Consider the following 288,358-nt stretch of genomic DNA (forward strand, 5'->3'; position numbering starts at 1 on the left):
TGACTGAATAAGATGACTTAATGTTTTTTAAGTTTTATTTATTTAAATAATCTTTACACCTAATGTGCAGCTCGGACTCATGACCCCAAGATCAAGAGTCAAATGCTCTTGCGAATGAGCCAGCCAGACGCCCCTCTTTTTCTTTCTTTTTTTTTTAAATCTTAAATTATTTATTTATTTATTTATTTTTTAGTAATCTCTATACCCAGTGTGGGGCTTCAACTCACAACCCTGAGATCAAGAGTCATATGCTCTGCCTACTGAGCCACTAGGGGCCACTAGAAAGTGATGACTTTCTTAATAAATCATCTGTCTTAGAAATCAGACCTAGAAATCTAGCAGCTTGCTAATAGTCACATAGCATGATCCAGGGTCAGTTCTACATACTCCTAGGCCTCTCCTTGCCTTGAATCCTGCCAGCTTAAAAATAAATCATTAAGGGTGCCTGGGTGGCTCAGTTGGTTAAGTGTCTGGCTCTTGGTTTCAGCTCAGGTCATATCACAGTTCATGAGTTTCAGCCCCAGCTCGGTGGTGACAGTGCAGCACCCGCTGGAAATTCTCTCTTTCCCTTTCTCTCTGCCCCTCCCCTACACGTGCGTGTGCATGTGCACACATGCTCGCTCTCTCTCTCTCCCAAAACAAAGAAATAAAGTTAAAAAAAAAAAATCACTGAGGTTATTTCCTAGTCATTTTGCACTATTACAAGTCTCCCAGTTAATGTGCATGTTGAATACAATATTTGAATAAGTATGCTTTTAGATATAATAATGTCTTTATAAACCAAGAATACCATTGTATAGACTGTAGGATAATTTCAAAGAATTCATACTTATAAAGTGGCATATTAGATCATTCTCCTAGTCGGACTACTGTTTAAAAGCAGGTGGTTGAATCCTGCGGGCTGCAGTAGAATTCCAGGTGTAGCTAATCTTGCTGATGCCTCTTTATTTTGTAACCTACCATTTTTTTTTTCTGGCACCCTGGCTGTTGCTGTTTTCCCCTCTGCTCCACTTAATATATATACTGGCTTACGGTATCTGGAAAACCTGTTGGAACAGAGCAGTTTGGGAATAGAACAGCGGGATTCAAGCAAGGCATGATGAGCAAGCAGGCTTTCAACCAACAAAATCCTTCATCGTTGTAAAAATTACTACCTCTGCACTGAGCTTGCTCCAAATTCTGGAAGCACACAGTGCCATGGACTCAGCAGGACCAAGAACCCCAGTGTGTTGGCTCACCACTGTTGGGCAGACATAACCAGCAGTCTCCCTGTTGAACTTAAATGAAAACTTGATTAAGTGCTTCTTCTTCGGGTGTCTATGCATTTTGGTTAACCATTCGGCTATAAGTTCCTAGTGGCATATGAGCAGTGACTTAAAATACAGCTTTGTTGGGGCACCTGGGAGGCTCAGTCGGTTAAGCCTCTGACTTCAGCTCAGGTCATGATCTCATGGTTTGTGAGTTCGAGCCCCAAGTTGGGCTCTGTGCTGACAGCTTGGAGCCTGGAGCCTGCTTCGGACTCTCTGTCTCCCTCTCTCTGCCCCTTCCCTGCTCATGCTCTCTCTCTGTCTCTCTCAAAAATGAATAAACATTAAAAAAAAAAGTACAGCTTTGTTGTGTCATATTCATTCATTCATTCATTCATTCACTTGTTCAGTCTTAGCTACTCCTTTGTTAAGCATTGATTCAGTGTCAGGTGCCATACTTGGCATCAGAACCACAAAGATGAGTACGTTATAGTTTCAGACTACTAGGGGCTTTCAGGGTGCAAGAGGAGAGAAGTCATGGAAGCAGCTAATTCCAAAAATGTAAGTATTGAAATAGAGGCATTTACAATGACTGATAGAGTAAGAAGTGCTCAGAGAAGTCCTCCAGTGGAGGCGACAGTGGACCTGAGTCTTGGCAGATGAGTGGAGACTTTTTAATCTAGGCTGAAGAAACAATACGTGTAAAGGCAAGACAGGAAAGAGAATGACTTACTCAGCCTGGCTGCCTTGCAGGGTGTGGCAAGGGAGTGGCAGCAGATGGGACCGGAAAAGTGAGCAAGGACATCAGATAACACAATTGCACCCATAACTGGATATACCAGCTTTTGTCCTGGATAATTTGGAATAGATTGCTTAAATATAAAGTAGGGAAACTTCAAGAAGTGTGAGAGAACTAATTGTGGGTTTTTTAACAGTAATTTTAACCTTGAAGACAATTGCCTTTGCTTATAATGAAACTGAGAACAAGTATTCAGCTAAATGTGTATTAGGAAGGGCAGCTGCAGTGATCAAAAAAGTTTAGTTCTCTATAGGATGGTCATACACAGACTCTACTATCGTATTTCAGTCATACTGTTTGAATATTCTCACTATACTAAGAAAAAGGATAAGGATCCTAACAAAAGGAGTTTGTTCTCATGGACCAAACAGTATAAATCTTCAAGTCTGTAGACCTTTAGTCCTCTCAGCAGGAACCTGCTTGAGATGCCTTGGGACTGCTTTGTTGGATTATCAATATTAGAAAGTTCCCATATTTTTCAAATTTGTATTTACAGTCTTGAATTTCTAGAGAATGAGTGATGTTCTAATTGCCTTTTCTTTTGCATTTTTAGTATATGTGTCTTAGCCTACTCGAGCTGCTATAATAGAATACCATAGACTGGATGGCTTATAACATTTATTTCTCACAATTCTGGAGGCTGGCAAGTCCAAGATCAAGATGCTGGCAGATTTGGTGTCTGATGAGAGCCCTCTTCCTGGTTCATGTCATGTCGTCCGTCATGTCCTCTCATAGCAGAAGGGGCAAAGGAGCTCTCTGGGGTCTCTTTTATAAGGGCACTGAGACCAGTCATGGACTCTTCATTCATGCCTAATAGCTTCCCTAAGGCCCAAACTCTAAATGTTATCACATTGGAGATGAGGTTTCAAGGTATTTGAGGGGGTTGTATACCATTTAATGTATAGCAATATGTACCAAAGCACAGTGCTTCTTTGATCTGTTGCTATCAGATTTTTCTTAGACACTTAGAATTACAACATTCAGAGGCAGTTATGTCTAGTACAAAAGAGAAAGAGTGAAAAGAACGAGTCTTGTAGAGGAGAGGAAGTTCTGGTTGTTGATGAAGGCTTAGAGAGAAAACCAGTCTTTCCTTCATGTTAATTTACTTAATACTTAACATTTATGAAACATTTATTAAGCCTCACAATAAGCCAGGCATGAGACATTTTGAGGAGACTGAGATAAGGGCCTGGCTCCTGCTTTCAGAGAGCTCAAAACCTAGGGTAACAAGGAGTTATAGTGAAGTGTGATAAATAATTTGGCAGAAGTCACTTCAGTGTATCACAAAGATACAGAGAAATAGCATCTAACTCAAGGTTGGGGATGGAGCGAATGGAGGGTTCAGAGGCAAAAAATGTATCCAAGAGATGTTGATCCTTGATTCAGGTCTTTAAAAAAATTATCATTAAAAAACTGTTGTTTTATGAGATGTTTCAAACATTGAAAAGTCCAGAAAATAATGACCCTCATACGACTATCATCCAGATTTAACAGATGGGAATATGGGTACCATATTATTTTCTATACTTTGCAATATTTGAAATGTTTCATAAAACAGGAGTGGGACCCTATACTCTGGCAAGCTCTTTTGCAACTAGATGCTATGAATGTTTTGGCTTGTATAAGCTTTAAATCTTAGTAAGCCTTTTGGATCTATAAACTCATTTAGCTGTCATTCCAGTCCCCAGCAAGGTGCAGGACAAGTATTTGAGGTCTCATTTTGTAAATCAGAAACCAGAGGCACAGACAGAAAGTAATTGACAAGAACAAGTGCTGTAAGAACATATAATTTATTAGAAACGCTTATGTTTGTCACATATTCTTCATAAGCTGTATTCATAGGTGGGTGGTACCTTCCAGGTGTGAAAAATCATTAGGGTTTTGTTTTGTTTTTGTTTTTGTTTTTTTTAAAGGAAATCGTAACAGTGAACATTTACAGCACTTACTAGCCTACGAGGGTTCCACATGCAGTTTAGAATGTGAGCTTTACAAAGCTGTGAGATTGATACTGAATGCTCATTTCAGAGACATGAAAACTGAGCTTTGTGGAGGCTTTGTGGCTTGCTTACTGTCGCATCTGCACTGAGTGGCAGATCTCTGGTCTTGAAGCTGCATTCTCCTCACTGTACCACGTTGCCAGTTTTTCACCCACTGGTGCACAACGCATATTCTCCAAGGCAGATGGGAGGGAGGTTCGGCTAAGTGTAGCTCTGTCTTCCCTTCTAGTTTTGGGGCTAGGACCTGTGTGCCGTGAGTGAACTGTACGGTCTACCTCAGTGCAGGTTCATTCACACACAGCCGCTGCTGGTAAGCAACACATGGTGATCTGAATTTATGAGCATTTTACTCTCCTGGGTGGCTTTTTCCAGTCCATTTTCCTTGTCCCCTCTTCAGTTTATGGCCCTGTAGTTGTTAGTGCTCCTGTCAATCTTTCTGACCTTTCCTCCAAATTCTTGCAACAGCAGTTGACCTAGGACACCTGATCCTATCTTCAGCACCCTGCCAGAAAAAGCTGCCATATCACAGTGGAAAGGCTTCCTGAGTTGCCTCCTGGCAAAAAGCTCTTGCTTATCCAGCTTTGGGCCAGACCCAGGGTCTATGGGTTCCGGGAGAGGTGATGAAGGGCTGTGACAAATGCCTGCCCTGGCAGACGGAGCACGCGCTGGCTAGCTTGAGCACGCACTACAGCGGCAGCTGCCCTGAGAAGGGACCTCTGTGCCCCAGAGGATCGCTGCAGCTGAACTGATCTACCTGGGGGTGGAGTGAGAAGCCTTCACAAGCACCGATATCTTTCGGGATCTTTACCTCTAATCCATTGGCAGTTGCCACCCCCTTGCCTGGAGGATCTAAGAGATATCCAAAAGAATTTGCTAAAAAATCTTTTCTGAGAAGCATCTTGGTAGTGAAGCCTGGGCCTAGGGAAGCCTGCAGCCCTGGATTCAAGGCTTGGCTCTGAAGTTGGGATGTTTTTTGGATGCTACAGAAAACTCTGACTCAGTCTGGCTTAAACAAAAGGGAAATTTATTACTTTTTGTCTTCTTTTTAAAATTTTTTTAAATTAAAAAAAAAATTTGAGAGAGAAGGTGCAAGGGAGTGAGGGGCAGAGAGAGAGAGAGAGAGAGAGAGAGGGAGAGAGAGGAGCGGGGCTTACCCAAAGTGGGGCTCGAGCTCACCTGAAGTGGGACTCAAACTCACGAACGTGAGATCATGACCTGAGCTGAAGTCAGATGCTTAATGACTGAGTCACCCACGTGCCCTTCTTCTTTAAAATGTTTATTTATTTATTTTTGAGAGAGAAAGCACACGAGCAGGGGAGAGAGGAAGAGAGAGAGGGAGCGAGAGAATCCTAGGCAGACTCTGCACTGTCAACACAGTGCCTGATGTGGGGCTCGAATCCACGAACCATGACATCGTGACCTGAGCTGAAACCAAGAGTCGGAGGCTTAATCGACTTAGCCACCCAGGTGCCCCTATTATTTTTCATAACCAGAGGTAGGGTGAACTCAGGGCCCTGGTGATCAGTGATTCATTAATGTCCTTAAGAACACAAGGTTTTTTTCTGTCTGCCCACTCCTGTCATCCTCAATGTTGGTGTCATCCAAACAACAGTTCTGCCACTTCCCCCTCAGGGTTGCAACATGATTCCCACTAAGGCTGCTAGGGCAATCAGAGCTACAGGCTTCCCTGGTCACTACCAGCAGGCAGACAACTCTCCCAAACAGGGACCGTGAATCTTCTGCCTCAGTCTGATCAGCCCAGCTGAGGTCTCCAGCCTACCACTCCTGAACCAATACTGTTGCCATGGGAATGCCCTGTCGAAGGGCTCAGACCTGCCTTGTCCAGTATGGAAGCTACTGGAAACATGTGGATACTGGGCACTTGAAATGTATCTAATCTGAATTAAGATATGCTCTAAGCAGAAAATACTCATCAGATTCCAAAAACTTCTGTCTCTGTCATTCTCTCACAAGTGAAATATCTCTCTGATGTTTTTAATATTGATTACATATTGAAATGATAACAATTTGGGTATATTTAGTTACAAATTTATTAAAAATTGACCCCACTTGTTTGTTATGATTGATTGATTGAGATGGGAGACTGCATTGACGAAATCTTTAAAATTTTAAATTCCAGGGGTGCCTGGGTGGCTCAGTCGGTTAAGGGGCCGACTTTGGCTCAGGTCATGATCTCGCGGTCCGTGAGTTTGAGCCCCGTGTCGGGCTCTGTGCTGACAGCTCAGAGCCTGGAGCCTGTTTCGGATTCTGTGTCTCCCTCTCTCTGACCCTTCCCTGTTCATGCTCTGTCTCTCCCTGCCTCAAAAATAAATAAAAAAAATTAAAAAAAAATTTTTAAATTCCAGTCTAGTTAACATACAGTGTTAGATTAGTTTCGGGTATACAACACAGTGATTCAACAATACTACATCTATCTGCTTATTTTTACTTTTTCAATGTGGCTACTAGAAAATTTTCAATTATGCATACCACTTGCCTTATATTTCTATTGGGTAGCACTGGCTCAGACAAATCAGGGTCTACTTCTAGAACTAGAGAGGGACAGATATCTGAATAAAATCATGGTTCTTTTATAAGGAGGAAGTCTTTTCTTTTTGAAATAATCAATACTTCATTTTTCTTTGCAGATATATAACAGAGGATAGATGAAGGGCAAACAATGTGGGGCTATACATTCACTGAGAACTATTTATGTGAAAATGTGCTGTGCTAAGTGTTGTGGGGGAAAGAAATTGCTGACTGAGTAGGGGAGATAAGATACGTAGGCATGTGAGTGGTGCAGATAATGAAGGCTGTAGGATTTCAGGCTTTGGGGAGAGAATTTCTGTCTTGTGGGACAATGAAATGCCAGTTTGATCTGAGCCTTGAAGGTAGGTGGGGTGTTAATAAGAGAAGTCAAGTGGTGAGAGTTGGCTTGGGAGGCCTTCTAGGTATAGGGAAAAGCACAGAGAAAATGCTGAGGCAGGAAAGTATAAACTAGGGTTTTTTAGTTTAGCTGAAACTGAAGATTAGGTAAAAAGAAGACTGAGTCACACTACTGAAAGTCTTACATCACTGGGGTGAATCCTAGTGGAAGCTTTATTCTGGGATGCCTATGGGAACATTTATTAAAGAGGTATGGGGCGGGGGGCACCTGGGTGGCTCAGTCACTTAAGCGTCTGACTCTTGATTTTGGCTCTGGTCATGATCTCATGGTTCATGAGATCGAGCCTCAAGTCAGGCTCTGTGCTGACAGTGCCGAGCCTGCTTGGGATTCTCTCTCTCTCTCTCTCTCTCTCTCTCTCTCTCTCTCTCTCTCTCAAAAAATAAATAAACATTAAAAAAAAGAGGTAGGGGCAGCAGTAAAACACATCTTTAAGTAATTTAGCAAATGAGCCTGATTAATCCAGGCCACACCTCTCCTATCGCCCTTATGAAGCGTTCACAGGCAGATCAGTACAGTTTAGTGCTTGAGTGCATTGACCCCGGCTTGGGTTTTAATCCTGGGTCCCCATCCCATCTGTGCAATTTATTAGAGGTGATATTTTGGGCAATTTACTTAACCTTTCTGCCTCAGGTTCCCTATGTATAAGATGAGAAAGATAACAATATACTTACCTCATAAGGTTGTTGTGAGGATTAAATGTGTTAATATATGTAAAGTGCTTAGAACTCAGGGCGCATGCACGTTGTGTGTGCTTTTCAAGTTTGTTAAAAAAAATTGGTTGCTTATTGCTGGCTACACATAGCTAGGCAGCTAGGATGCCACTGCTAGAAAACAAATCTGTTTTCAAAATCTGTATATATGTAAGTAATAACTATACTATATATGTATATAAAGATATAAACTATACATATATGTACATAAAGATAACTGCACGGAGAGAATCCCTGGGGAGCGGGGGTGGGGGGTGGGAAGAAATACCACTGTTAGGTCAGTCTGGCACAGTGAGGCTAGTTCCACATCCCTTGCAACATTTGGTAACCCTGCTTTGCTGATGTCCACAGAAATTGTTGCAGCGTGTACAAATAAATTTTCAAGTATTTAACAGAAGCAGTGCAAAATACACTAACGAGGTCTGAGTGTTCTTTGCGAAATAGGGTATTTTTCAAAATGCGGTGCTGAATTGGGCTTTATTTTCTTTTATCATTAAAAAAATTTTTAAATGTTTTATTTATTTTTGAGAGAGAGCACAAGTGGGGGAGGGGCAGAGAGAGAGGGAGACACAGAATCTGAAGCAGACTCCAGGCTCTGAGCTGTCAGCACAGAGCCCCACACAGGGCTCCAACTCACAAACGGTGAGATCTTGACCAGAGCAGAGGTCGGAAGCTTACAGGACTGAGCCACCCAGGCGCCCCAGGCTTTATTTTCTTTTAAAATTGCACCTCCACCTGCTTTACTCTCTCCCTCCTTCCCTTTCACTAGGAGAGTGTAAGGGGTGAAGAATGTTTTCTGACTTTAGATACATTTAGATAAATTGCTCCAATCCCCCAAGGTGACCCTGTACGCAAACTAGTATCCTGGTTTGCCTCCGAGAAGATTTTCTTCTGTTGTCTGGGTGTATTCTTTCCTTCTCAAAAGTCTTGTTTTGGATGGTAAACCGCACAAAAGGCACAGCCACCCTCATCTATAGGAAAAGAGGACTTGCGTGTCTTAGGGTATCTGGGATTGAGGTTATTAATGTATGGGGTGAGTGTGTTCTCTGAGGCGGGACGGAGGTTTAAAGGGGTAACTTTTGAGTTTGGACAGCATCCTGGCTTCTAGGCTGGCCGGAATCTCTCTTGGGCAGGTGCAGGGTGGCCCGGACATGGGGGGTGGGGGGATGGCTGGGGGCAGGGCATCGGCCAACGTGGGTTGGACGCCAAGGCAATGACTCCCTCCTCCATAACAGCATGTCCTCCCGGGCCCTGGTGCCACTCCAGTCCACACTCAGCGGGGGCACAACCCAGAGGAACCGCGTGGGCTGCACTGGGGCGTCCTAGAAACGCCTAGGCGGCTTGGCCCTGGTCTGCCCTGGGATATTGTGGGGGGACCTCGGGGAAATGTTCAAAGTTGGCGTGCCCGGGGCCTGGCGCTTCACATCCTACTCACCGGCAAACACGTAGACAACACAAACCAGGGCATTTAAAACATTCTATTGATTTTCTAATCTTGGCTGCAGCTGCTATATTCCTCGAGAGTAACTGAGTCCTGGACAAGAAATCCCAAACTCAACACATCCTGTGGTAGACAACTGATTGCATTTTCCAGAAATGATCTCCAAACCACCAGGCCTCGGCCAACTTCATCCCCGAGACCCTGTTCCCCTCTGAAAGGGCGAATTCGTGTCTTGTAGGATCCCGCTGGCCTCCCCAAACCTTAGCGAACCCTTCTCCCCTGGCCTGGAAGCAAAGGTTTGCTCTTTGGGGCCCTACTGCCTTTTTTCAGGATAGTTTTCACACGACGTGTGCAGGCTCCTGTCCACCCGCATGGCGAGACGGGTGTGGATTAGGGGTCTCCTGGCGTCCGCTGTTTGTGACTGCGGTGACCCTCGCCCTGGAAATGAAGCCTGAAAGCCTTTGCCTTAGGTCTCCTAGCTCCTGTGGATTTTACAAAATCATCATCATTATACTGCAATTAAGTGTTAGTTCTGCATTTAGATTAAAAAGCAAGAAAAGAGAGTTAAGAAATAGTCACTTTTTTTTTTTTTTTTTTTTAGCGTCCCTGCTGCCTCCAGCAGCCCCGAGGGTGTAGATGCCGCCTGGGGACCGGTTGAGAGGCCCCGCTGTGACTTTCCATTGTTCATGAGGCCCGCGCCCGCCGCGCGGCCAGGGCTGAGTCATTGTAAATTCTTCTCTTTGTGTTTTCTCTCCGCGAGCGCGCAGAGATGGTCGCTCTAATTGTCATCGTCTTGCCTCAGACAAAAGAAATCTAGTCTTTGATAATTTTGATTCACGAGTCAGCTAAAATATGAGTCAAACTCAAGTTTCCTAAGAGCTATAAATAATCTGCTCCGCTCCACCCTGCTGGGAAGTGCCCACGGTTCTCGTTTCGCCACCAAGTGGCTCAAATCTGGAGGATTTCCTTGGCGTCTGGGGCAAAACGATCCGCGCGCTGTGAGTGGGCAGTGAAAGCGCAGGGCATTCCAAGCTTTTGAAGAAGGAGTGTGAGTGTGTGTGTGTGTGTGTGTGTGTGTGTGTGTGTGCGTGCACTTTAGTAATCCGCTCTTCAAAAAAGTATTTCTTAGAGACATAAACTCCTTATGATGAAAGTGATAGACATTATTCTGGAGTAAGGGAGTGGAGTAAATAGCAGAACCAAATGGCATCCACCACAGCGTCTGTTTTTTTGGCAAGTAAATATGGGTCATTTGGCATGGCCTGCGGCCTGCCGTGAATATCAACAAGGGCCACTTTGTAGGCCACAGAAGTCACTTTATGCCCAGGCTGAGGTGTGAAGTCTGAAGCGTGATGAAGCTGGGGTCAGGGCACTCCAGCCAGCGCCAGTAACCCTGGGTTTAGTGTTGAAAAGCCAGGGCAACAGTCAATTCCCGCTGATCCTGAGTGGTTCTTTGTTTGGTTTTATTTTTTTTAAACAAGGTGTTTTTTTTCCTGATTATAGAAATCTACTTCTGTTTTTGAAAATTTAAATAAAAAGCTCAAAGGAGAAAAGAGATTTAAATGACCAATTATCCTACCATCCAGAAAAAAATTACTAACAGTGTGGTGTATGTGTTCAGTTTTTAAATATTGCCATGTATATTTTATTTAAACAAAAGTGGAATCACTATATTCAAGAGAATTGAAAATATATGCCTACACAAAAATACCTGTATGTGAATATTCATACTACCAACAAATGGAAACAATCCAAAAATGTTCATCAACTAATGAATGAATAAACAAGAAATGGTATACCCATTTACTGGAATATTATTTGGGAATAAAAAGAATAAAGTTTTGAGGTGCCTGGGTGGCTCAGTCCGCTGAAGATAGTATGACTTTTGATTTTGCCTCAGGTCATGACCTCATGGTTTGTGGGATCAAGCCTCAAGCCCCAAACTGACAGTGCAGAGCCTGCTTGGGATTCTCTCTCTTTCTCTCTCTGCCCTTCTGCTCATTGTATCTCTCTCTCTCTGTCTCTCTCAAAAGAAATAAATAAACATTTTTAAAAAAAGGTTTTAGGGGTGTCTGGGTGGCTCAGTCGATTAAGCGTCTGACTCTTGATTTTGACTCAGGTCATGATATCACAGTTCATGAGTTCAACCCCTGCTTTAGGCTCTGTGCTGATGGTGTGGAGCCTGCATGAGATTCTGTCTCCCTTTTTCTCTGCCCCTCCCCCGCTCACTTCTCTAACTCTCAAAATAAATAAACATACATTCAAAAAAGTTTTTTTAAAAAGAGAATAAAATATTGATACACACTACAACATGGATGGACTTTGAAAACATTATGCTAAGAAGCCAGACACACAGACCGTATTTTATGTGAGTCCATTGCATGAAATGTCCAGAATACACATATTTATAGACACAGAAAGTAGATTAGTGGTTGACAGGGGCTGGAAGGTGGGGGAGATGGGGAGTGACAGCTAATGTATACTGAGTTTTTCTGTGAGGTGATGAAATGTTCTGGAATTAGATATGGGACAGCTCTGTGAATACACTAAAAACTACTGAATTGTACACTTTTAAAAAGGTAGATTTTGTGTGAATTATGTCTCAATAAAGCTGTCATGAAAAATTAACAAAAAATGTTATCGCACTGTACCCGGTAATATATTATGAATATTTCTCTAATATTCCCAGTAACAAGTATTCTGTGACTTTTTTTGCATTTTTATTTAAATTTAAATTTTAGTTAACATACAGTGTAATATTGGTTTCAGGAGTAGAATTCAGTGATTTATCACTTACATACAACACTCTGTGCTCATCATAACAAGTGCGCTAATACCCATCACCCATCTAGCCCAACTCCCACCCACCTCCTTGCATCAACCCATAGTTTGTTCTCTACCATTAAGAGTCCTTGTCGTTTGCTTCCCTCTCTTTTCTTCCCCCTCCACTTTCCATATGTTAATCTGTTTTGTTTCTTAAATTTCATGAATAAATGAAATCATATGGTGTTTGTCTTTCTCTGATTGACTTATTTCACTTAGCATAATACATTCTAGCTCCATCCACATAATTGTAAATAGCAAGGTTTCATTCTTTCTTATGGCTGAGTAATACTCTGTTGTTTATATATGCACCACATCTTCTTTTTTAAAAAATTTTATTTATTTTGAGAGAAAGCATGAGCAGGAGAGGGGCAGACAGAGAGGGTGAGAGAGAGAGAATCCCAAGCAGACTGTCAACTCTGTCAACACAGAGCCTGAAGTGGGGCTCAAATTGACAAACTGTGAGATCATGACCTGAGCAGAAACCAAGAGCCAGATGCTTAACTGATTGAACCACCCAGCTGCCCCCATATCTTTATCCATTCACCAGTTGATGGACACTTGGGCTCTTTCCATAGTTTGGCTATTGCTGATAAGGCTGCTATAAACAATGGGGTGCATGTATCCGTTCGAATCTACATTTTTGTATCCTTTGGGTAAATACCTAATAGTGAAAGTGCTGGATCATAGGGTAGTTTTATTTTTAGTTTCTTGAGGAACCACCATACTGTTCTTCAGAGTGGCTGTACCGGTTTGTGTTCCCACTAACAGTGCAAGAGGGTTCCTCTTTCTCTGAATCCTCACCAAAACCTGTTGTTCGTGTGTTGTTAATTTTAGCCATTCTTACAGGTGCAAGGCGGTATTTCATTACGGTTTTGATTTGTATTTCCCTGATGATAAGTGATGCCAAGCATCTTTTCATGTATCTGTTAGCCATCTGGATGTCTTCTTTGGAAAAGTGTCTATTCATTTCTTCTGCCCATTTCTTAACTGGTTTATTTGTTTTTTGGGTGTTCAGTTTGATAAATTCTTTATAGATTTTGGATACTAACCCTTTATCAGATATATGGTTTACAAATATCTTCTCCCTTTCTGTAGGCTGCCTTTTACTTTTGTTGATTGTTTCCTTCACTGTGCAGAAGGTTTTTATCTTAATGAAGTCCCAATATTTCATGTTTGCTTTTGTTTCCCTTGCCTTCGGTGACGTAGCTAGTAAAAAGTTACTCTAGCTGAGGTCAAAGAGGTTGCTGCCTGTGTTCTCCTCTAGGATTTTGATGGTTTCCAGTCTCACATTTAGGTCTTTAGCCATTTTGAATTTATTTTTGTGTACGGTTTAGGAAGGTGGTCCAATTTCATTCTTTTGCATGTTGCTGTCCGGTTTCCCAACACCATTTGTTGAAGAGACTGTCTTTTTTCCATTGGATAGTCTTTCCTGCTTTGTCAAAGATTAGTTGACCATATAGTTGTGAATTTTCTTTCTTTCTTTCTTTCTTTCTTTCTTTCTTTCTTTCTTTCTTTCTTAGTAATTTCTACACCCAACGCGGGGGGTTGAACTCACAACCCCGAGATCAAGAGTTGTATGCTCTTCTGACTGAGCCAGCCAGGTGCCCCTGACATTTTCATTTTTAATAGTCAAAGTGATGTACATTCACTGTAAAAAAAATTAAATAATGCAGAAGAGTGACAATTAGAAAGTGAAATATTTCTTCCCCTGCCCAACTTTAACATCTTCAGAGTACCGCTTAAAAATTATTTCTATCTCATACTCTTCTGTTCATAGATGCTTATGTTCAGAGCAAGCCCACTGTCTCGTTAAATAAAACACTTCCCATCTCTACTCTCATGCTCCTTCCCTGCATTGCCACTCACTCTAATGTGTTTATTATATGTTCTTACTTATGCAAGTATCCTTGGAAATATCGATTTTTTGTGTGTGGGTTTTTAATTTTTGGAAGTGGTATTGTGCTATAAGTCTTCTTTTTACTCGGCACTTCTTGAGGTCTCTGCATGTTTCTGAGTGGTATTATACCCTAATAAACATGAGACATATTTAACTCATGTTTCCCTAAACAAGGACATCTAGGTTGCCTCTAAGTCTGTCACAATAAACAGGGTAGTGCGTATGCTATCTTAAGTACTTGAGCGAGAATCATGCTTTGACATATACCCAGGTCTGGGGCATTATACGTGGTGAAAGGACATATTCCTATTTAACTTAAGCACAAACATTACGTTTTCTGGAACAGATATGCCAGTTCATATTCTCTCTGCTCTCCTTATGGACAAGAATTTTCATCTCTCCATATCCTTTGCTAATACTTGGTACCATCAAACTTTCTAATTTTTGCTGATCTGGTGGGTCTAAAGTAATATCTCATTACAGTTTTAGTTTACATTTCTTCTTGTTTCTATAATTACTAGGGAGTTTGACCTTTTGTCCATGTAATGGTTTGATACCTGGTGCTCTGTTAAGTGAGTGGTCTATTCATCGTTGGCTCATTTTTCTCTTGGGTTTTCTGACTTTTTCTTGTTGACCTGCAGGAACTCTTTGAATATTCTAGATATTTATCTCTTATACTGACAAGATGTTGCAATCTCTCCTCTAGTCTGTCATCCATTTACTTTGGTATCTTCTGCTGAACACAAGTACTTAATTTAATATAGTGAAATCCGTATAATTTCCTCCCTATTTCTAGGCTCTAAAGATATTTTCCAATCTTTTTTTCTATTTAGCTCCTAATTTTACATTGCTACTATTAACAGATCTTTTCCTATGTATTTATCAACACATACATAATTTGGTAACAAAAATAAGATAAAACAATGTATATTGTTAGGTAACTCTCTTCCTCCAACAAAATGTATGGACTTTCTCCTATATTTCTATCCAGATCTTTCTCACTTTTTATTGATTTTATTATTTTTTAATGTTTATTTATTTTTGAGGGGGGGGCAGAGAGAGAGAGAGAGAGAGAGCAAGTGGGGGAGGGGCAGAGAGAGACGAGACCCAGAATCTGAAGGAGGCACCAGGTTCTGAGCTTTCAGCACAGAGCCTGATGCAGGGCTTGAACTCATGGACCTCGAGATCATGACCTGAACCGAAGTCTGACGCTTAACTGAGCCACCCAGATGCCCCAGATCTTTCTCCCTTTTTAATGGCTGCATAACATTCTCTTCTATGAATATACCATACTTATTTAACAATTTCTTTATTGATGGAAAGTTGACAATATTCCAAAAAAAAAAAAAAAAATGCTTAGTGCTTGTTCAAGTATTTTTTAGGCTAGATTACCTTAAGTAGGATTGCCAGTTCAATGAATACATTGATTTAACTTTGACTTACTGAGAAATTACTTCACACAAATGTTGTAATGTTTTTTATGCCCATCACCAGTGTTCAGACAAGATTTCTAATGGAGACAGTATAGCATAGGATTAAAGAGAGTCTGTAGTAACAACAGAGAAACCTGATTTCAATCTTATCTCTGCCACTTAGCTGTGTGACTTTCCAGTTTCCTCGTCTGTAAAGGTGGATCTAATACGTACACGATAGGGCTGTGGGGAGAATTCAGTCCATGTTGCATGTAGAGCCCTCATACAGTACCACGCACCAAGTCTCTACTCTAGGATATTTATAAGTATTGTTATTTATAATATTATAATACTAGATGATACTTCTATACCCAATTTTGAACACATCTTCACTATTTCCTCAAATAATTTAGTTTTTATTCAGTTGACAGTCTCAGTTAGTCCTGGTTCAATCCATTCCACCCTCTTATTCTTCTTTCCAATCTCCTCAGACTTTGGAAGAATGGAGACTCGGAAGATTTAATAATGTGCACCTCATGCCTACTTGCTCCTCTGGTCAGTCTAAACCTGATGAGAGAAAACCCACCATTACTCCTCATCAGCCTCGTTGTGTTCTGTCTTACTCTGTGGGTCAAGAATCAAGGGCAGAAAGAGGGTCTGGTGTGTGAGAGACCCTCCCAGAAAGAACAGAAGCCAGGGGCATGGGCAGTGGCTCTCCAGTTACCATTCGTGCTATAGTAAATATTGAAAATGGGTGATGGTTAGAGCCCTCACTGGAAGGGGAGCCTTTCACAGATGCAGAAATGAGGAAAGTGTGGGAGAGGAGGTATGGAAAAGAAAGGGTGAGGTTTTTGGACTTATTTTTCTCTCCTACATTCTGAACTTTCACTTCCCAATGGGAACTGAGGTCCCCCCAAATTCTTGCTTCCCATCCTATAATTTTTTTAAGTTTATTTATTTATTTTGAGAGACAGAGGGAGAGAGAGAGAATCCCAAGCAGGCTCTGAGCTGTCAGTGCAGAGCCCCATTTGGGGCTTGATCTCATGAACCGTGAGATCATGACCTCAGCCGAAATCAAGAGTCAGACACTCAACCAACTGAACCACCCTGGCCGCCATCCCCCATCCCGTTATTTGAAATAATAAGGTTTATGGAACCAAGAATAGAAGATCAACAGCTCTCCTGGAGGGAGTCTATTTTTCAGTAACAGCACAGAGAGGGAAGGGTTGGTCTGTCACACCACACCAGTGTCCTAATCATTGAAAATTTCAAACTAGTATGTGAGTAGAAATAATGAGTTCAGTGTTTTCACAGAAGCAACCGAATTGTGTCCTGGCTTAAGTTTATAGAAAACATTAAAAAAAAAAAAATCTGTAGTCCTATAGAACAAACATGGAACAATTAAACATTCCCTAAAATCACACATAGGGCAAAGATAATGATATAAGATTCCTAGCTGGAGTCGCTTTGAGGCAGGGCTAATTTTACAACTGAGGAGAAGGTAAGAATCTTAAATGTGCCCTTACGCACATGGCTTCTTATAAGAATCTTTTAAATGAATAAGCAACAATTTTGTTCTTCAAATCATTATTTGATTCTGTTCTAGGGACAGATATTAAGGAATTTTTCTTTGGCCTGATATAATAGTTAAAGCCAGTGGGCTTATTTGGTTGAAGTTGGCATTGGGAGGCTGAGTCCCTCCCTGTAAGGGCCAAGGACCTCTCCATTAACAAGTCTGATCCCAACTTTATATAGGTCTTGTCCCTGCATTTGCAAGGTGATTTTGAGTATTGAGGTGGTGGTGTATGTGGCAGTGCTGTACAAATGGCTTGGTCTCTCTGTGATTCTCTATAGCTGGTGATGATCACCAAGAGAATCCTGTGAATGCCCCAGGATCAGCTTCCTTCCCCTGACAAAAGAACAGCCCAAAGCTCTGCAGACATCTCAAGTATCATCTTGGTGTTAAAAAAAAAAAAGAAAAAAAGTGCTTTATAACAGAGAGCCTGTAGGTAATTTATCCAATATGCACATTTGAAGTTCGTGTAACAGCTTCCTGATACTTCACACAGAACAGTTCTTGAGCCTTAAAAAGACCAGACTATGTATCCTACCCAGATCACCTTCAATCTCAACCAAAGTTCCATGGCAAGCTCGAGTTTCAGACTGGGGAGCCAGCGTGAAGTCGTTAAAAAGCTTCAAACCTGGGCTATTTGTGGTGCTCTACAGGAAGACAGGGGTCAAGATGCACACTTAATGTGACAGGCCATGACTCGTTTGAAATGCTAGCATATTTCAGGAGCTTCTGCCAAAAAGAGCACTTCAGGAAAAGATTTAATGCGATATTCAGGATGGTAAGGTTCTCCCTGCCCGAAGTGCAGCCTATTAGCGTGAAGGCGCGAGTAAGGGGAAACAGGGCATTTAAATGCTTTTCAGCTCAGTTGTGCATTAATGGCTTCTCACTTTACTAGCACAGGACTGGCAGTGACGTGGAACTTCTAAGTTTCCTCCTCCTGCAACATCAAGATAAAGTGAAAGTAAACAGGCGCTTGGAAAGTTACTAGTGTTTTTCCTCATCAAAGCACATGAAAAAGGGTGGCAGAAAATTTATTACATTTCTTCTGTTTTCAGTAATGGGTGTACTTACAGCATTTCATAGCAGGAGCTTCTAGAAGTGTTTTCTTTTCTTTTCTTTTTTTAAATTTTTTAATGTTCATTTATTTTTGAGAGAGACAGAGTGCAAGTGGGGGAGGGGCAGAGAGAGAGAGAGGGAGACACAGAATCCAAGGCAGGCTCCAGGCTCTGAGCTGTCAGCACAGAGCCCGATGCAGGGCTCAAACCCACAGTCCATGAGTTCATGACCTGAGCCGAAGCCGGATGCCCAACCAACTGAACCACCCAGGCGCCCCTAGAAAGTGTTTTCTCTATTACTCTCTTAGAGCACAAACTTTTTATGTTTGTCTTTTCTGCTTATGATTACTCTAAAAGGCAGAGGCATCTGAAAAGGCTTTGTGATCCATCTTAATTTACGTTTCTAGGAGAGAGATAATTTATTCTTTAACTGAAATTAGACATTGACCCCCAGGTCTATGCCTCTTAGGCTGTAACTGGTGCTTTTCCAGAGACGAACGAGGCCACTTCCTATGGTGCTCTTCCTGCCTTCAAATTTAAATACTCTTACTAATATTTTCCTGTTGAGGGCGTTTTATTTAGAACAATGGTAAACTGCCCTTAGAGAAGAGATTATTTACCTTGCAATAGGGTCTAAATTCAAACATGTCTATTTCCGATTTCTTGAAAATGAAACAGGCTGAAGCGAGGACATTACAACGGTTAATACAAACTGCTGACTTCAGTGTTTGTCTCCATTTCTTTCATAACTCTGTTTCTCAAGGTTAGCCGGCACACTCATTTCCACTGGATTTGATTGTTGGGTGGATAATGATGTTTTTACATGGAAGGTTTCAAAGGCTGGAATCTATGAAGGAAAATGTTTGATAAATCACAATGGGAGCTCAATGAGTGAAGGGATTTGCTTTTCCTCGCTGTTGTATCCCTGGTGCCAAGAACAAAGCCTTGCTTGTAATGAATGCTCAATAAATATTTGTTGCATAACTGGCAGAAATATTTTGCTTATCCAGAACTAAACTATTCTCAAATACATACTTTCAAAACCATTTACCAATGACTGCCACTTACACCTTATTTTGAGGTTAGCATTATCGTTTCTTCTTTAAAAGGTGTTGGTGTTGGCACGTTTATTTCACTTTGTTTTTTGAGAAAAAGAACATATTGAAAAGAACAACATAGGAGATGAAAATTTCGATGTATAGCCCATTTAGCCAAAGGGTGATTTACTAAACATTTATTAAGCAACTAAAATATTAAGACAAAGCATGTATTGTTACAAGGGAGACCATGCTGAGATGAATCAAATCAAGATGCTTGCGATGACTCTAATAGGGAGATTGGCCACGAACAGTATTCATCTGTATTATAAAGAAAAGGCCATTCAGAAGAAAGGGGACCAAGGAGTGACTTCAGGAAGGCCTGCAGGGAGAGAAAGGACTGTGTCAAATGCATATCTGTATACCCTTATTGCCTAGGAAAGAGTAGATATCCTTGTTTGCTGAATGAATGAATGACCTCTTCCTCAAAACTGAGGCTGAGTCCTTGAGTTTAAAATATAGAAAAAACTCAAGATAAATAATATGATGTTTCAGTGGATCGGAGGAAGAGACCACATCTAGGTCAGGGAGAATGTAGGAAGTCAAGGGTCATGAAGGAGGTGGAGACGAAGAGTGACTTTCCAGGTCCAAGGAATGAAATTGGTAAAGGTATGGAGGTGAGGAAAAATGGCGAGCAGATGGGGGAAGGGTTAAGCAGTTGTAGCTGGATGTAGCTGGTGGATGTGTGCTGGGAGATGGAGCAGGTGGGCCTAGGAGTTAGGAGGGTAGGCTGCTGGGTGGTTTACTGGGCAGCTAGTAAGGGGAGCTAGGGGCTTCAGCTGGGGGGAGCATCCTGATCAGGCAGATGAGATGTGTTGGGACCAATGACCCAGCATGGGTGGAAGTTGGGCAGAAGATCAGATTCAAGGCCACTTAAACTTTTTTATTTCAGGTGGAAACAAAAGTCACAGAGATCTTATTTAGAAGATGGGAGAGGGATTTAAACAAATTCCAGAGACTTGAAAAACTGGAATGGAAAAGACATGTGGTTAATTATACACTGGTATGGGGGTAGGGTGGGAGAGGACAGAGGAGGAAGAATGCTCCTAACAAGAATAAGGAAGTGGTGGATTTTGTTGGAGATGGGGTTAAGGGAGAGAGGTTGGATTTCCAAAAGTCCTAAGTGTAGAGAAGAGAGCCAGTGGGGATGTCTGGTGAGCAGTTAAAAACCTGGTGGTGATTACACAGTAGTTTGAGCAACGGGTGTTTCGTTTCTTGTTTCTTTAAAGTGATGGTTTTATTTGAACAGTTATACTGCCACATTTGGTAAAGGGAAAACTAATTCTCTGTCCTACCCCTGGTTGCCTATTTTTCTCGCTTCAGAGGTAACCTGTCTCCAGTTTCTTGAGTATCATTGTAAAGATATTCTGTATGTATCTGTGTTTTTTTGTTTCCAGAGAATTTTATGGGTTTTTTTTTATTTTTTTATTTTTGTATTTTTTTATTTAAAAAAATTTTTTTTCAACGTTTTATTTATTTTTGGGACAGAGAGAGACAGAGCATGAACGGGGGAGGGGCAGAGAGAGAGGGAGACACAGAATTGGAAACAGGCTCCAGGCTCTGAGCCATCAGCCCAGAGCCCGACGCGGGGCTCGAACTCACGGACCCCGAGATCGTGACCCGGCTGAAGTCGGACGCTTAACTGACTGCGCCACCCAGGCGCCCCTGGGTTTTTTTTTTAATGTTTATTTTTTGAGGGAGAGAGGAAGAGAGAGAGTGCGTGAGCAGGGGAGGGGCAGAGAGAGAGAGAGAGGGGTACAGAGGATCCAGAGAGGGCTCTGCACTGACAGCAGGGAGCCTGATGTGGGGCTCAAAGTCATTAACCGTGAGATCATGACCTGAGCTGAAGTTGGACATTCAACCAACTGAGTCACCCAGGCACCCCTGTATTTTTGTTTTTAAAGGCTAGAGAAGACTTGAGTGTTCTTGAGACAGAAGGAAAAGAACAAGAAGAGAGGTAGAGATTGAAGAAGCAGAAATTACAGAGGAATTACTGAAGCAAGGTCTTAGAGGAGGTAGGAGAGGATACAGTCTGTGGTGTAGGCATACCCTTTGGGGAGAAGAGCGGGTCCTTTGCAGAACTAGGAAGGGCAGGTTGGGGGCAACAAAGATTTCGAATGCTGGATCACTCAGAGGGCCTTGGCTTGGTGATGGCACAGAGGCACCTAGAGGTAGACTGGTGGCTTGAGGAAGATGGTAGAGATGTAAAATAGCCACTCTAGACACCAGAAGCGACCATAGAACTGCCAGATCCAAAAATCCATCCAAAAATGTTTAATTTTGATGATTTATAAAAGAAATATCACCATAGCAACTTAAAGCTATTTACAAATTTAAAAATAAATGTATCCACATCATATTACATCAAACAGTTTCAGTTAAAATGTTACAGGTAGTGTTGAACAAACATAAAAAAACACAAATCAAGTTCTAAATCACATAAATGCCCTCGAAGCATGCTCAAAAACCACTGGAAGATGGTCAGGTAAAAACTGGAAAATGTGATTCAGGAGCCGGAAGTAAGGATGATTACACCACCGGTTGTAGGCCAGAAGCTTACATGTAGTCAAATGGAAAAAAATGTGAGAATTAAAAAAAACTTTTTAAGAAATTATTCTTGTGGAAGCCCATAGAACACAGGAGTTGGAAATTTCTATTTTAATCCATGAGAAGGTAGTTCTAATCAAGGGTGATATTGTTTGTGGTTAAGTGGGCATCACACCGTCTTTTTGCAGGTTACATGCCAAGCCGTATTCCAGTGAGCTGGGGAGGGGGAAGTGTGAGGATGCGTCAGACCACGGCGGCGGGTCTTGCTGCCTGGGTCTACTCAGCTTTATCTACACGTTAAGAGCCCCCCGGGGGAAGGACGCCATCTGAAGGGTTGGCGCTGACCCTGGTCTTGGGCGCTGCCTCTGATAAATGCTGGGCACTGTCCCTGAAGCCAGGGAGGGAATGCTCGGCGGCTGCCTGGGCATGCTTCCCTCAGCCTGGTTGCCAGGCCAAATTATACAGCGGTTGGCAGCTCCGTGGAGATGCTGCAGTTTGAGACCTAAGTGTCCGGGATTGCTGCCGACAATTCATTCTTATGAGGAAAGTGGTCAAAAACAGGTGTTTGCCACGACCTGAGAATTATTACCTAGTTTAATTAAGCAAAGGTATAGAGGGGTCCACTTCAGCTCATTCCTTTATGTATGGCCCTTAAGAATAAGCACAACTCCCCTCCTTTATATCACCTGATTTACAGCCAGATGCGTGACCCTCAAGTGTAAGTTCCAGGATACATGTTATTAATAATTAAAAATAGTTAATTTTACTAATCTGGCAACTTGTGACATTTCATGATTACAAGCCTTAAAAATTTAATACAAGTACAATTTTTTCTTATACATACAATGCATACACATTAAAATATCAAAGGCACTTTTAGGTTACATGATCAACAAAAATACATTAATAGAGACAGGATTATTTATTGGTTGCTTCAGTTTCTGTGTCCATGTTGATCGTTGAGAGCCCAGCTTTGCACTTCACCTTTGCCGAATAGCGTGAAGAAAATGGCACCAAACACATTAATAGCAGCAGCGATATAGAAAACGGTTTGCCACTCGCTAATTGTGTTCTATAGAAAGGAAAACATGCAGATGAAAAAGAACTTTGTTTACAGTCCACTTTATAGAAAAGGTGGTGTCACAAGACTGTTACAACACTAGTGCTAATCATAAAAGCCCCATGCTGGAAACACCCCAAATGTCCACAGCAAAAATGTGGTCTATTTGTTCAACAGAATACTATACATGATGAAAATGAATGAGCTACAACAACATCGATGCACCTCACTAACAAAACGTTAAGTGGAAGAAGCCAGACATAAAAGAGCACGTATTGAGGGACGGTTTTATATAACATTCCATTATATAAAAGCTCAAAATCACACACACAAAACTATAATCTATAGTGTTAAAAGTCAGAGTAGAGGCTCCTCTTGGTAGGGAGATGGGGGAATGGCAGCGAAGAGTACCTGGAGGCTTTGCACGAGAGGTAACGTTCTGTTTCTTGACTGGGAGCTGGTTACACCAGTTATTAACTTTGTGAAAATTCATCCAACTGTATGCTTAGGATTTTGTATTTTTTAAATACTGTAATGCTTCAATAAAAAGCTTACTCAAAATAAAACGTGTGGCATGTCTTTCCACATGCATTGCTAGGAAAGTACTCATCTCCCAAGTTCTCAGGTGGAGGTATAAAGGGCAGATCAAGTAAGGATGAGTTAAGATGAACTTTGAAGTTCAAGTTTGAGGCCTGGCACACAGAGTTCTTGAATGGCACACAAAACAGGACACGTGTGGGATTTGCCAGTTAAGAGATCAACAAAACACAATTGTTCAGTGTATAATCCAGTGGTATAAAAACATTAGGCAGTTAGCTAATTTCTGGGTCATGTGACTAACTTACAACCACTTTTTGGATTTTGCAATGTCAGTCTAACCAGAATGCTACATTTGCAGCATTTAAAAAAGAAAAAACAAGTGGTGGAACTGGTAACGGGAAAGAAAAAAGAAAGGCACTAGGAGGCTAGTATGAGGTCATTCATTTAGGAAAAAAGGAAAATCATGGAGAAAGAAAGCACTCTGCTGTTAAGTTATACTTATCTGAGATGCATGTATTTGGGGAAGAAAAATCTTAGAAATTCATTGTAAAATTTAGTAACTATTTAGTATGTGAACAATGTGGTTTTTATTTGTACTTGACTCATTCCACAAAGTTTTTGAGGCAGTGCAGTACTTTTTAATTGTGAGCAATTACAATTGTAAAGGCAAATATGTGTTTTTCCTCTTAAAAAATATCCTTTTAATAACATTAAACAAATGCTATGATAGCATATCCAAAATTCAGTTCAGTTCCCACTTTACATTCAAGACTTTAATTGAAGAATCCAGATTTCCCTAGCAGAAATGCTACAATTATCCATAATAAGTAAAATTAATACATGGTAGTATGTTGACTTAAGTTTGTGTGTGCCACAATGCTCCATGAAGATAAGGTTAAACGTTTCTGATGTGTCCATATATATTATATATTTTTTGATGTGTCTATAACGAGACACAGAATTTTAGGGGAAAAAAAAACTTTCCCAACATCCCTATTTAAAAAAATTTTTTTCAACATTTATTTATTTTTTGAGAGAGGGAGGGAGGGTGGGAGAGGGAGAGAGGGAGGGGGTGGGGAGGAGAGAGAGAGAGAGAGAGAGAGAGAGAGAGAGAGACAGGAGTATAAGCAAGGGAGGGTCAGGGAGAGAGGGACACAATCTGAAGCAGGCACAGGCTCCGAGCTGTCAGCACACAGCCCAACACGGGGCTTGAACCACTTATTGTGAGATCATGACCTGACTAAATTTGAACACTTAACTGACTGAGCCACCCAGGTGCCCCTCAACATCCCTTCCTATTAAATGAGAGAAAACAGTAATGAGGAGGCACCGATTCATTCAAGTAGGGAATTAGAAATGGTGGGAGCAGACAAGAAATAGGAACACTGTGGTGAACACATATAAGTCTGAAATCAGTATATTTGGCAATAAAAAAGTTTGTAAGCGTATTCTGAAATTCTAAGGATTAGATGGTGTTAATTTGATTACAGAGACAAAGAATTAAGTCTCTTTTACACATTTAGAGTTAGCGTCTTGAAGAATATATTTCATCAGGTGTTACATTGTTTTAAACAGTAGAAAACTGGAGTTGGAGGTCACTGATTTTTATTTCTTGCATGTGTGGGCAACTTTTACAGGGCCGAGTCTCTGCTTACTGATGTGGCGCCATGCTGCCTCCCTGCTCGAGGCCAGACCAGCCTTGGGCCCCTGGAGGGCTCAGTGCCCTTCCTGCACCCCATCCACTCCTCTAGGGCTCCTTCTCCACAGACTGCGTGTTCTCTCCCCTGTACCCACAGCACTCTGCACACATTTTTTTTTTCTGCAGCATTTGCCATACTGTACTTTATTTGATTACATATAATCTCTAAATGATGAGTTTCTCAAGCATAGAAGCTTGTCATTTTGCCTTTGGATCCTCAGTATCTGGCATATTAATAAGCACTCAAAAATGCCTACTTAGGGGCACCTGGGTGGCTCAGTCGGTTGAGTGTTCGACTTTAGCTCAGGTCATGATCTCACAGTAAGTCGTTCAAGCCCCGTGTCAGGCTCTGTGCTGACAGCTCAGAGCCTGGAGCCTGCTTCGGATTCCGTGTCTCCCCTCTCTCTGCCCCTCCCCCACTCATACTCCGTCTATGTCTCTCTCTCTCAAAAATAAACATTAGAAAAATTTTAATAAAAAAAATCTTAACAGGGGCGCCTGGGTGGCTCAGTTGGTTGAGTGTCTGACTTCGGCTCAGGTCATGATCTCATGGCTCGTGAGTTTGAGCCCTATATCGGGCTCTCTGCTGACAGCTCAGAGCTGGGAGCCCGCTTCGGATTCTGTGTCTCCCCCTCTCTCTGCCCTTCTTCTCTTGCACTCTTTCTCTTTCTCAAAAAATGAATAAACATTAAAAAAAAAAAAAAGAAATGCCTGTTCAATCCATGTTTGACTATTTCAGGGCTCACTAACTCATAAGGTAGCCCATTCCATATAGTAGACAGCGTTAAGCAGGAAGTTTTCCTGTTGTGTCCTCATTACTTCTCTCCATCCGTCTTTGTGGAACTGCTGAGAATAAGTCACCATCTTTTGTGTGGTAGTCCTTCAATATGTGAAGTTACCTATCATGTCTTCACAAGTCTTCTGCTTCTGTCAGTATTTGTCATTTCACCTGATATTTATTCATTTGCACATGACCTCCTGACATCTCTCTCACCTTTGTGGACCCACTTCTTGAATAATTTTACATAAACAAACAATTTTTATTTGTTCAAACCAAAGACACAAGATACTGTATAAAATCATGACTTCGAAGTACATGTGTGGTGTCAGCTACATTTTCATTGAATTTAGTTCTGTTGTTCTAAAATCCAAAGAGTGTTCTTTGAAAATAGACTTCCCTATCCATTAGGGCATTTAGCTTTTTGTTGATACAAGGAATTTCATAAGAATAAACACTCAAGGGTGCCTGAGTGGCTCAGTCAGTTGGGCTCCAACTTTGGCTCAGGTCATGGTCTCATGGTTCTTGGGTTTGAGCCCTGCATCGGGCATTGTGCTGACAGCTCAGAGCCTGAAGCCTGCTTTGGATTCTGTGTCTCCCTTTCTGCCTGCCCCCCCGCCCCATGCTCTGTCTCTCTCTCTCAAAAATAAATAAACATTAAAAAAAAAAAAGTAAAAAAAGAAAGAATAAATATTCAGAATTTTACTCTTAATTAAAATACACTCGACTTTGACACAGATGTGCAGGTTCAAATGAACTATGTAGACCTTTGTAGTTTATAAGCAAATTATCTACTTACATCAGGGGTCAGACTTTTAGCAATGACAGGTCCAACCATTCCTGGAATAGTGGCAAATGTATTTGTGATGCCCAGGAGGATACCAGCATACCTGCAGAAACATTTTCATAGAGGTTTATTATTGTGTTATACATTTAAGTAGTTTCTTTCAATAGATAGCTGTACTATTTCCAGAATACGCTGTATTCTTGTGAAATTTTATGTCTAAATGAAATGTCTTACTAAGTTGGACTGAATGTATTTTGAATATATTTAGCTGGCGAAAAATTTGCATTTCAATAGTTAATTAGCATTCTAACATTATATAGGGGAATGCAAGCCACTAAAATGATCCTTTTTATAGTGATTTAGAAAAGTGTTGAGATTGATTTTTATACATGACTATATTAGATAGGAAGCTTGATACATCTTAAGGTTTTTTAGTAAAAAAAAATTATTTCTTGGTTACAAAATCTATTTCAGTGTTGAAAATTTGAAACAAATTAAGAAGAAAATAAAATTACCTATAGTCCTTTCATATAGAGATAATCAACATTAACACTTTGGTAATTATCCTAATTATTTTTGTTCATATGTATGTATTTCTAATATTATTAGAGAAATGAGATAATATTTAACATATAATTCTATAGCTTACTTGTTCTGCTTATAATGTATCTGCTTATAGCTAAGTCCTTACACACTATCCCAGAAGTAGACAAGTTTGGTATACATTGTGTGTGTGTGTGTGTGTGTGTGTGTGTGTGTAACAAAAAAAACGCATTTCTTAAAAAGTTTATTTATCTTGAGAGAGAGAGAGAGAGAGAGAGAGAGAGAGAGAGAGAGAGAGAGAATCTCAAGCAGGTTCCATGCTATCAGTTCAGGAGACCTATACAGGGCTCAATCTCACAAACTGCGAGATCATGACCTGAGCCAAAATCAAGAGTCAGTTGCTCAACTGACTGAGCCACCCAGGTGCTGCAAAAATGCTTTTTTAATAAACACAGAAAAAGTTGATTTATTTTAAGGGTAAAGCTTAGAGGAGTCAGATATTCTCACCTTTGTTTAGGTGCAAATCTTTAAAGAAAGAATTCCTGCTTGTATTTGGGAAACACTAGTGATCTGCTGACTTCTCCAATACATAAAGAATGTATGTAGACTGAGGAAGGCTAAATGAAATGCTTATCATTTTCTAAAAAGAAGTCATGTTGGGGCACCTGGGTGGCTCAGTTGGTTAAGCATCTGGCTCTTGACTTCAGCTCAGGTCATGATCTCATGGCTTGTGAGTTCGAGCCCCATGACGGGCTCTGTGCTGACAGTGCTGAGTCTGCTTGGATTCTCTCTCTCTCCCGTCTTCTTGGCTCTCCCCTGCCCGCCCCCCACCCCCAAAATAAATAAACATGGAAAAAAAAGTTATATTGGACTGATAATCAGGAGACCTAAAGATTTGTGACCCCCCAGTTCTACCATTGACCATCTATGTAACCTTGGGCCAGTTAGTGATAGATTATTTCCCTTATCATTCATGGGTTCATCGATGTATACATGTAACATATTTGGTGGTACCACACAAGATCCCCCACAACCCACCAAATGTACTAAAATATTAGTTTTGAGTATAACATACACATGGAAATATGTAAAAATTGTAAGTGTAGAGCTTGATGAATTTTTACAAAGTGAACACAACCATGTTGCTAGCACTCGGTCAAGAAACGGAACTTACTGGAATAAACATTTTAAAGGACATTTTACATTAGGTTGAGCTGCCTCTCAGAATGTATAAGCTTTAATTTGAATAATCATAATTTGCCAGGTCATCTCTATTCGAAAACTTACAAGGATGATTTAATGCTTACCCTAAAAAGACTATAATCTTTTGCCTGATTGGCAGTGGTCTGGCCCTGGTCCATCTACCCAGCCTTGCCTTATTACCTAGTAGTCTACAATACCTAACTTCAGATTCAGACAGCTCTCACTCCAGCTGCTCACATCTGGTATGCTCATTCCTGTTAATTATCTCTACTCATATTATACTCAGTATCTGAAATCCACACTCTTTCTGTCCGGTGTTTTATTCCCTTTTAGTTTTTGCAGGGCCACTACATACATGCTCATTCATGCCAACCAGAGAAGTGGTATGTGACCCACAATTGTTTCAGGCTCTGTCCATGGATCCCTGGGGCACTGGCTGCACTGAATACTGGAGCTTTGTCTTACAGAGACTAGTACCTCTCTTGGACATTGGCTTCAAAGGATGCTGACTCCTGATCAGGAATTTCATACGAATGGAATCACACAGCATATAGTCTTTTAAATTATATACTAGGCTTGCTAAACATCCCAATTGTTATGTGTATCAATAGTTTATTCATTTTTTATTGCTCTCTTTTTAATTGAAGAAACTGGGATTTTGTCATACAGACAGTCAGTGCTATGTTCTATATTTGTAGACTGCATTCCTGAGACATCATTTAGCATAATCTTACATTCCCAGTATTTCCTGTATACTGATAGTATCTAGACTCTAGATCACAGAGGGTGCATTAGATTCAGCTTTGATTTTTTAGCAAGAAAATTTAAAGGTGGTGATGGAGTTAAAAATTGGTTAACTAAGTAAATGGCATTTATTAATTTATTTTTCATAAGAATCATCTAGGTATATACAAAGTCCAACTAGAGCTTTTAATTTTTCATGAAATAATCAGTGTTATTATAAAATAAAATTCTGGTCCAAATTAAAGAAGCTTGAAATTTATTAGTTCATGTAGTCTTATTGTGGGATACTAAGATTTGTTAGTATTTAGGATCCTCAGTATCTTGGTTGCAGATGACGAATCTGAAATTCCTCTCTCCATTTTGGATATGGACAAGTGCCTACTGTGGGTTGAACTGTGTCATCCCAAAATTCGTATGTTGAGGGCCTAACCCCCCATTATGACTGTTCTTGGAGATATGGTTTTTAGGAGGTTATCAAGGTTAAGTAAGTGTAGGGTCTTAACCCAATAGGATTAGTGGCCTTATAAGAAGAGGAAGAAAGAGAAATCGCTCTATCTCTGTGAGTATTTACCAAGGAAAGGCTATGTGAAGACACTGAGAGAAGGTGGCTGTAAGCAAGGAAAAGAGCTCTCGCCAGAACCTGACTATGCTGGTACCCTGATCTTGGACTTCCAGCTTCCAGAACTGTGAGCAAATAAACTTCTATTTTTTAAGCTACCTGGTATATGGCATTTTGAATGGCAGTTTGAGTTGACTAATACAGTGCCTAAATAAAACATCCTGCTGAACTGAATTAAATTATCTACAACTATCAAACATTTTTATGTTCAAAACTCATTCATAGTGGATACAATAACGAAAGCATATGGCACAGGTCTTTTTAGCTTACGCCCTGTAGGGAATGTATCTTAAATTAACCAGGCTTGGCAGAACCTGTTTTTTTTTTTTTTTTTTTTTTAAAACCATTAACACCTTGCCAGTAGGAGGAACTGACTGTAATGCTGCCAGGCCTTTTCAGTGACAGATATTAAGTGCAGATGAATGCTGTGAAATTCTAAATGTCAGCACCAAGAAACTCATTCAGGTATTTCTATTACACTTGGCCAGGAAGGGCCATGAAAGATTGATGGCTATTTGGAAAAAAACATGTTGTACAGACTCAGTCTGGATTCTGTGGTGGTGGAATACTAGAATGCAATGGGATTAACAGTTAGAAATCTATCCGATTCCCCGATATCTGGGCAACAAAATCATTCATAGAAAATCTCTATCTCATTCTATAGAAGAAAAGGCTTAGAAAATACCATGAACACATGTGTATGTTATATACATGTTTATTCAAAAACCTCATCTCAGGTATGGCTCTAAGTATTTTATATATATCCCATTTTAATAGTAAAATCTACTCCATGAGGTAGGGATTGATATCTCCTTTCTACAGATGAAGAAAGATTGTAAAATGTTACCCAATTTGTCTGATTCCAAATCAGTACTTAATATTACAAGGTTAAAATCTATAACATTGCCTTCTTAACAACATAGTCGTCACTGAATTCAATCTGTAGGGAATGCCAGTTCTCTCATGCTTAATTTTTTACCATAAGCTCCAGTGCTGAATGCTTAAAAGTCTGTGGTCCTCAACTGTTCCTGTTCTAACTATCAGAGCGCTTCCCTGTGCATGGACAGACACTCAGCTGTTACCAAAGAAAAAGGAGCTAAGCAACATCATGGTCATAAAATATATAATCCCCCAGTTAACCAAGAGGTGGAGAACCAGAAACAGCTAGTATCCTTTGAATCAAGAAATTCTAGTTGGAAAGCTCATCTGAGGGGTTGAATCAAAATATAAGGGGGGGAGGGATAATTTTGACTTTGATGACATTACATTTGTACAGCTATATACTTTTAAAAGTTACATATGTTGTTCATATACATACATATGTTGATCACAACCACAAATCTGGTGCTTACATGTACTTACCACTCTTCTAACTTCTACAACTATTTGTTGGTATCACTTATGTTACTAAACTGTTTAGTTTCATACTATATCTAGATACATGTCTTTTTTGACTTATGACTCACAAAATGCCAGGGCTCGAACAGATGTGAAATTTAGCCATTCATCTGATGCTTGAAGCCCAGTTCTGGGATCCTGCCTGCACAACATCCAGTATATGCTTCAGGACATGATTTTATGACCCTCCACGCCAGCAGAAGCTTACACAGATGCAAACAAGGGCCATGTTACTTTCATGTTTGTGTCTTCAACATTTGGTACAGGGCCTGGCACAGTGTTTGTTAAATGACTAGATCCATTAGTCAGCATGCTATGACACTGAAATGTAGTAATTACACATCTACCTAATTGTACAACCAATTCATCTTTTCCATCCTATCCAAAAGGATTATCATGGGAGATCTAGTTGAAATCCTAATATACTAAATATACTGTATTCTCTTTACGTCTGAGGCTAGAAATGTTGAGAAATCAGACCACTTTGCTATTTTGACTGTTAGTGATCTAATGTTATCTCGTTAGTAATCAATATTTTCTTTTCTAAGAGCTTACCAGTCATCCCTTTAATATTTTACTTGGATTGATTTGTGACTCTGGTCATGGCACCTGACTCAAAGTTTGCCAGAAAATAATAGTTTATTGCATTATGTCCAGGTACACTTACTACATTATGAGCTAAGTATATATGTGAATGTATGTGTGTTCTATTTTTTTCACAACAATCTTACAAGGTAGGTACCATGTATATTTGGTTTTTTTCCTTCCCAGAAGCTCCTGCCAGATTCCAGAGCTTCTGATGGATGGAGGGCACCTGATGAATCCTGAACTACATTTCAGCTCCGTGAAATGGAGTGGGTAGCTTCCTGCCTTCTTTCTGGCTAGCTGGCTGGTGAACCAATTTTATGTTCCTTACAATTTTTACTTCTCATATTTATTTACTTAATTTTATAATAAACTCACATAAACTGAGGCAACCAGAATATGTCTGTTCTTGGCTATGAGTTCTTTTCCCTGAGTTCTCAAAATAACTATTAGGCAGTGACCAATTTTTAAGATTTTTGAGAGACAATGATGTAGCAGAAAGATCCCTGGACTATGCTGTTGAGACCTAAATTCAAGTCTGCCATTTACTAGCTGTGACTTTGGAAGCCATATAAGTCCTCTGTACCTGAGTTTCTTCATCTTCAAAATGAGTTCTTTGTGCGTGGTGAGTGTTACCAATGGCCTTCTCTGTATCCATTCCCATGAGCTATGGGGAACATCGACTCTCACCTCTAACTTTAGAGTGGGTGCTAACTGTCCTAAAGTCAAATGGTATTCCCTTGGCCATAGGAGTGGCTCAGGGGATGAATATGGGATTTGGTTTAGTTCAGTCAAAATGAAGCCTAGGACTTAACTTCCATGGTGGAGAGAGGAAAATATCTTTTCCTTTTTTCTTCTTCTTTAAATGTTTATTTATTTTGAGGGATAGAGAGAGAGAGAGAGAGACAGAGAATCCTAAGATAGTGCAGATGCAGGGCTCGAACCCACAAACCACGAGATCATGACTTGAGCCAAAATCAAGAATCAGAGGCTTAACACACTGAGCCACCCAGGGTCCCCAATCCTTTTCTTTCTTGACTGATGTAAAGAAAGAAGGATGTAATTCTGGTTGTTACTGGCAATTATTTCATTGTGTGATTTTACAAGCATACCCAGCCTTATAGTTTTTTAAAACTATTACGAAAGTTAGAGAGTGGAAAAGAAAGGAGTTTTTGGTAATATTAGTGGACAGCTGATGTAAACTCTTTCCTGAAGCCAGATGTCTCTGGACTTTACACTAAAGCGAATCAATAGATTTTGCTGTTCAGCCAGCCTGAATTAGACATCTTTTGTGCCCAAATTCTCAATTCCCATATCCCTTTGAGTGTTCATCAGCCCTCAGCTTGTTAAAATTTCAAGCTTAGACCAATCCAACAGCCTAATTTTAATACTACACTTGGGCTGCTGAACACCACTGAAAGAACATCTCTGTAAAATAGAGTAAAAATTCATCTCCAATCACAGCTTATCCTCATCAATGGCAAAAATCCCTTCAATGAGTTCTTAGTGACGATTTTCCTGGGTAGTTAGTTCGAACTTTTATGATTCTCAAGTCTTTTATTCCACCTGTCTTCTTTCTTAGTCTCAGCAATGAACCTGACTCCCATGTCAAAAAGAAATCAAAGACGAACAGTTAAGATTTTTCAATTAGTTATCTACTGCTGCACTATAAATTACTTCAAACTTAGCAACTTCGGACAACAAATATTTATCATCTCACAGGTTCTGTGGGTCAGGAATATAGAAGTGGTTTAGCTGGCTCAGAATCCCCCAATCATGTTGACTGGGGCTGCAGTTACCTGAAGACTGGACTGGGGCCAGAGGATCCACTTCTTTAAAAAAACATCTTTTTATGTTTATTTTTGAGAGAGACAGAGAGGGTGCGAGTGGGGAAGGGTCAGGGAGAGAGGGGGAGACACAGAATCTGAGGCAGGCTCCAGGCTCTGAGCTGCCAGGCAGAGCCCGTTGCGGGGCTTGAACTCACAAACAGTGAGATCATGACCTGAGCTGACGTCGGATGCCTAACCGACTGAGACACCCAAGCGTGCCCCGAGGATCCACTTCTAAGCTCACTTATGTCACTGCTGGCGATAGTCTCAGTTCCCCCCGATGTGGGTCTTGCCACAGGGCCCCTAAGTGTCCTCCCTACATTACAGTTGAATCATCTGAGACAGAAAGCAAAGAAGTTGCAGTAATGCCTTTTTTGACCTAGTCAGATGCCATTACTTTTGCCATATTCATCAGAAACAAGTCACTAAATCCAGTCCACACTCAAGGGGAGGGGAAATAGACTCTTTCTTTCAAAAGGAGAGGTGTGGAATTTGTGGGCATATTTTAAACCACTACAATTCTCAAGTTCTCATCTCACCTCAAAACTCTTCTTTAAGGAAATCCTCTTTACTACCTTCTGTTTCTTCTCATTTGAAAGCTAATCCCTCCACTTGGACTCTGAATCTCATTCCTTCCTGATTTCTACCAACTAGTCATTGTTACTTCTTCCTTTTAGCTTTAATCTTTCACTGTTGATTGAACTTTTTTTCTCAGCAATATTAACAGCCTGGGTCTCTTTCATCTTAAAAAAAAAAAAAAACAACTCAAACAATCATCCACCAATATATGCCCATCTTTAGCTTTTCCTCCTTCTCTTCATAGTTGTTTTGAAATAGTTGTTTATTGGCAGTAGTTCTCAAATTTTAAGGTCCATAAAGACAACCCAGAGGAGCAACAAAATGCAGATTCCCTATTCCTGCGACCAAGAATTCTGCTTTATTTTTAACAAGCACTCTTGATGATTTTGATATAGATGGGCTAAGGATCACACTTTCAAAATCACTGCTTTATCTTGACTGTCTTCACCTTATCTTTCCATTCATTCCTTAAGTCACTGCAGCCTAGCTTCCTTCTTCTTGTTCCCCAGAAGCATTTTCACCAAAATGTTTAATGAACATCTTCATCTGGGGAGGAACATTTTCTTTTTTTTTTTTTTAATGTTTATTTATTTTTGAGACAGAGAGACAGAGAGAGACAGAGCATGAACAGGGGAGGGTCAGAGAGAGAGGGAGACACAGAATCTGAAGCAGGCTCCAGGCTCCGAGCTGCTAGCACAGAGCCTGACGCGGGGCTCGAACCCACAGACCATGAGATCATGACCTGAGTCGAAGTCGGACGCTTAACCGACTGAGCCACCCAGGTGCCCCGGGAGGAACATTTTCATTCTTGTTTTACTTGACTTCTCTGTGGCATCTGACACTGTCGATCAAGCTCTCTCTTTGGGGATCCTGATCTCTACTTATTTTCCTTCTCCTTCTCTGCTCACTTCTCCTCAATTACCCTTGCATCAGGTTCTTCTATCTTTTGATGAATTCCCAAGGTTTTCATCACTGTCTCTTGAGTAATTTTATCTGATTCCATGGCCTCATTTACTACTCATATGTCAATGACTCTTAAATCTTTATCTCTAACCCAGAGCCCATTCTTGAATTGAAAACTGGGTGGTCTTGGCTTCCTTGACACCTTATTCTTGATTTTCTTTCTATCTCTCTCTTGCTCCTCTTTAGTTTCCTTCTTTGGTTATTTCCCCTCTTTCTCCTAAGTGTTTGCCACGATCCACTCTTGGGATCACTTGTCATTCTACCTTCTCCCTCAAGGCAACTCTTGTCTTTTTTTTTTTTTTTTAATTTTTTTCAACATTTATTTATTTTTGGGACAGAGAGAGACAGAGCATGAACGGGGGAGGGGCAGAGAGAGAGGAAGACACAGAATCGGAGACAGGCTCCAGGCTCTGAGCCATCAGCCCAGAGCCCGACGCGGGGCTCGAACTCACAGACCGCGAGATCGTGACCTGGCTGAAGTCGGACGCTTAACCAACTGCGCCACCCAGGCGCCCCTAAACTTATATATATATATTAAATTAACTTACAAAGCTACAAATTATAACTCATAATTGAAGAGTCATAAACATCTTTAATTCCTTGTGTTAAGTCCTAAAAAGAGTTCACATAACAATTTTAAAACACAAGCACTTACTCCTTTAGGAAATTAATAATTTTGCTTTACCAATATTACATTTTAGTCTAACATTTTCTCAAATATTCTCTTGGTACAAAAAATAGGAACTTGAATACTTTATCAGTGTTTCACAACAGAATAATTGCCCAATTTTAGGGGGCAGGCACATCTCTACATGTGGCAAAAAGTCATTGACCTATTAATAACAAACTTCAGGGGCGCCTGGGTGGCGCAGTCGGTTAAGCGTCCGACTTCAGCCAGGTCACGATCTCACGGTCCGGGAGTTCGAGCCCCGCGTCAGGCTCTGGGCTGATGGCTCAGAGCCTGGAGCCTGTTTCCGATTCTGTGTCTCCCTCTCTCTCTGCCCCTCCCCCGTTCATGCTCTGTCTCTCTCTGTCCCAAAAATAAATAAACGTTGAAAAAAAAATTAAAAAAAAAAAAACCTGGAAATCAACATCCTTGATATCTTCTCCTCACTCTTCAGGTCTAATCTATTGTCAAGTCCCACCTATTGTGTTTACAAATCATCCCAAATCCATCTACTTCTTTTTTATTCTTTTTTTTTTTTAGAGAGTACATGAGTTGGAGGCGGGGGCGGGGGGGGGGCGGCGCTGGGGGAGAGATAGAGAGAGAATCTTAAGCAGGCTCCATGCCCAGTGTGTGGCCCGACATGGGACTCCATCTCATGACTGTGAGATCATGACCTGAGCTGAAATCAAGAGTCAGATGCTCAACTGACTGAGCTACCCAGGCGCCCCTCCATCTACTTCTTTATATCTCCTATTATACCCTATCACTTTTTATCTGGGTTGCTGCAATAGCTTCCTAACTGGTTTCTTCTACTTGTACTCTTATCCATACAAGAGTGATCTTAAAAAACAGAGCAGAGGATGTCATTTCCTATTTGTTCGGGATACAATATAAAATGCTTACTATAGGCTCCTGCTTACTCTCCAGTGGCTTTCTTCTCTGCATCTCTGCTACAAATGACCTTCTCTCAGTTGGCTGAAATACACAGTTATAGATTGAATGTGTGTCCCAAATTCATATGTTGAAGGCTTAACCCTATATTTGGAGACAGGGCTTTCAACGTTTATTTATTTTTGGGACAGAGAGAGACAGAGCATGAACGGGGGAGGGGCAGAGAGAGAGGGAGACACAGAATCAGAAGCAGGCTCCAGGCTCTGAGCCATCAGCCCAGAGCCCGACGCGAGGCTCGAACTCGCGGACCGCGAGATCGTGACCTGGCTGAAGCCGGATGCCCAACCGACTGCGCCACCCAGGCGCCCCTGGAGACAGGGCTTTCAGATGATAAAGGTCAAATGAGGTCATAAGGATGGGGCCTCAATCTGATAGGTCTGGCACCCTTAATTGAAGAGTGAGAGACACTGGGGTTCTTTCTCTGTCTGTACACATGCACAGACACACTGAGGAAAGGCCACGTGAGCACACAGCAAAAAGCAGCCCATCTGCAAACCAGAAGGAGAGTTCTCACAAGAAACTAACCATGCTGGCATCCTGATCTTGGACACTGAACTGTGAGAAAATAAACGTCTGTTGTTTAAGCCACCCAGTCTATGGTATTTTGTTATGGCAGCCCAATCAGACTAAGACACACACCAATTTCTTTTTCTACTTATGTAAATTCTGTCAGGAATACTACTCCTTTTTTGCCTGGCTAACTTCTTCTTACTCATTGCTCAGATTTTAGCTTAAATATCATTTCCTCAGAGAAACCTTCCCTTACTCCTTGATCCACATTATATCTCTCTATTATATTCTCTCATCTTTTCTTCAAAAACTTTTTTATTTGTGAGCCTTATGTTTCTAAAAGTTTCACAGGTCAGGGCTGTGTCTGTTATGACTGGTACTTGGCAGGCATTTGATAAGTACTTGTCAAAAGAATTAATTATCATAATATATTACAATTGTTTAATTTTTTTTTAACTGCTTATTTCCTGAACTAGACTAATCTCCTTGCAAGTAGGAGCTGGGTGTTATTTTCTACTAGCATCATGTATATTGTGCTCAATGTATAGTAGGAACCCCAGACATGTTTGTTGTGTGAGTGGATTTGACTAGGTCAGGGCCTCATACTTGAGGTGCACAAGAATCACCCGAGGATCTTAACATGCAGATTCTAGTTCAGCAAGTCCAGATTCAGTGATGCCTGAGATTCTGTGTTTTTCAGAAAGCCCTACATAATACTGATATTCCTGCTCCATGGACCAAACTTTGACTACTAAGGGATGAGTTGCTCTAAATCCATCTTGGTTCTCACTTTTTATGATTCTATAAACTACATAACTGAACAATATTATTTTGTTTAACTCACTTCAAGTAAAATCCTTTCCAGATTTCTCTTCTAATCAGTAGCATAAAGGAGCATATTTCAGTCCTTTAATTATGTGCTATTTCCTTGAGTCCTTTTTTGGATAATCAGGCTTCATTCCTATGTTGTAAATCTCAAATACAAGCCCCAGAGTCACTGTGCAGCAATTTGTTTAGGCTTCTTCCTATCTTCTCTCCCACAGAAATGGCTTCTCATGCCTTTACTCCTTCAGCTTCAAGGGGTTTTTATTTCAGTTATGTTTGTATCAGATCTTTCAAATTTATCATTAAATTTAATGAACTTTTCTTGAAGTTAATTTGCTTTTCAAATTCTCCCTTTCTTTCATCATTATGTTTAAAATTTTTTTTAATTTTAATTTTTTTTAATGTTTACTTATTCTTGAGGTGGGGGTGGGGGCAGAGCACCAGCTGGGGAGGGGCAGAGAGAGGGAGACACAGAATCAGAAGCAGGATCCAAGATGTCAGCACAGAGCCTGATGCAGGGCTCAGACTCAAGCCATGAGATCACGACCTGAGCCAAAGTCAACATGCTGAACCAACTGAACCACCCAGGCGCCCGTTTTTCATTATGTTAAGCTCCTTTACTTCTTCACTGACCAACAACTATACTCAATAAGCATTTCCTAGCTTATAAGGTTCACAAAATTCTTCCCTCCATTTTTTTCCCCTCTATTTTAATTGTTTTTTTAAAATGTTAATTTATTTTGAGAGAAGGAGAGTGTGAGCAGGGAGGGACAGAGAGAGAGGGAGAGAGAGAAGTAGAGAGAGAATCCCAAGCAGGCTCCTCATTGTCAGAGCAGAGCTCAATGTGGGGCTCAATCTCATGACTGTGAGATCATGACCTGAGCTGAAATCAAGAGTTGGATGCTTAACTGACTAAGACACCCAGGAGCCCCTTAATTGTTTTTTGACAAAAGATTCTGGTATGTTGTAAATACTTTCAACATTAGACATTTAGTCTTGTGATTAAAACCAGAGATTTATTCCTTCAGCAAATGTTTACTGAGCACACTCTATGTGACAGGCAGTATAATAAAACTTTCATGCATGATCAATCTTGAGATGTGAAAACATGATTACACTGCTAGATAGGATAAGAGATATATTCAGAGTTTTTTTTTAAAATCACAATAGACTTCTCACAGTGTAATATTTTTATTATTCTGATGATCAGATCCTTACATTCTTAAAAATGTAATATGAATATGTATATTCATATTAAAAACACAACAGGTTTTCTATTTAATAGGGTGTAATGTAAACTTCTAGATTAAAAATAAAAATCAGGTGAAACTATACAAAAGGTGTTTGAACTTCAGAATTTAAACACTGCCAAGACTATAGCTAATGGTTTTAATAATTATTCACACCTATTTCTGGTTCTGAAAGTTTAAATTGATCTTAATTATATGAAAAGCTATGAAGATGACTCAAGAAGGTACCACTTTCTCTGTAGAACAGTGGCTATTTAGTCAATATGTAACTAATTATTGTTCCTACAGATCTCTAATTACTAACAAAAGTATTATTGTTTAAGGCAAGTAGTTGCCATTGTTAAATAAGAAACTGCCAGATTCATATGCCAGAAAAAGGATAAGCTCTGTAGGTTTATGCAGTTTAACTTGTCGGAATTCTGAATCTTGGAAGGGTCCTATCCCAGATATGTGATTAGATTAGCAAGGTATAAATTAGTGAGGTAAAGTAATATGCAGTCATTTCTTATTATGTAGTTAATTCCATGAAAGAATTATGTGAAAGTAAATGCATATATAAAAAATGAATATGTAACATAATATCTATAGGGTATGGCTGAATATTAAAGTATATCTATTTACATTGTTTTGGATATAGAGTAGAGAAGTTGAGAGGACAAAATATCTTAATGAGTAAAATCTCATTTAGATGTACTATTCCCTTTCATTCCTAATCTCAGCAAATACCATATTTTCAACCTTAATTTCAGTATTATTATCAATATAAATTTACATAGTACTCTGTGGAATTCACTATTGTGCAGATACTTTTTTCTTTTTAAGATTATTTATTTTGAGAGAGAGAGTGTGTGAGCACAGGCAGGGGAGGGGCAGAGAGAGAAGGAAAGAGAGAGAAAATCTCAAGCAGGCTCTGCTTGAGACCCACGAACCATGAGATCATGACCTGAAACAAAACCAAGAATTGGATGGAGACTTACCTCACTGAGCCACCCAGGTGCCCCTATGCAGATACTTTTAATTTTTATTTAGTTTTTACTTTTACTTTTTTTTTTAATTTAATTTAAGCTCTATGCCCATCATGGCGCTTGAACTCACAACTCCAAGAGCAAGAGTTGCATGCTCTACCGACGGAGCCAGCCAGGTGCTTCTATTTTTTATTAAAAAAAAAAAAATAGCCCAACATGGGACTTGAACTCATGACTTTGAGATCAAGAGTCATAAGCTCTAACTGAGCCAGCTGGGTGCCACTGCAGATAACTTTTTAGAGCTATTTAAATACATACACATGTAGCTGATATGTGACCTCAGCTATTTAACCCATCAGTTTCTCTAATTAACAGTTATGATTATTATGAAACTAAACAAGTTTCATACTAGAATTGGTAAATAACAATATCATAATAAAAGTAATATACATTTAAAGCTGTCATCTTTTGCTAATTTGTGGGAAAAGGCGACCCTACAATTCACCCTAAAAAGATTTACAAGGCTATATAATAATATGGACAGGTCTTTATAATTCTATGAAGGACTGAAGGATCACTTTTCAATATCCCAAAGATAAGAAAGTGAAAAAAGGTTTAAAACAAAGCCCAGTAGGTGATATTCAGCATATAAAAGTTGTAAAAGAAATAATTTGATAAAAGTGCAGCCTTTTGTTTCTATTTGTAAGTAAACCTTTGACACTAGTCAATGCTCCAAGTGATTTCTAAGTAGATCTGCTTAGGGGAGGCAATGTAACTTAGTAATGAAAGTATATGATCCCTTGCCAGGGCCTTGGTATCTAAATACTATTCTTCACTAAAAAGAACTGGTGTTCCTTGGAGAAATGGCTATTCCAAGGTATTTCAAGGCAGGGAAGATACAAAGTGAAAATATCTGGTTGTTGCATCAATAAAGAAGTGGTCAAAAGGAAGTGGGATGGGGGTGGCAAGGAGGAGGGGGAAATGTTGATAGGCTATAGGAGCCAGATTGAAGGGGAACCTGTTGGCTAAATCTGAGATAATGTGGGCATAAAAACAGATAAGGACAATCATGGATTGTAACTCATTAAATAAATTAGGAATCTCTGAGGCCACGCTGATGCTAGATAAAGAAGTGGAGCAGGAGGGAAGATCTTCTTACAATAGAATGACAAATGATAAATGTGGAGGGAAAGAGGGTGGAAATACCACTGGTTTGAAGCCACTATAGTAAAAATTGGCTTGGCATGGATCAAGTCTAAGTTGGTGGTGGTGAGGGGAGTTTGACGAGGAGCAGCGTGTTTGTATGATCTCAAAGCATCTTTCCAGAGATGCTTTATTAGTTGAAGGGGGAAAAAGTAAGTTGTTATTAGAGAAATTACAACACCTTGACTGGGTGATCAAAATTAATGTCACTAGGGGCCCCTGGATGTGATTCCCTGAGGTCACAGGCCAGTGAATCTGGTCAGGGATACATTACCTAAATGTAATCACAAGACATGAGACAAATCCACATCGAGTGTGGGCATTCCAGGTATTTAGGCTAGCATGAACAAAGGACCAAAGGTGGAAAAGAACACACATGCGCATGCACGTGTGTGTGTGTGTGTGTGTGTGTGTGTATGTGTGTGTCAGGGAATATTTTTTGAGAATAAAGAGTAGCTCAGTTCATTTGAGGCAAAGAATACAAAGAAAGTGATGTAGGTGAGGGAGGAATAAAATTATAAAGATAAATTTGGACTATAACATGGAGGGTTTTGCATGTTGGCTGAGAATTCTATATTTAAATTTAATAGAGAATATAAAATTTGACTTTAGTATATAATAGTAAAGTGTTGACATACAATAAGACCAATACCCAAATTGTTTTTTAGAAAGAGTTTTAGCGTGGTACTAAATGTGAAAGGCTATTTTCATTCTTCCATTCATGCACCTGATTGACCATGACCCAGCACAGGGCCATGGTGTGGCTGGTGTAAATAAGAGATGTGGCCCCTGTGCTCTCAGAGCTTATAGTCCCAGAGCTTTTGCTTAGGTTACCACCTTTTATATCAAATGGTTTCTTGGTCCAATGCCTAAATTTACTGGTTTTCTTCCTTGGTTCCCCACTGTTGGGTGGATATGTAACACTGAAGCTCCTACTTTCTTGGTATGGTCATGTAAGTCAACCACTCAACAAGTGTGGACTGGGTGTGCCTCTCCTTGTGCAGAAGTTGTGATATAGATATATAGCATGACTCAGTCTGAGGGAGTTTACCTCCAAATTGGGGAGATAAGAAAGAAGAGTTCCATTTAGAAACAATTACAAATCGGGGCGCCTGGGTGGCGCAGTCGGTTAAGCGTCCGACTTCAGCCAGGTCACGATCTCGCGGTCCGTGAGTTCGAGCCCCGCGTCGGGCTCTGGGCTGATGGCTCAGAGCCTGGAGCCTGTTTCCGATTCTGTGTCTCCCTCTCTCTCTGCCCCTCCCCCGTTCATGCTCTGTCTCTCTCTGTCCCCAAAATAAATAAACGTTGAAAAAAAAAAAAAAATTAAAAAAAAAAGAAACAATTACAAATCAAGGTAAGGCAGTTAATATAAATGCATCTAGCATAAAATTATAAATGAATGCACTGAGAAGAAGAGGAGAAAAAAGTAAGCATTAATGGTCTAGAAAGGCCTGATGAAGAACTGGGGTGTGAACTGGGAAGGATGCAGAGGGATGGGGAGAAAATGGCCCTGCCACAGGGGCCAAGAATGAGCCTTAGTAGAAGGCACTGCAAAGCGGCAGAAGGACTCATCAGGGAGCTGGGCACACTTATATTCTGATCGTGTGGAACCTCCTTGGACTTCTTACTTTAGGTACTTACTGAAGGGATGGGAGACTGAGGATTAACAGGAATCAGAAAATTCTGAGGTAGTCTAGGTGTGAAGAATTTAGGCTGGGGGAAGATAGTAGGGGACCATCTATCTTTTCTCCAAATGTAAATTCATATCCATTAAAAATTAACTGTACCAAATCTTCTGGGTTAAAATATTTACACAGCCTCCTCCTCTACCTTGATAACTGGCACAAAAGAATCCTAGAAGTATGTGGCCCAAAGAATATTTCCAGAGAGGGAATTGTAAAAATAATTCTGGGCTTAAAGAGTAAGAATTTTAGGTTTGTATTTTGGCTCTATCATTTATTAGCTGTGGTAGTACAAGACAAATCACTTAACTTCTCTGAATCTGAGTCTTCTTAGTCATAAAATAAGTTAAGAATATCTATCTTATAGGAATGCTTTAAAGATAAAAATGAGGTAATGTTTGTGAAAGTGATTGATAAGTTAGACAAATATATTTGCACATGGGTAAGATAATAATTAGACAAATAATTTGGTCTGGTCTTAGGCATTCATCCATCCAACTAAATGGCCACTATGTGCCAATTACCACGGTAAACTTTGAGGATAATAAGACAGCGTCTGCCTTCAGAGTTCCTATTCTAGCTGGGTAGAGAGACACAAGTTATAATGTGTAATGTTTTTATGGGAACTTGTGTACAGAGGTGATAACAGTTAAAAGCTTAAATTTAAAAACAATTTCAAATGTTAATTATCACGTAAACTGAAGTTTTGTTTCAAAATTTAAAGTCATTCCTAGAGTAGTCAAATTTATAGAGAAAGAAAGGAGAATGGAGGTTGCCAGGGACTGTGGGGAGGTTGGGAACGGGGAGCTAGTGTTTAATGGGTACAGTCTCAGCATGGGAAGAAACAGTTCTGGAGACACATGCTAGTGATGGTCGCACAACAATGTAAATGTACTTAATGTTAATGCCACAGAAGTGTACACTTAAAAATGGTTATGGGGTGCCTGGGTGGCTCGGTCAGTTAAGCGTCTGACTTCGGCTCAGGTCATGATCTTGCGGTCTGTGAGTTCGAGCCCCGCGTCGGGCTCTGTGCTGACAGCTCAGAGCCTGGAACCTGTTTCAGATTCTGTGTCTCCCTCTCTCTCTGCCCCTCCCCTGTTCATGCTCTGTCTCTCTCTGTCTCAAAAATAAATAAACGTTAAAAAAAAAAATTAAAAAAAAATGGTTAAAGTGGTATATTTTGTGCTATATATATTTTACCACAATTAAAGACATGAACTTAAAGTCAATCTTTATCTTAGCCAATCTTTATGTTAGTACTCACGAAGGTGCAATATCCAGATGGTTGATGCTAAATCCAGAAGAGCAAAAGCCTCCCAGTGTTGTTGATATGGTTAAGAATGCAACGGCCAAAGAATAATCACAACCTATAAATCCAGCGGCTACCAGGAATACTGCAGGTCCAATCATTCCTGGAGTTAAAAAGTTATAAACAGAAAAGAAAGCTCCAGTATTAACATTTGCTTGTGCTACCAATAATATAGTACAAATCTGAGGTTTGATATTACTGCCACCTACTGTAGAGACACTGTGCTGCCTAGGAGACAACTTACATAGTTTTCACGAAAAAAAACAACAACAAAAAAACTACTGGAAAACACAGATATAATGCAACTAATGTAAAAGTAAAAAGAAAATATCATTATGGAATATGATTAAATCTACATGTGACCTAGACTCAGCTAAAGTTCTAGGAAGAGCAAGAAGAGGATGACTGAAAAATACAGTTCTCGAGAAAGCAATAGTTGTTGATACAGAAAGAGATTTAAAATTCATATAACCAAAGAAGATAAACTAAATAAACTCTATTAAATAAAGTTAGAAAAACACTCCATCTAGGTTTTAGCAATTGATAGCAATATACACATTTTACAACAGGCATTTAAGCATAAAATATAAGTAACAGGAAGGGACTTAATGAATGGGTTGCCATTCTTTCTGTTCTACAGTAGTGCTATCCAATGACCATCTGTGACAATGGAAATGTTGTATTTGTATACACTGCAGCTGAGAAACTTATTTTTAAAATTCAATTAAATGTAAATAGCCATATGTGGATAGTGGCTACCATATTGGACAGAGGAAGTGAACAGGAGGCAAAAAAGAGAACGTTGGGTTGAATCTAAAGGGATCTACTTCACTTGCAGGTGTGGAGAAATTTCTTGAGAATTGAGACAAGCAAGCAATGGAACAGGACAGCACCTTCCAGCAGTAGCTGCTCAGAAGGTATTTGTAGAATTATCCTGAATAGGGTCCTGCTACCATGTAATTTCTCAAGTATAACCTTCAGCGACTTCCAGGGTCCCTGCTTACTCAAGATCTTAAAAAAAAAAATGAAGTAATTGTCATAGTTTAAAATTTACCTTGATGAAAGCAGTCTGAAACACATGATTATTTAAGGTAGCTTTGAGTTCTTTGATTTATAGCTCCTCATTTAATATAATGATGCCATTAAATGTTTTTGGATTGAAAATTAAAATGTATTCACTTAGAAAAGGGATAGAGACTTAAAAATATTATTTTCACTGCAAACTTGGAGCTGAAAACAAAATGATTTATAAAATTCTGGAAATGATATTCAGCAAAGCAAGCCATTTTTAATGGTTAGGACTAGGGTGGAGATAATAGGATATTATAAATATTAACCCGCAAAATACATAGTTCAAAAACAACATTTATTTGTTCGTTCGTTCGTTCATTCATTCATTCATTTATCTATTTATATTTGAGAGAGTGCGAGCAGGGGAAAGGGGCAGAGAAAGACAGATAGAATCTCAGACTCCATGCTCAGCATGGAACCCAACATGGGGCTCAGTCCCACAATCTTGGGATCATTACCTGTGCTGAAATCAAGAGTCAGACACTCATCTGACTGAGTCACCCAGGTGCCCCAGATCCAACCATCTTGTATAGAAATGCACTACATGCATTAAAACATAGTGTTTTAATATGTGAACAAAATAAATGACGAATATCATTTTTATTTTGCTTTGCACTGTAAACACAGTAAATGATTGTAAATCAAAACAAACATTGATTCACTTCACTTACCTATAAGGCTAAACACTCTTCGGACACATATAGTTGAAAAATTCCATTTTGCCCTTAAATTATCAGCAGCTTGACCAGATAGGATCATACATAACCAACAGCCAAAATAAGGCAGTGCAGATAGAAGCCCATTCTGGAAGGAATAAGAAGATACAGAATTAATTGGTGGGGGGAAGGGGAGTAAGAACCAAAACAATATTCATATACACACATTCACCACCACTCAAAAACAAAGGAAATTCATACAATATAGTGTTGATATTAATACAGTCCAGTCTGCTCGAGGTAATCTTGTTTTTTTTATAATTTTTTAAAAAGTTTATTTATTTATTTTGAGGTGGGGGAGGGGCAGAGAGAGAGAGGGATAGAGAGAGAATCCCAAGCAGGCTCTGTGTTTAAGCACAGAACCGGATGTGGGGCTGGAACTCATGAACCATGAGCATATGACCTGAGCCAAAATCAAGAGTTGAACACTTAAACGACTGAGCCATCCAGGCGCCCCATGCTCAAAGTAATCTTACATGTTATTTTGGGACTTGGGGTACAGTTTCAGTAGGAGAGGACAAATCTTTCTATTACATTAGCCTATAGATTCTCCCCATTGAAAAGTTTTTGTCAATTTTCACTTATTTATACATACTTATATATGTGTTATATAATATTTATATTTTAAGTTATATAAAATTATAATATAAAAATTTACTATAAATATTCAGTTATATTTAAAAATTATATTTCTATTTAAAATTTATATTTATATTTTAAAATGGTAAATTTATTTTACATATAGATATTTATCTTTATATAAAACAGAAAATATAAATACATTTATAAATTATATGACTGTTATAGATTATATATAATTATACATACTTATATGTATAGAATAATTATAAAATAACGTGCAGATACAGAAAACCACATGAATTGAATGTTTAGCTTAATGAAATGCTCAAAAATGCACATTGTCTAGATCAGGTGTACAATGCACCACCACATGCTTTGAGCAGAGGACAAAGGTAGTGAGTTGATAGACCTCTATTTTTCCCTCTTCTTTTCCTTTAAGTTGCCACCTTAACAAAATAAAAGCACCAGAAGATATGAAACAGAATTTATCCTGGAAATCTGCTATGCTATTTGCTTTGTAGGAAATGATTTGGCAGTCAAGTTTTTAGGAAATCCCAAATTCTGTAAAATGAAGAACACATACGTGGAGAAAGGAAAATTCTTTCTTCTTGTCATTTTTCCCCAGCATAAACACCTGAGGTGCCAAAACTAAATGACACAATTCTGATAAAAACAAAGGTTTTTATAGTATGAGAAAGATGGGTACACCTGTTAGTCTTTTACAAACACACAAAAAAGGTAGAAAGATATATTATCAGTGATATTTAAATCTTCTATTTAAGTATCATTAATGGTACAAACCAATAAAATCTGCTAATATTTTAAATTTAAGTATGCTTAAGAAAAGATTTAGGGGCACCTGGGGGGCTCAGTTGGTTAAGCATCCAACTTTGGCTCACGTCATGATTTCACAGTTTGTGGGTTTGAGCCCCACGTCAGGCTCTGTGCTGACAGCTCAGAGCCTGGAGCCTGCTTCGGATTCTCTCTCTCTCTCTCTCTCTCTCTCTCTCTTTCAAAAATAAATATTTACAAAAAAGCTTTAGAAAAGATTTAACTTTTTTCATCATAGGTTATAGTCATCTGTATTCAAATGTTGTATATTTCCAATTCCACTTCTGTAGCTAAGATTTTTGTTTCTTTCTGGTATTAAGCTAAGTAATTTCCTCTTTAAATTTTATTCTATTTAGATTTTTTGCATAGTGGGATCGCTTCTATCATTATTTGTGGCAGAATCCTACTCAGGAATAAACTATAGCAAATGGAGAAGTGGATTTTCTGATCTTGGTCTTGTTCCCTGGTGGGATGAGACTGATAATTCATCAGAGTTACTGAATTTTTCCACTTAAAGTTCAAATGTTAAAAACTTTCCCAACAACCTAAAACTACCACCTTCTACAAATTATTATAAATCTTCAACATTTGTATATCCATGGGTATCTTTCACAGTTGTTAAGCTTTTATACTCATTTATTTAAAAAATTGATTCTAAAATATTAATATCCAGAATAGGATAATAGATATTGCCCCAACTCTCACTGAACTGTATGAAATAGGGATACTAGGGCCACCTGGGTGACTCAGTTGGTTAAGGGTCCAACTCTTGATATCAGCTCAGGTCATGCATAATCTCAGGCTTGTGGGATAGAGCCCTACATTGGGCTATGCTTGGGAGTGTGGAGCCTACTTGGGATTCTCTCTCTCCCTCTCTCTGCCCCTCCTCTGCCTGTGCATGCGTGTGCTCTCTCTCTCTTTCTCCCAGAATAAACTAAAAAAACAAACAAACAAACAAAAAAAAAAACAAAGAAAAAGAAACAGGGACAGGAAAAAGAAAAGAAAAAAGGGAAGAAAAAAGAAGAGAAAGGGAACAGGAACACTAGAACTGGGAAAAACTAAGAAAAAAGAAAAGTAAGGATAACTAATGAAGCTAAACTTCTATGAAAAAGCAAGCTTATAACAAAGGATCAAGAGCTTTAAATTTTCTTATTTTTATTTTTTTATTGTTATTTGTTAATTTTAGAGAGAGAGAGCATGAGCAGGGGAAAGGGGCAGAGGGAGAGAAAGAATCTCAAGCAGGCTCCATGCTCAGCAAGAGCCTGATGTGGGGCTTGATCCCCTGACCCTGAGATCCTGACCTGAGCCAAAATCAAGAGTCGGACGCTCAACCAACTGAGCCACTCAGGTGGCCTAAAAAAGAAATTCATTAAAAAAAAAGGCTTCTATACAATTAGAGAATTATTTTGAAAATTTGTTCACAATTCTTTGAATTTGGAAAGAAAATACCTTTTGGTATAAAAATGCAAGATAAATGATTCTGGTTTTAAAGTCTCTCATAGAACTTAAAAAAAATCAATGAAAAATGGATGAAGGCAATTAAATGCACAACACTAATTGATATTTCATTCTTTCCATAGTTCTCTCAGGAAAATCTCAAACAGAAGCATCTGTGGAATGATCTTTAAATTTCCATGCAATTTGTCATACAGTAGATTATAGTCAGGCTCTACTGACAGAATGCTTAGGAAAACAAGATTGCTCATGAGAAACTCACCCCATGCTATTGCCAAAGCTTCATTTCAGGTTAACTTCTGTCAATGCAATTTGCGGATATATTTGAGTATAGATGATCTTGATTTTCAACAGTAGCCAGAGTTCTTCCCAGCTTAGCTGCTTGGATGCAGTTTAAGGTTCGGTCCATGGCCAGTGTTCCCAGTATGCTTTGGAAGACAGGTGACTGGAGATTCACTTTAACGATGTTTAAAGCTGTGTATCTGTCTGTGTAGCCAATGCAATTGTGCAGTCAGTCCTGCTGCCTTCACATTCATCATCCGGGCTGCTTTTTTACTTCCAGGGCCATCTTTCATTTTGTGGCTGAGTTGTTCCATTGTAGAATACACCATATTTTGTTTATTCATTCATTAGCTGATGGACATTTGGGCTGTTTCCACTTTTTGGTTACCACGAATAACGATGTTATGAACATTCAGGCATGTGTTTTTGTGTGAATATATGTTTTCAGTTCTCTTGGGTCTATATCCAGGGGAGTTCTGGGTTTTATATTAACTTTATGTTTAAGTTTTTGAGGAACTGCCAAACTTTTCCACAGTGGCTACACTACTTTACATTCCCATCAGCAATGTATAAGGGTTCCATTTCCTCTACCCTCTCACCAGCACTTGTTATTTTCTGGGTTTTTTTTGTTTTTTTTTTTAAATTCCAATAGGTATGAAGTAGTATCCCATTATAGTTTTGATTTGCATTTTCCTAATGATTAACGAAGTGGAGCGTTTTTACATGGACTTATTGGTCATTTGTATGTCTTCTTTGGAGAAATGTCTATTCAAATGCTTTGCCCATTTAAAAGATTGGGTTGTCTTTTTATTATGGAGTTGTATGAATTCCAAAATATATAAGGAATATATTTTTTATATTCCTTATATATTCTAGATCCTTATCAGAAATATGATTTGCAAATATTTTCTCCCATTTAGTGGATTTTCATTCATTTTGTGTGTGTTGATTTTCATTCTTGATGGTGTCTTTTGCGTCACAAAAGTTTTTAATTTTGATGAAATAGAATTTATGTATTTTTTTCTTCGGTGACTTATGCTTTTGGTGTGCCAAGGGCACAGGATGTACACTTTCTAAGAGTTTATTGTTTTAGCTCTCACATTTATGTCTTTGATCTTTTACTTTGAAGGCAAAAACACCACCAATTTTCCTTATAAACTGACTCTTTCTGTTCAGGCTTTTCTTCAAGCTCTTTAAAGACAAAACCCATCAACACAGAGATTCTGATAGAAACTGCCTCAATCTGATGGGTTCCAAAGGACCGGCAGTTTCAGGAAGGCTCTTCTTATACAGCTTTGCAACTATAGCTCTGCCAGTGCCTAAATAATGCTGCAGAGCAACCTCAGGTCTCCCAAGTCCCCTCTCAGCTGCCAGCGAGTTCTACCGCCGTCCCTTTGAGAAGTGAATACGGGTACACTTGAATTTGTTGTCTGATATCCTGGCATGTTACTAGGGACTAATAAGACCTTTATGGTTAAGGGAGATACCAGCCCAAAGGTACCTTGAATCAAGAATTAACACACACTGAAAAAAGAAGGAACAGTTGTGAAGCAAGAAGAGCAGTTCAGGATATGAGAGTAAAATGGAAGATACAAAATAACAATTTTATATAGATAAAAACAAATTCTGTCTGTAGTTTAAAAATGTACACTTTATACAAGAAGGAGATGATTCTTTTTTCTTACCTCTTGAACATTGAACCTTAGGATCTCCTTCATATAAGTAGGCAATAACGTCAATAAAGTATAAAATGTCCAGTTGTAAGAAAAATGTGCAACTACAATAGCCCAAAGAGGTAGTGATTTTAGCATGGGTACCCATGGCACTGACTTCTGTGAAGAGAGCTGAAAAAAACAAAACAAAACAAAACAAAATGACAGGCACAATTCATGTACGCTATGTTTATATCTGTACCTTAGCAGCCAAAATTCCATCCAGAACACATTACCAGCCTTGACTAGTAAATTCCAGAGTTTTAAACCAACTCTTTCAAAACATTAAACAGCAATAAAGAATTCATGATTCAGATTAAAGAAAAAATAGAAATGTAATCTTATAAGTATAATGTCAACCCTAAACATCCCTTATGAACGTCAGAATTCACTTGCAGTATTAATTTCTCCATCTAGAAAATATAGTTTCATAATCAAATTCAGAGGCTGACATAAGGGCAAAGGAATGAGATTGGAAGTCCTCTTATAATTTATATTTCACTATCGAATCTTTACTCAATGATAATGATTTATAAGAACTGTGCAACAGAAAGTTTGTTTACGTAGCTTCTGGAGAAATGGTCTTCAAAGTAGGGTGTAAGCACCTTAGGGATATAAGATGATTAACTGTTGTGTGGAAAAACATATTAGAACTTCTATCTACACTCACTTTTATTCTAAAACAAGAAACTCTATTAATATTTAATACATAGGTTGGCCTTGGAGTGTATCAATCACATATTGTATGGTCTCCCCAATTCAAAGGGGTTAATGGGATCCTCACTTTCTGGTTTGCTCTCAGTGTACCACAACATATTACAGTTTTTACCCACCTTTTTAAGTGGGTTTATGGATTTTGTTAGCCAGTTTTATTTTATTTTATTTTATTTTATTTTATTTTATTTTATTTTATTTTATTTTATTTTATACGTTTATTTATTTTTGGGACAGAGAGAGACAGAGCATAAATGGGGGAGGGGCAGAGAGAGAGGGAGACACAGAATTGGAAACAGGCTCCAGGCTCTGAGCCATCAGCCCAGAGCCTGACGCGGGGCTCGAACTCACGGACCGCGAGATCGTGACCTGGCTGAAGTCGGACGCTTAACCGAGTGCACCACCCAGGCGCCCCTAGCCAGTTTTAAATAAAACAAATCTACAAAATTGACAGTGTCTTCAAAAAGATTCTTACAGAGCAAGTCATAGAAGAGAATCCTAATAACATAGGCACAAAGGAACACTAAGAAAATAGTGAATCTGACACTTTTCCTCATATGAGTTCTTTGTCAGCTACCTCACCAAGCAAAATAATAGTAGGGTCATAAAATATAACATACTCAACACTGCTCCCATTAAACAACATTACTAATTTTTATGTGATAAAAAGGTTTTCCTGTTAAAATTACAAATTTATGTACATACTGTTTATTTCATTTTATTTACTCTTTAAAAAATCCATTTTTGTATATGTTTTATGATACATATAAGTACAGTAGTACATGTATGTAACCATGAATAAATATACTTTATTCAGAGTGTTAGCTCCCATCTTTTTATTGATGCATGATTAGGAAGCCTGGAATCCATTAACCTGGAGCATCAGATTATTACATTTCCTGCACACTGAGGCTCTGTGGTTTCTCAAAAGCTAATAAAGCAATCTATGTTTCTGCCTATGAACCCTGCCTCCAGGGTTCACTGTTATTTCAAAAAGAGGAAGAGCTAGTATTAACCTTCTTGTGGCTTTTTCTTTTTATCTGATTTGGTAGCTACACTCTTATGCTATCCACTTTGTATCAAAGGTGTAGGGTATTTGGGGGAAAAGGAGACGGAACATTTATTTTTTTGTTGCTAAATTTTTTTTAAATGTTTATTTATTTTTGAGAGAGAGAGAGAGAGGGGGGGGGAGGGGCAGAGAGAGACAGAGACACAGAATCCGAAGCAGGCTCCAGACTCCGAGCTGTCAGTACAGAGCCTGATGCAGGGCTTGAACCCACAAGCCATGAGATCATGACCTGAGCCGAAGTCAGATGCTCAACTGACTGAGCCATCTAGGCACCCCAAGGGAGCATTTCTTTTTATACAGCAGCATATATTATATTGAAGTTATGTTTATCAATGTCTGTCTTCCTCTGGAGATCACAGGTACCACAGGAACCATGTCTTGTTAATTTTCTTTCTCATGTTAATTTTTAAGTCCTCAGTATCTGACAAAGAACCTTTCTTAGATCCAAGATTTAAAGGTGGAGCTTCATATAACACATCATTATTTTATGGCATTTTCTTTTCCTTTTCTTTTCTTTTCTTTTCTCTTTTCTTTTCTTTTCTTTTTTTTTTTAGTAAACTCTCTGCCCATTGTGGGCAAACTCACAACTCTGAGATTAAGAGTCACGTGCCCCACCAACTGAGCCAGCCAGGAGCCCTTATTTTATGATGTTTTCAACCACAACATCATCTGGTTTAAGAATGCAGTTTGGGATTCTGTGAAACATAATTCTCCTGACTCCCCTTGCTTCTGAATATTCCATTTTCTGAAGCATATGAAAAAACAAATTAACCTTAAATTTAGATATGGAAAGATTTAGACACATATCAAGGTAGAAAAAGAAAGCAAGCTTTTTTTCTGTTTTTGGTTCTTAAAATTTTTTTTTTACTGTTTATTTTATTTTATTTTTTTATTTTTGAGACAGAGACAGAGCATGAATAGGGGAGGGGCAGAGAGAGAGAGAGAGAGGGAGACTCAGAATCTGAGACAGGCTCCAGGCTCTGAGCTGTCAGCACAGAGCCAGACGCCAGGCTCGAACACACGAGCTGTGAGATCATGTCCTATGCCAAAGTCAGATGCTTAACTGACTGAGCCACCCAGGCACCCCTGTTTGTTTGTTTAAGTGGGCATCACATGAAGCACGGAGCCCAACACAGCTTGAATTCATGACTCTGAGATCAAGACCTGAGCTGAGATCAAGAGTCGGATGCTTAACTGACTGAGCCACTCAGGTGGCTTGAGAAAGGAAGCTTTTAAAAAAATCTAAATAAATGAAAATTTTCATGAATCCATAAAAAAATAATAAAAATGAAGTATTGAAATAAGTAAGCTGTTGACCGTCAATGCTAAGAAAATATGACAAAACATAGCAAGTTTTATATGGGAAGATCTGTTTACAATGCATTAAATAACTATCTGTTCCTTAGGGGAAAAAGTGGGTGATTCATCTGATTAACATCGCAGAGGACTCAAAGTAACTTTATTATATTATGATTTCTTCTGAGTTTTTGCCAACCTTAAGACCAAGATATGCCATATTTCTGAAAGTTCAACAGCTTATAGAAACATTTATAGCAAAATTTAAAACCTTAAAAAGAGGGGCGCCTGAGTGGCTCAGTCGGTTGGGCGTCCAACTTCAGCTCAGGTCACGATCTCACGGTCCGTGGGTTCAAGCCCCGTGTCGGGCTCTGTGCTGACAGCTCAGAGCCTGGAGCCTGTTTCGGATTCTGTGTCTCCCCCTCTTTCGGACCCTCCCCCATTCATGCTCTGTCTCTCTCTGTCTCAAAAATAAATAAATAAATAAATGTTAAAAAAGAATTAAAAAAAAAACTTAAAAAGAAAGGTGAATGAGTGTTTAATTGCTGCCTATTTGTACTATATATAAAAATTGAAAATATCAATAATAAATTAATGGGCAAGGAAAGTTTTATATAAAATATTTTATGTTCTTAAAACCAATAAAATAACTATGAAGTCATTAATAGTGCTAAAGAAAAAAACTGTTTAATTTTTCCTGACTTTTCATTTTCTTCTTTTATTTCCCCCCAAAGACAAATATTTTGTTTTCATGACTTGAAGATTTATTGTATTAAATTATGACAGACTTTTATTTCTGACATGCTATTGTACATTATTAATATTACATATTAATAACATATAATTTTTTTTCTAAGGGTCTACTCCAGAGAATCAACCAGGTAGGTCTAAATCATATTATATATTATAATAAATGTGCTGTCTTCCTTATTAAATCACACTCATTTAAAATACAGAAAAGGGGGTGGGGAGGGGAAAAAAGAAAAGAGAAAAATAAACAAACAAATAAATAAAATGTAGATAAAAACACTAGTTTCCTAACAACATTTAGAATGTGGCTATAAGATTTTTCATAAATAACACATTTTATTTTCTCTTAATTAAGAAGACAAACTTAAGACTTACTGATAATCATTACTTTAGAAGGTTTAAAGCAACTTATAGGGGCACCTGGCTGGCTCAGTGGTAGAGCATGTGACTCTTGATCTTGGTGTTGTGGGTTCCAGCCCACATTGGGTATAGAGATTACTTTAAAAAAATAAAATTTAAAGTGACTTGTAAAAGTAACTTTTCACATATTTAATCTTGAAAGAATTGTAATTTTTCAGACAAAACAAACCATTACTTCATATATTTATTTCATTTGCCTGCTCTCTACTTTGCCCAGAGCATGCACAATAGAAATATCTATTAAAAAAATTGGTACCTCAATTCTGGAGAAGAAAAAAGTTCTGAAATTGTTTTAAAAATGTGCCAAAGTCCATACCTGATTTTTTAATGATGAAAGAATATATTCTTTTTCATGGCGGGAGATTGCCTTGTGAGTTTCAGGCTTATCACTAACTAACAAGATCCATAAAATAAACCAAATGATGCCAACTATACCTTAGAATAGAAAAATAAATTAAATAAAATTAGAATGCACCAACAGCAATTTTAACATGTCTTGAAAAAATTATGGAATCATAAACTTAGTGTAAAATTGGTTTCAGCTTAATGCTGATTTCAAGTTCCACTCAGTTTCTTAATGGGATATTTGCTATCTGTATCATCTCCTATAAGTTGGGGACAGAACAATTTTAACCACATGAGTCTGCCTCTCAGAGTTTACCAAATATTTTAAAAAATAAATGTCCACAACCTATTATTTCCACAGGTATCTGGTTTTGCTTGATTTGTTTTTTGTTTAGATTGCAGATGTATTTTCTGCATGAAATGTCTACCTGGCAATCTCATTTATTAAAAACATGAATCAACCTGCTAATGAGATTGAGAAATGAAAAGCCCTGGGACTGAATAAAAAGAAAAAAAGATTAAAACTACCAAGTGAGGGCTTTCTACTTTGCTTGAGAAAAAAAAAAAAAAAACTTTTCAAAATATAAATTTTCACAATAACCAACACAGTAATTTTTGATATTTCGTATGGCATTAGAGTCTTGAATTCAACAGCAGTTTCTACTGAGAAATATTCCAAAATTAACATCATGTCATAACTAGATCATTTTAACTATATAAAGTTAAAAAACAGATTGTCAGTATTTTAGAACTTTGTACTTTTAGGAGTTGGTAACCTCAGTGATTTGGAATATACATTTTTAAACAATTATTAGACTTCTATTACATTTTGCATTTGTTACATTATGATTTAAGTTAAATTTTTGAATAAGCTTACCAAAAAGGTAGAAGACATAAGTCCAATTCATATAGAAGCAAATTATTCCAGAAAGAGGAAGAGAAATTACTGTCCCAAGCTGTGCTCCTAGAACAACAAAGAGTTTGTAAACTTTGAGGAGAAATGAACAAGGAGGGGACAGATTTATTGCTTAAAGGAGATGGCTAACAGATTCTCTCAAGGAATCATTTACTAGAAAATCCACAGTTTATAAAATGTACACATTAATATGTAATTACATTAGTTACAACTATGTAGCTGTTGATGAATTAGAATGTATCATTAATATAGGACCTAGCTGTTGATGAATTAGAATGTATCATTAATATAGGACCTATCATAACATGAGCTAGTAAATGACACATTACTAGTAAATGTGTTAGAAATCCAGGTGTTTGGGGGAAGGTTCAAATATGGTCTTAAGGCTGATAAACATAATGTACTGCAGTATACTTGATGATATAAGAATGAAGCTTTTAGTAATGTAATTTGCCCAAAATATATTACAAACAATTGTTTCAGATAAATAAATAATGAAATTCTTTTTTTTTTTTTTTTTTTTTTTTGAGAAAGGGAGAGCATGAGTGGGAGAGAGGGGCAGAGGGGGAGAGAGAGAGAGAGAGAGAGAGAGAGAGAATCTTAAGCAGGCTCCATGCTCAGAGCAGAGCCCAACGCAAGGCTTGATCCCATGACCCTGGGATCATGACCTGAGACGAAATCAAGAGTTGGACACTTAACCGACTAAACCACTCAGGTGCCTTGAAATTAATTTTCATCATCAAATAGAAGATATCTTAATAGGTACAGTGGCAGCTAAAATAATCAGATATTGTTTCTGATCTCAAGTTTTAGTCTTATGTAGGAGACAAAAATAAACAAATAATTATCACATCTTAGAAAGTGTTAAGTGTCACAGGGCAATGTGGAAGCTCAAACATGGGACAGATTACCTCTGACTTATAGAGGTCAGGAAAAGATATATGAAGCAGCAATAGACTTTGAAAGACAGGTGAGATTTTTGTCTTGTAGAAACAAGGTAAGAAAGATGATATGGAGGCAGATGTAACAGGATGAGTAAAGAAATGGATGTAGGGAAGCAGAGAGTGAGTTTGGGAACTTCACTCGGGTAAAGGAAAGGAATAGAAGGTAAAGGCTGGAAAAATAGGTTGGATATCTACTTTACTTCAGACACTGTGTGTCAGGGACCAGGCTAGTGGAAATGAAGTGGTGAAGACTGTAAAGAATCTTGACCCACAGTTCAGGCTTAGACTTTACTCAATAGGTAAAGAGGAACCACAGGTAGTCCTGCTCATGAACTATCATCAGATTTCTCACATCAATCTCTATATCGCTGTCAGAATCATTTTCTTAAAATGTAAATCGAATCATGTCTCTCTCTTGATTCAAAACCTCTGATGTCTCCCCATTGTATTTTGGAGGAAAAAAATCCCAAATCTACTTTTCTTCCTGTGGCCTGTAAGGTCTGATATAATCTGGCCCATGTATATTTCTCCAACCTCATCTTATGCCATTATGCCCTTTATTCATTAAGTGCTAGCCACCCACAGTGGTTTTTCATTTCTTTGAACTCTTATGTTATGTCCTGCCTGAGAGCCCTTGTACATGCTGTTCTGGTTGGCTGGAATGCTCCTCCTTCTGCTCTGTGCATGACTGATTCATTCTTATCCTTCAGATTTTAGCTTAAAAGTCACCACAGAGAGGTCTTTCTCAGCCAATGTATTTAAAAGCAGTCAGTCCAAAAGTTTTCATTCAGTGTATGATCTGGTAAAATTATAATTCATATATAAAGCTTATGCTATCTCACCCATAGATCAAAATGTTGGCAAATAAATGCAGAGAAAAAAGATGTATGAAGAGAGAGACTGAGAATCATGATATGCTCATTAGACAATCAAATGAGAAATCAGAAGGGGCACCTGGGTGGCTCAGTTGATTAAGAGTATGACTCTTGACTTCAGCTCAGGTCATGATCTCACGGTTTGTGAGTTTGAGCCCCACATCAGGCTCTGTGCTGGCAGTGTGGAGCCTGCTTGAGATTCTCTGTCTCCCTCTCTGTCCCTCCCCTGCTCGTGCTTTTTTTCTCTCTCAAAAATAAATAAACATTTACAAAAAAAAAAAAAATTGAAATCACACTTTAAGGACAAAAGTGTTCAGCTTTCCAGCTATTGGACCTTAAAAAAGAAAAAAAAAACCAAAAAACCCGTGGCATTCACATCTGAATGAGCAACATGTTTTGAAATAAATGACGGCAGATGGAGAAAATGATATTAGTTAAGTAAGCCGCATTGCTATATGTTAAGCCAAAGAAAAAAATTAATAATAAAATTATATCTCTAAAACTTAATTTTCACGTAAAGGAGGCATCTAACATCATTCTGGTGTGCAGGTGTTTTTTTTTTTTTTTTTTTTTAATCCAAGGCTGATATACACATGTAGCAAAATTTATATAAGAATAGTTGCCTTACCCGCATATGAAATGCTAAGGAGCTTGCTTCGTTCAAGAGGAGGAGCCCAAGAAGACCACATGGCATGCATAGCTGGAAATGTAACACCCTGAGGAGAGGAAAAAGATATTTCTGCTGAAATACAAGGTAGATTTGTGAATGTTTTAAATTCAGTTGAGTATTTTGTTGTAAGAGAAATTTCTGGATAAGAATCAAACTAGAATCAGGTTCCATGAAGTGAGATGCCTCTACAGTCTTGAGTGAAAATACCTTCTAGTGAAATACTTTCAAAGTCTCAACAAAGATTGATTCTGTCAATTGGCTTGAGGACTCCAGGGTAAGGGTTACAATAAATCTAAAAGAAGGTACTGAATGATGGCATAAAGGAATCCCTCTCAAGGTCAATTTTATTCATTTACTTTATTAATGGCCTGAATGAAATGGGAATATTACTACCAATATATAACTTTAAAAAATGCTGAGCTAATGCTTTGGCGTACTGGAAGAAAATTCAAATTGACCTTAATTAACAAGAAAAATTGTCCTACAAAAAACCCCAATGAATTGAATTAGAGCATTTATAGTCTTCCCCCCCACCCTCGGTGATAACTAGCCTAGTAAATGCCAATTACTGATATAAAGGGGCTGGAACTGGGCAGGCAGGAGAGTCACAGAGACTTGGGAGAGGAGGAGATGCTGGAGGAGAATGGGAGGGAATAGATTTTGGTATATTCAAAGAAGTGGATTCATAGCTCTTTGGCCACTAACTGTGCAGCTTCACAAAGATTAGTTAACTTCCTGGAACTTCAATTTTTTTACCTGTAAAACAAATACAATACTTCCTATCTTGCACAATTGTTGTAAAGCCAATAGCTAGTGCTATTATTAGTGGAGATAAGAATAAATGCTTTAACACTTTGTACTTTCTGCTGATTCCTTCAAAAACAAAAAAGGGAGCAAGAAATACCAACAGAAGGCACAAATGATTTAGGCAGCATTGCAAGTTGATAAGAATTTGTATCATAGAGCAACCACAGGATGAGTCATTACAGAATAAAGATTAAGGTGTTGGGAAACATCTACAGAGATTATGTTGTAGAAAACTTCATTATAAAACCCTAGGGACAATGTAGGTATATTTATGGTGAATCCTGCTAGGGAGGAAAGATGCTGACTTAAGTTTATGGATTAGGCAATGTACATATGATATATACTGGAGGAACAGAGAAATACAAAAGAACAAACACAACTTCTGTTTAGATGTAACAAGGTTACTTGAGAGAGTAGTATTAATATAACCAATATACTATAACGCTAAATTAGTGGCATAAACAGACAAGAAGCTAACATATGGGAATGCATTCAGCAAGGCTATTCAATATCTGGATCAGAGAAATAATGCTGCAACGAAGTATATTTTACTTAGGTAAGGAGAAGAGGAACCTGATAATAGGGGAGTAATTCTTATTTTGTAGTCAAAACAGTTTATTTAGTACATCTCTATTTGATAAGGACAAAATAAGATTGCTTATTAAGTGATCAAAGCTTAAATTTAAACAGTATTTGGCAATCTCTAAAGCACTCTAGCAATCATTATCACATCTGAGCTGTGACTGAGGATGGGGCATGTAGTTTAGTCCCAATTTTAAAAATGATGGAACTGAGGTCTAGAGATTATGGCTTACCTACGGTTTCACCATTAGATACAGTGGAGTTGTTATCCAAACTCTGATCTTGTGACTCTAGTCAGTGTTTTTCCAACACAGCATGTACATTGCTACTACTAACTTTCATTCTTTTAAAAAAAATTTTTTTTTAATGTTTATTTATTTTTGAGAGAGACAGAGCATGAGTGGTGGAGGGGCAGAGAGAGAGGGAGGCACAGAATCCGAATCAGGCTCCAGGCTGCTTCTGAGATGTCAGCACAGAGCCTGACACGGGGCTAGAACCCACGAGCTGTGAGATCATGACCTGAGCTGAAGTCGGACACTTAACTGACTGAGCCACCCAGGCGCCCCCTAACTTTCATTCTATATACCAAACCCAGAGGACACTATTTCTCTTGGGTTAAAGAAATGTTAAGAGCAAAATAAATATATGCTTCCATTTCATAGGTAGAAGTGCAAAGTTAGAAACAAAAAGAGATCATTATTTAAAGATAGAGGTACATATGATGAAATGCAAAAGGGAAGTGGAAAGGAAATGAAAGATAAGGAATTAAAATTTTCAAAAGTGATAAAAATCTTAGGAGTAGAGGAAAAAACAGATAAAAACTGATAACAATTCTCAAAGCAGCAGAAAGGCCAGAAAAATCATAAAACCAAAGATAGTTATAAAAAATGAAAAATTATTTGTCTCTAAGTTCCAGAACCAGAAAAAAGAACAAAGAGGAAGCTCTATGAATAACAACACATTTAAAAGTAAAACAAGGCAATTTGACAAACCACTGTGTAAAATGTGTTTTAGATCTGGGCAATCAATTAATGATAAAGCAGAGAGAAACCAGCAAAAGTTCAAGAGGTAAAGATGGTCTATCTTAACCGTTTTAATAGTCATTTCTTTTTTCATTTTTAAATGTTTTAGTATTTATTTTTGAGAGAGAGAGAGCGAGCCAGTGAGCAAGCATGAATGGGGCAGGGGCAGAGAGAAAGGGAGACACAATCCGAAGCAGGCTCCAGGCTCTGAGCCGGATGCGGGGCTTGAACCCACAAACTGCGAGATCATGACCTTAGCTGAAGTCAGATGTTCCTCTAGTCATTTATTTTCTTATCTCCTGAAGTAAGAGTCAGAAGACCTGTGAAGTGTTCCCTGGGAAATGTTTTCTCTGAGTTTTTAGCAAAGCTTCCAGTTTCATCATGTTCCCACCTGAGAACCCATTGACCTCACTGATATGAAATCAACTCAAATTATTTTCCAGTTAATCACTTCTCTTTTTTTTCAATTTGAGAGAGAAAGAGGGTATGTACAGGGGAGAGGGGCAGAGAGAGAGAGAGAGAGAGAGAGAGAGAGAGAATCTCAAGCAGGCTCCAAGCTCAGCGTGGAACCTGAAGCAGAGCTGGATCCCACAACCCTGGGATCATGACCTGAGCCGAAACAAAGGGTTGGACACTCAACCAACTGAGCCACCCAGGCACCCCATTAATCATCCTTCTAATTAAAAAATAAGTCCTATCTTCTGATGTCAACTGTTGGTTTATATTCATACCAAAGAATGATAATTTTAAGGAGGTAAGAAAGTGATACGGGCTAAGAGGAAAAACAAAACAGAAAAAGATTACCTCTCCTAGTCCTTCTAGGGCCCTGAGTACAATGAGGGCTCCAACTCCAAAATCTGCAGCAACCGGAGTGAACAGGGTAAAGATGGCTGTGCCAAGGATCCCAAATCCTAGCAGCAGTTTCCCGCCCACTTTGCTGGCAATATATCCTCCAGGAATCTGGGTGATGATGTAGCCATAAAAAAAAGAACCGAGAATCCATCCTTGTGTTTCTGCATCCCACTGGTACCTTTTACCCTATAAAGAGCAGGAGGATAAAAACAAGCTTTTAAGACACCTTGACTAAACAGCTCTTTTGTCTAATTGGCATTTAAGTACACATAAATGTAATTTTGAATCACTGTTTTCGAGTGAAGAACTTGCAAACTTTCTACTAGGTAGGTGAGTCACCACAACACAGACATGCCACTTCTAGAAGAGAATAAAAATAATTGAAAGCCGTAAACTGCAAGAAGGCTCGCTATTTTATGAAACTAGACTCTAGGATGAGTTGTAGAGGCTTTGTAATGACCATGACCAAGAAGGACCAAAAAACAGGTACAGGTTCAATCCAGAAATTCTACTAAACAGAATACTGTATGGGCTGAGCTAGGCTTTGGAGCCAGGCCTGGGTTCAAGCCTCGCTCTTTTACTTACTGGATTTGTGATCTGGGAAGTTAAATGAAAAATGCCTGACACACACGAAGTGTTCACTTAATGTTGGTTATTAGTATGCATAAATATAGATCATTAATATCTCCACAATTCAGAACAAACACTTGAACAAGCATAAAGAACAAGACAAAAGAACAAGAATTTAAACCAAGCCATAAACTTCATGTGACTAGGAAATGTCTTTTAATTAGTAGCAGCACAGAGTAAGGTAATGAAGAAGATTTAGTGACTAATCAGAATATCTGACATCTTTAATGCATGTAGTTGTATCACTGAGCCAATGTGTCAAGAACAATTGCAGGATTTGTTTTTACTGCTGATATAAGGCAGATGAATACAATTTAGCTAGGTCAACAAAAGCACTTGCCAAAGGGAAAGATACAAAGCACCCCTCTAATTATCCTTATTTGCAGTATTAATTCGAAGCTTATCTGTGGAATTATTGGACTTCATGAACTGTCCAGCAGTTATAAGTCATAGGTTGAAGTAGGAAAAGTGGGTGATGTGAACCCAAATATGAATTCAGCAACATTATTAAGGTCAAATAAAAATTTTTTTGGTAAGTCACTATTTTGTATGTATGCTTGTTTAGGCAAAAACTTCCTGTGCTTGAATGCTCTTGTTTGTAAATGGCAGAGGAGACTAACCCAAGTGTGATCTGGCTTCTTTGTGAACCCTGGGAATGGATGAAAATATGCTCATAAAAAAGGACACCAGCCTTTTCTCCTTTTCTCTCTGTCTGATAAGCAAAATAAAGTGTTTAAAGTATATAAAACTCAATTCTGAACAAATGATGAGCACACACTTATCAATTCTACTATAACATGAAGCAGGCAAAGTGACTTAAGCAGTTTAGGTTAAGCATAACGTAAGTTTTAGAAAAAGAATGTCCTAAAAAGACTGACCTGTTCTATTTTTCATACTGCAGATGACCCAAGCTTTCCTGCAACCATAACCTTTTAAGCAAAACAGCTATTGAACAAAAGTCCCATAAAAATTATTCAGCAACATCTAGAACAATCAAATTTTCTGGTATGCTACATGGGTTTTTCCAAATTATCTTCAAGGATGGTTGGTATGTTTATAGAGGAAACTGAAAAACTACTTTTCAAACAGATCAAGGTGTATTACACCAAGTAGCAGTAGCTGTAGTTATGTTACTGTTCAACTAGTTCCTGGAAAAACACAAAGGAAAAAGACTCAGCTTACATGAATCAAGTGTTGATGGTTTGTATAGGATGAAGAAAGACTTTTCAGTATTTTAACTTGGTCATATTTTAGGAATAAGACTGTTTATAAAGTAGCACTTACCGTTTGATTATGAAGAACTTTTATGGGAGCAGAATGCTCTGCACACTCCTTGGAAGTTTTATTATCTGCTAAAGTAGTATTTGAATCTATCATATCCACCAATGCCACGCTCAGATTCACCCGTAATGCATAGAGAACGAAGAAACCAAAAAAAGCCAACACTGCTAAGTTATAACGAGCAGAGCCGCACACTGGAGCTGAAATAAATATTGGGGGACAACTTTCACTAGAAGAATAACTTAGATGATATTGTCTAAATTACTAAAAAGGTTACTTTTTAGAAGTACACAAATTCATAAATCATGAATATTTTTCTGAGAATAATCTCAGGTTGAGCATATCTGAAAACATTTATCATAGAGAATTTGTTCTCAGCAGCTGTAGTTTTGATAAACATGTAACACATGAGAGCCTGAACTATAAGACAGTTTTTTAAAACACGAAGGCAATAGCTTTACCAACTCTGCTCAGAAAGATCTCCATTACAGCCTCAGAACTGTCAGTTGACAAAGATATGAGAAAAACAGATAAGGGGTTTAATGGCATCACTGTTTCTGAAAAACTATCTAAATCATGGCTGATAAGTACTAGAGTATTCACCACAGCATAGCACACATACTACTGACTATGGATTAGTGGCCATCTCACTGTAATTGTAGCACAGCACAAAAATTTCCTGCCAAGGCTAGGGCCTGAAACTCCTCTTGATAAATTTCTTACCTTGAAAAGTATCCTCAGAGGCTGGGTTTGAATCAGAAGCCATGATTAACACTTAAGGTCCTCCTAAATTAATGTGTTTAAGAATCCAGAAGCAAACTTGCAGAATCTATGACAGTTGCAGCATCTGTGACAGTTGCTCAGTTGCTCATGCTTAAAGGGCCCACATTAAAAAAGGAAGTAAGTGAAGGTACCACAAGGATAAAAAAAAATGAAGGCGGAATGGCTGGAGGAACCAATGAAAGAAAGATCATGTGAGAGGAGGAGTTTTGATCTATTTTTTACTGTGATTACAGGCGTATGCACATTATTCTGTCTTTTGCTTCTTTTACTGAGTTGCAGAATTGGAGAGGGGACAGGAATTTAGGAAGTTAAGGTTGATTGATCCCTTAGTGACAGAGAGAGTGGCTAATCCAGGGTCTTATACCTTTAAGTTTGGTAAGCACTGAGAGAGAAATAGCTGTTGAAAGACATGAACATCTGTTTTACTTGGTTCAATACCTATATATGAATATAAGTATGCTTTATTTGGGTAATTACATATTAATACTACATACGCATTTTTCCCCTACTCAGGAATCCTGGTGTTTTCATTTACCTACCCTCAAACAAAAATATGTTTTTCAGAGTACAAAGGTCTTGGTACTGATTCAGACTGACTGATTCAGACTGAAGCATTAATGAATATGGCATGACTATACTTAGGGATGTTCTTAAATACTATGATCAAACTCACTTTCCTATAAGCCTTCAGACACTTGACAACTGCTATCAGTGTTTCTTCTGTGTAGGCATTACATCACTTATGACAGAGCTTTTCAATTGACTCCTTTTGGAGGAGTACAGCTATTAGAATTATGACACCACTGCCATTGTTAGACCTAGATCTGTGAGAACTGTCTTTCTAAAGCTCCATTCATGCTGTCTGTGTTACCTGAATCTAGAAACGTTTGCTTTCTGCTCCAACCAATGGGCTGCTATCTAGTTAGGGAGGCTTTGGATAGTGCAAGGCATGTTTTATCATTGCTCTGTGCCAGTAATACAAAGAAATCTGGATGGGGCCTCATAATCTTGCCAAATTTGGACAACCAAAATGTGTTACTCGGTGTAATTTGGAGTAAGAAAACTCCAGATATATGTACTGTCTGCTTTGCCAAAGTATTATTTACAAAGTTCATTACCTACTTCAGCAGAGGAGTGACAACAGGTAATTGTGGTTTCAAGAGCTTCTCTGGTTGCTGTGTGTAAATTACAAAGGGAGAAAAGTGTGAATCATGGTAGAAGATGTAGACTCAGAAAAATCACTTAAGGGACTATTAGAGTTTTTCAGGAAGGAGATGAAGGTGGCTTTTTTTTTTTTTTTTTAAGTTTATTTATTTTTGAGACAGAGAGAGACAGAGCATGAACAGGGGAGGGTCAGAGAGAGGGAGACACAGAATCTGAAACAGGCTCCAGGCTCTGAGCTGTCAGCACAGAGCCTGACGTGGGGCTCGAACTCACAGACTGTGAGATCATGACCTGAGCCGAAGTCGGCCGCTTAACCGACTGAGCCATCCAGGCGCCCCGAGATGAAGGTGGCTTTAACTAGGATAAAGCAGAGGCAATGGAGAGAAATGGGCAGATTTAAGATAAATTTAAAAGCAGAACTGACTGGCCTTGCCTACATATTAGATGTGGCAGTAAGTGAAAGGAAGGGGGGAAGTTACTAGTAATTCAGCTTACTAATTAGTCCAGACCACTTTATTTTATGCTATTCTGACTTGTAATGTTATTACTCCTTTCTATCCTATTTGCAGTTACCATATTTTATTGTAATCAGTTTCTCCCCATGTGATGCTTTATTTGGACTATGACATACTCTTTTTGTAAAAAATTTTAATGTTTTGTTTTTATTTTTGAGAGAGAGAGACAGAGAGACAGAGTGCAAGTGGGGGAGGGGCAGAGAGAGGGAGACCCAGAATCTGAAGCAGGCTCTAGGCTCTGAGCTGTTAGCACAGAGCCCAACACAGGGCTCGAACTCATGAACCCACAAGATCATGACCTGAGCTGAAGTCAGATGCTTAACAGACTGAGCCACCCAGGCGCCCCTGGATTTTGATATACCTTATCCTATGAAGAAGATGTAGGACTATAAGTTGGTAGTATTACTTGAAAATATGACAAAGAAGTTATGGATCAGGCAATTTTAACTTTCTGGGGGCACGGTCAATAATCAGAAAATAAAAAAACACAGATGTCACAAAGTATATGACTATGAGGTTTTAAGAGATACTAAAAATACATGGTTGCTACTTTATAAAAATGGTTATTGCTTACAAATCAGTCAGAAAAATTTTATTTCAAGAAAGTATGATGATTAGACAAGATGTGCCTGTGAATTTGGATAACGTTTGAAATTGGTCCAACAAATGAACGCCTGCATCATGAAGAGAGAGAACATCCATCGGGCGTCTGCCACCTTGAAATCTAGTTCAAAGCAAAATCATGCTTGCATAACGAACAGAGGACCCATCAAAACAAACACCAGCTTCTAAAATATGGTTTAAACTTAGGAACGTGGAGTGGGTGTACTTGAAAGAACACAGTCTAATTTAGAGAAAAGCAGACCTGAGAATGAATCTCAGTCCTGAATCTCATCGTCTGTGTTTTTGGGGAAGTTACTTAATAGTTTTCATTCTCAGGTTTCTTGGCTCTTAGAATGAGGCAACCACAATGCACCTCACTGGGTTGTGTGCGGATTAAATGAAATACTCTAGGGAAGTTATGGTAAACACTCAGTAGAAGTGAGTTCCTTTCCTGTTCACCCTGGATAAAGTTATACCAATAAGATAGAGTGCCACCATATATGTGTGTAACAAGAGGCAAAGGAGTCACATTAAATTGCTTGTGTGTGTGTATGTGTGGGTGGCGGGTCAGGGAAGGCCTCTTGGAGAAAGGACATTTATACTAGTCTTCATCAATGAGTAGGAAGTCACCAGGCATTAAGAGTGAAGGGTAATTGTCTGGAAGCATCATCCATGTGGAATAAGGAAGAGTCAATCTCATCAATTAGCACATGGCAAGAGAAAATAATAACTCCTTGAGGCAGCAGTGAGGAGTGAAAGTGATATGCCCAGAAGGCCAGGTTTCTCTAGAAGCAAGGATGTGTGGGTGGAGGGAAGGCTGGTGAAAATCTTAGAATGTCAGGCATTTATTCATTGTGGAAGGGTTTGGCAGTGGGAAGAAGCAAGGAAGTACTGAGTAGTGAGGGAGAGACTCAGGTGGAAAATTCATGGTTGGGAGCACTGACCCATGCAGATGATGATTTTCCCTAAAGGAAGGGGGGCACTGGACACAGTGAGCACCCTTAGCCCAAGAACTGCATTACAAAAAAATTTCCTATTAGGGTGCCTGACTAGCTCTTGATCTTGGGGTTGTGAGTTCAAGGCCCATGTTTGGCATAGAGATTAAAAAAAATAAAAATCTTGAAGGTGACTGGGTGGCTCTGTTGGTTGAGTGTCTGACTTAGTTCACATCATGATCTTGTAATTTGTGAGTTCGAGCCCTACATTGGGCTCGCTGCTGTCAGTACGGAGCCCCGCTTCAGATCTTCTGTCCTCCTCTCTCTCTGCCCCTCCCTTGCTCACACTCTCTCTGTTTCAAAAATAAACATAAAAAAAAAAATCTTGAACATAAATACAATATGTTTTGCCTTTAAAAAGGGTAATATTCAACTAGTCTTACTCTGCCTTATGGGTAATTAATTCCTGATAAATCTTTATGTATTCTTAGCTCCCAAATTAATACCCATTTATGTGAAAACACCAAATTCCACTAAAATGGATTCAGTTACACAACATGACCCAAATGACCCAATGACTCAAGGCCATTTGCCTTTGTTCTATAACATGGTTGCTCTCTACCAGCACGCCATACCTTACATTTAATACACAAAGTATATTTGTGAAACTCAGTGCTTGTGTAATTGAGCCCTGAATGTAAGCCCTGCAACAGAACAGTAGAGGCAAAAAACAAAAGGAAACATCACTCTTCCCATTAATGAAAACAAAGCATAGAATGAACTGTTACAAGTTAGGAATCACAAGTTCCAATAGAGTGTGACCATGAAGAATGGGGACATCATTTTACTGTGCCGAGATTCTCTGAGGAATGCAAAATCCAAATGGTCTTCACTGATAATAATGATAATGATAATGATAATAATAGTAATAGTAACATTTACTATGTGACAAACTCTTCTAGGCACTTCCTATTAGCTCATTTAATCCTCACAGTAACCCTGTAAGTTAGGTATACTATTTTCCTTGATTTATTGATAAGGAATGCATAGAGAGCTTAGGTAATTGCTAAAGCTCACAGAACAAGTTAGCAGAGCTGGGTTTGGAAGTTAGTTAGGCACTCTGGCTCCAGATCCATGCTCTGTCTTTAAACACAGAGAAATGTCTTAGAAGCCCTAAAACTCATTTCTCCTGAGTGAACACATTTTTGGTGCAACAGTATTTTGATAATCCACTTAATCAAATATAAGGCACATGTCATTCATACAAAAGTAAACCTTCAACTGGTATAAAGTGTGAGGAATGCATTTTTATGTGTGGGAGGGGAAGCTTTGCTCTTCCTTGCTTAGTTCCCTCCCTTCCTCCTACCTAAATTAAGCAGAAAAATCTATAGACTTCCTATTGTTTATCAGTGTTGGGCCAGCTTTTCCCCATCATTTTGGTGTGCATCTCTGAAATCCACCAGGCTGAGTAAAAGCAAATGCTTAAGAGGCAAACAATAATTGGGTTACTGAAAATTCCATCATATTACATCAACCTGAGTGGTATTAATCCTTAACACTAAAGAAACATATCTTAATTTTAGCTCTCTTAATAAAGAAACACTATGTATAATTTAAAAGCATGTCCTCTTACTGATGGTGGAGTAGGGAACTTGTAAATTTGTGATGGATCAAGTAAAAATGATTAAGCATTTTTCAAATACGAATTTCTCAAATATAACACAAATGTGGCTACATGCAACCTTTGGGATGTAACCTCTGTGGCCCTCGGATGTCTATGTATACAATGATGCACCACCAGATGGTAGTTTCTAAGTTCTTTTTACTACTGTAAAATTTTACAACTGATATTTTATCAGCTTTTCTCTTCTTAAAATCAGAAGTATACACTTAGGCATAGATAAGGTACAGACATATATATTTTCTCAACTGCAACAGAATATAGTAGTCTCTAGGGAATATCTTGATTATGGCATTTGTTTCTGTATTTCCATAATAGATTATTTTACAGAAGAAAATTATAGAAAGCTAACAGCTATGCCACAGAAAAAGTGCAGTTTACGGAACTAAGTCCAATTTCTAGGTAAAACATCACTCACTGGTACAGTATTTACACTGAGCCTCCTCTAAAATAAGCTCCCAGCTGCTGGATGGAGCTCTGACGTTGCCACATCTACTGCCACCATCTGGTAATGTTAAAAACAAATAAAAAAGATACCACAGGACTACCCTATTCTTGGTCAGGAAAAGTCAGATTTCTAATTCAACTCTGTTTCTCATGCACACATCTTTGAAACTACAGAATGCCTGCAAACGGATTTGTTCTTTATTTTTAATTACTTTCAAAGAAGTTACATTTAAAAATATTAAATAGTAATATATTTTAACTTCCCCAAATTCACGGAAGATACGTTAAGTACTTCTATTTGTTGCAAGCCCTTTGACAAGTTATCTTCGAGCTTTATAGATATCCTATCTTGAGGATAACTAAATTGTTTCCTAACTTAAATCGTGGACTGCTACGATGTAATCGGAGACTACCATACGGAAAAAAAAAATGTGTGCACAAGTTCAAGATATTCGCTGGGTTATGCAAGTTTTCCTCCATATACACACAACATGTTAACCTCAATCCTGTTTTTCGGTCTCCCCTCTCCGCCCCAGGAGCTACCAGATTACAAGTTGGCGGACAGCAGCTGCGGAAACCTGGCGGTGACAGGGAAAGAGACCTAGCAGTTCCGTCCAACCCTTTGCCCACCCATCTGCAGGCATCTCTCACAGTTTGCTCTTACACCGGGTCCTCTGCCCGGCCCTTTGCCCATTGATTTGCAGGTTCTCCTCCAATGCATTCTTCCACAGGGTGCCCCGCTTGATGTTATCGAAAACTGCCAGGAGCCCAGCGCCTGCGGCGCCCAGCAGCTCCCGCCCAGACCCTTCAGGGCTGCACCTGCCGAGGCCCCACCCGAGACTTCAGCCCGGCCTGGCCTCAAGGTCCCCTCCAGACCCCAGAGCAGCTTCTGGGCACCTGGGCAGGAGGGGGCTGAGCAGGGCGGGGAATGGATCCCGCTCCTCGAATTCCCTCGCTCCTTGGCTTCCCTTTCTCAAGACCCCTTGGGGGGCAGCAGCTCTGGTCCCATCTGCCAAGGACGAGCATACCCTGGCCACCCCCGCCCTCGGACAGCTTCGCTACTCACCGGCTTCCACCCGCGGGGTGCTCTGCAGCAAGGGCGTCCTATCTGAGCCCTCCTCGCCATCGCTGGAGGCCAGGCCCCGAACCGGGGACCTCATGACGCCTCCGAGGAGCCCGCCTGCGATACCTGCAGAAAGGAGAGCGGCGGCCGGACAGCCGAAGGCCTGGGCCGCGCGGGCACAGCCCCGGGCCTGGCACCGCCCCTCGGCTGCGTTCGTCACCGCGGCACCGCCCACAGGCGGCGGCACCGCCTCCTCCGCCGCCGCCATCTTAGGTTCGGGCAACTCTGGAGCGGTTGGGCGGGGGAAAGCAGAATTCTGGGAGTTGTGGCCTGGCGGGGCGAGGTCAGTGTTTTCTCGGCCCTGGGGCTCTGGGCTTGTCGGATCGTCGGTGTTCTGAGGAAAACCCCTCTTGCGCTCCCTTGTAAAGCTTAGGGGCTGCTCCTGCGGGACCCGGATTGAATGGGACCCTTCAGGAGGCAACGACTTGAATCGCGCATAATTAAGGGGAGGGTTTGGAGCAAATTTAGAAGTGGGTGGTGTGTATTTGACGTTCATTTATCAGTAGTAAATTGCCATGAATATCAGCAATCCTGGTACTATCTACCCGCCCAGCATATTGTCCCTAAAGTAGCTTTTGAGGAGGAAAAAACTGAATGGACACATATTGTTCGTTCCTATGAAATAGCCGATTTTGTGGGTCAAAAAAGCCAATGTTGTCAGTTTCACGTGATTCAATTTATAGAATCCTCTAATATGTGTGTGTAATGTCTCCCTAGTTCTAATTCGAATAGCAACTTCTGGCATTTGCTGACTCTGGGAAAGAGGAAAAGGGACCAGTCTGCCTAGGGGGTGGGGTGGGGAATTGGGGCATGGGGCAGTGGGAGTGGGACGGAGGTGGGCCTGCGGTCCTGACCACAGGTTTCAGTTGAGCTGTTATCGTGAGTAATAAAGTCCTGGAGAAAGGAAAAATAAGATGTGGTAGATGACCTTGGGGAGTTCAGTGTAGTCGGGGAAGACTCACAGACCAGTAAAAACCAGGTCAGGGGCTTGGTGAGATCCACGAGGGACCGAATGGGAGGGTTAAGCTTACCCAGCACGGAGGGTGAAGATTTCTGAGGTTCTCTCTCACCTCCAGATGAGTAAATGCCAGGAGAGTTACCAAGTGAAAACAACAAATCAAGCCTTGTTTCTGAGTTACTGAAATGACAACGCAGATTCTAAGCTCTTCAAGAGGGGTAGGGGGTGGGATTCTGGCCTTTTTGGAGTCTTCTACAGCAATGCCACTCAAACTTGACTGTGGGTGAAATTACCCCGCAGAGCCTCTTAAAATGCGAATTCGGATCTATCAGCTCTGGTGTGACAGTTAATTTTATGTGTCAACCTGCAGGGTGTTTTGGATGAGGTTAACGTTTAAATCAGTGAGCTCTGGCTAAAGCAGATTGCCCTCTATAATGTGGGTTGAATTTATTCAATCTAAGGCCTGAATAGAACAAAAGACCCCACTCCCCAGCCAAGGGGTAGTTGTCCAGCAGACTGCCTTTACACATCATTTGCACCCGGCCTAGATCCTGGGTGTCTAGGCTGCAGGCTCACACTGCAGATTTGACTTCCCAGCTTTCATAATTGCATGAGCCAATTCCTTATATAACTCTCTCTCTCTCTCTCTCTCTCTCTCTTTCTCTCTCTTTCTCTCTCGGTTCTGTTTCTCTAGGAAACCCTGACTAATACATCTGGAATGGGCCTGAGATTCTGTATTGCTAAGAAGCAATGAGTAACAAGTTTATAGAAGACTTGGAATAAGGATTCCAACATATATGAAAAATTTCAAACCAGAAGAGGCCTCCCCCGTTTTTAAAAATACGCTTTTTATTTTAAGAGTTTTAGGTTTATAGGAAAGTTGCAGAGATAGTACAGTGAGTGCTCTCTACTCTTTACCTGGTTTGACCTCTTAAGATCTTACAATACTTTGATATGTTGGTCACAGCTGATTAGCCAATATTGATAGGTTATTAAACTGAAGTTCCTATTTTATTCAGATTCCTTTAGTTTTTACCTAATGTTCTTTTTCTGTCCTAGGATCCCATCCAGGATAACACTTACATTTAGTCACTGTGTCTCCTTAGGCTCCTGTAGACTGATGGTTTCTCAGACTTTCTTTGTTTTTGTTGACCTTGCCAATTTTGTAGAGTACTGGTAGTTTTTGTAGAAAGTCTCTCAATTTGGGTTTGTTTGATGTTTTTCTTGTAACTGGACTGGGGGAAGACTGCAGAGGTAAAGTGCCATTCTCATCCTGTAATTTCAAGGGAATGTGCTGTCAATATAACTTATCACTGATGATTATCACTGGTGATGTTAAGCTTCATCACAGGCCTGAGATCATGTTTGTCAGCTTTCCCCCCCTGTAAAGTTACTCCTTTTCCCCTCCTCCCTTTCCAACTTTTTTCTTTGGTAGAAGTCAGTAATGCAGCTTACACTTAAGGGACAGGGGAGTTATTCTCTAAGTCTTTGAAGAGCAGAATTCTTTTGTATGGGAGATTTGTGTATTCTCTCATAGTCATTCATTCATTCATTCATTCATTCAAGTATTTATCTATATTACAGGCCCATGGTTATTTATTTTATACTTTGGGTTATAATGCAACACTATGTTACTTATTTTGTTGCTCAAATTGTTCCAAGTTGGTGATTGGAAGATCTTTCAGTTGGTTCCTGTGTCCCTTTTGCATGTCTCCATTGTTGTGTTTTGTTTTTATCTCTACCTTTCTGGTTTAGTAAGACGTTTTAAGGGCTTCTCTGTGGCTGTCAGTTGAGCATCTGACTCTTGATTTTGGCTCAGGTCGTAATCCCAAGGTAGTGGGATCAAGCCCCACGTTGGGCTCTATGCTGAGCATGGAGCCTGCTTAAGATTCTCTCTCTCCCTCTGCCCCTCCCCATCTCTCTCTCTCTCTCTCTCAAAATAAACACACAGATTCTAGGCTCAGCCTGTATAGCCTCTGCTCCTGCCATTTCTCCAAAATGAATGATGTTAGAAATCAAGATGGTGCTGGATGTATTTCTTGCTACTGCATTGTCATTGATTCTAAACCCAGAGAAAATACTTTTGTGTTGTTTTAAGATGGCATCTTTTTTTGCCCTCATTTCTGGCATTTACTTCCTGATTGCTCACTACCATAGAGGATTGTTGTCAATGTTATTTATTTATTTTTTGGTTGGTAATTCCTTGTTTTACCAACACTCTAAACTGATGCTTTGAGGGGCGCCTGGGTGGCGCAGTCGGTTAAGCGTCCGACTTCAGCCAGGTCACGATCTCGCGGTCCGTGAGTTCGAGCCCCGCATCAGGCTCTGGGCTGATGGCTCGGAGCCTGGAGCCTGCTTCCAATTCTATGTCTCCCTCTCTCTCTGCCCCTCCCCTGTTCATGCTCTCTCTCTCTCTGTCCCAAAAATAAATAAAAGTTGAAAAAAAAAATTTAAACTGATGCTTTGAATAGAAATATAGTGAAAGCTACATATATAATTTAAAATTTTCTAATAGCTACATTAAAACTTAAGAAACAAAAAAGGTGAGATGAATTTTATACTATATATTATTTAACACATTATATCAAATTTTATCAATTCAACATCTAATCAATATAAAAGTATTAGTGAGATATGTTACACTCTTTTTCTAGTACTGAATCTTCAATATCTCTGTGTATTTTGCACTTATAGCACATCATCATTAGGATCAGCCATGTTTCAAGCATTCAGTTACCACATGTGGAGTGGGCACCATATTGAACAGAGCAGCTCTAGACCATACGAGGGTTTATTTTTCCCTCATGCCTTTAATTTTTTTTTTAAGTTAATTGTGAGAGACAGAGAGTGCGGAGGAGGGGAAGAGAGAGAGGGAGAGAGAGAATCCTAGGCAGTCTCCATGCTGACAGTGGGGCTTGAACTGACAAACCGTGACGTGAAGTCATGACCTGAGCCTACACCAAGAGTTGGATGTCTAACTGACTAAGCCACCCAGGTGCTCCCAGAATAATGTCTTTGGATAGGGAAAACAAAACAAAACAAAAAAGACATCTGGGCAGAGTGCCAAGTTCAAAAGATTTTAGCTGTTTTCCTCCTCCATAAACTGAAGATAATAGTAGAAACAACCTCATAGGGTTTTTGTAAGGATTAAATAACGTAATGCATATACATCACAGTACGTGGTAGGTAGTAAGTCTCAATATATGTTAGCTATTACAATTTTTATTGTTAAGTTTGTTTTGCAAAATGAGCTTACCCATGCTAGGAACTCCCTTTGACTTTCATTATACCTTTTTAAAAATACATATCACATTCTCTCTGGAGTTATGTAGTTAGTAGTCGGCAGTGTAACTGTCTTAGCTCCCTTTTAAGACTTTGGGTTTCCTAGGAGCTGGGACCACATCTTATTTACCTTTGCAGGCTATGCAGCTCCTAGCATCTGTTCTTTCACTGTGCTTATCATGTTTCACAGTGCCTTATTATTTTGGCCTTGGTGAGACTACTAAGGTGAGAATTACAAGTAGATAGAAATATACAGGGAGTAAAAATTTGAATGGAGGACAATATTTGAACCACTAAATTTAGAAATATTAAACCTTATAACCATTTTTGGATGAACAGTGTGGTCCTATAAAATCATCATTTCTTTTTCCTAGCTTTTTCTCTAAAATAAATAATCAGTAATTATCATGACTATTGAATTGTATTGGTAATTGAAATGTTTTATTCAATATTTTGTTTTGTTTTGTTTTGTTTTGCCAAACTTGACAATCATCTGAGAATTGATTTCTGAGGGTTAATTTATAAATTCTCTGTCATTTTATGGGTTTGAATCTCTAGGATTTAGTAATTATTTTCTTTAAATTGTATCACATTATTATTTATAAAGAAACTCTTCACCATCTGGAGATCTTTTCCTCATACAGTTATGTGAGTTAAATTCCACTAACCATTTTTTTCTCATATCTTTATAACTTATACAAGGGTATCAACTAAACTTAGTGACTTAGGTATAATTATTTAAGGAGGAATGTTAAAATATTTTTAAAAGATATGATTGATAGAAAAATTTCCATTAAGTCTAAGGTTTCAGGGTGCTTTGGTGGCTGTCGGTTAAGCATCCGACTTTGACTCAGGTCATGATCTCATGGTTCGTGGGTTCGATCCCTGCATTGGGCTCTGTACTGAGAGCTCGGAGCCTGGAGCTTGCTTCAGATTTTGTGTTTCCCTCTCTCTCTGCCTCTCCCCTGCTTACACATTGTCTCTCTCTCCCTTTCTCTCAAAAATAAATAAATAAACACTAAAAAAATTTTTTTTAAAGTCTAAGGTTTCTCTCCACTCTATTCTCTTCTCCATACTTCTCTTTTTCTTTTCTTTCTTTCTTTTTTAAAAATATTTCTCTCTTACATTATCTTTTTGAAATTCTGATTTCAAACTTGATTACAAGGCTATCATAATCAAAATAGTATGGTACTGGCATTAAAAACAGACACAAAGGCCAATAGAACAGACTTGAGAGCTCAGAAATAAACCTTCACCTATATGGTCAACTAATGTTTGACAAGGGAGCCAAGAATAGTCAATGGGGAAAGGATAGTTTCTTTAATAAATGGTGCTGGAAAAGTGGATAACTATATGCAAAAGAATGAAATTGGACCCCTATATTACACTACTCACAAAATTTAACTTGAAATAAAGACTTAAATGTGAGACCTGAAACTGTAAAATTCCCAAAAGATCTCCTTGACATCTGTCATTGCAATGATTTTTTTTTTTGGACGTGACACCCAAAGCATAAGCAACAAAATAAAAACTTAAATAAGTGGAGCTATATCAAACTAAATGTTCTGCACGGCAGAAGAAACAATCAGCAAAATATAAAGATACCCTACAAAATTGGAGAAAATATTTGCAAACCATCTGTCTGGTAAGGGGTTAATATCCAAATATATATGGAACGTATACAACTCAATAGCAAAACTAAAACCAAGCAATAGTATTAAAAACTAGACAAAGGACTTGTGTAGACATATTTCCAAAGAAGACATGTAAATTGCCAAAAGGTACATGAAAAGATGCTCAACATCACTGATCATCAGGGAAATATGAATCAAAAAACCACAATAAGATATCATCTCACATCTATCAGAATGGCTATTATCAAAAAGACAAGAGATAAGTATTGGTGAGGATTGGAGATAAAAGGGACTTTCACGCACCATTGGTGGTGAGAACATAAACTGGTACAGCTGCTGTGAAAAACAGTATGGAGATTCCTCAAAAAATTAAAAACAGAACTACTATATGATCCAGCAATCTCACTTCTGGGTATATATCAGAAGGAAATGAAAACACTATCTCAAAGAGATATCTGCACCCCCGATGTTCATTGCAGCATTTTTTTTTTTTCAGCATTATTCACCATAGCCAAGATCTAGAAACAACCTAAGGAGCCATCAACAGAGAAATGGATAAAGAAAATGTGATATGTAACATATATAAAATGGAATATTGAAGTGAGTATGGAATATGAATGTGGAAGAATATGGAATATTATTTAACCATAAAAAGAAAGGAATCTGTCTTTTGTGACAACATGGATGGACTTTGAGGGCATTATATTAAGTGAAATAGGTCACACAGAGAAACACAAATACTGTATGTTTTGCATAAATGCAGGATCTAAAAAAGCTGAACTCCTAGAAATAGTACAATGGTGGTTGCCAGGGGCTGGGGGCGGTAAGGAAAATGGAGATGTCAGTCAAAGGGTACAAACTCCCAGTTATAACAATAAATTCTAATGTAATGTGTAGCATGGGAGTATAATTAATAATACTGTGTTATATAATTAAAAGTTGTTGGGGCATCTGGCTGGCTCAGTTAGAGGAGTGGGTGATTCTTGATCTCTGGGTTGTGACTTTGAGCCCCATGTTGGGTGTAGAGATTAAATAAATAAATAAACTTTAAAAAAGTAGTTAAGAGAGTAGATCTTAAATGTAATCACTACAGACATACACACACACAAAGGTAATTATATGATAGGATAGAAGTGTTAACTATTGTGATATTCATTTTGCAATATATACATGTATCATATCAAAATTGAACACTTTAAACTTATGTATGCTATATGTCAATAATATTTCAATAAGGCTGAAAAAAATTCTTTTCCCTATATCATCTATATGTACCTCAATGTTATCTAAGATATAAATCTGATTTTTAAAATTTTAAATTAAAAAAAAGCCTTTTAGTGGTAGCTTATTGCCTAGGTCTTCACATTTTTTGATTGTGTACTCCATCAATAAAAATTATGAATATGCACCCAACACATGTATTTTTCTTTATAACACACACACACACACACACACACACACACATCAAACACTCAAAATGTAAAAGGATGAGAAAAGATAAATATAAATAGATGTTGTGATTTTTCCTGGAATAATTTTACATATGCTCTTGGGTGAGTGCACCCAACTTTGAAGACCATTTGTCTCTAGGATAAAATCCAAATTCTTTGGTATACAACGCGAGACCTTTACAAACTGGACCCTGTTTCTAGTCTCATCTACCACTTCCTGCCATCTGCTCTATGCTTTACACATTGGACTACTCACTGAACCTTATACGTACAATGTTTTTCCTTGTGTTATTCCCTCTACCTATTTGCTTCTTTTGTGTATAATGAGTTATTTGTCCTTAGACTAAAATGTCAGCTTTGATTTCTTAACAATCTCTCCCTTTTCCGTTTTTTATTATAGCAAATTGTATTAGAGTTATCTAAGACAATATGATAATATGTCATTGCTTAAGAACAGGAACCTTGTCTTACTTATTTTTCATTCCCCGTGCTAAGCAGAGAGAACAGCTTAAGAAATATTTATGAAAAAAATATTTATGGAGCTTCGTATTATGTGAGAGGCCCTTTCCTGGTTGCTATGGGAGTCTACAAGATGTATAAACATGGTTTCTGTTTAATTCAAGGAGTTTTTGAGTAAGATGTACCTCGAAGGAAACACTTATCAATTATCGTCCAAGAGAAGTATAAATATTTCTCTAACAATTATGAAAGTTAGAGGATGTAGTTTTTATTTATATTTTCTAGAGAGCAAGTGGTATATGATTAATATATTCCAGAGGAAGAGCAATAATATTTTCAGGAAGGAATTTAAAAAATGGAGAGTCTGGACATACTTTCCCATATCCTGTTAACTTTAGGCAGCTGTACTGTCAGATGTCCTCAGATAGTGATCAAGACATAAACAAAATAAGACAGGTAAATATGCAGTTTTCTGTCATGTTTATATGCTAGCATGCACTTAATTGTTTTCACAGCAGAGTTAAAATTTCCTAGTGCTTTATAACCTAATAATTGGGTAATTCTTGGAACATATCCACAGATGTGGGTATTATTATAAACATTTTTAAAGAGGGGAATGAATGGATGGCAATTGAATGAAGTGATTTGTTCAAGATCAGTGAAAGCCACTATTACAATTCAGAGTTATTGCCTTTTCTGGTATTCAAATCCTAGGACCAACAGTCTCCATAATTCCCTTAATTTTCTACATTTTATATGTTAACTTTCCATCTTAAAACTTTTGGGTACAGTTTCACTTAGTTGTAGAAGTCATTTCAATGATAGGTATATAGTATGTGAAGTTGTCAAATGCTGATTACAAATCATATGACATTTTCTTTATCAATCTTCTTTCATTGCCTTGTTGTAGGGGAGCCAAAAAAGCAGCTTTATTAAAAAAAAAAAGCTATGAGTAATGTTGCCTCTGGGAAAAGCCTGTAAAAAGCTGATATATAACATTTAAATACTTGGAAAGAAGATATGTCATAGTTTTATCTCTTTAACTTCAAGGAAAGTAAACCAAATTTTGCAAATGTTGTGAAATATCAGTGGGGCAGATAGTAAATCAGCTGGCTAAACACACAAGAAGCGCAAGAAACAGAATGACCTTCAGAAATAAGCTAAAAGTGCATGCAAAGCAACTTGAAATTGAATGACTCAGGCAGATTAGAAGATTAAGGTTCAAATCTGTTCTTCTAACTAATATGTGAAGCCACAGCTCTGTTGAGTCAGCCCTTCCTGGTAACCCTTTTGGTCAGAATTCTGTCCACACATACATTCATTCTGAGTAAGGAAAGATATACTGGCTTAGAAAATAACTTGTTATTTTATAACAGAAAACAAAATCTGTGATCAATGGAATATTGATATTAATAAGTGTGAGGGCATCATGATAACCTGCTATTAGTACAGCAATACCTTATTTTTCCAAAGGATGTATTTCTAAAGTTTTATACAAAGCCAGTCATATTTAAGATGACACATGCAAGTTTGCTATTTTTAGAGAGACTGTGATTAATCCTTTAGTCGAGGGATAGCTGAATTTTCATTTTTTATGTATTCTATTAATAGGGAACACTTACTGGTTTTTCTCTTCCAGTAATTTAAGTGGGGAAAAGCACTTATGTGTAGATTATCTTTCTAAATAAGTTCCTTAGGAGTAAAAATTGCAATCTGCAAATCAGTTGGTGAGATGATTCCAGTTCTATCAATAGACCCCTTTTAATGTTGTGGAAACAAACAAACAAACAAACATACAAAAAAATAGCAAAGAATAGAAATCTGATAACAACAACAAAAAGAAAACTCAATCTGCAGAATGTGATTGATTCAATCCCCAACCCCAAATAAAAGCTAACAGTAAGACACATAATTAATGAGCTGTGTAGTGCCATCCTTACATATAAAAGAAAGCACTTAAACCAGGTCTCAGTTTTAACTTACAAGAGGTGGCTATAAAATAATGAGATTTTATAAGAGAGAAATTTAAGAATAGGTTCTTAAGACAGTTTTAGGGGAAAGTTTCCAAAGTATTTTGAGGGATAGGAAAACTGGAAAAAAGCTTTTAAATCTGTTAAAATTTACCTTTCCTTTTACATTAATGTGTGTTTATTTGGAAAAAAAATCCCAGTAGCCTCTTGATTTATTGTTACATTATTGCCTGTCATGTAACCAAACTGTTGGCTTAGCTACTGTAATGTCAGCAGAGGCAGACCCCGTACAACACTTCCTGGAGGAGGGCATCAGTGAATTGATAAGGAAAAAAGATACAAGGATACAGGGCGTAGAAGGTGGAGCCATGGGAAGGACTTTTGCCTGAAGGAGAAAAGATGATCAGAGTAAGGGCAGAAACTAAGGTTGTTAATTTCTTTTTAAATTTCATTTCATTTTATATTACTTTTTTATTGTATTGTATTGTATTGTATTATATTGTAAGCTCTATGTCCAATGTGGAGCTTGAACTCATGACCCTAAGATCAAGAGTCACATGCTCTACTGACTGAGCCAGCCAGGTGCCCCAGGGTTGCTAATTTCTTAAAACAACCCTGTGCCAACAGTGCTTACAAGTTAGAACCTGTGGTAAAAACACACCTACCACCACTTTGGTCCAATGTATTAGGAAATAGAAAAAACTAATGCTCAGTACCTGTTATGTGTCAGACACCATGGTTACACATATATTATTTAATTTTCAAAGCTTTCGTAGGTTTTGGTAACAATATTCTCATTTTATAGCTAAGGAAACCTGAGCTCAGAGAGAGGAATTTACTTAAGCACAAGGATTAGAATGTGTGTTTGTATTTTTCCAGACCCCATGCCGTCTTCCAGTGGATCATCTATGTAACTTCTCATTCTTAGGGTGCTAAAATTTGCCTGGCTTAGGTGTTAGTCAGTTTTTTGGCCCATCATCTGAACCCATCATCAATGGGAAGGGTCTGAGGATGGGGTTAATTGTTATGCTAGAGGGTGTAGTGTTAGAACTAAGGAGGCTAGATTCTATCAAGTCCAAGGATTGGAAAAGGGAACCCCAGAGGATTAGAAGGCTGATAGACATGAATATGAAAACAAACAAACAAACAAAGGTAAAAGAACTTTTAAAGACACTTTGTCCTAGAAAGTACCAAGTGGACTGTAAAAGATATTTTTGAAAACAAAGCTCAGTTTTAGTATTCACATAGAGAGCTGTAAAAAAGTGGAGCAGGTTTGGACTGGAGTAGGTGCCTGTCCGCTGACCTCATTACTTCTGATAGCTTTAATTGTATCTCAGAGTCATTGTTTTTATTGTGGACATTTTCTGATAAGTTAAGGAACAGAAATGAACAAATTGAATGCTATGATGCAGGTTTAAGGAAGTTAACGCTTTTATACCTTTGTAAAGCTTGGAAGAAACTTTCAGTGATAGCTTCAGCTGTGTCTCAGGTTTTTTGTTGTTGGCTTTTTTCTGATTACTTAGGCAAGGGAATGTATAAATTGAATGCTGCGATGCAGGTTTAAGGAAAGTCCCCTATGTTTGGATTAGTTTGCAAGTACAACATTTGAAAAGGAATACCAGTTACCACCCAATCATTCCCACCCTGTCCGTGTTCATCACTGTGTAGCAGGTGGTCCTATTTGAAAACCTAGACTATGTTCTAATCCAGTCTCCTATGCCCTTTAGTTATGAGGGAAACAGATCAGCACAATCCTTAAAAACATTTTAAAGTACATGCCAAAAATTCTTTTCATTATGAAAAACTTCAAACATGCACAAAAGTAGACAGAATAGAATAATAAACCTCAATTGACTATTTATGTAACTGATGATTACCAATATTTTGCCAAATTTGTTTCATCTATCTCCCATTCTACCAACTTGTGTCCCCTGGTCCTCCTTTCCCCCCAAACCATCATTGGACTATTTTATAATGTTTATTTATTTATTTATCTTAGGGAGGGGGGCAGAGAGAGAGAGAGAGAGAGAGAGAGAGAGAGGAGAGAGAATCCCAAGCAGGCTCTACACTGTCAGTGCACAGCCTCACATGGAACTCAATCTCACAAACTGTGAGATTATGACCTAAACTGAAATTAAGAGTCAGATGCTTAACTGTTGAGACACCCAAGCACCCCATCATGGGACTATTTTATTATGTATGTATGTATGTATGTATGTATGTATGTATTTATTAAAAATTTTTTTTTAATGTTTATTTGATTTTGAGAAAGAGATAGTGTGAGAGTGGGGAAGGGGTAGAGAGAAAGGGAGACACAGAATCTGAAGCAGGCTCCAGGCTCTGAGCTGTCAGCACAGGGCTGGATGTGGGGCTCAAACCCATGAACCATGAGATCATGACCTGAGCTGAAGTCAGACACTCGACTGACTGAGCCACCCAGGTGCCCCACCACTGGAGTGTTTTTAAGCAAATTCCAGATATAATTTCATACATTTCAGGTAAGGGCTTAAAAAATAATGATGCCATGATCACACAAAACAAATCGTGCAGTAATTCTTTAATATCACCTATCATTCATCCATATTTAAATTTCCTTAGTTGTCTCAAAGATATCTTTTTATAGCACATTTAGTTAGAATCAAAATCATTAAAATAATTTTAACTGAAATTCATCGATATGTGTATATGTCTCTCTTATTTAGAAAATTAATAGATTTTATTTATTTTATTTTTTAATGTTTATTTACTTTTGAGAGGGGGAGCAGAGAGAGAGGGAGACACAGAATCCAAAGCAGGCTCCAGGCTCTGAGCTATGAGCAAAGCCTGATGTGGGGCTCGAACTTACAAACCATGAGATCATGACCTGAGCCAAAGTCGGATGCTTAATTGACTGAACCACCCAGGTGCCCATAGATTTTATTTGTTAGAGCAGTTTTAAGTTTGCAGAAAAATTGAACAAAAGTATAGACAGTTTCCATATTAGCCCCACTCCTCAATCTTGCTCACCCCATCCAGTTTCCCCTATTATTAACATCTTGCACTGGTGCATTTGTTACAATCGATGAACCAATGTATTACTATCAACTGAAGTCCATAGTTTACATTGGGGTTCACTTTTTGTGTTGTACAGTTCTGTGGATTTTGACACATGCATAATGTCATGTATCCACCATTACAGTATCATACAGAATAGTTTCATTGCCCAAAAAAGTCCCCATGCCCCACCTATCTATTCCCCGACCCCTCTTTCCCAACCCCTGGCAACCAATGGTATTTTATTTTATTTTACCTTTTTTTTTTTTTTTTAGTTTTTTAACCAGTGATCTTTTTACTGTCTCTATAATATTGCATTTTCCTGAGTGACATATAGTTGGAGTCATATAATATGAGGTCTTTACAGGCAAACTTCCTTAAGCATTTAAGATTCCTTTACATCTTTTCTTGGTTTGATAACTCACTTCTTTTTATGGTTGAATACTAATCCATTGTATTGGATGTGTCATAATTCGTTTATTCACCTATTGGAGGACATCTTGGTTACTTCCAAGCTTTGGCAATTATGAATAAAGCTACTATAAATACGTATTGCAGTAATGAGGCATAGAAGCAGAAAAAGGTTCACCTTCAGCCCAGAAGGCTGACCCTGCAGTTTCATTAAGGATCAAATAGGTACTGGCTGCTATATTCTTAAAGGGTCTCATGACTTCCTGTACATTTCACTGATAGTTAATATCAAGCTGAATTATAAGCGCCAGAGAAATGTTGCAAAAGTAGTTTTATAAATAGAAATTCGAAGAAGACATTTATCATCTAATACTCCCTGCACATCCCCTCCCCCTGAGCACTAAGCATATAACTACCAGCTTCACACAGCAAGAGGACAGCCCTTTCTGCCCACAGGTCCTGTCTCCATGCTACCCAAATAAACTTACTAAGTTGCACTATAACACGTCTCAAGAATTCTTTCTTGACCATTTGTTCCCAACCCCACTTCAGCAGGTTTTTCTGTGGACTTCAGTTTTCAGCTCATTTGGGTAAATACCTGGGAGCACGGTTGTTGGATCACATGGTAATAGTATGTTTAGTTTTGTAGGAAACCACTGAGTTGTCTTCTAAAGTGACTACCATTTTGCACTCCCACCAGCAATGAATGGGAGTACCTGTTGCTCCACATCCTCACCAGCAATTGGTATTGTCATTGTTTTGGAGTTCAGCCATTCTAATAGGTCTGTAGAGGTATCTCATTGTTTTTTAGATTTGCAATCCCCTATTGACATATAATGTTGAACATTCTAAGTCTCTCTTTTTTCCCCCTCTGTAACAGTTCTTTACCTGTCTCCTCTTGTCAAGTCATTTATTTGCTAACGAAACCAGCCATTTATTTTGTGGAATTTTCCACATTCTGACAAAATCATGATTGTAAGGTACATGGCTTTTTGATAGAGATTTTGTATCATCATCTTCATGTTTGAAGAGAACACATACAAAAGATCGTATTGGATGGAAAGGCTTTAAGATTCTACTATATTTTACATATTAACACTGAAATTTAATATTTTTAGGGGCACCTGGGTGGCTCAGTTGGTTAAGAGTCCAACTCTTGATTTTGGCTCAGGTCATGATCTCACAGTTTGTGTGTCCAAGCCCCGTGTCAGGCTCTGTGCTGGCAGCATGGAGCCTGCTTGGGATTCTGTCTCCCTCTCTCTCTCTGCCCCTCACCCACTTGTGCTCTGTCTCTCTCTCTCTCAAAAATAAATAAACATTAAAAAAATAAAAAAAATATTTCATTTAGTGAAAATGATAAAATCTAATGCGTATTTTTATCGCTAAACTTCCCATGTCATATATATTTTTTGCGATTGATAAATCGTTATCAAGATGCCTAGTATTTCTGTGGAAACTGTCCCTCAGTCTAGGTAAACTTGCTGGTGCTGCTCAGATCAATTCCTACACATAAGGGATCTTTTAAGTTCTTTATCGCATTGCAAATGATAGGAATAGTTCCTTCTGCTGTCTCCTGACCAGGGTTGATGCATATTAATTAACTTATTAACAGTGTAATAATTTGGATCTTGTGTAAGTTCAAAAGGAATACAAAAACAATACCAAAGCATCGCACAGAAATATACATGGAACTTCATTATTGCCTAAGGAAACCCTGCATTCTTGTAATTGGATCCTTGAGAATGAATGGAATTGCTGGAGATAGTTTCAGCTATCTTGAGGAAACAAAATTGCACTAGCAATTATTTGCTCAAATCTTAGGAAACTTGAAAACTTTTCTGACAGGAGCTGGAGAAAAGTAGGGAAAAATAAATCTTTTCTTTTCTGATAGTTCATTATAAACCCAGTATGTGAAAGTAGAATTTAGAAGTGCTGTGTCAGTTGGGAAAGCACGTGACTCTTGATCTTAGGGTTGTGAGTGTGAGCCCCATGTTGGGTGTAGAGACTACTTCAAAGAAATCTACAAAAAAAAAAAGAGAGAAAGAGGGGTGCCTGGGTGGCTCAGTTGGTTAAGCATCCCACTTCATCTCAGGCCATGATCTCATGGTTTGTGGGTTCGAGGCCCTCATGGGGCTGTATGCTGTCAGCCCGCTTTGGATCCTCTGTCTCCCTCTCTCTGCACACCATCCCCCCGCCCCTCGACTTGTTCTCTCACTACCCCCCTTGCTCGTTCTGTCTCAAAAATAAATAAACTTTAAAAAAAAGTTAAAAAAAATGCTAGTGCATTTCTTTCTCTTTTCTGTAGTAATCAATGGAACAATAGCTGTTATGGTTTCTAGATATGGCTCTAATTGTAGATTTTTGCTATTCCTCTTTTTTTTTTTTAAGTTGCAATGGTTTTAAAACAATTTAGAACTGACATGTTTATCATCCATAAAATGGAATTAATACCTGGCTTCAGTTTAATGTCTACTACAGTTTATTGGGTGGTTTCCTGTGCCAGGTTCTTTATCTTTATGGCTCTTCTCAGGTATTATCTCTGTTTGACAGACAAGGACCTTGAGGCTTGGAGATGGTAAGCAGTTTGCTCATGGACACAGATGGTAAGTGTTGAGGAAGGATCTGAACCTAGGTACTACCTTCTCAAATTCATAAATTTATCTGAAGGTTTAAGTAATATACAAGATGGCAAAATATCCAGAGCAGGGTAGTGTTCCATGAATGCTGATTCCTATCCTCCTAAATCGTGAGAAAGAGAGATGCCCTTTCATGTGTATTTTCCTTTCCTCCCTTTTTTGCACTTAAACATGTGAGATCAGTTTTTTACTAAGCATTATCTTAAACTGGGCTCATTTTAATAAATGATTTACAGTCAACAAGTAGAGAAAAACTTTTATGGCATAAAACCAAAACAAAAAGTAAAAACAAACAAAACTCCAATATATGAGAGGGTAGCACTGATTAATTCCAAATTAGAGATTATCATCATCGTTTTGGGTTGATGATGCTTTTTTTTTTTTTTTTACTTCTAAATATTTTATTATGCTTCTCCTAACTATAAGGACATTCTCTAACACAACCTCAATACCATTATCACATCTGAAAATGTTATCAATAATTTCATAATATCTTCTAGTGTCCAGTCCAAATTCACTTTTTCCAACTATCTCAAAGGTGTCTTTTTTTTTTATTTTTTATTTTTTAAAATTTACATCCAAATTAGTTAGCATATAGTGCAACAATGATTTCAGGAGTAGATTCCTTACTGCCCCTTACCCATTTAGCCCATCCCCCCTCCCACAACCCTTCCAGGAACCCTCAGTTTATTCTCCATATTTATGAGTCTCTTCTGTTTTGTCCCCCTCCCTGTTTTTATATTATTTTTGTTTCCCTTCCCTTATTTTCATCTGTTTTGTCTCTTAAAGTCCTCATATGAGTGAAGCCATATGATTTTTGTCTTTCTCTGACTGACTAATTTCACTTAGCATAATACCCTCCAGTTCCATTCACGTAGTTGCAAATGGCAAGATTTCATTCTTTTTGATTGCCGAGTAATACTCCATTGTATATATATATATATACCACATCTTCTTTATCCATTCATCCATCAATGGACATTTGGGCTCTTTCCATACTTAGGCTATTGTTGATAGTGCTGCTATAAACATGGGGGTGCCTGTGTCCCTTCGAAACAGCACACCTGTATCCCTTGGATAAATGCCTAGTAGTGCAATTGCTGGGTCATAGGGTAGTTCTATTTTTAGTTTTTTGAGGAACCTCCATACTGTTTTCCAGGGTGACTGCACCAGCTTGCATTCCCAAGGTTGATGATGCTTTTTGAGTGCATATAATCTAGAGGTAAAGCTATGAAAGGGCCATGAATGGTCCCTATCCCAGATGACTTTGCATGAATAGGGCTCCAGATTTAGGCCTGGGCCTGAAATTCCTACTCAGCACTACTCCAGAGTCTAATTATATAACAAGTATAAGAGTTACATTTCTTTATTATTGGAAACATCTTGCCATAATAATTTTATCAATAACTTTATTGCCATGTCACATTGTAACAGGAATGTCTACTTCCCTTTTTTTCCTTATTTTGACCCAGTAAGCGTGGACTCTGAGGCACAGAAAAGGATGAGGTAGATCATGTGGTGACTCTAGTAACATGTTGCATAAACTGCTATGACCACTAGGTGGCAGGCTGATGCAGAATGGCAGCACCCTGGGTCTCTGGAGGTTGTTAAAAGTCTGGCTACTTCTCTGGCCACTGGCATGGTGGTAACCATTTGCAGCAGGCTTTTCCTAGATTCAGAATGAAAGTCAAATGAGTTCTGGCATCTATCACTTTATGGACCTCTAGTCCCAATTACCATCCCTCCTGATTTTTACTGTTAGACCTTAACATTTTTTTTAATGTTTATTTATTTATTTATTTTTGAGGGGGGGGGGAGGGAGAGAGAGACAGAGAGGATGTGCCCACCGGGAAGGGGCAGAGAGAGAGAGAGAGAGAGAGAGAGAGAATCCCAAGCAGGCTCCGCGCTGTCAGTGCAAAGCCCAATGTGAGGCCTGAACCCATGAACCATGAGATCATGGCCTCAGCCGAAATCAAGAGTTGGATGCTTAACCAACTGATGTACCATCCAGGCACCCCTCTGCTTTTAGACCTTTAGGTTGAAAAGAGTAAGAATCCTATTCCAGATAGTAGAGCTGTTTCCTAACTATCCTAATGTGATTTCAGGGCCCCTTACATAGACATCTAGAACTCAGAGGCATTGCTGTAATATTCTGAGCCTTTTATTAAAATTCACATAACCCTGTAATGAAAATGTAAAACACTACAGAATTCAGAAGTGGTGACGAGAATTGTAAAGAAGGGCTTATTAACTACAAGCTCTGGAGAGACACTGCAGCCCTGACAAAATTACCTTTGTTTTCAGTGTTTATGAGATGTCAAAATGTTTCAGTCTAAAGTGGCTTCCAGTCATCCATCCTTGGCTGGGATCCAGTTCTTCTCTTTTCTGCCATACACCTTCCTGCTTAGCAATGGTATTGACTCCCATAGTGGCATTCAGTGTCTCAACTAAGACAGAGCAACTTTTGTCCCCATGTTTCTTCAGATTGGACAAAGTCTATTTTTGGCCCAAACTGATCTGCCTTAAATGATCTCTATGGGAGTGATGTTGTCTGGTTCAGTTACTGCCTGTGATTCTTGAATCTTCTTAGACTCTACTCTCCTTTCCCTCAACTCCTGTGTTTCATGGCCCTATCTCTGGCTCCAGTGCTAACATATACCCCTCAAGAGTGGTAGCTTGTATTCTTGCTCAGAATTCCAACTCTGCCTTGTTCATCCTGTCACCATGTTACTGGCTTGTCTCTACTGCTAGCATCCAAACTTCTTGCCTATACTACTCTTCTATTTCAAGACTCTTGATGCTGTCACCATTGTGTCAATTCAACTCTACTTTTTCCACATCCCTATGGTTACTTGATGGAAAGTAATTAATAGGAAATGCAAGAGACTGTGCAGACAAACTCTTAGAACAAATGAGTTCAGCAGGGTTGCTAAATATAAGATTAATACACAAAAATTAATGGTATTTAAAAAAAATTTTTTTTAATGTTTATTTACTTTTGAGACAGAGAGAGACACAGCATGAGCAGGGAAGGGGCAGAGAGAGAGAGAGACACAGAATGTGAAGCAGGCTCCAGGCTCTGAGCTGTCAGCACAGAGCCCGGCGCGGGGCTCGAACTCACAAACTGTGAGATCATGACCTGAGCCGAAGTCGGCCGCTTAACCGACTGAGCCACCCATGCGCCCCTTAATGGTAGGTATTTTTTATACCGTCAGTATCCCATTAAACATTGCAATAAAAATACCGCTTACAATAACATCAAGGACTATGAATCTTTAAATTTTTTTTTTAACATTTATTCATTTTTGAGAGACAGAGACAGAACATGAGTGAGGGAGGGGCAGAGAGAGAGAGAGAGAGGGAGACACAGAATCTGAAGCAGGCTCCAGGTTTTGAGCTGACAGCACAGAGCCCAACGTGGGGCTTGAACTCATGGACGGTGAGATCATGACCTGAGCTGAAGTCGGACACTTAACCGACTGAGCCACCCAGGCGCCCCTGAATCTTTTTTTTCCCCAATGTTTATTTATTTTTCAGAGAGAGAGAGAGAGAGAGAGAGAGAGAGAGACAGAGAGAGAGAGAGAGAGAGAGACAGAGCATGAGTGGGAGAGGGGTAGAGAGAGAGGGAGACACAGAATCTGAAGCAGGCTCCAGGCTCTAAGCTGTCAGCACAGAGCCCGATATGGGGCTCGAACTCACATCACAAACCATGAGATCATGACCTGAGCTGAAACCAAGAGTTAGACACTTAACCGACTGAGCCACCCAGGTGCCCCAGGGACTATAAATCTGACAAAGGATATGCAGACCTTTATGGAGAAAAAGCAAAAAATGTTATTGTAAAACATAAAAACATAAATCTAGAGCTATACCATGCCCATGGATGGGAGCATTCAATTTCATAATGGTGTTGATGCTCCTTAAGTTATCTATAGGTTAAATGAAATTCAAGTAAAACTGCCACAACACTTTCTGCCATGGAACTAGACAGACTCTAAAGTCAATATGGAGGAGTAATAGTCAAAGAACTGCCAAAAGCAATTCTGAAAAGCAACTAGGAGAGATGATTTACATATTAGACATTAAAACTTAATATAAAACTATATTAATTAAAGCATATGGTGTCTGGTCCAATGATAGATAAATAGGTCAGTAGAAGAGAAATGAGAGCTTAGAAATAGACTGAAGTATTTGTGGCAGATTGATGTAAATATATTAGAATTTCTTTCTGTGAGAGACAGAATTCTCAAAATGGCAATGGCTTAAACAGGATAGATGTGTATTTCTTTCTCACCTATTAATGCAGAGGAAGTGAGGGAGCAACTTTTTATACCACTTCTTATAACTTTTTATACCACTGTGCATGGCCAAATTTCCTAAACTCAACTAATGGCTCAGGATGGTTCCTCCAGCTCTAGCCAACATGTCTGTATTCCACCAGAAGACAAGAGGTTTAGGAAGGAAGAAGGTATGTCTCCTCCCTTTGGGGACATTTCCTGAAGTTTGCATACACTACTTCCTCTAACAACTTGTTGGCCAGAACATGGCCACATTCTGCTGTAAGTAAGGCTGGGAAATGTACTTAAGTCTGAATGCCCAGGTTTCCAGTTAAAATTTTTGTTACTATAGAAGGAAATGCAGACAAAATACTGAAGAACTAAAAGTCTGTTCAGGTGGCAATACAAATAAATTAGAGAAAGAATCATTATTTAACCCATTTATTGGGACAGTGGATTCCTATGGAAAAGTAAAATCAGATACCTTCCTCACACTGTATGTAAAGAAAAAATTTTTATGGATTAAAAATCTAGACGTGAAAAAACTTTAAGACTACTTGAAATTATGGGAGAATATCTTTTTGACTTTGCAGTAGGAAGAGATTATTTTTTAACAGAAGGCACAGCCCATGAAATAAAAGTGTGACAAATTTGCCCATACCATAAATACAAATTTCTGTACCACAGAGGAGAGAATAAACAAAAACTAGAGAGACTGAGGGAAATATTTGTAACTTATACATTAGGATAACATTTCAGTCCAGCACACATAAAGTTCCTACAAATCTGTGAGAAAAAGACAACCTAATACAAACGGGAGAAAAGATCTCATGAGGCCATTTATAGAAGATGAAAATTAATATGCGAAGATGTACTCAACCTTACTAGTATGAGTACTGAGTGGAAGGGTGTATTCTAAATGACGATGATGGTTGCTTCTGGACAGACAATGTCAAATATCTAGTGAGGGAGAGGAAGAGAATGGAGGAGAGAACAAAGAGGTAGGTGTTGAACTTGTCAGGAGTTGTCACATAATTTTTTAAGTTAAAAAAAGAAAGGAACAAAGCCAAACCACAAAACCCTCTCAGTTGGGTTTTTCTCAACTTTGCCCACTCTTGGACGAGACACACTGTCTATTTATCCATTAGTCCCTGTGTGTACAAAAGAGAGTAGAAGGAACAGTCCTCCCTGCATCGTCCTGGACCCTTGCCATGGCTGAGAAGGTTGACCCACCATTTGTGTAGAAATCCTGTAGCTCCAATTCTCTTTGATGCTATATCTCTATGAAGGGAAATGCAGGCATCTTATCTTGACTTTTGAAGAAGAACCCTGCTCATTTCTTTTCTTTGCTCATGCAAGAGGAGAGCATCCCATGTTCCTTGTCTTCAATAAACTTCTGCTACACTGACTCCTGGGGACATACAGGATACCTGAGTCAATTTGTTTTCTCTCTCTTGGCAGGCCATCCTCCCAGCTAAAGCCCAAGAATTCTTGATGAAGTATCCAGTGGTCCTGATCCATGGGTTGTGCCTAGCTAATTTAAAAAGAAAAGGAGGGTCACCTGTGTGGCTCAGTCAGTTGAGCGTCTGACTCTAGATTTCGGTTCAGGTTATGATCCCAGAGTCCTGGGATCGAGCCTTGCGTCGAGCCTTGTGATAGGCCCCGCGGTGAGTATGGAGCCTGCTTAAAATTGTCTCTCCCTCCCTCTGCCCCTCTCCCCCACTTACATCTGCTCTCTCTATAAATAAATAAAAAAATAAATGGAAGAAGTAAAAATTAAAAGAGAAAAAAGGCAGTATGCAATAATAAATTATTTCAGTAACTGAAAGAGGCATCTGAATGAAGTCCTCATTAATATATGATTTTTTAACGTATTGAAAATGAAAATGTCATCTTTCTGTAAGAGACTAGTTCAATGGTGGTAGAGTACCAGGCCCTATAGGAGTCAAAGTATATATTTGGTGCCAGTGAAAGCAAGGAATTGAGAACAGCAGCTGTGTGGCTCTTGGGCCAGCTGACCCTGGGAGGGGAGCAGAAGCCAAAATGAGCTAAATATGTATGAATGCACACAGGCTCAGGCTGAGTCCTGAGGTGGGAACTGCATGGCAAAGGCAAGTCTAGCCATTATGGATGAACTGAGTCTAAGATCTGGAGGCAGGTCAGCAAAGACAGTGAAACTAGGCACTACAAACCCAAGGATATGGTTGGCTTCATGACTCATTTCTGTTTTGTTTCCATTTCAAATCATTTTTATTTTTGTACATTGAATACTTGGTTTATATTCTAAATATATTAGAATCAGATTTATGTAATGCTATTCACATAGGTTTTATTCTTTCCTGTTATACAATTCCTTTTTCCAAAAATCTGTGATTTGATAAAAGTTCAATAAGCAAACACATTTTAGCACATGGGAGTAAATATATCCTTATAACATCCCTTGAAGCTTGATTGGATGAAACTTATGATTAAACTATGACAGTGGGGGGCAGGGCCCTGGGTGGCTCAGTCAGTTGAGCATCCAAGTCTTAATTTTGGCTTAGGTCATGATCTCATGCTTTGTTTGTGAGATTGAGCCCCTGGTATGGGCTGTGTGCTGACAGCCTGGAGCCTGCTTGGGATTCTCTCTCCCTCTCTCTCTGTCCCTTCCTGGCTCACACACATTCGCACATGGGCACACACTCTCTGTCTCTTGAAAGAAAGAAAGAGAAATAAAGAAATAAAGCAATAAAGAAAGAAAGAGAGAAAGAAAGAAAGAAAGAAAGAAAAAGAAAGAAAGAAAGAAAAACAAAGAAATATTAAAAAAATACGACAGTGGAAATGTATGCCGTAATCAAAAGAAAAAATATTGAAGAATGGGTGGAGAACTTGCTTTCTCATTGACCTCAAGGGTGTGCTGGTTTTGTGGGGGCAAGACAGGATGTGAAAGATCACCTTTCATGTTCTGGACAGGCATGAGAGAGAAGTGGCAGTGGAGAGCTTTGAGGCAACAGTAGGCTCACCATACAGCTTGCCAACCTCGCCCAAGGGGAGAATCCCATGGGGAAAGGCTTGACAGGCTGGCACTGACTCAGGAATTCCCTCCCACAAGGAGATGAACTGATGGGGAAGGAGGGATTTGGAGCAGTCCAGGGCTGCTACAGCTGCTTACTAGTGCGCTCCAGATCCAGGTACCTTGTACCTATCTTTCCTTCTGTTCTCCTCAGGTGGCTTTCATCCTCTGAGTTGCAAGGTCTGATGCCTGTGTCCTGGGCAGGTTGGAAGCAGACAAGCCAAAGGCCTGCTCTCTTGGGGTGTTGCTTTTTTATTCAGGGAGAGAATGCATTCTCTGCAGTCTGTTTTTGGATGTATTGTCGTGCAGAATTATGTCACATGGCCACGTCTAGCTGGATTGAAACTAGAAAGGTGTATTTTACCTTTCCAGCTCTGAAAAAGGAATATATGGCAGAGGGAGTCACTGGATCACTTTCTGGTAGTCAATATACAGTGTTCATTTCTAAGGTTACACAGGTGCCAAAAGTGAACAATGAATATGAAAAGCAAGGAGAAGCCAAGAAGTTAAAATGTTGGTAACAGAACAAAACAAAGTATTAGGTCAATGTAACAATTAACCTTTGGTGTGTATATACTACTGGTGAGGTTTAAAAATCTTGACATATAGTGTGAAAACAATTACATATGCACATAGTTTAAAGATTCAGATAATTCTACAAGACTTAGTAGAAAAACAAAAGAAAACCCAGCAATCCCCATTACCTACAATTGTCTCTTTCTAGAGGAAGTCATTTTAAACTGAGAATTTTCTTTCCTTGCATTTCTAGTTCCAGTTTCATCTTTCCACTGGCTCTCCATCTCTTCATTGAAGCCTTACGTAAGTATCTTCCTTAGGCTGTGGTAATTTAGGACACAATTTTTGGTCATAATTTTCATTTTCTTTGTGATGATATTTTTCTGGTGAGTTTTATTAGCTCTTTTTCTGTTTAAGTTTTTTCCTTTTTTTTTTTTAAGTTTATTTATTTTGAGAGAAAGAGAGGGAGAGAGAGTGTGCACATGAGCGGGGGAGGGGCAGAGAGAGAGAATCCCAAGCAGGCTCCGTGCTGTCAGTGCAGAGCCTCATGTGGGGCTTGAACCCACAAACTGTGAGATCATGACCTGAACCAAGATCAAGAGTGAGATGTTTAACTGACTGAACCACCTAGGTGCCCCTTAGTTTTTTCCTTTAAACTGATTTTTTTTGTTTCTTCGTATAAATCTTGTTTTGGTACAAAAATATTTTCATTATGGAAAATTTTGAACATATACAGAAGTAGAGAGAAGAGTAAAATGAATCCCCATATACTCATCATTCAGCTTCAACAGTCATCAACTCACAGCCGTATAATTCCATCTTTGCCCCACCTGCTTATCCCTTCCTGTATTGTTACTTTTTGTAGTAAAATATACATAACATAAAATTTACCATTTTAACCATTTTTTTTTAAATTTTTTTTTTCAACGTTTATTTATTTTTGGGACAGAGAGAGACAGAGCATGAACGGGGGAGGGGCAGAGAGAGAGGGAGACACAGAATTGGAAACAGGCTCCAGGCTCCGAGCCATCAGCCCAGAGCCCAACGCGGGGCTCGAACTCACGGACCGCGAGATCGTGACCTGGCTGAAGTAGGACGCTTAACCGACTGCGCCACCCAGGCACCCCTTAACCATTTTTAAGCTAATGTTCTTTGTCATTAAGTACATTAGCATTGTTGTGTAACCACCACTACCATCCATCTCCAGAACTTTTTCATCTTCCCACACTGAATCTCCCTACTCGTTAAACAATAACTCTCCATTCCTCCCTCTCCTCAGCCCGTGGCAACCACCAGTGGAAGGTACTCTGTATCCCCATAAGCTTGACTACTCTAGGTACCTCATATAAATGAACTCATACAACATTTGTCCTTTCATAACTTGCTTATTTCCCTTAGTTAGCATGATATTTTCAAGGTCCCAACCTGAGCATGAATTTCCTTCCTTTTTAAGACTGAATAATATCTCATTGTAAGGATACATCACATTTTATTATTCATCCATTCATCAAGGACACTTGGGTTGCTTTCACCTTTTGGCCTTCGTGAAGAATTCTTCTATGAACAAGGGTGTACAAATATCTGTTTGAGTCCCTACCTTCAATTTCAACTCTTTTAGGCATATGCTCGGAAATGGATTATTGGATTGTATGGTAATTCTATGTTTATTTTTTTTAGGAGCTGCCATACCATGTTTCACAGTGGCTGCACCATTTACACTCCTACCAACAATGCACAATGCACCTTTCAACAAAGGTTTCTACACCCCTTTCTAATACTTGTTATTTTCTGTTTTGTTTGTTTTTGTTTTTATAATTTTTTAAAATGTTGATTTATTTTTGAGAGAGAGAGGGACAGAGTACGAGCTGGGGAGGGGCAGAGAGAGAGAGAGAGGGAGACACAGAATCTGAAGTTGTGCTGACAGCTCAGAGCCCAATGCAGGGCTCAAACTCATGAACCAAGAGATCATGAGCTGAGCTGAAGTCAGACACTTAACTGACTGAGCCATCCAGACGCCCCATGTTTTTGTTTTTATAATAGCCATCTTATAGGTCTGAATTGGTTCCTGTGTTATGAAGCAAATCCCAGATGTAATATTTCACCCACAAATATTCAGTATGTATTTCCAAAAGATAAACACCCTTTTAGAAAATAGAACTCAAAAAAAGAAAATAGAACCCCAATGTAAATAATTAATAAAATTTTTAAAATATCATCCATTATCTTGTCGGTATTCACAATTTCAACCATTCAGAAATGTAATAACTTCTTTTTTAGGTTTTTGGTTTGTGATGGAACCAAATTTTTCATAATATATTGCTATTAGTTGTCTTTTAAGTCCCTTTAAATCCATAGTTTCCATTCTTTTATTTTTCCTTGCAATTTATTTGTTGAAGAAATTAGATTGTTTTATAAATTTTCCTGTGGTCTGAATTTTGTTAATACATCCATGTAGTATTTAATATGATCCCCTATATTTCCTTGCAAATTGGTAGTCGAATCTAGAGGCTTGATCTGATTTGCATTCAATTTTTTGGCAAGCCCACTTAGGTGGTATGGGTTCTTCTACTGGGAGACATACTATCTGGATGTCTCCTTTTGTGATACTTAGTGGGCATTTATGATCATTGTTTAGGTCTGCATGATCTATGGTGGCTGCTATTAGTCACATGTTGCTTTTTACATTTAAATTAGTTCAAATTAAATAACATTAAAATTCAGTTTTTCAGTTTTACTAGCCACATGTCAAACGCTCATAACCTCATGTTGCTCATGGCTACTGTGTTAGGGCAGATGCAAAGCATTTCTATCATTACAGAAAGTTCTCCTGGGCAGCACTGGTCTAGATCTATTAATTCATTAAGGGTGTGTTTCGGTGCTGCTCTAATTCTCATATTCATTTTACATTTATCAACTCAAAAACTTGTATAAGGAGAAATGTCCTCATATCCACTAGTTACCCAGTGATACAGTTTGTATAGGAAAAGTGGAATAAAGTTTAATTCCTTCCCTTCAGTGAGGTCGATTCTGTAAGTTATAGATCAATATACCATGCTTGTATCAACATAATTATGTAATTATTGTTTATTGCAGACCCAACTAATGAATTACAGTTATACTTCCCTTTTTATTCAGTTTTCTTTTTCCTTGAGCATCTAATTTACTTTACCTTTTATTGCATTATCTTACAATATTGTTGTTTCAATTTTCTCCCCTAATTTTCCATCGTGTTAATCTATTCTATTAAGATCTCCCTTCCCCCTCTCCCCCCTTGAAATCTTATTCTTAGAATTCTTCCTGTTGAAACTTCTTTCTTCATTGCTGTTCGGGGTTATATATACTTTTTCCTGAGTCTTACAACTTCCTTTGTCTTGGCTTTTTAAAATTGGTTTGCTAAATATGTCTTCCTAAAGTAACTTCCTAAAAAGAGTTTGTGGAAGGCAAAGTTTCAGAGCCATTCCACTTCTGGAAATATTTTTCTTCTATCTTCACTCTTGTTTGATATTTTGGTTGGACATAGAATTCTAATTTTAAACTCTGTACTGTCATATAGAAAGTTAAAGATATGTCTCATTATTATTATCCCTAGTTAATTTCAATATCATTCCTTGTTTTCCAGTGGACAGGGATTTTTTTTTCTTTCTGTTCTTGGGTAAAAAAATTCTCAGGGAATATTTTGGTGTTCTGTGCAGCATTCTATCGATATAGGCCTCAAATAGATGATGTATATAAATTGACATTAATTTCATATATAATATTTCTGAAATGTTACAAATTTGAGCGTGTAAAAATTGAACAATAAACTCTAGGATGTGGTGTGTGCTGTAAATCAGCAACTAATGTTTCTCCTAAAGCCAGTTTCACTGGTCTGAGAATAAAGGGGTGGAAATAAGAGTGGTTCCTCTATTACCTCTAGTGATCCACTACTGAAATTTTTGCTTCTAATTCCAGAGTAACATTGGGCTCTGCTGGTGTAGAGGTCTCGGTTTCCAAGAGAGCACTTCTTCTAGTAGGGGACTGCAATGTTTCAGCTAAACTGGTGGTTGAGATTGATATCTGGTCACTTGGGGCTCCTCATGTCAGTGGATCAATAGCCAAAGAAGAGGTTACTCTATCTATTGGCAGGAGTGAGTGAATGATCCTGCTTGTCAAGGAGTTGCCACCACACACTGAAAGTTTGGAGTATTTCTAGAATGCAGAAGATATACTGGGGCATCTCTTAGTTTTCCCAGGTCCCATGATTAAGATCAATAGAAAACAACAATACGATATAGGAAGAACTGCTAATGGCCCAGATCCTTTAGGAATGAAGATTTGGGTCACCTCACCACACAAAGAACCATGCAAAGAAGTTAGGTGCTTATTGAGAGCAGAGAAATATGTAGTGGAAGAAGGTAGTTTATAAATACCATCTACTTCCATGTGACCAGTAGCAAAACTGAGGACTGTACCCTCATTTCTCAAAGTGTATTTGCACTTCCCTCTTGTTTTGCTATAAATACATTTGTGTACATATTAACCAAATATTTTTTTCTCCCTGTCATTCTTTTATCATATGTGTTAATAGTAGCTATTAACTTATACCTTGGTATTATATAGGATCTCAAAGTGAGAATGTGATTCAGCTAGATGAGGCATGAACAAAGTCCAAAGATGATTAAAGGAATTTTGTATCCCCTTTTGGAGAGTGCATATGCAGCTCTTGGTGAAAGATGCCAGCTTCTCTTGCAGATTACCCATAACAGCACAGTTGGAGGTGCTAAGAGAGACCTGGGTTCCAGTTCTCCCTCATGTTTCCTTGTTCTTGTCCACGTTTAGCTCTCCCCCCCCCCCACCCCGGCTGACTTAGAGCAACTTTAGGTTCAACACTAGACACAGAAGCCATGGCTGCTCCACCAGCTGCCATGATTGCATAGGATCAGTCTCATACTGGTTCTGCTTTCTCGTTGAACCACACCCTGAAGATAGGTCAGGAGGGACACAGGAGCAGTGGGGAATTCTTATGCCAAAGGCCATTCAGTTTTCATGGGAGGAACACACATATTTTTTTAGTATTAAAATTCATGAATTTTATTCAGAAGAGTTTCTAAGATGCTCCCTTACTCGCTACTTAGTAACACAATACCATTTTATTGTTTTCTTCCAAAATGAAAATGACAATTATATTTATTATGGAACAGTTGGTAGATACAGGTAATTACCAGGATACAGATAACATTTTGGTGAATATCCTTCAACTCTGTCTTTAGTGCATATATCTATAATATATATGTATACATAAACACACTTTATTTTTATGAAAATGGAATCATATTTAGATTCTGTTTTATAAAACAGGTTCTCTATCCACACATCAGCATATCATGAATGTTTATCTCTAGATAATTAGTCTCCAATTCAAGAACTTAATTTTTAATTACTTTGCAGTGTTCTGTTGCATGGATATACCATAATTTATTTAAGCCAATCCCTTATTTTTAGCCTCAGATTATTTTCAATTTTTCTTCATTGATTAAAAAAACCTCTGAGATGAACAGAGGTAATCCTTTTAAAACATTTTTATTGAGTGCTCTGTACCACGCCTGTAGTAGCTTCATCTCTATGCAAATCTACATCGCTAAATTTCTGTGTGATTAAGCTTTTCAACAAGTGTGTATTGAAAGAAGGAAGGCATAAATAGAGAGGTACATTTTAAGATTGGCACAGATTTAATTTTATAAAACAACTAGGTCAGGGGTGCCTGGATGGCTCAGTCAGTTAAATGTCTCACTCTTTATCTCCACTAGGTCATGATCTCACAGTTCATGGGTTTGAGCCCCACAAAGCCTGCTTGGGATTCTCTCTTTCTTCCTCTCTCTCTGCCCCTCTCCTGCCTGTGCTCTCTCTCTAAATAAATAAACTTAAACAAATAAATAACTAGGTCATTCTAAACTTTTCTATAGGTCTTCTTGGAATGCAACATTTGGAGTCCCTCTTACATCTTCTTGCCTCTAGAACAAAGCTGAACTTGTTGATCCATCCCCGTGAAGTGAAGCTTGAAAAGAATTCTCTCCATGTTCCCAAATCCCTTTTTAAGTCAAAGTGCCTCCAAATTGCCTCTCCTTGTAGACCTTCTGTGACCCACAGTATACTGGAGAAAAGCAGAATCTCAGTCCCCATCCCAGAAATAGCGCTTGCATTTTCATGTGGTTCTCATACGTGTTAGAGTTTGAGAAGCACGGATTTAGAGCTCCAGGCTTGGCTCACACTTGACCCCGGTCCTCCTCGCTGAACAACAGAGGTAAGGAGACTAGAACAGCGGTAATAGTTATGTTAGGGACAGGATCTCTACCCAAGGATCCACTCAGACACTTTTCACTATCCTCAAGCCCTGCCTGCACAGGAAGCCGGCCACTAAAGATAGACTGCCTGTGGGAGACATAGGGACATAAGGGACCTCTGCTAGCTGTGCAGCAGGGTGAAAAAGGGTGGAACAGGAAAAGGAGGAAGGCAAGTTCCTGGATTCCAAAAACCACAGTTTGTCTAGGTGCTACTTTCTCCCTTATTTAGCACATAACTTTGTCATATGACATCCCTTTGCTGACCTCTTTTCCTTTTGCATTTTACCCCGCATTCAAAAGTCACCATCTAAAACTTTTCTCCATGGGTTAGAAACTTTAAGTTGTCAGGGACTGAATGTGCCCTGTTTCCAACAGTTTCTGGCAGTTCTCTGCTTTTATGGTGTAGTCATGGTGAAACCTGAGTCATCTGAAGATGGTGCCAGTGCCAAAGAACTGGGGAAGGAGCTTGTTGACAAGCCAGGATGGCAAGGAGCTGGGCTCAAGTAACTGCTGGGCACCCAGGGCCACTGTCCTATTGGGACAGGAGAGCTGCCCCAATCCTAAATGTGTTTATACAAATCGCCCCAAACTTTACAGTTTTAATGAATACTTTCTGTAGCAAGAGTGTTTAGAGACGGCCCAAAATATAAAGCATCTCCCCGGAAAATAGTTTCTCACAGTTCTGAGTAGCAACACCTAGCTTTTGCATGTGCCAGAATTCCTTTCTTTCCTTTTCTCTCTTTCTTCCTTTTTTTTTTTTTTTTTTTTTTTTAAACCGAGAAACCACAACATTTTCCTGGACAGGCAAACAAAATACCTTAATTTGTGTTTTAAGTAAAAATCGTTTCCCTCCTGTTTCATTCACATACGTTAAACTATCCAGAAAGTACCTTGGTTTGGCCTCGTGTGTGTGTGTGTGTATGCGTGTGTGTGTGCCATTTCTCTAAAATTATGACTCATAGTCTGGGGGACAATGATTGATTTTTTTCCAGTTCACATAGCTGCTCTGAATTTCTCCTCACAAGGATGGGCCTGTTTATTCACTCTGGGCATCGTTGGTAGAGCGCTAGTGTAAACAGCCCGAGGAACCCGGTGGGCTGGGGAAGCGGGCGCCCTGTGTTCTCCGCGGGGAGCAGGGATGCTGGGGGCCAGGTGGGGCTGACCGCATTTAGAGACCGCTTTCGGACCCCCCCTGGGTTCGCGATGCCTGCCGGAGCAGCCAGAAGCGCCATTGTGATGCGGGTGGGAGGGGTGGAGCCACCAAGTCCCGTCTCAATTTAGACTTCTCACTCCGCTTCTAGGCGCGCCCATTTCAGATTGCTAAACTCCAGAGTCAGGGGAAAAAAAAAAAGCGGGGAGGAGGTGGAAAGCCACACCCCGCGGCGCCCGCGAATTTCCCCAGGAGCCGACGGTGGCTCAGGCAGACGCGGCCGAGATGCGGGGCCCGGGGCTCCTGACCGCCGCCCACCTCGTGTGCGTGTGGACCGTGGTACTGGCCGCGGCCCCCGGGTAGGAGCGCGGGCGCGGGGCGCGCGCGGGGGGCGGGCGGACGGGCGGGAGGGGGCGGCGGCCGTGCGGCCGCGGGTGGGAACCCGCCGCGCCGCGGCACTCCCTAGCCAGGCACCGGCCTGGAGGCTTGACCGCCTGTCGCCTCAGCGTGCTTCTCCGCGGGACAGTTACTTTTTCCACCCGTGAAGTTGTTGAAGCGTCTCTCTGGCCGAAATTACTTTCTAGAGAGTCCTTCTAGTTTTAGTCCGTGTCGCCTCTGCCTTTTCCTCAAAGCAATTTTTTTTTTCCTTCTCCCACACAGCGTGCCTTCTTCTCCCGAAGGCACATGATCTATTTTTTCCTAACTGTCCCAACTTCGGCATTGGCAAGGTGGGGCTGCGGCGACTGAAGTGGTTCAGGTGCAGACACTGCAGGAAGATAACTAATGAGACAAGCCGCATAATGGAAAGTGCCCCACTCCTAAAGGGTTTTGCAGTTGAGCCTTAACCCCTGGCTTGGGCAGAGAAAGTGCTGTTTTTGCTGACTTTTATGCCCTGCTACACCTGGGCATTTTACCACTGGCAGTTTAATTTCAGATGGTGTCTTTCAATCAGTGGTATTTGTTAGATGATGTTTTCTGGGGCAGATGCCCAAGGATGAAAGTTTGAATAAAACCCGCAAAGTGTGTGTGCGCGCGCGTGTGCGCGTGTGTGTGCGCGTGCGCGTGTGTTTAAGCCAAGAAAAAAAAATCACACTGGGATGAGGTTGTCTGTAAAGGAGAAGCTTAGAGGCTTATAACTTTGCCACTAACTTCTGCATGCCACAGTGTATGCCATCCTGTGCTGTTTGTGGCTTATAAAATGGAAATAACACATGCCCTCCTCTAGTGTACAGGAATTACTGCATTAAAATTGATTTATGGGATTTCTTGTTTCCATAGCATTTCAGTGCAGTTGCTAAATGGAGCAGTGGGAGCAATACAGGGATAATTGCAACAATTGGAACTGACACAGTATGGAGGGTCTATCTCACTGTGAAATTTGAGGATTGGAAAAGAATGCAGATGTAAAGATAAGAAATTGTATTTTTCTCTTGTTGGGAACTCTTTAGGCCTAGGTTTCTGGTGACAGCCCCAGGGGTCATTAGGCCTGGAGGAAATGTGACTGTTGGGGTAGAGCTTCTGGAACACAGCCCCTCCCAGGTCACTGTGAAGGCTGAGGTCATCAAGATGGCAGCCAACCTCACGGTCTCTGTCCTGGAAGCAGAGGGAGTCTTTGAAAAAGGTAAGATAAACAGCACAGAGTCTTACCCTTCTGTAGTAATAATTGGAGTATGTTAATAAAGCCATGTGCTAGGGTGGGTAACAGAGAAACCCCAGAGTTGCAGTGTTTTATGTAGTACACTTTTAATTTTTGCTCCTGTGAAGTCTAAAATGGTGTTCTTGTATGCTCTTCCAAGAGACCCAGGTTCCTTCCAGTTTGTGGCTCCCTCATCAACATGTGGCTCTGAGACTTCAGGGAAAGAGCACTGAGTTTCTCATGTGGGAGGTTTTTATGGGATAGGCCTAGAAGTGGCTCATTATCAATTCTGTTTCTCTTGTGATGGCCACGTGGGGCTGCAAATGAAGCTAGGAAATGTAGGCCGGTGACTGCCCAGAAGAGGAAATGGGCAAACTTAATAGTCTGACACAAAACCGTAGTTATATAGCTTACATAAGCCATATGCAACTGTGTTTCTTTATATTTACCGAGTGCTAAGGATGTTAATAAATACGCTTGTGGAAAGGAAAAGAGCTACACAATGTTAAAGTCCAGTTTTATGGAATATTTCTTAATTTTTAAAGTACAGGGGAAAATGATATAAATGTGGGAGCCATTTGTAAAAGAACCCACTTCCCTTAAGTTTGGATTCTAATCTGGTTTAGGGTTAAATTGGCTCAGTAAATGTCTTCTTTTTCGATTCTAAGGGAAAAGTAATTTTGGGGGTAAATACCTTAGCTTTTTTTTCCATTAAAATGAACCTTTATAGTATTTTTTTTTCTAATTGAAAGAGAAATATATGCTCAGTGCTTACAACCTGATAAACCATCCTGGAAGTAAAGGAAATAAGCAAAGATCACCCATAATCCTAACCACCTAACTATAAGCACAATTAACTGGAAGCATGTTTAGATGTTTAGTCAGAGGGCAGAAATTGAGGCATCAGTGCCTATAATGTTAAGAGTTATCTTAAAAAATTAATTTAAGGTCACATAATTAAGAGTGGAAGGGATTTCACAATAGTTCATTATATTAATGTTTATCCTCTACCAGCATAGAGAAGTTAACACTATCGTGAAAGGAGATAAAATCAAAGTTTATCTATATCTCCACCAGAAGTTGACTGACTAGGTGGGTAAGTTTGGGATAGAAGTCAGCAAGAAGTGGTGTGTACAGGGGCCAAGCCACTTTGTCTTTCATAGGAGAAATGTAAGGAAAGGAAGGGGGGAGGCCTTGTTTCCCTGGAGAGGAAATGTAGATTAGGGCTAAAGATCTGAGATTGTCTTAGCACCAGTTGCATGATCTCCTGCAGTAATCTAACTGTTCCGAGCCTCAGTTTCCTCATTTATAAAATGGGGATGATGAAACTTACTTCCCAGGGCAGGTGTAAAGTAAAAGTCAGTGTCTAGCATCTATTGGGAATTCAGTAAACAGTTAATATTATAGGTAGTAATACTGAAGAAGATACAGGAAGCATTATTTCCTTTTTATATGGGAGGAGACCTCTGTTTTTGTTATTGAATTAGTATTTCTGAAAATGAATGAATCCTGGTCTTATGATAATGGCTAAAGAAAATATTGAAATACTAAGTCAGGGCGGATAATATTTCATGTAGTTCCACATTCATTATTTACTAACTAAAATTTATCATCTTGGCTCTACTAGTGTGGCAGTTTTACTGCAATGCAGAGGTCCAGAATAACATGGATGATTTTAATAAATGTTTGGGCTTTGCTGAGATGTTTGCATGCTCTTATTTTAGAATTTCTACTGCATTATCTTTTCTGCAATCTCCTTCATCAGGCTCTTTTCTTTTTTCTGCAAATAGTACCAACACTGTGGTGGGGGGAAGGGGATATTGTGGCTCGTTTTTAAACTTTATTCTTAGATTTTTCTTTTGGGAAGAGAGTTGGTCATATGCTTCTGGGAAGGCTAATGTGCTCAAGACTGCATCAGACAACACTGTCCTGAGAGCAGAATGGATCTTTGAAAAAGAGAGAGAGAAAATGTACCTCTTTCAATGGGTGTTTTTTGACTCTGTTGACATACAGTTTCATTGAAAATACCATTTCTGGGAGTACTCTCTCTCTTTCAAAGGAGAATGTTACTCTGTTATCAGAGGCTATGAGTCATTGTTCTCAAAGCAGATGCTTCCTGTAATGTTAGGACTTAAGGACCATGACTTTTTTTTTTTTTATTTGACTTCTCCAGTTGGAGCAGTACATAGACAAATGAGCATTTTAAATCAGTGCATCTTCGACATCCAGAGATCCTCCTAGGATTCAGTGTTTTCTCCCTTGCCACATAAACACAAACACATAAATACACCTTAGGTCTGATTATTTCATCACTTTCTTATGAGGGCCTCCAGGAAAAGGTTGGTTCTAATAAAGATTCATCTTCCAGCAGAACTGGGTAAGGGGGGGCGCTATTTCTGGGTGGCTGTTTCTAACAGTCCTGGTGTTTTTAGAAATTCCTGGGGTAGAGCAGTGTTCCAGCATAACCAGAATGCATTTGTAACCTAATTCGTGTCAGAAAGGATAATAGCTAAAGGATTCACATTGCAGAATATGCCTTAAAAAAGGGATGGATGAAACAGGTGAAGGGGATTAAGAATACACTTAATCTTGATGAGCACTGAGTAATATATGGAACTGTTGAATCACTACACTGTACACCTGAAATGAATATAACACTGTCTGTTAGCTACACTGGAATTAAAATTTTAAAAATGGAAAAGATAGAAATAAATTTTAAAATAGTCAGGAAAGTATGGCTTGTCCTCAAGGAAGAGTTCATGTATTTGTTTGACAGATACAGGGAAAATTTTATTTACATTTCCATCCTTGAGGCCAGCAGCATTGATTACATTAGAGTTAGCTTATTCGTTTTTAAATATATTAATTCTACATTTATTGGGATCAATTATGAGGTTTTTTGGGTGAACAATGGCCCTTTAGCATAAATGTTTTTACTAAGCTTTGTGGCATTCTGTACAGGTGTATTAATGCCTCTTCAGTGGTGAGATTCAGACATTGAAGTGTGCTGGTCATGATCCCTGCCACTACCCTACCGTACCCTACCATCACCACCACCACCACCACCGCCGCCCTCATGGCCACCGTCATCATCATCCTCTTTATAGTGAAAAGAGCTAAGCTCATAGTCTTCTATTGCATAAAATAGTTAAGTGGACATAATTGACAAAACATGGTAAAAATTCAGCAGGTCGTAATTACCAGAGGAGAGAAGATGGAGTAGCTTTTGGTATTTGAAATCAAATCAGACTCTACGTTGGGTGGAGAGTGAGTCTGTCAATTTATTTCTTCCCTTCTTGGTTTTTATCTTTTCCTTTGGTGTGATGTTACCCTGGAGTTCCATGCCAAATCAAGAAAAAAAGTTTAAGAACACTTGAACTCATGGGTCAGATATGAGAACTGTCCTCTCACCTGTGAAGGCATATGGAATGATTGAATTATTTTTTAATGTCCTAGAAATCATTCTTTCTGCTTTATTCCCCTTCTCTTTCCACAGTTTCAGATGGTCATTTGTAAACTTTCAGTGTTTCTCTTGAGTGAGGTTTGCCTCAAATAATAACTAATACACCCTTTCCCCTTATTAATGAATTCCCTGTTGATGGTTTTACATAAACCTGATTTAAGAAAAAAACCTAAACAGAAAATGTCAGTGGAAACCTTGGCTGTTCTGTAGGGCATCTTGTGCTACAGTGGGAATTCATTGTTTATTTATTTATGGTGCCAAGCCTACTTCCGTCTTCCCATTGAGGCATTGGCATGAGACTTACTCTATGAGTGTAACCATATTATTTATTAGTGCTTTTTCTTTTTGCTTTAAAATCTTGGAGAGTTAATGGGGTGTTTACTTCCTATTTTTTAAAAGTTAAAAATTCTTGGGGTTCCTGGGTGGCTCAAGTCAGTTGGGCATCCGACTTCAGCTCAGGTCATGATCTCGCAGTTTGTGAGTTCAAGCCCTGCGTAGGGCTCTGTGTTGACAGCTCAGAGCCTGGAGCCTGCTTTGGATTCTGTGTCTCCCTCTCTTTCTGCCCCTCCCCTGCTCATGCTCTGTCTCTCTCTCTCTCCTTCAAAAATAAATAAACATTAGAAAAAAAAAAGTTAAAAATTCTTCTTTGTCCTTTATTGTCTTTCTCACATTGATGATAGGGTGTTTTATTTTCTATCTTGATCCAGGTAAGGGTGGGAAATCAATATTTCTCAAATTTGAGATATTAGCTGAAAAAATTAAAAAAAAATCATCCAATTCAGTTTGGATGGGCTTTCTGGTGGATACAAAGCTCCTGAGCGTATGTTTCATGGCTTGTAGATCAAAATCAGTCCCACGGTTTTTATGAGAGTAGATTAATTAGTGTGTGGGCAGGTCTCCCAGGGCAGGTTTTCACAGGAAGCTTTGCCAGTAGAACTCAGTCTGAACTTGTAGTTTTGTGAGAATTATTTTTAAAGGGTGTGGACTCTTCATTCACATGTCTTTACTATTGTGTGATATGTATTTATACGTATATATATATACACAAATATATATACGTGTGTGAGTATGTACGTGGTGCCAGAGGATAAAGGACCATAGTGTAATCACGATGTGGTTAGACTCTGAAGCCAGGCTGCCTGAATAACCTTCCATTAGTGATTGTATGTGGTCAGTCATGATCTCACCAGGCTTCAGTTTTATTATCTGAAGAATAGTGGTTCCTGCCTGATGCAATTACATGGTTATTGTATGGATTAAGTGAGATAACATGTTTATAGCACTTAACACATAGGAATTATTCAAGAAAATGGTAGCTATTGTTATTAAAAGTGAATAGCAACAATCATGACAGGCAATTATTAATCATCAGTTGGGATGATCTTGAACTGGGAACTCTATAAAAGGCACATCACTAGGAGGAACTGGGAAGAGATTTAACATATTAAATACTGAGTTTCCTTACAGTGCCAGGGACTTAATGCACAATACTTCAGTAACCTTGTGACAAAGGCACTATTATTTTCATTTTAGAGATGAAGAAACTGAGGCTAAGAGAGGAGAAATAACTTTCTGGAGTTAACAGGGTAAATAGTAAAGCTTGACTTTGAAGTCGGTTCTGTTGGTTCTGAATTTGCAGGTTTATACTGCCTGAAAAAACATGGCATATTTTTTGTTTGCCTTACTTTGGGGTATTGGTGCAATGTTGTATCAGTCACCTTGCTGTAAAATTATTGTCGTGTTTGTGTGTGGTGATTTAGTCCTGGATCTAATGAAATCTAATCTGGATCTGAAGAATCACAATGAAATGCTAGCTCTCCACCTAATTTACTTGGAGCTTCACAGAATTTTGGATCTGGATGGGACCTCTGAGATAAGCCAATTCATAAATTATTCAGTCAGCAATTTATGGCTGAGGAGACTAAGGCATGGTGTTTGGTGACTTGACCAAGAGTTGAAAACATCACAGGCCCCCAGATTTTCAGTCCAGTGCTATTTCCATTATACTCTAGGAAATTTTCCTAACACATGGAGAGCTCTGCGGAAGGCCTAACATATGGAGAACTGTGTGTAAGACCTAGGGTGTATTTGCAAATGTTGATTTTCCTGATATGGAAGAAAATAAGGCTAGCTAAGGAGTTTTAAAATGCTTACCTGCATATTTGTGCAAGTTTCTTATTTCAGCTCAAGGTGGAGTTGCTCTTTATGGACTAATGGTTCTACATGGGGTGGGGGTGGGGCTAGGAGCCTCATAGATCTTTCTAACACTAAATCCTGTGGCTTTCTCCAAGTGTGAGTTGTATTTATTAGAAATGCAGACTCAGGGTGCCTGGCTGGTTCAGCTGGTGGAGCATGTGACTCTTGATGTCGGGGTATGGGTTTGAGCCCTGTGTTGGGTATAGAGATTACCTGAAAATAAAGTCTTGAAAAAAAAAAGTAGACTCATGTCCACTCCTTCAAGACATTGGTAAGGTCCAAGAATCTAAACTTTATGTTAAGCAGTCATCACAACTGATTAAAATGAGAATTAAAATGAGAATGACTCATCTTCAGCATCTCACGAATTGCTTCTGACCAAGTAAGTGCTGGAAAGCCTGAGGGTGAGAGACATGCCCTTGCAAGTCTAGGATGATTCATGGCTGGCTGAGAGAAGTCTCCTCCTAGACTTCCGTATTTGCTTTCAAGCAACCCCCATCCCTAAGCATTGGGGTTCATTTTATGCGGTAGAGAAGCATATTTTGGGGTTTGATTATGAATCAGTTACTGAGTGAAGCTGAAAGTGAACATACTGATTCTTCAAACTCCAAGTTAAACATGTGCTGCTCCTCTTCTAACATGAAATGAGTCACTCCTCCAGTGACTCACGGAGGGGTTGTGGTGGAAATAGAAATCAGATCCTGTAAGAATTTGGGCTGGGTTACCGTTTGATCCTTTATGTTGTAAAGAGGGCTTTACAATGCTGAAATCAGTTGTTTGCCCGATGACATTTCCCCCCCATTAATTTATTATTTATCGGTTATTTGCTCTATCTGAGCGTGAATGAATGGGGGCAATTGGGGAATAAGAGGAAGGAAGGATTAGAGGAGGTTCAGAGACTCCAGAAGGATAACATAACATATAATATTTAAAATGCAGAAGGCTGGAGAATTTTTATTTATTTTTTGTATAAAAAATTCAATGTGGTTTGTAAATAGTGCTTCTTATGTGTGACCCTGTGTCCTGTACCATTACCTTTTACATCCAGAGCTATACAAATGCCCATTCATAAATGTTCTACTTCTGCTGATATATTTGGCATTTAGTGGGAACAGTCATTTCACATACTAGGGGAGGGAAGGGTGTGCTGGAGGAAAGAGCTGATGGCTGGGAGTGGTAGTCATGGGGAGATAGAGGTTTGTGTGTCTGTTTTCTGAAAAGATGCTACATTCTGCTTTAAAGTTTAGGGAGACATCCAGGGGGAGATGTACAGCAGATAGTTTTGAAATTGCAGCTAGGGAGAGAGTTTAAGGCATTGTTTTCACAGAGGCAGACAATATTCGAAGTCTTGGTGGGAACATGTAAGATGCACAAGAGAGACAAACCCTATGGAACAAGACTGATGATAGAAGCTTGGAAGAAGGAAAATAAATCAATGAAATGGACAAACAGTGAGCAGCCAGAGAGTGGGATAGATTGAAGATGGTAAGATGTTTCAGAAGCCAAGGGAAGAAAGTTACAAAAAAGGAAAGTTTTAATAGTCCCAACTGTCCCAGAAGGTCAGAGAAGAAAAGACAAAGACAGAAAAAAGAACATTGGTGATCTTCAAGTGAATGGTTTTAAGTTGAATCAAAAGCCTAGTTTTAAGTAACAAAAGGGTGGTGAGAGAATATGAGGGTAGGCTACTCTTACCAAAGTTTGATGGTTTAAAGGAGAGAGGTAGATGGTCTTTTAAAATGTACAGTAGAGAGGTAAAAGTGGTGGCTGCAAAAGGGGACGGGTGGATAATTCATGGATAAGAAATGGTGGGATCAGGATCAGGAGCACAGGTAAGTGGATTAATCATTAAAAAAAAAAAGACTTGTACTTTTTGTTTTGATGCAAGAAAGAGATAAGGAAAGAAATATTTTGAGGGATGAACTTGAGATGAGGAATAAAATTGAAATACAGTTTTAGGAAAACCTGCCTCTAAATTGTACACATCTGGTCATCTCTTCATAGGAAGTGGGGATATACATTATAAGTATTGGAGAAAGAAGTGCAGAATTGGAGATATTTGCTGGTGGTGTCCAAATGGGCCCCTGCTGGATTGTGGGATGTTGGAATGCAAGGGCTGATACTTGTATTGCTATTGGGGGAGGGAGCACAGGAGAATGAAGAGAAAGGGGTATTTATGGTGGTAGTATGCTTTACTTGAAGCTCGAAGGGATGGGGTAGTTATTTTATTATTGCCATGAGGTTGTCAGTGTGAGTAAGAAGTGGAAATGTAATTTATCATCTCTTGGTCTGGGCTAAGATGATCATCATACCAAAGGTGCAATGTCAAAACTTGACAATCAGAAGGAAATTATAGTGGGTCTGGTCTTGCCGTATGTCTTGCATTCTTCATTTCTCTTAGGAAAATTCCATGACTTGACTTTCTTCCTTTGAAAGGATGAGGGTGAAATTGGCCAAAGAAAATTTGATGGGGGGAGTTGGGTAGGGAGGTAGTGGGCAGGTCCTTGGGTCTTTAGTTCTGAAGAAAATGGCCCATGAATTAATCTAAAAACCAGAGTGGTAAAGAGTTTGGACACAAATAAGGAGTTATGTTTTTTTTTTTTTAATTTTTTTTTCAACGTTTATTTATTTTTGGGACAGAGAGAGACAGAGCATGAACGGGGGAGGGGCAGAGAGAGAGGGAGACACAGAATCAGAAACAGGCTCCAGGCTCTGAACCATCAGCCCAGAGCCGGACGCGGGGCTCGAACTCCCAGACCGCGAGATCGTGACCTGGCTGAAGTCGGACGCTTAACCGACTGCGCCACCCAGGCGCCCCAGGAGTTATGTTTTTTAAGAGTACTTGATAGCTGTTGGCAGCAGGGCAATATTGGGAGTTTATATTTATGAAAATGTAGCTGGCAGAAATGATTTAATATGATAAATTTAAGTTTTGCTGAAATTCTTGTTAAATCTTCTCAGGAATATGGTTAAGACAGGGCATTACTATTTTGAGAATTCCAAATATTTATTAGGCATCAAATTGTACATGGCGCAGTATTGGGTAGGGTAAATATTTGTCTCCTCAAGGGGAAGCAAAATAGGTTTCGTTTCATGTGCCATCTTGAGTTGATGGTAGAGGCTGCTTGGAGTGTCGTATTGATGGTTTCAAGGTCAAGTCTGGGTTCACTGGAATAGAGTGGATGGATTAGCTGTGTCTGCCCTGGGCATGAGAAGGGGGAGTATGGTATGAATGTTGCAAATGAATGTTGGGTTGAAGAGGGATGGTCTTCTGCAGGGCTACATAGGGGCTTGAGGTAATGACAATGAAGATAAGAGCCGAAAGGTGAGAGTGGGTGTGTTCAAATACTAACACAAGAGTGTACTAAGCTACAGAGGAGGGGCAGGGACGAAACATGAGATTTCGTTTGGACTAATATTTTGGAAGTGATAGCCAGGTCTGTTCTGTATAGTTTGGGAGACACAGTGGGTCAGAGTGGGGGCTCTGGAACCACACTGGAATTGAACCCTGTGCACTACCTTTTACTACCTAAGTGGCCTTGGGCAAGTCACTTCATTTCATCTAATCTCGGTTTCTTTATTTGAATGATGGCAATAATAACAATACCTACCTTAGGGCATTGGTGTGAGTATTACATGAAACAGTGCTTCAGAGCCGCATTGTGCAATGTGGTAGCCACAAGCCACACGTGGGTTTTAAAAAAATTTTTTTTTCAACGTTTATTTATTTTTGGGACAGAGAGAGACAGAGCATGAACGGGGGAGGGGCAGAGAGAGAGGGAGACACAGAACCGGAAACAGGCTCCAGGCTCCGAGCCATCAGCCCAGAGCCTGACGCGGGGCTCGAACTCACGGACCGCGAGATCGTGACCTGGCTGAAGTCGGACGCTTAACCGACTGCGCCACCCAGGCGCTCCACACACGTGGGTTTTGAGTGCTTAAAATGTGGGTTGTGTGAGATGACCTGCAAGTATGAAATAAATACTGGATTTTGAATACTTCATACCAAAAAGTGCAACAAAACTGATAATTGTTTTAAACTGATAAATTTTTAATATTGATTACATGTTCAGTGGTAATATTTGGGTACATTGGGTTAAATAAAATATGTCATTAAAATTAATTTTACCCATTTCTTTTTTTCTTTTTTAGTGCACTTCTTTAGAACATTTATCATAGTGTCTGGCTAAACACTGGAGAATGTTAGCTGGCTAAACATGCTAAACACTGGAGAATGTTAGCTGTGTCATACCCAGCATTTCCTAGTATCAGATGTTAGTACCAATGCCACCCTTCTGAGCACACGCTGTAGCATCAGGCCAGGTCTCTGTGGAAGGCACTTTGAATTTTTTTTAAGTTTACTTATTCATTTTGGTGGGGGAGGGCAGAGAGAGGGAGAGAGAGAATCCCAAGCAAGCTCTGCTTGCCAGTGCAGAGCCGGCTGGGGCTCGGACTCATGAACCGTGAGATCATGGCCCGAGTCGAAATCAAGAGCTGGACTTAACCGACTGAGCCACCGAGGCACTTCGATTCTGACTTCGAGTGGGCCTTATTTCTTATCCCTTGAGAAAGGAGGAAATCTCCCTAAAAGGAGCATTATACCATAGGGGTTCAGTAAACTTTTTCTGTAAAAGGCCAGATGGTAAACATGATAGGATCTGCTGCCTTATGGTTTATGTTGTTTGTCTTTGTAGAGGCAAAGTAGCTATAGACTGCATAATAAATGAGTGTCCTCATGGAACTTTATGGCCACTGAATTTGGAATTCATATAATTTTCATGTGTCATGAAATATTACTCTGTTTCTTTTTCCGGCTATTTACAAATGCAAAACCATTTTTGGTTCACAAACTGTATGAAAGTGGGTGTGGGCAACATTTGGCCCGTAGACCGTAGTTTGCTAACCCTGACATCAAAAGTGCCCTGTACATTTAGTAGCCCAGAGTCTTGTGTGACTCTTGGTTTTTCATATGTATCGCACCTAACATTTAGTTTATACTGTACCATTTTATTTATTTTACTTTTAGTGGGTTTTGTTCGACCTGTTTATACTCAGTGGTCTAAATGGAACAAAGCATCATTTATGAAACTCGTGTTTATTGAGATGTTTGTAAGTAAGGAGAGGCAGGAGAGAAAAAAAATATTAAAAGGGTGTATATGGGACCAAAAGAGATTTGCTTTGTTTTGTTTTACTAGAAATGCTTGTCTTTTCTGTATAGATTGAATTCACTGAAGAGTTACTTAACCTTAAAGTGACATTAAACTGTGAAGCAGAAGCATATTTTAAGATTTTGTCTTCCACGGATTTGGAGTTGAAAACCCCATTCTCACAGTCTGTGAACAAAGAAAATGCTGAATACTGAGAATATGTAATAACTTGGTAAAGAGGTCAAAGTTTTCAGCTAAAAAAGTGATATACTTAAGTTTATTACTATATATTCCTCAATAGCAGAGAGTTGCCAAAAATAATTAAGCTGTAAATACTAAGCCAGGCATATATTTGCCTAGGAAATTCTGAGCTGCATTTGTAAATTTAATGGGAACAAGTTGAAAAAAAGTATACACACACACACACACACACACACACGTATATAGTGGAAAAGCTATTTCTTTTTTTTTCCCCATACAGAATATTTCTGGACCAATTGGATTTCCAGTTACACACTACCCATTCCCTTCAGCAGTTCTCTGCAGAGCTATTTGGTGAGCACAGATGTCAGAAGAGGCAGCATATGGTATTATAGAGTGTGTTTAAAAAGTTAAGGGAAGGTTAGTTTTTGTGTATGCTTATTACACAACTTAAAAATAGCTGGACTCTATTTGTAAATCAAATGGCCAGCTCTCAGGCTTGTGCCAATTGTGAAGCCTTAAAACAAGGTTTCTTTTGAGTGGCTTCGGCAGCGATGGGAAGGAGAAAGCATCTGAAAGGGTTCAAAGATTGACTCTGGTTATACACAAAAATGAGCGGAGTTTTGCAGACTTATCTACAATAATGTTGAGAAGGACTTCACATAACAGAGCGGATCATTAGTCTTTGATTTAAAAGAGTGCCATGCAGTGTTTCAAGAGGTGGGGACTGTTTCCCGTGTCTGAATGGAAACTTGCTAAAAGGGAGCAGAAGTGGTCACAACAATTTGCAAATTCTATTTAATCTTCAAGCTAGCAACAGTACAGAAAGAGATTACTATTCCTCATCTGCACTCCCACCACTCTGCTCCCAATTTTATGTTTTGACTGTGTAAATTATTTCTAGAATGTAGGACTTTCACATAAGGCTTAGTAAGTGCCTAGGAAATTCCAAGCTGCATTTGTAAATTTAGAAGGAACACAACATGTTGAAAAAAATGTCAAGTACTTGAAGTCGACCTTTTAATAAGGACACACAAGAGCAGTGAGTGGGCTTTAAATTGGATCTCTCTACACATGCTTTGAGCCACTCCCTGAATCCAGTCAGAATCAGGGGTGGGTGGGACGTCTCTGCCCCTACACTCCAGCTTTTGGGGGCAGTTTTTGTTTCTGGCTCTGTCTTTCCTGGGTCTGTACACAGACACTCTCATGTGTCAGAGTAGTGGGACCCAGGCATGCAGTCAACATCCTTTTCCAATTTTTCTCTAATGAGAAAACCCCTCAAAAGTTTGACCAAAAGAGCTACATTAAAAAAAAAGGGGGGTTGGTAGCTCGTCTTGAATTGCTGAAATGCTTGCCCTCCAATTAATCAACTTACTGGATTTATTTGGATTGTAGATTCACAGCTGTTTTTTACTTTCTCCTTATTTGGTGTCACACTTAGATAAAAATAAATCCCCCGCCCCTTGCCCTAATGCGCGCGCACGCGCGCGCGCGCGCGCGCGCGCACACACACACACACACACACACACACACACACACACAGTCTTTGTAAATCTGGTGGTGATGGAGGTAGACTGTATGTTAGTCCATGATGGAAAGGAAGCACATTGTTTCCTCCAAGTCACTGGCTGACAAAATAGTCAACCCTGATGATTTATTCTAAAGTAATGAAAAATAAATACCTCTCAATAATCGAGGGTACTGATTTGCTGGGGCCCTGCTTTCTGCAGTGTAATTTTTTTGATTTTGTTCCAATGTGGGATATTGTGGTGGATGCTGTGCTGTGCATGCTCCCAAATGGAGCCTTTCAGGGAAGAAGGACTCATACCCTCTAGCTACTGGCAGTGTTGCCACAGACTGCCTTCACAGCCAGCCCCCTTTGGGAATTGGCTGTGGTAAAGGGAATCACCTTGCCCCAGGGGCACCCCTCCTTGGGTGAGTGTCCAGTCCCCTCCCCCTGACTCAGGACAGTTCTCAAGGATCATGGCTGCTCCTGAGCGCCTCTTGTGACACCTCTGGAGCCTGCGTTGTAGCTCTGCCTCCCTCTCTCTCCTGTCCCTTCTCCTTCCTTTCCCTTCCCTTCTCCAGGTGCTGATCCCAAGAGCACTCCCTACAAAACCACTTGCACTTAAAAAAAAAAAAAGTTGATTGTGAGAGAGAGTGGGTGCAGAGAGAGAGGGAGACAGAGAATCCTAAGCAGACTCCACCCCCAGCACAGAGTCCAAAGCAGGGCTCGATCTTACAACCATGAGATCACCACCTGAGCAGAAATCGAGAGTGGGTGTTTAACCGACGGAACCACCCCGGAGCTCCCCAAACCCCTTGCACTTTAATCACCATCTCAGCGTTGGCTTCCCTGGGATCCCAACCATAGACAGATGTGATTATTTAACTTTCCTTTGAAGAGGGATTTTTCAGATATTGAAATAAACCTCAAATGTATCAAAACTAGTGTGAGAAAGTGTTATGAGAGTCGGGAAATTTTCAAGTTTTTATTTCCTTTTCAGAAGTTCTTGTATAACATGAATTATTTTAAAATTAGCCCTGCTACTTCAGTGCTTATAGCGTGACTCTAAGGGTTGGGAGAAACATGGATGAAAGAGAATCCCCAGGTTCTCTGATGACTAGCATAGAGTTGAGGAGAGGAGCCACAGGTAATGGAGATTTTGAGTGGTGATAACGTGCACAAAGAGGCTCTCTAGGCTGGGGAACCTTTACAATAATCAAAGGTACGCAGGGTAAAAGAACAGAGGTACAGCTGCTGTTCTTGTCCTGAGAGTGGTGATTTTTAAAAAAAAATGTTTATTTATTTTTGAGACAGAGAAAAAGCACCAGTGGGGGAGAGGTAGAGAGAGAGGGAGACAGAAGATCTGAAGCGGATTCTGAGCTGATAGCAGAGAGCCTGACGCAGGGCTCGAACTCAGGGACTGCGAGATCATGACCTGAGCTGAAGTCGGACACTTAACTGACTGAGCCACCCAGATGCCCCGAGAGTGGTGATTTACAGTTCAGATCCAAGAGGCAGCCTGCCTGTGTTAGAATGTTGGCTCTGTTATTCTTTTCTGTATGACCTTGGGCAAGTCACTTAATGCCTCTGTGACTCAGGGTTCTCATTTGTAAAAGAAGGATAATAATACTTAATAAGATTATGATGCCAATTAGATCTGCTAAAATATGTAATGCTTTTATAACACTATAAATAGTATCTGTTATTATTTTATTCACCAAACTTAAAAGTTGTATGCAGTCAGACCCGTTCGTTGTTTTATTGCTTCTCAGCAAAAATGTGAGTCTTCCATCCTCTACACCAACGTTGTCCAATACAAGTATGGTGCTACCACTCATGTAATAGCATTTTCTAGTAACCATATTAGAAAAGTTAAAAAAAGTGTGGGGGGGGCGCCTGACTGGCTCAGTCAGTGGATCATGCAACTATTGATCTTGAGGTTGTGAGTTTGAGCCCCATGTTGGCTGTGGGGATTACTTAAAAATAAGATCTTTAAAAAAAAGGTAAAAAAATTGAGGTGAAATCAATTTTAGGGGCGCCTGGGTGGCTCAGTCAGTTAAGTGTCTGACTCTTAATTTCAGCTTGGGTCTTGATCTCATGGTCATGAGTTTGAGCATGTGTTGGACTCCATGCTGGGTGGAGTCCAACTTAAAAAAATTAATTAAAAAATTAATTTTAATATTTTTTGTTTAACCCAGTAATTCATAAAATATTATCAACATGTAGTAATTATAAAATTATTACTGAGATAGTTTATATACTTTTACTTTTTTAAGTCTTACAAATATGGGTGCATTTTGTATTTGTAGCACATTTCAATTGCTCATTTCAATAGCCACTATGGCTACAGGCTATTGTGTTTGACTCTATACCTTTAGAGGTTTGCTAGTTACTCTTTTTATTTCAAGAGTATTCCAGTCATCCATTTCTGTGATTGAACCACCCCAAAACTTAGTAGTTTAGGACAACAATAGCTCATTATTTCTCACGAGTCTCATCCAGCTTGCACACACAAGATTGATGATTATCGCTGAATCAATTATTACCATGATAGTTGTGAAATTTTCTAATTCCATGATTCCTTCTGTGTTTATTAGTTGGAATTTTATGATAAAGAAGAACCTTTTCTTCTTCTTTCACTCATCTATTTACTTATAGGGCAGCATGAGCACATTGACTCTTTATTCAGTAGGTTATAATCCATAACTTATTTGAACATTCAAGTATTTTCACCGTTCCGTTATATATACATTAAAGCATTGGATTGCATGTAAGTCTTTCTGAGTGTTCTGCAAGATGAGCAAACTTTTCTAAAAAAATTTGACTTGATAAATGAGCGATGTTTTACAATAGGAGTAGTACGTGATCCCGAATGTCACATGATCACAACCGAGCCAATGGTTCTTGAAATTCGCTTTGATATACAAGTCCTTTGGATTACAAGCATGTTTCCGGAATGAATTATGTTCGCAAACCAAGGTTTTACTATATTATTATTTGTATAATATTTTATTTATATATATTTATATTTATATAATTTATACAAATATATATAATGGAATGATCAGACAATTTGAACATTCAAATAAAGACTTTTTTTTTTGGCAGAGTTCTCTTATTATCCCTGTACCTATATATGCCTAGCCTCCCCTATTATCAACATCACTAACCAGAATGGTACATATTTTTTTTTTAGCAAGGATGAACTTACACTGACACATCATAAACAACCAAAGTCCATCATTTACCTTAGGGTTCATTCTTGGCATTGTATATTCTATGGGTTTTGGCAAATGTATAATGGCATATGTCCATCATTATAATATCATACAGAGTATTTTCACTGCCCTGAAAACCCTCTGTGTTCTGCCTATTCATCTTTCTATGCCACCTTGCAGCAACCTGATCTTTTTATTGTATCCATGGTTTTGCTTTTTCCAGCTGTCATTTAGTTGGAATTGTATAGTATGTAGCCTTTTCAGATTGCTTCTTTGGCTTAGTAATATGCACTTAAGGTTCCTCCATGTCTTTTCATGGTCTGTTAGCTCATTTATTTTTAGAGCTGAATAATATTACATTGTCTGGATGTATCACAGTTTATTTATCCACTCACCGACTAAAGGAAACTTGGTTGCTTCTAAGCTTTGGCAATTATTAATAAAGCTGCTGTAAATATCTGTGTGCAGATTTTTGTGTGGTCATAAGTTTTCAACTCTTGAGTAAATGCCAAGGAATGTGATTGCTGGATCATATGGTAAAAGTATGTTCAGTTTTGTAAGAAATTGCCAAACTGTCTTCCTAAGTGGCTGTATCATTTTGCGTTGCAAACCAGCAGTGAGTGAGAGCTCCTGTTGCTCCACATCCTGGCCAGCATTTGATGTTGTCAATGACTGATACCAGCGTACTGGTATCTTATTGCTTCAGTTGCATTTCTTTATGATGTGGAGCATCTTCTCTTATGCTTACTTGCCATCTGTGTATCTTCTTTGCTGAGTTGTCTATTAATATTTTGGCCCATTTTCTAGTCGAGTTATTTGTTTTCTTATTGTTGAGTTTTATTTTTTAAAAATGTTTATTTATTTATTAAAAACATTTTCTTAATGTTTATTTTTGAGAGAGAGAGAGAGAGCGAGAGCGAGCGCGCCTGTACGCGCGGGGGAGGGGCAGAGAGAAAGAGACACACAAAATCCGAAGCAGGCTCCAGGCTCTGACCTGTCAGCACAGAGACCGATTCGGGGCTAAAACTCACAAACTGTGGGATAATGACCTGAGCTGAAGTCAGATGCTTAACTGACTGAGCCACCCAGGTGCCCCTTATTGTTGAGTTTTTAAAGTTCTTTGCATACTTTGGAATACAGTCCTTTATCAGGTGTGTCTTTTGCAAATATTTCTTCCAATCTGTAGCTTATCTTCTCATTGTGTTGATGTTGTCGTTTGCATAGCAGAAGTTTTTGGTTTTGATGAAGTCCAGCTTATGAATTATTTCTTTAATGGATTGCATCTTTGGTGTTATACAGAAAAAGACCAAGGTCATCTAGGTTTTCTCCTATGCTATATTCTAGGAATTTTATAGTTTTTCATTTTATATTTAAGTCTATGATCCGTTTTGAGTTAATATTTGTGAAGGGGGTAAGGTCTGTCTAGATTCACTTTTTTGTATGTAGATGTCCATTGTTCCAGCATTACTTTTTGAAGAGACAGCTTTGCTCCATTGGATTGCTTTTGCTCATTTGTCAGAGATCACTCAACCATATTAGTAGGGGTCTATTTATGGGCTCTATCTTCTGTTCCATTAATCAGTTTGCCTGTCTTTTGCCAGTACCACGCTGCCTTGGTTACTATAGCTTTACGGTAAGTTTTAGACTTGGTAGCATCAATCCTCCAACTTTGTTCTCCTTCAGTATTGTAATGGCTATCCTGGGTCCTTTGCGTCTCCACATAAACTTTAGAATCAATTTGTTGATTTCCATAAAATAACTTTATGGGATTTTGATTAGGATTGCGTTGCATCTATGGCTCAAGTTCGGAAGAACTGACGTCTTGACAGTATTGAGTCTTTCTGTCCGTGAACATTGAATATCTCTTCAATTATTTAATCCTTCCTTGATTTCATTTACCAGAGTACTTTCCTCATATAGGTATCGTAACCATTTTGTTAGGTTTAAACCTAAGTATTTCTTTGTTTGGTATGCTAATGTAAATGGTGTTATTTTTAATTTCCAATTCCACTTGTTCATTGTTGGTACATTTTTAATTGAGAACACACTCTCTTCACATATGCTGAGGTATGTGTTAAGATCAGAGTAAATTCTGCTGTGTGGAGGATATTCTCAGTTCCCTCGTTACCCCCATATTGAACTATTTAAATGTTTCAGTTCAAATATGTTACAGGGTTTGTCTTTTTGCCTGGAGAGTACCATGACTCCCTTCAGCAAATATTTTTACAACACAAAACTTGTCCAGTAAATTGTCTGTATTTATGGTGCTTTTGAATGTCTCACCAAACTTAGTTGCTGCAATATCATAGGGCTTCTCAGTTTCTCTTCAGTTCAGTATAGAATATGCCCATCTCATTAAAAATAAGAACTTGATGAGATGTTTCTTCCCACAAGTTGAGATATTCCCAAAGCATGACTATAGTATTTCAGAGTTAAATCTTGTGCACATTAAACCCATCTCATATTGATATTTTGCTGCTCCGAAAAGATTCAGGACAAATGCTAACTCAGGATGCCGGGAGAGCAGCAGAACCTGGAATGATCCTGGCAAGGACTCACGCTGTGTAAAAGGCCTTTCATGATTTGGTCCAGCCTCATCTCTATAATCCTCTCTTTGCCAGCTCTTTGCTTCTGTAGACTCATGCTGACCTCCACTCTTTTGCACTTGCTGCTGCTCTGCCTGGAAACTCTTCCCTTTCTTTCGCATCTGGCTAATTTTCCTTTATCCTACAACCCTAGACTCTGGCATCATTTTCTCTAAGTGCCTTCCCCTGATCCCTCTGAGGTGGTCTCTGCCCTATCTTTATTGCAGCCCTTCCATGTCGAGTTATATCTGTTCAGTTGTTTCTCCTTCTTCTCCTTTTCAAGACACTTTTTGTCCTTTGTCCTATTATTTAAGAGTCTTGCTCTTTGCTTTCTATGGCGACAGTTATCGGATAAACTGATTTTTGCTAGGGGATAAATGATTTTGATGAATTGCTTATCTGCTGCTGAAAACATATTTGTATTTCATGGAGGCCCATTGGGGTAGTGGTCTTCAAAGTGGGTGTATGCACATCGGGGGTTGTACAAGACCATTTATAAGGATGTAGGCAGGCAGGACATGTATTAGCTTTATTTCTTCTATTTCATTGAGCAAATCTAAGGAATTAAGGTTTTCTAATACTTAATATTTTGGTTGAGAAAGTACATATATGTAACTTGATCCTCTAACTTGACATTGATAATATGTCCTAATTGACTCAGTTCTCCATTGTAACAATTTGAAGACCTTGCTGTAGAGGCATGCTGACATCCCCAGTGGATAGCTCTTCGGGTTTTCTGGCACTATAATGACTTACAGTTATGAAGTGTTTCCTGTGTGGCAGACATTGTTCTATCCACTTTACAGATATCAACGTACTTATTCTTCACAACCACCTTGTGAGATTGGTACTATTATTAATTAGCATGCTCATGTTATGGATGAAAAAATGGAGCCTGGATAATCAGGTAACTTTTTCAAGGATGGGGTGAGCACATGGTTGATTCATTTTAGAACTGATGTAGTCTAATTCGAGAGGCCACTTGTTGAACCCCTGCTCTGTACTGTGCTGTGCTCTAGCGTCTGTCCGTTCCTACAGGATAGACACATGTGGCTTCCAGGAGGATGGGGGCTGTGTCTGTCTTGTCATTGTGGTAAAAATTCTTAAATATTCACAAATATTTCTTAAAGGAAGGAACTGTGTGGGGCGCCTGGGTGGCGCAGTCGGTTAAGCGTCCGACTTCAGCCAGGTCACGATCTCGCCGTCCGTGAGTTCGAGCCCTGCATCAGGCTCTGGGCTGATGGCTCGGAGCCTGGAGCCTGGAGCCTGTTTCCGATTCTGTGTCTCCCTCTCTCTCTGCCCCTCCCCCGTTCATGCTCTGTCTCTCTCTGTCCCCCCAAAAAAATAAATAAACGTTGAAAAAAAAATGAAGGAACTGTGAGGCCTGTCACCACCTCTGAACTCATGTCACTTAAATGGGAACTTTGGATAAGTATTCTTTTGTTTTTAACTTGAAACATTTTTTTTTCCCTTGAAATAATTAGATCTGATGAGAAATTGGCATGAATTAAATTAGAAGTCCTATGTTTAGAAACTTTACATGAAAAAAAAAGTCTGCCTCACTCTAATACCAGTGAGTCAGTTATGAGTCCCAGCTCACCCCTGACATGACTAATGCCTTCCTTTTCTTCTTTTATCATGAGGGTCTGAGAACGTAAGAAATAAACCTTAGGTTCTTCCTCAACACCGATTGAAGCGTCCCTCAAATGTGTATAACCTGAAAGCAGCAACAAGAGTAGCAGCAACAATGAACAAAAATGATAATGGAAAAGAGAAGCAGAACTTAAACTAATTTTTTGGGGGGGGTTCACCCACTGATAGCCTTTTAAGTCTGGCTCCACTTTCCTTAATTCTTCAGCACAAGGATATGTAATAATCTCTCAGGTGTTCTGGGATTTAATAAAATTGTTTTGTTTTGGCCAAATAAGTTTGTGATTCTGTAAGCTTATGATTCTTTCCACATCTGAAAGAGTATTTAGGAGATTCTTGGGAGTTTTGTATTATATCATCATATTCCAATTATGACTCTATTTTCTTCCCTGTTTTGCTTTTAGGCTCTTTCAAGACACTTACTCTTCCATCAGTAAGTATCCATTTAAAAAATTTGGTTTCAGAAATATACATTGCATTGATGAGACAAATAAATTAATATTTTGTTGACTTTTATATCAATTTATGTTTCTTGTGAGTTTGTCTTGAGTTCAGTTTCACCTTTAAATTAAGAATAATGTTACTTTGGGGTGCCTGGGTGGCTCAGTCAGTTGAGCATCCGACTTCGGCTCGGGTCATGATCTCGCTGTCTGTGAGTTCGAGCCCCACCTTGGGCTCTGTGCTGACAGCTCAGAGCCTGGAGCCAGTTTCAGATTCTGTGTCTCCCTCTCTCTGCTCCTCCCCTGCTCATGCTCTGTCTCTCTCTGTCAATAATAAATAAACACTAAAAAAAAAATTATAAAAAAAATAGAATAATGTTACTTTAGGGGCACTTGGTGGCTCATCGGTTGAGTGCCCGACTTCAGCTTAGGTCACAATCTCACAGTTTGTGAGTTCAAGCCCTGCATTGGCTCTCTGCTGTCAGCTTCGAGCCCCACTTTGGATCCTCTGTCCCCCTCTCTCTCTCGGTCCCTCCCCCGCTCATTCTCTCTCTCTCTCTCTCTCTCTCCCTCTCTCTCAAAAATGAATAAACATTAAAAAAAATTTTTTAAAGAATGTTACTTCAGGGAGATCGGTTATTAGCCTCTTCAAACTCATAGCAAAGATTTTTTGCTTGTGAAACAGGGAACTTCACTGGGGAAACCTTCCTGGAGTGTTGCCAAGAAACCTGGGCTGGTTTGGTGCCGTTTCTGCCTTACTGAACCTCAAAGTTTTGAGTGTGAAATTAACACTCTGTCCCTCGGTTTCCCTGTCCTAGAAAGTGGAGGGTCACGCTGAGCCATATTGAAGCCTGAGACATTGGTGATATTGATCCTGTCTTTGTTAAAAATTTTTGTGTTCATAATTTAATTTTTTGCACTACCTTTTCTATTTTAAAATATTAAAAATTTACTTATCTTGATTACTGATTTTTTTGGCTCCTCCTTAAGTTTTGCACCAGAGGCAAGGGTCTCACTCACCCCACCCTTGTCCTAGCTCTGGAAAAGGGGATAAAGTGACTGCTTCCTTCATAGGGGGTACTTTACCCTGGAGGTGAAATGAGATGTGAAAGTGCTGTAAAATTTGCTATGGAAGTGAAAAGGGGTTATTATTTTGTTGAGAAAGTCGTAAAACCTGGTGATTAAATGCTGTTTGTGAACTGATCCTGCTTCTCATAGCTTTGATTTGGAAGTTTGTACTTTTATTACCATGTTTTATTTTGGAGCTTCACACTTTGAATGTACTGTAGAGAAAGTAGACCACAGCATCCAACAAGAGATGCAATTTGGTATACTTTTCTGAGAACAGTTGACTAATGACTTTGTTAAAAAACAAAATTTCACCCGGTAAATTTGAAGATCTAATTGGCTTTATTAAGAGATTCATGAATTGGGCAGGATCCCACCTAGCAAGCAGAGGGGAGCTCCAAAGAGTTGTACAACACGGAAGGTTTTTGTAGGAAGGAAGGTGGGGCAAGGAAGTTATTAGCAAAAGAAAAGAAAGGATTGTTCCAGGCAAGGGAAGGGCATGGGGTCTTATCCTGCAGATTACCTCATCTTCCTTTGGGTGGGGTGGGGGTGGGGGAGAGGGCCCATGTGACAGATTACCTCATTGGTGCTTGTCAGAAAGTTCCAGATTGATTGGCTTAAAATTCCACTCCTGGAGAGGTTGAAACTGCAGTTAAGTCCTGATTTTCTGTTCTGGGATCAAATGACTCCACCTTGGGCCTGTGGTTTCTTTTCAACAACTTGGGCCCTGATACTTTACATACTTAATGTAGGATTAGCACTAACTGATGAGCCAGGTTCCCCCATTACTTCTTGAAGGTTACTTATCAAGCACATTCAGAAAGCACATTAGTTTTTGCAGGGGTGGTGGTAGGGGATGGTATTCCTAGAAAATGTAGTGCTACCAAATAGTACTTTATAAACATTACTTATGTACCATAGCTGTTGCTTCTTACCTATTATGTTTGTACTTTCCCTCTTAAGAAATATAACTGCTTTTCTATTGTTGAATAGGAACTAGGGAAAGAGAGGCAAAGCAGGTGGAAATGGGGGGAGAGCCCAATCTCAGTGGTAATAAAACATTACATTGCGTTTATGTACCCTAAAATAATAGATGCTGGCCATGATGGTGTTGAAAGAGTATTCCAATGAGAAGCTTAAAATAAATCCTGTGTAATAGAATTGTCCTGTAGCAGAAGGGGGTGGGATTTAAGTTCAGAAACCACAGCTTAAAGTACAACTGTCTGGTTTCATCAGAGAAGCCTATAGTTACACAGGCTGGAAGTGTAGAAAGGCTGGAAAGAGAAGGCATCAGGCTTGGGATTGTTCCAGTAATGTCAGTTTATTATAAATTGCACTTGTCCAAACTATCATTAACTGGGCTTTGGCTGCTATTATTCTTTTAATCCTTACCTATGGGAAATGCTAACTCCAAATCCTGTATTTGTCTTTCCCAGTAATGCCATTTCTATTGTAGATAGATATAGCAATTACCTATTGAAGGCTTTCTTAGACATTATATCCCTTTTCTAGTAAAACAAAAATTTAAAGACTAGTCGTAAAGTGTGTCTGGGAAAATTTGATAATGCTTGGCAAAAATAGAAAGTTCTGCGTTGTTATGAGTTGTCAGTTAAAATAGGCTCAGCTTTCAGAGTGTGCACTTGCATTCTGATGTTTGTAATATTTCAGATTGTTTTTTGAGGTTCTCATGAATTTTTGCTGTAAAATGTAAATATTTTGACTTCATTAAAACAAATGGTTTTTAATATCTGATTAGCTCATTGTTTCTATTTTTGATACACTAAAATCAACTTTTAATAAGAAGTAAATAAAAATGATTGATGCTTAGTATAAAGGTTATTTTTTTGCAGAAAATGTTTTAGGCAAATTTCTTTTATTCTCTGTAAGTAAATCCAACTTAACATGAGGGAGGGGTTTTTAAAGTTAGGAATGTTTTGAAGTTTATTTTATGTATAATTAACATTTTAAAAATGTATTTTAAATAGAAACTCATCTTAAATCCCTCAATTTTATTTTGAAAGTTATTTGAAATCTCTCCTTATTTTAGTAATTATAAGTAATTAATGAAGTAGAGTAGGATAAATCCTATTTTGTTGTTTCCGTTTCCTTGATAATTCATCTTTCAGAGGTTAAATGGTTTTAGTCATCCCAGATTAGTTCTTTGCCCACCAAGGATCTTTTGTAAATTTTTATTTATTTTTATTAAAAAATTTTTTTTAATGTTTTTATTTACCTTTGAGACAGAGAGAAGGCAGGAGCTGGGGCGGGGAAAAGGAGAGGGAGACAGGAACTGAAGCCGGCTCCACACTGACAGCAGAGAGCCCCATGCGAGCTCGAACTCATGAGTGATAAGACCATGGCCTGAGCTGAAGTCAGACGCCTAGCTGACTGAACCACCCAGGCGCCCCAATTTTTATTTATTTCTATTTTATTTTTAAGTAAACCCTACACCCAACATGGCACTTGAACTCACAACCCTAACCAAAAGTCATTAGTTCCACTGTCTGAGCCAGCCAGGAGTCCCTCCCCAAGGACCTTTTTGAGCACACTTGCCTTAAATACCCTGGGCAAAGAGCAATCATTTACTCAGGAAATTTGCATTTATGTATACATAGAATAGACTTAGCATAATGAGCATGCGCCACTCAGGTGCCAATTGGTACTTGGCTGATCAAAGCACCTTGATGTACTGCTGCCAGGCAGTGTCCGTCTGTGGGAACTGTCTTTTTCCAGCCCTCGGCGCTCAGCTCAACATGTGAAACTGCAGAATCCCCGTGGGTAGATAACTGGTTCTTGCATAAGAGAAGGGCATGGGAAGTCTCTGATGAGGGAACCTCTTTATTACCAATCCCTGGAACTCTTTCAGTAACTGGGACCCCAAGGAGGCAGAAGGATCAGTAGAGATACAAGCGCCTTTAACACCTTCTGGTGGCCTCTCCACTGTGGGGAGCAGGTTACAACCCATTCTAGGTCTGATACAGAGAAAAACCTTCGTAAAGATTGCTGAAAATCCACATTATTTTCTTCATTTTCTTTCACGTTATGTCCTTCTACTGTTAACAGTGGAGGGTCAAGCTCTCTACCACAGCTCAGCATCCTTAGTGCCATGCAGAGTCGGCAGTGACACCACAAGGCGTATGGTGATGCCTCATGGTTTATAGAGTCACCTCTGGTCTACTGATACACCAAGTTCTTTTGTAATCTCTGACTTTCCAGCCCTGGGAATAACACTGAGGCTTTGAGGATCCTGAATCACCTAAATCTTACATATGGAGGGTGGGCAGGGTTTCAAATGGGGCAGCTAAAAAAGCAAATTACTTGGGGTAGCTGAAAGGAGCATGAAGATAGTACTGTCTCCTCCTGAGGCGATGCCAGCTCCCTGATGGAGGGTGGAGTAGGGCACAGAGATTGTGTTTTTGAACACGTCTGTGTTACTTCTGCTTTTTTATTTGGCATTCTCATGGTTAAATAGGGCTCTTTAGTTTTGTGCCTCTGAATTATTAATTTGACGTAAATCTTCAATCTACTATCAGTTCTGGAGGCTCTGTGCCACTAAAAATGATCAAACTATATCCAAATCATAAAAAGCAATCCCATCAAATATCATTATTTAAATATAAAGTATTTATGAACCTTTGCCATATATATGATATGCTGGCATATTTAATTTTCTGCTTATAGTATTAAAGTATCTATTTAAAAGAATCTGAGAACTGAAGTATCATTTGGGAAAATAGAATATAAGAATGCAAGTTCCAAGCTAGACTCTTAGCCTTACTAGGGCACACATCTTTGGCTTATGTTGTATTCCAAGGACTTAGAACAATTTGGAGCTAGGAGGTGCTCAATAAACATTTATTGAAGAAAAGCAAAAATTGGCACTAGAAGTTATGTAAATGTGATGCTACTGATTGTTCTTCTAACATTTTATTAAGAATTTTTTCAATATAGGGGCGCCTGGGTGGCTCAGTCGGTTGAGCGTCTGACTTCGGCTCAGGTCATGATCTCACGGTTCGTGAGTTCGAGCCCCACGTCAGGCTCTGTGCTGACAGCTGCGAGCCTGGAGCCTGCTTCAGATTCTGTGTCTCCCTCTCTCTTTGCCCCTTCCCCACTCATGCTCTGTCTCTGTCTCTGAAAAATGAATAAACGTTAAAAAAAAATTAAAAAAAAAAAAGAATTTTTTTCAATATAAAAAAAACTTGAAAGAATTTTGTAGTGAGCACTTCTGTATCCAGCACTCAGAATCTACCATTAATGCTTTACTATACTTGCTCTATTTCTTTTTTTTTTTTTAATTTTTTTTCAACATTTTTATTTATTTTTGGGACAGAGAGAGACAGAGCATGAATGGGGGAGGGGCAGAGAGAGAGGGAGACACAGAATCAGAAACAGGCTCCAGGCTCTGAGCCATCAGCCCAGAGCCTGACGCGGGGCTCGAACTCACGGACCGCGAGATCGTGACCTGGCTGAAGTCGGACGCTTAACCGACTGCGCCACCCAGGCGCCCCTATACTTGCTCTATTTCATATCTATCCATCCATCTGTCTCTCCATCCATTAATTGATCTTATTTAAAAAAATTTTTATGTTTATTTACTTATTTTTTGAGAGAGAGGGAGAAAGCAAGCCAGGGAGGAGCAGAGAGGGAGGGAGAGATTGAGTCCCAAGCAGGCTCCATGCTCAGTGCAGAGACCAGTGCAGGGCTTGAACTCATGAACTGTGAGATCATGACCTGAACTGAAACCAAGAGTCAGATGCTTAACTGTTTGAGCCACCCATGCACCCCTAATTCATCTTATTTTTAAAATGTGTCTCTAAGTAAATTGTGGGCATCAGTACTTTTCTCCCTAAATATTTTTTTGCTGACCGTTTTATTGGTGGCTTGTTACATTTCCTTCATATTCTCATCCATATTGTGAGCATCAAGGTAGCTGCAGTTACTGCAGGATCTCTGAGCTTTCTGTGGACAAAACTTATTTGCCAACACGAACCAGAATTTAGTTTCAGAACCTCAGGTTTATTATCATGAAAACGAACTAAAAGTCAGGTATACTAGCCATCTATTGTGTAACCGATTATCCCAAAGCTTTGGGCTATTACAAGGCTGCAGTCAGGATGTCAGTTAGACCTGCAGTCACTTGAAGGCTTCAGTAGGTCAGGGATCTTCTGTAATGTAGTTCATTCATATGGCTGTCGAGCTGGTGGTGGGTGTTGGTGGGGGCCTCATTTCTCCCTATGTGGGCCTCTCTACAGGCTTCTTGAGTGTCCTCCTCACATGGCAGCTGGATTCCCCCAGAGCGAAGAATCCCAGAGAGAAAGAGAACCAGGCAGAAGCCATCCTTTCTCTAACACAGCTTCATTATTTTCTTGAGAAGCAAGTCCCTACGTCTGGGGAATGAGGCTCTACTTTTTGGAGGGCAGAGAGTCAGAGAATTGTCAGACATGATTTAAAGACACCATATGGAGGCCTTTATTAGAGTAGTATAGCTCATTTCAGGTTTGAATCTTAGCTAGTAACCTGGAACAGCTTCCCAAATTCCCCTAAGCCCCTGCATAAAATGGTGTTAGTGAGAGCGCCACCTGAAGGATTGTTGTAAAATGACAGGTCATGTAAACTGCTGTATGGCTTCAAGTCTGTTAATGCTGGAAGGTAAGAATTCTGTTGGTAATAGTAGTAGGAAAGCAGCAGCACCCCCATCCTTTCCAGGATGATGACCTGTGATGTGCAGGATGCAGGAAGAGAGCACACTGTAGAAAAGAGTTCGAGAGAGATACGGCAAGAAACAAGTCTTGTGCAAATTGTGCTTTTCACCAGTTGACTGCCTCAAAGAGGGAGGTATGGAAAAGTGTTGAAAGACCTTAAATATTCTGACCCACAGTGACTGTTGGGAAGAATGTGCACTTGGGCTAGGAAATGACAAGGTGACTGGTGTTGAGCCCTCCATTCTGAGAACCCTGCAATTTAACGGGAGAGAAAACTACAGGATGTTAAGAGGGAAAACAAATTGTTTAATGTTGGTGCCTAGGAGGGGCAAGTTTTTCAACATGGCAATTACGTTTAATAATACTATAGACTTAAATTTTCTATTCTTGGGGTGCCTGGGTGGCTCAGTCAGTTGAGTGTCCAATTCTTGGACAAGTCATGATCTCATGGGTTTGATCCTGATGGCAGGCTCTGTGCTGACAGTGCAGAGCCTGCTTGGGATTCTCTCTCTCTCCTTTTTCTGCCCCTTCCCCCCACCTCTCCCCCCCCAATAAAATAAGTAAACCTAAAAAATAGAAATTTTTCTATTCTAACATAATTAAAAACATTTTTGAGGTAAAATAATGAGACTGATCTCTTCATTTTCTCCAGCTACCTCTGAACAGTGCAGATGGGATTTATGAGCTACGTGTAACTGGACGTGCCCAGGATGAGATCTTATTCTCTAATAGTACGCGCTTATCATTTGAGACCAAGAGAATGACTGTCTTCATTCAAACAGACAAGTCCCTGTACAAGCCGAAGCAGGAAGTGAAGTTTCGTGTCGTTACACTCTTCTCAGATTTTAAACCTTATAAAACTTCTTTAAACATTCTAATTAAGGTAAGTGCCAGATAGAAATAAAGCTCTGTGCACTTACTGGCACTCTGTGCCAGTAAGAAATAAAGCATCTTACTAAAGCTCTGTGCGAAGTTCTGGTCAGGTTATCTTAGAATTAGCCTTGGGTAAGCTTCCCTCCCAACATGAGAATACTCTCTCTCGGAAGGGAAATGGTAGAGCAGTGGGGTCAGAGCTCAGGCTCCAAAGTTGGCTAGCTGGGGCTCCAGTCCTTGCTTCTTCATTGATTAATTCATTTGTTAAACATTTTTTGAACTTCTGTGGTCAGGGCTCTGGAGTGGGGCACTGAGCAGAACAGATTAAGTCCCCTGCTCACATCAAGCTTATATTTCAGTGAATAGTGTGGAGACAGGCACTAAATAAACACATAAATATGTATATAAAGGGATTGGTGTGTGTGTGTGTGTGTGTGTGTGTGTGTGTGTGTGTGTGTGTGTGTGTAAGAGAGAGAGAGAGTGTTTATGTTTGCTCTTTTCTCTAGATTGTTAGGGGAGTCCTATTTGAGCAGAGACCTAAAGGAAATAAAAGAATGAGCCCATACATACAGAGGGAACAGCTTGTGTAAAGGCCCTGGTGGGAACTTGTTGGGTGCATTGGAGGAAAAATAGGCTGAAAGTGTACCAGGGTGTGAGGGGACAAATATTAGGAGATGAGGTAAGATATAGGTATGTTGGTTGGAGGAGGGATGGACCATACAGGGTCTTCTTAGGCATGATATGGACTTTGTATTTTACTCTGAGTGAAGCAAGAATTCACTGGAGAATTCTGAGGACAGGCGTGATGTGATTTGACTTATAAAAGGATCACTGTCTGCTCTAAGAAGAATAGATGCTAGTTGTGTGAGAAAATTAATCTCTCAAAGCCCCAGTTTCTTTATTTGTAGAATGTGTAATAATAATAATACCTCACAAAGGTTTTGTGAGATAATCCAAGCACAGCATTTAGAACTATGCCTGCCACATAGTACATGCTCACTGAACATTAGCTCTTGTTATTATGGGAACCCTTTTGGCAGGGAGTCATTTGTCCTCTGCTGCTTGCACACTCGGATAGTCTGGAGGCAGATAGTTAGACTGAGTGTTTTCCTGTGGGAACTAAGTTGAGGACCATTGAGATCCTGCTGGACCTGCTTTTCTATACTTATGCTGAGGAGAATACTAGACATTTGATCATTACATGGAAATAAGGTGATCAGCTCACCCCAGTTTGCCTGGGACTCTCTTGATTTTATAACTGAAAGTCCCTGGTCCTGGGAACCCTCTTGGTTTCCTTCAATGTTCTGATAAATGACATAGAATGGAAGGCAAATTTAGGTTTTTTAGTTCAGCGTCTTCCTATTCTTCTTAACTTCTTTGTTGTTATAAATTAAACTAAAAGCCAAACAAAAATCAAGCAAACAAACATGTATACGTGTAACTTCAAGCCAGATTGTGTTTGTAGCAAACACATCGGCTGGCATGCTGCTCAGTGTGTATTTCTTGAATTTCCAAGAATTGCAGTCCTGTGAATCTCTGCCTTCACTGTATAATGGAATGTCTAAAAAGGAGGTTGGCATAGTGAATAGCATGTCTAAATTCAAGTAGCTCTCTAAGCAGGGCTTTATGGACCACAGTCATATCATCTTTCACCATTTATCCACATATACTGAGAACTTAGTACGTGCCAGAAATTAAGTGTAAGGTGGAGGATTTAGAGGTCACCTGCCTGTCTCTGGCGGTTTATATCCAATCTGCCTCATTCTACCTGTGGTCATGAAAGTCAGCACTTGATAAATTGCCCGTTCTAGGCATCAACCCAGAACTAACCCTGCTGATGCGGGACAAATACCTCACAGAGGTTTTTGTGAGGATTAAAGTGAGTAATTTAAGTAAAGCATTTAGAACTGTGCTGGTCTGTGCATTTTTACTATTTTGCCTCGCCATGGTGCTTTAGGATCTGCCTTTGAAACCTTTGATTTGTACTCTTGGGCTATTCTCTACAACTCTGGACTTTGCTTGCCACATTTGGCTTTCTCAGAGAGACCTGTGGTCCTGAGAAATCCTACTGGCTTTGCTAGCATGTGGCCCTCTTGGCTCGGGAAGGGGCGTTTAGACTGAAATTCCACCTGGAACCCAGAGTGTTTGGGAACAGTGCCCGGGGGTTGCCATACTCTGCTGTCTGCACCCGGGCAGTGAGGCTGGGATATGAACTCAGGTCCAGCCTTGCCACTTGCAGAGCCACATGGGAGCACTGATGCCCACACTGCTGTCTTCCTCCATCTGAAAAACAGTCATTTGGGCCAGAATGTGATGTTTTCTACATCTTTCAGTGTAGAATAGTTGGTTTCTTGGCAAAACCTCTTAGAAAAAAGTGGAACTTAGTGTAACAAGAACCCCTGACTTGAACAAAGCTGTACTAGGGAGTACAGCACCACCTTCAGGCTAACGTGGAGAAGTGCACTGATGGCTGGGAGGCTAACTTCTCGGAATCCATCCTGCCCGGTCAAGAAGACAGTCAGTGATACTATAATAGTAAGTGACCTAACAGGACAGCTAGTAGCTACACTTGTGGTGAGCATAGCAGAGTGTATAAACTTGTCAAATCAGTAAGCTGTAAAAAAAAGAAAAAGAATTGCTGTAGCTGTAGGATGTAGCTAAAATATTGACTGTCAAGTCACAGCATGTTCAGGGGGTGCTCAGTGTTTTGTGGGTTTTTTTTTTTTTGTCATTTGGTATTATTAATTTTGTCTGCCTTGATAACTGACCTTCTCAGGTTGAAAAGGCCTTCAGGGCCCTTTTGACCGTGGTAAAAACGTGCCCTACCTCTGCTCTAATTCTCGCTACCTCTGGCTACTCTGGCTTGACACTATGGAAATCAGTGCCTTCCACACCTCCATGGTAGCTGGCACAGCAGACTTCTACCGTGACTTCCTTCCTGAAGAAAGTGTTGCTTCTTGTACAGATGAATGACCTTGTATGGGAATAGCTGTTGTTGCCTTAAGGGTGTATCTTGTGATTGTGCCCTGACACTCTGGCGTGGGGCAGCCATGACAAAACCAGGACCTCATTCCTGGTGAGGTGAGGGGACCACCTCGTTTAAGTGATTTGACTTCTCCCGTTCTACATGCTAGACAGACGCTGGGTGCATAATCCAGGACTCTGAGGAGTGGCAGAAATACTCCTACTGGACATATTCTCCAGCCAGGGATTTATTGCTTGAGACAGTCTGGCACAGGCAGCAGGTACATGCTGTGCTGAGGCACCAGAACCATCTAAAGGTGACTCAGAGAGCACAAGGGGCCACTATTGCAGCATCTCCAGCATGTGGCTGTTCTGGCTGTGTCAGGGCCACTGTTCATGTTGTATATGGCTGTCCTGTGTGCGTCCTAGCAGGAGATGGTGATGTACAAATGCTGGGTTCTGCTGTGACGCCACCATGCATGGCCTGTTCGAATCCTGATGTGTAAAAACTTCTCGTGTTTCTACATTCTCTGTGTTTTCCTGTTGGTGACAGTTAGGCCTAGGTCTGAGGCAGGCTTGACAAACCAGAGGGATTATCTCATTCACTCCCAACCATCCAGATCCTCCAGGTTCAAAGTCGTCAAAGACTTCATTTAGAACTTCCTTTTTTTGTAGGGCCATGGTACCACCTGGGAGAAGCGTATACCCTCACCAAATAATGCATCAGCAGAGTATGAACATTCCTTTCCATTCAGTTTAAATAACACTGGGAATTATTATTATTGTTTTTTATTTTTGTCAGGCTGACAGAAGAAAAAAGGTATTTTTTGTTTTCACCCACGCATCATGCTGTGGCAGGTGCAGGAGAGCCAACAGCTGATTACAATGCCCGTCCTAGGAGTTTGCCAAGGAGGGTGACCTACTTAGTCTTGACTTGCTTTGGTCTTTGGTTTTAACAATTAGTTTCTGGCTTACTAGACTACTCCTAACTCAATTCTCAGCATTGTCCTTACCTCTGACTTTCACATCCTCCCCCACTTGGGGAGAGAGGTTTCTTCTGGCTTCCGTTAACTGGGCTGACCCACTACGTCTAGTCAAAGGATAGAGAATAACAATCAGGGAAAATATTTGATCCCTGCTCTCATGAGTTCACAGTCTAGCTGGGAACAAAAAACCCCATATAACCCATGAGTTCAATAAACTCAAAAGGGGTAGTCTTTAAGAGGGGTAAACTCCAGATGTACTAGGGACTTTCCAGGAAGTGGCCATTTTGTCTGTTGGAAGCATTTATAGGAGGCAGGACACTGGAGCTTATTTCGTCTATTGGACAGGAAGGGAGGGCATTCTGTGCAGCAATTGTGGAGGCTGAGAAGCATGGGCTTTTGGGAGTGAATTGCAAAGAAATCTGTATGTTTAGAGGAAGATGAGCATAGAAATATAGGTGGAATCAGACTGCTAAGTTATGTAAACTATGTCAAGGAGTGTAGATCTCATTCTGTGGGCAAACAAAAGCTATCACCACCTCATGGCCCACTGCTTGTCATATGTCAGGAACTGTACCAAGCATTTCCACTACTTTGCCTCAGTCTCAGATTTGTGTTTCAGATGGACAACACTGTTGGCAGAGGGGAAGATGTATTTATCGGAGGGCAAGAGTGGAGGAGGGAGATTAGTCGTAATAGTCAGAAAACAGGACATGGCAGCTGGATGTGAGGATTAGAGAGAGATTAAAGAGGTGGAGTTGACAGGGCTGGGAATGCGAAGGGAAGTCCGGGATGACTGCTGGATTGGCTTGGCTGAGTGTGCATGACGGGATCATTGGGGAAGTCTAGGAAAACTGAAGTGTTTTTCCTGGACAACCTTGGCTAAACATGGCTATGATACATTTTGTTGGATTAAACGGTGTGTGGGTTCGAATCCTGAATTCATGTATTACTTACAGTTGAGTGTTTACCTAACCTCTCTGGGAATCTGTTTTCTGCTATAATGTGAGGACAGTCCTACCCTGAGGGAGAGTTGTGATGATTGAGTGATGTATGAGTGGTAATGATACGACAGAGTGCCTGACACGCAGTGGGCCCTGAATACATACACGAGGTCTGTTATCTCTAGGTTAACAATGACAGCACAGGTTTGGTGCTACACATGTCGTGTGTGTTCCATGTAGAGGGAAATATGGTGCCAAGAATTGGAAGGTGGAGCAGAATAAAGATGTTCTCAGGAGGGTATGAGAAAGGAAGAAATTCTGATTTGTCTTCTGTTTAGTAACATATGGCCAACATTTTACAAAACGTATCTCTGTGCCATATTTAGGATGTCCCTGGGAGTGCTGCATGGAGGGCATCATTCATAACACATGTATGTGGCGGTATTTCTATAGTTAACATGTACGGTTTTTGTTGTAGGACCCCAAGTCCAATTTGATCCAACAGTGGTTGTCAGAACAAAGCGATCTTGGCATCGTTTCCAAAACTTTTCAATTATCTTCCCATCCAATACTTGGTGACTGGTCCATTCAAGTTCAAGTGAATGTGAGTATAAATATATTTTCAGGGGGAATGCTAAAGTGATTTAATTAGGTCAGGTGGGGAAATATCTCCAATGTCATTTATTCAATGAACAGAAAATTGTTAATCTGAACATCTAGATAATTTAAGGGGTGTATTTTGAATTTACTGTGTTTATCAGTGGGTTAGCTTTCATTGTAATATGTTAGAGTTTTAGCCATTGTTGCCTTTTTCTGTAATACAATGTTTGAAGGTTAAAACACTTTGCATTTTTTTAAATGTTTATTTATTTTTGAGAGACAGAGAGAGACAGAGCATGAGCAGGGGAGGGTCAGAGAGAGAGGGAGACACAGAATCTGAAGCAGACTCCAGGCTCTGAGCTGTTAACACAGAGCCAGACGTGGGGCTCGAACTCACAGAGTGCGAGATCATGACCTGAGCCGAAGTCGGATGCTCAACCGACTGAGCCACCCAGGCGGCACAAAACGTTTTGTGTTTAATGTAAAACTGATTAATGTTTATTTTACTTATTCAGTGCATACATTGAGTATTTTAAAACTAAGCTACAGATACATAGTTATAATTTAGCAAATTTTATGTCTCTGAATGACTCCTGATGAGATTGGACTAACCTACTTTATCATTGTTTTCAAACACACAGTGATTGGGGTGCCTGGGTGGCTATGCAGTCAAGTGTCTGACTTTGGCTCATATCATGATCTCACGTTTCATGCTTTCGAGCTCCGCATAGGTCTCTGTGCTGACACCTCAGAGCCTGGAGCCTGCTTCAGGTTCTGTGTCTCCCTCTCTCTCTGCCTCTCCCCCACTTGTGCTCTCTCTGTCTCTCTCTCAAAAAACAAAACAAAACAAAACATTAAAACATACAAAAAAAAAAAAAGAAACAGTGATTTTAAATGACCACACCAATTTTCTGTTCCCCAAGTCCTCTTTCTCCCCAACTCCTCTACCTACTTCCTTTGTTTGTTGCCAACCTTTGAAGCTCTGAGATCTCACAGGGCATTCTCATCTCTCTGCCTTAGGTTTTCTCCTGTGCATCCCTGTGTGATGTTTGAAGATTCATTGAATATTGTCCCATTTTCCTCTGGAGTTTGTTAAAAAATTTATAAATTTGTGAATAAGAGCTTTTTTTTTAAATTTTTTTTTTAACAATTATTTATTTTTGAGACAGAGAGAGACAGAGCATGAACAGGGGAGGGGCAGAGAGAGAGGGAGACACAGAATCTGAAACAGGCTCCAGGCTCTGAGCTGTCAGCACAGAGCCCGACGCGGGGCTCGAACTCACGGACCGTGAGATCATGACCTGAGCCGAAGTCGGACGCTTAACCGACCAAGCCACCCAGGCGCCCCGAATAAGAGCTTTTAAAAATAGTTCTATTAAAAGAGCTGTTGACATTTTGGACAAAAATTTTTTGCTGTGGGCATGGTTGGGTACACTGTAGGATATTTAGCAGGATCTTTAGCCTCAGCCCCTCAGATGCCAGTAGCAGCCCAAGTGTGCCAAACAGAATTGTCTGCAGGCATTGTCACTCTCCACGGGGAAAAAATACCCTCTCCCTTCCCCACTGAGAACCACTTTATTAGAAGGAATAATCATTCATTAACATAAGACCTTAAGTGGGATAAGTGTACCAAAAAAATTAAAAAAAATTTTCTCCTTTCTGCTTTTAGGAAGGGGTCACATCCTAAAAGCAGATCTAGTCTCTCTTAGCCAGCACATGGTTTTTGAGCATGCATGAAGAGTGCCTGCGGAGAGGGTGTGCTGCAGGGGTGAGACAGGTGGGCAGTGAGAAAGTGTAGAGGTGTGTATAGGGCTCAGGGAAGCCTGGAGGAGGGGGTGTTGAGCTCTAGGGGAGCCAGACATTTGTGCTTATGGAGGAAGAGGAGAGTCAGTGTTTGTGAGACTTCACAGAGAGAAGGCTGTGTGTAGAGGTTGGGAAGATGGAAGAGAGCCTCACGGGTCTGGGGTTTGGGAGAAGTTTGGTGTTACTGGCACATGTGGGGAATAATGGGAGTTGATGATTAGGACATATACTGTGAGTGTAAAGGAATTAGGGTTTTCTTAGTTCCCACCTTTGATTTCACTATAGAGTTCTCCAGGATCAGTTGTTTATCTATCCATCTGTCTCTCTTTCCATCTATCTGTCCCTGTATCAAATACGTGAGGGTGTATAGGGCAGTTGTGGAAATAAGGAGGTAAACGTGCAAAATCTCTGTCCTCAATATCATTGTTGTGCTGACATGGATAATATAATAAAAGTTGAATAACGTAAGCGTGATAGGAAAACAAGGCAGTGTGACAGCGGAGGAATCGTGAGGTGCTGAGTCAGTGAGGTCCATCAGGTGTTTTGTTTTTTTTTTTAATTTTAAAATTTATTTTTTTTTAAGTTCTAAAAAATTTTATTTTTTTAATTTAAATTCAAGTTAGTTAACATATATAGTGTAATAATGATTTTAGGAATAGAAATTAGTGATTCATCATTTATACATAACACCCTGGGCTCATCCCAAGTGCCCTGCTTAATGCCCATCGCCCATTTAGCCCATCCCCCCACCCAACACCACACCAGGAACCCTCAGTTTATTCTCTTTAAGAGTCTCTTATGGTTTGTATTCCTTTCTTTTTTTTTTTTTTTTTATCTTATTTTTGCTTCCCTTCCCCTATGTTCATCTGTTTTCTTTCTTAAATTCCACATAGGAGTGAAATCATATGATATTTGCCTTTCTCTGACTGACTTATTTTGCTTAGTATAATATACTCTAGTTCCATCCACATTGTTGCAAATGGCAAGATTTCATTCTTTTTCATCGCCAAGTAATCTTCCATTGTATCTATGTACCACATCTTCTTTATCTTCTTCATCAGTCTGTGACATTTGGGCTCTTTCCATACTTTGGCTATTGTTGATAGTGCTGCTATAAACATTGGGGTGCATGTGCCCCTTCGAATCAGCACTCCTGTATCCTTTGGATAAATACCTAGTAGTATAATTGCTGGGTTGTAGGGTAGTTCTATCAGTAATTATTTGAGGAACTTCCATCTGTTTTCCAGAGTGGCCGCACCAGTTTGCATTCCCACCACCAGAGCAAAAGGGTTCCTCTCTCTCTGCACCCTTGCCAATATCTGTCGTTTCCTGAGTTGTTAATTTTAGCTGTTCTGACAAGTGTGAGGTGGTATCTCATTGTGGTTTGATTTTTTTCCCTCATCAGGTACTTCTAAGGGTGCAGGGTGACTTGGACTAGCATGGGATAAAGAAGGTGTATCGTAAGGATGAGTGCTGATGCTTTTGGGATCGCATCTCATTCTGTCTCTCTGGCTGCGTCATTCTCCCCTCACTCTTCTGTCAACCTCTATGGTGTTTCTAGTCCAAATCTGGACTGGTCGCATTGGCTCATCTGAATAACCATCATCTCAGAGTCCTTCAAGCAACCCTCTTTGTTGGTGGCTGTGGATGGACTTCCGTTGGTCAGTGTCCACTGTTGGTCCATTCAGAGGCACTTCTGCATGGTGGCCAGGGACAATCTCAGCTGGGTGGCAGCCTCCAAGAGGTTAATTTGTTCAATGAGTGGTGAACAGGATATGTACTAGAAGACAGAGGGTGATAGAATAGTGGAGAAAGACTTTTGGAAGATGTGAGATCGTAAGTTGAAAATTAACAAGATTTCTCATGCAGTGGTTTGTGGACCAGATCTGTCATATTGATTTGGTCATATTGATTAGGAAAAGAAAGACAAGGAAAGGTAGGTGCTTAAAAAATTCAAATCATTTACAAGATTTGGCCTTTGCCCACCTTTTCAGCTTTGTTAAGTGCCACCCTTGTCCTCGAACAACCTTGAATGGCCTAATCCCTGTAGACATCTCCATAGCACTGTGCTTCTCTTGGTTCATTCATGTCACTTTTAACTGGTGGCATCTAAGAGACTGTAGTCTTTTGGGGCTTGTTCACATCTGTATTTCTATGACTTAGCACGTGTTTCACACATGGATATCAGTCAGTATTTATTAGATGAGTGTATTAAAGGTATTTAATAATCATTAGTATTGAAATACATATAATGTCTCCTTTTCCACATTCCATAAGGCATCTTTATCTTTTAGAAAAGACCAGCATATTGATCAGGTACTTGGTGATACAGTGTTTTTTTCCCAAATTTTATTGAGGTACAATTGACAAAAGGATAGGTTACTTAAGTTTACAGTATGATTATTTGATATACATACACGTTGTGAAAGGATTCCTTCCAGGTTATATAATGTTAAGGCACACACTAAGGAAATCTAAGCACTTTTATTTAAAAGAAAAGAAAAGAAAAGAAAAGAAAAGAAAAGAAAAGAAAAGAAAAGAAAAGAAAAGAAAAGAAAAGAAAAGAAAAGAAAAGAAAAGAAAAGAAAAGAAGAGTCCTTTAAGGGCCACCAGGGGTCAGTGTAATCAAAGAAATGTTATGGGAAGCAACCCGAGACCCTGTATTGGTCTCTGGTTTTTATCTTTCCTGGACTCCTGCACAACATTCAAAGATTGTTTATTGCTTATTATTGAACTCCTTTTTCTTTCAGCAGTGAATAATGACTGTGGTAGAAATATATTTATTATTTAAATAGTCCACCACTGTACACTATATTTTTGTTTTTCTAAGGCAGTGACCATTCTCAGGATTAGATCTCAGGGAAGGGAAAACATTTCAGAGGAATGTTTTGAAATTCCATTTGTCTCTAGCAAAAATATGGAGTGATATTAGTATTAGACTTATTGGAGCTTTGATTTATAGTGACTGTAATCAGTGTGGCATTCTTTTTTTTTTTTTTTTAAGTGTTTATTTATTTTGAGAGAGAGAGAGAGGGAGCGAGGGAGGGGCAGAGACAGAGGAAGAGAGAGAATCACAAGCAGTGTCCACGCTCAAGATAGAGCCCTACTCAGGGCTTGATCTCACAACCATGAGATCAGGACCTTGACTTGAGATCATGACCATGAGATAATGACTTGAGCCAATATCGAGTTGGATGCTTAACTGACTGAGCTACCCAGGTGTTCCAATTAGCAAGGCATTCTTAAATCACCCTTTATGCTAGGTCAGAAAAAGAATCCTTTAGGTAAAGCACACTTGGTGGGCTCCTTGGCATTTCTACAACCGTAACATGTACCTTTATAGAATAAGTGTGAACGAGTCATTTATTATATACTAACCTTTCTAGGTTACTACATTTCTTTTGACCTTCTGGTATTGCTTTTCACTTTCAGGATTTTTAATGATGACTAATTATTTTGATTTCATAAAATTTCTAGGTTTTTATTCTTTTTTTTTAATCTCTTTATTGTGCAGTATATAATGGTAGAACACACACAGTAAGTTCTCTGTATATTCACAGACATGCACTTTTTATAATGATAGTTTATTTATTTATTTAAAGTATTTATTTATTTTGAGAAAGAGAGAGAGAGAGAGAGTGAGCATGAGCAGGGAAGGGGCAGAGAGAGAGGGAGAGGAGAGAATCCCAAGTAGGCTCTGCACTGTCAGCACAGAGCCAGATGTGGGGCTCGATCACAAACCTTAAGATCATGACCTGTACCAAAATCCAGAGTTGGACGCTTAACTGACTGAGCCACCCAGGTGCCCCTATTATGCTAGTTTAATTACATTGCAAAGCAACTCTTGATAATAACTTTTAAGCTCTTTAAAAAAATTTTTTTGTAATGTTTATTTATTTTTGAGAGAGACAGACAGAGTGCAAGCTGGGGAGGGGCAGAGACACAGAATCCGAAGCAGGCTCCAGGCTCTGAGCTGTCAGCGCAGAGCCTGACATGGAGCTTGAACTCATGGACTGTGAGATCATGACCTGAGCTGAAGTCGGACGCTTAACAGAATGAGCCACCCAGGTGCCCCTAAGCTCTTTTAAACTTAGGAAATTTAGTAAGAGCACTGATTTTTTTTTTTTTTTAATGTGTGCTACTTATGCATGTACTTAATTTGTGTACCTGCCTGGAATGTGAATGGTTCTTTGCTGTGCTGGGGACTGTGCTTCTTCTCTTGAGAAGAATCACTATCCCTTTTTCCTTTAGTAGCACCTCCCCTGCCCCAACATTTCTGTCTTAACTTCCAGGAGCACTGCATCCTCCTCTTAGAGGGTAGAGGCTTATTTTAGCTATAATGCCTCTTCATAGAAGTGTGTTTTACAGAGTTGCTATGTTTCAGGTACATTAAAGGACAACTGGGGGCGCCTGGGTGGCTTGGTCGGTTAAGCGTCCGACTTCGGCTCAGGTCATGATCTCACGGTCCGTGAGTTCAAGCCCCGCGTCGGGCTCTGTGCTGACAGCTCAGAGCCTGGAGCCTGTTTCAGATTCTGTGTCTCCCTCTCTCTCTGCTCCTCCCCTGTTCATGCTCTGTCTCTCTCTGTCTCAAAAATAAATAAACGTTAAAAAAAAAAATTAAAGGACAACTGGGGAGATGTGCTCCAGTTTAATGATCATCTTACAAATACACCTTGGGCAGATAACTTGTGAATGTTAAACACTGCTTATATTTTCATTGTTTTTCAGTACTTCTCTAGGTGCCTTATCTTTCTAGGTATCTACCTCTTGACTGGTATCCTTGGCTCTCCCAAATAGTTGCAATTTTGATTTTCATTATTTTTAAAGTAGACTCAACACCCAATGTGGGGCTCAGACTTATGATTGTGAGATCAAGAGTCTCATGCTCTATTGACTGAGCCTTTTCTTTTTTTTTAATTGTGGTAAAATATACATGAAATTTACTATCTTAACTTTTGAGTGTATGGTTTATTGGTATTAAATATACTCACATTGTTGTCCAGCCATCACTGCCATCCATCTCCTGAACTCTTTACATCTTGCAGAACTGAAGCTGTTGACACTAACTTCCCATTCCTCCTCTTTTCTAGCCAGGGGCAACCACCATTCTACTTTCTGTCCCTATGAACTTGACTACTCTAAGTACTTCATATAGGTGGGGCCATATAGTATTTGTTTTTTGTTTTTGTTTTTGTTTTTTGTGACTGGCTTGTTTCACCTAGCATAATATCCTCAAGGTTTATCCATATGGCAGCATGTGTCAGAATTTCATTCCTTTTTAAGGCTGAAAAATATTCCATTGCATGTATAACCAGGTTTCATTACAAACGATCTTTCATCTATGATTTAAAAATTATATTCCAGGTTTAGAGGTTCTTTAAAACCTTTTTTTTTTTTTTAATTTGAGATAGAGATAGAGAGAGAGAGGATGAGAGAGAGAGACAGCAAGGGGAAGGGCAGCAGGAGAGAGAGAGAGAGAGAGAGAGAGAGAGAGAGAGAGAGAGAGAGAGAGAGACTCAAGCAGGATCCACGCTCAGTGTGGAGCCCAACACAGGGCTTGATTCCACAACTCAGGGATCATGACCTGAGCCGAAACTAAGAGTTGGACACTCAACCAGCTGAGCCACCCAGGAGTCCCTAAAAGTTGTTGAAAAGAATGGCTTGTGTTCGTGTCTGAACACCAGGCTCCTGGAGCCAGGAGGGACCTGGCCATACCAGCCCTTTCCCTGGGGGTAGCCCACAGTCCTCAGTTGCAGGACTCTGGGTGACCCAAGAATTGGCACTCCTTTTTCTCTGAGAACCTGAAGGAAGAGCCTGAGTCACAGAGAAATCCTGCTCAGTTGATAATTGTAGCTCTTACCCTTTTTCTGCAGCGACAGATGGAAGCCTGTGTTCCCTTCTAGAGGAGCTCATGCAGCTAAGTTGAGCGTGTGAAGTTCTACTTGCTAGAACTTACCAGTGTTCTCAAACAGCAGTGTGCTTAAGAGTCAACTGACTGGGGAGCTTGTTTAAGATGCAGAGTTCAGGCCCTACCCCCAGATCCCAAGTCAGTATTGCTGGCACAGGACCTAAGAATTTGCATTTTAAATGAACACTCTGGGAAATTCCGTTGTTTTTCTGGACCACATCTTGAGAAATGCTGATTGATGTCCGCAGTCAGAAGTCTTTACTTTCTATCTATTCTGCTGAGAGACAGTGTTGGGTAGTATAAAAGATGTAGAACAGGAGATGGACCCCCAATTCATTCTTTAATTCTCCAGTGGTGAGACTCTGGGCTGTTTACTTTGACTCTCTAGGTAAGTAGCTCTATGGAGCTCTCTGGTACCCTAGCTTACTATAGCAAATTTTTGGGGAAAATCTGTATTTTTACAACAGCTTCTCTGGTGATTTAGATGCACAGCCAGCGTGGGAACCACTGAACTAGGTAATCATGTGGTTTCTTCTAGTTGTAAGCGACTGTGGTTCTCAGCCCTTGTCTCACTCTGAAGCAGTGTTAGGGTGGGGACAAGTAATTGAAGGTAGAGAACTCAACTCAGTAGTCCCAAGACTTGAAATCAGTCCTTTGGAACCCTGTCTGATACATGTGGGTGTCAAGTTATTATGCAAATCAGAAGCAGTCTGCAACAAATTGTTCCTTTGTTTATAGCAGTTTCATGTATTTTCTTTCAAGTTAATTACTGTGGAAAGGTTAGTAAGGATTGCTAGCGTCTCATGGCTTTTTATAGCCTTTTAGACTGCTCCTTATCTTTCTGGCCTTGCTGCCTAGCTATGGCCTGGGTCAGTTTCCTTCTGCTGGAGCTATTTGTCCTTTGCAAAGGAGCACATCTTTGTTTGGACAGTTCCTGTCCTTGAAGCTCTCTGCAAGTAGCATCTGGTAACCCTTCCCCTGGCTTGTGATGACAGCTTAACAGAAAGCATGGAGCGAACTGTGACAGGTCAGAAAACAGTGGCATCCTCTCTGGAATGTAGATGTAGCTTCCAAAATACTTTTGCTAGCCTCTGCTTAAAGGAAGCCTGCTTTTTTTGGGAAAGACTTCAAGTTCTTACTTCCATGTGTTGGGAGAGAGGGGAGGGGAGTTGGTTTTAAAATTCTGATTTCTTACAGCGGCAACTGGCAGGTCAACACTTCATTCTCCGTTCTTCCATGGGTCCTTATACACACCTTTACTACAGCACTTACTGATCAGAGCAGTTGTTTCCTTTTTTTTTTTTTTTATTGCGGCAAGATATAAATAACATAAAATTTACCATTGCAGCCATTTTTAAGTATATAGTTCAGTGGCATCAAGTACATTTACATCCATCACCACCATCAATTTCCAGAATTTGTTTCATCTTTCCAAACTGTGGTCAGTGTAGTTAAAAAAAGTTTTTTTTCAAGGTGTATTTATTTTTGAGAGACAGAGTGTGAGCGGGGAAAGGGCAGAGCAGGAGGGAGACACAGATCCGATGCAGGCTCCAGGGTCTGAGCTGTTAGCACAGAGCCCGACGTGGGGCTTGAACCCACAAGCCGTGAGAGCATGACCTGAGCTGAAGTCGGACGCTCAACAGACTGAGCCATCCAGGGCGCCCTAGTGTAGTTTTTTTTTAAATGTCTATTTTTTTGAGAGAGAGAGAGCATGAGCAGGGGAGGGGCAGAGAGAGAGGGGGACAGAGGATCAGAAGTGGGCTCTGTGCTGACAGCAGCGAGCCTGATGTGAGACTTGAACTCAAGAACCGTGAATTCATGACCTGAGCCAAGTTGGACACTCAACCGACTGAGCCACCATTCTAGTTTTAAAAAATATGACTGCCTTATTTAGTAGACTGTGAGTTGCTTAAAGACAGGAGTTCTATTTTCATCAATGTTCATATTTATTCTGGCTAATAAAGTATTTGATCTGTTGTAGGAACTCATTCATGCATGTGGGATGAAAGAATAAGTGAATGAACAGTTTCTTCTAGACTATTGCTATTAATTATTATCCTCTGTGGTATTCTTTGACTTAGAGTTCTAGTCTTCCATATACTACCAAACTTAGAAGAAATATGTTCATGTATTTGCATTTTGAGAATATGTATTGTTGCTGTATTTGAGGCACCTGTGAGCCAGTGGAAAATGGGCCTTTTGGATTAATGTTCTGGACTTTCTGATTCTGAAAATTAAAAAAGGTTTCAGTCAAGAACTGAATATCCTAGCCTCTTATAAACTTCTGTAGTGAGCTGTTTGATCTGCTATTGTCAGTCCTTTGGTGGTATACATTTTGATTTCTGGACCCCAGCCTAATTTTTTTGAGGAGTTCCTTGTCTTGTTCTTTCCCTCCAAAAGCCACCCCAGGAGTGCCCTTCTTTTCAAGGGTGTTTTACCTGCTGTCCTCTTCAGGTACAGCTTAATGGCATCAGGCGGAAACTCTGGGTCAGGTATTAGCGTATCAGTGAAATGGAGGGTGCTAGGAAGCCATCAGCACATAGCAAGTTTACCCCGTTCCACCTCCTCATTTTATGGAAGAAGAGTTGGAGAGAAGTAATGTGACCTGGTTAGGCTTACACAGTGTTATGGTAGGGTCAGAGCTAGAAGCTAGATTTCCTGACACTTTCAGCTGAATAACATTAAATTATTTAATATGTACTGTAATTGCTGTTTAAAGATAGTCATGTTTTTGGTTGAGTTTAGATGTCAACAGATCTGCTGTATACATTGGTGGAGAAGATGCCCTCATCTATGACATGATTTGAGGGTGCCAGACAATCACTCCTTCACACATTAGATTGTTTCCTTTTTTTATATTTGGCTTTTAAAGTTTTTGTTTTAATTCCAGTTAGTTAACATACAGTGTTATATTAGGTTCAGGTGTATAATATAGTGATTCAACAGTTCTATACATTGCCTGGTGCTCATCACAGCAAGTGCACGCCTTAATCCCTCTCACCTATTTCACCCATCCCCCCACCCACTTCCCCTCTGGTAAGAGTCTGTTTCTTGGTTTGTCTCTTTCTCTTTTTTTTTCTTTCCGCTCGTTTATTTTGTTTCTTAAATTCCACATATGGTATTTGTCTTTATCTGACTGACTTACTTCGCTTAGCATTATACTCCCTAACTCCGTCCATGTTGTTGCAAATGGCAAGATTTCATTCTTTTTTTATGGCTGAGTGACATGACAATATATTTATATACCACATCTTCTTTATCCATTTATCAAGTGATGAACACTTAGGCTGCTTCCATAGTTTGGCTCTTGTAATAATGCTACTATAAATATCAGGGTGCATGTGACCCCTTGAATACCAAAGTATTCTTTGGGTAAATACCTAGTAGTGCAATTGCTGGATCATAGGGTAGTTCTGTTTTAAACTTTTTGAGGAACCTCCATATTGTTTTGCACAGTGGCTGCATCAGTTTGCGTTCCATCAACAGTGCATGAGTCTTCCTTTTTCTCCACATCCTTGCCAACACCTGTTGTTTCTTGTGTTGTTGAATTTAGCCATTTTGACAAGTGTGAGGTGATATCTCATTATAACTTTGATTTGCATTTCCCTGATGGTAAGTGATGAACATCTTTTCATCTGTTCTTCTGTTCATCTGTTTCATCTCTTCATCTGTTCACCTGTTCTTCTGCCTATTTTTTAAAATAATTTTTTAAAATTATTTGTTTTTTGGGTGTTGAGTCTGATAAGTTCTTTATAGATTTTAGACACTAACCCTTTATCAGATATGTCATTTGCAAATATCTTCTCCCATCCTGTAGGCTGCCTTTCAGTTTTGTTGATTGTTTCCTCTGCTTTGCAGAAGCTTTTTATTTTGATGTAGTCCCAATAGTTTATTTTTGTTTTTGTATCCCTTGCCTCAGGAGATATATCTAGAAAGAAGTTGCCATGGTCGATGTCAAAGAGGTTAGGTTGAGAACAAAGATGTTTTCTTCTAGGATTTTTTTGGTTTCAGGTCTCACATTGAGGTCTTTAATCAACTTTGAATTTATTTTTGTATATGATGTAAGAAAGTGGTCTAGTTTCATTTTTTGCATGTTGCCGTCCAGGTTTCCCAGCACCATTTGTCGAAAAGATTATCTTTTTCCATTGGATATTCTTTCTTGCTTTGTTGAAGATTAATTGACCATGTAGTTGTGGGTTTATTTCTGGGTTTTCTATTCTTTCTGTGAATCTGTGTCTGTTTCTATGTCAGTACCATATTGGTTTGATTACTACAGCTTTGCAATATAATTTGAAGTCTGGAATTGTGATGCCTCCAACTTTGCTTTGCTTTGGCTATTTGGGGTCTTTTGTGGTTTCATGCAAACTTTAGGATTGTTTTTCTATCTTGGTGAAAAATCCTGTTGCTACTTTGATAGTAATTGCATTAAATGTGTAGATTCCTTTGGATAGTATAGACGTTTTAACAATATTTGTTCTTCCAGTCCATGAGGTTGGGATGTGTTTCCATTTCTTTGTCTGATAAGTTCTTCAGTGTTTTATGGTTTTCAGAATACAGGTCTTTCACCTCTTTGGTTAGGTTTATTACTAGGTATCTTATTGCTTTTGGAGCAGTTGTAAATGGGATTAGTTTCTTTTTCTACTGCTTCATTATTGGTGTATAGAAATGCAACAGATTCTGTACATTGATTTTGTATCCTGTAATTTTACTGAATTTATTAGTTCTAGCAGTTTTTTTTGTGGAGTCTTTCAGGTTTTCTATATATAGTATTATGTTATCTGCAAATAGTGAAAGTTTTACTTCTTCCTTGCCAATTTGGGTGCTTTCTATTTCTTTTTGTTGTCTGATTGATATGGTTAGGACTTCCAGGACTATGTTGAACAAAAGTGGTGAGAGTGGACATCCTTGGCTTGTTCCTGACCTTGGGGAAAAGCTCCAGTATTTTCCCATTAAGGATGATGTTATATTTTTCATATATATGGCCTTTATTATGTTGAGGTATGCTCCCTCTAAATCTGCTTTTATTACGAATGTATGTTGTACTTTGTCAAATGCTTTTTATGCATGTATTGAAATGATCTTATAGTTCTTATCCTTTCTCTTATTGATGTGCTATATCATGTTAATTGTTTTGCAAATATTGAACCACTCTTGCAACTCAGGAATAAATCCCACTTGATCGTGGGGCAGGATTTTTTTTAATGTATTATTGAATTTAGTTTGCTAGTATTTTGTTGAGGATTTTTGCGTCTATGTTCATCAGAGATATTGGCCTGTAATTCTCTTTTTTATTGGTGCCTTTATCTGGTTTTGGTATCAGGCTAATGCTGGCCTCATAGAATGAATTTGGGTTTTCCTTCCTTTTCTGTTTTTTGGAATGGTTTGGGAAGAATAGGTATTAACTCTTATTTAAATATTTGGTAGAATTTGCCTGTAAAGCCTTTTGACTTTTGTTTTTTGGGAGGGTTTTTTTTTTTTTTTGGAGTTTTTTGATTACTGATTCAATTTCTTTGCTGGTTATTGGTCTGTTCAAATTTTATATTTCTTCCTGTCTCAGTTTTGGTAGGTTATAGGTTCCTAGGAATTTATCTATTTCTTCTAGGTTGTCTAATTTGTTGGCATTTAGTTTTTCATAATACCCCTTATAATTGATTGTATTTCTGTGGTGTTGATTGTTACTTCTCCTCTCTCATCTGTGAATTTATTTATTTGAGTTTCACACTGGGTTGTTTTCAACGTGTATCACATTCTGACCACAACAGCCATGGCTTTAGACTGAAGATTTTGAGTGCTGGAGACTCATGTTATAGTATACAGGCTATCTGGTAGGGGAAATAGGCTAACATCCATTAATGTATTAGTAAGGATTACTTTGCTGTAACCTAGCAGACTATATAATCTTGGTGATATAAGACATAGAGGATTAATTTTTGAAGAACTTTTTATTTTGAAGTAGATTCAGAGAAAGTTGTGAAGATAGTATGGAGAGGTCCTGTGTGCCCTTTACACAGTGTACTGAATGGTTTTATCTTGCATTATTCTAGTACAACCTCAAAAACAGGAACTTGACATTGGTATGATGTGTGTATTTAGTTCTATAAGATGCTCAGTTTTCAATGGCATAGAGGGAGTTTTGGAAAGTTACAGCTCTTTGGACTCTGCTGGTGACAGCCCTGGGTCCCAGGTGGGACACTAAAATGAGTACTGTGTCCCTGGGTAGAGTGAGAAAAGAAGAAATGAGCAAGAAATGGAATTATTTTGCTTCAAGGGTAACTTTCCCATTCAATACAGAGTTGTAGCTATGCTTCTCCTTTTTCCTCTTGCTTGAGATAGGTGCCCAAGAAAGTAATCTAAACGTTAAATTGGATCATGTTATTTCTCAGCTTAAAACTCTCCAAAGGCTTTCCGTTGCACTCAGAATAAAATTCATATGTTTTACCATGGCCTACACAAGGCCTTGCCTGATCTGACTACTTTTCCAGCTTCATCTTCAAGTTTCATAATTCCCTATGAATTTAATTCACAACTTTTATCATTGTCTGTAATTATATATTATGTGTATGATTATTTGATAAATATATTTCTTTTCACCAAATTAAAAACCCTATCCTGAGAAGGTGTCTGTCCATCACTTAGCACAATGCTGGCACTTAGGTTCAATAATTCTCTGTTGAAGGATGGATGAATGAAAGCATTTGTTTTGTTTGGGCTGTAGTTCTGTTAGTTCTGATTCAGTAACTGGGGGTGGGAACTGGGCATCTCTGTTTATTGAATCTACTACAGTTGATCCCTATGCCTGGCTTGAAAACTCCAAGAGAAATATGTTGCAACTACACTTTAGGCCACAGATGTTTAGACTCTAAACAGGAAAGGAAAGGACAATGTGAATGTTAACAAACATTTCCGTTCTTTTGCACATCTATCATTTCTCCAAGTAGGTCAATATACATCTACTGAGACTTTTATGGATGATACTTTCATTGTGATTTGTTAATTTTTAAGTTATTTGCTAATTTTATGGTAAAAATGAAAGAGGAAAAAGACAAGATGTTAAACAATTATTGTTCTGTGGGAAAAAGATAGATGTTACACAATTATTGTTCTGTAGGTATTAGGCTTAAGCATAGGAGAATTAGTAGGAATCTGAATGAAACTAAAAATATAGAATTTTCTTAATGTACATTAGGTGGGAAGAAATACCAGTCAGTAAACATCCAAAGATGATACGACACAAAACCTACTTTCAAGGAGCTTACAGTCAGGGAAGACTTCATAAAATAATTGGAAAGAGCACTAGGTTGGGAGTTACATGACATGGGGCCTCATGCTGTGGTCAAGGGACTGTGGACAAGTTCTTTCAGCTCTGGATCTGTTTTCCTCAGCTCTAAAATAAGGAGCTTGGGTCAGAGGACTTGTAAGCCTCTTCACATCTTTAAAAATTCCATGCTTCAACTAGATGGAGGTGGAGGGCACTGTAGGACTCAGATAGGGACCATGGGGGAGAGGTGGAACGAGGTGCAGAGCTAGGTGACAGCAGTAGGGTTGGGAGCAAGCACTTGCCTGGAATGGAGGCCCTGCAGAGAGTAATAGTTAAAGAGAATGTTGGAAGAGTTTGTGGGTCAAGCTATGGAACATATTGGATATTAAGCTAATGTTTTAGATTTTATTTTATTTTATTTATTTTATTTTATTAAAAAAATTTTTTTTTCAACGTTTATTTATTTTTGAGACAGAGACAGAGCATGAACAGGGGAGGGGCAGAGAGAGAGGGAGACACAGAATCTGAAACAGGCTCCAGAATGTCAGTGCAGAGCCTGATGTGGGGTTCGAACCCACGGGCCGTGAGATCATGACCTGAGCCGAAGTCGGACGCCCAACCGACCAAGCCACCCAGGCGCCCCTAGATTTTATTTTGTAGACAGTGGGGGCCTCTAAAAACTTTTATTTTACTTTGAATGTTAATGTTATAAATTTCATATAAGACTTCGGAGGACAAAGAAAGCAAAAATCTTATGTGAATGAGTTTCTTATTATAAAAGATATAAAAATTACACTTTTGTTATTTTTCTCTGATTATAAAAGTAATGCATGCCCAATGTAAAAACACCAAAATGTTATTCAGTAGAAAGAATGACATGTTGTCACGATAAACCTCTGAAAAACAACAACAAAAATTGTCGTTGATATTTGTTGTCTTGTTGATTTTTGTAGTGTGACATGATTACAGTAGTATTTTAGGAAGATCATAGCATGTGAGGTGATTGAAAGGAGAGGAACTGAAGTCAGGGAGATGCCAGAGGGTCAGTATCATTGCTTGGCAAGTACAGCCTACCTTCTGTGTTAGGTTATAACAGTCTAGTCTGAAGGTAATAGGAGATTGCTTTAGGGGAGCAGCACAAACTAAAGAGGAATCGGTGAATTCAAGAGACACTTTAAAGGAAGATTCATCAGGTTTAGGGACTGATTAGATCGGATTGTGAAAAGGAGAAAGAAATTTTAGATGTTATCTCTCTGTCTATCTCTCTATCTATCTATTTAAAATGAGAGAGAGAGCAAGATAGTGCGAGTGGGGGATGGGGCAGAGAGGGGGGAGAGAGAGAATCTCAAGCAGGCTCTTGTGTGGAGCGTGGATCCCGCAACCCTGGGATCATGACCTGAGCCGAAATCAAGAGTCGGACACTCAACCTACTGAGCTGCCCAAGTGCCCCAAAGGGTGTTAAATTAATTAAAGAAGGAGGTCATTAGACTGATGTGGCTGTATTGCCATGGCTGACTACTTATGCAAACCAAAATCAGAGTCTGTGAATGCCTCAAGGTTACAAAATCAAAATGCTAAGGGTAACCAGTCACAAACAGCCAACTAAGGCTTTAAGTTATAGCCAATCAATAATTTCCTTACTTTGCTTCTGCCTTTTCTCTCTAAAAGTTTCTCCCTGAGCTCCTGTTGGTGGAGCATGCCTAACCAATTGCTGGTCAGCACTGCCCAATTCCAATCCAATTCTGTTCACATAAACTCTTAAGATAATTTTATTTTATTTTATTTTATTTTATTTTATTTTATTTTATTTTATTTTATTTATTTTACTTTATTTTATTTTAGAGAGAGAGGGAGAGGGAGTGGGGTGTGAGCTGGAGCAGGGGAAGGGCAGAAGGAGAGAGAGAGAGAGAGAGAGAGAGAGAGAGAGAGAGAGAGAGAAAATCTCAAGCAGGCTCCGGGCTCAGTGAGGAGCCCAATTTGAGTCTCATCCCGTGACCCTGGGATCATGACCCGAGCTGAAACCAAGAGTCGGACACTCAACTGACTCAGCCACCCAGGTACCCCAAACTCTTAAAATTTTTAATGTGCTTCAGTTTACCTTTTAACAGAGGTGACCCTGGGATTTTAAGTGTGGGCTCTGGGAGAAATTCGCCCATTACAGGGGAATTTGGGGCTGGAAACTTGGTTTAGGGAAGAGAGATGGGCAGGCTGATCAGAGGGAAATCACTACATTCAGCAGCTAAGCAGGGGAACCGCCCAAAGCAACAGAGGATGAACAGCCAGGTTTGGAATGAGAGAACCAAGAAAGTACAGGCACAGAGCAGAGCAGAAGGGATTCAGAGAGGGTGGCTACAGCACTAGGTGCTGCAGAAGTCTCCAGGAGAACCAGGCCTGAGAGAGACTCCATAGGCAATTAGCAGAGACAAGGAGCCACTGCTTACTGAGTGCCCTTCCATGCCAGTGACATGGTAGTGGTGGAATCTGGGTGACAGGGGCAATAAAGAGTATAGACAGCTCATTTAAATCTTTTGTTTCTGAGAAGGAGAACATTAATATAGTATGTTGTGGGTACAGCAGCAAAAACACCATATAATTTCATTCCTATTATGGATTAAGGAGACATTTGTAGATCTGTCGAGAACTCTAACCATAACTGTTTCAGTGGGAAATCTTATGAGTCAGAATTGTCGATACCCTCTGCATCCCCAGCCTTTCTTAACATGAACAGTTGGCCTGTTTGGTGTGCCTAGTTATTTGTGTGTGACTGTGAGGTTGAACATGTATAACGTGAAAGGTGCAATACAAAAACCACAGCATTATTTTTTGCCATTTAGTCCTGCTCTTTGGGACACATTCTATCCTATTAGTTGGTTGAAATAAAGGGAAAATCCCACCATTTTTTGAGTTATTTTTTGGTAATAAAAGGTTCTGTCATTTTTGGTTATATTTATACACAAAAATGAGGCTATGTCCAATAACTAATATGTCTGGTCCAATAAAATCAAGTGCTATCTTGTCCCAGCTTGGGTCTTCTCTGGTCTGGCTGCTTCTTCCTGAGTCACTAAGCTGCATTCAACTCCTCCATGATTGAAAGAGGTGGAGGGAAGAGAGACAATGGGTAAAAAATTCTTACTTGATATGTAAAGATGAGTTATATGAATTTGCCAATATTTGTCCTACAAAAATGGCAATTTAACATGGCTCGACATGATACCATTGTCATCTGGCATCAGAACTCTCTGGGCTTGGCAGGTATTTAAAATAAACAACTTCCCTTCATAAAAGTCTTTTGTGGGTTCTTTGGAGCATCCCTACCATTGCTGGGAGGCTTTCCATTCAGTGTCTTTGATGCTTTTAAATTTGTCTCCTCCTCTGGCTGCTCTTCACTTTGTCTTCAGCTCCTAGGCATCTACAGTATACAGTATACCTTCCAGAGGTGCTCCCCCTGTGGGGGCTATTTTCTTTTTTTTATTTGAGAGAGAGAGAGAGAGAGAGAGAGAGAGAGAGAATCTTAAACAGGCCCTATGCTCAGTACGGAGCCTGATGTGGGGCTTGATCCCACAACCATGGGATCATGACCTGAGCTGAAATCAAGAGTCAGAACTCAACCAACTGAGCCACCCAGATGCCCCTGGAGGCTATTTTTGATCAGGACTGGACAGCCCCATGGTGGCTCTCTCTTTTTTGCATATCTAGTTGAGGGAAAATGGTCACACTTTCTTTGGTTCTTGCAACTAAGTAGGAAACACTTCTTGCAACTCCCAATGCAACACTTTCTCTTAGCTTAGCTGTCCGCATGGCTGGCCAATACCAGTATTTTCTCTAAGGTTGTTCAGGCATGTCAGGTACCTGCCTACTGCCACTGATGTGTGAAAGCACATCAAAAACTTTCTCCTAAAATTCCTTTCTAGTTAATTTCCATCTTGACCCTTTTGGTTAAGTGTTGCAAAACTAGTTTTTTGGAAACCTCCTTTGCAAGTCCTATGTGCTAGACTTGCACCTGTTTGGGACTGTGGATATAGGTGGCATCTATTGTCTTGGGGGACAAAACCAAAACTGAGTCTGAAATAGTTCTGGATTTAGAAAGTTCAGTGCCTTTCTTAACCTTTAAATACAAATTAAATCCAGACACTGGAGATCAGTGCTGAAGCAGACTTTTGGGAAACTTAAACAATCATGTATGAACATAAATGTGCAAACAAAAATCCTTACTTCTGTTTCTGGCATTTCTTTTTACTCCAGAAGCAAGAGTTGCTAGAAGCTTGCCTGCATGTTAATATATATATATATTTTAAATGGTCATATAGTGTGCCATATTCCTTCAAGTTTATTAAAAATAGAAACTCTCTCAAGAGTTGGATGGCTTCGTGGTTAGACAAGGGAAATTCTGTAACTAGAATAGATGTTTTTAGCAATTCACATATCTTTAATTTGCATACAGTCATAACATATTTTATTTTTTATTTTTATTTTTTTTAATATATGAAATTTATTGTCAAATTTGTTTCCATACAACACCTAGTGCTCATCCCAAAAGGTGCCCTCCTCAATACCCATCACCCACCCCCCATCAACCCTCAGTTGGTTCTCAGTTTTTAACAGTCTCTTATGCTTAGTCATAACATATTTTAAAGGAACTAGTTAAAATCGTGTATTTTTTCTCTTTTCCCTTTCATTTGATTGATATTCATAACATATACCATCACAACAAATTATTGATTTAGGGATAAGGGGAACAAAGAAATTACAGAGATTACTGAGAATACCTCCTGTTTCTTCTTTTCCATTTCTCCTTTAGAATTTGGTTAGAAAGTCTAATGGAGACAGGCTTACGAGAGTGGATGTAAGTGCTTAAGAGTGGGCTTTGTAAGGGAGTGCTTTCTCCAGGGAACAGTGACCATCTGGGGCAAGTGGAACTGAGAAGATGTGGATGAGTCATGTATTCTTGCACCTGGAAAGGTGTTTGCTTAGAAGACATGCTGCTCAAGTGTTTACTCTTTCAGGTCAGCCTCCTTTAGTTGCTGGCAGAGTGAATGAGCACGAACTATATTTGATGAGCTAGAATAAACATGAAAACTCATTTTGAATCAGATTGTTTCTGTGGAGCTGAAGGAAAATTATTTAGTAAATGAAATTGTGCTTCATACAAAAGCTCTGTTTTTTTTTTTTTCTTTTCTTTCTTCTCCATGTTTTCAGTTAAGGTTAGTCAATTTAGTTCAGCTAGAATTAGCATAGAACAATTTTACTTTTTAGACTAACATTCAGCAAACCTTGGCCTACAGGCCAAATCCAGCCCAATGTCTGTTTTTGTAAATAAAGTTTTATTGGAACACAGTCTCATTGTTTACCTGCTACCTCAGTGCACAGTTGAATAGTTGCAACAGGGACCATATGGGCTTGTAAAGCCTAAAATGCTTCCTATCTGGCCCTTTATGGAAAAAGTTTGCACATACCTCTTTTATCCTTATGAAAGTACTCAGCATCAGTGTTTTTATGGTTATTTATGACATAAATTTCTATTAGTTTTAAGTGTTTCAGTATCTTCTACCATTCCTGATTATATGTTTTATAAAAATATTTAATAAAAATAACAACTCATTGTGGAAATTGGTATGACCTGATTGCCTAATGGACAATATGTTGAAAATTACAAAATCCATTTTTCTGCTTTTCAAACCCTTTGGACAGTAAAGTAATTTATTTCTTGATTTGCATTTCACCACTTATAAACACCCTGGGAAAACCTCATCTGCTACAAAGCACCCTGTCAGCACTTAGTTACAAAATGATTTTGTGATTTATTGGAACAATTTAAAATGATAGTGAAAAGAAGCACTTTTTTTTTTGCTGCCTTTTCCCCCCAGGTTTCCATGATGTTGGCTTCTTCCACTTCTTGGCATTTATATTCCTTTCAGACACAAGGGGGAGAGTTAAGGTTACTCTATGGGCCATTTCACAAATGGCTGAGCCTTGTCAGTGTTGTCTGATTCTTCATATGAGAAGGTTATTTCAATTTCTGGCAGGAGATACTGTGTGATAATTGAGGCCAATCTAAAGAGCCCCATAAGAACCAGCCTGGGGACAAAACCAATTTGTTCATTTTATACATACATTCATTCAACAAACCTTGAAGGCATGCTGGATAGGTGCTGTGTTCCCCAAAATTTCATAGTCTGTTATAGGAGATGGATATGAATCAGATAATTGTATTGTGGTAAGTAAAATGATGAAGTTACATACAAGTTATTATGGGAGGGAACCATATCTAACCTAATATGGGGAAAGGTGAAAAGGTCCCTGGAGGAGGCTAAATGCAGTTAAAGAAGTCCAGGACATTTTGTAGGACATTTGGATAGAAATGTCCAGAAAGTGGATTTGAGTCTGAATCTCTGGGCTGAGGTATAGGCTAGAGATAAAGATTTAGGTTTCTTTAGTATAGAGATGGCAGTTAAAACCATGAGAGTTGATGAGCTCACTTAAGGGTCTGGAGAATTAGAACAGTATTGGGCTCAGGGTGGGTAGGGCCAACATTTCGGGAGCAGAAAGAGGGACCACTAAGGAAGGAAGGAAGGAGTCAGAAAGATCCTTAAGAGTATCAAGAGAACTCTTGTGTTGGGTTGGCACTTCATGGGGTAAACTATAAAGGATAAAAAATTATCCAGCATGGAGCTGGCCATCAAAGAACTTGCAGGAAGATAAACTACATACCTATTTATGATACACTTTTTACAGGGTAAAAAGGGACAGAAGGAAGGACTAAAGAACATTGAGGCTTAGAGTGCTGAGATTCCTTTTGGATTGGGGATTCAGGGAAGCAGTAATATTTGAACTATGTCTTAGAAAATGAGTAGAGATGGAAGTATGTGTGGGTCTAGCATAGGAGAGACTAAGAGACAAAACACAATGCATCAAACTGCAGGACACTGTCAGTCTTGCATTATTGCTCTTTACTATGTGTATCTCCATCTCTCGATTGACACTCCTATGCTGAGGACTGTAATTTGTCTTTACATAGCCTCATGTAGTATTTTTCATGTAGTACTCCCTTAGTGTTTGTGATATATTTAACTTGACAGAGGCATCATCATTGTTATAAAATTACTTATTCTGTAGACTCACCTGCTGACCTTAGTAATAAAGCAAAAATTAAAGACTAGAATTCTTAAAAAAAATTTTTTTTAATTTTAGAGAGAGAGAGAGACGTAGAGAGAGAGAACATGAGTCGGGGAGAGGGGCAGAGGGAGAGAGAGAGCATCTTAAGCAGGCTCCATGCTCAGCACAGAGCCGGATGAGGGGCTTGATCCCATGACACTGGGATCGTGACCTTGGCCCAAATGAGGAGTCAGATGCTCAACCAACTGAGCCATGCAGGCACCCCTAAGGAGTATATTTCTTATGTTTATAAGTAAAATAGGCAATACAGGTAGATCACCTTCTTGATTTGATTTTTGAGGATGAGAAATTAGAATTTATAACTGAACTAAATACATATATTTTATAACATTCCTATATAGGGCATGAAAACAATTTAAGATACAAACCACAAATCTGTAGATTCTTAAGACTTTGATCAACACAATTTCTTTGCGATCTACTTTATTATTTTTAAGTAAATTAAAATTTATTTTTTCCTTTTATTTTTACTTATTATTATTTTTTAAATTTAAATTCTAGTTAGTTAACATACAGGACAATACTGGTTTTAGTAGCAGAATTCAGTGATTCATCACTTAATTATAACACCAAATGCTTATCATAGTAAGTGCCCTTCTTAGCACCCATCACCCATCTACCCTATCTCCTCCCTCCCTCCCTCTGTCAACCCTCAGCTTGTTCTCTATCATTAAGAGTCTCTTATGGTTTGTTTCCCTTTCTTCTCTTTCCCACTTTCCCATATGTTCATCTGTTTTGTTTCTTAAATTCCACATATGAGTGAAATCATATGGTATTTTTCTCTGACTGACTTATTTTCCTTAGCATAATACACTCTAACTCGATCTACATTGTTGCAAATGGCAAGATTTCATTGTTTTTGATGGCTAAGTAATAGTCCATTGTGCGTGCATATATATATATATATACATGCATACACACATATATATATACCCGATCTTTTTTAAAAAAAATTTTGTTTAACGTTTATTTATTTTTGAGACAGAGAGAGACAGAGCATGAACGGGGGGAGGGGCAGAGAGAGAGGGAGACACAGAATCGGAAGCAGGCTCCAGGCTCCGAGCCATCAGCCCAGAGCCATCAGCCCAGAGCCCGACGCGGGGCTCGAACTCACCGACCATGAGATCGTGACCTGAGCCGAAGTCGGCCGCGTAACCGACTGAGCCACCCAGGCGCCCCTATACCAGATCTTCTTTATCCATTCTTTAGTTGGTGGATACTTGGGCTCTTTTGGTAGTTTGGCTGTTGTTGATAATGCTGCAGTAAACATCAGGGTGCATGTACCCCTTTGAATCTGTATTTTTTTAATCCTTTGGGTAAATACCTAGTACTGCAATTGCTAGATCATAGGGTAGTTCTATTTTTAATTTTTTGAGAAACCTCTATTCTGTTTTCCAGAGTGGATGCACCAGTTTGCATTCCCATCAACAGTGCAAGAGCGTTCCCCTTTCTCTGCATTTTTGCCAGCATCTGTTGTTTCCTGAGTTATTAATTTTAGCCATTCTGAGAGGTGTGAGGTGGTATCTCATTGTGCTTTTGATTTGTATTTTCCTACGATGAGTGATGTTGAGCATCTTTTTCATGTGTCTGTTGGCCATCTGGATGTCTTTTTTGGAAAAGTGTTTATTCATGTCTTCTGCCCATTTCTTCACTGGATTATTTGTTGTTTGGGTGTTGAGTTTGATAAGTTCTTTATAGATTTTGGATACTAACCCTTTATCTGATATGTCATTTGCAAATATCTTCTCCTATTCTGTTGGTTGCCTTTTAGTTTTGTTGATTGTTTCCTTCACTGTGCAGAAGATTTTTGTCTGGATGAGGTCCCAATAATTCATGTTTGCTTTTGTTCTCTTGCCTCTGGTGAAGTTGGCTGCCTGTCCTCATCTAGGATTTTGATGGTTTCCTGTGTCACATGTAGGTCTTTCATCCATTTTGAATTTATTTTTGTGTATGATGTAAGAAAGTGGTCCAGTTTCATTCTTCTGCATGTCGCCATCCCGTTTTCCCAGCACCATTTGTTGGAGACTGTCTTTTTTCCGTTGGGTGTCATTTCCTGCTTTGTCAAAGATTAGGGATCTACTTTAAGTGATATCATCAAAACCAAGTTTCACACAGTTATTTTGTTAGCATATAAGTAGTTACATTTGTTTTATACTTTGGAATGAACTCTATCCATATTTTAGGATTAAGAAATAACTTGGTGTACGGTTGCTTGATTAACCAAGGATGATTTTTAAAGAACTAGTATTTTGTAGCTGCATCTGTGTATTTGCTTTGATAAACATAGGGAATCAGATTTAGAATACAATTTTTTTAAGTTTATTTATTTATTTTGAGAGAGATAGTGTGCGGGCCCTTGTATATGAGTGGGGAAGGGGCAGAGAGAGAGAATCTCAAGCAGGCCCCATGTTCAGCATGGAGCCCTATGTAGGGCTTGATCTCATAACTGTGAGATCATGACCTGAACCAAAATCAACAGTTGTATGCTTAACTGACTGAGCTACTCAGGCAACCCTAGAATACAAATTTTATTTTTGGAACTCCTTAGCTATTTTAAAGAGGTTCTATTTAATGTGTTACTCATAGATTTAGAGTGTACAGAAATATGGGGAATTAGAAAAAATGATATAATAATAGGCCACATGTTTTCTTGTTGATCTTGGAAAAGGAAATAATTAACAATATTTGTTAAAATACGGTAGAATGCAGTGTTTTAGGAGTTGGATTAGAAAATAATTCAAGGAATTTGAAAGGTAGAAAATGTTGGCCCATGATGATTTTGTATTTTTGATTATGTGTAAATACTTGAATTATGTGTAACTTTATACATTGATTTTTTTTGAGAGTTATATTCAGAACAAATCTGAAGTCATAGTTTGACGTGTGTTATTCTTGCTTCATAAATTCCTAAACTATCTAATTTAGTGTTCATTTTACAAATGATGGAAGTCAAATTAAGCAATTTGTTCAAATGCAGTGAAATATAGATAGGTCATTTTTTAAAAAATATTTTTTTGCAATGTTTATTTATTTATTTTTTGAGGGGAGTAGCAGAGAGAGAGGGAGACACAAAATCCAAAGCAGGCTCCAGGCTCTGAGCTTTCAGCACAGAGCCTGACTTGCGATTCAAACCCACAGACCATGAGATCATGACCTGAGCCGAGTTTGGATGCTTAACCGACTGAGCCACCCAGGTGCCCCGAAACAGGCCATCTTTTTATGATAGTACATTGACAAGAAAAAATCAAGAAATCTCATAGGCTTCATGTTGTGGATGACTAAAAATAAACTTCCAGAAATTAAAACAAACTGTTTTGCTCATTAAATCATTATAAATACAGTTAAAAATAATTTTCTGAATCTTTTTAATACAGGTAAGTAAGCAAGCAAAATAAGTAAATAAGAACTCACGTGTTTTCTTGTCTTTTTTTTTCTTCCTCCCAATAGGACCAGACATATTATCAATCATTTCAGGTTTCAGAATATGGTAAGAGTTCTTTGGTTTATTTTGAAGGAAAAAAATATTTGTTACTTTTCGCAGAGATAAGAGAAATTTCTAAGAGATATGTTATTTAAAGTAAAAATCCTAGTGAAAGTAAAATCCTGGCGTTTCTTACAGACCTAATGTATTTTTTTTCTTTTTTAAAAGATATAAAAGGTCGTTGTAAAGAAAAAAATGTAGGAAACAGATCACCTATAGTCTCATTATATGGTCTTTCTTATGCATAATTTTTCTTTTTTGTACTTGGTTGTGATCTTAACATATTTAAAGATTTGTAATTTTTAAAAACATAACATTAGTTATTTCCCATATTTTTCATTTGGTCAGCTTTGGTAAAGACAATCTGTTTAACTGGTAAATCTGTTTTGCCAATTGGTAAGACTGTTTAATTTGAGTAAATACTCTTCTTGCAGTTGTCATGTTTATATCACAGTCATGCACACATAAAAACAGTGTGGCCCAACTATTTTGTTGGTGGTTGGAGGGGAAGGAAAGATGAGCATGAAAGTATAGGATCTCACTATTAGTTATAACTTGAATGGCTATTTTGAGGTTACACATGAGCTTTTTCATTTGATTTGTGTCACTTTTTGACATTGTGTCTCATTCAGGGAATAGAAATTCTGGAAAGTAGTTTGTTTACACTTTTGTGGCTCAGGCTCCACATATCTTATATAGCACTGTCACTTCCTAAGTCTCCTGATTCCCTAGAACAGGGGTCAGCAAATTTTTTTTTCTAGAAAGGGCCAGATATTGGGGCGCCTGAATGGCTCAGTTGGACAAGTGTCCGACTTCAACTCAGGTCGGAGCCTCACGGTACGTGAGTTCAAGCCCTGCATTGGGCTGTCTGCTGTCAGCGCACAGCCTACTTCGGATTCTCTGTCTCCCTCTCTCTCTGCCCCTCCCCTGCTAATGCTTTCTCTCTCAAAAATAAATAAAACTTAAAAAAAAAAGAAGGGCCAAATAGTAATAGGTTTTGTGGGCCATAGGTCTCTGTCATAACTATTCAACTTTGCTATTGTAGCAGGAAGCAATCATAACAATATGTGAGTGAATGTGGCTGTGATCTAGAGAAATTTTATTTATAGACACAGAAATTAAAGTTTCCTATAATTTTCACATCATAAAATATTTGTCTTTTGATTTTTTCCAACAAATTAAAAATGTAAAAACTATTCTTAGCTCATGCTGGTTACCATTTACTACCCCCTAATCTTTCACTTTGGGGGTCACTTACCACATGTAGCTATTGAGTGCTTGAAGTGTGGCTAGTCCAAGTGGAGATGTGCTCTAAGTGGGTAAAAGACCAAATTTTGAAGACTTAGTACAAAAAGAAGAAAGGAAAAGAGCTCATTAATAATAACTTTTTATATCGAGTACATGTTGAAATGATAATATTTTAGGCATGTGGCATTAAATAAAATGTTACAAAAATTAACTTCACCTGCTTCTTTTTACTTCTTAAATGTGGCTATTAGAAATTTAAAATTATACGTGGCTCACATTTTATTTCTTTTGAAGAGCCCTGACCTAAAAGAATAAATTGGAGGTGGCCAAGGTTTTTTATAGGCTATTTTTTAACTTTATTTTTTATTTTTAAAAAATGTTTATTTATTTTGAGAGAGAGAGAGAGGAAGCAGGGGAAGGGCAGAGAAAGTGGGAAAGAGAGAATCCCGAGCAGGCTCTGCACTGTCAGCACAGAGCCCAACGTGGGGCTCAATCCCAAGAGCTGTGAGATCATGACCCAAGCCTGTATCAAAAGTCTGAGGCATAAGTAACTGAGCTACCCAGGCGCCCCTAGGCTATTTTCATTTCACATAGAGGTGGTGCTGGGTGGTTATATGTTGTTGAATTGGATATGATAGAGGTGGGGAATTGATTGCCAACCTATGATGTTTGAGGAGGGGACATCAGAATTCTTTATTCTAAGGAAATTCCACTTCTGAGAGGATCGTGTGGCTCTTTTGGCTTTCCTGGCCTTTTTTGGCTTTCTTGACAGACTAAGGGCCTTTGGCCTGGTTTGGAGCTGGAGGTCTGATCTATATTGTTGATGCATTGGTCTCCTTGATACTTTTCTTATATTAATTGAACGGTGGGATGCTTTGTAATGAGACTGATCTATTTCTTCTTCATAGCTAGTGAAGTTAGAGAAAAACATTTCTATTAGACTGGAAGGATACAAAATTTTTTTTACTCTGATGGTATGCTTTATATCAAATAGTGTTCATATTTGTAAAATATCTCATATCTTGATTATATAAAGCTGACCAAAGTGGAGGTTTTTAGCTTTGGGATTGCCAAAAGGAATCACTGTCACACAAGAAGCATCATTACTTTGTAGCTATATCTTAGTGATTAACTTAGAAATTCTACTACATAACTTTCTCTTCATAGCAATTCATTAAATTAGACTGTCACAAGATTTGCCTTTGATTGCCTCCAAAAATAAAGATTCTGCATGGCTGCATATGTAGCACACGTAGAGGGAGAGTCTTGGGGCCCCAAGATGTGCTTTTAGTAACCAAGTTGGAGAATGGTCCTAGGGAAGGGGCTGCGGTAGAAGCACATGTGATGTGCAAGTATTTTAATACACCGTAAGGCAACACTGATGGGTGATGGTTGAATGAATGCCTGGTCTCCCAGCATTCAGATGCCTTAGCATCTAGGGTTCTGGATACAATTTAGATTCTATTGATGAGAATCTTCCACTGACACAAGCGTCCACACCAACTGGCCCCCACTGTCACTGTCCATCACCAGCCTTGTAAGGGTGAACTGCAGTGCTTTTCATCTGTGTTAATGTGTGTTTGGATTCTAAGGAATCTAGGTTCAAAGAGTATGGATTGTTGACTCCTTTAGAACTATTTAGTCTTTATTTTGTTAAGCTAAAAATGATAGTAAAATAGATTAAGATATTTATCCTTGCTTCTCTTTTCCAGTATTACCAAAATTTGAAGTTACTTTGCAGACACCATTATACTGTTCTTTGAATTCTAAGAGCTTAAATGGTACTGTCACAGCAAAGTAAGTATCATTTTTTTTTTATGGATAATGCTGTTATAAAACTGTCTGACAGAGAGCTCATTATATACTCCAGAGTGTTAGCACAATGTTCTGCTTATTAAAATACCCCAATGGGCAGGAAACAAATATCTGTATTAAATAATTAAGCATGGAACATGTCTGCACAGTTCTTCGCACCCATCTGTCTGCTTCCAAGCTGATCCAGTCCTAAAATATTTCCCATGAACAACTGTCTTTCTCAGACGAGTCAGGGGATCTATATTATAGATTGTTCCAGATTAAAAAAGAAAGTTGTATCTTCATTCTTAATTCAGCTGACATAGAGGATAGAGGCTACTTACCTCTTCTTTAAAAAAAAATTTTTTTTTAGGGGCGCCTGGGTGGCGCAGTCGGTTAAGCGTCCAACTTCAGCGAGGTCACGATCTCGCGGTCCGTGAGTTCGAGCCCCGCGTCAGGCTCTGGGCTGATGGCTCAGAGCCTGGAGCCTGTTTCTGATTCTGTGTCTCCCTCTCTCTCTGCCCCTCCCCCGTTCATGCTCTGTCTCTCTCTGTCCCAAAAATAAATAAACGTTAAAAAAAAAAATTAAAAAAAAATTTTTTTTTAATGTTTATTTATTTTTGAAGGACAGAGACAGAGCACAAGCAGGGAAGGAGCAGAGAGAGAGATGGAGACACAGAACATGAAACAGGCTCCAAGCTCTGAGCTGTCAGCACAGAGCCTGATGCAGGGCTCAAACCCTGTGAGACTGAGATTATGACCTGAGCCAAAGTCAGATGCTCAACTGACTGAGCCACCCAGGCCCTCCTACTTTTTTTTTTTTTTTCTTTTTTGAGAGAGAGAGAGGGTGCAAGTGAGCCAGGGGCAGAGAGAGAGAGGGAGACAGGGAGAGAGAAAGAGAGAAGTGGGACTCACCCAAAGTGGGGCTCGAGCTCACCTGATGTGGACTCAAACTCATGAACAGTGAGATCATGCATGACCTGAGCCCAAGTCACATGCATAACAACTGAGCCATCTAGGCGCCCTACCTCTTCTTAAATCCTAATTTTTTTTTTCTATCAACAATGGAGGTTGAATCATGGGGGAGGGATTTGGTTTTCTTATTGCAGTTAGAAAATGAGTAAATAGTTCACACTCCTCATCATTTCAGCAGATGTACACAGAGAGATTCCAACCCCCCCCCCCCCCCCCCATATGACAGATGTATCATGGCGCTCATGATTTTGATCCGGTGGCTCGGACAGATCGCATTTCGTTTTACTAAGGCAAAAAGCATCCTCAGAGTCCCAGACTAGTGGTTCTCAAAAAGTGTGGGCTGGGCTTATTCCAGGACTGACCTTCTGTAGCTCTCACTTTTGATGGGTCAGTAGCTGTGCTTTGATTTCTGAAATGTATTTAGTTTCAGACTTTATTTGTAATATCTCATAGACACTAGACTCCCTCTTACTGCTTGCTCATCACCATATTCCTCTCTTGGTGAGGATTTGTGACAGTGGCAGTGATGGGTGTGAGTCTCCTGTGGAAGCAGCCCACAGACAAAACGTTCTGAGGACCTCTGCTTCAGATTTTATTTGTCAAAAAAACCCATGTGAAAACCATGCAACACACAAAGGCAAAAATGTGTCTACAATTTATATACAACTTAGTTTTCTGCCTCTGTTCAACTAAGAGGTGGCTTGCAATATGAATTTGGGTACCATGGATGGACTTATGGTTTAGAAAACACATAAATGCCTGCATTTTACATGATTATCCTGCCCTTGATCTTAGCTAAAGGCTGAGGATTCTGTCTGGGTTTTATTTTGAGTTTCTTGACTAGTGTTTATAAAACAGTGAGTACAAATCTACACAGACCATCAGGGTCCTTGCGGATTAGGTTGAGTATGGATGCCTTCTTTGCTTCTGTTTCTGGTTTTCCAAGGGCTGTGCCAGGGATTCACTACAATCAGTTAAAACAGTGATTCTTAAATTCTGCTAACTCTTCAGAAAGTTTTATATATAATTTTAGGGAGCGTGGGTCTCTTGACACCCTCCTCCCCGCTAGTGTAGTAAGAACCCTTACAGGAGCATCTCTTTACTTGCTAGAGGGGATGCCACTGATTCATGAATCGCTTAATAAAACCAATTAGATTAAAAAAAAAAAAGAACCCTTGTAGTTTTATCCTGATTCTTGTTTGTTAAGCCTCTTTGAAATACTGATGCCTGAGGACAGCATGACCATAGTGATGGCCCCTAGTATTTCTTTAGCATTCACCACATTGTACTCACATCATTTTCGTTAGTATGTGTATCAGCCAAGGTTCCACCGGAAAAGTAGAGCCAGTAGAAGATATATATTAAGAGATTGTTGCAAGGAATTGGCTTACATAATTGTAGGAGGCTGGCTTACATTCACATTGAGGATATACTGTATATCTTTGCAACAGATTAAGGAAATCTTTTGACCAGCTGAGTCTTTTATCAGTCTATAAAAATTGGCATAGGCCTATTCTATAAATACTGTGTCCCAGAAAAGATGGAAATGATGATGGGGATGATGATCCTATGAGCAGACGCTAAACAGTTTGGGCTTTTCTTTTGCTAGTAGCCATCTGTCCCATTGAGGCATAGTTAATGTGAAGAGCATTGCTGGAAATTTCCCAGAGAAGGTTAACAGTCTTTTTTTTTTTTCTTTTGAAATCTTTAATTGATATGAATAAAAATCTGCATTTGTTTATTAGCTTTGATGTGAACATCTGCTCACTATTCCCACCTCATTAAAATAAATAATGGACTCTTTTCTGCTAACCACAGAAAGTTCTAGAGGACTGTAAAGAAAATAACATAGCACACATCTAGTTATTTCTGTATATTCTGCAGACAGTAAAATTAAAAAAATATTCTTTAATCTAAAGTTTATTTAAATGTATTTATTATTTGATGAATTGAGACATTTGTATCCTGGAAATGACATGGAAAAAAAAGTGGGAGAAAAATTGATAGGTTCAATTTTTTATGTATCGTTTTGTAAATCTTTTGTCCTATGGCTGTTTAAAAAAAATCCTTGTTTTGTTAATGATACGGTCCTAGAATATGTGTGATTTGCTTTTTTAAATGTTGCCAAACTATTATTTTCTGAATCATTAGTTTATTCCAAATGCTTCCAGATTTATTTAGGACAATAAGTGTCAGTATCCTTGTTTCCCAATTATTAACTTAGGGTGTAGAAAGCTAAATCTGCTTGACATTTAAACAACAACAAAAAAAATATTTGTGTCTGAGAATACCTTAAATTATGTCTGGATTTTCAAGCCCCCTGTACGATCATGTGATATAACTCTTTTACAGTATTATGTCCTGGTATCCTGGTTATTCATTTATTTAGTCTTTAACAAGGCACAAAGCAATACTAAGTTTGAGGACTCTCTTTTGAATGAATGAATTGGTGCTGAAGTTGCTGAGCAGGATTATCACTAACTTTACTGTCTTCATTTGGGTGATACATTTGAAAATGGATTTGTTTTATTCTCCTTAATTTGGAATGTGCTATATTTTACCATTGGCTTTTGAGTTGAGTTGATCCAGATGAGGGGCTGTTTCCACGTTCAACTAATGGATTCAGGAAACAGGAGTTTACTGTTAGATTTATAGAGTGCAAAGCAAAATTGACTTCCGTGTTTGGCCAAGCATTTATTACACAATAGAGATGGAAGGAACCCAGGAAACACATTTTAAAAAAGGCTTTCTGGCAGTAAAATGGTTTACCAAAGACTACCTCTCTGTTTCACATGAAGAGATTTCCCATCATGAGAGGAATAAAATTAATATATGGAATGTAAAGCAGCAGAGATGCGATTTGATTCAAAAAGATAATTTTGGTACTATGGGTAAAGAAAATGACTCTTCTTTTACATTTTTCTGCAAAAATCCAAGTTTTGATAGCCATGAGCACATTTTGGTGCTCCAGTATGTTTGGTCTAGTAAACCCTCCTGGTTAATACCAGAACGTGCAACAATGGGCCTTGGGCAATTGAAATTTCAACTAACATTTAAAAATGTTCAAAAGCTGCGACGTGTCCTGGGCACACAGTTAATGGGCCAGTTCAGACTTCTAGGAATAAAACATTTTCGTGATTCAAAAAAGATCTTTGGACAGGAAACTGTCACTTGCAGTTATGATTAGATTTTCTGGAGTCTCTAAAATGGTTAGAGGTAAAGTATGTATTATGAACGGTTTTGAAGTATTGTAGTTAAAAGTCTTCTCATTTTGGAGACTTAGTTTCAAGGTTCGCCATTTATTAAGGATATTCCAAGCTATGTTTACTTTTAAAAATTTGCAGTGAGAGTATCTTTAAAAACATAATTCTTTTAAGTTGGATTGCCAGTGTATGCTGTTGAAAGTAATATTTTCATGTGCTATTTTGAGAATATCAAGTTGAAAATGTAGAAAAAACCATTTATTATTTTTCAGGTATACATACGGGAAGCCAGTGAAAGGAGATGTAACACTTACATTTTTACCTTTATCCTTTTGGGGCAGGAAGAAAAATATTACGAAAAATTTTAAGGTAACTTCTGCAGAGATCTTATAACTTCAAATGGGGAAACACAATAAGTGATGATTTTTATAGAAATAAGATTTCATACTGAATTAAGAAAAAATTGAATGTAATAAAATCAAGAGTTTTCTGGCATTGGACAAATGAGAATTTACCCTTTTATAGTGATTAAAATGGAACCAGAACTATCAAATTTTTGTGACTTAGTTTGAGTTGTATTTCTAAAATTTGAATTGCTAAAGTGAAGAGTAAAATTGAATTATTTTAAACAAAACAGATAAATGGATCTGCAAACTTCTCTTTTAATGATGAAGAAATGAAGAAAGTAATGGATTTTTCAGAAGGGTTTTCTGAATACATGTATCTGTCTTCCCCTGGGCCGGTGGAAATTTTAGCCACAGTGACAGAATCACTTACAGGTTTGTAGACTTTGAAGTGAAGGTAAAGTTATTTACAAGGTGCTCTTCTCTCTTCTTATTGTAACTAGCACATTCATTTGGGGTCCTTTGTAAAGATGCTACTTAATGCTGAATGTGTCATGACTATTAATTAATGTCTCTTGCAGAATGTTTTCATAAGGAAGGGGAACTTATTTTCTATGACAGTCTATCTTTCAACCACATGTAATAGGTATTTGTAATTTTCTCCATTTCTGCTCTTTCTTTTCAACCTGAAAACTACATAAACTATTCAGCTGACTAACCATCTTCTGTTTTGTTTTGTTTTTTCTTAGTCATTTAACATCTTCTGAGCTCTTGTCTGCTCATGAGCAATTTTCTCTCTCAGTAATAAAATAAGAGTTAATTACTTGGATCTTTCTGTTGCTATCAACAGCTTTCACCAAACTCCGAAAGAGCAAAAGATGACTCAGTCAAGGCCTTCATTTTTAGTGTACGTGTTGTGGGTGGACATAGCAGTAATGGTGCTCAGGAGGGGTCCATGGAGGATGTAATAGAACTGTATAGTTCTCTTCATGGCCAAGCCAGTATGGGAATGAGGCTTCTGTGCCCTGATACCTTAGCTTCTTGGGGAAGTAGCTTAGATAGAGAAATTTGATGCATAGAAGCTGTTCGTGAAGTGTAACATTTACTTTCTAAATGGTGCAATTTCCAAAACAGGTATCTCAAGAAATGCAAGCTCTAATGTATTTTTCAAGCAACATGATTACATCATTGAGTTTTTTGATTATGCTACTGTCTTGAAGCCATCTCTGAACTTTACAGCCACTGTAAGTTGGCATGTTTATTAATGGTCTAAAGCAGTAAGTTCAGTTTAATGAAATAGAATGGCAGATAATATTTTCAGTGCTTTTCAAAAAAATTAAGCCCAAAGTAGATAAATTACTTTTCCCCTTTAGATATGTGAAATATATAGAATTGCTCCCAAATGAACTTTGTCTAAGTTTTCTAAAAAAGTAGTTTCCAAAAGAAGTATTTTCCTCAAAAAAATTTTAATAAGCAATTTAAGTTAGATTTGGATTGCTACATCAAAGCTTTTATAAATTACTAGAAAGAATTAGATGTTAGTAAAAATATTTCAATTTCAGTTTGATTTTCATAATGACTAATTTTAGTTCTAGCAAAGATGTTGCATTAAAAATTATTAACAAATCTACTTATTATTATTATTATTATTATTATTATTATTATTATTATTGTTTAACACTTATTAGGTGAATTTTGGCAATGTGCAAGGCAGGTTGCTGGGTGGGGCTTAACAGAATTAAGAAGAACCCAGTCCCTACCCTGGATTCACAGTTTTTGTGATGGTGACAAATAATGATTTAAGGCAGGATAATGTCAATGTCATGAATACATTTCTGTAGTGATTTAAACAATTTTTTTTAATGTTTATTTTTTGAGAGAGAGAGACAGACAGACAGAGAGACAGAGCACAAGTGGGGGAGGGGCAGAGAGAGAGGGAGACACAGAATCCGAAGTAGGCTCCAGGCTCTGAGCTGTCAGCACAGAGCCTGATGCGGGGCTTGAACTCATGAACCATAAGATCATGACCTGGCCAAAGTCAGATGCTTAACCAACTGAGCCACTCAGGTGTCCCCATTTCTGTAGTGAGTTAAAGCAGGGGCTGGCAAACTTCCTCTGCAAAGGACTAGATAGTAAATATTTTTTAGCTTTGTGGGACATATTATCTCTGTGACAGATACCTAACCCTGCCATTGTAGCATGAAAGCAGCCGTAACTACTTTGTAACCAAATGAGGGTGGCTGTGTCTAATAAAACTTTATTTACAAAAAGACTGGATTTGGCCTCCCTGCCCGCCATAGTTTGCTGATCTCTGGTTTAAAGAAAGAAGCTGTCTCTTCTTGTTGAATGGATCAAGAGAAGTTTTAGATAATTCCTGATTTCAATGATCATATAATTTAGTTTGAAAAGGTAAGAAAAAACCCCTTGAGGCTGCAAATGGTAACTTCCAAATGAATAGAGTGAAACATTGAGAGTTTGGGGAGGAAGAGTTGTCCTTGGGATAGGGATGAGGGTCATTAAAGGATGCTTTATGGAAGGGGAAGATGTAAGCTATTTGTTAAAAGATCAGTAGGATTTCATTTTATTTTTAAAATATTTTTTAAGTATTTGTTTTGTTTTTGAGAGAGAGGGAGAGACAGATTGTGAGCAGGGGAAGGACAGAGAGAGAGGGAATCTGAAGCAGGCTCCCGGCTCTGAGCTGTCAGCACAGAGCCCGATGCAGGGCTCAAACTCACAAACTGTGAGATCATGACCTGAGCTGAAGTCAGATGCTTAACTGCCTGAGCCACCCAGGCACCCCAAAAGATCAGTAGGATTTTAAATGTTTGGTGTAGGGGTGGGAGATGGAGAGCGAGATGAGCTGAGACACAGGTGAGAGCCTTGCTTCTCAAGTTCAGGTGCCTTCCCCCGGATCAGTTCAATTGTAGCAGGGAGTTTGTGTCCTGGAGTGGTGAGAGTGAAAACAGGGGGTGAAGTGGGGGGAGTTGTAGAGGATCCTAAATGGCACATGCATGGTTTTGAACTTTATGCTTTAGTCAGTGAAGAGCCTAGGTGCCTTATGAATGTTGGAGGGGTATGGTGAGAGCAGTAGTCCAGGGAGACCGATCAGGCTATGTGCAGGAGGATGGCTGTAGCCCAGGAGTGAGGTGGCGAGTAGCCTCAAGGGGATGGATGTGCAAGTGGAGAGGATGCAAGAGAGAAGTAGAAGACTCGGTGTTTATTGGATTTGGGAGGTGGGAAGAGGGAGGGGGAAATCCAGAGATGTTAAGTCGGCAGAATTGTGGTGTTAGCAAAAATAGAAGAGGCAAGATGGTTGCTCAGTTATAGATGTGCTGAATTTGGGGTGACAGGGATATACAAGTAGAAATTTCCTGCAAGTAGAACTTGGAGGTTTTGAGTATGAGCTCCAGAGCAAGGTGAGGAAAGCAGTAAGAGTGATGAGGTCTTTGAGAAAAAGAGAAGCACAGATAACTGGTAATTTGACCTTGACAAATTCCCCAATTTAGGGAAAGGAGGGAGGAACCCAAAAAGACACTGTGAGGATGCAGAAAGAGGGCTTTGGAACAAAGAAGGCAGTTGTGGAGCCATGGAAGGCAAGAGAAGCAATAATATCAAGAAGGGAATGGTCAGTAGTGTTGGATGCTATCTAGAGAGAGTGCTTCATCTGGAGGTTAGGGTACTGCCAACAGTTTTTGAGAGTTCAGTTTCATGGGAGTAGCACAGATGGGAACTAGATTCAACTGAACTTCAATTCTTTGTTTTTCTTGTTACCCGTTTTTAAACTGTTGTGTTTTGACAATTAGGTGAAGGTAACCCGTGCTGATGGCAATCGACTGACTTTTGAAGAAAGAAGAAATAATGTAGTTATAACAGTAACACAGAAAAACTCTTCCGAGTACTGGAGCAGATGGGGCAGCAGGAACCAGGAACTAGAAGCTGTCCAGATCATAAATTATACTGTCCCTCAAAATGGAATCTTTAAAATTGAATTCCCAATCCTGGATGATTCCAATGAGCTACAGTTGGAGGTGCCATCTGTTTCTCATCATTATGTTACTGCAACAACATCATTAAAATTGTAATCTCGTGGTAGGCACTCAACCTATTAGAGGTCAAAGTGCACAGGAAGTAGGAAGTAGACACATGTTTCTATTTTAAAAAATGGGGGAGTGTTAAAAGTAATTTAATAACAGTGGGTGAGGGGTAGATGAAATGCTTCCTTATAAATTCATTCTGAAGAGCACAGTAAAATATAGCAATCTGAAGGTATGATGAAGAAGCTCCCCAAATTCCAGCCTAGATTGGTTTTCAATCATTTGGAAGTGTATTTTGGCAGAAGCTGAAATGAAAAAGGAAAATGTTTTTTTAAACCTACACTCTTTTGCTGAGTTCCTTCTCAGAGTGGCTCATTTGAGATCCCCCCACCCCCAACCATTCTTGATATCTTTCTTTTCATTACTTGATTCTGCCACACGTTTGGCCCTTTGAGTTTCACACTATTGGTAGATCACATGGGCTGGCATGATTTCTTGCTTGTAAATGGACTGTGTGTTGTGGAGAGAAGGAAAGGAGTCCTTTCTCATTTTGTTCTCTCTTCTCACAGAGTTTCCTGATAATATGCTTTTGTTTCTGAAATAAATTAGGACTATGCTTTTTCCTCTTAGATCATGGTGATGAAGACCTTCTTCTGTGTTTTAAAGCTGTCACTTTCTTTACAGTATAAGCTATAAAATGATGAAGAGCCAATGGCTGGGGAACAGATTTTTCCTACGAGAGAAAAAAGGAAAAGTGCATTTGCCTTTCAGGAATTGTAAAACAGATAGTATTTTTTCTCAGGGTGTTACTAAGGATGAAAATTTATAGCTCCCTTTTCTTTTGTTATAGGCCTCTTTTCTTAACAGTGTGAGTAGCATGGCAGTTCATGGTATGTTTAAGTCTCCCAGTAAAGCATACATCCAGCTAAAAACGAGAGATGAAAATATAAAGGTAATGGGTGCAGTCACTTTTAATTACAATATAATTGTACTCTTTTGTCATTAATGTGTATTCATTAATTAAGATTTTTTTTTTCTAGGTGGGATCACCTTTTGAGTTGGTGGTTAGTGGCAACAAGCCACTAAGGAAGGAGTTAAGCTATATGGTAATCAATAGAGAATCTAAATTTATTATCTCTTATAGAATCATCTCAAATGAGCTACCTTATGTCTCCCTTATGTGTATATGAAACTCACTAATTTTTATGTTTATTTTTTAAAGTTTATTTCTTTATTTTGAGAGAGAGAGAAAGAGAAAGAGAGAGAGAGTGTGTGTGAGCAGGGAGGAGGCAGAGAGAGAGGGAGAGACAGAGAATCCCAAGCAGGCTCTGTGCCATCAGTGTGGAGCCCAACAGGGGGCTCGAACTCAAAGATCACGAGGTCATGACCAGAGCCGAAACCAAGAATCAGACACTTAACTGACTGAGCCACCCTGACGCCCCTAGACTAAACTCACTAATTTTTAAAATTCACTCATACCCTTTAGCCTGCCCTTTTTATATTGCAATCAAAATCCTTTTTTCTCTTTTCACCTATATTTGCATTTCCAATTTAAGATGGGTGATTAAATCTTGCATTATGTTTAAAATTTAAGTTTCTATGAGATAATCCACATAAGTTCATTGTAGAAAATTATAAAGTATGAGAAAAACAAAAAAATAAAAATTGCTACCCATAGCTTTGAATCTTTCTAATTCAGCTTTCCTCAGTGGCGCTCTATATTCTCTACTCAAAAATAAATTAACTGTGAAGCTACTGATGTCTCAGTCAGTTATTTCTTTATCTTATCCTTTTCTGTTTCCTGGCTTATATTCTCTCTGTTGGTCAGGGAGGTTTCCTTGCACTGAAAAATGCTTTGAAGTTGGTTTAAGTCAACAGTTTGTGTGTATGGTTAAAATTGTGTTAAATATAGCTGCAGTTGAGAGTCTCATTAGCTTTGGCATAAAATGAAACTCTTCTTGCTACTCTTTTCAGGTAATATCCAGGGGACAGTTGGTGGCTGTAGGCAAGCAAAATTCAACAGCCTTCTCTTTAACACCAGAAAATTCTTGGGCTCCAAAAGCCTGTATTATTGTGTATTATATTGAAGATGATGGAGAAATTATAAATGATGTTCTAAAAATTCCTGTTCAGCTTGTTTTTAAAAATAAGGTAAGATTTAAGGTAATGATGTGAGAAGAAAACTTCATACTGGTGAAGTCTGAGAAATGCAATATTTCTTTAGAAAAGTATCATTAAATAACATTGGTTAGAAATTTATACTTACTTCTAGAACTATGGTTAAATCCCTTCAGTATTATTACCACATATGGATTTTCACATGTGGAGTTACTGGGCAGTGTGGGTCTTATTTGTAAGTTATGATTCTTGGCTTTAAGACTTGAACTCAATTTCTTGAAGTTATTTCAGGATTTCTCAAATGGCGGGGTCGATATTGTTCTGGCATGCAGTTCCAGCAACAATACAGAATTTGTGTGGTGCTGATGCTGGCATGAGAGTGAAATGAAGCGCGTGTAGGGAACGAGGCCGTCAGCAGTGATATGTGGAAGCAGAGCCCAGATTTGGTTTATCCGTTTCATGGGCCTGGAATCTAACCCAGGACAGATTTACAGGACGCTTGGCTACCTTGCATGTGGAGATCTGTGTGGAGTTTGATCTCCAAAAGCACCAGGGATTTTTGTAGCTTAAGGTGTATGGCTTGTGTGGGATGCCCCCTTGAACCCCAACTTTGAAAAGTAACCTGGCTGAAAGAGTGCGTGATGGAATTGAATCATCTAGTGCATAATAAAATGAGCCATTGTTCTGAGAGCTGCTGCCTTCTCAGGGTTTTTTAGGAAAAATAATCATTGTTTAAAAGTATTGATTTGCCAAGTACAATTCTTTGATAGCATTTCTGTTTGCTTAGTTTGTTAAACTTCTGAGAGGTTGTAGTAGTCATACATGTCTTATGTTGACAGTTGTTAATTAATTTTGTCAAAATAGAATACAGACTTCTATTTTTCACTTTATGGAAAGTTTTTTCAAAGATAATGGTATGCTCTGTTATTTTTAGAGAGCAAATTTTGACTTGTAGTGATTCCATTAATCCCGTAACAAAGATGAATTCTAAAATAGGAGTTGGACTTAAGGCATATATCTTTGAAAGTGAGACCAAGTTTTAAAAAAGTTTAGTGTAAGAGGTTGTTGGCTTTGAGGAAGCAGAGTATATAAATAACATAATTCCAAGAAATTTCTTAGATATGAAAGATAAGAAATATAATTTCAGCTATATTTGCAAAGATATTTTTTAACGTTTTATTTATTTTTGAGGCAGGGAGAGACAGAGCATGAATGGGGGAGGGTCAGAGAGAGAGGGAGACACAGAATCTGAAGCAGGCTCCAGGCTCTGAGCTGTCAGCACAGAGCCCAACGCGGGGCTCGAACTCATGGACCGTGAGATCATGACCTGAGCCGAAGTCGGACACTTAACCGACTGAGCCACCCAGGCGCCCCTCTACTTTTATTTTTAGGTAATCTCCACACCCAATGTGGGGCTCAAACATATAACCCTGAGATTAAAAGTCACATGTTCTACTGACTGAGCCAGCCAGGCGCCCCTCTTTCTCTACTTTTTATATGTTTATTCCATTACTCACAAAGAAACTGCAAATTTGAAAATAGAATATATTTAAGCAAGGGAAAATTAACGAGTCTTTTGGATGTTTGGTAATGACTGAACTGGATGGGATGTGGAAAGCACAAGAGATGGAGGGTTAGAAATCATCCACTCGTAAGTGTACATGGAAGCCATAGGGTCTCTGAGGCGCAGAGTCAAGAGTGAGAAGTACAAGGCTGGAACATGTTGCTCCCCTTCATTTTGGGTATACGTGGGGAAACTTAAACTAAAAGTAAACTAGATACAGTGGTATAAAGGGTATATGTATAAAAAATTTCACTGGACAAGTTAAACAGGCAAGTCTTTATTCAAGACTGTTGCAATAGGGGAGAGAGATTGAATTCAACTTCATTAAAACAAAAGGCAGGAGAAGTTATTGATTGATTGATTGATTGATTGACTGATTGAAAGCATAAGTGGGGGAGGGACAGAGAGAGAGAGAGAATCCCAAGCAGGTTCCACACTGTCAGCGTGGAGCCCAATGCAGAGCTCAAACCCACGAATTGTGAGATCATGACCTGAAGTCATACACTTAAATGACTGAGCCACCCAGTTGCTCCAAAGGCAGGAGAGTTTTAAGCAGTGAATGAGCTTGTGGAAAAGTACTGGAGGACACTGAGAAGAGATTGGTAATGTGATTAGGCCATCTGTGTTTGCTAACTGTCAATGTATAAGTTAGGGTCCTATCCTCCCACAGAGCCTTGGGAGATCAATCAGTGATTCTTTTTTGGTGATTACATTTCAAAGGATTGGCTCCCAGGTCCTTGGGAAAGACATTCCTGGGTTGTAAAAGTGGCAAGAGGCTGGGAGAAGCCTTACATTTCAAAGGGACAGAGAAAGAATTTACAATTCCAAGTTTTCTAAAGTAAATGCTGTAAGTAAGTAAAGGGAGAATCAGGGGCTTATGGTCAGGAAGAAGCCTGTTCAGTCAAGTCCAGGGGAACAGTAAGGCAGTTTTGGTCAGGTAGTACAGTCACTGCAGCAGTAGAATGTTGAAATAGAGCTAGACAAGATGAGCCTTCTTAGTATGAAGGGGCCTCATGACAAAGCCATTCAGTTTTGCTGTGATGAGATGATTGAGGCTCATTAAGAAGTATGAGTTAGGGCCATCTTTGATGAATGTAATGAACAGAGGAAGTTCAGGCAGCCATGGGGACACAGAGCATTGGGCCTAACTAGTGTTTGGTCTGATCACCTCTTCAGTTGGAAAGACATCTCCTTGTCCCCAATCCAAGTAGTTCTGTGAGTCCCCAAGGGGCCTCTCCCTGGACTCACTTCTAAGTTCAGGTTACCAGCACGTGGGCATCTCCAGTTTCTTTGCTCTTTCCTGTTCCTCCTCCAGGATACTGACCCTCCCCAGGTGTGCCAGGCACTGCTGTCTTCTTTTTAGCATTGGCTGGGGGATGAGGGGTGTGGGAGAAAGGGAAGAGGAAAGGTAGAGAAGTGAAGGAAAATTCAGATTTATGCCACTGTGGGAAGTCCTATTACTTGCAAATACTGTGAGTAAAGTTTTATTTTTTGTTTTTAAATTCCTTCCCCCAGAGAAGGCTTATGTATGGTTTTAGAATGATCCCTGAGTCAAGGCAAATGGAGAATCTCTGCTAGATTTTGAGTCCTTTGAACTGCTGTTGGTGAGACATGTAAGTAATGCTTTAAAAAAGTCACATAAATCAATCCTGTTTTCTCCCTTTCTTAGATAAAGCTGTTTTGGAGTAAAACTCATGCTGCACCATCTGAGAAAGTCTCTCTTAGGATCTCTGTGACGCAGCCAGACTCGATAGTTGGGGTTGTGGCTGTTGACAAAAGCGTGAATCTGATGAATGCCTCTAATGATATTACAATGGAAAATGTGAGTATAGCTATTTTTTCATTATAAAAATACATGCTAAAAGAGCAAAAAAGAAACTTTATTGCATTACTTCAAATATCTAAGGGAAATTTTATTGGTTCCTCTTCAAGTGTAAGTCAGTAATGAGTAAAGCTTCCAAATAAAAAGGATTTGCATTCTGGTTGTTGTGTTGGGAAGAGGCTTATGTGGTGAAGTGTCTTTGCTGTCTTACATGAGAGATGCCATCTAGAGTTTTCCCTCATTTTCATACTGTATTTGAATTTAAGACTCTCAAGAAAGTACTAGGAAATTGACTTGTACAATTCTGGATGACCCTGGAGAAGAGAGCTTTCGATAATTTTGAAGTACTTTCTATTTTGGTTATACATAATGGTTATATATAATTACAGCCTTATTGAATTTACTATTTGTGGTATATTGAAGGAGTGAAATCCTGTTAATTTGCAGAACACTTATAAACCAAGAAATATATAAACCTCTAGTTACATTAGTTACATAAACTAATCCTCTATTCATTAATCAATTTTGCTTTGTAAGTTCATTGTTGTTCATTTTTATATGTAAGTTCTTGATGTATTCTTGTATATATCCTTGATATACCCTAGCCATTGCTAGTTGAGATCTAGATTGTATAACCTATGTCAATTAATTAAGTATAGTAATTAACAACACATGGGAAAAAAAGATATAAATGTTTAGGCTAATTTGGTCATCTTGAGAAAAATTATATATTTTTTCAGCCTATAAAGGTAATTTTTCTCAATCCCTTTATTTTTTAAATTATTTATGTATTTATTTATTTTGACTTGTTTTATTTTTTATTTTTTTAAATTTACATCCAAATGAGTTAACATATAATGCAACAATGATTTCAGGAGTAGATTCCTTAGTGCCCCTTACCCATTTAGCCCATCCCCCCTCCCTCCAGTAACCCTCAGTTTGTTCTCCATATTTATGAGTCTCTTCGGTTTTGTCCCCTCCCTGTTTTTATATTATTTTTGTTTCCCTTCCCTTATGTTCATCCATTTTGTCTCTTAAAGTCCTCATATGAGTGAAGTCATATGATTTTTGTCTTTCTGACTGACTAATTTCACTTAGCATAATACCCTCCAGTTCCATCCATGTAGTTGCAAATGGCAAGATTTCATTCTTTTTGATTGCCGAGTAATACTCCATTGTATATATATATAGCACATCTTCTTTATCCATTCATCCATCAATGGACATTTGGGCTCTTTCCATACTTTGGCTGTTGTTGATAGTGCTGCTATAAACATGGGGGGTGCATGTGTCCCTTCGAAACAGCACACCTGTATCCCTTGGATAAATGCCTAGTAGTGTAATTGCTGGGTCATAGGGTACTTCTATTTTTAGTTTTTTGAGGAACCTCCATATTGTTTTCCAGAGTGGCTGCACCAGCTTGCATTCCCATCAATCCCTTTTAAAAAAGATTCATTTAAAACAAATTGGTCATTTTTTTCTCTTGATATTAAAAAACTCATGTTATTCTAAAAAGTCTATAGCATTTTGGATTTGATTTAACTGAATTTAGTAATATCTCTCATTTTATAGCTTTCTAAATATCTTAAGTATATTATTTCATTTTTGTTTCCCTGTGTATGTACACACACACACACACACACACACACACACACACACACACACTTATCTAGTGCTTGTGCTCTGTTTCTGTCTTTCTTTGTCTATCTTTTAATATATTTACATAAAATTTTGTCATATATGAGATTGCTATCCCATGGGGTGCCTTGGTGGCTCAGTCATTTAAGCATCCAACTTCGGCTCAGGTCATAATCTCACAGTTCAAGAGTTCGAGACCCACATCAGGCTCCGTGCTGACAGCTTGGAGCCTGGAGCCTGCTTTGGATTCTGCGTCTCCTTCTCTCTCTGCTTGCACTCTGTCTCTCTCTCTTCCTCTCTCTAAAAAAATAAACATTAAAAAAAACAAAAGATTGTTATCCCAGCTTTCTTTTGGTTCAACCTTGCTGGCATATTTTTCTACCTTTTTATTTTCAAGCTTTTATAAGTTTTCCTTTAAGTTTATCTTGTAGGTAGCATGTTATTATATTATATTTTGTTTTTGTTTTTAATGTCTGGTAGTCCATATCTTTTAATAAGCTTATTTAACACATTTACAAGTATGGTAATTCTTGTCTTAATTAGGAATTATTTCTACTTTATTTCATATTTTTAAATGCAATTACTTTTCTTCCCTCTTTTTATTTTTATTTTTTCCAGGGGTTAGATCAAATTTTATTCTTCTGGTTTGTAAGTTATACATTCTGTTTTTGTTCCTATGACAGATGCCCTTAACTCATGAACCATACTACTATTTATTCTTGCTGATTTCTTAAGACTATCAAAATTCTATCTTCACCAGACAAGACGAGCATTTTTTCGCATGCTCTCATTATTTTATTTTTTAAATTTTTTTAAATGTTTATTTATTTTTGAGAGAGAAAGACAGACAGACAGACAGAGGTGTGAGTGGGGGAGGGGCAGAGAGAGGGAGACACTGAATCTGAAGCAGGCTCCAGGCTCTGAGGTGTCAGCACAGAGCCTGATGTGGGGCTCGAATTGGGAATGGTGAGATCATGACTTGAGCTGAAGTCGGATGCCTAACCAACTGAGCCACCCAGGTGCCCCAGTATGCTCTCATTTTCTGGCATATCCCTTTTGTCTTTCACTTGTTACCACCTTCTTCTCCAATCCTGCCCAGACCATGTTGTGATTGTACAGGATTGTAATTCAGTGTCATTATTGATTGCCCTTGCAGTCTATGCTCTTCCTTCATTTTTTAATTCTGGAAATTTACATCTGTTATTTCTTCATTTATTTCTTCATTTCTCTTCTTCTGAGACTCTTGTTATTCAGTGATTGGCACGTCTACTTCCATTCTCCATATCTCTTAGCTTTTTGTTTTATGTTCACTATCTTTTTGACTTTCCTTTTTTCCTTTGAGAGAGCTCCACAGTTGACTCTGCTCCCTGATCATCTATCAGTTATATCTATCCTCCTTTGATTTCTTATATTGGGTTATTTATGTCAGCTATTATATTTTTAATGTATATTATTTTCATTGGGTTCTTATCTTTCGTTCTTGTTTTATATTGCTAATATTTTCCTTTATCTCCTTATGTCTATCTGCCATGTTTATTTTAAAATCTTGAACTGGCCTTTTCAATATTTTACATCATATGTTACGTGTTGTCCATTTGGAGTATGGAAGTCATACTCTTTGGATGTAGTTGATTTGGCAGCTGTTCTGATATTGTCCATTGGGGAAGGATGAACACCCCATTCCAATCTGTGTAAGTCTTGTGAGTTTAAAGAGGGGGAGGGGTCAAGCTTCAGAGACTAGAGAACTACTCTTGATCTTCCCCGTGTGCTGCTGGCTTTTATTCAATGTTTCACTTTTAAGCTCTTAGGGAAAAGCATCACCAAGAAAAGGCAGTTTTTTGGGGTCATGATCCACCAGCTTTTAGGGTTTGGAGTGCAGAGGAAGAGTGAGTGCTTGTGGCCATGGGTCTGTCCACGTGTTTTCCTCAGTTTCTCCACCAGAAAAGCAGAGGTGCTGACCTGGTATTATCTTCCTGACCCTTACACAGGCAGTGTAGGCTGCTGGTGCAGCTGCTGATTTTGGCAGTGAAAATGCAAGGAATGATTGTCCCAAGGCTGCTTCCTGGAAAGAAGCAAGAGCAGAATTAAAAAATCTTTTCTCCAGACAGCCTCTAGCAGCTTTCTGCCACCCACTTCCTCCCAACACACCAGTTAAAGTTATCTTTTACTCTTCTCAGGCTTTTCTCATACCACTCATCCAAGTTTCCTACTTGCTTTTCTTGTTTCTTCAGAGTTGGCTCTGGAGAAGGGCATCAGGAGCCTGTGGTAATAGACCATTTTGGTTTCTTTTGTTCTTGTTAAATTTATACATGGTGCTGAGAGACTCTTGAACACTTTGGGAAAATTTAAGTGTGCTAGATATTCCAGAAATGATTTTCAGACATCAGCCTTTGCTCCAGCCTTGGCAATGCCTTTTTGTTGAGCCAGTGAGAAAACGAGGATTTCTTTTTGAGATAGATGTTTCTTCTTGATAATTCCATTGATTCATGCCTAAGTGTCAGGGGAAGGTGATCTTGCATGCATTTGTGTCCTATAGCAGAGTTTGAGTCTTGGGACTAAAATCTTTTCTCTCCATTATGTCTGGCTCTGGCTCCATTGTCTATAGTTGGACTATATACTGGTTGTATTTGCCAGCTTGTTGAGATATTATGAAATTTTCTGTTTTCTCCTTCTGTTGTTTTCTTCTCGGTGCCTGTTCTAGCACCGTGTTTGCTTACCATGGATGTAGTTGCGGTTGTTGTTAGTGTGGCAAAAAAAGTGGATGCAGGTGTTTGATTTTAATTTTTTTTAACGTTTATTCATTTTTGAGAGACAGAGAGAGGCAGAGTGTGAGTAGGGAAGGGACAGACAGAGAGGGATATACAGAATCCGAAGCAGGCTCCAGGCTCTGAGCTGTCAGTACAGAGCCTGATGGAGGGCTTGAACCCACGAACCGCGAGATCATGACCTGAGCTGAAATCAGTCACCTAACCGACTGAGCCACCCAGGTGCTCCAGGTGTTTGATTTTAAATGTGTGTGTGGGTTTTTTAATTTTTTTAAAAAAGTTTTATTTATTTATTTTAAGAGAGACAGAGACAGCGTGAGTGGGGAAGGGACAGAGAAAGAGGGGGAGAGAGAATCCCAACCAGGCTCTGTACGGCCTGTGCAGAGCCTGATGCGGGGCTTGAAATCACGAAACCACGAGATCATGACCTGAGACGAAATCAAGATTCAGACAGTCAACTGAGCCACTGAGGGGCTCCAAACGTGGTTGTTTTTTAAACTTGCACTTAGACTCTTTCATGATTTGTATTCCTGCCTTTGTCTTAATTTGTCTAGTTAATGCTAATGTAAATAAGAGAGATAGGTTGAAATAGTTACCAAACTGTATAATATCTTAACTTTTTTTATTGTGGTGAAATGTATGTAACATAAAATTTGCCATTTTAACCATTTTTGAAAGACAGTTCAGTGGCATTAATTACTTTCATGTTGTACAACGATCATCACTATCTGTTTCTAAAACTTTTTTGTTACCCCAGACAGACTCTGTAGCCATTAAGTGATAATTCTCCATTTCCCCCTATTCCCAGCCCCAGCCACCTCTAATCTACTTGTCTTTATGAACTTGCCTAGTCTAGACATTTCATATAAGAGGAATCATATAAATTTTTTTCCTTCTGTGTCTGCCTTATTTCACTTAGCTTAATGTTTTCAAGGTTCATCCATGTTGTAGCATGTATCTGAACTTCATTTCTTCTTATGGCTAAATAATATTCTATTTGATGTATATACCACATTTTGCTTATCCATTCTTCTGTTGATGGACGTTTAAGTTGTTTCTATCTTTTGGTTATTGTGACTGATGCCACAATGAACATTGGCCATACATGTATATCTGAGTGCCTGTTCTTTTCAGCATATACATTGGGATGGAATTGCTAGGTCATATTCTAATCTGTGTTTATCTCTTGGGAGCTGCCAACTTTACTCAGTCTTTTAGCCTATTTTACTCTCTCTTGTTAGTAATGAGTGCTGCTCTTAAAAAAATAACATTGCTAATGTGATTATGTAAATATCTCAATATTGAAAAAACTATCTCATTGATGTTATAATTTGCAGTGCTTTATCAATGAGGTTGAATATTTTTTCTGTTTGTTAATAATTTACATTTCTTTTTTGTAGACTATCTCTTTTTGTTATTTAAGAAAATGTAGTTAAGTGACATTTGCAGAACTTATATTAACCATCAAATTTAACCCATTTATTTCTGCCAGAAGTATGGGTTGTTTTCAATGCTGACCCCTGTGTGTTGGTTTAGGAATTAACATTTAAATTCCTCCTGAGCAAACCTCAAGCCCACATTTCTTAGGAACTCTGGATTAGTGAACAGAGTGAAAATAAGTTAAAAGAATCAATGTAATTTTAGCTGATTGAATCATGAATAAGGCATTCAAATATTTGTTATTGTTCCATTTGTGTCACTTTCAAATTAGATAAGCATGTGGGCTGTGTGTTATCTAAGTAACATACAAGAAATATTACAGAGGGCAGAACAGTATGATACAAATCAATTCATTCCACATATTTTATCTTCTCCTTAGGTGGTCCATGAGTTGGAGCTCTATAACACAGGGTATTATTTAGGCATGTTCATGAATTCTTTTGCAGTTTTTCAGGTATGTTTAGCTTATTATATAATTTGGAAAGATATTAATATCTTTTGCTATTGCAAACACCTTCAGAATTAATTATCTGATTAACCTTTTATTAAATGTGTTGTTGAAGTATAGTGTTATATAAATATAATTTGAAATGGAAAGATAATCATCCTTCCAATTTTAAAAGCAAATGGAAAATGTGTGTGTGTGTGTGTGTGTGTGTGTGTGTGTGTGTGTGTATCTGTATCTGTGTATGAGAGGGAGAGAGAGAATGCTCATGTATGTACCTAAATTCTCAAAAATGAGATAGAGTCAAAAAAAAACACAAAACTTTCATGTCTGCATAAAAACAAATGAACAAGAGTGAATTAAGAGTATAGAAGACTGCTGTGACATTTTACAAAGCATTTAAACTTTTATTTAAAAATTTTTTTAAATTATTCTTTTTAGGAATGTGGCCTCTGGGTATTGACAGATGCAAACCTTATGAAGGATTACATTGATGGTGTTTGTAAGTAGAACCTAGCAATGTGCTTTCAAAGTATTTAAGTCTTTCATCTCAGGTATTTAAAATTACTTATAAGTATGGATGCTTTCTGGTTTAATGGATATGGATATTGTGATTTCATTTTCTGTTCTCTTTTCCTAAAGTCTTTGGAGTTTAATGTACATTTGAGCCATGACATGGAATATTTTTCTGGGCTTCTGTCTAGATTTCCATTTGCTCCCTTGTAGTTGTTTGAAATGGTTATTTTTTGGGGCATATTGGAAGATCCTATGCTTCCAATTTGTATTGCAAACTGTGCTGTTATTTTGGAATTAGATAAAAGGAACAACATAGTTTTGAAACATTTTTGTTCTCTGGCATTTTGTTCACCTAGCATATAGCCCAGATGCCATAAGTATGCTGGTATATGCAGTGCGCACACACACACACACGCATGTTCACCTAGAATATAACCCAGATGCCATAAGTATGCTGGTACATGCAGTGAGCATGCGTGAGTGCATGCACCTGCACACATGCATGTCTCATCAGTCTGAGTTCTTCCTGAGCAGGGTCACATCTATACATCCTAGTTCCCTGTGTTGCTAAATAGAGTTGCTACCCAACTAATAATAAGAGTGCTTAGGAAGAAGTGAAATGTTTTGACTGAAGGAAGTGTGGAAATGAGAATGGTTAACTCCAGGAGTTGTTCTCTTTTCCTTTAGGTAACATTATGCTAATATCATCTTGTAAGGCTGTCACAATTTGTATCCTCGGATTCCCTATTCCTGTCAGGTCTTCTCAGTTACTCCACACTAAGCCCCAGGCTCTCCAGCTTTGGGCTGATTTTTGACACTACAGGATACCCGAGCCTCTGTCCTGAAGCAAAAAGATCATTTTATAGTATTAAAAATTTTATGAAGTCATTATGATTTCTATGCATTAAAGATAATATGGTATGGTTAGCTTTCTTCATGTAACAATCCATCCTAGACACCTTCTAAGCAATCTTTTTCCATTCTCTCTTTGTTGGTATCTGCTTTTACCCATCTTTTTTCATCCTTACTTATCAAATCCTGATTTCCACTGTAATACTCATTCTGTTGTTAGTAATACTTATTGTATCCTTTACATTTCCTAAGAACTTTCTTCTACCTTTTTTCCCCCACTGTTTAACAGAAGAAATTTGATCCTCCTCCTAGCATACTGTGTCCCTAGAAACCTTCTTAAGTGACTGGCATTCATTTTTCTGCTTCTCTTCTGGATCAGGGTTCCTAAGTACATAATGTATCTTGCAGTCAGCACTATGGCATCAGTAGTTACTCAAGGTCACGTTATCACTGGAACACTGCTTTACTTTTAACATTTCAAATGCCTATCCTTCTACCTTGGATATTCACTCACTCCCTTAAATCTATTGAATGCCTTCTTTGTCCTTACTAGAGACCAAATATCTTCCTTGGTCTTGACTTCTGGTTATTCTGGGTTATTGGCTCCTTCTGCTTTCACTTTCCTCCAGTACTTGGCCTGGACCACCATGATTATTCAGTTTGGTAGCATTCTTCCCTACTTCCTTGTCCTTCCCTGACATCTTCTTCATTAACCCAAACTCTGGAACATCTTGACTGTTTATCTTACCCCTCTGTTTCTGCATCCCACAAATACCTTAAATTCAGTATGTCACAAGCCAAGTTTATGATCTTCTCTTCCTTTACAACCTTGCTTTTCCTTAATATAATTTTATTGACATGTGATTCCTTGAATTGATATAATTTCAGACCTATGTTAATGAAATCATCATTTACCTAGATGCCTAAATCAGAAACCCACAACACATCCTTAGTTCCTTCCTCTCTGTCAGATGTGGAATAACATGGTAGTTAAGAAAAGGATTGCCATCAAATACTTCTGCCTTTAAGTTCTGGTGTTTTGACACTGAGAAAGTCAATTAACCTTTCTAAACCTTAAATCTCCAATTGAAATATAGTGCTAATAATATTATTGGTATTACAGGGGTATTATGATGTTAAATTCAAAAACATTTAAATTGTATGACACATGCTTAGCACTTATAAGTCTGCAATTACCTACTATTTTATTCCTCAGATCCAGTTCGTTCATTCATTATTTAATGGATAGTGATGATATTAATTGCATGCCTAGTATGTACGAGGCAATGAGATTTCAACTTGGTCTAGTGGGGCAAAACAATATATAATTAGAAGAGTGTGCTGAGGACTGGGGTGGGGGGAGTCAGCATGCCATGGGCATACACAGAAGTCATCCACCCAAGAGGCAGGGCAGAATCATCTCTTGAGACTATTCTTCCTCTCCTTTCCTTGCTTCAGGCCCTTGTCAGTGTCTTGTTGACTATTGTAATAACTTCCTAACTTAACTGCTTTGCCCACCTTCCATTTCTTCCAGCTCTAAACCATTGTTCACACTGATGCCAGAGTTATCATTATAAAACATGAGCTGTGGGCTGGATCATGTTTCTAATTTATTCTAAAACCTTCAATAGGTCAAAATTGCTTAAAGGATCAATCTAAGTTTCAGCATGGGAGATTGGATATTTAATATCTGGATTTAGCCATTCTTTCTCTTCTCATTTTACGCCCCTCTTACCTAATACTCACTGTCATATTCGGGACATGCCTTTGTGCTTAGCTTACCTGCCCTGTGTCCCTTTCCCATGTGGGGTACTCTTTAACTGGAGACTTAAAGAAAACAGAATAAAAAAAACCCCAAAATCCCTGCAAAATGAATTTTTTTCCCCTAGCCACACTATTTTCATCATTCATATTTTGGATAAAATCAGCCATTATTGTGCACAATAGGCATTTTTTATATGTCTGTGTCACTCTTAACATGTTTACTACAGTTTTCTGTTTGTCTCCTCCAATAGACTGTGAGTGAAGAAGCTCCCTGCATTCATCTTTGTATCCCTGGTACTGACTATAGTCTATTATTTTTTTACATTTTATTTTGAAATAATTATAGACTTATAGAAAAGTTGAAAAAATAGAAGTAGGTAACCCAGAGTTTGTATGGCAACATGGCTGTTTTTAAGTTAGTAAACAGGATGATTGTGGCATCTTATGGCTGGGATAGCCATTGGTAACTGGCACTAGGGAGCTAAAAAGAATAGAAAAATTGAAGGTAACTTTAAAAATGTGATTTAACTTATTTTTTAGCAACTGCACTGTAAGTAGTTTTTTACGTGTTGGCCATATGGGCAGGAAACTTTTTTTTTTTTTTTTTTAAGTTTTGGCGCTGCCGTAACTGGCCACAGGGCCTTGGGTAAGTCACTTGACTTCTGTGGGTCTCAGGTGTCTCATCTGTAAAACGAGAAGGTTGGATAAGATGAGCTCTAAAGTCCCATTCAGCTAAGAGGTGCTGCAATTCCATGGACTGAGTTTATAATCATTCTCTACAGGGACTTTTTTCCTAACAGTTGCCAATGTTGATTTTTAGATGACAGCGTAGAACTGGCCGAGAGGTTTGTGGAGGAAAATGAAGGATACTTGGTAGATTTCCATGACTTCTCTTCAGTTAGCGATCCACGTGTCAGAAAGCATTTTCCAGAGACTTGGATTTGGCTAGACACCAACATGGGGTAAAGATTTATCATGTTCTTTGCTTATATATATTTTGTTTAGTGTTATTTTTAAACAAGTTTTGTGTTCTTTCTAATGTTTAAGTGCAAACATATTGTGGTTAAAGCTAAATAGACCAAGAGGTTTTTTATCTTAGAACGATATTTAGTATATTTAAATGTAGTATATAATAAAGCCACATGCAAATTGGGCAGTGAGAGTATCATTAAGGAGAAGATAGACCTTCTTCTAACGAAGGGTGTTTTGAACTTCCTTGAAGTCTCATCGTTCTTGTTTGAGAAAATTGCTGAGAGTACACTTGTTGCCTTGGGGTGAAAGTACTGACGATTACTCTCTCTGCCTTGTAGCTCCTTGTAAAACATCCCCGTGAGCCACAGGGAGAAGCAGCACAGGTGGTGGAGGGACTCAGCTTAGTTGACAAACCCTGTGCTATCTGGTCTGATGACTGAGCAGATGAATCATGAAATATGCATATATTTTATAGTCAGCCATGTATGGAAACTTGAAATAAGACACAAGTCAAAGCTCAAAACACACACACACAAATACATGACCAGGATACGGAGGGAAACTTTCATGTAAATTGACAGAAATAAATCAAGTTAAATTTGAAAATATGTATTTATTATCTGTACATTTATGAAAATCATGGTCATTCTGAAAGTGTAAACATTGTTGAAAGCTTTTAATGGAATACGAGTCAGGATGCAGTGTTATGGCCTTGTTAAATGACCTGGTCCTTGAGAATTTGGGATCTGCTGTTTCATGCTCACTCAAAAAAATTTAGATAGGCAAACAATTTGGAAAACTAAAACTCTTCCAAAAATGGTTTAGGTTATGTTGACTTTTTTGGAAATGTGTCAGTTCTCGGGGTTGTGATTTTTATTTTTATCTTGACTTTAGTTCCAAGATTTACCAAGACTTTGAAGTTACCGTGCCTGATTCTATCACTTCTTGGGTGGCTACCGCATTTGTGATCTCTGAGGACTTAGGTCTTGGACTAACCAGGACTCCAGTGGAGGTAGTATATGAAAGAGCTGCTTATAAATGTTAAAGTACCCAAAGCAAAAAAAGTGTCCACTCTTCAGTGGATTTTCAAAAAACAATTGCTTATGATGTTGCTCAGTGTTTAGAGGTTCCTTGGCTTTTCCTTTTTGTTTTTTATTAGTTGTTTACTTTAGAATGTGAGCTGTATTGAACTCCTAAATGTGTTCCATCCATGTTAAGATTTGGATAAAAAGTTTATTATTGACTGAATCCAACCATTTCCAAAGGCCAGAAGACAGAGGGTTTCTGTGTGTCCCTCTGATAAGGATGAGCAGAACTTCTCAAGATGTTCCCTAGAAGATATGCCTTCACATTTCTGGTCAGATTGCAGCATATGTGACTTCCTAACCCAGTGGCTGGCGAGAGGAATATACATGTTTGGTCTTAGACCAGTAGTTCTCACCTCTGTCATACCTGAAGCCCCCTTTTTATAACAGATATTTTGTTTTCCCCTTTACCATCTACAGTGCAAGTCATAGAAAATGTAGTATACTTACATACTCAATTAAAAAAATCCATATGATGCCTTAAGTGAAATATTGAGAAATAAAAGGAAAGTAATCTGTAATAAAGTAATACATATTACAGTATATAAGTTGTCAGTCATAGCTGCACTAAGAGTCATACATATTTAACTGTTTACTCCAGGCATGGAATCACCCTGTGTGTAATAGCTGCAAATCAAGTTTGATGTACAGGTATTGTTTCAGCCGCTCAAACACCTTGAGTAGTACTGCCTGTGGTGATGTCGGTTTCTGAAACTGAACGACTTTTGGTAAAGTTACAAACAAAACAAAGGGCAGTCTTCTGTTGATTTATAAAATAGCTGTATTTATGAAAAATTCAGTGTGTATTGAGAAATGCAATATATTTCCAATATTTGGGTTCATATATAAGTTGGAATTAGGTTTGAAGTTCAGGTCATTACAAGAAGGTACTTTACATGAATGTCTGAAGAGATATTCAAGAATCATGAGGGACAGGGGACAGTTCTTCTGTCCTGAGCATTACAGACTTTCACCCACTATGTGTCAATGGTGCCCCTCAATCATTGTGACAATCTAAGACACTTTCACAAATGTCTAAGTAAACCTCTAGAGGAAATTACTGCTGCCAGTGACAACCATCGGCCTAAATTAATCAATGGCTGCTTTCAGAGGCAAGATAGGGGTTCAGCTTCCCATGAAGGATTTGGCCAACAGTATCAGAATTGGGTCACCAATGAGGAAGTACATGTGCATGTATACGTTAGAACGTAGTAAGCAGAACATCGTCTAGACTTTCCACGAGTCTAAAACAGGGGTTGTTTGATTTGGCCACTTGGTGGAGTCATTATAGCACAGTAGGTCAGGAGCTTGACTTTGGCATCAGACATTCTAGGATCCATTTCTGGTTCCTTCATTTACTAGCAATGTGATCTTATACTCGTTTCAGATATATCTGAATTTCAGATTTCTTTTCTGTAAAATATGTGCATTAAAGTACCTATAAACTGTTGGGACCACATTAAAGTAAAAAGTTTCTGCACAGTGCAGGAAGCAGTCAATAAAACTAAAAGGCAACCTACTGAACGGGAGAAGATATTTACAAATGACATATCCTATAAAGGGTTAAAATACAAAATATATAAAGAACTGATAAACTCAGTACCCCAAAACCAAATTAATCAATTAAAAATGGGCAGAAGACATAAACAGCTGTTTCTCCCAAGAAGATGTTACAGATGGCCAGGAGACACATGAAAAGATACTCAACATCACTTATCATCAGGGAAATGCAAATCAAAACTACAGTGAACTATCACCTCACACCTGTCAGAATGGCTAAATTCAACAATACAAGAAACAACAAGTGTTGGCAAGGATGTGGAGAAAACGGAACACTCTTGCACTGTTGGTGGAATGCAAATTGGTGCAGCCAATTTGGCTGTGCAAAACAATATGGAGGTTCCTCAAAAAACTGAAAATAGAATGTTATGATCCAAGAATCACACTACTGGATATTTACCCCCCCCCCCAATACAAAAATGCTAAAGCAAAGGGACATATGCACTCCCATGTTTATTGCAGCATTATTTGCAATAGCCAAACTATGGGAGCAACCCAAGTGTCCACTGATAGATGAATGGATAAAGGAGATGTGGTATATGTGTACATATGTGTATATATGTGTGTATATATATAAATATTATTCAGCCAGAAAGAAGAATGAAATCTTGGCATTTGCAACAACATGAATAGAGCTAGAGAGTATAATGTTAAGTCAAATGAGTCAGAGAAAGACAAATACCATATCATCTCACTCATATGTACAATGTAAGAAACAAAACAAATGAGTGAAGGAAAAAAAAAACCAGATAGACAACCAAGAAACAGACTCTTAGCTATAGCACAGATGGTTACCAGAGGGGTGATGGGTGGGAGGATGGGGTAGTAGGGGGTGAGGATTAGACAGTACACCGATTATCATGATGAAAATAAAATAAAATGATAAAAAAAATAAAGTTCCTGGATCCTGGTAGGCATTTAGTAAAATGTAGTGATTAATATGTTAAATACCGTAAGCCACATCAGTTTATCATCATCATTCATTTGGGGTAAGTTGCTGTTTGTTTTCTGTTGATAGGCAAGTGGCCATTTCTAAATTATAGGCTTCATAGGTTTTGTGAGATTTACTTTTAATTGCATGTAATATGAAGCATTTTGACTTCAATAAAATATGTATTCATTGTGTTTTTTCCAGCTACAAGCCTTCCAGCCATTTTTCATTTTTTTGAATCTTCCCTACTCTGTTATCAGAGGTGAAGAATTTGCTTTGGAAGTAACCATATTCAATTATTTGAAAGATGCCACTGAGGTAATGTATTAAAAGTTTTGTTAATCATTCACACTTCAGGAAAAAAATGGAGAAAACACACAGGGTTATTAATGTTTGGGCATCTGGGCATGTAAGCATTTTATACATTTCTGAGAGATTGAAAATAAACACACTTTGTCAGTAATTTCTTCTACTTATTAATGTCTAAGGATTGTATTAGTGTGTCTGTCCTTTCTTAATTTCTTGCACATGTTTTCTACTTGAGCCATGTAACTTCCTTACTGTATGTGAGGCAGGTCTGTGTCTTTCCTGACTCCCTGTGCTGTTTCCCAGCCTTCCCCACATCTAGAGGCATTGCCCCTTTGCACTGCCATTCTGTGCTCCTTGACTTATTCCTCTCAAGACCTGGCATAAAACTAGGATATCTTTCCTCACCCATTCTGTTCTGGGTTGTTTCCATGTTTTTATAATGTATTTTGTTTTGAATACAACGTATTCAAAACAAGGCTTTGTGTTTTGAGTCATGTGCCTAATGTTTCCTTAGCTAGTCAGTTCCCTGGAAGGCAGGCTTAGGCCACCGTTTGTGTTGTGCCCATTGTAGTGCTAACCAAGTGATTAATTCTTTCCCCCCAGAGTAAGTAGGACTATGTTATTAACTTCGTTAAGTGAAAATGCCACAACCTCATTAAGCACTATGTTTGTAAATTATTTTTAAATTGTACTTTTTAACGTAGTCAACAATGGTACTTTGAAAAGAGCAGAAGATCTGGAATCAGAAGGCCTGGATTCGATGTCCCACTCTACCCCTTACCAGCAAATAACTTAATGTAAAATGGGAATGATAATTCTTGTTTCTACAGAAAATATTTTGAGAAAAAGATGAGAAAATAAATGGAAAACAATTCATGAAGTGTAAGGCCTAGATAAATGCCATCCTTGGCAAGACTGGCAACTTTGACAGACTTTACACAAGTTTACAACCAACATATGCTTTAGGACTGATGTCTGCATCATTCTTTCCTTGGGATAATTTTAGCCAAGACTCTCAATAGATGTAATAACCCTGCATCCTGTTTGTCTTAGGTTTTTCTAATGGGACCAGTGTCCTAGGATGATGCAGTTAAATCAGGTTTGTGGCAATACTGTGACATGAAATAACCTTTCTGGGCACATCCTTCCCACTCAAAGCCTTCGGATGATGACAGAGTTTAATGTTAGAAATGGAACCGAAGAGTGCCCTTTTCCCACAAATCTTGAAGTGGATGAGGAGAACATAGGAAAATGAAGTTTTCCCTGATAACCTTCTCATCCTCTTCTTGGCTGAGTCTCTGTCTCCTATTTCTCCAGTCTTGAGCCTCATGGATTTAATAGCACTTGATGTGGTTAAAGCAACACTTTACTTATGAGCGTTTATTATATGAAACTTTTGATAATTTTCCTTCCAGGTTCAAGTAATCATTGAGAAAAGTGACAAATTTGATATTCTAATGGCTTTAAATGAAATAAATGCGACCGGACACCAGCAGACCATTCTGGTTCCCAGTGAGGATGGGGCAACTGTTGTTTTCCCAGTCAAGCCAACACACCTGGGGGAAATTCCAATCACAGTCACGGCCATTTCACCTGCTGCTTCTGATGCTGTCACCCAGAGGATTTTAGTAAAGGTAAATGTTTGAAGTCTTGAATAATTGAAACGGAAATATATAATTAAAAAGGAAACAGAAGATGGTTTTTCTCTTGGTTAAATTTGTTGGCAAGATCTAGTAGGTCATCTCCTCCACCCTGGTATTGTCTAATTGTTATCTCATCTGTGTGTAAAGATACATAATATGTTTTGGAAGTAATCACCCATTTCCTCTTCAAATTTATGGTATGTCTATATAGCAAATCTCTTTTGCAGTCAATTAATTACATTTACAAACTGTTTTACATTAGGGTCCTATCAAATCACGCCAAGTTGAGGGGCACCTGGGTGGCTCAGTCAGTTAAGCGTTTGACTTCGGCTCAGGTCATGATCTCATGATTCGTGGGTTCGAGCCTTGTGTCAGCCTCTGTTCTGACAGCTGGGAACCTGGAGTCTGCTTCAGATTCTGTGTCTCCCTCTCTGTCTCTGCCCCTCCCCTGCTTATACTCTGTCTCTCTCTCTCTCTTAAAATTAAATAAACATTAAAAAAATAAAAAAAAAATCATGCCAAGTTGATATGTAGATTTTGAATCTACAGTTGTATATATTTTGAATGTATAGTTAGAAGCAATTTTGTAGATTTTTCTTTAGAGAAGGTATTATGCAGAAAAACTCAGCCTGGTGGGTAAGCACTTGTGTCCTGGGGTGAGACAGCCCTAGGTTCAAATGCCAGCTCTGTCAAGTGTGACTTTGGGCAAGAAGTTTGATCTCTCTCTCTCTTTTTAAATCTCTCTTTGGATAATAATAGGATTTACCTCAGAGAGTTTTTATCATTACCTTTTGATCTTCTCCTTTATCATTTCTCTTGCTATTTCTTTTTTTTTTTAACTTTATTAAATGTTTATTTTTAAGAGAGAGAAAGAAAGACAATGCGAGAGGGGGAGGGGCAGTGAGAGAGGGAGACACAGAATCTGAAGCAGGTTCCAGTCTCTGAGTTGTCAGTACAGAGCCCCACATGGGGCTTGAACTCACGAACTGTGAGATCATAACCTGAGCTGAAGTTGGATGCTTAACCGACTGAGCCATCCAGGCACCTCTCAATTGCTATTTCATGAAATGTTTTATCTACTTTAATTGGAAAGTAAGCATTTATTAACAGGTTTGAAGCAGGAATCAAAAATGGTAGGTATTTACCTAATGTACGCATAGTGCAGACACTGCAGGCAAGATGTTTATCTTATTTGCATAAAACTCTCTGTAGACGGATGAGTGGAGACCATGTTAATCGTGTTCCTTTTTTCCAACAGGCTGAAGGAATAGAAAAATTGTATTCACAATCCATCTTGTTAGACTTGGCTGTCCATAAATTACAAACTCCCCTGAAAACTTTGAGTTTCTCATTTCCTCCCAACACAGTGAGTGGTAGTGAAAGAGTTCAGATCACTGCAATTGGTAAGAATACAATATATTGCCATGACCCCAGGTTTATTTGTATGTGTGTGTGTGTGTGTGTGTGTGTGTGTGTGTGTGTGTGTGTGTATAACACATTTGTTATCTATTATAGATGTATTTTCTAATTTAGTACTAATGAGAAGAGGTTGCTAAAGTTTTTAGTTGGTACCAACTACTGATTACAGTAGAAAGACTAGCAGATATGTATTCTACCTAGACCAGTTCTCAATCTCAGTGTGCATCTGAATCACCTGGGGATCTTGTTTAAAATTTTTTTTTAATGTTTCTTTATTTTTGAGACAGAGAGAGACAGAGCGTGAGTGTGGGAAGGGCAGAAAGAGAGGGAGACACAGAATCTGAAGCAGGCTCCAGTCTCTGAGCTGTCAGCACAGAGCCTGATGCAGGGCTTGAACTCACAAGCTGTGAGATCATGACCTGAGCCGAAGTTGGACCCTCAACCAACTGAGCCACCCAGGTGCCCCACGTGGGGATCTTGTTTAAAGGAAGATGTTGGTTTAGTAGGCCTGGGGTGGAGCCTTGGATTATGCATTTCTAGCAAGCTCCCAGTTGATGTTGATTCTTCTGATGTGTGTGAAGATCACTCTTTGATTAGCAGCGCTGATTTATAATGTGGCTTGAGGGAGGCATTCTTTTTTTTTTTAATTAAAAAAATTTTTTTTTCCAATGTTTATTTTTGAGAGACAGAGCATGAGTGGGCAAGGGGCAGAGGGAGAGGCAGACACAGGATCCGAAGCAGGCTCCAGGCTCTGAGCTGTCAGCACAGAGCCCGACTCGGGGCTCGAATCCACAAACCATGAGATCATGACCTGAGCCGAAGTCAGACGTTCAACCTACTGAGCCACCCAGGGGCCCCAAGGGAGGGAGTATTTCTAAGGGCAGAGCTTCTGGCTTCTGTGGCTTTCAACCACTGATAATATCAGAATCTTGTGTGGAGCTTTGTCAGAGCTGCACTTCTGACCTATGCAATCAGCATTTCTTGAGCTATGGTTAGGGTGTGTATATTTTGAAAAGGCTCCACAAGTGCTTCTGATGACCAAACGCTGAGCTCTCTTGCCTAGAGCAGTTCTCTGTGCAGGACACAGATAACCTTTATAACAGGAAGCAAGCCACTGACTTCACCCTGTCCTAGTCACCTTCTGGCAATCTAAGTGTGTTTTTGCATCAGCTGTTAAACAGAGCTTTCACACAAACGATTTGTTTATATAGTTGTGCTTTACAAATAACCAAAGGAAATGTTTAGATTAATGAAGATTAACGAATATAAATAGTTTGTTAGGTCTTCAAGATGTCAGGACCTAAGGCACTTTTTCAGAAGTTATTTTAAATCTCATCTGTAGGTGTAGTGTTTTCCATTATAACTCCAACAACCAAACCCTCCATAGAGGACTTTTTGGGAGCCTTGAATATAATTCTTAAAAAAATTTTTTTTAATGTTTATTTATTTTTGAGAGAGATAGAGAGAGACCGAGTGCAAGCAAGGGAGGGGCAGAGAGAGAGGGAGACAGAGAATCCGAAGCAGGCTCCAGGCTCTGATCTGTCAGCACAGAGCCTGGTGCGGGGCCCGAACTCATGAACTGTGAGATCATGACATGAGCCGAAGTCAGACACTCAACCAACTGAGCCACCCAGGCTTCCCTAATTCTTTTTTAAAAATTAGTATTTATTTATTTATTTTGAGAGAGAGAGAGAGAGAGAGAGAGAGAGAGAGAGAGAGAGAGAGAGAGAGAACGAACAGGGAAGGGGCAGAGAGAGAGAGAATCTGAAGCAGGCGCTGTCTGTGCTGACAGCATGGAGCCCCAAATGGGGCTCGTTCACCTTGGGTATAATTCTTAAGAAGAATTAAATAAGCTCTCTACTTAGAGGAATAAATTCTCCCACAGTGTTGTGATGCTGGGAGGTGCAGCACGCACACAGGGGATGCAATACACATGCACACACATACACACATACACACAAAGGGAAGAAGACTTGAATTTCAAATGTATACCACCACTTCTTACATTGAATGAATCTATCTTTGGTTACTGAAATACTGTTGAGGTTTGATTTTTAACCGTGGCGCAAAGAATGGCTTTTCAAGTTGTATTTTTATATGATACATTTTTTAAAATTTCTTTTTAATGTTTATTCATTTTTGAGAGAGACAGAGAGGCAGAGCGTGATCAGGGGAGGGACAGAGAGAGAGAGGGAGACACAGAATCTGAAGCAGGCTCCAGGCTCTGAGCTTTCAGCACAGAACCTGACATGGGGCTCAAACTCACAAACTGTGAGATCCTGACCTGAGCTGAAGTTAATCAACTGAGCCACCCAGGTGGTCCTATATGATATTTATTAAAAAAAATCTATTTAGTAGCCCAGAATATTAGTGTGAATATTAGTTTGCTTCTTTGAATATGGAGAATCTAAGTTTATGTTCATTTTAAATATTAGAAACCATAAAAGCATAAGTGGTAATAATATAACCTCTATTTTTCTGTTAACATCTGTTAACGTGTTAACGGGTGTTAACATCTAAACTTTAAGACATCATATGCTAGCATGGCTGCAGCTTTAAAAGAGGGCTTTATTTTTTAGATTCATTTTTTAAAATTTTATTTTAGGATTAGATGCTCACTAAGTATTTGGACTTGGAATAGTGTAAATTTCTAAAATATAATAATAGACAGAAGAATGTTCTTCTCCATACAGCTCAACCACAGTGGGGTCAGAATTAGAACTCAGCCTCTGTATTTCTGAATTTTTACTTGTTTCCCCAGTCATGGTATTAGAATTTGGATAGAGGTGTCTCTTAAACATGCATTTTGTTTAATTTTAGATTACTAACTTTGAAGACTATTCCTAATCCTTTTTGACTGTGATATTCATTGAAAGACTTTGACTGGTTAATTCTACTTTGTTGTTGCTAAATAGAACACAGTGAAAACTACTCTAAGCCTTGCCCTTAAAAAAATCTTGTAGTGTCTTAGTAAGAAATCAGAATGAGGTTCTAGCTATGTGAAGAATACTACTAATAAAACATTCCTTTCCTATATAAAAATGATGGTTTCCTGATGATCAATCCCTGACATATTTTTGTCCAAGAATTATTTTTTAAACTTATTTTTTGCCTAGTGTATGCCACATCTTTAACTGAGCTAAGAGTCTAATGTGTCACATAATTTACAAGTTCATTGCCACTGTGTTATCAGTTATTTGGCCAGTCTTCCTAAAAGTTTGATGTAATGTTTGTACTCTGTTCCAAGCAGTGGAATAACTATTGCTTCAGTGTCCGATGCCTTCTGTACTTAATGGGAGTCTCATTGCCACCAGGAGGTACAGTTATTGAGTATTTGCTGAATGTATTGAATATCTTGTGCTTTCAGGGGATATCCTTGGTTCTTCCATCAATGGCTTGGCCTCATTGATTCGGATGCCTTATGGCTGTGGTGAACAGAATATGATAAATTTTGCTCCAAATATTTATGTTTTGGATTACCTAACTAAAAAGAAACAACTGACAGAAAACTTAAAAGAAAAAGCCCTTTCATTTATGAGGCAAGGTAAGCATTTTAGAAATATGCTTTTATTTGTAAAACCTTTTTTTTTTTTTTTAGGCAGAGTTCACCCTATGCCATATTTCAGAATAAAGTGATTTGTCCTTGCTCTGTGGTTGTAGGACTAGATGGTGCTGAAATGTGCTAAAAGAATGAGCAATGGGAAGATGTAATTGTCACAAATTGCTGCTAACATGTTTAAGGAGTTAGTGTCTAGGGGGGTTTGTATTTTTTTTTTTAATGTTTATTTTTGACACACACACACACACACACACACACACACACACACACACACACACACAGTGTGAGTGGGGGAGGGGCAGTGAAAAGGAGACACAGAACCTGAAGCAGGCTTCAGGCTCTGAGCTGTCAGCACGGAGCCAGATGCAAGGCTCGAACTCATGAGCTGTGAGATCATGACCTGAGCTGAAGTAATGGCACTTAACCACCTGAGCCACTCAGGCGCCCCTAGAGGGGCTTGCATTTTAATAAGGGGCCTAAAATTTAAAGCTACTAAACATCTAGAGGACTGATTGTTCATTTATTCATCCCACATTTATGGAGCATCTGTTAGTGCCAGTGTCAGTTCCACTGCTAAGGAAACAGAGGAGGTCAGGGCCTTTCTTCTCAAGAAATTCTCTGTTCAGTGAAGACAGTCTGTACATAAACACATGTGGTGTCATGGGGCGGGCACCTTCTCAGTGCATTTAAAGTGTCAAGTAGGTGGGAGTTAGGAGGGAACAGTTTGCATGGGGAGGCCCTGCTGGCCCCTCAGAAAATGCCACACTGGGGATTACTCTCCCCTGACTCCTTGAGAGGTGTCTGTTCCCAGACACCAGATGCTTTGTGCCTGCAACTTGCAAATAACAACAGTTATCATTAGCTGAGTGCTTATATGTGCCAGGAAGTGTTCTAAGCCCTTTGCACCTAATACCTCATTTAATGCTCACAGTGTTAGTATTGTCCCCCTATTTTTACAGATGAGGAAACTGAGACACAGGAAAGGTAACTTTCCCAGGGTCACGTAGCAAGTGAGTGGCGGAGATGGGATTTGAACTCCTTTCCTGGCCTGAGAGTCCATGCTCTTACAGTCCATACTTCGAGAACAACAAAAACATTTTTAACAAGAATAATGTAAATTTGATTTCCTCAAATACTCCAGAAGCCAACCACCCAAAGTTTGTCTCGCTTTTGCTTTTCCATGTTAGGGAACTTCTAGCCAAATCTCTGTGTGGCTGAGTTTATCTCTCGTTACAATTTGGGATACCTGCTGCCATCAAACTCGTGAGGATTAGAGTGGTTTATGCAAAATGCTAAAAAAATCCTTGTTCAGTATAATCAAAAAATCAAGTCCACACTTTTAAACTCCCAAGTGTTTTGTTATTGTTTTTTTTTTTTTTTTTTTTTTTTTAGAATGAATGGGTTAAATGCAAATAGAGGCCAGCTGTTAGGTTTTGTTAACTTCTCCACAGTTAAGAATTAGAAAGCTTAAAGACACTATTTTGATGTGAGCTTTTCTTCCAGGTTCCCTCATTATGTAGGGACGTGTTTATCCTGAACAAAATTTTATGTAATAATGGTAATAACTAACCCTGTTTAAATGTTTTACAAGTGTTTTCGTTTACTTCTTCCCAAAACACTAGGAGGTGGGTGTACTGTCACTTCTACCATTTTACAGATGAGGAAACTGAGGCACAGGATGGTTACATAACTTACCCCTGTTTACTCCCAGGTGATCTTGTTCTGGAATTCATGCTCTTCCTCAGACCTATAGGGGATAACTTTACTTTGCAATGTTCTTAGGTTGTTAAAAGCAGTAGGCTTAGGATGGAAAAGGTCCAGCAATTGGCCAAGATGCTTGAGTATGGCCAGTGTGCAAGAGGTCTCAATGGGGCTTCTGATAAAATAGTAAGAGAGGAATGTGGGCTCCTATAGGGAAGGAGACAGCAAAGGTTAGAATCTGAAGTGTCAGGTTAGACCAGAGTGAGCTGTAAGATGTGGGAGCGAAGAGGAAAAGCTGGCCAGTGTCCAAAGCTCTCCCTGGGGTAGGCTGGCACAGACAAGGGCTAAGAGAGAGGAAGGGGGTTGTGAGTCAGGAGCCATAGGCTGCATGAGAGGATAAACTGAGGAGGGCCAGGGACTGGAATCAGAGCGGGGTGTGACGTGGGTGTTGCTGTGGGGGAAAGAGATAGTGGTATATTTTCCCTCAGATTAGAGACAGGCCCTGCAGGCCTCAAATGTGGTTAGGTCTTCCAGGAAGTCCTCAAAGACCTAGCAATTGGTTCTTTCCAGACAGAGCTGTCCATTTAAAATTATCCTCCTTCAGGGGCACCTTGGTGGCTCAGTTGGTTTAGCGTCTGACTCTTGATTTCAGCTCAGGTCATGATCTCATGGTTCATGAGTTCGAGCTCCGTGTCAGGCTTTGTGCTGGCAGTGCAGAGCCTGCTTGGGGTTCTCTGTCTCCTTCTCCCTCTGCCCCTCCCTTACTTGTTTTCTCTCATGCTCTCTCAAAAATAAATAAACTTTAAATTATCCTCCTTCATACATGTATTTGTAGATTGTTCGTATTTAAACACAAGAGCTTATATTTTCAAGTCCTATCATAATTAGGGTTAGGAAGTGGCACCAAGTGCTCCCTGTGGTAGTCAGTGCCATGCTAAAAACAAATGAGATTTTACACATTGCCATAATGGTTATATTAAAGGAGACGAAGAATATTTGGGATTGTCATAATTTAACTCTGTACTGTTTGAAAACAAGATTCTGACGTATTCAAAATTTGGTGTGACTGACTTCAAGCAGAAAGTACATAGGAACTAGACTGTTGCTTTATAATTTGGTACATACTCTTTGGGATAATTTAATGAAATAAAGCAAAATATTTTAGAAAATGCCACATAATTCCATATTTTATATGCTTTATGGATTGTAATGTTAGGCTGGTTTCCCCCAGCCTCGTTTTCCCACAGGGCTAATAAAATACCCACTTCATGGGGCTGTTTTGAAGGTTAAATAAAACATTTTCATACTTTAACACAGTAAACACCCAATAACTCTTAGGCATAGTATAGTTAGTTGCATCTGACCAGGGAGTTAGGTTCCACAGTCAGCAAGTAAGTCTTGTCCATCTGCCTCAGAAGCAAATGTGAAATTCTTCCACTGTCTCCATCCCGTGGTGAATCCTTCCATTCAAATACTGTCACTGCCCGCCTGGACAACTCCAGTGGCTTCCCTTTGGAAAGCCTCTCTGCTATGCCCATTCCCCTTCAAACAGGCTCCCTGTATAATAAAAGGGATGTTTTGAAAATGTTAAAATCATGTCACTTCCTTGCTTAAAATTCTTTAATGGGTTCTCCAGTGGGTGAACTGGCCTTGCCTCCCTCTCTTACCTTGCCTGAGGCTGCCCTCCCTTGGCTCACTCTTGGCTACATTTGGAACACTCACTCGCAGCCCCATGGTGCTTCAGGGTCTCTCACCTTGCTCTTTCTTCTCCTGGGATCCTCTTCCCTGGTCTTTCCATGGCTTAGCTCCTTCTCATCATTTAGGTGGCATTTCCCTCAGAATGGCCTTTCCTTTCCATTTAGAAACTCTCATTTATATGACTCCATTTCATTTTCTTCACCACACTTCCAAAAAAAATTTTTTTTTAATGTTTATTTATTTTTGAGAGAGCGAGAGAGAGACAGAGCACGAGCAGGGGAGGGTCAGAGACAGAGGGAGACACAGAATCCGAAGCAGACTCCAAGCTCTGAGCAGTCAGCCTGATGCGGGGCTTGAACCCACAGATCGTGAGATCACGACCTGAGCTGAAGTTGGATGCTTAACCAACTGAGCTGCCCAGGTGCCCCTTCTTCACCACATTTAACATTATTTAAAATTATCTTGTTTGCCTGTTATCTGTGTGTCTCCTTCACTAGAAGGTAAGCTCCCTGACAGTGGGCACCGTGTTTAATCTTCTCACCACTGTGTCACTATATAGGCAACTCCATAAATACAGACTGGATGAATGAATTACTGTCAATATTAATTTCTTTGAGCTTTATGTTCATCATCCTAAAGTGGAGATTGGGCCCAGAACATCTCTCAAGTACTTCCATAATTCAGTGATTGTTTATAAACACTAAAGGTTCTACCTGGCCTTGGCAGGTTCTTCTTAGCTAGGAAATGGGACCCGTGGCTTCAGCTCACCTTTTGAGCTGGCGAAGTGGCTGATGGAAGTCAACACAGTGGAGTTCCCCCAAACACATTATTTCACATGCTGAACTGAATTGTATTTCAAAGTAGTGGACAAAAGCTTCTTGGTATAATGATTTTCATTATGAAATCAGTGTCTCATTTCAGAGACTGTTTTTTCTTTTGCCATCACATTTGCCAAAGTCCTTTAAATATACCGTAGTTGTTTTTATTTTTCAAGAAATTAAAGTGGCTTTGGCATGAGTCATGATTATATTATTTAAATGTCATTTATGAACAGAGCATTGTTTTACTTAAATCATGCTTGGCCCAGGAGCCTTGTAACCTAACCCATTGTTTTTTTGTTCAAAACAACAGCTACATCATTGAATGAAGTCTCTTTTGCTGTCAGAAAGAAAAAAATAGAACCATAAAACAAAAACTGTTTTTGATAAGGATTAGAGATCCTGTGAATTAGAGATTTAAACCACTTGTTTTCCTCAGATATTTAAATCATAGTGCCTGTGGCTCTATGTTTCAAGCGTAGACTCAGACCAATCCTAGTTGAAAACACATCGTATTTTTCCCATTGACATAAAAACGGGAAAAATAGGTTTGAGAATTCTGATGCTGCTTCTGGTTGTCACAAGAGCGGCTAGAGGCGATAGTGAAGACACTGAAAAACTAACAATCCAGGAAGTAAGTTCGCACTTTCCATGTGCGGTATCATACAGAGTAAGGGTGTTGAGGATGATTACTTTTCTTTTAGTACAGAAAATGTTTTTTATCAGCTTTTTACCAGAGGAGGTGAGTGATAGAGTTACAAGGAGCTGATTTTACTTCTTTTGTTTAAATGTAATTTTGACACTTGAGGTAAACCAAGTCACATTATGTTTAGAGTCTTTTTCTACTTGTTTCTATGAACAGTGTTTTCATCTTTCTTATGATAAATTAAAAATATTTTACATTCATGGCCACTCCAAAGAAAATTCATGACCCAGTAAGTATGTATCTTGTCTGGCCCTTTATAAATAATAGTTCCTGGGTCATTATCCTATCAACTCTTGACTTCTTCTGTATTTTAGTTTTGAGAAGTATCTCCTAATTCCTACTGAACTATTGCTTTCTAACTCAAGAGCTATTCATGAAACTAGGAACTTAGGGCAATACTTCTATTTCCTCATAAACTTTTAGAGAAGACCATAGTTTTGCCTTTTTTACCTATCACAAAAAGTCTCTGAGTTGACTGCCCTTGAATGTTGAATCGTTGTGTTTATGGTAAATATTCCAGCCAAGTCAACAGGGTCCTTCAGGATAAGCAGCTGAGGGTTCTCTGATGATGCATGGCTGGTTTAAGGTGAGGAAGGAAACTTCAAAGGATATTCCTATGAGGAGAGTCATAGAAGTTCCTCTCTCTAGGTTCTGATTCTCTTCTTTGTTCTGCCATAGGAGCAGAGCTGGAGGTTTGGAATCTAGGGTCATCTAAGCCAGCTCAAGAAATATACTCCACAGCTAGAGATTGTCTGTGAGTCCTCCCCCTCCTCTGCGCTGGCTGCCCCTAGGAGAGGAATGGTGTTAGTTGTTGATATTAATGGGGACTGTTGGAGGTCAGCCACCTGAGGGGTAATTTCCATAAGCACTGATCTCATCTGCATGATCTCATCTCTCTGACTGGTTTTACAATAACTCATACTTGGAACTGCAGTTGTTGACGTGATTTGGGGGCTTGGAGGCACATGGTCCTGTTTTTAGAAATTGGTCCTTCTCCCCACAGAGGCACCTCCTTTAGTGATGATGGGTCCTGAACATTTTCTTTTCTTCTTTCTCCTCTCCTTTCCATCCCTCCCTCCTCTCATCTCCTGCCTTTTCCTTTCCTCCCCTCCTCTGTCACATTGAGTTCACAGTGAAACTCTGCTATCTGGTGGATTTAGTCTTGAATTGGAAATTGAGGGAGAATGTATTGGACTCTTTTGCTAATTTCCTTTGTAAACACTAGAAAGTTATTCTGCTTCTCTGTGAACTCTGCCTCTGAAAAAGAAAGAGATTATATGATATGTTATTTTCAACGTTTATGAAGACTAAAACATGTTGAAGTGAGCTAAAGTAGTGTTAATAATGCCTATCATTTTTTTTCTATTCTTACTTGTTTTCTTTTTTGAATATGTAGAACATTAATATGTTTCTAAAAGTCAAACTTATTCTAAAAGGTATATGTGAAGGGGTATCTCTCCCTCTTGTATCCCTTCTCCCAACTCCTTGTGGGTAACTTCATTTCTAGTTTCTTTTTCTCTGCAGAAATGAACACATATATATTTTTTCTTATTTCCTCTTTTTCTTACACAAAAGGTAGTATATGATACATGCTATTTTAGACTTTGTCTTTTTCACTTAATAGTGCATCCAGGAAATCACTCTTATAAGTTGAGAGACCTACTCCTCATCTTTTTTTCACAATTGCATAGACTCCACTGAATATGTTCTACAGTTTATTCAATCAGTCTCCAACTCAGGGGCATGTAGGTAGTTCCAGTGGTTTTTTTTTTTTTTAAGTTTATTTATTTATTTTGATGGAGGGAGGGAAGGAGGGAGGGAAGGAGAGAGAGAAAGAGAGAGAGAGGGAAGTGGGTGGATAGAATGTATGGGGGGGGGGGAGAGAGAGAGGAGAGAGAGAAAGAATCCCAAACAGGCTTCAGGCTTCTGGCACAGAGCCCAATGGGGCGCTCAAATTCACAAACTGTGAGATCATGATCTGAGCTGAAATCAAGAGTAAGATGCCTAACCAACTGAGCCACCCAGGTGCACCTACTTCCAGTATTTTTGCAATTACAAATAATGCTGCAATGAATAATTTTCTGCACATATTTTTGCATTGTTGGAGGTGTATCTTCAGGGTAGAATCTTAGAAGTGGCATTATTGGGTCAAAAGGTATAGATACTCCCTGACACAGCAGTTGTGCATTCTGAGTTCCCTCTAGCAATGAAAGAGGTACTGGTCTCCTTACAGCCTTCCCCAAGGGAATGAGTGGTCAAACTTTTGAATCTTTGCTAATAGGATGGGTGAAAAATGGTATCTCAATGTAGTTTTAATTTGCATTTCACTTACGAAGTTGAACATTTTCTCATATATTGAGGTCCATCTCTCTCTTTTTTGTGTGTGTGTGAAATTGTTTTTTTCTTTTGTCCCATTTTTTTCTGTAGGATTTTTACTTTTTTTCTCTAAACTTAAAATATACTTTATGTAAATATATGTGTAGATATGTAGTAATCATATATAAAGATATATAAAATATATATGTTAATATTAGGGACATTATCCATTTATCTGTGTTACATGTTGCAAATATTTTCTTCTAATTCATCATCTTTTAACTTTGCTAATGGTGTGTTTTGCCATGGAAAAGTTTAGAACAATTTTGTGGTTAAATTTGTTAAATATTTTCTTAAAAATTGGATGGTTAGAAAGCCTTATCCTATGCTCATAGTATGGAGTGATACCTATTGTTCATTGAGGGCTTGCCATGTAAAACGTACTGTTCTGAGGACTTCTCATACATTAATCACTGAAAGAGTTCTGTGAGCTAGCAGGAAACAGCAGCTTTGGACACATAAACCTTGGCTATGTCCGGTCATAGAAGTTGGCTAATTTCTGGCTTCAATACCTCCCAGCTGTATGACCTTGCACTTGGTGTGTTCTGAGTTCCAGTGTCATTATCCCTCAAGATGCTACCTCTAGATAGCATCTCCATCATAGGGTTGTCGTGAGAATTAACCTAAGTTAATATCTGAAAGGGCTTTGAACAGTTTCTGACACATAGTGTTGGATAAAGGTTGGATATTTAATTATCGTACTGTAGTATTTCAGTTTTAAATATCAAGATTATAACCCCATTGTTTAAATGAAGCAAAATTCTGACATCACCTAAATGTTGTTTATATTTCTTTTACTAGAGGTGTTAAAGATCACCATGAAACAGTGGCTTGTTTTTTACACTCTTTATCTTATTGTAGCTTAAGTCAGATACTCAGATCTGGGTGTCTTGGGAAAGGCAAGAAGGGAGGACAGTTTGGGACATGGCAAGAGCAGATTATAACTTTAAACCATTAATGCTCATGTTTTGTTAGTTAAATATGAATAATTCTAGTTATTGATTCTTCTAAAATGTGTTATTCATAAAGTAAACTTTTTTTGTTACTGGAGTTTGCGAGGGATTGAATTCAACATTTTATAAATGTTTCTGGTTGCCAGGCTCTATGTGACCATGCTGCAAAGTTCATCCTGTGTGACATCACCTGCCTGTAGTGGAATCTTGGATAAATTACTGCTATTTTAATTTCATTTTTAGCAACTTACTTTGTTGTGGGTTGTTTGGTGAATCTTTTAGTGTTTGGCCTATGATTTCTCAGTCACTGGTCTTTGAGACCTGCATGCATTGCTTTGCAAATATGAAACATCTGCCTTATTTGCACTATTTGTTTGCGAATATGAATCATCTGCTTTTATTAAAGCAGCTGCATGAGCTTTAACCCCCTCCTCGATTTACTTGTATAGTGAGACTTCATTACCACTGCTGGGTTCTTTTTTGTTTTTTGTTTTTTTTAATTTTTTAAAACGTTTATTTATTTTTGAGAGAGAGAGAGAGAGAGAGAGAGAGAGAGAGAGAGAGAGAGAGACCAAAGCTCTGAGTTGTCTGCACAAAGCCCTATGTGGGGCTCAAACTCATGAACCATGAGATCCTGACCTGAGGTGAAAGACACTTAACTGGCTGAACAACCCAGGCACCCCATGTTTTTTTCTTTCTTTTTTTTTTTTTATAATGAGAATTTGGATTGAGGTGGTTGATACACCAGGTGGTCCTTTGGTTTACCTCAGTTGGCCATGGCCAAAAAATTTTAAAGCAATTCTCTTAGATTATTTAGCAATTTTCCCCTGCTATTGTTGGCCTAAAAATTGAAAGTATTTTTACCTTTCATTTTAGCCTTAAACTTTAATTATGATACTTTAGGTACAAACAGTTTTATATGATTAAGCATGGAAACTATTGTAGTCAACACTACAGAGTTAAGTAAAACTTGGCCTTTAATTTTGCTTGCTTTAAAATGGCTAGAATTGTTGTCTCTGTTATAGTATTCTTCTGAATTTAATTTGGGGTTATCACAGTTCTTATTTTACACATTCTACTTAAAAAGTGTTGACATTTTAAATCTCTCACAGCACTTAATGTAGAAAGTATTCAATATTAGTTCTTAATTTGATACCTTCTTTCCCATTCTCTGTTCATGTTTCCTCAGTATAGAGGGATGATTAGAAACTCATTCATTTCAAGTTGTGATACATTGATTATCTATTTTTGTGTCTTCAGGTTATCAGAGAGAACTTCTCTATCAGAGGGAAGATGGCTCTTTCAGTGCTTTTGGGAATGATGACCCTTCTGGTAGTACTTGGTAAGTGTTTTACTAACAGAACAAATCTGCCATGAATGGGCTCTCATTAGCCAATTAATTGCCAGTTAATAGCCAATGGGCTCTCAAAATGGCCATGAAATTGACAGATGTGTCCCTGTGTATATAGGCTTGTAGGTTTCTTTTCCTATTGCCTGGCTTTAAAGTAGATTTTCCTTTTAAAATATGGTTTTAAAGCAATAATAAGTAAAGTGTTTTTATTTAGAAAAGATAAGTCATACATCCTTTTTTTTGTGGTGAGAAAAACAATAAAAATACTTACAATGATCGTGTCATTGACAAGAAAAACGGGTTAGAAATACTGAGTGATTGTGACATAGTTCTTTTCTTTATTTTTTGAAAGTTTTTTATTAGAGAGAGAGCATTCAATCAGAGGGAGGGCAGAGGGAGGAGAGAGGCTCCTATACTCCCTCACTCAGTGTGGAGCCTGACACAGGGCTTGATCCCACCATCCTGTGATCATGACCTGAACCATAATCAAGAGTTGGATGCTCAGCTGACTGAGCTACCCAGGTGCCCCAACATAGTTCTTTTCTTAATTAGACATGATCAATACAAATTTTGTGTTAACACAGTCAACGTTGTTTCTTTAAGGTTTTTATTATTATTATTATTATTATTTTATTATTTTTTTTTTTTTTGCGGAAAACAGTGATAGAATTAAGTAATAAACATCCACATTTCCTCCAGAATGGAATCTATGTGTGGCTGATTTTGGATGATTACTTTCTCTCCTTAAACTATTGTTAATTCTACATTTCACTCAGAAGAAGATTGACTAACTGTAGCCGTCAGGTTAGACCAGGCACACTGTGGTAACAACCACCCCTAAAATCCCTTAACACGGGTTTTTCTTGCTCAGGCTGCATTTCTTCTTTGGGTCGGCAGGGGGCTCTGTAATCTACTCAACAGCCACCATCTCACCAGGAGGCTCCAGGCTTGCAGCAGCCTGGAAAGAGAAGGCTGGAGTATCCACCACTGGTAATCAGGTGCTTCAACCTGGGTGCAACATTTCTTCTCAGTTTATCATTATCAGAGCTAGTCACATGGCCATGCTTAACTTCAAAAGGGCAAAGAAGTGAATTTCTCTGCATACTCAAAGTAAAATAGAGGACCAGATATTACTGAATATTGGTGATATTATCACACTAAACATTTCATAGGATGAACCATATCTGCTTCAGATATTCTTTTGGCATGCATCAGGATATAGATCCATAAATAGAAAGGTTTCAGTGTTTTATTGCTTGATGATCTTTTCATCTAAATATTTAGGTGAAATATTGTTCTGTAGCAAGCATTGGCAAACTTTTGCTATAAAGGCTCAGATAGTAAATATGTTAGGCATTGCAGGCCACATAAAGTCTCTGGTGTTTTCTTTCTTTCTTTCTTTCTTTCTTTCTTTCTTTCTTTCTTTCTTTCTTTCTTTCTTTCTTCCTTCCTTCCTTCCTTCCTTCCTTCCTTCCTTCCTTCCTTCCTTCCTTCCTTCCTTCCTTCCTTCCTTCCTCCCTCCCTCCCTCCCTCCCTCCCTCCCTCCCTCCCTCCCTCTCTTCCTTCCTTCCTTCCTTCCTTCCCTTTAAAAACCATGCTCAGGTGGAGGGTGGTGGAAGAGAGGCACACGTAAATAAATGAATCCAACCCTGGGCTGGATTTGGCACAAGGACCAGATTTGGCCCAGACAGATTTGGTTCGTAGGCTGTAATGTTCTGACTCCTGTCTCATAGGAGAGAAACTATCCATTTTTGCTAGTTTAACGTACTCTGGTTTGTGAATTACATATAGTTAATCCATGGCTTTAGGGCTGAGTGAAGTGTGTGGTGGGATCTTCTTTGGTAAATACCTAGAAAAGTCCAAAGATGATAACCTTGGACAATTTCTTCAACTCTCCTGGAGTGTTGAATTCCCAATCTATAAAATAATAAGGCAGGATTAGATGATTTCTAAATTCCTTTCCAAATCTGGTATTTTGTGAGTTGACCTGGAATTTCTTGACCACACTCAAGTGGAAAATGTATCCACCAGCTGGGCTGAGATGTTTATGTTGTTTCTTGGTTGTCTTTCTTACCTTTGTTCTTTCTTTAGTGATCATCCTTTGGTGAATCTTCTGGTAGAAAATAATGTTGTTATTGTTGATATTTTCTCGTTCACTGTTAGAGGACTTCATAGAGTGTATTTTATATGTTTTTTCTCCTTTCTCACCTAGGTTGTCAGCTTTTGTTTTAAGATGTTTCCTTGAAGCTGATCCTTACATAGATATTGATGAGAATGTGTTACACAGAACATATACTTGGCTCAAAGGACGTCAGAAATCCAATGGTGAATTTTGGGAGCCAGGAAGAGTGATCCATAGTGAGCTTCAAGGTGGCAATAAAAGTCCAGTGACACTTACAGCTTATATTGTGACTTCTCTCCTGGGCTATAAAAAATATCAGGTATTTAATCTTTAATTTAATAAATGATGGGTGGAAAATCGCAAGGAAGGTAGGTCTTGATGGATCAAATGTATGTCTGGAAACTTAAAGACTTTTGCAGTTGTATATCACTTTTGAGGTCTGAATTTGGACACCTTTGGCTTTGCATTTCTGGCTTTATTTTAGAATCTGAAAATGAAAATATTAACCCACTCTTTCAGAATAACAAAGAGAATTCTAAAAATTTTTTTTAATATAACTGTTTTTGTACTTGCTATTGGTAAGGTAAATCAATACATATTTTATCATTGGAAAGGTTAATTTCTTAGGGGAAAGAAAATTCTTCAGAATTTGGGAATGTATTCTAGCACATTTAGATTGCAAAGGATTTTTTTTAATTTCTAAAATAATATGGAGCAACGACCATGTCTGCTAATTTAGTACATAGTACACCGACACTCTAAAAAGCATGTTAAATAGGCATGGATGTCTGGATGAGAATGTGTATACATGGAAAGTTATGTTAATGAGCTTAATTATGCTCCAGAGCTGTCTCAGTGATTGATGCCTTTATTGCCTTAATGCCAGCTGCATTTCACATGATTGAAAACAGCCATTCTCTGTTGTAAGCTCCTGCCATTTCCCTAGTCCAGTACTAGGCACATGGAAGATAAACTTTCCCCTAAATTTAGAGCCTTAACACCTGAGATCAGATATGAGTAACATTTTTCTCAAGCTATATTTTGTGCTGTCATCTGAGTTCATGATATTAAATGGTAGAAAAAATTCTATTTTTTATTTCTTATTCCTTCTAGGGAATGGTGCCTATTTACTCATAAAAACTGGAAAGCAGTGTTCTTTTTTTTTTTAATTTTTTTTCTTTTCTTTCCTTCCTTTCTTTCTGTTTTTATTTAAATTCCAGTTACTTAACATACAGTGTAATATTACTTTCAGGTGTAGAATTTAGTGATTCAGCACTTCCATACATCACCTGGTGCTCATCACAAGTGTACTGCTTTAGTCCCCATCACCTATTTCACCCATCTCCCCATTCTCCTCCCCTCTGATAACCATCAGTTTGTTCTCTATAGTTAAGAGTCCATTTGCCTCTCCCTCATTTTTACCTCCTTTGTTCATTTGTTTTTTTTTATTTGTTTTGTTTTTTAAATTCCACATCTGAGTGCAATCCTATGGTATTTGTCTTTCTCTGACTTATTTTGCTTAGCATAATACTTTCTAGCTCCATCCATGTCACTGCAAATGGCAAGATTTAATTCTTTTTTATGGCTGAGTACTATTGCAGTGTGCGTGTGTGTGTGTGTGTGTGTGTGTGTGTGTGTGTGTGTTTGTATGTGTACTACATCTTCTTTATCCATTCATCAGTTGGTGGACACTGGGGCTGTTTTCATAATTTAACTATTGTAGACAATGCTGCTATAAACATTGGGGTGCATGTATCCCTTCGAATCAGTATTTTTGTATTCTTTGGGTAAGTGTCTAGTAGTGAAATTGCTGGATGGTAGGGTAGTTCTATTTTTAATGTTCTGAGGAAACTCCAGAGTGACTGTACCAGTTTGCATTCCCACCAACAGTGCAAGAGGGTTCCCGTTTCTCCATATCCTCGCCAACACCTGCTGTTTCTTGTGTTGTTGATTTTAGTCATTCTGACAGGTGTGAGGTGATATCTCATTGTAGTTCTGATTTACATTTCCCTGATGATGAGTGATGTTGAGCATCTTTTGATTTACCCATTGCCATCTGTATGTCTTCTTTAGAAAACTGTCTATTCATATCTTCTGCCCATTTTTAAAAAGATTTATTTTTTTTATTTTTAAGTAATCGCTACACCCAACATGGGGCTCAAACTCATAGCCCCAAGATCAAGAGGCATATGATCCACTGACCAAGCCAACCAGGTGCCCCTCTTCTGTCCATTTTTAATAGGATTATTTGCTTTTTGGGTATTGAGTTGTATCATTTCTTTATATATTTTGGATACTAACCCTTTATCAGGTATGTAATCTGCAAATATCTTTTCTCATTCCATAGGTTTGCCTTTTAGTTTTGTTGATTGTTTTCTTTGCTGTGCAGAAGCTTTTTATTTTGATGTATTCCCAATAGTTTATTTTTGCTTTTGTTTCCCTTGCCTTCAGGAGACATACCTAGAAAGAAGTTACTATGGCCAGTGTCAAAGAGGCCTGTGTTCTCTTCTAGGGTTTTATGGTTTCAGGTCTTATATTTAGGTCTTTAATCAATTATGAATTTATTTTTGTGAATGGCATAAGAAAGTGGTCCAGTTTCATTCTTTTGCATGTTGCTGTCCAGTTTTCCCAACACCATTTGTTGAAGAGACTTTTTCCTATGGGATATTCTTTCCTACTTTATCAAAGATTAATTGACCATGTAGTTGTGAGTTCATTTCTGGATTTTCTATTCTGTTGATATGTGTGTCTGTTTTTGTGCCACTACCATACTGTTTTGATTACTACAGTTTCATAATATAACTTGAATTCTGGAATTGTGATGCCTTCAAGCTTTGCTTTTGTTTTTCAAGATTGCTTTGGCTATTCAGGGTCTTTTGTGGTTCCATACAAATTTTAGGAGTGTTTGTTCTAGCTCTGTGAAAAATGCTGGTGGTATTTTGAGAGGGATTGTATTAAATGTGTAGATTTCTTTGGGTAGTATAGACATTTTAACAAATGTGTTCTTCCTGTCCCTTAGCATGAAATGTCTTTCCATTTGTTTGTGTCATCTTCAATTTCTTTCATCAGTGTTTTATAGTTTTCAGAGTACAGGTCTTTCACCTCTTTGGTTAGGTTTATTCTTAGATATCTTATTGTTTTTTCTGCAATTATAAATGGGTATGATTCCTGCATTTCTTTTTCAAAAGCAGTGTTATTTTCAAAATGAATAGCAAATATTTAAATGTCAATGATCATCATTGATTCCTATTGCCTAGGACAAAGTTAGGGGCTTAACAGACACTGAAATTATTTTTTGAATAAAAGTTTAAAAATACTTTTCATTTAAATGTGTGGTTATGGGTTATTTTGAATAGTAAAATATATGTTTTTTTTTTTCTAGCCTAATATTGATGTACAAGAGTCTATCAACTTTTTGGAGTCTGAATTTAATAGAGGAATTTCAGACAATTATACTTTAGCTCTTATAACTTATGCACTGTCATCTGTGGGGAGCCCTAAAGCCAAGGAAGCTTTGAATATGCTGACTTGGAGAGCAGAACAAGAAGGTAATGCATGGGGTCATTTGAGATTGTTAGACTGCTATGCATTATGAAATATATAAATTATGTGAAAAGGTTTTGTAAGCCAGATATGAAGTTGATAACATTTATATCTTCAGAATGTGAAGAGGGGTGCCTGGGTGGCTCAGTGGATTAAGTGTCCAACTTTGGCTCAGGCTATGATCTCATGGTTCGTGAGTTTGAGCCCTGCATCAGGCCCTGTGCTGACAGCTCAGAGCCTGGAGCCTGCTTTGGATTCTGTGTCTCCCTCTCTCTCCGCCCCTCCCCTACTCATGCTCTGTCTCTCTCTGTCTCTCAAAAATAAATAAACGTTAAAAAATTTGTGAAATGGAAGAAAAATGAAATGCAGATGAGATCAGATGGGTCTGACATGGCTGCTTCTGCTCTCCCTGAGTTTTCTAGAGAATTCGGGGCTTGGTTGTTTCCTTCTTTTAGATATGTTCTGCCCTATGTCAGTTACCTTTTGAGTTCTCTGATACCATTTCTGGTTGGGTGGCCTTCAATGGTCCATAGGATGTTGGGTTGTGGAGAGACTTGGGTTTGAATTCTGGTTCTGCTACTTGCTTTTATAAACTTCAGTTTCCCTAGATGTAAAATGGGAATAACTCCTAGCAAATGTTCAAAATTTGAATGAATATGCTAACTCATAGAATGCGAATGCCACAAAATGCTGTTAGTGAGTTGGATGACTTTTTGTTTTAATGAACTACAACAGGACAAAAAGTACAGGTGTTGTTACTTCCCAATGGCCTCTTTGGTCAGGGATCCAGGGAGTGGTGTGGGTGTGTGAGGGAGACAGAGAGAGAGATAGGTAGATAGACAGACAGACAGACACAGAGATGGGGATGGGTGGGCAGAAATAATTTTAGGTAATGTCTACTGATTCAAAGCCCTGTTAATTCAAGAAGGGATAATTGTAGAAAGTGTTTTCCACACTACACTACAGAAAGTGATTTCTAAGAGTGTGAAAAATATTGCATTATTGTTAGCGGTACCTTAAAATGAAGTCTTACTTTTTTTTTTTTTTTTTTGCCTGTGCAGTGCTGGGGATAGATTATTACACAGAGATGGAAGTCCTTGGTATTCCTTCTCTGCTTGTACAAGTGGTAGTTATTTCACATTCCACCTAAGTGTAATCATCATCTAAAGAGTAATATTTGAAAGGGGTAGGGAGCACCAAGTAAGATGTTCCTCTGGGGGCAGCAGGGATATTTCTAGGAAGATTGTCAAGTTGGCCAGAGTGCTTCATTTTTTCTTGGGGCCTTGGATTTTGAACTTATAATACCAAGTTTCAGATAATGAAAAAAAAGGCGAGGTTTCCTAGAACATTAGAGCTGGTTAATGACAGATTCCCAGAACAGGGTTCTTTCTAATGTATCCTAAAATATTTTTGGGATGGCCTGGTCAGAAATCTTCTAGAGTATATGTTTTTTCTTATTTATAGCCGTTTAGTCTCGAGCCAAACATGTGGGATTTCTCTTGGGAAATTATTTTCATCAAAACATTCTAAAATATAAGCAAGAGGAAAAAGATGAAAATTTAAAAGTTATGATAGTTTAGAAAGTGACATATAAGTGAATGTTTATATGTGTGTCTGTGTTTGTGAATACACATGTATTTGCATGGCATAAATATATACGTATATATTTTTATATATAGTCAGGTAGAACTTGGACCAGTGTAGGGATATTTAATGGTATAAGATGTAATTTTTGTTCAGTTGGTCAGACTATTATTACTTGTCTTTTGCAGAAGGCATGCAATTCTGGGTGTCTTCAGAGTCTAAACTTTCTGAATCCTGGCAGCCACGCTCCCTGGATATTGAAATTGCAGCCTATGCGCTACTTTCACACTTCCTGCAATATCAGGTTTCTGAGGGAATCCCGATTATGAGGTGGCTAAGCAGGCAAAGGAATAGCTTGGGAGGTTTTGCATCTACCCAGGTGAGTGATGATAGTTTTTAACTTTTTTAATGTTTATTTATTTATTTTGAGAGAGAGTACACACACACAAGCCTGGGAGGGGCAGAGAGAAGGAGAGACACAATCCCAAGCACTCTGGTGCAGAGCCTGATGTGGGGCTCGAACTCACGAACCATGAAGTCATGACCTGAGCCGAGATCAAGAGTCAGATGCTTAACCGACTGCACCACCCAGGCGCCCCATAGTTTTTAATTTTTTAAACGAATTAATAGTTTAAATATATACGTAATGTTTTAAAGGAAGTATATGATTGCTTTTTTCATGACTTCATAAAATTGGCAATTAAAATATTTGGTACCTTAAGTCAAAGGTCTGAGTTACTCATTTTAATTTTTTCTCATCACTGATATAAACAACGTATCTGATATGTATATGGAATAAATTAGTTCCCCATTATGTTGGTCATCTTTCATCTATGGTAACTGATACAGTAGATACTCAGCTTCAATCAGCGGATATTTTCTACACTTCTCCTGTACTGTAGGTCAAGGACATTCAAAAATGAATAAAGGAGAGCTCCACTCTCAAGGAAGGTGGATGAATGCATAGTGGGTGTCCTAAACTTACTAAATTTACTCTTTGGTGACCTTGATATATACTTACATGCACACATGTTGTTCTTTCCTCAACAGGACACCATTGTGGCCTTGAAGGCCCTATCTGAATTTGCAGCTCTAATGAACACAGAAGGTACAAACGTCCAAGTGACTGTGATGGGGCCCAGTTCACCAAGTCCTATAAAGTTTCAGATTGACAGACACAACCGCTTTCTTCTCCAGATGGCAGAGGTATGGACAAGGGGGTGGTTATTTAAAATTCCATGTGGATGATTCCTTATGCTGGAATGCTATTTTATTTCCATTCTATCGACTTCAACAAAGACTTGTTTCTAGAGCCTTGTAAAGGGACTGGGGGGAAGGAGTATCCTCCGTTGGTTGAACTGCTGAGCTGGGGAAGAAAGGAGGGGATGGGAACTTTGGAAAGATTTGGAAAAGGAGGAACCATGGGCTCTATCATATTGGGAAAAGAATGAACACACCTGTTGAGTTCCTATTCTTTGCAGGCACTGTGCCAGATTTCTTTACATGTGCTATTGCATTTACTTCTCAAACTGACACTAAGAAAGTAAGTACTTTCATCCCCACCATGCACTGGGGAGGTTAAGTAACTGAGACAGAGACAGAGACAGAGGTTAAGTAACTTGTTTAAGATTATGTTGCTAGTAATAGTAGAGCTAGGGTTTGAACCCATGATTTCAGGCCATGTTCTTTTTTAGCTAGACCACACGTCCTCTTAGGAGAATTGATAGAGCCAGTAGTAGGATTCTTCCTTTGAAACGTAATAAAGGACTATTCTAGACCCTAACTTTATTCCTGTGGTTAACTTTGTGGGAAGTTGAGAGTGAGGGATGAAAGTGCTAACTTCAAGGCTGAAAAATGAGGAAGAGGAATAGTGATAGAAGAGAAGGAATAGTGTTAATCATAATCAATGATCATGTGCCACTGGGTTCGTGGGAAGGCCAGATTAGGTGCTGACTAAGGGACACTGGAGGAGGGAGATGACCTTTGTTTCTTGTCTTTCCTGCTTCAGAAGGGCAGCCCTGACTATGGCACTGATGTGCCCTCCCAAAGGGCAAAGGTGAGGGTGTGTGGAGAGTGTCCCTTCATCTGTCTTCACCTCTCTTCTCTGATGAGCCCATAGCTTTTGATATGTGAGACTGTGCAAAATTCTTAGAGCTCTCCACAGATGGCATACACTCCTAGTGAGGGATAACACTGATCTCTTGTGCTACCTGGAAGGACCTAGATATGGAATATTAACCTTATTCACCTTTTTTCCACCTTTACTCAGCTTTCAGTGGTACAGCCAACTGCAGTTAATATTTCCGCAAGTGGTTTTGGATTTGCGATTTGTCAGGTATGTAACAATGTTTATTTTTGTTTAGTTAAATATGGCTTGTTTTAATAATTTTGGGGGGTACTGCTAAATCTTTAACTTAATGTATAAAATTCTTGAGGATTTATTTCTGTGGACTTAGGCAAGATAGATCACTCTCTTTAATAAAAAGTATTAGAGATGTTACTAGTAGTCAGTTGACAGTAACCAAATGGATTGATAACCTTGGAAAAATATTTCTTGAGTATCATATGCTTTTTGAAGTTAAGATTAATTCTTCCAATGGATTCATGTGACTTGTTGGGAACTCCCAACTTTCACTTTTTTTTGTGAAAATACAGCTCAGAAATTCTAATGCTGGGAGAGTTTTTACTATGACTTGATAAATAAATACATTTAAAATTTTACCTATAACTTTTTAATATCCATTTAAAAACATAAAGGTCAACATGATATTATAAGGAATTGACTTGAAGATAGGAAATGTGTCCTTTTAATGGAAAATCTTATACAATAGTAAATAAAACAATTAGAGCATGATACGTTTAGTGCTTTGTTATAAGAATAAAATCCAACGAAACTTACCCTTAATGGTGCAATAGGGCTAGAATAAAATCAAAATAGTATGTAAAATCCTGAATCGAATAGTTATTATAGTACATAATACATTGAAAATTACAGGGACTTGACATAATCTTTAAAAAAATTTTTTTTCATGTTCATTTATTTTTGGGAGAGAGAGAGAGAGGCAGAGCATGAGTGCAGGAGGAGCAGAGAAAAAGGGAGACACAGAATCTGAAGGAGGCTCCAGGCTCCGAGCTGTCAGCACAGAGTCTGATGTGGGGCTCGAACTCATGAACCATGAGATCATGACCTGAGCCATTAACCAACTGAGCCACCCACATGCCCCGGGACTTGACATAATCTTACTGGAAACCAAAAAGAATATGTGAGGGACCAAAAATGGTTATGTGTTTGGTTAGAATATACAAACCAAACAAACCCTGAAAGAGTTACTGAGAAAGTTAAAAAATGGCTATGATAGAGGAAAGTTACTTTTCCAAAAAACCATACAAGTATTCTAGTTGAAAGGACAGATATACTAGCTAAGGAGGGCAGATAGAATTATTTCTAAGTGATTCTAAGATTATTTTGTATGATATTCAAAACATAGTAGTAAATGTTTTTTAAAAATCAAGGAAAAATGATCACAGTTAAAAGGAATAGTATCCAACAAAAAGGATAGAAAAAGAAAAGGGTGAATAATTTATATTTGTCTTTACTAACAAAGGCCATGTGAAAATTCTCATTCCCAAGCTGTCTTTTAATGCAAATAGCAAATCTAAAAGTAAATACAAAGGCTATTTTGGGTATAATTGAAAAACTATATGTATTTAAATCACCAAATTGGTCGGAATTGATTCTTGATAAACCAAATGTAGACGAATTACTGAAGCCAGATGAGTTTTACTTGAGTTTTGAAGGAACACAGCAGTAAATGTGGTACCTACTGGAGTGCCTGGGTGGCTCAGTTGGTTAAGCATCTGACTTCAGCCCAGGTCACGATCTCGCGGTTTGTGGGTTCAAGCCCCACATCAGGTTCTGTGCTGACAGCTCAGAGCCTGGACCCTGATTCAGATTCTGTGTCTCCTTCTCTCTCTGCCCCTCCTTTGCTCATGCTCTGTCTCTCAAAAATGAATAAATTGTTTAAAAAAAATGGCACCTGCTGGTCAGAACACTCACTATTCCAAATCTGTATCAACATGCAGAAATCTTATATAGGCACTTCTCATGATGGAGAAACAAATTGCAAAAAAGTTGGTCACCCAGAAATAGTTACTGAGATTTCTTTTAGTTGATATTTTTGTAAGCACGCTGGATACAGAAAAGCAAAGAAACTTCTCAGGTTTGCAGTAAGTGTTAACCTCTTTGAAGTACTAAAATGCTAAACTGTTGGAAATAAACTGCAAGACATCTCAAAGTTTTCTGAATGGGCAGTTGAGCTTTTTGTAGGTCAAACATTAACCCTAATACTACGTTATAGATGAGTATTAATTATGATCCAGAGGACACATTTTGTAGTTCTTGTTTGTTTCCTGATGACGTTGGTCTCTAACGACAATTGCATGCCACTGGAACGAGGATGATGGAAATAACAGAGACCGTCTCTCCAATTTTATGAAACCATTCTTCAGCTCCTCTAAGAATATTCTAAAATTTTAATTGTGGTTTCAGAAAGCGTTAGAGAATATCCAGAGTGAGATAACCTGAATGATCAAGGGAATGAAGGATTATATGAGCTAGGTGTAGCAGAATAAAAAGTTGTAATTCTTAGGTTTGAAAGAGGAAGGCTTAGAAAGAATATTTTTTAAAGTGTGAAAATCAGGGGCACTTGGGTGGCTCAGTCAGTCAGTGAAGTGTCTGACTCTTGGTTTCGGCTCAGGTCATGATCTCACAGTTCATGGGTTCAAGACCCGTGTCAGGCTCCAGTGCTGACAGTGCAGAGCCTGCTTGAGATTCTCTATCTCTCCCTGTCTCTCTGCTCTTCCCCTGCTCACACACGTGCTCATGCTCCACCCCCCCAAAAGTAAAGAAATAAAATTAAAAAAAATTTGAAGTGTGAAAATCTACAGTGGGTACTAGGTGTTTAGTTCTGAGGGTGTGTGTGTGTGTGTGTGTGTGTGTGTGTGTGTGTGTGTGTGTGTGAGATTTAAGTATAAGAAAATACAACATTACATAGCAACAATAAGGCTTATGAATTGTGGTATCAAAAAAGGTGGAAGAGGTACAAAATTGCAATAGGTTCCAATTCAACTTGGCATGAGGCAGGTGTAGGAAATTTTGAGTGTATTCCAGAGCTTCTGATCTTAGGAACTCTTTGGGGAAAAAAATAACAACAAAAACAAACAAACAAACAAAAACAACAAAAAACAAAAAACAAAACTTGCCCTTACACTTGCCCAGTGTCCCCATAGTACCTTTCACACTAGTGGTAGGCACAGAGTATTTGCTGAAAAAGACCAAGTTGTCTTGAAATTCATCATTTATTTTATCATCTTTGAAAAATGTTATATGGTCAAAAAGAACGCTGAGTAATTGAACAGGTTTCTGTTCAACCAGGGCTCTTGAATGTTTTATTTTTGATTTATTTTACTGAGAGTTTCTAAGGTTCCCGTTTGTGCAAATGACACCAGTTGGGCAGCAGAACTTAGGAGTTAGCGGATGCTCTCAAGAGGAGATAGGCAGTAGTATTGCTTCTTTTCCTAAAGGGAATGTTCTACATTCTTTGGAAGGAAAAAAAGCCATACCCATAATATCGTGAAGGTCTATACTTGTTTTGGAGTATTAGCTAACAATTCCCTCAATTTTAAAAATCATTGCTTATAAGCTTTTATAACACTTGTTAATAATAGTACTTTTTTAGCTAGTAAAACTAGCTTTATCCTTGATTGAAGATTACAGTTCTAGTTGGGTTTATCCCAAAGAGAATCATTACCTGATATTTATAATACATAATGGTGGTAATATATTGCTAATGATTTATTACTAGTTTAGTATTTATGTTAATTTATTATTTATTGCAGCTTAATGTTATTTATAATGTGAAAGATTCGGGTTCCTCCAGAAGACGAAGATCTGTTCAAGACCAAGAAGCCTTTGATTTAGATGTTGCTGTCAAAGACAATAAGGATGATATAAATCACTTGAATTTGAATGTGTGTACAAGGTTGGTATCTGTTTAAGTCCTTTCTCTTAAAAAAATAGATTTGAAGGTTTTATTATATATATATGTAGTTATCTAACTATACCAATATAAGGAGTTACATTTAACAAAGATTTTAGTTATGATTACACTTCCAATTACAAATTAGAAATTCTGTTTAGTTCTATTTAAGTATTTTTCAATGTGTCCAAAATTGTTTACAAGTTTTCCTTGTATTCATAACAAATCTGAATAGAAAATGTTAACAAAGTGTAGGTCTAATTTAAGAAAACTTTAAATGAACCAATCATGTTTAAACTCTAATAGCATTTATTTCTTGGCAGTTAGTAATTTTCTGTCAAATAATTATTCCAGTTTCATATTTAACCTTTAGTGTTATGCTTTTATCCCAAGACTTCATAAGAATATGCAAATTTAATGAAGAGAATGGGGTTTTTAGACACAGTGGAAATCTTCCAGTTTAGAAGGTCCTCCCCTTGGATAAATAGGCACTTTTAGCTTCTAGGAGTACTTAATAAGGCGATTCTTAAATTTGTTCTGTATCCAAAGCATCTGAAGATCTTGTCAAAAGGAAAAGGGGTTCCCACTCACAGACTTCACAGATTCAGAGTCTGTGAGCTGCCTTCTTCAGCTTTCTTGGTCATTCTAATGCACACACAACTTTGAGAGCAAATCCTTTAGAAGGTTCTTGAATCAAGAGACTTTACAGTTTCTTCCTTGTCAGTCCTCTTACCTCTGCATGATTTGATGTAATGTGGGGAGTTACTGTAAAGATGCATTGACATTGAGGAGCTGCTGTTTGCTCTTTTTTTAAATACCCCATAGTGATCTGGTTGAGTTTAGCTTGTTGTTGGGCTGGAAGTCACTGATGTGGTACTGAGCTGGCAGATGCTCTTCAGAGTCATCTCTGAGTATTTCCCCTGGTGGCCAACCTTTTTAGCCATTTCTTGTTGAATCCAGTCTCCTTCGTTACTGCTACTAGAAACTGAAGAAAATGAAAAATGAAATTCATCTGGAATCACCCCTAAAACACAGAGTTGCCCACGGAAGGGGCATCCAGATTGAACCTGTTATAATCTACAGGCACAAGGCTGATACATTGCAGGCATACTAGTACAGATATACTATCTTTGGGCCTTCATGTTCATGATGTTGGTATAAATGTCACGTGTTTGCCCCTTTCCTTCCCTTACTGGGCATTTTGGACCAGCAGGAGGGGGATATCAGAATTTCTTCAGTGACTTCCTTTTAGGTAAGAAGAAAGTTATTCCTTGCAAAGCTTGTGATTGGGTTCTTCCCCGGAAGAGCAGCATCAAGTTATTATTATTATTGTAAGTAGTAATAACCTACACTTATCACAAATTTACATGCCAGGCATTATACCAGGCACTTTTACATGCATCTCATTTAATCTTTACAATAACTCTATAAAGCAGGTGGTATTATTAACCCTGCTTTTCTCATTCATTCACTCACCATTTATTCATTCTTCATTCATTCATTCATTCATTCATTCAGTAAATATCATTTGAGTCTCCATTATGTGCCAAACACAGTGTCAGATGTTGGAATATAATGGTGATTTAAAAAAGACACAGGCCCTGTCTTCATGGAATTTACTGTTTGGAGGGGAGACAGAAATTAATAAAAATAAATCTTCTAAGTAAGTTTAAAATTCTGGTTTTGAAATGGGCAAAGCAGCATAGTCTTTGGAGCTGTGAGAGTGATTTTACCTTTTAGGGAGGTCAATTGAAGAAACAGATGAGGAAAATTAGGTGAAACTAAGATTCAGATCATGATGGGGCCTTTTTATTTATAAGAGCTCATGAAAGGATGCAGAATTCCAGATCTTAACCTATCATCAGGAATCAGAGGGACAATAGACTTTGATAGATAGAGGATATCCCTCCCTCCCCACCCCGCCCCGCCTTTTGGGAGAAACTGGAGAAGGGAACTGTTTTCATGTGAAAGTAGGGGTTGGTCTTATAAAAAGGATTTGGATGCTGCTACTAGTCTTCTGAGAAAAATATGATACAAAATACAAATATTTTCAATGAAAATTTTCAGTGGCATTTAATGGAAAGAAAAACTGGTATTTCAGGCACTTGATTCCCATCAGTAGGGTCCAAGCCCTTACTCATCTCAGATAAAGTTTTCTGTGTATGGCATGGTAATTTAACAAGTTCTGTCCTGGGCCGGTAGAAAGACCAGGTCAACCAAGGCACTTTTGATGGTGTGCTGAAAGTCATCGTATTTAAGCAGACTGGCCATTCTTCTCATCTTTAATGTCTGCTCAAATACAAACACCTCTAGCTGCAGTGCACTTATTGGTTTTCAATAGCATCTCTTCTGGCTGCGTGCATTGCCCCACAGATGGTTTCACTTGTTTGGGGTCGCTGAGCCAGCTGTCGTCAGCAGTTGTAACTGTATGGCTTTTCCATCAGTCATGTTTGGCAGCCGTCTGTTTGCTGCTCTAAAAAGCAAGATTCTCTACCAGCGCTTCTGGCTTTTGCCATCTGAAAGGACAACAGGAACTCACTTAACAATGATCCTTTCATGTTGGAGACAAACTCCTTTCCATAACCACATTGGGCTCTTTCTGCTCCAAACAAAAGAGCTCTTGCCACCTATTCATTTTAGAAAACTATTTATTTTAAAGGAGACAAAACGTTGTTGGTGCCCGGATCCTTTGATGCTCACATTGTGTACAACAGGATGAGAGAACAATGTAGTGTAACAAAACTTTCCGAGGCTTGTAATTCTCGCCAGGTGGCCAAAGAAAACACAAAATGTGCTCCAAGTATGTAGGAGAACAAAGAGAAGGACTCTCCCTACTGGTCTTCTTTTTCTAAAACCAGATGAAGAGAAGATTGCTTAAGACTTGGCGGTGGTCTACTGTTAAGTGGTCAAGTTTTCAGTTTCTTTTTCAGCTCCTGGCTTTCAGCTAGAAAGTTTAGTGCTGTCAAATTCTGAGAAAATGAAAAATGTAATTCAGTTTGGAATCACCCCTAGAACACAGAGTTGCCCACGGAAAGGGCATCCAGGTTGAACTTGTTATGATCTACAGGCACAAGGCTGATACATGGCAGGCATTTCATGTCAAATGAACACATTTTTAAATTATTATTCCTCATATCATTGAAGATTATAGAATTTCATACCTGTAAGGAAAGGATTACAGGTTTTACAACTTTCTCTAGTGATTTTTACTTCAACTAAACAGTAAATATTTGGAATAGTGCTTGGCAGTTTTAATTTTTATCTAAAGATAGTTTGCCAACGGCTTTAGGTTTTTCCTAAAGGGTTTTCTTCCTTCCATCCTTTCTCTTTGTTTTAGGTTTTTGGGCCCAGCTAGAAGTGGCATGGCCCTTATGGAAGTGAACCTGCTCAGTGGTTTTACCGTGCCTTCAGATGCAATTCCTCTGAGTGAGACGGTGAAGAAAGTGGAACACGATCATGGAAAACTCAACCTATATTTAGATTCTGTAAGTAGTAAAATGCAAGTTTTGTATAGGCGACAAGGCTGCCATGTATTGTGTTTGAAAGTCTGCCTTGCTCTGTGCGTGGTTCCTTTGTCATTATTTGAGCTTTCTGTGTCCCCGAATGACTCTGACATGGCAACCACATATTTGTCTCCACTCAACAGGCATCACTATAAAATCGATTTAAAGTGAATACTGTTACTGACGAGCCTGATGAAAAGTCTTTCTAGCTAAATCATTATTTCATGCCACATGTAAACTTTGTAGAAATTGTCACATTGTAATTTCAAAAATTCAGTCCTGATCCCAATTTGAGAACCCCTCTGCCTCAGGGAATTGCTAAAATTATCAGTTTCAGTGCTGATGATGAAAGCTTTAATTATGAGTTTTAAAATGCTTTCATGAAGCTTTTAATAAATCCCAAAGGGATTGACATTCCTGCATCGAATATATACATGCTTACATCCTAGAAGAATATTCTCAGAGGTTTGATCTTAACGCAAATTATTATATAATTTTCATATATTCTTCTCATTGTTGTATGAAAATTACTGATCCAAGAATAAGGTGTATAAAATATGTGAGAGAAATGTAAGAATTCAAGAATGTATTTGTATTCAAAACTGCTGGCATGTAATTTATTCTTTTCTTGTAACATCTACATGAAACTCAGGTTGAAACGCAATTGAGTTTAAGTATTCTTACGATATCATGTTTTGAGGAGGGAACACCTACCTGCATCTCTTCTTCCAGTTTTGCCAAGTATGAATCAGTAATACATTGCTTTGGTAATATATATACACATTAAAAAAGCCAGTTCTCATTTGTTCATAAACAACTTCATAAACAACCCTGGTTAAAACCCTGTTAAAACTCATCCAAAGTCTCTAGCTTCTTTTTCTGTTCAGGGATTTTCTTATCTTACATCCTATTTGAAAAGCATGGCTTGATTTGGGACGTGAAAAATAAGTTTAAGGTTTTCATTTAATAATGTAATTGATTTTGGTGTTTGTCTCATATCTGTGATGTACTTGTTTAATGGTTATCTTAATTTGAGTGTCCGGTATGTTCTGACTGATTAACTGACTTTTCTATTGGCACGTAATGGAATATTTGAAGGAACTTATCAATTTCAGACTCCTTTAATAATATTGGTTGCCAAATTGGCATAAACTGCCCCTCCAGGAGGCAAGGAGTTGGCCTTTTGTACGACATGTCAGTTTTTGGTTGTGGGGCGCACAACCCCCACCTGCAGTTACCTCACTTACTGGTGAGGTTGCTCCCCTGAGCTGAGGGCAATTCTTCAGAGAAGGGGGCTGCTGTGATCCATTAGCAGTAACCTAGGGGGTGTGTTGCCTAGACGGGGATTGGGTGAGGCACCAGGGCCCAGGAGCATGCATCCTTGGATTTACTGCTTAACCCCTCTGATTCTCAGTATCCCTTTTGGTGAAATGGAAATGTGAACAATACCTATCTTGTAAGAATTGTTTCATGAGTTAAATGAGGTAATTTATGTAAAGTGCTTATTACCATAGTACTTGGCACCCAGAAATCCTCTCTAAATGTTAGTTTCTGTTTCTTAAAATAAGAAAAAAAAAGTGTCTTGCTTTGTCACGAACACATAGTCTGTCACCCCTTAAGAGTCTTTTGTATTTTCAAGGTAAATGAAACCCAGTTTTGTGTTGATATTCCTGCTGTGAGAAACTTTAAAGTTTCAAATACACAAGATGCTTTGGTGTCCATAGTGGATTACTATGAACCAAGTAAGTGTGTTTTAGATTTCCTAATATTTTAGAAGGGAAGCAAGCATTCATTCACGTATTCATGCATTTATTTGAAGTGGCCACCTATTTTGTGTGTGTGTGTGTGTGTAGGGGTGGTTTTTGGGGAGAGTGTGGGAGGTGGAGTGCAGGAGGTGAGTTTTCCATTTAAATGAAGACAACTGATAGTTTACAAAAGTCACATGATCCCGTTTAGCCAATGAATATTAAAAAGTGATGTTTTTGCTCATAATTTTAGGTGTTTCCTCATGTTCTAGGTTTTAACTCACAATTACAAAATTTACAAAGAAAAACTGAAATAACCAAGAGCCCAGTTATGTGTGGTTTCCAAGGTTTTGCTTCTGTTCCAAGCAACCCTTTCATCTGTTTCCTGTTTTAAAATGGGATTTCTTCAGGAGAGAACATGAGCCTCCTTTGCAATATAAAATCCTGGGATGGGTTTAGCTGTTTCTTCATTGAGGAAGTCTGTTGTTTTGCTAACATTTATACTAATATTATATCAGATTTTTTTAGCATATCAAGAAAAATATAGTCTATTTGGAAAATAACTTGAGCTTCTTTGGTTTTACTGGTAAGTCGTTACTTTAGAAAATGTTGAAAATGTAGGATGTGAAAGTAGAGATCTGGTTTGTAGATCACCCGGGTTAGTTAGGGCTACTCTACACCCAGTCACAGAGTGACGTTTTGTGAGTGTGTGATCTCTGTAATTGTAATAAGTCTTATTCTGAGTGAGCCCTCCTGATGGCTCAGAATCCTTAGAACGCATGAGATTTGTGGACATTTTCATGTGTTAAGTACTTGTAGATAATTACACTCTAACGTCAAATGAACTTGTTCACATCATTAGTAGTGTTCAGTGGAGTATCATTGAAGACTACGGTTAAGAACACCAGTTCTTTTTCCTTCTAAGTTGACAAGCTGATTCTTCTCATCTTTCACCCCCTGGTAGAGTTGGGGAAGAGCATTTGCCCAGGTTCTTGTGGGACATTCTGGGAAGACACTGATGGCAGTACTTCTTTTCTGGTGGGAAGGTGGGATCCACTGCTGAGATTCAATGGTTGTGCCTAGTTACCCAACTTTGTAATTTAAAGTCGTTGCAAAATTCTCCAAGGGATGTTTCTTCAGTGAATGGAGAATATTTCAAACATTTAAGAAACAAAAAACATTCGGTCTACATACAGTTTTTTGTGAAAGGCAACTTATTTAAGAGGGTGACATTCTCAAGTGAAAATATGGGAAAGGTCAGAAATAATAGAAACCTACCATCCCATTTTTGAAGAACCTAAAATTAAAAATATACAATATTAAAAACATTAAAAATGTAACAGTATTAAAAAATCATGAATAAATTTAAAAATGGAACATGGTTTTAAAAATGATGAAAATAAAAATCATTTATGTTGTATAGTAAGTTTACTTTAGTGCTGTAGGAACTTTAGTTTTTTTCTGTTAATATTAGCTTGTACTATAAGCTTTACCCAAGTTGAATAGTTTCTAGATACTATATGCTCAATGTTTTATTTATTTATTTTCAAATGTTATTTTTAAGTAATCTCTACACCCAATGTGGGGCTTAACCTCACAACTCTGAGATCAAGAGTCACATGCTCTACTGACTGAGCCAGCCAGGCATCCCTAAGGTCAACATTTTAAAACATTGAAATGTATTACCTAGGCAGGCTTCTCTTCATCTGTTTGTGTTTTTCAGTGAAGCCCACGGTGAATCTCTTTTCAGTAGTCCTAATGATTAGAGCTTCGCTTGAATGCATAGAAAATGACACCCTAAAATAAACTCTCCTGGAGGTTAAACAATTCTCAGTTTAAAGTCTTTGCTGTTCCAGTAAGAGAGTCAAGTGTACTTGGGATCATGACGTGCAGCTGCAGTCTGTTTTCTGTCTCCGTGCTGGCCAGCTGCTGGTGGTGGACACAGTGCACGGAAGGCATTGTTTCTCTCTTGGATTTGGTTAGCAGTTTGGGCCCCTCCTTAGCATTTCAGTTGTTTCTTGTAAAGAAAATAAAATTATGCGAAGAATGGAAAACTCAGGACAGTGTATCGAAGTGCTCTTAAGTTTTGGCAGAGTAAATGTTTCTAAACAAGGGATCTGTGTAAACTGATGTCTGCCTCTGCACAGGGAGACGAGCGGTGAGGAGTTACAACTCCGAAGCGAAGCTGTCTTCTTGTGACCTCTGTGGGGACATTCGCGGATGCGGTCCTTGTGAGAGCGGAGCTGCGGCCTCCCTTTGTCGCCCTTCAGAAATTTTTGTGCTCTGTCTCACGCTTCTGTTTTCTTTGCACCAGTGGCTGTGATTTGTTCTTTAAGGACTCCATGTAACATTGACATTTCCAATCACATATGATTGTCTTGTTTTCGTGATCAAGTATTGCTTCTGACTATTTTTGAAAAATAATTTTTTCGTTTTATGGGGTTGGGGGGGGATGGTGCACAGTAGGTCCTAGTATGTATAGCTGCACAGACGTCTTCATTTGACTTCTGTGTAGAACAAAAAATCAGAGTTATTGCAGTTGTATGTCTTTATTTCCCCCTCTTAAAAATAGTTAAGGAGTTTTTCATGGAGGTGTTGTCTTCTCCAGAATAAATGTGTTATTTTAGATTATTCTTTTTATTTTCTAGAAGAAATGCTAGGTTCTTAAGCATTATTGTACACCAGTGTTGGCTTTTGCATTAAAGACAGATGTCTGGGAACTGGGAGAAAACAACCAGAAAGAGGAGCTTTCTCTGTTCCCGTCCAGCATCCACTCTACCCTCTGCCCACTCCACCCCCAGTGGTCCCGGTATATCCTTTTTGATTGGATATCACTTCTTTCTTTTTAAAATGTAGGGGGGGGCAGAATTTTTCTTTTTAAGAAAAGTGATGTTTTTTCACTCCAGTTGTAATCTCATCCCCCAACCTTTACCCTTCCTTTTTTTCTTCTGGAGAGAAGGAGAGAGAGAATGTGTTTTCCTGTGCTTTGCAGTCTGGTTCAGAGCTTGAGGAGTGTACAGAAACTGCTCCAAGGGGTTCTGGGTGCACTGCCCTCCCTCTCACTTCCTCAGCCTCCCACACTGGGTCTGTTTCAGGGATGAGAGTCAGAGGGCATAGCAGTATGTGCCCTCGGTGATCTAGACTAGAAGATCCTAGACTAGAAGACACAGCCCTGTTAGTAATGGGGCATAATTAGCCAGGGTACAACAAGATCCTGTATGAGACGCAGCAGGCTGGCCTCCCTGTGGTCTGGGAAAGAAGCTCGGGCTTGACAAAGGACAAGAGAGGTGAACATGACTGTTGACCTCAAGTATGGTCAGGTGTTGCCAAGGGTCCTGTAGAACCTCTTCTAGATTCAGGTGTCTGAGTGTCAGACGGCCGGCCAGCTGTCTAGTGACATGTAATGTTTATGTGAATCTTTAAGATTTTTGAACTTTGAGCACCTGGATAATTGATTACCCTGTATTCTGAAAGATAATATTCATTTATCTGGGTGAAAATTTTAAAGAAAATTTCTTTCTTTCCACCTCCCTCCTTTTTTTCCTTTCTTTTTTTTCTTTTTCTCCTTTCTCGCTTCCTTCTTTCTTCCTTTCCTTCCTTCTTCCTTTCATTTTTCCTTCTAAATATATTGAAATATTTTAGATATATATAAAAAATAAAGATCTCCTCTAAATCTAAGAAATGGTTTACTTTTGCTCCTTAATTCCATGGCATTTCTGTCAAGTGAACCTGAGAAAAATAATTGCCATGGGCTTCAAAAGTCTGCATTACAACATTTTCAACTGTCTAAAAATAAATCCATCGAAAATAAAGTATGCAAATATATCTTTTAAAGTTAATTTTTCAAACTTTTTTTTATCTTAGTGAATTTTAAGAAATTGTAGTCGGTGTTCAAGAAATTATAGGGGAGTGGATGTTCATATATTCCTTTTGGATATTTTGGATACAAAGGTAGGAGTTACCAAAATTCACTGTTTTGAAGCTTAAAACTTATATGTAGAAAATAGATCCTCAGAGAGTGGTCTATGGAGAGGGTGGAAGTTAAATATCAAATAAATAATCTTCTTGTATTTCCTTTTAAATGGATAAAAGCTTGTAGTTCTGTTACACCTTTGAAACAGTCTGATCTAAAAAAGACATTTGTTATGTTTGGGCCTTCCTGTATGGTGTTTTCTGTCTTTATATCCTAGGACGTCTTTAAAGATGACAGTATCTTCTGAAGAGGTTGGGGGAGGGTGTTGGCAAAGGATATCCACCTCCCTTGCCTTGCCCAGGACTCTTATACTGACCACCAGTACCTTATATTCTTCAGTAAATAAGTTGTACTGAACTTCTAGTATAGTATATTGGGAAAGACTAGAATGGAAAGGCCAATGGAAGACAGTTTGTATCTTTTTTAGGCCACATTTCCTCATTTAAAAACTAGAACTTGAATACTTTTTTTGTGAAGCACTTCAGATTTTCAGATTAAAAAGTCATCTTGTAACTGTTCTTGTAATGCATCTCTTTTATTACAAATTTATTAAAAGTGAAGGAGGAGAATGAGGAGGAGGAGGAGAAAGTCAGCTGTGCTTCATGGGGCAGGGGGCTGTGGTAATGCCTTGTCTCCATCCTCCTTCATATCTTTTTTAGAGAACTGACTTTGTTACAAGCAGTGGGGTTGGATTAAAAGTGATTAAAAAGCCACAGGCGTAAGGGAAAAGGAGGACCTGTAGTAGTAATAATTAAATGTATAGACTATTTTCTTCATATGCTATGAAGAATAATATTTAAAAAACCTCATTTTACCTTTAAGTTTGCTTATGGTGAGATTCTTCCATGTAGAATGCCATCAATTACATTTCCTAATAAGAACTAATTTAAAATTGCCCCTTCTCTTTCACTGAGGGGGAACCTTATTATGACAGCAGCGTAGGTCACTTTCAGTTTTGACTGACCAGTGGTTCCAGAGACTGAATAACTAGTAGCCAAACAATTTAAAGGCAGAACAACACTTTTATATTGGGTCTTACCATTCTGTCACCTTTAGTTATAATTCTAAAAAGAAATTAAGGCAACTAATAATTTGTTTGCTATATCGATGAGTTCAGAAAAAAATGCCTGGTCAACAAAATGCTTTTTTTTTTTTTTAATTGTTCTATTATACTTTATGTTTTTCAAAATACTTTGACAATAGTATATTTGGTTTAGTATTTTGGGTATAGTATAATCTGAGGAGTGTTGTGCTTATATAAAATCCAGATATACATCTATTACCTAACAACTTGTTACTTAAATATGCAATATCATATCCTACATGTGGGGATTTTCAGAGTTATAGATAGCATAATTCTCCCTGCTCCCACTCTTTTGAACCTGGGTATAGTTATTTTTTAAAAATTATATTTAGCCTTAATTTCTGTTTATGTAAAATATAGTTATAAATAATCTGGTAATATAATACCAATTATCTTTGATATAATTCAATTATTTAAGTCAACATTTCTGGCTGTCCTATGACATTTAAAGAAAATTGGAGCTACCATTTTTTTTTTTTGGTCATTTTTAGAACAAGCTATTTTATTAACCTGCTAGCATATAATCTGGAATTTTTTGTAATAGCCTTATTTTTTTCTCTTTTGCTTTATTGAAGTTTAATACTGATTTCTATAGAAATATATTGTAAATACCTCCTTTCTTAACATAAAGACAGTACTTATTTTGAGTTTGCCAAGTGGCTACTATGGGTCCAGATGCCACTATATATTCTTGGAGGCATCATTTTCTTGCACATTAGAAGTCTGAGACACTTATAGTAAGTGGACTTGCTCCTGGGTCAGCTTTAGAATTTATTCTACCCTCAGTAGAGGCTTCTGTTAGAAGAGAATATTCCTCATTTTTCTTTGTTTTCAAACTCCAGTAAAGCATAGCACTTTTAAAGGCTTAAAAATTTCATAGCATGTATTCAAATGATATTTATGTTAATAGTAATTATCTTAAGTTACATAGGGGATAGTTTGAGGTGCAATTATTTTTATCACTACTTTAAATAGAGGACTTTTATCCTACTTTCTTCCAGAAACCAAGCAGTAAATATACATTTTTTAAAAGAAACTATTTTTTTAAAAGAAATCTTTACTCCCAATGTGGGATTTGCACTCATGACCTTGAGATCAAGACTTGCATGCTCTATCAACTGAGCCAGCCAGGTGCCCCAGTAAATACACATTTTTAAGTAAGTATGTATTAGTGAGAGTAGGCTTGTTTCAAAACTGTTTCTAGCCTGTGAGTTGTGTTTTCGTAAGCTTCCTCAAAAGACAGTGCCACACTGCATCATTCCATAAAATGCCATTCTCACTTCAGTTATTGTAATCCAGGAAGATAGATGTTTTGTAGATGATTTCTGAACTTTTCCTTTCAAAGGACACTTACACATTAATATGTGGGTATCTCTGTAGTAGGGATGGATGATATTGACACACATGTTGCTTCATGTTTTCAGAGTAATTTTATCTCATGGTGTCATGAGGCTACGATTTATAATTCTTCTGCCTATTGTATTGAATTAATGGTAGGGGGTAGTGCCATGTTCCACCTGTGGATCTTTAAGGTTCATCTTTGGTAGCTTGGGTAGAATGTGGCTCTATTTTGACCCTTCAAGGCTTTCTGTTTTGGATTTTTAGGAGGGTGCAGCTGATGTGGTAGAGTCCATTTGTTTTCTACACAGGAAGCTTTATAAAATTTTATTCATAAGTCCCCTATTTTAAGAAGCTCTTTTGCATATGAGAAGAATACTTTTGAAAGAAAACATTATTTTCCCAGAAATTAAAGCATCATATGTTGATCAAAGTGATTCTGAAGGTTTAAATTTTACATGTTAGAATGTTGTGTTATTGTTAATTGTATTCTTTTATGTATCCAGTAGGAAATCATGGTTTATCAATAAAAATTCCCATCTGTTTGTTATCAGTGTTCTTTTTGTTTATTTTAAATCATGTCTATAGCATATCTCCTTTACTTAAACCTACTTAACTATGAGAAATGGGATGTCGGAGAGTGGGTTTATTGTGTTACAGGAGTTTGACGTGAGTGAGGTGATGGGAACAGCCGCCAACCTGCTTCACCTCCCTCCTGATGCTTTGCTGTCGGGCTGGAGTAGGGTCTGTGGAGAGGTAAGAGATATACGCCAATAAAAACCATGAAATGAGAACTCACTCAGCTTGTGGAAGTTATATAGATATAGAATGCAGTTTGTGTACACAGGAAAATGGGGTCATGGATTGTTGTGCAGCTTACTTGTCTCTGGTGGGTACCTTTGATTCTGATATTGTCTCTGATTCTCACAATGGACCAGAGGTGGTGGTTGGCTTGGGGGTTGTTGGATTCTCTTTTCCTTTCTGCTTCTGCTTGGGTCATCGTTTCTGCTAAGGTGATCTACAAATGGACCTTGAAGAAGTTTCAAGTAACAATTTATTTGAGGCCACTAATAATAAATCCAGATTAAGGAGATTCAGAGATGGGGTATTGTGCCCCTTGAACTAGTCATGCTGCACAGGCACATGAGGTGTCACCCCTAGACTTTTGCAATGTCCCCACAAGGGCATTTCCCATGCCAGCAGAGAGCAGTGGGTGGAGTCCCACAGCTTTGTCTAGGCCCTTTCCCTCTCCCCCCTCCTGCTTCTATCTCTGTTCTCCATCCTGAAGCTCCCACCTTCTTCACTTTTCCTCTTAGAGTGCTGCAAATACTAAGTCTTCTCTTCTGCCCTCAATTTTCCCTTGGTCTCATGTGAGTGGTGGGCCAAAGCTTTCTCCTCTCTGCCTGTTCTGCCACTGGGTCATGTCCCTTGAGCGGAGGGGTGATGAAAACCCTTTGGACGATTCTCCACTCTGATTGGTAGTTGGCTTTTATTCTCGTCCATGTTATCCCAGTGATCTAAAAGGTCAGACAACTGCATGAATTCAGGATGAGGGAGACTTTAAGTGGCAGAATACACGAACAAGAGTTGGTGGTCAGGCAAAGTGTGAGTCAGTGACAAGAGAGCCAATGCCTCCAGTTGTTCAACAAGGGAGGTATTAGTTCTAGGGTAGCCTGCCTGTTTCAGGGTGTTGTGCCCAGTACTAATGTCACAGTTTAAGAAAGTAAGACCACTCGGAGTCCTAAAGTGGCCCTAATGGTGTCATGATGAAAGATCACAGGGTGTGGGGATGCTCAGCTGGCGAAAGAAACAATGTGGTCTCAGCACTTTCTTTAAATATCTGAAAGGCTGTCATCTGCAAGCTCACACTGCAGAATTGTTACAAGTGGGTAGATTTTGGTACACTATCAGGAGGAATTAAAGAGAACATCCTTATTCCAGAAGGTGGTGACCACATGGTCCCGACAGGGGTTTGGCAGAGGCTGACACTTTTTAAAATGTACAGTAACTACTGCTACTACTATTATTATTATTATTATTATTATTTTGCATTGAGTGTTTAAAATGGTAAGTTAAGAGGTTTTCTACTTTCACTGTTGTTATAGATTGAATTTTTGAAGTCCTAACCCTCAGTACCTCCAAATGTGACCTTATTTAGAAATAGTATTGTAGCAGATTTAATTAAGATGAGGTCACACTAGATTAGAGAGAGTTCCTATGCCAGTATGACTGGTCAAGTGAAGACAGAGACGCACTGGGAGAATGCCATGTGACAACAACAAAGGCAGAGATTGGACTTATGCAGCTGCAAGCCAAGGAATGCCCAAGATTGCCAGCAAACCATTAAAATCTAGAAAGGGGCAAAGAAGGATTTCAGGTGGGCATGGCTCTGCCAACGCCTTGATTTCAGACTTCCAGTGTCCAGAACTGTGAGACAATAAATTTGTCTTGTTTTCAGCCACCCAGTTTGTGATACTTTGTTACAGCAGTCTTAGACTAATATGGCTGCCCAATTTTATGGAGACCTAGGGAGGTTAAGTGCCTTACACACGTTCTACAGCTTTTCTTTTCCCCTCCACAACTTCTTAAGAACAAAACTGGGACTTCTGCCTGGTGAGTAGCAGGCACTAAATCAATATTGTGGGATGAATTAACCCGCCACTTTACCTTGAGTTTGGATTCTACCATGTTGATGGCTTTCCCAGCTCCTGCTCCCTGTCCTGTGGGCTCAGTGCTGATGTTAAGCCCCCTTTATTTATACTCTGCTCTTGGCATTTCTCCCTCCATGCTTTCACTCACAGGTGGGAGGACTGGGATTGCCATTCATTCATTCTAGGCTAACTTACTATTTTCTTTACAAACCCTTTTAGCAGTGATGGCCAATAGATTTCCTTATGAATACCAGCTGCAATTGTTTGGAAATGACTGCCTGGAGGGATTCTACCAGGGATTTTGAGGCCACGTCTGAACCCCATGGGAACAAGACCTAGAATCAGCTGTGAACGTCTACATGGAGGAAGCAGGGCCAGGTGGTGGCGCGTGACCTGGAAATTTGCCATTCCTGATTTAGGGTCTGCATTGCACCATTTAACATTTATATTGTCCTGCACCATAAACTAATTCCTTTTATTGTTGTTGGCCTTGATTCACCTACTGCACTGTAAACCTTAGTTTACGCCTACCATAGACTCTCTATGTATATATGATAACTCTCTCATCTATCTCCATCACCATATTTATGATAAATGCTATCTGATGCACTCGGTGTGCTCTGTAGGGTCTGAACAGTAGATTTATAAACAACAACAACAACAACAACAAAATAATAATAGAATTATGCACTAAAGTTCTTGGCATTCCAAACTAGTGACAATGTACATTTTTTTTTCATAAAGACTTTCATTTTCCAGTTTTAGTAGTTTTTTTTTTCTCTGCAACTTACACATTTTGTTTTGTTAGGAATTGGTCAACAGATATTAAAGAACAGGAAGAGTTATTTAGGCATCTAAGATAATTTGGTAAATTAGACAAGTAGAAGCTCATGGTTTGAAGGTTTTAATTTTTTGCTTTTATTTTAAGGAAACATACTGGAAAGGATTTTTCCTCTGTTCTTGGGAAATTTATTTATTTATTTATTTTTTCAATATATGAAATTTATTGTCAAATTGGTTTCCATACAACACCCAGTGCTCATCCCAAAAGGTGCCCTCCTCAATACCCATCAGCCACCCTCCCCTCCCTCCCACCCCCCCATCAACCCTCAGTTTGTTCTCAGTTTTTAAGAGTCTCTTTGTTCTTGGGAAATTTAAAACTAAAATTTTGTGGCATTTTTCCCAGTACCTTTGGAAAGTCCTGTGCTCATTTCTAATATCACCTCCTTGCCTTAGTCTTTTCTCTGTTCCACATATCAGAAGTAATGAGAAGCAGGTTCCTTGAAGGGTAGGGATTATGCCTTACTTAGTTTTTTAATTTTCAGCATTTATACAGTTTATACAGCATTTATACATTTATACAGTTCAGCATTATACAGTAGATACTCAATATAGTAGATACCAAAAAATTAACTTTTGGGGGGAATAAAGACAGTATTACTTATTTTTCAGGGCCATTCATTGCCTGATTTCCTCCAGAATCTCAGTGAATTTGTTTAGATACAAGTGTTCTGGTCACCAATTCTAACATGCGTGTCAAGGGTTTCTCCACACCACCCAGCAATTCTGGGACACTAGCTGGGTGTCCAGAACTCAGTTCAGTTCTGACAGTACCCAGAAATAGCATCAGATTCCACGTTAAGGGTTCAGCCCTACAAGACTGTCCCTGCCCTTCAGATGACAGTAGCCAGTCTAAGCTTAGGCTGTTACCTGCGCTTCTGACAGGCTGCAAATTGGAGGCTCCCATAGCTCCCTTCTTGGGTTTAATTAGAGAGGCTCACCACTCAGAAAATCTGTTTACTTACAAGATTACCAGTTTGTTAGAAAAGGTTTATTATAAAAGTCTGCAAGAGCCAGATGGAAGAGATGCAGGGAAGCAGTGTGAAGCTGTCACGCTCTCTGCAGGCGTGTCATTCTCTGGTACCTGCGTGTGTTCCCCAACCTGCAGGCTCTCACAACCTCATTCTTTTGGGGGTTTATGGAGGCTTTACTACATGGGCGTGATTGATTACATCATTGGCCATTGGAGATTGAACTCAATCTCCAGCCTCTCCCTGCCTCCCCCAATTCTCTAATCAGTGGTTGGTTGCACTGGCAACCAGGCTCCACGGCTAGGTGCACCAAAGGGCATTTCGTCAACCTAACAGAAGACACCTTTTTCACTCTCAACGCTTAAGAAATTCTAAGGGTCATTCAGATGGCCAAACATATATTTTTCTTATACATGATGGTATCACAGCTACTAATTATAAGGAACAGTGTAATATCACACTCATACTTTATCTCTCACGGCACCTGACGCTACCTTTAACACTGTAGATAGTCAGAAATATTTAACTGAAAAATAGAATTTGAAGTACCTGCAAAATTAAGAACTTTTCCACATGAATAAATAAAATGTACAGGACAAGAGATAGAGGAAGTAAAGGGGAAAGAAGGTAGAAAGAAATGCAGGAGATGGAGAAATATGGAATGGTTCTAGGCATAAGCATTATTTGACTTAATATATTTCAGTTATGGGGATTTGGGGAATTTCGGCTGATTCCCAAATACTATAGATATTGAAGTCATGTGTTATAAGTGCTGAGTAAAAAGTTAACCTTAAGTCTGTAGGAGGAAGAAGGTTTTAATTTTCTTAATTTTAACTAATTTCAATAATGAATATCATAGTTGTGAATTACTGAATATACTTATGGAGTATTAAAATAAGATATATGAAAGAATAGTAACATGGCTCCTTGTTAGGAGAATTTTTAAAAATCTTGAGGCTTTCACATATTAAAAACTCTGTGTCCCTGTCAGCTATGACTATCTCTTCTCCTGTCACAGCCAAACTTTTTTTTTTATTTTTATATATGAAATTTATTGACAAATTGGTTTCCATACAACACCCAGTGCTCATCCCAAAAGGTGCCCTCCTCAATACCCATCACCCACCCTCCCCTCCCTCCCACCCCCCATCAACCCTCAGTTTGTTCTCAGTTTTTAACAGTCTCTTATGCTTTGGCTCTCTTCCACTCTAACCTCTTTTTTTTTTTTTCCTTCCCCTCCCCCATGGGTTCCTGTTAAGACAGCCAAACTTCTTGATACAATTTTCTATATTTATTATCTACACTTTGTGATTTCATATCCATTCTTCAAACCGCTGAAACCTGGCCTTACTGTATGGAAGATACTCTAAATAAACTGATGAACTCTCTTCTTCCTTTGCATCTAATGAACATTTTCCTTCCTTCTCTTCTTGACGTGTTAGTAGCATCTGACAATGTTGACCACTCTCCTTCCTGGATCTTCTTTTTCCTTCACTTGTTATGTCTACACACTCTCCTGGTTTTTCTCCCCTCTGTCAGATGCATTGTCCTAGTCTCCTTTCAATTCTCATTTCTTTTTGTATTTTTTTAAAATTCAGACTTGAGGTTATTTTGGAAGTATTATCAGAAAGACTTTGATATAGATTGGATGTAGGGAGTGAGGAAAAGAGGAGTTAAAAAAAAGTCTGGCCTTAACAACTAGGTGAGTGGGGGAGGGTTAGGGAGGGGAGGCATTTACTGAGATGAAAAAGAAAGACTAGAGAAAGAGAAAGCTCGCTTAAGTGTGTGTGTGTGTGTGTGTGTGTGTGTGTGTGTGTGTGTGTGTGTTTATCAAAGATTGTGTAGAGGCTGCTTTTACACAAACAGCCTTGAGCAATGGAATGTAGAAAGGGCCCACAGTGAGCACAGGCCCAACAGGTGACCCACCTCAGAGTATGCACAGGCCCTAACTGACCAATGGGTTACTTACAACTAGATGCAGTTACCAAAAAGGGGAAAATTCCATTCGACACCCATACCTCTTTACCTTCCCTCTTTAAAAACAGTCCCCACTCACTGCCTCCTAGCAGACAGCCTGTCCTCTGCTGTCCTGCCCAGGCTCCCTTGCAGTGTATTCAGTAAACCTCCTTTGTTCTGCCTCAGGTGAATTCTTTCACCGCTTGTGCCACTGTCTTCCCACATTTGGGGGCACCCATCAGATCAGGAGAGACCCCAAATTTAGACATCACAGATTCCATTTTGCATCATTATATCTCATTCCATTCCCAGTGAAGAGGAAGGACATATAGTTATGACCATCCAGCTATCTGTTATTAAAAACAAGACAAGCAGGCCCAAAATGGAGTTGCTTATGTTAAGCCTCATGTCACCAAACCGAGATTTAATTACAGTTTTGACTCTCCAAGCAATGGACTCTTAAACTAGTCAGTCAGGAATTACCTGGTCAGCACTGGTTAGATAATCTGCATGATACACCCCCTCCATCCCCTAAAAGAAAATAACCTTGCAATAACCAGCCTGCGTTTTTATCTAGTAGAATTTCTTTGTTCCCACTCCCTCTTGGCTATAAAAGTCTTATTTTGTATAACTCTTCTGAACTCCTTTCTCTCTGTTGGATTGGATGCTGCCCAATTCGAATTGATTTTTTGTGCACATAAACTGTTAAAAATTTAACATATGCCTCAATTTATCTTTTAACATTGCCAATGCAAAGAAAAATAATGCCACATTACCTAATTATTCCTATATAATGATCACTTCTGTTTTTTTTTTTTTTTTTTTTTTTTTTTTTTTTTTTTGTAGTCTAGAGGAATTTAGAAAAATCCAAAAGAATTCATATAGCAAACTCACTGGTATGAACCATAGGATTTGATTTTAAAAACCTTTTTATTTTGAGATAACTATAGACTCACAAGTTGTAAAATAGTACACAGAGGTCTTGTAAGTCCTTCATTCAGCTTCCCCAATGGGGACATCCTAACTACAGTGTACTAATGAAGCGAGACATCAATACAATGGTACAATTAGTTAGACTACAGACCTTACTTCATTTTCATAATCTTTTTCCATGCATTTATTTTCTTATATGTCTTTATGTAGAATTCTAGGGCATTTTATAGTGCTGTGGTCTGAATGTGTCTCCCCAAAATTCATATGTTGAAACCTAACCCTCAAGGTGATGCTATTAGGAGGTGGGGCCTTTGGGAGGTGCTTAGGTCAGGAGGGCAGAGCCTTTATGAATGAGATCAGTGCCCATATCAGAGAGACTGGAGCGATCCCTTATTCTCTTCAGTTTTATGAGGCTATAGAGGGAAAAATAGCTGTGTGTGAACCAGGAAGAACCACGTGTCTTTACCAGATACCAAATCTGCTGATGCCTTGATCTTGGACTTTCCAGCCTCTAGAACTGTGAAAAATAAATGCTGTGTATAAGCTACCCAATGTATGGTATTTTGTTACAGCAGCTTGAATGGACTAAGATCCATTCTTAGCCCTTACAAATGTGAATAACCACTATTACAATCAAAATATAGACCCATTTCATCACCACAAAGGAACTCTTTCCTGTAGCTTTAATCTTATACGCTTCCTCTCTTTCCTTAATCCCTGGTAACCACTTATCTGTTCTCTGTGTCTCTTTAATTTGGAGAATGTTATATAAGTGGAATCATATAGTATGTAACCTTTTGAGTTTTCCCTCCTGTTCAGCATAATGCCTTTAAGGTCATCCAAGTGGTTGCATATATCAACATTCATTCCCTCTTACTGTTGAATAGTATTTCAAAATTTGATTTTCAGAGTGTGTGAGAGTTCTAGGTATGGAACTATGGTATACATTGCCTTGCCAACCTGATGGAAAGTATTCAGGTGAACTCAAGTTGATACAGTAGGGAATAATAAGTGTGACAAAGGAAGAAGAATCACAAAGAAGGAAGTTTTTAGCCATGCTCAGGAGCAGACAGCTGGGAACAATGCCTATATCCCAACACCTCCCAATGTATTTTACAGCATGCCATCAGGTCTAATATGGAAAAGGTGTTTAATGGCAAAGCTTAGGAAATCACAAAAAGTATCAAAGTTGTAGGATTTGTGTTTAATAGGGTAATGCGTATTTTGAATTCTAAGAGAAGGATATGATATTCTCTGCTTTCCAAGCTTTCAGACAATCACATACATGTCTCAGAATATTTCTCTCTGAGAGTTTTTCAGGGAAAATATTTTGGGTAATGCTGTTGTGAATTAATATACACATTAAGTTCTAAAATTATCATGAAGTTTTATCACACAGTCCAATGTGTTTATGAAGTTGATTTTAAGGTTTATAATAGGTATAAAGTACAAAGTTACTTCAATGGTAGAAATGTAACAACCAAATATTCCTAATGGCAAAAAAGTCAAACTCACAGATCCAGAGTGGTACGGTGGTTCCCAGGGGCTGGCAGTGGGGAAAATGGAGAGTTGCTGGTTAAAGGGCAGCCTTTCAGTTATGAGATGAATAAGTTCTGGGGACCCAATGTAAAGCATAGTGGCTATAGTTAATAATAACGTATTGTATACCTAAAATTTGGTAGGAGAGTAGATAAGTGCTTACTCCACACCAAAAACCAAAAAAAAAACAAAAAAAGTTACTATGTGAGGTGATGGATGGATGTGCTAATTAATTGTGGTAAAAATTTCACAGTCTCTCTCTATATATATTAAGTCAAATCATCCTGTTGTACATCTTAAATATACATAATTTTTGTCTATGGTTCAGTGAGCTGGAAAAAAATTACATAAAAATTACATAAAATATGCTACCACTAGGGGGCAGAAGAGGATTGGAACAAAGAAAACTCCCAACTTGTTTCATAATTTAAAAATTCCTGTTGTGAGGAGCACCTGGGTGGCTCGGTTTGTTAGGCATCTGCCTTAGGCTCAGGTCATGATCTTTGCTGTCCGTGCAGAGCCCGCTTCAGATTCTCTGCCCCCCGCTCTCTCTGCACCTCCCTGGCTCATGCTCTCTCTCTCAAAAATAAATAAATAAACTTAAAAAAAAATTCCTGTTGTGAACTAAAAATGAAATAGGATCAGAGAGTTTTTTCTCTTTTTTGTGCACAGATAATGAAGTTATTGAGATATTCTGCTTGCTCCTATTACCATATACTTTTTAGGATGCATTTTGTTGTTTGGCATATAATTTATGCATAATAATTTGTTATTTTTAGAGTAAAAAACATATCCAGAGTGGGAGCTGCCTTTTGGCTTTATGAAAGCAAATCCCGATTTTAAAAACCCAAGAGATCATTAACCTTTGGAAATTTGCGGAGAGGTACTATTGCCATATTCTACTATAATTCTTCTAGCCTGTTTTGGTTAGGGGATAAGTTACAGCAAGTCAGGTTTGACCTAGTTTGTGGAATTTTAATCTCTTAGTAGAATCAAAGAGTCTCCATTAATCCTCTAACATATATTTATTACTGTCTTTCTCTGCTGACTTCTGCTGTGTGCTCAAAGTGTTTTTTCTCCTCCTGGTGCTTCTCCTTTCGTAATCACAGCTTGGGGAAGAACAAATATAACCGAGAAGAAAGCAAAATGGACTTGTTAGTAGAGGTTTGGTTGTCTGGTGAGCTTCTCAAGTCCTTCTTCACTTACAGCACCAGACTTTCCCACATGTTCTTTTTCATTGTGAACTACAAGCTTATCTGAATAAAGATGTTTCATGACAATCCGGGAAGCCCCTGTCATCTGAGAGAATTGCCTAGAAATTTTGTAATAGGAAAGAGCTTTATTGGGTTTGATACTACACTGAAGGGACCTCCCCTCCACAGGGCTCACCTGCTCTCTTCTTCCCTTCTCTAAAGTGACTGTTGTTTGTCATACAACTTTCTGGTGAGGAAGATCGCTGCGGTCCTCAGACAGGAAGATGGAAAACAGGAGTGGGAGAGAGAATTCTTGCCTTTCCCTGGGTAGTGCACTCTTGGGTTTGGACGTGGGGGTATTTAGACATGCTTGAGGATGCTCTCAGATAGGAGGGGATTAAGATGGCCTCTGCCATACAGAGGAAGCCTAGGAGACAGGGAGGAGGCTAAAGTCGAGTGAATTATACTATGTAAATTGGATTATCTAATTGCCCATTCTCTTCCTGTTGACTTTTAGATGTTAGTGATTTCTAAATATTTTGGCCTTATTTTAGCTGCACTGAAGCGAATTTAAAAAAGAGTTTAAACTGTAAGGTGAGAACCATGCCTCCCTGTGAAGCCAATGTGGAAGTGATAGCTTAAAAAATAGATGAGACATTGAAAGCAGGAATTTGAATGTCAGGATCATTAAGCCTAGTCCTCCTCCTCTATGAGAGTCTTGTGCGTTGCCGCCTTGCAGGGTGATGGAGTGCCCTCAGACACCCAGAATAGGGCATGTGGAAAGGGGGCTGTGGGGATTTCTTCCCACACAAATGCTACAGAGAGCTGCCCTCTAAGCTTCTCCCTAGACAGATTTCTTTCAAATCCATTAATCACTAGGGTGAGAAGACCAATAATTTAAGACCATAAATAATTTATCTATGTTTATTATCAACTCAGAATTGACTCCTTTACCCAACCATTTTCAGGTGAGTAAACCGAAAACTGGTTCTGAGAAGTTAAGTGGCATTCCTAATGTCATAGGGTTAAAGTCAGGGCAGGGGCTAAAATACAGGTTTCCTGAGTCCAAGTTGTTTAGACACTGCCCCTCATGGGGATGATTCCGCTTTTTTGGCCAGGTCATTCTCTGCAATCAGATAGAAGTTTCAGGGTACCAAGAGACAGAGAGCAGTCTCAAAAAGTTTCTAAATAATTCTTTATTTTCCACCCAAGACAGTGCTAAGCAATTTTAGATATTAATTGCATGGTCTTCTGCTTTGTGTTGAAAGTGGAATTCTTTCAAGGACTCTGGGATCTTGAGCTGTGTGGCTCATTGGTTGAAGGGACAGATGCAGATGTTTCTTCTAAGACCCCCATAGCCAAACCCTGAGGGTGTGACAAGATAAGTGCTTTAGAGGAGTTTGCATGCATGTGAGTGTATGAGTGTGTGAGTGTGTATGTGCGTGTGTGAGAGAGAGATTCCTTTTTTTATCCCCTTGGGAAAGAGAGAATGGGCCAGGGGACAAGGAGTCATTACTCTCTTCCTTCATTGAATACAATGAAGGGCAAAGTCCTTTCTATTGTTAATTAGACATGAAAGCAGTGAGCCATCTCAATTCCAAGCAAAGGGGCATTGAGCCAGGACATCCAGGTGTTCCATTTTCTCCTCCTCAGTGCACTTCATCTCATGGGAAAAGAACACCAAGGTGTTGATGACAATGACTTAGTAACACATATTATTGAACCCCTGTGTTCCCAGGAAAAAGGAAAATAATCATATGGTATTCTTAGTGGCTCTTCCATAATATCCATGCTGTTCTCTCTCCTATATGACAGCTCTCTGTGGCCATCATGTGTCATTTATTTTCAACAGATTGATTGCTTGTTTACTATGTACCTGGCATTGTTCTAAGTTCTTTACATGTTTTATGTCGAATAATCCTTCCAAATGCCTCATAAGGTAGGAGCAATATTATAGATGAAGACACTGACAAAATGAGGATAAATATATATCATAAAAGTAGGCGGAAAGCCTGCACTCAAATCCTAGCATTTTGGTTCCAGAGTGTGTGCTCCTAACCACTACACCATCCTGTTGCTCAGTAGCATTCACCTGACTTCCATGAAACCCTATGGACCTCAATTAAGTCTTGGAGATTTTATCCACAATTCCTTAAGTTCCGATGTGATCACATACATGGAAGTTACTCTTGTTTGGGGAGAACAATCCAAAGTAAAAACTAGAGTTTAATGATAAAGTCACTCCAATATCAACTCAAGAATAATGTGACTTGGGAAGTCACTCCCTATATTCAACTTGTTAATATTATTTTCAAATGACACAGCTAGTATTTATTGAAATATTATTTAGTACTTAACTAGGTGTAAAGCAAATGTTTTACATGTATTATCTCTTAATCTACCCAGTGACTAATTGGAGTAAATACTATTGTCCCTGTTTATAGATGAGTTTAGGGTTATTGAAAAATTTCTCAGTGTTGTATAGCTTCTTAAAGAGCAGAAGTGAGATCTGAACTCAACACTATGACTCCCACGTTCTTAACCACTGAGTTATATTGGTATCCTGGTTGTTTTGTAGTTCAGGATAGACATCTTTCCAATTAGCTTTCCTGAAAAACTGGGAGCAGTAGCCTTGGTCTCTCTGTTCCTGAATTTTGTTTTGCTGATTCTGTTCTGCTCTTGAACCATCTGTGTACCATTCTTTCTTTCTTTAGTATTCAACTTTCATCATCTGGCTTTGATTTTCTTGAAGTCTTTTCTCTATGAGATTTGTATTGCTTTAGTTTCTTTTCCTATGGAAACCATTTTTTTGTAGTTAATTTAATAATACATGTTTTACTACTTTGAAGTCTTATTTTTTTCACTACAGTAATGGAATTTATATAGCACTATAATGGATATTTTGAGGAAAAATGATATATATAGATATATAATTTTAAACTGATAAATTTTTGGCCCTAAATTATCCTTACGAGTGGCTCGTCAAACATAACCGATCCAAACTTGCTTGCCAATGTCACTTTTTCCACATGGCATGATCTGAGGAGCTTATAAAAGTGTCTGCCTTAAAATGTTTGTTAATGGCATGGAGAAAGAAAGTATTATATCTAAAAGTTCTCTGAAAATGCATATAGGGTGATCCCAGGATGACCATGTATTAACTTAAAAGTGTTGTATTAGCTAAATGAGTTTCTTCAAGTTATAGAGAGTGGGGCAGAACCCTTGAATGAGGTTCGGGGATAGGTAAATTCATCTGCAGTGCAGACATTTCACTTTAGGTATGTATGGGTAGCCCAGTGAAAGCCTTGTAGAAAGTGGATGGTGGTAAGAGTAAGGGTTGGGGGAGAAAAAGAGGAATTTGAAAAAGTAAGTAAAGCTAAATATGTATGGACTTGTGGTGGACATTTATGCAACTGCCCTCCCAGCTCAAAGTGATTTCCCCTTTTTTGTCCGTGCTGCCTGTCTCTCACTTCCCATTCAAGTAATTATGTTGTGAGAAGCCAAATTCACCGAACATGTCTTTGTCTTCAGAGCTGATTGGGTAAAGGTGGGCTGATATGTCCCTTCTCAAATCTCTGAGACCAAGAGATTCTAGACAGTTGGATGTCATCCCAAACAAAAGAATATAAACCAGGACTTCATTGATGCTAGAGAATGGCAGAGATGAGAAAAAGAAATTTTTAGTTCTCTTGAGTGTTCTAGTCACCACCTTTTCTCATCCATTCCCTAGGATTTTTGTAATTCTGCCCTTGGCATTGACAGACTTCTCTGCCTTTTTGCTTAATTATTGAGCTTTTGATCATTTATAAATAGTCACATTTTTATTGTAGTAAATATATAAAACATAAAATTTACCATTTCAATCATTTTTGGAGTATGTATTTCAGTGGCATTAAATACATTTATACTATTGTGCAATCATTGCCACCATCCATCTCTAGGACTTTTTTCATCTACTAACTGAAACTCTGCACCCATTAAAAAATAACTCCCCATTTTCCTCTTCCCCTAATCACAAATCTACTTTCTGTCTCTGTGAATTTGACTACTGTAGGTACCTCATATAGGTGTAATCATCAATGTTTGTCTTTTTGTGACTGGCTTATTTCACTTAACATAATGTCTTCAAGGTTCACCCATGTTGTACCATGTGTCAGAACTTCTTTCCCTTTCAGGCTAAATAATATTTCATTAAATGTACAGGAAAACCTTGGTCTGTGAGCATAATTCATTCTAGAAACGTGTGTGTAATCCAAAGCACTTGTAAATCAAAGCAAATTTCAAGAACAGTTGTCTCAGTTGTGGTCATGTGACATTCGGCATCATGTACTCTTGTATTACAAGACATTGCTCATTTATTAAGTTAAAATTTATTAGAAATGTCTGCTCATCTTGTGGAACATTGCAGAACAAGTTACTTGCAATCCAAGATTTTACTGTATATACTGGAGTTTGCTTATCCATTCAGCCATCAATGGACACTTGAATTGCTTCCACATTTTGGCTATTGTGAATGATGCTCCTATGAAAATGATCATGGGTATACAAATCACCTGTTTGAGACCTTGCTTTAGATTTTTTTTGGTATACACCCAGAAGTGGAATTGCTGGGTCATAGGAGAATTCAATATTTAAATTTTTGAAAAATTGCCTTGTCATTTCCCATAGTGTCTCCACCATTTTGCATTCCCATCAAAAACTGCCCAAAGTTTCCAATTTTTCCACTCCTTGACAGCACGTGTTATTTTCTGTTATTTGATAATAGCCATCAAAATGGGTGTAAAGTTATACCACATTGTGGTTTTGATTTGTATTTTCCTAAGGACTAGTGATAATAAGCATCTTTTCATGTGCTTATTGGCCATTTGTATATCTTTGGAGAAACGTCAATTCAAATATCCATTTTTTAACTGGGTTTTTGTTGTTGTTGTTGAGTTGTAGGAGTTCATATATTCTATTAATTAAATGGCTTGCAAATATTTTCCCATTCTACGTGTTGCCTTTCACACTCTCCATAGTGTCATTTGAGGCACAAAAGTTTTAACTTTTGGTGTTTGTTTTTGTTGCCTGTGCTTTTACTGTCATATCCAAGACATCATTGCCAAATACAATGATATGAAGCTTTTCACTTATGTTTTCTTCTAAGAGTTTCAGCTCTTACATTTAAATCTTTGATCCGTTTCGAGTTAATTTTTGTATATGGTGTAAGGTAAGAGTCCAACTTCATTCTTTTGCATGTGAGTATCCAGTTTCCCTAACACCGCTTGCTGAAAAGGCTCCTTTCCTCATTGCAAGTCTTGGAGCATTTATTGAAAATCATTTGACCATATATGCAAAGTTTTATTTCTGGACTCTCTGTTCTATTCTATTTGTCTGTTTGTCTGTCTTTATTCTAGTACCATAGCTTTGAGTAAATTTTGAAATTAGGAAGTGTGAGGCCTCCAATTTTGTTCTTCTTTTTCAAGATTGTTTTTGGCTATTTGGGGTCCTTTGAGAATCTACATGAATTTTAAGATGGATTTTTCTATTTTTGAAAAAAAAGTCTGTGGGATTTTGATGAAGACGATCTTGCTTGAACTTTTGCATCTTTGCTTTGAGCTCCTGTTTTACGGAAGTAATTAGTTTGTTAAGTTTTAAAATTTGCTTTTAGCTGCTCCATGAAAATCACAAGAAAATATTTTTCTTGTGATTATTCTTTGCCATTTTCCCCCCAGCCTCCTCTCTTTCTATCTCTCTGTCTCACACACACTTTTTGGTACAATTTTGGGAAATTTAATTATTCCTTTTTAATTTTTCTCCATAATGAGTGGAGTTCTTTCTGCACAATTATATAAAGGTCATGTGAAAGAGGAGATTTTTTCAAGTTTGTAGAACATTTTTATTACAGTAAAATTCCTTATGGTACAAAGTTGTGTGGGTAAATTCTTTTAGCTTTTATTTCTTCACAGCCACCTGTGATTGGAAGCCACAGCACCGCCCCCTAATGTACTGTATTTTCCCTTACCTTTTGAAAGCTTTTAAAAAATATGGTGTATATGAGTGATTCCTGGTTCTCTACCTTTCCTGTTCCTCCTTGATATAGGCTATATACCCTCTCAAGTTGTCCTACTGGCCCTGGGGAACTGTGTTCTGATAATTTTGTTTGAGATTGTTAGCTAAATACTTTCTTTCTGGGTGTCTTCCCATACCTCTGTTTGACCTTCTACACATTTGGCAGCCCATCTTCACATATTATGTTTTGAAATTACAAGTCTCTAAATTTTATAAAAAATAGAGCTTAGCTTTATGTTTCTCATTCTCCTAGTTGTTTTTGGGTTGTTTCCTGAAGAAGAGACTGGTCTTATAGTTTCCAACAATGAATCTGTGAGGCAAGAACTTTAGCTAGTAGAAATAACAATCATAGAAAGTTGATTTTCATGAGCAAGAAATGTGAGGAGGATGGATAATATCAGAATACCAAACAATTCCTTTATGGTGAATTCTAGCTAAGTAAAGACACCTGTGTGATCTGCATGAATGACAACACATGGAAGGCAGAACTGATGTGAATTAGTTGCCACTGCCCTTCATAATCAGTTTTAGGGTGATCTGGAGATCTCTGTGTTAGGCTTATGTGTATTTCTCAGATTTTGTTTTTGAATCTAGTATTGTACTTTGGTGTTTCCACCTCTAAATTCCTGGCTCAAATGCTTTTCAAATTCTTAGTTGTGACTTTTATTTGGGCTCGTGTAGTCCATAGACTCTATTGCCCTTTCTTCCTTCCACCTACTACCAACCAACAAGTGTCTGCTTAGTGGACCGGGTGGATTTCTGGATTTTCGAGGTGATGTGAATATGGCAGTGGAACAGTCTTCATTTCCATAAAGGCTGCTGTAACTGAAATTATAAAGAGGAGATAAGAAATTTATGATTGTACCTTATAATCAGGATATGGCCAGAAGTTGGCATAAGATATGTATTCCATGTGCAATCAGAAATGCTTAGGTAACAGTAGTGTTTGGCCAGCCAAGAGTGACATCCTAAGAGAGGTGGTGTGACAGAGAGGCTTAGATAAGGGTTTGTTTCCTTTATAGTTGGCACCTGCAGTAGTACTATTTAGGATAAATTGCTCCATAAAATGCATTAATGAGTAGTATCAAAGCGGTGTGGTCAGGGGAAGTGACAAGGTAGATGTTCACTGAAACAGTGGATTCTTTTAGGTATTGGCATAACATAGTCCATTAAACATTCTTCAAGAAAATGGGTGGGGCTTTTTCTTTCCTTGTCCCACTCTACCTTTCTCTTAGCTTCTCCTTGTGATTACTTTTCCCTTCAAATATATCTTAAGTGTTCATTTTGCCTTATATAAAGTTATGAGATATGGCAGATGATTGAAGGGGTTGGTGAATTCATACCCATAGAGATGGCCCTATCTTAAGCCGTGTAGACTCCTTAACATTACAACAGAATATAGAAGATCTATTCAACCAAGATCATAAGATTAGCCTTTGAAATACAAAAAATAGAATACTTATCTTTTAAAGTTCCCTTTGACATGGTTACAATTCCGTAGTAATTATATTAAAGTATATTACTTCTATAGGTTTCATCTAGAGAGAAATAATGTATCTCCTAATCCCACATATTAAGGAGAGAATAAAGATATTTAAACTACTATCAGGGCACTCATAATGAAGTACATATTTTACAAATTCTATATTACCTTATTTAAATTTTTTATAAGGAGGAATTTCTATAATATACATGTCACTTTCTATGTAGCTTAGGGTACTAACCATTATGTACTTTCCAAATGAACAAAATTAGTTATATCAGAATAATTAAAGGAGAAATCATATACATGTTTCTTAAATGAAATAATATGTTGTTAGGTTATCTTAAAGTTATCTGAAATTTCTCATGTCCTACATCTCTTAAATTGATCTTATTCTTTTGATCTAGGTCTCTTTTTATTGTACTGAATACATGTTTTTTAATTTCCAGGAAGGATTCTTCGTCAAATTTATATCTGGCTTCTTTAGTCCCAGAGCTTGTGAATGATATCAGAGTGGGAAATGTTGTAAATTATTCCAAATAATTGGAACATTGGAAATGAAATTAGTTCTTCATACAAGTAAAATAAAATTTTTTGCCTAGAGCACATTAATTTTGATATTATTACTCATCTAATTTGTAAAGTTTCTCTAGTTTTTTATGTGGAAAAAGTAAAGAATAGAAAGACTGCACACATTTCAATTACGAGGAATTCTATAGTAAAAAAAGCCAAAATTAGAGAATGTCTTCCACTTTTAGAGCAAATCTTTCCATCTCTCTTATACAGGAAAGGGAGACTTTTAGTTCACTTCCCAAGTGAGCTATCCCTTTCTAAATAGCACATGCCGTAATAGTTTGGTGATGAACCCATTTTCTAGAGGATTAGTTCAATTTTTCAAATGTTTTAAGCTAAGACAAAACCCACATTTCTAAACAAATTCTCTTCCTTCTGAAGGAGAAATGGAATCTCTATATTTTTCATTCACATATCATAGAATCTTAGAGTTGGCAAGGGTTTAAAATTTCAAAGGTTACTTTTTCCAAGCTATTTGATCCAAAAATGATGGGCTTCTTCCTGATGATTTAAATTTGGCTATTTTGGAATCTGATGCAGAAGTTAGAAAGTCTTGACTTAGTCAAGGGCTGCCAAACTATAACATCAAAGAATTAAGTTTAGATCAAAAATAAAAACTGTGAATTCTGATTGAGTGCTAAACTTGGCAGATATCTTCATGCAAATCATCTGCCTTCCATAAAATGGGTTTGATACATTTCTAGGAAATGATGCCCACTAGTTTTTTAGATTGATGAGATGTGGTTCATGTTCAGAGCTGACATTTTCAGTTAAATGCTTGTAGTGTAATGACTGATACTGAAAACCTGGGCTGTGACATATAGGGAAAAGTGAGTATAACAAGATGAATCTCTATTGTTAGGTATTAAATATTTAATCATTAGAAAAATTTATTGAGTGCTTAATATGTAAAAATTCCTTCTTTTGCATACTATAGTACATGTACTTTTATGTAACATACTACTTTTACACTTTTATGTACAACATACACTCTTAAAATGCACAATCTATCTTATAAACTTGTAGTAGGTTTATAAGTATCTTATAAATATTATAAGTCAGGCTTATGAATCTCATATACTTGGTGTATCAGTTCATATTTATTGTTTTTAAAAATCTCTGAAAAATGAAATAACACAAAGTAATACAATAATTATAAAATTTATGAACACCCATTATTTAATCCACCACCCCTAATAATTACTATGTAATTGATTTATTTCTTCATTATCTCTATAATTATCATTTTTATCGTTTTATCATTTACTGGAATTGCAAGGCTACCTACACAACCAAGAGAAGAATTACTGTTTGGGGATTTGGGATTGGAATATGGCCCTCTGTGCACCTTCGAGGATGATTTGATCCAAGCAGGAGGTTTTCAAGATAAGCCTAGAAAGGAAGGTTGGTATGCAATTGTATTGAGTCTCAAATGCAAGACTAGGAATTTGAACTTATTTGGTAGGAAATATTGTTGACTTTTGAGTATGGGGAATGTAGAATGAAGGCTGGGCCTTAGGAAAATTGATAAAGCTTCAAATTGTTTTTATTTAATTCACTGTACAAATTCCACTTTGAATAGTTGGAGACCACTTTTGTTCTGAAAATTTTCCCTCAGCCTTATTGAACTATGGCCGACAAATAAAAATTGTATCTAGTTAAGGTGTGTAAGTGTGTGTACTTCAGATGTACAGTTGCATATATTTAAGGTGATGATTTGATATACATACACTTTGTAAAGCAATTGCCACAATTAAGCTAATTAACATATGCATTACCTCACATAGTTTCCTTTTTTTTTTTTTGTGGTGTGACAACTTGAGATTTACTCTTGGCAAACTTCAAGTGTACAGTACATTATGTTCTGAAATTTTTAACAAAAATCAGGATATTTAATAGGTAAAACAAAAAAAAAGTGGAGAATTAGCAAATACCTTTTTCTTTTCTTTTTTTTTTTCAGTCAGTCTAAACACTTAGTTTTCAAATAGAGAGGTTTTTTTTTGTTGTTTTTTTTTTTTGCCTTCCTGTCCAAAGGACATTTGGTGATCCTTCTTATGACTGGGAAAGGTGCTACTTCAACTAGTGATATTTGCCATGTGGGTAGAGACCAAGGATGCTGTTAAACATCCTACAATGTATGGAACAGTCATCTACAACAAAGAATTTTCTGGCCCCAAATGTCCATGGTACTGAGGTAGAGAAACCCTGGTGTACTCTTGGGAGAGCATGAAGTATGTGTGTGACTCCCCTGTGCTCAGTCTTCTTTGAAGGACTCGGGTAATTGTTTGTATTTTCTTTTGACACCCATAACATCAGGTGTAGTTATTTCATAGAATGTGCTTTGAAATCAACTTTTCAGGACATTTGGTGTTAATGGTAGCTCTTTATTTTTATTTAGATATGCTTTTGTTTCAATCATATTTCCTAAAATATGAAACATGAACGTAGTGAGTGATCATTAAATAGCTCACGTCACAGGTATTGCTGGGATCCCACAAAACTGGCCGTAGAAAAGGTTGAATTTTATATGGAAAGATAGCCTAAAGATTATAGAATACTTGTTCTAACCAATAATGTTAGAGGTTTTTTTTCAAGGTAAAATTTTAATAATTTAAGAGGTAACAAAAAGTGGTGATCATATTTTTAAAATGGTTTCAGAAAGTCCATCTAAAGATGTATTTGATTTTGAAATCATTTGAATTTTACAAATGAGAATCTTGAGTCCTGCATTAAGATCTGTGACTTTGATTTTTATTTTGAAAAAATTTCACACCTTGCAAGATAGAACAATGAATTGGTTTATACCCTTCAACTAAATTAACCAATTGTTTTCTTTTTTAATTTTTTTAATGTTTATTTATTTTTGAGACAGAGACAGAGCATGAACAGGGGAGGGTCAGAGAGAGAGGGAGACACAGAATCCAAAGCAGGCTCCAGGCTCTGAGCTGTCAGCACAGAGCCCGACGCGGGGCTCGAACTCACGGACTGCGAGATCATGACCTGAGCCGAAGTCAGACGCTTAACCGACTGAGCCACCCAGGCGCCCCTAAATTAACCAATTGTTAACACTTTGCCCCATTTTCTGTCTACTCTTAATATGTATATGTGTGCATGTTTTATGCTTACTTATTTTCTTGGCCTCCTAACAATAAGGAATTCTCTGAAATAACCATAACCACCACTGGAGGAACCCATGATGTAGACTAATTGACCCAAAACAAAACAATAACAACAAAAACAAGAAAAAGAGAGAGAGAAAGAGAGAAGCAGGTGTTTTTGTTAATTATCTATTATTTTGTTTTTTCCTGTGAAATATCCAGATTTAAAAAAATTCAGAACAAAATATATGATTGTACACTCGAAATGTACTAAGCAAGTAGATCTCAAGAGTTCTCATCATACACACACAAAAAGGTGATTTTGTGAGGTGATGAATATGTTAATTAGCTTGATTGTGGTAATCATTTCATAATGTATGCAAAAATCAAAACATCACATTAATTCAGAAGTCAACATTAGTTCCTACCAAAATAGGTATAATGATTAAATTAAGGAAATTTAAAATCAATACAATTTATGTAAATATAGTCTTCATTCAAAATTTGCCAATTGTGCCAATATTGTCCTTTAGTACATGTCATATCTCCCTCTTTTCCTTCAATTTGGAATATTTTCTGAGTGCTTAAAATAAATTTTTTTAACGCTTATTCATTTTTGAGAGACAGAGAGAAACAAAGTGTGAGTGGGAGAGGGGCAGAGAGAGAGATAGAACCCAAAGCAGACTCGGGCTCTGAGCTGTCAGCACAGAGCCCAACATGGGGCTTGACCTCACAGAACATGAGATCATGACCTGAGCTGAAGTCGGACGCTTAACCTACTGAGCCACCCAGGCACGCCTTTCTCAGTATTTTTTGTCTTTTATCATTGATGTTTTGGGAGAGGACGGGCCAGCTGTTTGTAGAACATCCCTCAATTTGGGTATGTCTGACTGTTCTGTGTTTTTTTTTAGGTTGTGCGTCTTTGGTGGGGGTATAGTGTAAGCGGTGCTGTGTCTTTCTCACTGCATTATACCAGGGAGTACCTAATGTCCGTTTGTTCCATTACTGATGGTAATTTTAATCACTAGGTTAGGGTGGTATCTTCCAGATTTTTTCCACATTAGAGGTATCATTTGCCTCCTTTGTAACTGGTAAATTGTCTGGGAGGAGATATTTTAAGACTGTACAAATAATCTGTTCCGCACAAACTTGCATCCAATGATTTTAGTATTCAGTGATGGTTCTTACTCAAACCAATTATCAGTATAACGATTGTAAAAGAGTATTTTTCTAGCTTTATGATTCCCTCTACATTTATTCATTGGCTTTCTACTTTAAAAAAACATTTTTTCAAAATTGTTTGTTTTGGTAGCAGTATGAACTGACAGATTATTTTTATTTAATATGCTGTAATCTATGGCTTTCATGATTCATTTTGATGCTCAAATGATTGCAAGTTTGGGCACTGGAAACCGTGTTAGGGTGGATCCTGTGTCCTTTTGCTGTGTTCCCATCAATTTTTAAGCCCTATCATGCTTGCTGGCACATAAAATATTCCAGGTTCAACCTATACTTTCCTTGTGATTGGCCTCTCTCCTTTGAATTTGAAATGGTATTTAAAAAACAAGATCTGGACACCAGGTGTGTCCACTGATACTCTGATATCTTTGCTTCTAGACCCTTTCAACAGAATTATAGATTTCCTTCTTTGTTAAAGTTTAAAAATTATTAATTGTGGTAAGTACACATAAAATTTACCATTTTAAGCATTTTTAAGTGTATGGTAGAGTAGTGTTGAGTGCATTCACATTGTTGTGCAACTAATCTCCAGAACCCTCTTCATCTCGCAAAACTAAAACTCTATACCCATTCAACAATACTTCCTCATTGCCCTGTTTCCCCAGCATTAGGGCCTGCGTTAGCATGTGGAAAACCTGGTTATATTTGCTTTCATTCTGGCAACCACCATTCTGCTTTCAGTTTCTACAAAATGTGACTGCTCTAGGTACCTCATATAAGTGAAATGGTATGTTTTTGTCCTTTTGTTTAAAATTTTTTTTTAACGTTTATTTATTTTTGAGACAGAGAGAGACAGACAGAGCATGAATGGGGGAGGGTCAGAGAGAGAGAGGGAGACACAGAATCTGAAACAGGCTCCAGGCTCTGAGTTGTCAGCACAGAGCCCGACGCGGGGCTCGAACTCACAGACCGCAAGATCATGACCTGAGCCGAAGTTGGACGCTCAACCAACTGAGCCACCCAGGTGCCCCTGTTTTTGTCCTTTTGTAACTGGCTTATTTAGATTGTGTTTTTAATCATGAATTCAGTGAAAGTATTTTTGAAGCCTTATATAATAGATTTTTATTAAAGTTGATAAAACTTTTGTGACAAATGCCATTTTAGAAATAAATGAAACTTCCAGATAAACTTTTTATAGTTAAGGGTGTTGATCAAGTGTTTGGTGTCTAAATATTTGTTAGTTTCATTAAATAATAAATGCTTGGTTTTGGTAGCTTGTGAATTGCATCTATTTTTCCTGAACACCCTCATTAGTTTTTTCTTCTGGAATTATGTGAGTACTTAGAAAAGAAAATATCATTTAATATCTGTGCCTTTCTCTTTTAAGGTTTATTTATTTGTTTTGAGAGAGAGCACAGAGACAGCAAGCATAGGCAAGGGAGAGGCAGAGAGAAAGAGAAAAAAAAACACAAGCAGCTCTGTACTACTAGCTCAGAGTCCAATGTGGGGCTTGAACCCATGAACTGGGAGATCATGACCCAAGCAGAAGTCGGTTGCTTAACTGACTGAAACACTCAGGTGCCCCTAAGATCTATGTCTTTTAAATAGGAAAGGACTAAATGAATTTATAAGTTGTTAGTAAAAGTATCCCAGATAAACATGAATTTTATGTTACATTTTTCTTTTTTTTTTATTTTTTTTAATTTTTTTTTTCAACGTTTATTTATTTTTGGGACAGAGAGAGACAGAGCATGAACGGGGGAGGGGCAGAGAGAGAGGGAGACACAGAATCGGAAACAGGCTCCAGGCTCTGAGCCATCAGCCCAGAGCCTGACGCGGGGCTCGAACTCCCGGACTGCGAGATCGTGACCTGGCTGAAGTCGGACGCTTAACCGACTGCGCCACCCAGGCGCCCCTTATGTTACATTTTTCTAAGTGAAACGCTGAAAAGTCACTTACTTTTAAAGAAATACCATTTCTATGTACCTATCCAAGTGTAGGACTGACAGATATATTGGAATGTGAAATATCTAACTTTCTAAAGGAATGTTTCAAATATGTGAGGTGATGCTTTTAATAACTGAGCAGAGAAGTAAAATCACTGAAGGCTGTAAAAGATGGACAATTTGAAACGACATGCAATTCATAAGATTTTTGGATGGGTTCCCAAAGTCTGTGTTAGGAAGAATATTTGAACAAATTTGGGTTTGATTTGTGAAAAACTTCTGGTTTTTTTTTTTTTTTTTTTTTTTTTTTTTTTGCTCTTCTCATATACCTCAATTTTATTTATTTATTTTTAAAATTTGTATTGAATTTATTTATTTTTTAATTTACATCCAAGTTAGTTAGCATATAGTGCAACAATGATTTCAGGAGTAGATTCCTTAGTGCCCCTTACCCATTTAACCCATCCTCCCTCCCACAACCCCTCCAGCAACCCTCTGTTTGTTCTCCATATTTAAGAGTCTCTTATGTTTTTGCCCCCCTTCCTGTTTTTATATTATTTTTGCTTCCCTTCCTTTATGTTCATCTGTTTTGCCTCTTAAAGTCTTCATATGAGTGAAGTCATACGATTTTTGTCTTTCTCTGACTGACTAATTTCACTTAGCATAATACCCTCCAGTTCCATCCATGTAGTTGCAAATGACAAGATTTCATTCTTTTTGATTGCTGAGTAATACTGCATTGTATGTATATATATCACATCTTCTTTATCCATTCATTCATCGATGGACCTGTGGGCTCTTTCCATACTTTGGCTATTGTTGATAGTGCTGCTATAAACATTGGGGTGCATGTGCCCTTCGAAGCAGCATGCCTGTATCCCTTGGATAAATACCTAGTAGTACAGTTGCTGGGTCATAAGGTAGTTCTATTTTTTTTTTTAATGTTTACTTATTTCTGAGACAGAGAGAGACAGAGCATGAGTGGGGGAGGGGCAGAGAGAGAGGGAGACACAGAATCAGAAACAGGCTCCAGGCGCTGAGCTGTCAGCACAGAGCCCGACGCAGGGCTCGAACTCACAAACCGTGAGATCATGACCTGAGCCGAAGTTGGTTGCTCAACTGACTGAGTCACCCAGGCGCCCCAGGATAGTTCTGTTTTTGATTTTTAGAGGAACCTCCATACTATTTTCCAGAGTGGCTGCACCAGTTTGCATTCCCACCCCAGTGCAAAAGAGATCCTCTTTCCCCACATCCTTGCCAACATCTGTTGTTGCCTGAGTTGTTAATGTTAGCCATTTCGACAAGTGTGAAAAACTTTCTTAGTATATTGTATACAATTATGTATTTACCATGTAATAGTGAAAATTGCTTGAATTTACTAAGTAAATATGAGCAAGACATTCTAGCCAGGCCCTTTCTCTCTCTATGGCTAAACTTTTCAGTTCTATTACAGTGTACTATTTCTTTAAAGCGATATACATTAGCATTATCTTTTGGATTTTGACTGAAGAGGTTTGATGAAATTCACAGTAGAATATGGGACCAGGCAGTGGGGAGTAGAAATTGGTTCTCCAAAGCAAGTTTTCATTTAGCCTACTTAATCAGCGGGCTAGAATAGAAGGCCCTAGCACCTTCAAGTTTAGTCCAAAATTTTCTTTCTCTTTCTTACAAAGGTTGCCAAACTACATCCTCGTTCTTACTAAGGCTTATCATTCCATCTTTAGAAGGTGGAGTCTAAATCGGTCTTTCTGACTGCTAGAAAATCCTCTCCTACTTGTCCTGGTCCCATCCGTCAGAGCCATAGAGAAATGTCTTATCTCTCTTACGCATGATCAGCCTTCAAATATTTAAACACAGTATGATTTTATTTTCATAAACTTGGATCTTTCATCACTATAACCCAAGGCTCAATTCAAGAGGCAGAACAGATGCAGAAAAGTAAACAAGGAGAATTGGCAGAGGTTAGGACCTGTTCTCCCATGCCATAAATCAGAACAAGATTTGCTGGTTCTACCAGCCAGGTGTAGCTTCCCCATGCCACTGCGTTCTGTGCTGCCCCTATTGTCAGTCAGCCTAGTGCAGGTGTATCCCAAATACCATAGCCAACAATGCTTTGTTGCTTTTAATGGCAAGAAGTCGGCACTTGTGGATAAATAAAATATATACTTTCTTTGTAGCTCTTTAGGGATGAGCATAACTTGCTGTTTCACAACTAAGCAGGGCACTAGTAATTATTAGTCTTGTAGAAATTGTAGGGACAAAGTGTTAAGGTCGCTATGATGATCCTTACATCAAATTAGAACATTGTCTTTTCTACATATATCACGTTTGGAGTGCTGATTGTTGTAAAATCATGCAAAAACTGTGTACGTTGTGAAGTATAAACCTAAGAGCTTAGGAAGAAAGAATGCCTTGAATTAACTTCCAGTATTCTCACTCTCCTAATGGTCTTACTAGCTTGTACTCCATAGCAGATGCTGATGGTGCTGCCTACCCAGCAGAATCCTGACTTCTCTCCAGGACCCGCCCTCAACAGGCCTGTGTGTTTCACGGAAGGCAGCCTCCGTGTCCAGCCCCAGGGGACAATCCTGGTGATTTTTGAAGTTGGAAAGAGCATATTTTAGGCATTTTTGGCAGGTTAATTCTTTGTTGTTTGGGACTAACTCATGCATTGCAGGACATTTAACATCCCTGATGTTCACTGTTTAAATTACGAAGCATTTCCCATTACCTGACAACTAAAAATGCTCCAAAGCATTTCTAGATGCCCCATGTGAGCAGGGGATGGGAGGAGAGAGTAAAAGGGCATGCTGAAGGGCTGGGGCATGGTAGTCCCATGTGAGAACCATCAGTCTTGGGCAATCACAGAGGCCCCTTTCCTCTTGCCAGTGATTGGTGTAGATAGAAATGGGATCTAATGCAAATCTGGCCAATAAGACTAAAGAAAAAGTCTGCTGGAGTGCTTCTGGGAAAATTTTGACACATTGATAAAATGAGAAGGAACAGTTGATTGTCTGTGACTGATCATTCTCATGAAATTATGGTGTCTACAAACTGGTTTCCAATTGCTTGTGGATGAAGTGATTTGCTGAGGACAGCTGAACAAAAAAAGGCGGAAAGAACCTGATCACTTAATAATGCCAGTAAGCTGCTAAATCAATCAGTCCTGTATTTTGACTTCTTAATATGTGAGATAATAAATTCCTTGTTGATTGAATCAATTGAAGCAAAGTTTTCAGTTACTTAAGTTAAAAGCATATTAAATGATATGCCTTATCCTGCTCTTTTTCTCCCACCCTTCAATCTTAAAAATCACTTTGTTGAAACAAATTAAATTGTTAAGAATTAACACAAATTAAAAATCAAAAATACTCACACCAGAAGGAAATACCAATGCTCTTTGGAAGATGGACCTGGGTATGTGTTTTGCACTATTCATTTATCAGATTGAAACAGGTCAAAATAATAAAGGCTGTGTCTTAAGTCCAATAAATGGTTCCAAAATCAGAACCGATTCAACAAGCAGCTAAACATTTTCCTTTTAAAAATTTACTGGTATTTAAATGATATTCATATGACATCATGACATGTCACAATATTCAGTCATGGTGGCCTTTTTCTTTTATCTTTGCATTCTTACTTGAATCATAACATTAATTTTTGATATTTTTTCCAGCTGGCGTTTCCCAGTTTGACCATGGTTTTTGCTTGAAAATAAACACATACTTGGAAACTAAGGGCAGTGTCTCATGAATGAGTCTATTGGTGGTGTTCTTAGCTCTTATTTTAACAAGGTTTAAAATTTTTCGCAGATCTGTGGAATTTTGGTGCCTGGGTGGACATTAAAGGTAATCTAGCATGCACAAATCTTTTGTGAATCCCTAGTTGGAAGAAGGAGATTGGTTGGTAGAATGTATTTTAAAGTTGGTATAAATTCTTTAAGAGGTGGCATGTCACGTGAAATAGAAGGCACAAGTATTGGGATAAGAAAACTAGTTCTTCTGGTCCTGGCTTTGGCATTTGCCAAGTGTATGACATGAGATAAACTATTCAACTTAGTTTCTATATCTATAAAATAGGTTTAAAAATATTAGTTCTGCTTGTCTTGGAAGGTGGCTGTGAGCATTAAATGGAATCGTGCATTATCCCGATAGCAGGTGTTAACAACAACCACAACAATCGCTGAAGCAACATTCTGTTGGATGGATTTATTTTGAGGAAGAGCCATTGCAGATTAAAGTAAAAAAAAAAAAAATAAAAACTTTGTTGCTTGTGGGAACTACTTTCCCCCTTTTGTCATTTGGTTATCTCCCTATCTGTCATCAACCTCTTCTCAGGCAACACTTTCCTCCAGAAGATTCTCTGCTTCCCCCCCAAAGCAGTCTAGCTCAGGTGCTTCTCCTTGTACCCCTTCAGGGTCGGGTTCATAACTCAATTACAGCACTTACTTGTCTCCTTATTGCTCTTCAGCAGTGGTTATACGTGTGCTTAAAAACACCCAGGGACCTCACCTAAGAAGAGATTACTGGGCCCCCTCCCAGAGATTCTGATTCAGTCAGGCTTGGGACTGGGTTGGTCTGAATGTTTAATGGCTAGTGATTCTGATGAGATAGTCTTTGGGCCACACTTTGAAATCTCACTTATGTCAAGAGTTATCTCCCTGAGAGCCAGGCTCCAATATTTTTCTTTACATCCCCTTTATTAGAATGGGGCTAGGTGTATGGTAGGTGCTCAGTAGACAAATATGAAATAAATGTCAAACATTTTCTGAGGTTTGGTTTGTAGAAATACATAATTCCTTTGACTTCTCACACACGATTTTTACATATTGCAAAAAGCAACACATTCCTAAGAATTTTGCCTTTTGTGGTCCAAACATTCAAATGTCTGAAATTATTATCATTCTGTTACATAGAAAGGAAACCTCTCAGCATATTTTAAATGTTACAGAAATGCAGAGAAAATACTCATTTATTAAAAAAAAAATAACAACCAAGTACATTCAACATGAGTATGTCATGTTAGGTGTCACAAAGATAGAGGAATTACAGATATATGTAAGCAAGGTATCAGTTGCTCAGGAGCCAGACATCTGGGAAGATAAAACCATATAAAATGGCTGTGCATTAACATGAATGCTAGAGTGGAAATTAGGTGGGGTACTGGGTGTAGGAATGTTTGAGAAGATGTGTGGAGTTGCTGAGTCTTGGAGAATTGGAAAATGAGAAGGAAATACTGTGAGGAAACTGGGATTGCTTAATAAAAGCTTAGAATTAACAGTAGGCATGGTTTTAGCAGGTAATGTTAGAAGAGTAGTGGGAGTCTCAATAAATAGTGCTGCCCCTTCTCTCCCTCATGTTGAACAGACAGAAATAAAACAAAGGCGTAGCAGATGAGAAACCATGATATCAACATCTTGATTTCAGGTAAAGGCTAAGTCTGAGGTTTTAGTTTAGTGTGAGACCAAGAGCCCTGCTAATCAACTTCTGGAGGAGTAACACAGTGGATGATGTCCACAGGCAGCTTACTCTGAAAAGAAGGAAAGGACCAAGCTGGGTATGCTCTCCAATCACATAAGTTACTGCATTTTTCTTGCTTTGATAGAGGGAAGTGGAACTTGGTCTCTGTGTAGACATCTAGACCTATGTGTCATTCACATGAATGAGTATAGTTGGTTCAGGGTTTCAGAAGCTCTGATGCCAACTCTCTGACAAACATTTTTACAAAGGGTCCAATGAGTCACTAGGGCCTCATAATACTGATCCTATACCCAACAACTTTAGCGAATAGCCTAGGCAAATTTATATTTCCAGAATCCAGTATATGGTGCTGCCATAGATCATGTGAGAAACCCAGTAGTATCTGAGGCAAAGAATGTAGACAAAACAAAGCAATAGCAACCACCCAACCACCCAACCACCCAACCAACCAACCAACCAACCAAACAAACAAACCAACACCAACAAAAACTTGGTTTTAGTTTTTAGTTTTTCCAGGATGCCAATTAATGCCAGTTGTCCAGAAACCACAACGACACAAAAGTCAGCTGGGAAAACACAAAGTCAGCTGGGAGAAAATTCTTACCAGTTTTTGTTTGGGGGAAAATCCATCTTTTCCCCACTCTTAGAAAGTGGTACTTGAGACATTGTTATCTTCTTGCAAAATTTAGAAATTTGCAGTGTGGCAGCCCTACCCCTCTCTCTCTTGTGTGCAGCCATTTTGTTTCTGTGCCCCAGTAGCTGTTTCCACTACCTCTTTGTGTGGAATTGCTTAGGCATGTAGAATCTGCTTTTTGGGAAAGCTTCTTTCTCATGTGTACTTAAATCCAGAACCTGCTTGATAGCTCTTGCCAATGGGTGACTGTAGACATATTGACAAACTCTGATGTTGGTCATGCTACAGCTCTCTTCCTGGAATTGCAAAATAAAATTTTGTGTAGCCAGTCTAGCAGTGCTTACCTAGTCCTAGCACTAAAGAGTCAGATCCAGAACCTTGAGAGTGACCAACAGCACATGTGGAACTCGGCTGCCTTGCAGTCTTGGCTGAGAAACGCAACAGGCTAAAAGACCAGGGAAGAATCTATTTTACCTATGACTGATTGAATCCATAGCCTATCCTGACTTAGTGTATCCCTGCTTCTGTTGGGATGCCTATGGGACTATCCCCTTCTCCCAGTGCCGTTTCCCACAGATGCACAAATTCAAGGTTAAGCTCTGCAACGTGTCCTGAGGCTGCCTGAGAGAGCTCACATGTCATTTGGTTCAACCTACCCCTATATTTCACTCACCCTTTGATTCAAGTGTGAAGCCCTGTGCCCTTGGCAAGCTGTTCACAGCCCTACTCGTGTTGCTCCTCATTGGCCCCTCAATTTTACTTAAGCCTAGCCTTTTTGGTGACCTCACTTTTGTTAAGGCCCCGATAGCTCACCAATGCCTAAAGAGATCCAATTCCATTTGAAGCAGTCATACCAAACTGTGTTTAGTGGCATTGAGGTGAGCTGTGTCTAGTGATCCAACACTAATATCCTGTGGGCAGGCATTTAGGATAGGAAGGGTAGCTCTCACCTGGATGTTGTAGTGATGCATTTGGACTTTATAAGCAGTGTTTTCATTATTTATATATATGTATATAAAATGCATATGTATATAAATGCATATATATATAAATGCATATGTATATAAAACAGTCGAAATGAACTGTTATAAATTTTGTTTTTAAAATAAAGGCAAATGTGGTATATAGATTGCTTTGGAGTAAAGATAAAAGGGTCTATGTGGAGTAGCTGTAGGGCTTTGCAGAGGCTATTCCAGTAAAGTAGGCCAGGCAGGTGTCAAGGACAAAGGGCATGTTTCCTGAGATATTTCCAAGAATTAAAAGGAATAGGTGACAGGGTCAGTGGGATGCAAAATCCTGCAAGGCAGTCCTGACTGTGGACTTAGGAATACTCCCCATTCCATTCTCTCTGCCTTTATGGCTCTTGACAAGGGAGGGTGCATCGCCTAAGGGGCCAAAGGGAAAACATTTATTAGGCGACATTTATTGGTGGAGTGGTTGTAACAGATGTCATGGAAGATTCTTAGCATGCCTTGAATTATTATGATGTACAGCATTGGAATGTGTATCCGTTTTCCCCTGTCAAGTAGTTGAAAGATGCCCTCCTGGCCTGAGATACAGTCCATCCTGAAGATAGTTTTAGACATCTGGTGCTAAGACAGTGCTCTTGACAAATGGCTAACATTTTAAATAAAGGAAAATATTACAGCAGGGAATTCCACTTATTTCTCAAAACCAAATGGCACCGAAGCCACTAGATATATCATTATTAAAAAGTCTTGTAGACTCTAGAGAGGTGGTAGTAATGAAGAGAATTTCTCCAAATTTCTAGGCCATAATTTAAAGAGCATTCCCTGATACACTCATCTTTTTGCCTCCTGTAAAGGGAGAGAAATTGCTTTTTATCCAACGAATAGTTGGCCAACATGTTAATGATGTCCACCTGTTTTCTACAAACACAGCTGTTTTCTTTCATTCCAGGAGAGCTGGGCATATAGTGTCTCACCCACTGTCAGCACTTGGCTTCTAGGACCTGACCAGAATCCAGATTGACATAAATTCCCAGCCATCTCCTAATGAAACACAGCCTTACAATCCGTAAGTGATGTAAGGGTGTCCTGATCAAAACTGGGCCCCATGCAATTCACCACAGAAGAAATGGGGATGGGATGTTTTTGTTTCAGGGGACTTTCCTACTCCTGTCCCCAGGGCCATTTGTGACCCATCACTGAGATACTTTAATTAATAAAATGATTCATTAAACTCCAGTTAGAAGGGAAACATCTGGAAGAAAACGGGAGTCAGTTTTTGTGTTATTTAAAGGAAAATGCTTCTTGATAGTTACCAGTAAAGTGGATCTAGGAAGAATTGAGCGTTGCTTATGGATGAGGCATTGGGTCTAACACTGAACAAGGTACAAAAAATGGATATCTAGTCCCTACCAATAGAAAATTTTCAGTGTAGGTGAGGCCTTCCTACTGCTGGCCACAGGCTGGATCTTTAGGACATGCTCTGTTTGATAGATGCCCAACCCCTTTCCCTACCCCATAAACTTTAGGGGAGACTCTTCATGTATATCCTGTGCCTCAATCTCCCCCAAACCACCAGACTAGTTGTTCATGTGTTTTCAATTTTCTTTATTTAAGGGCGCAGACAATTTTTTAAAAAGGGAATTTAAACAAAGGAAGAAGAAAGTAATATAATGTACTTAGTAAGATTTTCTCTAGGGTCCAACAGGCAAGTGATACCACGTACTGGGGGAGTACTCAGGCCCTGCGACCTCAACAACCAGCCGGTGCCAGGTTCTTCACTTTGCAGCAAGAAAGAATTCAAGGACCAGAAAGTACAGCGGAAGCTTTATTGCAGAGCGAGAATACACACTCCAAGTGGGGGGAAGGAGGTGCTAAAAAAGAGGATCTGAGTTACACTCGGGGGATATGAGGCTCTGATTTGTATGGGTGGTTATAACTGGGGTGCAAAGTACTTAGGCAAGGTTCTGGGGAGTAGGCGAGGATTTCTAGGAACTCTGCCTAACATAACGCACTCTTTAGGTTAGCGGCTATGCACAGGCGCAGTCTGAGGTCAAGCTAACTGGGTCTTTGTGCGCATGCGTGTCGTGGGCTTATGCACCAGCTACAAGCTGCTCGCGGCCACAAGTCAAAGAGCTGTCGCGAATTTGCTTAATCGCCATAAACTGTCAGGTGTCAGACTCAGTTCGCCGATTTTTCTTCCTCCTGCAAATATCCAGCGCTTACCTGTTCTGTCTGCCTCACGAGATGTTAAGAAGGAAGTTAAGCCTTTCCTCCCGAGAGGATTTGGAGCACGTTTCTCAGTGGGTCCTGGGTAAGTGAGGACCCTCTTTTCTAGCCTGTATGTCCTTTTGTGTGGTTGGTAAGCGAGCTGCAGGCTTATTTACTTATTTTTTAGCCATTACTTGCGTTGAAACCCTGCAAGTACATATCTCCCGAGGTAAAGCTTTCCTTCTCAGGCACTGAATAGTCTAAACTCCTAAAGAAGAAATTGTTTTCTTGTCTTATTTGCAAGCTGTTTCTCTTTTTCTGTGCAGGATAGTATTCTTTAGTATTCCTATTTTCAGATCATGCACCTTAGGAGTATGAACAGAAGGAGTAAGAAACGGTCTGATTCTCTTTTCTGTCTCTTTCTTTGCATATGCAAGGGCAGTCTGTGAGATGAGAGTTCTAGCAAGCGTTTTTCTTAGCAAATGTTTATTTTCCTGTTTTCATCTGGAGGAAGACAAGAGGAGGGCCACCAGTCCAGTTATATCATCTCCAGTCTTGTCAAGCAGCTTAAATACCTTAATTATTTAATTAGCACTTTTCAGATTACTAATGAAATTGAATACTTTTCCATACATTTGTCTGCTCCTTTGTATCTTTTGAAAATTGCTTGTTGAAGTGCCTTCTCATTTTCCTTACTGATTTGTAAGAGTGTGAACACCAAGTTTGACAGTGCACGCTATCATGCAAAATTAATGTGTGTTTTCGACCTAATATATAGTAACTATTGTATTCTGAGAAACTCAGGCCAGGTAAAGCCCTTCTAATTCTGCTTGTGGTAGAATTTCTTAATTTCAAGGAACAGGATGGAGAATCTGTGTTGAATAAAAAGTATGGTACCTTATTTACAGTTTTACATTTTAAAAGGATATTTAATAGACATAATCATACTTGGTACCAAATGAGGTGTTCTCTGTGTTCTTAGACTCAAACGGGATAAAGTCTCTTCCTGTATCTCACAAGGATTTGAACTGTGCTAACTTGCTGTTTATATTTTGTGGAACTTTAGCCTCTTTAGCTCCAGACCTTATGTGACTGCTAACTGCTAGAACTCTACCTCTGGTTAGTGCTAAGTGATCAAGAGAACAGAGCCTGTCTTTTGGTACTTCTATTCAATTTGGCAGATTCAGGATTGGGCTGGGATTCCATGTATCCCAGTTGAAGATGCCATACATTTAAAAAATTAATTGTGGTAAAATACGCATAAGTTTACCATGTTAACCATTTCTAAGTGTCCAGTTCAGTGGTATTAAATACATTTACATTGTTGTGCAGCTGTACCACTGTCCATCTCCAGAACTCTTCATCTTGTGAAACTGAAACTGCTTTAGTTAAATAATACTTAGATAATAACTCCTTATTCTTTCCTATTCCCACCCCCTGGCAGTCACCATTCTACTTTCTGTCTCTATGAATTTAACTTATCTAGGTATCTCATACAAGTGGAGTCCTACATGTCTGTCTTTTTTTGGACTGGTATTTTGGGTGGGACAGCTCTTGGTTGTGTGTGACTATCCCTTGCATGTTACTTGGCTCCTTGGGTGACTTTCAAACACTAGAAGCCTATGGAAACACCACTCACTGCCTTGTGACAATCAAAATTGGAGGATGGTAGTGCTCCTTTGGCTGCGTCTCCAAGCAAAACCTCCAAACCATCTGAAGTTGATTTTTTTAAAAGTAAATATGTATTTGAAATGTAAATAGCTCCTTATCCCACTCTGCCTAAACAAGCCCCAGATGCCACTCTCATAGACCTGAGAAGACCAAGCCAAGCTTCATCAAAGGCTCTTTCAAAGTTCAGTTCCTTACCAGGCACTTGTAAACAAGTTTAAGTGCTTTGCTTGGAGTGTGCAGTTTGCAGGTTGGCATCTGGGCGGTTGAGTTCCAGAGCCCTTGGCTTCTTCCAGGGGGAATAGACTACACAGTCAGCTTCCTAAACTCCCTCCTCAACCAACCGCTGGTGAGAGTTCCACTTAATGCTCTCTCTGTAAACAGTTTATCACCATGTTTACTACTTATTGCATTTTTCAGTATATTTATTTTAGCAGAAATACCTCAAATAGCTTAGAAATGCTGCAAGCATTTTTTTTTGAGCTCCTAAGTACAGAATTTATTTCTGTTACAAAATGTGAATAATAATGGTGATGACTATAATCGTAGTAGCAGTCGTAGTTGTAAAATAAAAAGGTGGAGAGAGGCCTCTGATAACTTGGTTTTCAGAGCAAGCCGTGGAGCTTAGGCATCAGTCTTGATCAGGCAGAACCCAGAAGGACCCTTTTGTGAGGACAGAGAATTCCTGCCCTTCTCCATCAGAAGGCAGTGAAGACCAAGGAGCAAGCTTGTCTTAAATGTGAGAGCGAAAGTTGGATTTGAGGCAAACAGCCTTCCTGGTGGAAATGGGCACCTCTGATAACTCTGGGATTTCATGAGGCCCAGAGAACAGCTAATCTTGAGGGTGTTACCATTATTGACACATGTATTCATCAACTAAATCTTCCTCTTTTAAAAAGGTGTTCTGGGTTATAAAAGTAATAAATGCACATTATTAAAATATATAAAGAAAATTATGAGAAAGAATAGGAACAGAAGGAAGAGTAGATCATGTGTAATACCAGCATCCATAGTGTTTATGACTCACCTATTGGTTTATGGACTTCAGGTACATTGAATGCATTTTAAACACAGTTTCCACCTTTTTCTTTTTTTTTTTTTTAAACCCTCATTTCAAAAGGGAACATTCTTGCACTCAGTGGTGCTATATTGATTGATCATAAAATTGTGGAGCTAAAATTGAATTCAGTGAGCTCACCTGACTCATTTGATCATAAAACTCTTTGGGGACAGGTAAGGGTCTTGCCTATGGTCACACTACGCTCCATAGCTATGTTTAGTAACTTTTCAGTTCGTGCAGTTGATAGTGTCAATGATACCTTGTTTGGAAAATTGTAAAATCTGCTCTTTAGTCTGTGTTATGAGCTGTGTGTGCTATCTGCCAGTCCCTGTGGCCCTGACTCTGTGTCTCTGAGGTTTCATCCTAATTCTTCTTGGTTAGGTCTTACAATGCATTTTTCCTGTCCACCCTTAACAACTGGTTTTTAAGGTTTTAGGATGTTATACAAACTCTCTATATATTGTACCTAGGAAGATAAGTTGTAGTAAGTCATGGTTCGATTCAGTGGTTAGAGCAAACTTAGAAGGCCTGAGTCTGCCTTTTTCTTGTGCAGTCACAGAATTTCTCTAAGCCTCAATTCTCCTTTCTGTAAAATGGGATAATAATCACTCTCAAGGAGTATCTTCAAAGATTAATGAGGTAATTATATGTGAGTACTTTGTAAACAAATGCTAGTGTGAATATATTATGCCCTAATGCTGTCATTCCTTCTTCCTCATTATTCAAGATCAAGTATGGCTCTTATGTGAAACTGGTGAAGCTTTGTTATAATGGCAAGTTAAGAGTGTTACTCAAAATTATTTAGTTAATAAAATATAAGAGCCTCCAGGATGTTGAAAACTCTAAGGAGGGATTAAAGTTATAAAAATATGAGATGTGATTCTGATCTTTGAGGAAAGAAGGTAAAACTGAAAAACACATGTTCAAAATAATGTACCTAGATTAATACATCCATTATTTATCCATGGCAATGTTTCCTTTTTAGGAACTTATACGTATATTAAAGTTCATTTATTTATTTTGAGAGAGAGAGAGAGCGTTTAAGGTGGGGAAAAGCAGAGAGAGAGGGAGAGAGAGAATCCAAAGTAGGCTTCGCACTGTTAGCATGTAGCCCGGCGTGGGGCTGGAACTCACCAACGGTGAGATTGTGACCTGAACTGAGACCAAGGGTCAGAAGCTTAACCGACTGAGCCATCCAGGCACCTCAGGAACTCATATTAATGTGACTTAACCATGTGGTTAGTTTTCACCACATGGTTAATGCACATTTTCTTGACGATTCTCTGATGGTTGTTTGTGCACTGATTCTTCCTAATCAGACTCTACATTTCTCCAGAGCCTGACCTAGAACTTATATTTTCCATATCTGTAGCATATGGCATAGACCAGGCACATCCAGGCCCATATGATACAAGCTTTGGCATAAAGGGTAGAGAGGGAACACAAAGATGGGTGGAAGGATTTCAGACTCCCAGGACAAACTTTGCCTCTATCCAGTGTCCAGAAGTAAACCTACAAATAGAGTTTGCCTCATGTCTAGCTTTTTGAAGAAGAGCTACTTTGGGAGAAGGACATGTGTGCTCACAGGTAAAACCCTACCCTGCTGTCTCTACTCGAACACTCCTCTTTCTGCATCTTGTCACTCAAGTCTGGGCTCAAGTGTCATTTTTCTGAAAGGCTTTTCCTGTGCACTCAATCCAAGGTTACTCCATCTTCCACACTGCCAAGGCAATTACTTTCTGTTGCATTGCTGATTGATTTCTATGCAGTCCTTGTCATTAGTTGAAATAATACAAATTCCTTAATAAATTTACCTCAAATTTCAGTGATTTATCTTGTTTGTAACTCCCAGAACAGTGTCTGGTACTCAAAAAGTGGTAGTTGAATAAATAAATAAATTATATGTAATTCCTATTAGTCATAAGGAGACATCTGAATATTTTGACCTAAGATTTTATGGTCAAATATTTCTTTAAAATTGGACCATTTGGATAAGAATTGAAACTGCTTAAGTATACTTTTCTAGAGGATAATGAAACTTGAGATTTTTTTTAATAGTACCTATTATGTTACTGCTAGATGACCGCGAATTGTTACGGTTACTAATGAGAATGGGTAAAAGCAATATAATATCAGGGAACCAAAATGGGCCAGGTGTTAAGAGTCTCTTTATCTCATTTTTCTCATCTGTCAGGTGGCATAATTGGATGGTCTCAAGGGACTTCTGAAATTCTGTGAGCTTGATGTAAGAGGAAATAAGAAGGAGCAGAGAGTCGTTAATGTGTGCGTATAAACAGACATGTTAAAACATATCTTTGGAGAAAAGTAGGACATCCTTTAAGCCATTGTGAAGCATGTTAATTGATGAACTGATTACAGCTCAGTCATTTATAGGAAGAGCTTAGAGGGAATCTGAGATAGGAAACAATTTCCAACAGCTTTCATTATTGAACAGACAGCTGTCTAGTCAATACAGGAATTTTCCTTTAATTTAGGACCTAGTTACGACATAAGTTGGCTAGTTCAAACAGACCGAGAAACTTGGAGCCAAACTTGAAGATGTTTTTTAATCATTTTTTAAAATCAGAACTCTTGCCTCTAAGTCAAAGAATCCATTGCTGTTGCTCTCCTTTCTAGCCACAGGCCATTGCTTTTAGTTTTGTCTGGTTATTATCTCGGCAGTGACACTAGGTTTGGTAAGTGGGTTAACAGAAGAATTCGAAGTAGAAGATAGTAGAGGGCAATGCTTCATTTATAGATGCAGATCGTTTACCCCTCTTTCCCTTTTAAAACCCACCACAAACCAATAAACAAAATAATGACAATGCTTCATGAATGGAGTCGTTGACAGAGCACTTACAGTAGCATCATTGTGGGTTGTGACAGCAGGATGACAGATGTCATGTTTAACTTACATGGAGGGTCTCTGGGCAGGTGTAAGTCCTTTTTATTAGATACTAGATCCTTCCTACTTTCTCTGTAACATAATACATTCACCATTCAAGAAAGTGAATTTTCATTTTTCTTGTGTTTCTAAATGTTAATGAGCATTAAGGTGATCTTTCTCCAAATCAGTGAAAAAATAATTGGCCAGTACAGTACAAATCCCAGGCAAGAATATTGGGTTAGTTAATTTTCATCTATTCCTACTGTGTTTATTTAAGTAAAGCTGTAAATACCATTGATGGTTTCATAGGGAGACACACATGTGTTTTAATTGTTCAGCAAAATAATTTGTGAATTAAAACATGACTTTAATAGGATTTCCTTTAAAATTTAACTTAAAAATGTGTACATGCATCATTATCAGAAAGGCAACTCGTAGGGTAGAAAAAATTCTGCACTGGTGGTCAGAATATGTGGGTTGAAGCCCTGGCTCTGTCCCCAAAGCCAGAGGACCTTTTGAGTCTTTTTGCATCTTCTTTATTTATAAAATGACCTGATTTAGACTTCTTCCTGTCATACAATCCCATGGATTTTAAGATTTATGTAAAAATTGTATCGATCTTTGTAAAAACAAATTTGAGGAAATGAGAATGAAATTGACATTAAATGGCCTCAGAGTGCCATTGATTTTTTTTTATCAGGATTTTCTAATTCTGGCCTCATCTTTTTACAAGGGAATACAAACTCCCTATAAGCTTTAAGGGAATACGTTTTTTTCTATTTAGGTGAGGGGTAGAGTTGTGATTCACCCTGGTAACAGTACACCTGGCTAGAAACATCATGTCACTAAAGATTGCTCCTCCTTTGGCCTCCACCTGAAAGGCAGAAAGAAACTGGAGGGTAAGCTAAGAAAATCCTGAGTTGTGGTTTGGCATCCCCGAATCTTGGTGCCTTCTGTGTTCTGTGTTGTGCCAGAAGCATGCTCTGATACAGCTTCCTTGGTCTGGTCTGGTGTATGTGTGTGTGTGTGTTTAGAGGGAGGTGGGAGGAGGTGAGGATTTCATCTTTGTTTGCCTGGCAGGATAGGTTGGTTTGGCCTTCTTTCTTGAAGAATTAGCTTCATTAAGATTTTAAAGTAATTACCCCTGAAAAAGGGTAAATGAATATTTATTTCCAAAGAGTTACCGCTTGGTGCCAGCGATCGGGCATTGTTCCATACCACTCCACGTGATGCAGGATGTGGTCTGATATTTAAGTACATGCTCCACTTTTTTTCTGACACAGGGAAGGGACTCACACTGCTTCTTTGTTATGGGATAGCTTCTTAGAAAACTGCGTTCTCTCCTCTTTAAAAACTAGAATTACTCGGACCAGGATGAAAAATAAAAAGTCAGTCCTGGCATTTAAGCCCTCCCTGGCCACCAGCAGACATTTTGGTAGAGGTGATGAACATGTCTAATGTTTTCACATTCCTGGAATGTAAACAGGGTCAGTCAGCAGTTATCACTCCAGGGACCTAGTACAGGCCTGCTGACCTGGCTGCAGCATCCAGTCTTGTTGGGAACAAAGCCTACACCTATCAATTGCCCTTCCATATTTTGTTTCTTTGGTTCTTACATCATAGAAAGTGGATGGTATTAGAATAAGTGAAATGAATGTAATAAACCATTTTTCATATATGTTAGCTGCGATATATGTTATATGTGATATACGTCAGCTATCATTTTGTGTAATAAAATGCCTTGTTGATTATTGCACTTATCTAGAATTTCAAAGTTGGTGGGGAGATATTTCTTTTCTTTTTATAATTTTTGAAAAATATTTTAAATGTTTTTAAAATATTTTATTTATTTTTGGGAGAGAGAGAGAGAGAGGGAAAGAGAGAGAGCAGGGGAGGGGCAGAAAGAGAGGGACACACAGAATCTGAAGCAGGCTCCAGGCTCTGAGCTGTCAGCACAGAGCCTGACATGGGGCTCGAACCCACAAACTGTGAGATCATGACATGAGCCAAAGTCAGACGCTTGACTGACTGAGCCACCCAGGTGCCCCAATATTTAGAAATTTTTTAATGTTTATTTTTGAGAGAGAGAGAGAGAGAGAGAGAGAGAGCGTGATGGGGGAGGGGCAGAGAGAGAAGGAGACAGAATCCGACGCAGGCTCCAGGCTCTGAACTGTCCAAACAGAGCCTGATGCAGGGCTTGAACTCACGAACCACAAGATCATGACCTGAGTGGAGTCGGCCACTCAACCGACAGAGCCACCCAGGAGCCCTGAGATATTTCTTATATAAGGTCATTTCAGTGCCCATCAAATCAAAGCAACATAGTTGTATGATTTGCCTACATATATGAATGGCTATTGGCATTTAAATTTTCTGACATTGTCCTTAAATTAACAAAATATAGAACATCAGCAAAATTACAGAATAGATGGACCCTAACTGTCTCCCTCGTAGAAAGACCAACTAATAGCTATCTATAGACAAGACACCTTTGTGAAAATTCCAGAGCCCAGGGGTGAGACTGAAGCATCCCATGGACCCCAGAGACCAAGAAGGACTTACTTGAAAGGCAGTAAGAACATTTTCATTTTGACTGCATTGTCCCTTCCCCAGAATGGTATAGCTGCACACTGATAAGGCCCCACTGGGCCTATGGTTTCTTCAGGGGTAAAAGAGAGCCCAAGATGGACATCCAATTTTTCCTGCATGCTTCCAGAAGCCCATTTGGACCTTGCCTCATAGGGCCCACTAGGGCAATCAGTGGGGCTTGGACCATCAGGCATCAGACAGAGATGGAAAAGTGGGGAGGGGTTATAGGAATCAGTCTACAGATCTTGGTGGACCACAATTCTGAGGGTGGTGGTACCTGAGGAGAGATCCTAGTCAGTGGCTTTACCCATTTAGGGCAGAGCCTGTTTGGCCAGCAAGCTTGGTGGTCAGCACTTCGGCCTGTTTTAGGTTCCCAGCCAATGGGCTGTACTGGCTCTGGAGCCCATTCTGTGATCCCACCTGCACAGGGGAGCAAGTCGGCAGCTTTGCCCAACTGCTGAGTATACCCTCTAGTCTCTTTGGACTGGAGAGGTTGGCTAGAGACTCTGAGAAGCTACAGACCCCATCTGCAGCCCCTTGAGGCCAAAAACCAAGTCAGCAACTCTGCCCAACTGTGGAACATAAACTCCTATGCTGCCTGACCAGGGAAACAGTGACCTGGGGCAGTTTTGGAATGAAGCCTGTAGTACTTCTCAGCAGCAAAGCCTAGCCACCAGCCCTGCTCCAATTGCTGAGCCCAGCCTGCAGCCTCACCTAGAGGTGGGGCTCAGCCAGTGACTACAGCTAATTCCAGAGCATAGCCTGCAGCCCTACCTGACCAAGGCATCTAGAAAGTGACTCCACTAGATCCATCCAACTGCGGGGTGTAGCTGGAGGCCCTGCCTGACCCGGAGCCCTGCTAACAACCTCCTCAAAGTGCAGCAGAGCCTGTGGCTGATTTCAAACTATACTAAAAAGCTATAGTAATTAAACAGTATGGTACTGGTATAAAACAGGCACATAAACTATAGAATGGAATAGAGAGCCCAGAAATAAATCCATGCATATACAGTAAACTCATATTTGACAAGGAAGCCAAAAATGTTCAATGGGGAAATGTTAGTCTCTTCAATAAATGGTGCTGGGAAAACTGGATAACCACAGAAAGAAAAATGACATTCAGTCCCTGTCTTACATCACTCTCCAAAATTAACTCAAAATGGATTAAAGACTTAAACATAAGACCTGATACTGTAGAACTCCTGAAAGAAAAATAGGGAAGATGCTACTTGAATCTGTTCTTGGCAATGATTTTTTAGATATGACACCAAAAGCATAAACAAAAAAGCAAAAATAAATAGAACTAAATTAATCTAAAATATTTCTGGACAGCAAAAGAAACATAACAAAAATGAAGGCCAGCCTATAGGATGGGAGAAAATATTAGCAAGCTGTAAATTTTGTAATATACAAAATGTATAAAGCACTGTAGATTTATAGAAACAAACCCTAAACAAACCTATTAAAAATAGGCAGAGAATATGAATAGACATTTTTCCAAGGAAGACATACAAATAGCCAACAGGTACATCAAAGACTGTTCAACATCATCAATCATCAGGGAAATACAAATCAAAATCATAGTGAGATATCATCTCATACCTGTTGGAATGGCTGTCATCAAAAAGACAGGAGATACCAGTGTTGGCAAGGATATGGAGAAAGAATCTTTGTGCATTATTGGTGGGAATGTAAATTGGTTCTGCCACTGTGGAAAACAGTTGGGGTTTCCTAAAAACTTAAAAAATAAACTATCATATGATCTAGCAATCCCATTTTTGGGTATATACCTAAAGGAAATAGAAACAGGATATCAAAAATATCTGAACTCCCATGTCTATTGCAGCATTATTCACAATAGCCAAGACATGAAAACAACCTAAGTGTCCATCAATGGATGGATGATATTAGTCAGCCATGAGGAAAGTGACATTTGTGACAACATGGGTGGACTTTGAGGGCATTATGCTCAGTGAAATAAGTCAGAGAAAGACAAAGCTGTATGGTATCACTATCCATGGAGTCAAATTGAACTCTTAGAAACTGAGAGTAGAATGGTATTTTCTAGGGGCTGGAGTTGGGGGAATTGGGGAGATGTTTAAAGGTGTGGACTTATAAGTAGCAATAAATACATTCTGGATATCTAATGCACAGCATAGTGATTATAGTCAACAGTACTGTATTATAAACTTCAAAGTTGCTAAAAGAGTCTCTCTTGATTGTTTTTAACCACAAAAAAGAAATGATTATTGTGTGAATTGATAGAGGTGTTAGCTAATGTTATGGTGCTGATTATATTGCAATATATAAATGTATCGAATGAACACATTGTACACTTTTAACTTACCCAATGTTACATGTTAATTATATCTCAATTAAAAAATATTTTTGTATCCTAAAAATATTCTCTGACATACAGGTCTAAAAAATTTGGCCAGTCAGATATCCCCATTGCAGACTTTTTTAGAAGTTCTCAAATGGAAGAGGAAAAAAATGCTGGAGATCTATAAGAAATATGGGAAGTAAGAGTCATGTTAAGAAAAAAATCTAAAACCAAGAAAAGAAAGAGTGAAAATATATTCATTAAAACAAGGAACTAAAACTCTAGAAAACATTAACATCTGGAGAAAGATGGAGAAGAAAAGAGACTGAAAACCAAATGGACCTGAGTGGATGAGTACTTAACAAGTAATAGGGGAAGATAAACATAGTGATAAGTTTAAGAAACCAATAGAAATTAATAAACGTGAGGATGAATCTTACATTAAGGAAAATTGCTATCAGAATAAAAATAAAATATATAATTTTTAAACTAGAAGAAATAGGCTTGATCAATCTGATTGAAAACAGGAAAGGAGAAAAAAAGGAAAATTCTATGAAAGAAGAGTGGAAAATATTTTTAATGGAAAATATGAGATAAAATAATAGATATACTGTTACTAGTATAACAGTAATTACAATAAATGCAAATGGTTAAACTTATTAAATAAAACAAGTCTTTCAGGTTGAATTTTAAAATACTATAGTTTTATCAATAAGAAATATATGAAAAATGGAAAAGGATAAGAATTATATACAGAAAAGTATAATATAGGAAAGATGGAATGATGAACATAGTATCTAAAAAATTAAAATGTAATGTAAAAACTATCATAGTGGACAAAGAAGAATGTTATTTAAAAACCCCCCAAGAGGGGCGCCTGGGTGGCGCAGTCGGTTAAGCGTCCGACTTCAGCCAAGTCACGATCTCACGGTCCGTGAGTTCGAGCCCCGCATCAGGCTCTGGGCTGATGGCTCGGAGCCTGGAGCCTGCTTCCGATTCTGTGTCTCCCTCTCTCTCTGCCCCTCCCCCATTCATGCTCTGTCTCTCTCTGTCCCAAAAATAAATAAAAAACGTTGAAAAAAAATTAAAAAAAATAAAAATAAAAAAATAAAAACCCCCCAAGAATAACTGAAAAATATGTCAATCAACAAATGAGTGTACCATAAGAAGAATAGATAATTCAGCAATTTAAATGGTAGATTTTAGCATACTTTCCTTGAAGCTAAATAGCAAGCAGGGAAAAAATATACAGTACCATCTATGGCCTAAACAATATAAAAAATGAGCCCCAACTATTAGATATATAGAGAATTTTTCACTTAACAGAGAACATTCAATCTTTATAAGTATACTACAAACATTTAAAAAAACCAAATCTTACTGGGCGTCTGGGTGGCTCAGTCGGTTAAGCGTCCAACTTCTGCTCAGGTCATGATCTCACGGTCCGTGAGTTCGAGCCTCGTGTCGGGCTCTGTGCTAATAACTCAGAGACCTGGAGCCTGCTTTGGATTATGTGTCTCTGTCTCTCTGCCTCTCCCTTGCTTGCACTATGTCTCTCTCTCTCTCTCTCTCTCTCTCTCTCTTTCTCAAAAATAAATAAACTTAAAAAAAATTAAATCTTATATTGGGTTCCAGGGGACTATTCAGTACATTTCATGGTATCAATATGTTGCATACTGCATCTTCCAGCATAATACAATAAAATTGTTTATGGTTTTAAAAATAATCTGTTTGGAAGTATATGGTACCAGATTATCCTTGTGTTTAAAAGGGAGTCAAGAAATGTTTAGAACTGATGGATAATGAAAACCCTGTTTTTTAAACTCTGTGGGCCATAGCTAAAGCAGTACTTAGAGGGACATTTAAATACATTTATTAATAAACAAGAAAGTGTAAAGTAAATTAGTGAATCACTCAACTCAAGATGTTATGGAAAGAGCCACAGAGTAAACTTAAAATAGCAAACACAAAAGAAATAATAAACACAGTAAGAAAAATCAGTAAAATAGAGAAAAATATTAAATAATGAGAATAGTAGTAAAATCAAAAGCTGGTTCTTTGAACAGATTAATAAAATCGAAAAACTTCTGGAAAGAATGTAGGAAAAATTTGAGTTTCCTCAAAACAACTATTTTGACTTGTCAGTTAATTACAGTATTCTGTGTCTTTGAATTTAGTTACTGGAAGATTATTATCTTTTGTTGATGATATATTTCTTTGTGTCTTCATGTTCCTTGACGTTTTCTCATTTTAGATAGCAGACACCTTCTCAACTATTTTCTTGTTATTTCTGGGTGAGAGAGATTTTTCATTGGTCCCATTTGTATCTGGGATCATCTCCAACTTTGTGTGGATATACTTGCTCTGTAATTCTGCTTGTTCCAGAATTTTTAAGCTTGTATATCTTCTCTGGTTCTTACAACTCATCAGGCTGGTGCTGGGAATCTCTCTCTCTCTCTCTCTCTCTTTTTTTTTTCAGAAGGTGTCACTAAAGATTATGGATTCTCCCTTGCCCCCCAGACTCTGGCCTGTTTTTTTTTAAGAGGCCTCCCTGTTTACTTGGAAGCAAGGAGCTGGCTGAATACTGGAGGGAGGTATGGGTTTAGGTATCAGGGCATTATGGATGCCCACAGGACAGATGGGGGGGATCTTCCAGTGAGGTTATCCCAGTGACTTGTGGGCAGGCTTTCTGCTGGAGTCCTGAAAGTTAGCAGGAACTTTGTCCCTTTAGTGTTCTTTAAATTCTTGTCCTTCTCTTTCCTGATCTTCCTCCCCCCAATCATGGAGTTCCCACATCAATACTCAGGGTGCTGGAGAGATACAGGTTTGTCCAGTTGTGTCCTACAGACCTAGGTAGCTGGGCATTCACTCACCACTCTCTCTTTTCCTGGTGGAATAGGGTGCCTCTGGCTAGTTCAGCCCTGTACCATGCTTCCTTGGAAGAGGGGCGGTGCTGACAAAGTTCCCCTTTCCCTCTTCAGTGAATCCAAACTCATATACTTTTTTTCTCCACTGGAATGCTGCTATCCTTCCTTGGGAAGGCTGGATTTCTCTAAAGGCTTTCTCATCGGTAGGTGTCTACCCAAGTCATCACTCCCTTGGTTTTCCCCAATTGCAGCTGAGAGGGGCTGTGGCCAATTTGCAAGCTCCTTCTGGTTCTGTGGCCTCAACTGGGGTCTGCCTGCCTATTACCTAATGCACATGTTGGGAGACTCCTCTTGGGTCCCTTGGAATATGATGCTGGATCCCACAATGACTACGGAGATACTTTTGTTCAAGGATGGGTGCAAAATTAGTTGCTAGAAGGAGAGACAAAAAGGAGAGTCATCTGATGCACCCATGATGCTGATGCTGAAACAGGAGCACTGATACTAAAATATTTTGAATGACATTTTGAGTGGATGTAGAATTCCAGGTTCAGATCTTTTGCTTCTTTAATATTTTGAGAAATAACATGTTGTTGTTGTTTTTCTGTTTGGCACAGAAATGATGCCTTTATTCTGAGATTTTTCACCTTCTTTAATACTAAGACATTTATCTCCTTTATTTCTTCCAATATTTCTTCATGTCTTCATTTCTGTATTTTGTCTCCTTTTAAGATTTTCATTAAATGGATGTTGCTATTTCTGCTTTTCTCTCCATAGTTCTAACTTTTTCTTACTTTATTCTTCTTGCTGCCCTTTTGGGGATTGCCTTAACCCAGTCTTCTTACAGTTCTTTTAAGTTATCTGCCTTCTGATATTCTCAATCCACTATGTCCTTTATTTTGACTGTTTTATGTGCATATCTAATATTTGCACTGGACTGTTTTAAAAATATCTGTTCTTGTTTCATTTTATTCTCTACTTATCTCCCAAAGAATATCTATTATGCTTAATTTAAAATCTTGATTTGTCTTTTCCAGTAATTCTACTTCAAATGGCATATGCTTTCCAGTTTGTTGACTAAAAAGATAGATGTTATACTCCTCACATGTCTCATTTGCTGTATGAGCCTGTGAGTTCTTGTTCCTCTGGGGCTGCCATCTTTTCTGTCTGGTAATGAATGTTGGGGAGGAGATGAGAACCAGTCCCTAGTGAGTGCCAGCACCAGCACATTAGGGAGGGGGTTGAAGAGAAAACCAGGAGTCACAGACCCTTGTTGGTAATTCCTCTCTCTCACTTTCTGGTCAGGGACTTATCTTGAAGCCCTTGGGGAGAAGCAGCATTGGAGGAGACAGCCTCCTAAATTACAGTCCTCAGCGCTGAGAGAGCTTAGGGTGGCTGGTCGATCACCATCTGTTTTCTAAACCTCTTCACCCCAACTGTGTTTGTGTACTTCCCTGATATCCTTGTGGTCACACGCGGCCCTGGCATTTGCTACTGATTCCTGTGATACAGAGTTAGGAAAGGAGATCTCAAGACTAAAGGAGTAGGCCAAGGCAAGAGCAGAATTAAAAGGCTTTCCCCTAGCCCATTCTCTCGCTGCTGGCTCCTGGGCTTCAGCCACTCAGCTCTCACACAAACCAGTTCATGGCAGGCTTTAGTCTCTGGGGTTTTCTTATCTTGTTATTTATTTTTCTAAATTAATCACTACAATCCTGTGTTCACCTCCAGCATCTAGTTGTTCTAGAGTTGATTTTGGAGGAGGGAGCCAGTAGCTTGTCCTAGATTAATGCTTGGCAGGGACCAGAGCTGTCTTGCAATTTTTCCTCCCATAGCATTGTCTTCATTAAAAGATGTTCAAAGAGTAAGAAGCATATATTTGGGAGCAAATTTAAGAAGCCGGTTTGTTTTCATTCTGTGAAAAGTAAATCATTCAGGCGGATGGGGACCTTTACTCATTCTCTTATTAGGAAATTAAAGCTTCAATTTGGCAGTGGCATTTAGTAGCAAAACCTTCGCCATCCATTTTTAGTTTCCCAAAAGATATTTAAAAGTACATGTAAAAGTGGATAAAAGTGAAGTAGTTTGGTTGAAATGGAAGCCACTTTTGGCCATTGAGATGTAGGGGACACCTGCTGAGGATTTTTGCAGAAGATCTCTGACAGGAAGAACTGTGTGAGAGAGAGCCACTTTCCATGTGCTCTCCTCCATCCTACATGGGATGCTGAGGAGTGATGCTCAGATCTGTTACAGCCACTCTAGTCATGAGTGAAGATACTGTTGTGATACTGAGGATGTCAGATGGGGAGACTGAAAGGGACCAGAATCTTTGTCAGTGTAATTGATGTGCTGAATCCACTTTAAGATCACCTACCTCTGGACTTCTTGTCACATATCAGTAAATATCCTTAGGTTTAAGCCATCATGAATTGTGAATTCTGTTACCCGTAGCCAAACAGATCCCAAATGAAACAAAGTCTATCTACTAAGTAAATTAAAGCATGCATGTTTTTGTCAATCTCCATCTTGATTTAATATGCTTACTAAATTTTTATCACAAATAAAACATCAGATAGTCGTCACAAATCCAAATGTATGAACTAATACATTTTCATTGTATTTTCACTTCTCCTTTGGATACTCCATTTGCTCTAAGTAGGGTTGTTTTTGTGGGAAAATGCCTTGGGCAGTATTCTAGAGCTTCTGTCTTGGAGTGATGCAAGTTGGATTGGTGTTCTAAAACCTTGCTTATGTCATATAGCAATTGCTGAAATAAACAAAATGTAATGTTCAAATATACAATAAAATGTATTTGTATCATTATCTTTTTAAGAATAATTATATTTTCTCTGACACATTTTCACAAGATGGGGTACAGCACCTAATGCTTCTTCTCAATCTGATGCGAGATGTTTGTTTCAAAGTCCATATTACAGGGCTTGCAATCATTAGTTTTAGTCCCAGGACTGCTAAGCCTCTACTTTCAAATTTCGTGAATGTTGGGGCTTTGGGTGGGAAGAAGGAGCCTAGAGTCTGAAAGATAGAATTTTGAACTAGAAGAATAATAAGTCTGGTGAGGTGAGGACTTTGGTGGTGGGGTTTCATGGATGCTCACTGTGCATGATGAGTGTTTATTCCTAGCAGTAAGAAAATATAGATGATGTGTGTGTAAGCATAAAAGGTTGTTTCCTGTAATTTTAAACTCTTTTTGTGTGTCTCTATATGTTCTTAGTCTCAATATGATTTGCTTCTTCTTGTATTTAAATTTATGCCCAAGCTACAACTTGGTATTTTCTGAACTAAAAAAAAATGATAGATAACTTTCTTCCTCCCCCACTACCCCCTTTTTGCTGTGTTATATAAATTTGACTGTGACATAACCTGTTTCTCTGAACATATTCCCTTCCAAATTAGTTTTGGTAAGACCTGCAAAGACACTGAACCAGCCTAATGATAGATTTCCAGATAACTTGGAACAACTGAAACATTTTTCTTTTTAGAAACATTTTGAACACTTCCTTGCTGATGAATATGTGGCTTCTGATGCCATTTTCACATCATTCCTGCTTCTAGAATAAAGTACCAATGCCATAAAAGTGTCCCGGACACACAAAAGAGAAGCCTTGAATGATGTGGAAGACAGAGTTCTAAGATGCCCTGATGACCCTCACTCTTAAATAATCCTTTCTCCTATGAGTGTGAGTGGAAGCTCTGGCTACAATAAGATATCTCTCTCGTGATTATTTTATGCTATAATGATGAGTATCTTGAATGGGTCAGACCTAATCATCTGAGCCCTTTAAAAGCAGAGTGGTTTCTTTGACTGCTGAAGAAGAGGAAGTCAGATGTGTTCTGGATGGTTTGGAAGAAAGTTAGTGTCTATGTTGTGAACTGCCCGTAGTGGCCATGTGGTGAGAAACTGAAGGTGGCATCTAAAAGCTGGGAATGGTCCTTGGCTGACAGTGATCAGGAAATTAGGGTCCTTTGTTGTATAACCATAAGGAAATGAATCCTGCCAACAACCAGTGAGCTTAGAAGAGGATCCTGTGCTCTAGGTGTGAACTGTAGCCTTGGATGACACCTTGATTTCTTTCTTCCTTTTCTTTAAAAATTTATTTATTTATTTATTTATTTATTTATTTATTTATTTGACATCCAAGTTAGCATATAGTGATGAAATAATGATTTCAGGAGTAGATTCCAGTGATTCATCCCCTATGTGTAACACCCAGTGCTCATCCCAATAAGTTCCCTCCTTAATGCCCCTTACCCATTTAGCCCCTCCAGCAATCCTCAGTTTGTTCTCTGTATTTAAGAGTCTCTTATGTTTGGATGATACCTTGATTTCAACCTAGTGAGACCCTGAGCAAAGAATATAACCATGACATTCCTGGATTCCTGAGCTACAGAAGCTATAAGATAATAAATTTGTGTTGTTTTAAACCCACTGAATTAGTGGCAATTTGTTGTGCAGGAATGGGAAACTGATACACATGGGAAAAGGGCATTCAGAGCTAAAGGGCAATGGCAGTTCTGCATGTGCCCTGTGGTAATGATACCTATCCTAATGCTTTGCGCTCACATGGGTCCTTTTTTTTTTTTTTTTTTTTTTAATTACGTCTATTTATTTTGAGAGACAAAGAAAGCAGGTGGGGGGCGGGGAGCAGAGAGAGAGACAGGGAGGGAGAGAAAATCCCAAGCCGGCTCCGCACTGTCAGCATGGAGACTGATGCGGCACTCAAACCCACGAACTGTGAGATTGTGACCTGAGCCAAAATCAAGTGGGATGCTTAACCGACTCAGCCACCCAGGCGCCCCCACATGATTCTTTTTAGTAATGTTGGCTCTTGTAGGCTAGTTGTCTTCATCCTGTAACTATGGATAAAATCACAGGTTTAGAAAGCTGTTTAGAGTTTTTTGTTCTCTTTGGATCCTTAATGAGGCTTTGCAGCACAAACTTCATCCGTTATACAAATGGATATAATTAAGAATATGGATATTTAGGTGCATAGCAAGAGAAAAGTATTCCATGCCCTTTTTTAAAAATTAATTTATTTTTTAAAATGTTCATTTATTTTTATTTATTATTTTTTAATATGAAATTTATTGTCAAATTGGTTTCCATACAACACCCAGTGCTCATCCCAAAAGGTGCCCTCCTCAGTACCCATCACCCACCCTTCCCTCCCTCCTACTACCCCTTTCATGCCTCTTCAAAATTCCTAAGTGGAGAAAGTCTATACGAGAAATCTAAGGTGTTAAGTGAACAAAAACGTGATAAACTTAGTTGCTGTCACAACCAGTAGTATTTAAGGTGTATAATATTCTAGCTGAGAGTCCAAAGTCAATACTGGCAATGTAATAATATACAAATAGGCTGAGAAAACAATAAAATACCACAAATAAAAATCTTGAGAAAGCCTTCCATAAGAACATCTAAGGCTTTTATGAGCAAGTCCTAGAGCTTTGCTG

At 38.7% G+C, this 288,358-nt stretch overlaps 2 protein-coding genes and 1 long non-coding RNA gene across 16 annotated transcripts; 1 reads left to right on the forward strand and 2 right to left on the reverse strand.

Annotated features, from left to right (window-relative positions):
* Nucleotides 1–18,610: 18,610 nt before the first annotated feature.
* SLC17A5 (solute carrier family 17 member 5) lies at nt 18,611–71,451 on the reverse strand. 5 transcript variants are annotated; one of them, XM_023254143.2, is made up of 11 exons: nt 71,254–71,451; nt 64,063–64,259; nt 62,101–62,334; nt 58,844–58,931; nt 56,358–56,444; nt 55,452–55,570; nt 50,860–51,018; nt 45,980–46,112; nt 44,193–44,340; nt 26,425–26,515; nt 18,611–18,751 (listed from the first exon to the last, which is right to left on the reverse strand). In XM_023254143.2, exons 1-11 carry the CDS (start codon nt 71,345–71,347, stop codon nt 18,626–18,628), a joined length of 1,476 nt encoding a protein of 491 aa, XP_023109911.1. In that variant the 5' UTR covers nt 71,348–71,451; the 3' UTR covers nt 18,611–18,625. The 5 variants fall into 5 exon arrangements, with proteins under 5 accessions (XP_023109911.1, XP_003986361.1, XP_019686425.1 ...); XM_003986312.5 differs by lacking the exon at nt 18,611–18,751 and adding an exon at nt 21,261–22,620 and having other exon boundaries at nt 71,254–71,449; XM_019830866.3 differs by lacking the exons at nt 18,611–18,751; nt 71,254–71,451 and adding exons at nt 21,261–22,620; nt 64,783–64,934.
* A 15,614-nt stretch (nt 71,452–87,065) lies between these two features.
* Nucleotides 87,066–238,923, forward strand: CD109 (CD109 molecule). 8 transcript variants are annotated; one of them, XM_045057741.1, is made up of 36 exons: nt 92,896–93,088; nt 95,243–95,292; nt 96,667–96,744; nt 100,932–101,269; nt 103,908–104,080; nt 124,464–124,492; nt 131,922–132,152; nt 137,512–137,637; nt 163,223–163,262; nt 166,217–166,301; nt 170,749–170,845; nt 171,114–171,255; nt 171,955–172,064; nt 174,624–174,848; nt 175,705–175,806; nt 175,895–175,960; nt 176,829–177,005; nt 180,206–180,358; nt 186,581–186,655; nt 187,088–187,148; nt 190,599–190,740; nt 191,645–191,762; nt 194,531–194,644; nt 196,051–196,269; nt 197,537–197,681; nt 201,065–201,241; nt 210,769–210,850; nt 213,072–213,300; nt 216,364–216,529; nt 218,297–218,487; nt 219,159–219,314; nt 220,378–220,443; nt 224,007–224,149; nt 227,484–227,631; nt 229,289–229,391; nt 231,542–236,339. In XM_045057741.1, the coding sequence occupies exons 5-36, from the start codon at nt 104,026–104,028 to the stop codon at nt 231,715–231,717; spliced, it is 4,149 nt and encodes a 1,382-aa protein (XP_044913676.1). In that variant the 5' UTR covers nt 92,896–93,088; nt 95,243–95,292; nt 96,667–96,744; nt 100,932–101,269; nt 103,908–104,025; the 3' UTR covers nt 231,718–236,339. The 8 variants fall into 8 exon arrangements, 6 of the variants coding, with proteins under 6 accessions (XP_044913675.1, XP_044913677.1, XP_023109910.2 ...); XM_045057742.1 differs by lacking the exons at nt 100,932–101,269; nt 103,908–104,080 and having other exon boundaries at nt 92,895–93,088; XR_002742321.2 differs by lacking the exons at nt 92,896–93,088; nt 95,243–95,292; nt 96,667–96,744; nt 100,932–101,269; nt 231,542–236,339 and adding exons at nt 102,373–102,818; nt 236,450–236,545; nt 238,660–238,923.
* On the reverse strand, nt 178,959–206,814 carry LOC111560481. 3 transcript variants are annotated; one of them, XR_006597916.1, is made up of 4 exons: nt 206,630–206,814; nt 204,712–204,861; nt 197,424–197,537; nt 178,959–179,905 (listed from the first exon to the last, which is right to left on the reverse strand). It is a non-coding gene; the product is annotated as an uncharacterized LOC111560481 (long non-coding RNA). The 3 variants fall into 3 exon arrangements; XR_006597915.1 differs by lacking the exon at nt 178,959–179,905 and having other exon boundaries at nt 197,253–197,537; XR_002742323.2 differs by lacking the exons at nt 178,959–179,905; nt 197,424–197,537 and adding an exon at nt 203,736–204,514 and having other exon boundaries at nt 206,630–206,812.
* Nucleotides 238,924–288,358: the final 49,435 nt, after the last annotated feature.

This window comes from Felis catus, chromosome B2, assembly GCF_018350175.1.
Source record: "Felis catus isolate Fca126 chromosome B2, F.catus_Fca126_mat1.0, whole genome shotgun sequence".
NCBI lineage: Eukaryota > Metazoa > Chordata > Mammalia > Carnivora > Felidae > Felis > Felis catus.

Coding starts and splice junctions, on each gene's coding strand:
- SLC17A5 (XM_003986312.5), bottom strand. CDS start 71,347: ATGAGGTCCCCGGTTCGGGGCCTGGCCTCCAGCGATGGCGAGGAGGGC. Junction 62,335..64,062: donor AAGTTCTTCATAATCAAACG/GTAAGTGCTACT, acceptor TGCTCTTTATAG/GGTAAAAGGTACCAGTGGGA. Junction 46,113..50,859: donor TAAGGTTCAATGTTCAAGAG/GTAAGAAAAAAG, acceptor TATTCCTTCCAG/AATGGGCTTCTATCTGCACT.
- CD109 (XM_023254138.2), top strand. CDS start 102,745: ATGCGGGGCCCGGGGCTCCTGACCGCCGCCCACCTCGTGTGCGTGTGG. Junction 171,256..171,954: donor AGTGACAGAATCACTTACAG/GTTTGTAGACTT, acceptor TTTCCAAAACAG/GTATCTCAAGAAATGCAAGC. Junction 227,632..229,288: donor TCAACCTATATTTAGATTCT/GTAAGTAGTAAA, acceptor TGTATTTTCAAG/GTAAATGAAACCCAGTTTTG.